At 41.5% G+C, this 271,898-nt stretch overlaps 1 protein-coding gene, 3 long non-coding RNA genes, 1 other non-coding gene and 1 pseudogene across 15 annotated transcripts; 3 read left to right on the top strand and 3 right to left on the bottom strand.

Annotated features, from left to right (window-relative positions):
• Positions 1 to 3,902: 3,902 nt before the first annotated feature.
• On the bottom strand, positions 3,903 to 53,248 carry LOC112640888 (uncharacterized). Of its 4 annotated transcripts, XR_004816881.2 has the most exons (6): positions 52,849 to 53,248; positions 51,655 to 51,796; positions 18,409 to 18,468; positions 15,353 to 15,416; positions 9,871 to 9,977; positions 3,903 to 6,843 (listed from the first exon to the last, which is right to left on the bottom strand). It is a non-coding gene; the product is annotated as an uncharacterized LOC112640888 (long non-coding RNA). The 4 variants fall into 4 exon arrangements; XR_004816882.2 differs by lacking the exon at positions 18,409 to 18,468 and having other exon boundaries at positions 52,849 to 53,245; XR_004816880.2 differs by lacking the exons at positions 15,353 to 15,416; positions 18,409 to 18,468 and having other exon boundaries at positions 52,849 to 53,238.
• LOC112640887 (uncharacterized) lies at positions 19,515 to 21,536 on the top strand. 2 transcript variants are annotated; one of them, XR_004816884.2, is made up of 3 exons: positions 19,607 to 19,841; positions 20,392 to 20,509; positions 21,401 to 21,536. It is a non-coding gene; the product is annotated as an uncharacterized LOC112640887 (long non-coding RNA). The 2 variants fall into 2 exon arrangements; XR_003124320.3 differs by lacking the exon at positions 21,401 to 21,536 and having other exon boundaries at positions 19,515 to 19,841; positions 20,392 to 20,537.
• A 771-nt stretch (positions 53,249 to 54,019) lies between the features above and the next one.
• On the bottom strand, positions 54,020 to 54,126 carry LOC112641128 (U6 spliceosomal RNA). Its single transcript, XR_003124516.3, has one exon. It is a non-coding gene; the product is annotated as a U6 spliceosomal RNA (small nuclear RNA).
• Positions 54,127 to 68,100: 13,974 nt separating this feature from the next.
• On the bottom strand, positions 68,101 to 262,857 carry TGFBR3 (transforming growth factor beta receptor 3). Of its 7 annotated transcripts, none has more exons than XM_025417676.3 (17): positions 262,570 to 262,857; positions 240,168 to 240,335; positions 181,914 to 182,098; positions 141,771 to 141,908; positions 121,501 to 121,684; positions 116,893 to 117,061; positions 114,549 to 114,696; positions 109,384 to 109,573; positions 107,065 to 107,399; positions 106,489 to 106,641; positions 103,924 to 104,064; positions 103,584 to 103,742; positions 99,037 to 99,336; positions 96,022 to 96,142; positions 86,112 to 86,153; positions 83,480 to 83,584; positions 68,101 to 71,559 (listed from the first exon to the last, which is right to left on the bottom strand). In XM_025417676.3, exons 2-17 carry the CDS (start codon positions 240,253 to 240,255, stop codon positions 71,441 to 71,443), a joined length of 2,577 nt encoding a protein of 858 aa, XP_025273461.1. In that variant the 5' UTR covers positions 240,256 to 240,335; positions 262,570 to 262,857; the 3' UTR covers positions 68,101 to 71,440. The 7 variants fall into 7 exon arrangements, with proteins under 7 accessions (XP_025273461.1, XP_025273460.1, XP_025273463.1 ...); XM_025417675.3 differs by having other exon boundaries at positions 83,480 to 83,587; positions 262,570 to 262,856; XM_025417678.3 differs by having other exon boundaries at positions 96,028 to 96,142; positions 262,570 to 262,856.
• LOC112640885 (uncharacterized) lies at positions 210,684 to 225,412 on the top strand. The gene is made up of 3 exons (XR_004816879.2): positions 210,684 to 210,851; positions 214,419 to 214,605; positions 223,383 to 225,412. It is a non-coding gene; the product is annotated as an uncharacterized LOC112640885 (long non-coding RNA).
• On the top strand, positions 214,641 to 216,059 carry LOC118355114 (etoposide-induced protein 2.4 homolog; annotated as a pseudogene).
• Positions 262,858 to 271,898: the final 9,041 nt, after the last annotated feature.

Here is a 271,898-nt window from a genome sequence, read left to right as displayed (position 1 = left end):
CGATCTGGTGCTATGACGTGAGCATTTTCAAGCCCCTCCCTTAACAGCTGCTTCCAATTCCCTCGCAATTGGCACCTTCGGGTGGTTGGGTAGCGGGGCTGGGCACCAGAGGTTGCTGTTGGGAGGACAGGTGTGATACCAGGGGACGGGTGGACGATCAATTCGACTCTCAGCCTGGGAGCCCAGTTGTGTTGAACTTTCTGGCCATCTTGTAAGCTTTGGCATGGAGTGGGCATGAGAGAAAGTAAATGCAAAAGCAAAATCTAGCACAAGAGGCCCAGAAAACTGTGAATACCAGGAAAGAGCCTTGAAAGTGAAGTGTTCGTGTTTTAAGAGAATTGCAGAAATTTTAACAGGCCAGCACAGCTGAGAGGCCTTAATTAAAAGTCGGCCAGTGATTAGGTGTCTGAAACTTTACTCTGGGTGCCTCTGGGGAGTCGGGAAGTTAGAGAGTTTGGCATCCGAGGATGATTTCTTTACCCGGGAGATGGGGCCCAGAGATGTCCATCAGGAGCACGACTTCAAGGTTTATAGCAGCTTCCAGGCTCTCCCTTTCTTCAGACAATCTAGTGGCAGCAAAAGGTATGGAAAGAGGACATTTGGGCAGAGCATGGAGAACTCAAGAACAAAGAGGACCACCAGGAGCCCCGCCTTCTCTCTGGGTGCAGAGCTCCACCGACAGCCTGGCCCCTGCTCTGGCCCCGGTCTTCTCAGTAGCCCCAGCTCCCACCGCAGGCCTGGGCCCAGGAAACACGGGGCTGCTTACCCTTCTGGAATGAGGATGAAGCACAGAGAAGAGGGAAGAAGGACAAGCCAGCCCAGGAGGAGGAAAGAAACGGAGAGCTGGAGCAAGGCCTTGGGAAGCCAGCCTTTCAACGGTTCCAAGAACATTTTCCGAAATCCTTCCAGCCCAGGCCCTATTAAACGGCTCTCTCTGCACCGTAGCCTGGTCGCACGTGTGTTGTAACGAGGTGTGCGTCTGGCCAGGCGTCCCCCCTCCGGGCCACCTGAGCTTCCCTGCGGGGGGCTAGGCCACGTGGTGGAAGCAGGCCGGCCCACGCCAGAGCAGACCCGGGGGCCCCCCAGACCCGGGGGCCTTAGCTCCTCAGCCCGCCTGCCCCCGCCCGCAGGAGGCCCCAGGCCGCGATGCGCACACGGGGCGGTCGAGCCGGACCTCGCTGGACCGCAGCTGCGTGAGCCTCTGTAGGGGGATCCGGGGCGCTGCCGGGGCTGCAGGTGCGCGGCCGCTGCTCCCACCCGATGCCCCCGCGTGCAGAGGGGCGAGCGCCGGTGCAAGACCCCCTCCCCCCAGGTGGCTCCAGGGGGCCGAGATGAGAGCCAGCTCACTCAAGGCCACATTTCTTAAAACCCTGGGGATGCCCCGGGCCCCAAGCTCCCTGCTGCAATGACCCAAGCGGTGCTGCTAAGAGATTCGCTGGCGCGCAGGCCGCGGCCGGCGGAGAGGGGGCCTTTCCTCCTGGGTCGGAGCAGAAGAGTAAGTTTTAAATGTCATCATTCCAGTGGAAACCCCAGATGTGACTTTGGGTCCAAATTATAACCTTTGGGCTGGTGTTTCTGCTCTTATAAAACCCAAATGTTGCTTGCAGTCTACTTTATGTCTCAGATTCCTGCATGGGCCTGTGGAGGGCTTTAAAACACTTCTGGGAGCGCCTGGGTGGCTCAGTCTGCTAAGTCAGTGGACTCTTGATTTCAGCTCAGGCCAAGATCGCAGGGTTCTGAGATCAGGCCCTGCATCAGGCTCTGCACTCAGTGGAGAGTCTGCTTGAGATTTTCTCTCTCTCTCCCTCCCTCTGCCCCTTCCCCATTCTCTCTCTAAAAAAAAAAAAAAAAAAAAAAAAAACAAAAACACCTTCGGAACATGGACTGTGTATATATGGTAAGGTTGTAAGGTGTCAGCACACTGAAGTCAAGTTTCCCAGAACTCACTGCCTCCCTACCGTCTGGGTCTGATGACAGTTGGCAGACAACAATGAGGCAGCTGTTTCCATGCTCCCAAGGCCTCTGGTGGCACCAGGCACCCCAGCAGCTCCCATGTGTCGTCAGGCCTCTGCTGGCCTACTTTGCTGACAAGGGGCACCATCTCCCTCAGGTCCTGGGCTAGGTACTCATGCAGGCCTGACAAGGGCACCAGCTGCCTTTGTAGGTCACCCACAGCCTCATAGCCGGAAGCAGGGACACAAATGTGGGCACTAGCTGTCCTCAGGAGTTCCAGTTTGCCTTTGCTCTCCCTCACTACATATCCCATTCTCATCCCTTGCTGCCCTACAGTGACTTCAATCCCAATGCCACGTGCAGAGGCAACAGTCTTAGGAAGACTTCTCCACCAGGTCCCACGGCTGCTTCAGTTCTAACCCACATTTTAAGAAATATCATTATATATGTTGCATGGTGGCTTGGCTTTTCTGACTGAACCCTGGCTGACACTATGTATACAGCCAGCTCAGAGGCACACACTTGCAGGGATAATGCAATAGATGGGAGCTAATAATCTCCAACCCTAATTTTAGTCATTAGTTTTTTTGTCCCTTCTCAATAGGGACTTTCATCAGGAATGTTGTTGACCAGTGGACCAAATTGGCCGCACCTAGTACGAGGTGCTTTTACTTCCTCTTTGGCCTTCTCCATCTGCAGTGGTTGTCCACAGTGGTTCAATGCTCTGACCCCACTCCCCGGAGTTTCTTGTACCTCTAGAAAGATCAGGGCCAGCTGACACAAACTTCCACACCTCAAAATGTCCTTGCATTTCCCCCACACTCTCTCCTTCACATCTCTTTCAGCAGGAATAATTTCCCTTTAACTTATGCGGACTCCTCTCCCTAGGACAACATCCTGCCGTCATTCCTGCTTTCTTCATCTTTCTCTCAGCTTTTCACATCATTCTCTCCCTTTCCATGGAATCCTTCCTCTGCCTTCAAACATATGCAGCTCACCTGGTTCTTGTTAAAAGTACCTTTCTTTGACACTGCTGCTTCTTCAAGCCACCTTCCTCATCTCTTGGTCTTCTATCAAACTTCACGAAAGGGAAGCTGTTGCCTCTATGTCCCTCAAATACCTTTTCTTATTTGGCCCTTTCAAAGCAGACTTTGATCCTCACCTTCTATCCCAATGGTAGACTTGGATGCACATAGCAATCACCTGGGCCCCAGGATCCAGTTCCAGATGTTTTGATGTAGTTATTCTGGGGTGCAGCTTCAGCCAGCATCCTGCCCTCCCTACATTTGCAAATCCAATGCTCTTGAAGGAGAAAGGTTACAACTTTCTAAGCAAAAAGCAGTTTAAGAAAGCAGAGACAAAGATGGCCGTGTTTGACTTCCTAAAAATTTTAAAGCTTCCAGGTAAATGACCTTGCTGTTAATGAGCAAATTTTCCATCTTAATACCCTGATAAGAACAAGTTTCTCATTCATTACTAATGACTGGATAACTACGTATAATCTTCTTGAAAAACTATATAGCAAACTATATCCAGACACATGTAGATGTACATACTATTTAATCCATTATTATTTCTATTTCTAGAGGTATAAGCTAAAGTCCCTAAAAATGTTCATTACAGCACTATTTATAATAGAAATTAGAAGAAACCAAAAAGAATAATAAATGTATTGTACATTTAGTGGTTGGGAATATTAATGTCTAAATTAAAAGCTAATTAGGAAAGAAGATTATAACATGGAAAAATGCCTATGATACAATGATAAATGGGGGGAAGAACAGGTACTTATAAAAAGTTGGTAAAGACATTGCACAAATCAAGCCTGATTTAAACTAACATGTAACTTTTCAGACATCAATTTCACAACTTAATAAGTTCTAACTATTAGAAATTTGGGCAAAGAAAACCATTCTTAAAAAAAAAAAAACCACTCTTCCAGCCCTCTCTAAATTTTTAGTTTTTCTTTATTTGACTTTTTCAAATACATGTAAAAACAAAGTTAGCAAGCTGGTTTTATCCTGATCACTATGTTCACCCTAAACTTGAATCTTATAAACATGGCTCAACATGATAACACAATTCCCTTTAGCCTCATCCCTTTTTAGGGAAGCTGTTCTCATTTCTCCAGCTGTAAGATTTATGGGGGACATTTGACTTTGTGCACTCTTTGCAGTTTCATCGGCAACGTGATTTCTCCAGTGAATTAATTTTTTCTTGTGGCAAAAGGAAGAAATATTCAGACTTGCTGTTAAATGTTGATTCTAGAAAGTGATCGTAAGGGATATTATTCTAAGCTTTTCCAGAATTCCCTGAGATAATAATTGATGATTTGGGGTCCTTGCCTGGCCTGGAGAAGGGGGCTTGGGGTAAAATGGAAAAATTGAAACGAAGCTAAGAAATGACCATTTAATAATAGAGATACATCCGATAGTGAAACAAAACACGTGAGTGACAGGTTGGAAATATAAAGATGGCCTCAGAGGCTTTTAAAAATTCAAGATAGAGGAGAGGCTTGTAGTATAATATGGATGTGACATTCAGACTTCTGAAAGGTACACATGAGGGTGTTTCTCCCACCCGGATTTTTGCCACCTGTAGTCACTATTTGCCACCCCCTCCCACTGAGGACTGAGCAGACTGTGAGTCTTCCTGTAAACTCTGTCTGGTTCCAGGTTAGTGTTTCATTTAGAGAAAATGAGGGTGTTGAGCATTAAGAACAGAGCCCAGATGGCGTCATCGTGAAATATGGCACCAGCTGTGCTGCTCAGGGCTTTATTCAGAACCAGGGAAATGCTGTATCCTGTTGGGGCCACACTGCATTCTGTGAGGGAAAATCAAGTGACCTCCACCTTTCCCCACGCCCATCTCTGCTTTCTGGTGAGGATGTGTTTTAAGCCTGTCTCTGAGATTGGTTTAAACGTGCTTTTATTAAACTAACTGGGAATATGTCACTAGTTGTTGCTTCAAAAACTACAGATTTCCTTTTTTTTTTTTCTTTTTGGGAAAAGTCCTAACCTGCCTGCAGCTTGATTCCTTTCAAGCCCGCCTTACTTTTCTTTGGAAGCCTCGGGTTGTGGTTAAAGGCACTGCTCATTCCCCTTAGCCTAAAGTCCAATTTGAGTCCAGCAACATACTGTTTAAAAACCTCAAACTTTGTTTACTTGTGTGACCTGAGGGTTTTCACCTGCTTTTCTTTCCTCCGAGGCCTCAAGGGTAGGTGCATGAGGTATAGACTGGAAGCGAAGTACGATACAGGATTGCAGCATATTCTGTACAAGACTGTCCAGAGGCACATCTGCTTGTCATTGCAAAAATCAGAAGCCTTTTGTATAAAGCACAGCGATGCATTAGGTTACCTGCAGGAATACCACGGATAGAGCTCGAGACCGGTTAGTTCAAGTGGCATATGGCACACCATTTTCCACTTCAAATTACAGAAGCATTTCTGTGAAATCCACGGTACACCATAAATGCAGTTTCATGAACATCCCTTATATACAGATCTTTCCTGTTGGGTGTGTTCTGGACACAGAAGCTGTGGGTGGACCTCAAAGCAGAACCTCAGCTCTGAGCCAGTTATGACGCTGCTGCCAGACTCATGGGGCTGAGGCCAATTTTCATGGTAAAGGGAGACCTGCACTGGCAGTCCCAGAGGAGAAGGCAGTCAGCACCGACTTCTCTGTTCAACAGTTGTTTACCACTCACATTTCCTGAGGACCCACACTGGGCTGAGGGCCAACTTTGGTACTGTGTTTACACTTATAATACAGTGAAGGAACTGGGAGGAGACTCCCTGAGAAACATGAACAACGGGAACCCAGGGACACAGAAGGAAACTGAGGCAGCGATCTGCAAATGTCTAATGTGAGACTTGGACTCAGAGCCACATTTCCAGAGCTTGGGTGTGCTCAAGTCCCAAGTCACTTTTTAGGAGGGTAAGTGTGAACCTGGTGGCGTGGGTGGATGGCCACAGGATCTCCTGAGAGCACAATCCTGAGAATCCAGACTGTGTGAAATCCTTCCTGGTTGTGCCCCAACCCACTTATGAGTTTGGCAAGGTTGCTTTCTTTTCTTTTCTTTTCTTTTCTTTTCTTTCTTTCTTTCTTTCTTTCTTTCTTTCTTTCTTTCTTTCTTTCTTTCTTTTTCTTTCTTCTTTCTTTCTTTTTTTTTTTTGCTTTATTTCTCTCTGCCTGTTTCACATGGTGGCACCATCAAAGGCTTATGATAATAAAAGTTTCCTGTAAACTTTTTAAAAAGATCAAATAAAAACTACATGGAAAAAAGCAAAGTCGGTGATTTAGGCTTTGCTTAGAATACATAGCATATTTAAGAAAAAAAAAAAGCCAATGTTTTATCTTCTCGAGAAGCTTATCCTCCACACAGCCATGAAAGGAGTTTCTAAAACAGCCATCAAATCATTCAGCTTCCCTGCTTCAGGTCCATCACCGGCTGACTGTCGCCCCCAGAATGCAAGGCGGGTTTCTTGGCTCTGCCGTCCAGACCCTCTTGGATCCCGCCCTGCCCGCCTCTCTGGAGTCAGCTCCCACCCCCTCAGTCCCATACACCCTGCCTTCAGGGGCTTCCAATGACTGTCTCCAGAAGGGTGATAGGACCCCACTGCTATGGTGACAGTGGCAGTGCATCAGAAGACTAAGGTGGTAAGAGGCCTCATCAGACCACCCACCCATGGCCAACTGCACAACAACCCGGGAGACCGTGTCCTTGGCCACCCTGGGCGGTATTTACACCAAGAGTCAGGGTTTCTCCACTGATCTTTGCCAGATGTTTGCTCTTATCTCCTCATCCTTATTCTGGACTCCACTTTCCTGGAACTCTCTGACTTTGTCCATGAGCTCTGCAAAGGGCACAGATTTGTCTGTATGGAGCCTGAAAAACATGGAAACGGGTAGTGAGTGAGCTGCTGCCAGCAGATTGCCAAGGGCAGAGATGCACAGAGGTGCTGGGTGACCACGGCAGGGAGGCCACCCGGCATCCATCCAGCCTTCTCTCGGCTGCTCCCTCGGGGTTGTGCAGCTGCCACAATTACTGCATTTACTTTCTGGGGCAGAGTTATCTTGCTCGTCTTTCTCCAGGCCTCCCACTGAATTGGTCTTGCGAGCTCTGCCCTAGGAGTGTTAGGTTCTCTCTGGACGGCCCGGCTGCCTAGTTGCCCACAACCCCCAGTCGCATCATGATTCCATCCTGGACGGAGCTAAGGGCACCTCACCAGGCCAACAAGAGAGTGGCCATGACTTCTCACCCTCCATTCAGGCAGAGAATGAAACAAGAACCCAAGTGATTGCCACAGTCTTACTCCGGGAAGGTACTGGGCCAGCTTTTCATCCTCTCTCTCAACCTCCCATGAAGCTCTTGTCCTCATTTTTCAGAGGTCGAGGCTAAAATTCAGGCTCAGTAATCTGCTTGAAATTATAAACAAAGAAAGGAACAGAGCTGAAATTTCAAACCAGGTCTAATTCCAAAGACGGCTGGCTTCCACTACGCTTATTATTTGTGCTTACCATGGGCTCCTTTTCTAGGGACTTTACTTGTAACAACTCATTTAAGCCTCACAACATCTCTAAGAGGGAGGGACTCTGCATCTTAAGAGGAACAATTCAGGCCCAGAGACGTTAAGTTACTTGCCTAACATCACACAGCTAGTAAAGGGCAAGGACAAGATTCAGCCTGGCTGGGACACCTGGGTGGCTCGGCGGTTGAGCACCTGCCTTTGGCTCAGGGTGTGATCCTGGAGTCTCAGGATCAAATCCCACATCAGGCTCCCTGCATGAAGCCTGTTTCTCTCTCTCTGCCTATGTCTCTGCTCCTCTCTCTCTCTTTCTCTCTCTCTCTCTCATGAATAAATAAACCAAATCTTAAAAAAAAAAAAAAAGTTTCAGCCTGGCAGCCTGGCTCCAGAGGCTGTGCGCCTCACTCCTCTGAACCACAGCCTCCCCACGCTCCAGCACCCTAAGGTGGTCAGCACAGCCAACATTCCTCGCACGTCTGTCTTAGGCGGGCACAGCGTGAAAGCACTGAGAGAGGAACCTAAAGGGATTTCTGTCCTTGCACTCAGGGAGCTTACAAAGTTCAACTAATGGGTCAAGGGGGCATGAGGCCTTTACAAAGATATCCTGAGGGTCACGTCCACCCACATTGCCAGGTTTACTTTCAAAAACTATAGCAGAGCTGCTATTTGGAAATCTTTACAATGCACAGGCCTCCATGCTGTCAGGGGAGGCTGAGAAATAGCAAAAGCCTGTCTTTGGCTTTATCTCCTTAGATAGAGGAGAAATCCACAGTTATGTGGGATCTTAGGAGAGCCAAGCTTCTGACACTGTGCAGCTCTGCCTGCAGTGAAAGGTGGTGGCGGGAGCAGAGGATGACCATAGAGGCTTGACCAAGGAGGGCAGCTCGGCAGCAAACAAGGAAGCCCTGTGCCTCCAGCCTACGCCTGAATCTTCCATGGGGATCTAGAAGGCTTTGTCTAGGCATCTGTTCAACGTCTTCCCTCCTTCTGGGCGAAGTTAGGGCTGAGTCAAGGACTGGGAGCTGTTTGGGCCAGGAACACTGGTTTCTGCATCATTCTCCGCAGGGTTCTCTTGCACAGCCTCTGGCTCATTAGCGCATGGTCAGTTAAGAACACAAGCTTTGGAGCCAGACCAAGTGGGAATTGGGCTATGAGAGCTAGGGTGAGTTCCTGAATCCCCTATGCCTGTAGATACTTTCCCATAAAATGAGGCTCATAACAGTCCCCACCTCGCGGGGCTGTGCTGAGGGTGAGACTCCACAGAACTTTATAGGGATCTCTGTTGTGACACTCATCCCTACTGGGCAGCAACTGTGTCTGTCCCCTCATCTAGACCATGAACTTTCGGCGGAGGGCAGAGCCTTATCCATGTGCCGACACACAGGCATTGTTGGTATTGGCTGGAATAACTGCCGTTTGGCCTTACAAGTTTCCCTACGCTCTGGTCCCACCAGCTGTGACTGGAGGCCCTAATGGGGGTGTCTGGCCCTTCCAGGGAATGCTTCCCTGTGAAGGCCCTCACTGCTAGCACATGGGCCTACATCCAGCAGTGCAACCCAGGAACTCAAACTCTGAGCTGGGTTTCCGGAGCAGGTCAGCAGGAGATACGTAGACTCTTACTTCCTTGACCTTCTGATTGCTCAGCCTCTCTCACTTCTCTGTATTACAACAATTAATCTCTACATTTTTTTTCCTGTCCTCCAATTATTCTTATACAGTAGCACTTCTCAAAGTTTAACATGCATACAAGCCAACCGGAGATCCTGTAGGAATGCAGCCAAGGTGCTGCATTCCTAACAAGCTCATGGGAGATGCAGGCACACTGGTCCTGCAGCAAGGCTGTGCCCTGCTCCCAGGACAATCTTCCTCCTGCAAAACTATGATCATGTCACTTGAATGGACTTGAACAGATCTTTCACCTGAACATATACGAAAGGCAAATGAACCCATGGAAAGACAGCATTAGTCATTAGGGAAATGCACTTTAAAACCACAACCTTTAATGTACCTATTTGAAGACTTAAAAATAAAAATGCAATACCAAGTGCTGGTGAGGATGCACGATAACTGGAACTCCCATACTCTGCTGGGGAGAAACCAAGATATTATAGCTACTTTGGAAAATAGTTTGGCAAGGTTGTCTTTTAAATAAAGATAAATACACACTATATTTGACATAGCAATCTTACTCTTACATTTGCCCAAATGAACTGAAAATTCGTTCACACAAAAACCTGTGCACGACTGCTGTTAGTGAGTCTATGCATAACCACCACAACATGGAAATAACCCAGAAGTCCTTCAATTGATGAGTGGCTGAACTCCTTGTGTCACATCTACACAACAGAATAATGGTGAGCAAAAAAAGGAACAAACTATTGACTTACAAAAACCTGGATGAATCTCAGGTGTGGTATTCCAGGTAAGAGAAGCTGGACTCAGGAAGCTACTTGTTGTATGATTCCATGTATAAGACAATCTGGAAAAGGAAAAACTACAAAGACAGAAAACACATTAGTGCTTATAAGGGGCTGGTATGGGGGAAGGGTTTCCTGCAAAAAGACAAGAAAATTTTGTGGAATGATGAGAATGTTCTGTAGCTTGGTTGCGGTGGTATTTACATGACTATATGCATTTGCAAATGTCAGAATGCCAAAAAGGATGAAGTTTACCGCATGGATGTCATACCTCAAAAGCAACTGACTGCGGCCAAAAAACTTTTCATGGTTCCCATTTGCCCAAGAAATTAAAGTCCAAGCTCCAGAACCCCTTATCCTTTCTAACTAATTGTACTATTCATTTTCTTAAATGCTGGCTAAACTTTCCCGCCACTCAAATGTTCCCTGGGTTTTCTTCTCTTGGTCTCTCTCATCTCCTGGAATAGCCTCTTCTTTTACAGAACAGGTACATAATAGACATTGAATTAATAGTCCTTGATTTCCCATTGACCAAAAAATGGCACCATAGAAAGATAAACCTGCAAGGGCCAGTTGGAATGAAGCCGAGGTGCTGCATTTCTAACCAGCTCCTTTCTCTCCCAGGAGCTCGGTCTTCTGTAAGGGTTTGTTTGCTGAGGTTGATTCTTTGGAGTAGGCAAAGCAGCGCAAACAAACCCCCAGTGTGCTCAACCCCTGGGAGCAGTTTGCAGCCTTGGAAAGGGCCTGCCTTGGCACACATCTCACTGGCTTAGGACCCTCCAGACTCCCCACTGCCAGGCCCAGGTAGGAGGGAGGCCAGGGTGCTGACAGGAGGCCTGCGGTGGTGTCACCCAGCTGGCGGCAGTGATTGATTCCCCTGTCCTCACTCACTTGTTAGCAGTAGGGCAGCTCACGTCCCCACATCCTGCCTGCCTGGAGGGGGGCTGGAGGGGGAATAAAAGGGGAGGAGGCGCTCTCCGGGGCAGGGCCATCCTTCCAGTGCTGCCCCCCCCCACCCCCAGCCCCTTACCATTCCCGCAGCCCACCCCACAGACTCCCAGGAGGGAGATGGATTCTGAGAGCTGACCCCACGGTTGGCACCGAGGTGCTGGCTGAGGGTCCCAACTCAGAACCTCACATCTTTGAGCCTCCACTACTGAGATAAGCCTTAAAGGAGATTCACACAGACACCTATCCATACAAATACACATGTGGGAAAAAATTATATTCTTGATAACTGTCTTTGGCCACAAGCCCCCAGATGGTCTTCAGATGAGCTAGGAGGAGCCAGGTTTTTTTGCAGGCTACAGAGAGATCTAGAGCCTTAGTGAAAATCTGGCTGAGGGTGAATGGCACCTTCATCTTAGCCCTCTAGATGTTCCCATTCTTGAGGAAAGGAAAGATAAACAAAGGGGGGAGGCTGTTTCCCCATTGAGGGTCCCTCTGACAACCCAGCCCCACTGCATCTTTGCTCCATCAGGAGGTCGAGCATCTCTTTCCTGGCTGGGAGGAGGTGAGAAAGGGTCCGAGGGTTCCCCTGGGGTCCAAAGATGGTGACACAGACAAATTTTTTTAAACCTGCAACATGTACATAGACTCCCTGCCAGGGCCAGTTCCCTAATTTGTGGGCCCCAGTACAAGATGAAAATGTCACTTAAAAAGCAGAGAAAAAACAATGCCTTTGAAAGTAGTAAAATATAAACCTTGTTCATTTCATCTGTGGTCTCTGTTCACCAAGGTGTTTTTTATTTGCTATAGAGCATTCCAGATAAAAAAAAAATTAACATTATTATTAGCATGGATTTTACCGTGATCTCTATATTGCACAATGCCTGTTTTATATACAAAAATAAAGCATTTAACTCATGTAGAATCACTGAGGTTATGCAGTTTGTATTTCATAGCTTGTGTACGCCTATGTACCTCCTTCTTACTGAGCAGTAGGATACTGCACAAAACTAACACAATTGTTTTTATTTCCCATTTTGCTTTGCACGTGTCCTACCAGCACTCTGCTTTCAGCTTACTGATGAATAGGAAGGATTGAAAGGAAGGCATGGGGTGGCTCAGGTGGTTAAGCATCTGACTCTTGATTTGGCTCAGGTCATGATCTTAGGGCTGTGATCTCAGGGTAGCAATCTCAAGGTCACGGGTTAGAGGCCCACATCTGGCTACGTGCTGAGTATAAAGCCTGCTTGAGATTCTCTATCTCCCTCTCCCTCTGCCCCTCCCCTACTCACACTCGCTCTCAATCTCTCTAAAAAAAATTAAAATAAAAAAACAACAACAAAGGACTGAAAGGAAAAGGAAGCTCCTCTTTCCTTTCCTCCTATAGCTTCTTTTCTTCCTCTTCCCACCTTCGGGGAAGGCCCCCATCCTGCCCCTGGATGCCATCCTGTCTTGTCTTCTTAGAGTGGCTTTCCTGTGAGAAGGCTGATGTCTGCACAGTGTGAAGAGGCCCTGGACCCTCCCAGAGCTTCAGGCCTTCCAGATGCCCAGGAACCTCCACACTGGCCACTTTTGAATGGAATGCTCTCCCCAATTCTGTCTCATATTTTTTCATTTAAAAAGTAGTATGATAATTAGCATGGTTGAGCATTTATTATACTGGACGCACAGCCATACAGCCATACACAATCAGAACGGCTTGTGGCCCTGTGTCTCTTCGAGTCCTCAGTGAAAGAAGTCTATAGTCTCTCCGCAGAAAGCTCAGACAGCAGTTCATCCAGCTGGGCTCTGAGGCAGGGGAATGGGGGCATAGGACATAATCGTGGCTGATCCCTGCTTTCTTCTCCCTCTGAATGGGACTCTGATGCTTCTTTGACCTCCTTCCATTCTCTGAAAGGCCCACATGTAAATCGACCCCAGGAGTCCTCCCTACCATTAAGTGAGACAAATTTAAGGATAATAAAAACTTAGGCTAAAGGTCTAAGTGATCTTAGGCTAAATTATCACATATACACACCCAACAAAAGGACACTCTCACAGTTTACTGAGAATCATTTCACTCTCTCCCTTCCGAGGCCGCTGATGAACATTGTGGGTGTTCTACAGGAACCATGCACCCCTGCCCTCAGGTATTCTCTATCACATCTTGATGGGATAGTTTCCTTATTACACTTACCACTATAATTTATTATTGGCCTACTTATTATCTCTCTCGCATCATCCTGGAATGCCAGTTCCACGAGAATGAGGTCCTCATCTGCCATGTTCCCTGCTGTAACCCAAGAGCACATAGTGCTATACAACCGATATGCATTAGATGAACAAATGGATGAATGAATAAGTGGCATATTTTTTTTTTTTTTGCTTTTGTTACCTTCACTTAGCACCTGCACTACTCATGTGCCCTCTAGACTCTCAAAAGTCAAATTCCATAAGTCACTCAGAGGGTCAAATCCTTCAGACACCAAGACATTCAAAAGGGATGGGACCATATGATTTATCCCTTTAGGAGGGCAAAGGAGTGGGATTTTTACTATGGCCAGCATGTGGTCAATGGATCAGAAGAGCTTTCAGCTGATGTGAGAGATACCTGGGACACCATGAAAACAACCAGCAGCAACCCCACATCTCTCCCCTCCTGCTCGCAAGGCACCTTGCCATCCCACCTTTTCCGAAACCTTTAGCCACATGTTGCCATCTTGTGACTCCTTTTACCCTTCCAGCTTGCTCTTGGGGTTCATTTGGTTAGGGTGTTTGAGTGAGGATAAACAGGACCTTTTGCTCTAAGGGTACAAATGTGGGCAAGCAGAGCTCGGCTACCAGCAGGTGCTGGAGTTCCTGAGCAGGTTCTGACTGCTTATCCCCAAATGTGGACCAGCTCCAGGCAGAGAGGGGCAGCATGGCAGGGAAGCAGCCCCTCACAGGACTGGCTGCGCTACAGTGCAGGTTAAGAATGTGAGATGCGAGACATTTCTCCAAAAAAGACATAGACGTGGCCAACAGACACATGAAAAAAACGCTCAACATTACTCAGCAACAGGGAACTACAAATCAAGACCACAATGAGATACCATCTCACACAGGTCAGAATGGCTAAAATTAACAAGTCAGGAAACAACAAATATTGGCGAGGATGTGGAGAAAGGGGAACACTCTTACACTGCCAGTGGGAATGCAAGCTGGTGCAACCACTCTGGAAAACAGTGTGGAGGGTCCTCAAAAAAGTTGAAAATAGGGCCACCCTATGATCCAGCAATTGCACTACTAGGTATTTACCCCAAAGATACAGATGTAGTGATCAGAAGGGGCACCTGCACCCCAATGTTTATAGCAGCAATGTCCTCAATAGCCAAACTATGGAAACAGCCCAGATGTCCAGATGTCCATTGACAGATGAATGGATGAAGAAGAGGTGGTATTTATATACAATGGACTACTACTCAGCCATAAAAAAAAGAAAGAAAGAAAGAAAGAAAGAAAGAAAGAAAGAAAGAAAGAAAGAAAGAAGAAAGAAAGAAAAAAAGAAAGAAATCTTGCCATTTGCAATGACATGGATGGAACTAGAGGGTATTATGCTAAGTGAAATAAATCAATCAGAAAAAGACAATTATCAAATAATTCCACTCACATACCAAAACAGGTATCATAGGGGAAGGGAGGGAAAAATAAAACAAGAAGAAATCAGAGAGGGAGACAGACCATAGAGACTCTGGTTTTTTAAATGATTTTACTTATTTATTTGAGAGAGAGATCACAAGCAGAGAGGAGGGGTACAGGGAGAAGCAGATTCCCTGCCAAGCAGGAAGCGGGATGCAGGACTCAATCCCAGGACGCTGAGATCATGACCTGAGCCAAAGGTAGACACTGAACTGACTGAGCCACCCAGGCAGCCAGGAGACTTTTATTTTTTTTTAATTATTTTATTTTTTATTTTGAGACTCTTAATCCTAGGTAACAAACTGAGGGTTGCTGGAGGGGAGGGAGTGGGGAGGATGAGGTAACTGGGTGATGGGCATTAAGGAGGGCACATGACGTAATGAAAACTGGGTGTTATATAAGACTAATGAATCACTGAACTGTATCTCTAAAACTAATACTACACTATATGTTAATTAATTGAATTTACATTAAGAAATGATAATCCTTAAAACAAAAAAGAAAGAATTTGAGTTACAGAGGCTCAGTAAGTTAAGTGACTGCCTTCAGCTCCGTCATGATCCCAGAGTCCTGGGATCCAGCCCCACGTTGGGCTCCCTGCTCAGTGGGGGGGCTCTGCTTGTCCCTCTCTCCGTCCCCCTGCTTGTGCTCACTCTCCCTGTCTCTCTCCAATAAATAAGTAACATCTTTTTTAAAACAAAGAATGTGAGTTATGCTGCCTTTATGAACAAAGCATATGACTTGACTTTATTGGTTGATCTGGGGACTAATCAGCTCAAGGATATGAAGGGGAAGTTTGCAGCTGTGACCGACAATCCTTGGCCTGCATCCCCTGGACTCAACTCACGTCATCAGCACTTGACTTCAGTGCACAGTTTGCGTATGTTGGTAGAAGATCCAGAGTCTTCCCCCTAAGTTTCCAAAATAAACAATTTCTAAGTGTCCTTTTTAGAAAGCAATAACATTTTTTAATTATAAGATTAATACATAACCACTGTAGAAAAACATAAGAGGAGACATAACTACATAAATCTTGGCATGTATCAGGTTAATATTTTTCAGTATATAAAAATGTATCCATGTTATACATTGCTCTCTGTTGGTTTTATGTGGGGAGGGGTTCAAAATGCAATTCATATAATATTTTAGTCTTTTTCTTCTTACTTAGCAAGATATCTTAAGTACTTCTTTATGTCATTAGTCTGATTTTTAATGGCTAGAGATTATCCCATTGCATAACAATTTACCTAATCGTTCTTCTGTAAATGGACATTTACATCAACTTGTGGTTTATTAATATAACAAAAATCTAGCAGTAAACATACATTGTGAGCCAAAGGTAGGCACATGTACATGAAAGATGAGAAGCTGCTTAAAAGTTTTGTGCCTGTTTCCAAAACTTGTGCCCTGCAGCATCCACCTCAGAACATGCAAAACGTATATGTAAACTATATATAAATGTATATGTAAATATATATAAATAACAGTAACTTTGGAAATCATCAAACTGCCAGGGTTCTGCGCACACGGCATTTGCTCTTCCACTTAAAAAGTTGCAGCAGGGATGTCTGTTACTGTCAGCACGTTTCTGAACAGAGGGCCCTCCCCTTGTCTGGGTAACACGCTTGTTCTCGGTGTCCACAGCCTGTGCTCAGCTGAAACCAGAAGCTCGTCTTCTGAGATGCCTGTGGCTGAGGCAGTGACTTTTGACTCAAGGCTTCAGAAGATTCCTCAGTGCGAAATCACCCCCAGGGGAGTAGGCTGTTTCACCAGGGGCTGTGTCACTGGTGGACTGGAACAGGGCTCAGCTTAAAAGTCTGGAGCATAGAGACTGGCCCCAGAAAGACCCTTGGACTGAGGTCGCTGTGTGCACACCTGTTCAATGTGTGACTGAGAGCCAAGTCCACAGGCTCCTGCAGGTCAGCCCCTGGGCTGTGTAGATACCCTTCTTTACCCCACATTCCGTATATACCATCAACGCTTCTTTTCTCCTTTAGTTAATACATTTAAAAGTGGCTAAGGAGAGAGAGTGGCCAAGGACATCATGACCCACTAAGGAGTCTTCATGGATTGTGGTGATGTCATTATACTCTGGCTGGAAACAGGGTAACAGAATGCCAGCTTGCATTGTGAACCCCAGGATTTAAGTGAAAGCTGGATGGGAAGGCCTAGAACTTGTTCCCAGCCCACAGGTGACACAGCCCTTCATGTGTAATACACTTTCCTCATGGAGCAGGGCAGGGGTTGGAGGGAGGGAGGATGTGTGAGTTAGCACAGAGGTATCTTCTGAAACCCTGAGTCACTTAGCTCCGGGAATTATGGGTGTGGATCAGTCTGGGATCCTGCTGGATCCTTTCCAGTGTAAGTTGGACCCATTCTAAGCATCTGGGGGACCTAGAAGAAACCCATGTCATCAAACTCAGTTATAGGCAAATGGTAGAAAAGCTTTAGACTTTCTGGGATCTCTCAGCTCCGAGGCCCACAAGGAAATCCCAGAGGCTTGAGATGCCAGTGACACCCTGGACTTGCCCTACTTTCTGGCTCTGCCAAACAACAACAAGATCAGGATGAATGAAGGAGTGCTTGAACAGATAAATCATAGCCTTCCCTCCTCTGCAAAAGCACAACTTGGCAGTGTTCTCTGCCAGGGCAAGTGATGGCATGAGGGAGTGAGGGGGAGGGCCAATGTCCAGGGAGTCTGGAGGCCATGCACCATGGGAGGAGGATGGCCTGCGGTCAGCATCCCAGCCTGGGATTCAGGAGACCCCCACACTTGACCCATGGAAGCTTAGACCATGCACACTTCTGCTCCTCAGCTTCCTGTCTCTAGTATGCGAAGAATAGCCACAGCTTCTATGCTTCATTTGTGAAATAATAGATATTTACAAAAAAATTTTTAAAGATTTTATTTATTTATTAATGAGAGACACAGAGAGAGAGAGAGAGAGAGAGAGGCAGAGACAAAGAGGGAGAAGCAGGCTCCATGCAGGGAGCCCCACGTGGGACTCAATCCCGGGTCCCCAGGATCATGCCCTGGGATGAAGGCAGCGCTAAACCACTGAGCCACCCGGGCTTCCCGACATTTACAAATTTTCACTGAATAATTATCATGTATAGAAACAGGTCAGGCTGTCGCTGTTGACTCTGGCTGGTAAGTAGCCTTTCCCAATATGATTCTAGAACTTGATTTGCTCCATGTAATAAACAATCATATAATAAAAAAACCCAATGTTATGTTGAAATCTCATTTTAGTATTTTTTGTGCAGGAGGAGCCCAGGAAGGTGGGGAGCATGAGTACTTGGATAAGAGGAAAAGAGCGAGCCCAGGTCTTGAACTAGTCACTAGCCTTGGGCTGTTGCAGTAAAAAGGGCAAGCATTTTAGATAAAACATCTGAAGGGGTTCTAAACCAAAAAGGTTTGTCTCTGTTGGTCAAGCATTTTTCATCCCCCTCTTCCAGATAACATGATTGAGGGTTCAAGAAATTAAGTAACTTGTCCAAGTTTATATTGCTAATAAGTGGCAGAGATAGGATTTGATTCCAAAACTCATGCTATCTCCCCTGCCAAAACCCTTCATGTGCTGCAGAGTGACTGTGTTATTAATTTCTAAAGAGCGCTGAATCCTAGGGACCAACAGGAAACAAGGAAAGGACCTGGGTTCCTAAGGTCTTCACTCAGTGACTCTAATTCCTTTATGAAAAGTTAAGGTAGGAAGGGCCAGTGGCCAAGACTTGGGCCTCAAATCTGTCCTTACAGATCCCACAGGCCTTTGGTCTAGCGCACATGAAAGCATAGCCCCACCTCAGAGAGAGACACAATGTGCCACTCCTCTGGGGGCAGCTCTTCCCCCCCAAATCACAGCACAGATAATGATCAGCAAAAAAAAAAAAAGTAACAATTACCTCCACCAGAATTTTGACTCTTATCCCAGATGTTGGATTCCCCTGCGTTGGAGAATTGGACTAAGTTGAGTGGAAAGAATAACAAAATATTTTTAGAATACTTATTAGGTTTACATAGGAAATTGCCATTTCTTTGTAGGTCAAAAGCAGTCAAATTTATCAGCAACTTCACGTGGTTCAAACTTATGCCGAGGCTTGTTGACTGATGAAGTCAATCAATCCATTGATCAATCATCAACCAGCCAGCCAGTTACCTGGGGAAACAAAACTAACTCACGAAACAATCAGAGGGCTAAATTATATAGAGAGGGCATCTTACAAAGCAAAATTTACATGTGTTACTGAGGTCACAGAGCTCCTAAGCAGCAAGGTCAGGTGGGGTGGCCGTGTCCTTCTAAATGCCTCAAATCCTCCAAGATGGCCCAGGCCGGCTCCTGGCAGTGCCTACGGAACAGGTGGGCCTTCGATGGGCAGAGAGCAGGGGGAAGAGATCCTGGGCAGGGGAAGCAGCACGGCACTCATGCGGGCCCAGGCTACGCTCAGCATGTCTGGGACACAGAGAGGAAACAGGTTGACGGAATAGAGAAAGCATTTAGGAAGGTGTGAGTGGGTGGCTCAGTGGTTGAGTATCTGCCTTTGGCTCAGGACGTGATCTCAAAGTCCTGGGTTCGAGTTCCTCATCAGGCTCCTCGGCAGAGAGTCTGCTTCTCCCTCTGCCTATGTCTCTGCCTCTCTCTCTGTGTCTCTCATGAACAAATAAATAAAATCTTAAAAAAAAAAAAAAAACAATGGAGGGTCCTAAAAAATTAGGCAGGGAGGGGGTTTGCATTTTTAGAATCATTGATCCTTGTACTGGAAGGAACCAGAAGAGATTGTCTGTGCATGGATTTCAAATAGGAAAAATACTACCTTCTTAGTTTTACAAAATGAAAATGGAGTCTCAGAGATCTGGTTAGAGGTAAAAGGTAAGATGGAATTACGATTTCTTGCTTCCTTGTCTGTCAGTTGTTATACCTCATCACTCTGAACTCGACTTGCCCTGTAGATTAAAAAAAATAACTGTTTTGCCTAATAAGCTGTCTTATTTATAGGCTGTTGCTATTTAAAACTGCTTCATGGTTCTAAAGTGGCAACAAGGAATCATAGGTTCTTAAAGAGAATTTTTGGCAGTGACATAATAAAAGTGTTCTAGAAAGATTAGCCTGTCAAAAGCATTCTAAAGAGATCAGAGAAGTAGGGGGCTGAAGTCAGGAGAAAGGACGAATGAGCAAGGACTCAGGAAGGCACTGGTTGGGAGCCCAGAGGAAAAGCAAGGATTATGGATGATGCCAGAAGAATGGTGATCCACTGACAGAACTGGGGAGGGCCAGAATGAGCCAGCTTTGGATGGGGAAAGATGGGGAGATGGAGACTTCAGAGTCATGAATCCTGAGGTAAAGAAGGAAATGACAGAAATGGATGAGTAGGTCACCAAGGGTCAGTCTGGTGAGAGAACTCCAAGGCTGTGGCAGAGAGGGCCAGCTGCATACCAAAGTCCACCTTCCCGACCATGGGATAGACTTGTTGCTGGGGAAGCAGCTTCCTAGCCATGAACCGTATTTTCCAGCCCTCCTTGCATCCAGAAGGGGCCACATGACTAGTTCTCTCCTATGGAGAATGAGCAGAAGTGATTGATGTCTGTCACTTCCAGGCCAAAGTCTTTTTTTTTTTTTTTTTTAAGAATTTATTTATTTGTGGGAGAGACAGAGAGCACAAGTGGGAGGAGGGACAGAGGGAGAGAAAGAAGCAGACTGCCCGCTGAGCAGGGAGCCCAATGTGGGGCTCACCATGTGGCTGGATCCCAGGACCCGGAGACCATGACGCAAGCTGGTCAGACACTCAACCAACTGAGTCACCCAGGTGCCCCACTTCCAGCCCAAAGCCTTAAATCAGATATGCCGTCTCCATTTTTCTCTTCCTTTTTTTTTGTCTGGCGGGATACAGGTAACAGTGAGGCCCTCGAGTCTAGGGGGATGGTGGAGCCATAGAGCGAGGAGTCTGGTGCCTCAGGTGGAAGAAATCCACCTGCCAACAGGAAAAGCCACTGTGTACCAATACATGAGTAAGAAATTAACTTCTTTCATGATCGAGCCATTATGATTTTTGGAACTATTTGTTATTGAAGATTGGTTCACCACAGAGGCCCCCTGAGGAACAGCAGTTTGAAAGGGAATGGCAGGGCAAAGGGGATACAGAGGCGGGATGCTCAGCTCAGCTACGGAAAGAAGAGGGGTGGGCAAGGAAACAGTTACGGAGATCAAGGGAGAAGCAGCCTCAAGCAGAAAAGACGTGGTCAGCGGTGTTCAACATTCAAAGACAGGCCAGGAGGATTGATAACGGGGGCGGGGGCGGGGCGGGGGAAACATTAGACCCAGCATTAGGAAGACCCTTTATAACCTTCCAGAAACAAAACACAGAAACGAGCAGGCATTTCAGAGGAGACTCAGGGCCACGTGGCCAGTATTCTCTTACTTTCCACTTGTTTTGCTGTTGGGCTTTTCTCTCCTGGCTCTGAAGGAGCCTGAACTTGAGAACATCCCCAAAGGACTGTGCATCACGGTCCAAAACCAATGGAAAATGACGTGAACCCTGCCATTACGGGACGCGGTGGAGAGCCCCTGCTTGGGCCGCTTTCCGGGAACCGACTCCTGACGCAGCTGGGACCGGGAGCCCAACAGCACGGCCACGGGAGGCGGTCTTGTTTGTAAGAGGAAAGGAAAAGACGAGCTCCAGCCTTGCCCACGCTGACGGCAGCGGCCCCCCGGGCAGCAGCAGGCGGGGCGCGGGGGGCGGGGGGGGGCTCGCCCGTGGACCGAGCCGCGGCACCTGCAGGCGGGGGGCGGGGCCTCGGGAAATGGGCTCGGTCACGCCGTCCGCGCTCCTGCCTTATTCAGGAGCACAAAAGCAACAAAGCAACCCCCAGTAACAGGACAGAGGTGCTTCTGCTCCCCAGGAGGTCGGCGTGAGCTGCGGAGTCAGGCCAGGGCCCGAGCCCTGACTCGCCCATGGAGCCGGAGCGCCCCGGGCCGCTGTCCCCGCCCCCCCCCCAGTCACTCCAAGACCAAATAAAAATAGCTGTTTTTATTCTGTATGTCCTGTATGTCCTGTATGTCTGCCATGTCAAGGGTGACTAAGTGCATCGTTAGAAAATGCGAATTCAGCTCCACGAGCTCCACGAGCGCTGTCACACCGAGCCGCGGGCCCCCGCTGGCTCCACGAATCAATGTCGTCTTGTTCTTGGCAAGTTGTCTGGTCCCTTTTGGTCTCGGGTTCCTTGGGACGCAGCCTCCTGGGGCCGCGGTGAGGACTACGTGTCCGCCACCTGTTGCTCCCATTCCCGTCCCTGCTCTGCCTCTGAAGCAGTGTGGGCCGCTATGGGGTGGGGACCGGACCGTCGGGCCCAAGCCGGAGTGAACCCGCCTCCCGGGGGCCGCCTCTATCTGCACGGGCTGCAGTCGGGAGCAGCCGAGGTCTCACTGTTCAGCGAGTTCCTTGGGGGAGAAACCAAGTCATTCGTCTAACCTTAAAGACACAAACCTCAAGGAGGAAACTCTAAAACCAAGATCATTCAACTGTGGATCACAGGATCACCCAACTTCTGACTCAACATCAGAATTTCTCTCACAGCTTCCTTGGTAGGTGATCAGCCAGGATCTTCTTGACCAGGATCTTCTGGAAAGAGCCAGGCAGTTTACAGTCTTGTTTATGAGGTGCCCACTCCACCACCAGCCAACTGTACCTTGAGCCAAATTCACCTTTGGTTTGTTTATTTATTTATTTATTTATTTATTTATTTATTTATTTATTTATTTATGATAGTCACAGAGAGAGAGAGAGAGAGAGAGAGCCAGAGACACAGGCAGAGGGAGAAGCAGGCTCCATGCACCGGGAGCCTGACGTGGGATTCGACCCCGGGTCTCCAGGATCACGCCCTGGGCCAAAGGCAGGTGCCAAAGCGCTGCGCCACCCAGGGATCCCAAATCCACCTTTTGGTAGCTTTCTCCAAGTGATCCTTGTTCTGCTCTTCCGGGCAAAGCAGAATAAATACAATCCCTTTCTCATGACCTCCGTTCGAATATTTTATCCCAGTTATCAGGTCAGTCCATTCCCTGCCCACATCATTTCTTTTTAAAAGTTAACTAACTCTACTCCATCAACATGATACACAGACTTCTAGCATCCTAGTTATCTGTGTGTGAACTTGCTCTTAGTTATCAAGAACGCTTCACAGTTTCATTAATAATAGGGGCCATAAGTGGACCCCAAACTCCCAGTTACATCTGAGAGAATGCAGTGAGAATACTTCGAACCTTGGTTTGTGTATTAAGATAGCTGTCACCCGCCCCCCTCTTTTTTAGCAGCCAAGTACATTATTGGCTTATACTCAGTTTGGGTCAACTAAAACATTTGTTTTTTACTTCTAATTTTAAACAGCACCAGACTCACTGCCCTGGTAGAAACTTGCCTAAGTTTTTTCTAAAGTACCCAGGAAGACACAAATATAAAAATCCCATTTACCACCAAAAGCTAAGACCAACATAATAAAACCACTTGCTAAAATCTAAAAGGAATTTTTACTTACATTTTTTTAAATGAGCAGGAAAAAACACTTGGCTAACAGTCTTGCCTTTTCTCAAGAAATAGAGGCTTAGGAAGCCTGGGTGGCATAGTCGTTGAATGTCTGCTTTTGGCTCAGGTTGTGATCCCAGGGTCCTGGGATCGAGTCTTGCATCAGCCTCCCCCATGAGGAACCTGCTTCTCCCTCTGCCTGTGTCTCTGCCCCTCTCTGTGTGTCTCTCATGAATATATAAATAAAATCTTAAAAAAGAAAAGAAAAAAATAGAGGCTCTCTGACCTTTTAAAAGAAAGTGGAAAGAAGTTTTGTTCCTCCTGACTACTCTATTCCCCTACTCAGAGACCTGGAGTCTACACCACAAGAAACTTGGTAGTTATCCCTTTACCATGTAGATGTTAGATTTTGAGTTGATACAAATATTTTTTGCCATCTTCATCTTTCAACATTCATTCAGAGACTAATTCAGGAAGTATATGAGATGGGGTGGGGGTGGGGGGATGCCAGGTGCATTGGATTCTCGAAGGAATAGCCCCAGAAATAAAATGCTGTTGCTGAGTATGGAAAGAATGCTCTGTAGCTATACACAGTGAGGAGGACATCATAGAACAAGACCTGGAGGAAGGAACTCGGCACAGCAGAGCCATGCTATAGGAATGCTAGTTAAATGCTAGCTGAATGATCAGAATTGGGCAGACACCTATTCTCATCAAACTATAAATCTGAGAAGATTCCATCATTACCCAAGTGTCCAATCAACAGGACCAGATAAAATCTACACACCCTGTCTGTGGGTGAATCCGAAACTAGTTTTTTGTCTTTTCATTCAAAAATGAGTAATCAGAAAAACTGTCATTGGAAACACGAAAAACAATTACACAGAAGACCAGATGAGGAACATTCCTCTGAAAATGACCTCCTGCAGAGAACCAGCAAACATTTTTAGAAAACTGTGTAATATCCTCAGAAAGATGTAAGAAGACACAGCTTCTAGGAAGAGGTGCCATATAGTCACAGAGAAAAGAATGGGATGCAAAGACAATGGAGTGAGATGAATAGCAGGGAGAGATAGGCGAGATAATTAAGAATATTAACAATACCGAAATCATAAGTTTCATATCAAAAAATATAGCATGAAATTCAATTGGAATGAATAAAGAGCAGCACTCATCTTGTGTAAAAGTGAGTGAATGTTCTGAAGATCATATCCGAGATATTCTATGATATGGAACAGAATGAAGAAATAATGGTGGAGAGAGGACAGAAACATGATTCCACCTCATAAGCACAATAAGAACAGGAGAAACTGAGACAAATCCAACATAATTAAAAATTGCTTTCTTGTGATGAAAATCCTTTGAGTATGCAGACTGATGGGACTCATTATACCCTAGATAAAATTTTTTAAAAATGACCCACATCTAGGTGTATCTTGAGCACATTTTTAAATTGAAAAGATAAAGAATCCTTCAGAACTCAGGTTTAAAAATAATAATAATTTAATTATAAAGGAGAATAATTAGTCCAATCTCTGACTGCTCTTCAATGCTAACTACTGGAAAACAACACAACCACATCTATAAACTTTTGATGGGGAAGGATTATGATCTATAATTTTACATCTAACTATGTCATCAATGATAAAGGCAATAGAAGAACACCTGCAGATAGTCAAGGACTCAGAAAATAGATCAGCCCATGGTCTTTTCTTGGACATTATTTGAAGACATGCACTGACCAGCTGATAAAAGAATCAAATTAATAACACACATGTACATAGGAGCATGACTTCCTTTCACAGTTAGGAACCATATTAAAAAATTCAGTAAATTGTGTGTGCCACCTGGGACCTTGTATAGCTCAGAGGCCACTCAGCCCTTGTGAGAGACATCGTTGGTGACGACCAACAGCTCCCTTCCTCCTTTCCAAAATCACCCCGAATTTGCTCATCTCCAACTCCTTACATAGCCACGGGCTTCAAAGAAAGTTAATTCCATATCCAAACACAGGGTTTGGACTGTGATTGGGCTACCTCCAGTCTGCGATTGGTTTAGATATGGCCGTGTGACGTAATCCCCCACCCTCACCCCAATAAGACATAAGGGAATCTGTAGGTGGAGATTTCTGGAAAGAGTTTCCCCTCTCTTAAATAGAGATACCCACTAGAAGACAGGCTCCTCTTCCCTGGTTGCCATGTCTCGTTATTCCACAGCCGCGAGGGGAGCTGGCCTAACCACCATGCCAATATACGTAGGAAGGCAAAGCCAGAAGGTGTGAAGAATCTGGGTCCTTGCTGACATTATTGGTTCACTAAATTAACCAAACCTGGGCCTGCACCGTCATGCTATATGTATTATTTAATACAAATGAGTCAGAAATTTGTCACTTACAGTTGAAAACGCATCCAAAGTGACACAGCCCTAAAGTGTTAACTTAGCTATTCCTCTACTGGCTCTATTCCTCTCTTAGTACCAAGAAATATATTTCTCAAGCCATATCCTTTAACCTACAGTTCATATGGAATCTCTTGCCTTGTTTGATGATCATTTATAACAATAACTGGTGCTGTTCTTGTCTAGATTTTTCTAACAATGGCTAAGCTTATTACATAGTGAAGCCCCTGTGCCAAGAGAATTACTAAACAAAAGGTCTTTTCTCTCCCTCTCCACAAAAGCAGTATTGCAAAGAATGACATAATGAACTTTTTCATTGCTAAAGAACTTGAGAAATTATTTTTATGCGTCTTTAGGCATCGTGTTAAATGACCTAACTTGTTGGAATTTTTTTTTTCATGAAGAAAGACAATAAATCATCTGGGGACAGACATTATATATCATTAAATGCCTCTTCCTAAATTAAGTGATTTGTGAATATTCTTGAATTAAATGGCACCTAAAAATCAGCATATATTCTTAGCTCAGCTCAGTAAATGCATGGAAAAAAACTAATAAAATAAATTGTTTAAGTTGATTCTTTCTGTGTGGTGGGGCATGGTTGAGTATTACTTCCTTCTTTAAACTTAGAGATACTTGTGTTCACTTTTTGTCATATCTGTTCCTTGTTTTGTGAGAACATGACCTTCCTTGACTCTGGAAGTACATGGCACCACCTCACATGCTCCTGGAAAGAGCATAGTGGGTTTTCCCCCCTCTTTTCAGCAGTAAAGCATAAATATATATTCTTTCCCAATCCAGATTTCCCTGAGAAACATTTTTATCTTCTAGCTCTAACAAGATCTCCCACACTGAGGCTGCCAAGTTGGTTCCTCTCCTTTTGGTACCCCTGATGCATTCAGATAATCCCAACTTGGTCCTCAGAGAATTGTCCTACCACAGGCATCAAATTCTCTCTATTTCACTTCTGTTCTAACTTCCCCCAATAGCTAGTTTCTTGACACTTTCTTTTGGAATCCTTTTCCTGGCTTCTTTCCTAATGACTTCTTTCATCCTGCCTAGAAAGCCTTTATTCTTTGTGGTAAATTGAAGGGCAAAAGGGTAATCCTCCAAGTCTTTCATCTTTATCCAAATGGAAGATTACCTTGCTTTTATAGCACTCAAAATGGAAGACCCCCTCAGGCAAGAACACTGGCCTAGCACACAGAGCCTGTAGGTCAACTTGATTGGTCAGTGACCATATTTACTTCTTAGATCAACATATTCCCCAGGAAACTGTCGTGGCAAACTGTCTATTAGCTCTGCTTATTTACTGTCAAGACCTCTTAGGAAAACTGCTTTTAATTCTCTCCTGGTGTATTTGTACCTAGAGGGCAAATCAAATTGGCTTTGATCACCTGACATCCTATTTCCTACAAGGGTCTCAACTCTCCATGAGATGTAGAATACCATTTGACTCCAAGATTGGCAGGGCCACTCCACTTGGGCAGATTCTGACTGTAACAAATACAGCTAATTGTTCTAGTTAACTGGAGCTAGCTTAAGAAAAGAAGAATCAATTTTTAAAGATGAACACGAGGTATCATGAAATCAGGAATTGTATAGGAATTCAAGAGCAGAAGCTATAGTATGGCTGAGCCCCATGGGAAAAGGAACCAGGAACTAGAAATCTATAAGGAGCAGAGGCCACTTTCCTCAGGCATCTGCTTTTCTGAATTACTGCACCATTTTATTCTATAAGCTGACTGGCTTCCTCTGCTTACTCTTTTTTTAAAGACTTTGTTTATTCATTCATTAAAGAGAGAGGGAGAGAGGGAGAGAGAAAGCAACCAGCAGAAGGGAGAGGGACAAGCAGACTGAGCTACATATGAGGGCTCTATGTGCAGGGGATTGGTACAGGGGCTCAATCCCATGACCCTGAGATCATGACCCTGGCTGAAATCAAGAGTCAGATGCTCAACTGACTAAGCTACCCAGCCACCTCATTCTTTTAAATCCCTCATATCTTTGGCATGTCTATGGCTTATCATGGCTACCCAGGATCATACCTAATGGCATAATAAAGATTTTGATAAAGATATTTGGCTTTTTTCCCTCACTGTTCATTGGCTTAGTTTTATAATAGCAACTTCTTTCAAGACATGTCTCCTGTGGCAAGAGAAACAAGAGCAAAAACAAACTATTGGGACTACACCAAAATAAAAAGCTTCTGCACAGCAAAGGAAACAAGAAAACTAAAAGCCTATGGAATGGGAAAAGATATTTGCAAATGACATATCTGATAAAGGGTTAGTATTCAAAATATATAAAGAACTGATGGGAGCCTGGGTGGCTCAGTTGGTTAAATGTCTACCTTTGACTCAGGTCGTTATCCCAGGGCCTTGGGACATGAATAGACATTTCTCCAAAGAAGACATACAGATGGCCAACAGACACATGAAAGGATGCTCATCACTTATCATCAGGGAAATGGAAATCAAAACTATGAGGGGCACCTGGGTGGTACAGTCAGTTGAGCATCTGACTCTTGGTTTTGGCTCAGGTTGTTACATCAGGATTGTGAGATCAAGCCCTTCATCAGGTTCTGCACTCAGTGTGGAGTCTGCTTGAGATTCTCTTTCCCTCCCGCTCTGGTCCTCCTACTCATTCTCTCTCAGTCTCAAATAAATAAATCTCTAAAGAAACTATGAGATATCACCTCACACCTGTCAGAATGGCTGAAATCAACAATACAAGAAACAACAGGTGTTTATAAGGATGTAGAGAAAGGGGAACCCTCTTGCACTTTGGTGGGAATGCAAAATGGGGCAGCCACTGTGGGAAACAGTATGGAGGATCCTCAAAAAGCTAAAAATAGAATTACCTTATTTTTTTTTTAAGATTTTATTTATTTATTCATGAGAGGCAGGCAGAGACAGAGGCAGAAGGAGAAGCAGGCTCCATGCTGGGAGCCAGATGTGGGACTCGATGCCGGGACTATGGGATCACGCAACTGTGTGATCACGCCCTGAGCCGAAGACAGACGCTCAACCACTGAGCCACTCAGGCATCCCTGGTACAGGGTATTTACTGTAAGACTACAAGAATGCTAATTCAAAGGGATATGTGCACTCACATGTTTATAGCAGCCTTATTTCTAATGGCCAAGATATGGAAGCTGCCCAAGTGTTCATTGATTGATGAATGAATAAAGAAGCAGTGTGTGTGTGTGTGTGTGTGTGTGTGTGTGTGTGTGTGTGTATTATTTGGCCATAGAAAAGAAAAGAATGAAATCTTGCCATTTGCAACAATATGAATGGAGCTAGAGAAAATCATGCTAATCAAAACAATTCAGGCAGAGAAAGACAAATACCATATGATTTCACTCATATGTGAAATTTTAAAAACAAAACAAGCAAAGGGGAAAAATGAGACACAAATCAAGAACCACACTCTTAACTAGAGAGAATAAACGGATAGTCACCAGAGGGGAGGTAGGTGGGGGATGAAATAGGCAGGTGGTGGGGATTAAGGAGGCCATTTGAACTAATGTAACCCTGTATGTTAACTCAGTTAGTTAAATTAAAATAAAAACTTAAAAAAATAAATATAATTGAATAGTTCAAATATATATATAAAAAAAGAATGGAGAACTGTAGTCATTGACACAAAATGACTCCTATGATACTGCTTCTCCACAAGGTCAAGGGTGGAACAGTTTTCTATATAAGGGGTTCAGACCTGGTACACATTGATTAAATCATCACTGGATCACAGAGTCACCAACCAGAGCCAGGATTAGGGTGAGGCAAGTGAGGAACTTGCCTCAGTCAGGCACAATATTTAGGGAAACCCAAAAACTTAGTAATCAAGACAAATAATATTTTAATGCAATGTTTTAAAGAATCAAACTACCTTTAGAAAATACATGATGAAAAAAATATCAAAATGTTAAGTAAGGATAGGCTCCACCACAAGAGTAATAAACATCCTACATCTAATGGTTGTCTTGTATATTTCAGGTACTTTATATTCATTAGAACATTTACTCCTCATGCTAACACCATTAGGAAGGTACAATTAAATATCTTATTAAAATTACTTATTTCAAATTATATTTTCAATCTATTTTTAATAAAAAGAATTTATCGGTAAAATTAAATGTAAGGCAGCAGAAACTCTGTCAAGACATATACAATAAAGTAACCATAGTTTCTGTTTTTAAAATGTCTTCTTTAATTTTCCCTTTTCCCGGTATGCCCAGTTTAATGACCTAACTTGCTTAGAAAAATAACAAGCCGTTTCCAAGAGAAACAACATTTAAATCAAAGAAAATCCTTAAAACAACAGTGTTTTTAAACATGATTGTTTTAAGACTCTGATATTTCCGACAGGCTGAGTTTTTGGAACCTTGAATTGGGTGCTTCATCACTCAGGGGACTAATCCTTCAGGGGGCGTTTTATAGCTGCGTTTTGGAAGTTGCTAGGAGAGGTTATTTTGCCTTTGAACTATGCTATGTCTTCCACAAAAAGGCGGTTTCCATTATTATTATTTACAGTGGAACCTTAGTGATAGGCAGTGACTACTAATCATTTATTTATTTAACAACTATTCATTGGGCGCCTACATTGTACAAAGCACTCTGTTTGGGACAGTTATCAGCTAAAACAATAAAAATCTGCCCTCGTGGAGCTAACACTTGATTTTTGGTATTATGGTAGAGCTCAGAATGACATATCTGATTTAGAACCTGGTTTTCCCATACTTGATAGGAATAGGTAATTTTAATTTGTGCAATTATAAGAAAAATAGGTAATACATTCAACTTCAACGGTTATATTTTGAATGCACTGGAATATCCCCTAATCAGTAACAATTCTTAGACCCATATTACCATTCTCCTACATGTTCTAGCTCATTCCCAAATAAAGGCTTATCAATCCTAGCTAGATATTTAATAATTAACAGCTTTGCTTGTGCTACATGGTTTGTGTAAATTGAGAAGCCTTAAGATTTTTCCTTCCTTCTTCTAACCTGCCTTTCTGAAAACAATTCAAGAAAGCAACAAGGAGTTAGTGAATTCTGGCCTTCGAGATTTTACCATGGATGTGAATAAGGATGGTTAATTTTATGACAACTTTAACCTCCTTTTTAAATTATTTCTACCCATGAAATGTTTCCATATGTTGTCAGATAATTCCCAGCTGCTCTGTGTGCTGATTCATGCCTTTTCTGGTCATGTCATGAGACTCCTGATACACTGAGATGCTCTCTCTGACCAGGAAAGTCAGACTTCCTTTGATTTTCCCAGTCTGCAGGACAGTTTCTAGGAATTGAAGCCTGCATTGCAGGAACAAACCCTCATTAAGGTAAGTCATCTCACTGGTTCCATAGCTTAAATGAGTCCCTTAGAAATCTTACTAATTTCCAGACACTTGGTTTTCCTGAATAAAAATATCTCAAGGCTCTATAGTTATACATTATCTTTGCATTAAAACAAAATCGCAGCTCCAGTGGGGAATGAAAGAGGAGACATCTCTACTGATTTGAAAAACAAAAAGGATTGTAAGAGAATACTATGAACAACAATATAGGTTCAATATAGCAACAATATGCTACCTATAAGATATTCACTTTAGCTTTAAGCACACACATAGACCAAAAGTAAAAAGATGGTAAAAGATACTCTATGCAAATGGCAACCCAAAGAGAGGAGAATGGGTATACTTATTTCAGATAAAATAGACCGCAAGTCAAAAACTTTCAAAAGAAAGAAAGGTTGCTATGTAATGATAAAGGGGTCAATTGGAGCACCTAAATATATAAAGCAAATATTAACAGGCTGAAGGGATAAATAGCAACATAATTAAAAGTAGAGGACTTCAATATCGCGTTTCCAACAATGGATAGACCATTCAGACAGAAAATCATCTAACACATTCTTCTTAAGCACACATGACACATTCTCCAAGACAGATCCTATGTTAGGCCGCAAAACATGTCTTAGAAAGTTTAAGAAGGGATCCCTGGGTGGCACAGCGGTTTGGCGACTGCCTTTGGCCCAGGGCGTGATCCTGGAGACCCGGGATCAAATCCCACATCAGGCTCCCGGTGCATGGAGCCTGCTTCTCCCTCTGCCTGTGTCTCTGCCTCTCTCTCTCTCTCTCTGTGACTATCATAAATAAATAAAAATTTAAAAAATATATATATATATAAAAAAAAAAAGAAAGTTTAAGAAAATTGAAATCATACCAACTATCTTTTCTGACTACAATAGCATGAAGCTAGAAATCAAGAACAAGAGGAAAATTGGAAAATTCACAACTAGGTGGAAATTAAACAACATACATCTGAATAACCAATAGATCAGAGAAGAAATCAAAAGGGAAATCTAAAAAATATATTTCAAGACAAATGGAAGTGGAAATATAACAAACCAAAATTTATGAGATGCAGCAGTCCTAAGAGGGACATTTATAGCAATAAATGCCTACATTAAGGAAAGGAAGAAAAGATCTACCTTCACATCTCAAGGAATTAGAAAAAGAAGAACAAATTAAATCTAAGATTAGCATATAGAAGGAAACTATAAAGATTAGAACAGAAATAAATGAAATAGAGACTAGAAAAACAATAGAAATAAAACACAGTTTTTTGAAAAGATGAAACAGACAAACCTTTACCTGGGATAATTAAGAAAAAAAAAGATTCAAATGAATAAAATTACAAATGACACAGGAAACATTGTAACTGACCACAGAAATACAAAGGCTCATAAGAGATTACCATGAACATTTATACACCAACAAATTGGACAACCTAGAAGAAAGGGGTAAATTCCAAGAAACACACAACCTACCACGACGTTATGAGAAAGCAAAGTCTGAATGGATCAATAACAAGTAAGGAGATTGCTTTAGTAATCAAAACCTCCCAGCAAATAAAAGCCTAGAATCTGATGACTTCACCAGTGAATTTTACCAAACTTTTAGTGAAAAATTAATACAAAAAGCTTCCAAAATATTAAACAGGAGGGAACATTTCCAAACTCATTTGGAAACCAGTATACCCTGATACTAAAGCCAGACAAGGACACTACAAGTAAGGAAAATTATAGGCCAATATCCTTGATGAACATAGATGCAAAAGTCCTCAACAAAATCCTAGCAAACAGAATTCAGTGGCACATTAAAAGGATCAGACATCATAATCAAGTGGGATTTATCCCTATGCAAGGATGGCTCAACATATCCAAGTTAATAAATGTGAGAGACCACATTAACAGGATGAAGGATAAAAATCATAGGATCATCTTAATAGGTGCAGGAACAGCATTTGACAGAATTCAATACCTTTTCATGATAGTAACTCTCAACAGATTAGACGTAGAAGGAATGTATCTCAACACAAGAAAACCTATATATGACAAACCCACAGCTAATACTATACTCAATGGTAAAAAACTGAAAGTTTTTCCTTCACGATAAGGATGCCCACTCTCACCACCCTAGTTCGACATAGTATTGGAAGTCCAAACCACAGCAATTAGGCAAGAAAGAGAAATAAAAGACATCACATTGAAAAAGAAGAGCTAAAACTATCTGTTTGCAGATGACATGATATAGAAAATCTTAAAAACCCCTTCAAAAATCTATTATAACTAATCAATGAATTCAGTACAATTGCAGGATACAGAATCAATATACAAAAATCAGTGGCATTTTTATACACTAACAATGAACAATCAGAAAGATACATTAAAGAAACAATCCCATTTACAATAGCTTCAAAAAATAAAATACTTAGGAATAAATTTAATCAAGACAGTAAAAGATCTGGGGTGCCTGGGTGGCTCAATTGGTTAAGATCCAACTTTTGATTTTGGCTGAGGTCATGATCTCAGGGTCATGAGAATGAGCCTGTATCAGGCTCTGCACTGGGTGTGGGGCCTGCTTAAGATTCTCTCTCTTCCTCTCCCTCTGCCCCTCCCCTGCATGCATGTATGTGTTCTCTTTCTCTCTCTCTCAAAAAAAAAAAAAAAAGGTGGTAAAAGATCTGTACACTAAAAACAAAAATATTGATGAAATAAGTTGAAGACAACACAATAAATGGAAAGATATACCACAAGGATTGGAAGAATTAGTACTACTAAAATGCCCATATAACCCAAAACTATCTACAGATTCAATGCATCCCTATCAAAATTTCAATGGCATTTTTCATAGAAATGGAAAAACAACCCTAAAATTCATAGGGAACCATAAAAGACTATGAATAAACCATCTTGAGCAAAGAGAAAAAAATTGGAAGCATCACACTACCTAATATAAAAATATACTACAAAACTATAGTAATCAAAGTAGCATGGCATTGGCATAAAAACCAATGGAGCAGAATAGAAACCCCGGAAATAAATCCACACCTTTATGGTCAATTGGTCTTTGACAAAAGTGCCAAGAATACACAGTGGGGAAAGGACAGTCTCTTCAATAAATGATACTGGAAAAACTGGCAGAGGAATAAAATCGGATCCTTATCTCACACCACATACAAAAATCAACTCAAGGGCAGCCCGGGTGGCTCAGCTGTTTAGCTCCACCTTCAGCCCAGGGTGTGGTCCTGGAGCCCTGGGATGGAGTCCCACATAGAGCTCCCTGCATGGAGCCTGCTTCTCTCTCCGCTTGTGTCTCTGTTTCGCTCTCTGGTGTGTCTCTCATGAATAAATAAATAAAATATTTTAAAAACCCAAAAAAACAAAAATCAACTCAAAAAGGATTAAAGACTTAAATGTAAGGCCTCAAACAATAAAACTATTAGAAGAAAACATAGGTGATGAGCTTCTTGAGATTGGTCTAGGCAATGATTTTTTTAGATATGACCCTAAAGGCACAGGCAGCAAAAGGAAATATAGACAGGTTAGGACTCTATTTAACTAGAATCTTCTGCACAGCAAAGGAAGCCATCAAAAGTGAGAACTGATTACTTACAGAACAGGAGAAGATATTTTCATACCATATGTCTGCTAAGAGGTTAATATTCAAAATACATAAGGAACTCAATAGCAAGAAAACAACCTAGTTTTAAAAAAGATGGACAAAGAAACTGGATATACGTTTTTCCAAGGAAGACATATAAATGGCCAAAAGATGTATGAAAAGGTGCACAACATCACTAATCATCAGGGAGAAGCAAATCAAAACCACAATGAGATACCACCGTACACCTGTTAGGATGACTATTATTAAAAGGACAAGAGATAGCAACTGTTGCTAAAGGGGTGGAGAAAAAGGAACCCTTTATACTGTTGATGGGAAAGTAAACTGTTACAACCATTATGGAAAACAGTATAGAGATTCCTCAAAAAATTAAAAATAGAATTACTATATGATTCAGCTACCCCACGTCTGGGTATAGAGCCAAAGGAAATGAAATCAGAATCTTGAAGAGATATCTGGACTCCTTTGTTTATTGTGCCATCCAAGATTTGGAAACAACCTGAATCCACCAATGGATGAATGGATACAGTAGATATGAGATACACACACACACACACATACACATACACACACGATGGAGTATTATTCAGCTCCAAGAAAGGAGGAAATGCTGCCATTTATAACAACACCGATGAACTTCGAAGACATTATGCTAAGTGAAATAGGCCAGACAAAGACAAATGCTGTACAGTCTCACTTATATGTAGGATTAATAACGACAACAACAACAAAGATCAAACTCACAGAATCATAGAGTAGAAAGGTGGTTGCAGGTCTGGGGAAGTTGAGGAGGGTAGAATGAGGAGGTACTGGTCAACGGGCACAAAGTTGCAATCATATAGGATGAATACGTCTAGAGGTGTAGTATACAAGCATGTTGACTGTACTTTGTAAAACTGTACTGAACACTGGGAATGTGCAAGAGAGTAGATATTAAGGGCACTCATCACACACATAAAAAATGACAATTAGGGGATCCCTGGGTGGCGCAGCGGTTTGGCGCCTGCCTTTGGCCCAGGGCGCGATCCTGGAGACCCGGGATCGAATCCCACGTCGGGCTCCCGGTGCATGGAGCCTGCTTCTCCCTCTGCCTGTGTCTCTGCCTCTCTCTGTGTGTCTGTCATGAATAAATAAAATCTTTTTAAAAAAATGACAACTAGGTGAGGATATGTTAATTAGCCTGTCTGTAGTAATCATTTCACTATGAGTATGTATATCAAATCACCACATTTTATACCTTTAAAACTATAAATTTTTAAAAAGATGTATTTATATATTCATGAGAGACACAGAGAGACAGAGACATAGGCAGAGGAAGAAGCAGGCTCCTTGCAGAGAGCTCGATGTGGGACTTGATCTTGGATCCTGGGATCACACCCTGAGCTGAAGGCAGACACTCAACTGCTGAGCCACCCAGGCGTCCCGAAACTATGTATATTTTTAAAAGAAGAAAAGAAAGCCAGTTCAGAACAAAGCTAAGTGATACGGATGTAGGATAAAAGATGATGAGGTCAGCGGGTAAGGTGATTTATTTCGGGGCGCACAAAGGAAGAGTGGGAAAGATCACATAGAGCCTTATAGATTGTTATAGGGGATTTGGCTCTTCTTCTGAGCAGAAAGGGGAGACATCACAAGATTTTGAGCAAATTACTAAAATTATGTGATTTACATTTTAACACACTGCTCTGTTGAAAAAGACTGCAGAGAAGTTGCAGCAGGAAGACCAATTGGGAGGCCCAGTGTGTTCAGGCTCAAAAGAGGCAGGTGGCTTCAAGTGGCTGTGGAGGAGGTGGTGAGGAATGATTAGCATTTATACATACTGTGAAGGAGGAATTGACCCAATATCCACTGCTGACAGATCCACTGGGACATGTGAGAAAAAGGGAGGAGTCAATAAAGGAGAAATAAACGTGATTGGATAGATGTTAACATGCTTAACATAGTGCCTGGTAAATAGAAACCAGTAAATCAATATCAACTATTATTATTGTCATTAGTTGACATGACATTATAAGTGTCATAACACTTCCTGTTACGTATGTCATGGTAGGTAATGTATGGAACCTGCAAGTAGTACCTAACATACAGTGTTCATAAAACTATTAAACTCTGAGAGGTCCCAGGGAGTCTGTGGCCTCACTCCAAGGCTGGGTGATGGGCGGGTGAAGAAGCTTTAAGCCTAGGAGACAAATTAAATGACTTATCCAGGTCCTTGCTAGGGCTGTTGAGTAAGATCTGCAATTGGCCATGCTCTTTCTCACCCAGGACTTACAATCTGTTATCTTCTAGAATACTGTTTTTGTAACATGTACTGTATATTTTTAGTAAGAACAAACACATATTTAATGCAGAGAATTTAGAAAACATAAAGAAAAACTTTAAATTTCCCAGGAATAATATCACCCTAATATTTTTCTGAGACTTAGACATCTTTTCTTTTTGTTTCTTTTCTTTTTTTTTTTTTTTGACATAGACACCTTTTAAAAGCTAAAACTAGGGTCATACTACACATACGGCCTCATTCACTTAACAATACCTTGCTTGTTTGACAATATACTTCCACAGCATCATTTTCAATGGTACATCATGGATGAATCACAATTATGTATTCCCTATTGTTCAACATTCAGGCTATGTCTAATTTTTTGGTATCATAAGTGGCCCTGTGATGAACATCATTACCAGTATCTTTGCTCACAGCTCTCATCAGTTTCCCAGAGGAGCTTTCTAGAAGTGGCGCTGCTAGGTCCAAGTTCATTTTTAAAGCTTTCGCTGTATGTTGCCACAAACCTGACATCGATCATCTGGGATCACACATATTACAACTGAGGACCCATCCAGTCCCCTGGGCTCCTCCTGGAGGAATATGATAAAATGATAAACTATAAGGAACTGCAAGTCCAGTCTTTATTTCTTATTGGAAGCTGTGAAATCGTTTTACCTCTATTTGCCAATGCTTCCATTTGCTAAATGAAGCTACAGCACCTTCCTCCGGGCAGTGAAAACTAACCTTTGAAAAGATAATGACTTCCCAAAGCACACATTATTTAAATCAAAGAATTCTTAGAGACCAGCCCGTGTCCTTATAATTATCCTTCATCTAGAGAAGCGGGGACAAATCTCCTTCATCTTCCAAGCCATGTTTTTCCTGTTTTACTTTTAATCCCATCTGGAGCTGTACTGACCTCAGAACTGAGAACAAGGAATCCCAGGGCTCGGGAACTAATTGTCAAGAACAGCACACTGACCCCCTGTCTAGTGTGAGTGAGCATTTTTAGCCGGGAGGCCAGGGAAGGAGGCAGAGGGCTCTTTCAGCCGCAAGCACTTAGCCTGGTGTTGAATAATGGTTGTGTTGAACTTTGAGATGGTGGGCTGGGCTGAGCCAGCCAACCCAGGGGGGATGCCCCTCATGCTCACCCCAGACAGGGGAAGGTGGTGTTGGGCCACCTCCAAAGGGGCGCCAGGAGACAGAAGGGAGGAGGAAAGCAGAGGCGGCAGTGTTCTCAGTAACCATGGGAGCGGCCCTTCCTATACCTCACCCCTGGGCCACCCTTGAGCCTGAGACCCAAGTGAGTCGACATCATTGGGCATCCAACTTTTCTGCATCTGGCTGACAAAGCAGGCCTCACAGAGTAAGCCAAATTTCCTCATCGTGGTTGAAATGAAGCCATTTACTTGGATGAAGCAGAACTGGAGTCCAGGACTGGACATTTTCCTTGTCCAGGTCACATGACCTCCAAGGACTTGCTGGATAGCAGGGCTTCTCCAACACTCAGAGTCACCCCAGGGCTCGTAGGCCGTGAACTTCACAAACCCTGAGCAGATCATGTGAGGCATGGGAAGAAGACTCCCTAGCCCAAACTCAGAAGTTTCTAGGAAATCTCTTGGAAGATAAATTTGGATTCCCTTGGTAACCCTCTGAGTTCACCCAAGCACATGGCTTTTATAGGATTCTAATGGGACCCACAGTTGTTTTTTTTCAGGTGGAGACCACAGAGGCACCTGCTTGCATGAGGTCACTTCACCCAAGGGTGCGATAGATGGCTCCTCTGACTGCATAGCTGCCATCTTTTCCTGAGGAGTGCTCAGTATCCTCCCTTTTGGGTTCTCACATGGACCATATCCTGGGGGTATTGCTCCTTGAAGCACAACCAGTGGTCCTGAATGTGACCCAAGGTCCTGTGGAGACCACAGAGACTGCAGAGATCTGAGGAGCCACAGGCATCCATGTCATCATGACCTCAGGGATCCGTCCCTCAGGGAGGCTGGCTGGATGTCATAAAAATTAATTAAATCACTTAAATTGACTGTTGGGGTGTTAACCTAGAGCAGGCACTGACAATTCCTCAGACTTTGAAGGCAGTGAGAGGTCATCTGAGTCATTGTACAATGGGTCTCGGTGGAAACTAAGTAAAAACAGGGAGGTGCAAGTCTGGCCCACTCCCCACTGAGTCAGAGCAGGCCTCCCTCTGGGGGTCCGTCAGATGTGGGTACTCCTTCTCCCCTGTGGGGCCTCACATCCCACAGCAGCTCACTCTCCTACATGAGAGGACAGAGTGAAGACTGCTCAGGAATCACCGAGGGGGGGGGAGGGGGGCCTAGCTCTTTCTTTGTTGGTTTTATTCTCACAACTCCATTTCTGAGCAAATGCACTTTTCTTCCTCCGTCTACTTCCCCTCCTTTCTTTTACTGTGCTTTCTCTTTTTCCACATCCTACTTGAGAAGTAAAAGTTGGCAAAACCCAATTACCCAGTAGGCAGATGGTTATATTCTAGAAAAGTCAGAACCACCCAAGAATTGTTCGGAAAGACTCTGCTATCCTATCATATATATTATCACATACACAGAGATACATATCAGGAAACTCATACCATTGTTTAACTTGTTGATACTCTCTTAGTGATTTAGTTTTTCATTTGAAATATAGAAGTGTTTATGGAAACAAATACTATCATCTTTTCTGAACTTAGAGCCATTAAAGTCCTTTGGGCAAGGGTGGTGAGTTTTGAGAAGCTGAGGTCAGGGTTGGTAGAGACAGGAGACAAGCTTTCAGACCTAAAGGTATGCCCGAAAACTACAATACTAGTAGGGATTGCTGCTAGATCTGAATGTGGCAGCTTCTTTGGGAGGCAGCAGTGCAGTGTGGGGTTAAAAACACATATTTTGTGGTCACACAGGCTGCGTTCAAAACCCAGCTCTGACATTTATATCCGGAGTGATCTCAGTGAGTTATTCAGCCTCTCTGAGGATCAATTTTGTCATTTATAAAATAGGTGGTCCTGAGGACTAAATGAGCTCACATGAGTAAACCACTTGATACGTTAAGTATTAGTAAATGATAGCTAGTATTTTGCAACATCAATTTTAAAAGCAATTCTGTTTGTGTTATTAAGACTTGCACATGATAAATTATGCCTCCTTTAAAATGTTTTCTTGTATCGTTTTATTTTTTTAAATCCTTTTGCTCTTTAGCAACATAGAAAGGCCTGCCTATTTAGGACTGTTAAATAAGCCCAAAATAAGCTCTTAGATGAAGAACTTAAACCTCAATACAGGTATAATTTATTAATTTGCTGAGTTGATGGAATTATTATCATCATCCTGGAAGCCAATTCAGTTAATATATCAATTTCACCCATAATTTCAACAAAGAAGAAAAAAAAGACCAGAAAGAGTGAAAACACTGTCCCTACCTCGGCTCTGTTAATTATCACTTTAAGTTGACTTAGACCGGAAGCTGGAAAGGATGGGAAGTGAAAGGTAGCTGACCCATGATGACAGAGGGGTAGGAAGCTGGGGGAAGGGTTTCCGTCTTGGAAAAGACCGAAACAAGAGCTTCCACGGAAGTAAAGATTCACACAGGAAAGGCCTGGAAAACCAAAAACTAAGGAGTGGGCTCCCACCGTGGTCCTGATCCCCCGATGGTGACTGATAACCTCCATTGTGTCCAGGCCTAGTGCTTCCGGGCAGGAAGTCCCAGCCCCCACGCCAGGATCAGGCCAGCCTGGGATCAGGTCCTGTGGGGGCATCTCACCATCACTTCTCAACCTCCTGAGTGGGGTCGAGTTCAGGCTGCCTTTCCCAGGACCTCAGGGGGTTCTGGGGTCAGGGCTGGTGCAGGCTGGTGTGGAATCTGGCTTCATCTGTGTGGACGCCAGTGGTTAAAGCTGGGCCTGGAGGGGAGAGTGAGGGTGCTGCCTGAGGGAAGGGGTGTGAGGAGGGTGAGGAATGAAAAGTGAGAGAGAAGATACAGATTTTCAGTTTCACAAGGTGGCTTATGTTTGGAGGACACAGTGAGGTCAAGGGTCAGAGCAGAAAGAGATTTGAAAGTTAAGACAGAAGTCTCTTTCCCCCATATTTCAATTTTTTTCCTCATTTTAACTTTAGATTTGGGCTAATTTGGTTAATAACTTAGGACAAAATCAATCTTGAGTTTCCACCAAATCTGGTTACTTTAGTGACAGTGATGGTGAACCTTGGAAGCCCAGGTGAGCCTCTTCCGGGGGTCCTGTTGGTATATCTTAGACACATATTTGGACTAGAATCCCAAATAAATAGGCATTAAAATGCTTGACCTACGTTCACCTCTGCCTATGCATTTTTAGAGATTAGATAAGAGAATTTGAGGGAATTTTTATCAATAAAAGTAATGAAGATAACAATAATAGTAACAAACATAGACAATATTGTTCTAACTGCTTTATATATATATAAGAACCCATTTAATCCTCATACCAACTCTTTGAGATAATGAGTAATATTTCTGATATATCATCAATAATATCATATATGACATATATATATATATAGACATAGAATCACAAGAGTCACATGCTCCACCAACTGAGCCAGTCAGGAGCTCCTCATATCTTAATTTTAAAACAAGAATCAGGGGTACCCAGCTGGCTCAGTTGGTGGAGCATGTGACTCTTAATCTCAGGGTTGTAAGTTTGAGCCCCATGTTGAGTGGAGAGATAGCTTAAAATAAAATCTTAAAAAAAATTTTTTTAATAAATAAATAAAACAAGAATCAAACTTTGATAACTGCTTTTTAAAAATGACGTTATTGTTTTTTCTGATTAAAATTTATAGTTGTAGGGAATTCAAAAAAAAAATTTAAAACATCACCAAGAATTAAAACTGCCTATACTCTTGCCACACAGAAATAAGTACTATTAACACCTTAATGTATTTTCTTTCAGACTTTTTTCTATGCATAAATGTATATACATTACTGAGCTAACACTCTACATATTATTTTGTAACCTGCTTTTTCCCCTGGACAGTATATCAATAATGTGTTTTTATGCCATGTGGTATGCCATCATGGCGTTTCCATAATTTATTTAACCAACTCCCTACTGTTGGACATTCAGTAATTACCCTCTTTTCACTCTTAAAAATAACTCTGTGATAACCACAGTAATCACCACTTCTTTGTTTTTAATCACCACTTCTTAAATATGTATTTTTATCCTGCTAAAAAAAAGGAGGGGGCATTAATGTGACAATTATCCAAGAAATTCTAAGTTTGGACAGGAGGTTCTAAGAGATTCGAAAGGCCATCTAAATGCAGCTTTCAGGTCTCCCTGGCTTAGAATGCTCACCCTGACGCAGGCCGAGGCGGCATGGAGTTTTTATACATTCAGCCAGCTTGTTTTTGCAGAGGCACCTACTGTCTGCCAATCACTATTTCAGGAGTAAGATATATCCAGAGTATTCCCGGAGTCCAAGCAGTCCAGCTGTGTGACTCTGGGTAAGTAATTTTACTACTCTGAACCTCGGTCTCCTCATCTGTGAAATGAAGATAATGGTACCTGCCTGGTGGATTGTTAGGAGGAAGACATGAGATAATACAAAGATGCCCTATAGTGCCTGATACATGTCAAGTGCTCTACCTACTACTATTAGTTCCAACCTGCCCCTTTTGCTTTTACTGAAGACCATCTGAAGCTCCAGTTCCATCCCTCAATAGTTGCAAGCTTCTGGGCAGCCCGGGTGGCTCAGCGCCGCCTTCAGCCCAGGGCCTGATCCTGGAGACCCGGGATCGAGTCCCTCGTCGGGCTCCCTGCTTGGAGCCTGCTTCTCCCTCTGCCTGTGTCTCTGCTCCCCCCTCCCCTCTCTCTCTCCCTGTGTGTGTCTCTCAGGAATAAATAAATAAAATCCTAAAAATAAAAAAAAAATAGTTGCAAGCTTCTCTTTCCACACTTAAAAGAATTCTTCTACTCTCCTCCCACCAGCAGCCTAACTGAGGCAACTGCCCGGCCTATTATGGCTTGAGTGGTGCACACTGTCAAGGAAAAAAGAAACACAAAGTTGACCGATAAGAATACAGAGTTGAGCGGGTAGCCTTCCAAGTTATAGTAGATACTTGATTAGTCTTGAAACTTAGAGTCAACAAAACCCAATTGCTTCAGTTTACTCTGGACATCGAGATTTCCTCTGCGACAGAAAAGCCTGCCCCGTGCCTCACAGTCCTTAGAGTTCAGTTTACATTTTGAAACTCTAAACCTTCCAGTTACTCCTCTACAAATTGCATCTGCTGTGACCCACACAGTGACGCGTCCCTGACGCTAAGTGAGAACAGCGGGAGGAGCACAGGCCGCCTCCTGGCAGTCAGGGAATTTTCCATCTCCCGCGGTCAGGAGCTAGCGGGGAAGGCGCGAGGGCCACGCGCGATGCCGAGCCACCGAGCCACCGAGCCACCGAGCCACCGAGCCACCGGCACGGGGCAGGGTTCCCTGTCTCCCCCTGCAGCATGCCAGCCCCTTGCCCGCTGCAAAATGTTCATTCTCATTCCTTGACAGGCCTTCAGGGATAATCTCCTTTTTTTTTTTTCCTTCTTTTTTTTTTTTTTTTTTTTTTACCGTAACTTGTATTATTTAAATGGCCAGAGTCAGCCCAGTCCCCAGCTAGCTGCAAGGTGCTGCTGGGGGGATGCCAAGAGGCTAGCATGAGGTCACAAGGGGCCTCAAATTAGCTTAAAACCTTCTCCGCTATTTATCCTCACTCTTTTAAAAACGCTGCAAACTGTGGGAAAATCAAAGGGGCTCTCTGTAATCCCTGAACATGTCAATGAGGCAGAAAATGTGACTTTGGGGGAACCAGACTGCGGAGTGATCGAAGAGGCAGCACGATCTAACAGGTGGAGGATCAAACTGAATTTTCTGTTCCTTCATCCACCACCAGCAGGGTTCTAAGCTGCTGGACACCTCACTTGCCAATGCTTGTCTTTTTTTTTTTTTTTTTTTTTAGTTGTCTTTTTTGTAAAATGAGAATCACACTACTAGGTCCTCTCTAAAGTCCTGTACAGGGTTTGATGAAATATTTTTTTAAATGTGTTTTTACATCTTTATTGGAACTGAGACAGCTAAGTGCATTTATTAATAATATGGGATTAATGCCCATTATTAATGTCCATTAATAATATGGGCAGAGAGTACGAACAGACAATTCATAATAAAAAATACACATAGCTAATGAACATTTTCAAAGAAAGTCAATCTTACTAATAATTATGATTTTCAACTTGTCCAAACAATAAATCTTTTTAAAAAATGTTTATGCCAAAGAGGTTTTTAAAAAAAAAAAAAAAAAAGTTCCATGGAGAGTTGAGATCATCCTGCTTACTTGGAAGGTCATGGAAATACAGGTAAACCTCTAAATGAGGCAGGGCCTAAGCCGCGGGGGACCTGCTGTCCACAACCTGCCAGGCCCTGTACTTCCTGGGGACTCAGCTGGTTTTGTTTGCTCAGAGCACCAGTCCTTTCTACTGACAGCACTGCTTCAGCACCCACTCACCCCTGACCCTCAGGCCATTTGTTTGGGGGATGCTGGCCAAGCCCTGGTCAGCTCAATGGAACCTGATCCTGGGATTTTGTCAGAATTATCAGGAAAGTGAGGTTTCCTTCTGTAGGCACTAAAAACTGTAAGAAAACATCAGAAAGTAGAATGGTGCCTGCCAGGAGGTGGGGGTGGGGGTGGGAGCCAGGAAATAAAAGGTTGTTGCTGAATGAGTATAGAGTTCCCATTCTGCAAGATGACAAAGTTCTGGGGATCTGTTGCACAACAATGTGAGTACACACTATGTGAATATACATGACTAAATTGTACAATTAAGATGATTAAGATGGCAAATATCATGTTTTTAACCACAGTTAAAAACTTTTTTAATTACAAAAGAAGAGGGGCACCTGGGTGGCTCAGTGGTTGAGCATCTGCCTTGGGGTCGTGATTCCGGGGTTCTCAGGGAGCCTGCTTCCCTCTGCCTATGTCTCTGCCTCTCTCTCTGTGTCTCTCATGAATATTAAATAAAATCTTTAAAAATAATTTTTTTTAATAAAAATTTTTAAAAAAGAAAGAAGGAGGGGGCACAGGAGGAGGGGAGGCAGGAAGGCAGGTAGGAAGGATCGAAGGAAAAGAAAACCCAGGGCCAGGAGGTCCAATGCCCCATGCAGAAGGTTTAACTAAAAAACAGAGCCAATACAGGGAAAGCGAAGCTGAGAAATTGAGTCCTGATAACTTTGTATGAGTTTCTGAATCCAGTCATGCCTGAAGCTCATTCTATCTGTGGACTTTTTGTCATTATTTTGGAAGTGACACCTGTACAAGGTTTTAAAAGTCAAATCATATTACAAGATTTATAAACAACAACCACAGAAGTCCCCTGCATATGCCTTCCCATCTCCTTGATCTTCCTCTTAAGTGTTATCTGAGAGTCTGTATAGTATTTATTTCCATATTTCTAACCAGTAGGGTTATATTGCTACCTCCCAGGTCTATACTTTCACATGTGATCTACTGACTTTTTCTACAGAAGGTGAGGATTTAGCACTATTGCTCATTACCCTCCATCCTACTCCATCCTTCCAAAATAAAGTTTTGCACTAGTTTTCCTCTTACTATGCAATGTAACGTGGTTACATTTCCTTCTTTCACCGTTCTTTCTATACGTAGTACTTTCCTCCCCTTTATCCGTTGCTCATTTTTCACTACCGTAATTTCTTCCTACAGTCACAAAAGCATTGTAAAAGCCTCCGAATTCAACTTCCTTTTTTAGTTAAATGCCTGATATTTTTTCAGTTCCTTTTTTTTTCCTACAGATGTTCCTTCCTGGAAACTTCCATCTGCCTGTTTCAATCCGGACTAGTTAACTTCCAGGCCTGCTGTGAAGCTTCCTCGACTTTCTTTTCAGCCTTTCCTGTGGCAGTCACTTCAACGTGGCCCTCAAAACTGATCCTTCTTCTCAAACACAAAGCTAGCTGATTGGTTTATCAGTTTTAGCTGTTGGGATGTAAGCAGAAATGATGCTCATCACTTACAGAGCTGATCCGTAAAACCTTCTAGAGAGATCCTCTTTCTCTTCCCCAGGCTGACGTTGGAAGCCATGCACTGAAGTTGGCAAAGTCTTTTCCGAGCCCAGAATAACTTTGTGGAGCAGAGACCTGTCCCACTCTGCCATCTTTTATTACAGATTGCATTTTATGAACAAGAGTTCACTTTTTTTTAATTCCGTTTAATTATTCCTTTTTAAAGCATCTGTTTTTCATTTCATTAATGCAATATCATCTATTACCCCTTTGAGGACATTGAAAGGTTTTGGGTTTTGGTTTCCTTTTGCTTTCTGCACTCTCTGTTTCCTCCATATTCTTTTTGCCATTTACCTGCTTTCATAACTGTCTTTCAGTTTGAGTTTATCCCTGGGTATGTGAGTATCATCATTGACTCTGACCATATTTGAGAGTAAGGCACTAAAAAACTGACTAAAAGCTAGGTGACCACAGGTGAGGTATATTGCCTGGTAATCTGCATACAAATGATAAGGCAACTGGCTGGCCTTTTTAGTTGAGAACCCCCAAATCCCAGTATGGTGGGGCTGTTGGGGGGGAACAATCTCCCTAGAGATGAATTTCCTGTACAAGGCATTGAAGATGAACACGTGTATTCAATCTATTGTGTTTAACCAGAAGTGTGAACACATATTCATAACATCATGGAAAATATAAATCTCAACTTCCTATAGGTCATGTGAAAATTATTAAAATTAAGTCCATTTTTTTAGCACCATTTGCAAAGAGCCTGTAATATGAACAACAGCATCGCTACCAATACTTATATTTTAGGAATTTCCTGTCTTGACTCCTGCTTAGTCTCTGTAAGCCCAACTGCAGGAGTTCTGTGAGCTGAGGGGTGGGGAGGGTGGGTGGCTGGAGGTCTCACCATTCCGAATATGAAATCGCCCCTGTTAAGAAATGAGAAACCATAGGGTATATCTGACAGATCCAAATCATCAGTGAAAAAGCTAGAGAGTAGCACCCACGCTTTCCTGACACACTCCTATCCCACCTTTAGACTCTGCTCTCCTCCCCCTTCCTGGAAGAGGCCACTAAAGCCACAACAAGTTCTGAGGAGCATTCTCTTTCCTCTCCAGGCCTTTGCACATGTTGTATTCCTGGCTAGGAATGCCCTTTCCTCATTTCATCTGGCCAAATCCTCCTAATCTTGTGGAATCCAGCAGAGAACACCATCAAGCCCCACACCCAGCATCAGGCCAGATACCTCCCCGGTGTATCCAAAGCACCTCACATCTACCTTCATAATATCACTTAAACACCAGGATTATCATTGCCTGTGACTTTGAGCTCCCTGAGCATAGGAACTGAGCATTTTTCATCATTTTAGAACCAGTATTTCTCACAGTGCCTGACATATAGTAGATGTTCAATAGTGTGTGTGGAATAAATGGATCAATGGATGGATGATTCAATCAGGCTTTCCCTGGGGTCAGTCATGGAAGGCAAGCCCTCGTGTCTGGGGAGAAAAGAAGACCTGGAGTCTATCCAAGCCTTCACCCATACCCTGATGAACCAGAGCCTAGAGGTGCAAGAGCAACGGAATCAGCATAACCAAGTGCTAACTGATCTGGGTTGGCAGAAATGGGGGGTGGGGGGAAGATGTCAGAATAGCTATTTTGGATATTGATCCTAAAAAGGCAGAAAAGGGGAGACCACACAAAAAAAAATCATTATTACCAACCTGACATTGCAAAAAATTACAAAAAGGAATTTTGCAAAGAGCCTGTAATATGAACAACAGCATCGCTACCAATACTTATATTTTAGGAATTTCTTAAAAATCTGTACATGTTTTATCTCATTTTATTTTCACAATGTCTTATGGATTGGGTGCTTATTTATATTTTCCTTTAGATGAGAAAATCGAGGTGCAGAAAATTGCCCCAGGCCTTTCAGCTAGGAAGTGAGAGTACTAGGATTTGAATCCAGTCTCTTAGCCATACGATAATAACTCCCTCTCCTCTCATGTCCAGATCTCATCAACTCAACGCCTGCCCCAAGTTGACAGAAAGGAAATTCACCCCTTTGAATAGAACAGCAAGATTTCTGCCTTGGCAGCATTCCCAGCTGTGTTCAGTCCCACGGCCCAGGTACCACGAAATTTCGGTGAAGAGAGCTGAGAAGAAGGATCCAGTGGGAGGATGCTTTTACCCTCATCCCTTAACAAGTGAACTGGGAGACAGAATCAATGTAAAGGGAAAGGGGGAGAAAAAGGAGCCCTGGAGGGCAGGGCCACCCAGGCTAGCTATGCCTCACTGCAGAGCTGTCCCCTCCAGGCCTGCCCCCAGGGACTTGTTGGGATCAGATGGCTCTCAGATGATGGGCTTGGGTTTGTGGACCCAGGACCCAGGAAGAAGGGGCCAATAGCAGCAGGGAGCAAGTCAGAGCCAGTGACTCACCCCACATGGGGGCTGAGGTTCAGGAACACATCACAAGATGCTGAGACACGTCTCAAACACTTGCCAGCTGAGTCCATCTGGAACATGAGTTGGGAGCATGAAGGAGTGGGGAGACGAGGGGAGGAGCCCTAACCCTGCGGGTCACCGACAGCTGACTCAGAGCTGACTTCCAAGGCCAACGGGGATGGCCCGGCCGGCGGACCCTCCCCAAAGTGAGAGGTCATGAGAGCAGCCGGGCTGTACCTCCGGATACTTTCCCAAGGAGGGAGGGGGGAGGCAGCTCCTGGACGCCCCGCGGCTCCCTCCCCTCCCCCTTCCCTCTCCCTTCTCCTGTCAGGGCCTCCATTTGCTCAGGATGGCCCACCCCTAAATGTGGGCGGCCTAAGAAAGGAACTGCCACCAAAAATCCCTGGGGGCCAGCTTGTTGCTTTTCCTCTGAATCCTTTCAAAAGATTCAAAGCTAGGCCATGAAATCGTTCCCACTTGCCTGAAAACTTTCACACTTGTAATTACTGAATCTGTGAGGTGGAATTATTTATTTCAGGCCTGTCTTTCCTCCCTGGGGAAGCCATTTCACCAGGGGGTTTAGTCTTGTTCACCAGTGCCTGGGAGAGTGCCCAGTACACAGGTGGTGCTCAATACGTGTTTGATAAGTGATAAACTGTGCATGGATTTCTTGCCGCCCTTACAGGTTGGTATGAACAAAACTACCCCCACACGCATATCTCCATGCACGGGCCTTCAGATGCATCAGATGCTCTGGTTGCCCCCCCCACCCCCCACCCCCCCTCGCTCCTTCCCCACCCCCTCATGCCCCCTGACTAGGGCTTGGTTCTGCATTTGCAGAAACTGTAATTAAAGCTCCCCCAAGAGCCTGAGAGCTCCAGCCCATCATGTGGCTTGGGCCCCAGTTACAGCTCAGGTGTCAGGGGCCAGCCAGGCTGGGAGGGCAAGATCTCTGGAAATCATCTGGGGACTGAACGACTCGGATGAAGAATTTGAGAAGTTGGGGGAATCAGCTTTTGAAAGGAAATGTCTGTAACTCAGGGGAAAAAACAACGAGGATGAAGGGCGAACTGCTTGGCTATGAGAAAGTGTACTGGCTCCGAGTCAAACTGGCTCTCTTCCAGATTTTTATTTCTGGTGTTTGGTGGTTAAATAAAAAAAGCTTATAAACTTAACTCCAGTGAAGAAAAAATACAACTATTTCAAATATTGATCCTGAATAATCCCTTCAAACCAGGAGGGGGGGGTAGGGAGTGGAAAGACCACCTGGTGTGCAGGGAGGGAGGGACCCAGTGGGGGAGGGCTGGGGCCAACCACAGTTCTGGCTGCAGAATTGGGATAGCACATCCCCTACTCCGAATGCCTATTTTATTGGTCACTTACCCACCTCCCATTGGATTTTAAGGACCAATGGACAGAAAGTCAATTTGCAGGCATGTGGCTTCCAGCAATGATTCTCAGCATGTCTAGACTGCTCTGGTACTAACACTTACATCTGACATTAGGTGACTCTTCCTCTCTAGGCAGAACTTATTTTTAACATAGAAATGAATTTCAAGTAACTATATCTGATCAATAAAAACGTTACAAATATTGAAGAGGAAAACTGGCAAGGGATGCGGACCCATAGTTCACTAGAGGACAACAAAATACTGATAAACACCTGAAAAGGTGTCCACTTCCAATAGTTGTCAAAGAAATGCAATTAAAACCATGAGAAACACTGTTAAGCCTTTCAGAGTAAAACAAATCTTGTTATTTGCAAATTTTAACTTTTGAAAAACCAGAATCAATTGGAAGACTATGGAACTGAGATCTCAGTCAAGTGACTGGTCACAATATTCTTATTAAAAAGCATGTAATAATATATATATATTATATATATATAATATATATATTTCTTCCTGAACACCCACAATAACCAGCTATAAAATAAAATTGAAAAAAGAGTCCACTCATAGTAGCAACCAAACAACAAAATTTAAAATGTCCAGTAATTAATATAACAAGAAATGAGGGACTTGTATAAAGAAAAGCATTCTGCTTTATTGAGGGACAATGAAAACAAAAGACCCACACATCTGAAAATATCCAGATGAATTAAAGATTTAAGTGTAAAATATGAAATCATGAAAGTCCTGAAAGAGAACATAAGTAATCATTTAATTTTGAGATAGGGAAGCCCTTCTATGAATGACCCCAAAGGCAGAAACCATTAGTGAAAAGTTAGATAAAAATGACAATATCCAAGAAAAAAGATTAGTTTCAATGTGTTGATAAATACCATAAACCAAACTAAAAGGCAAATAATAGACTAAGTACTACAAATATTAAATATTTTCTCAATGTTAAAGGAAAACCTATTGCTGGGATTACTTTTTGTTATGGAACATTTGTCAATATGTATTCTAAAGGAGCATTTGGGGGGAAGCGTCAATAAGACCTGGTTAAAGTTCTTATTTCTTAGCAGTAAATAACTCTGTGGGCTTTCTTTTAGCTCCCCAAAAATTATCAAGATCTTCAGGTCCTTAATGTCCTTCACGCATGCTGTTCTCTTTGCTTAAAAAATAAATATACTTTCTGTCACCACCATGAGCAGCCATGTCTCATTCTTCAAGCTTGAGCATAAATGATGTCTAATTCAAGTCATTCTTTACTGTGTTACTTAGCTCAACATGTGGATCTCCTCCACATTTATCAAAACCACACCTTGTAATTTTAAATGTATTTGTTCATTTGGGATTCAATACAGAGTGAGATCCCTAAGGGGAGCACAGGAAGATGTCTACCTGATACACCGGCATAAAGCAGTGTTTGGTACAGAGTTTGGCATAAGCCACCAGACAACACATGTTTGTGGGATGAATGAATAAACACTCATCTGTTGGAGATGTAAGAGAAAATGAAATAGTCTTTGGGTCCTGGTGCTGCTGACATTCTAGGAATTGATTGACTGATTGATTGAATGTATGGATAGATGAATGAATGAACGGGCTTGGATAAGCCTTTCATGGTGTTATTCTGTAAGGATTGCCTATCTGGTTTTTACATCTTCCAGGGGACCAGAACCTTGACCTGAATCATGAGGTAGGGTCCAGGTATCTTTATCTACCTTAAACCCTGCCCTAGTCAATACCCACATGCCCCAGCCCCAAATCTTGCTGGATTCAAGAAGTGCAGTCCAACAAAGAAATTATTGAGAAGGACTTTCATTTATTCCTCGTGTCTTGATATTTAAGAGAGTCCAATTCATAACCCCTGCAGGACTTCTCTTTTTTTCTCTAACCCAATCCCCTCCAGTCTCATAAGAATCTAAATCACCTAAATTAATCTAGACCTTTACCAAATCCCCACTCCCCTTCTTTCCCAACAATCCCATTCCCCACCCTGCCTCAAACTCACTCCCATGACCTCTTCCACTCCTATTTAATAGGACTTAATACCTTTATATTTTTTTTAATTTTTTAATTTTTTTTACCTTTTAAAAATCCTTTCCATCCCCTTACCTTTTGGTCTGTGTCTCTCCTGTCTTCAGAATTTGTCTTTAACTAAGTCCAGGAATAAGCCTGACTGAGGCATTCTCCTGGGAAGATAAGGGTAGATGCAGGAGAGCAATGATCTGGAAATTACTGGAATCTCTTTGGTGGCCTGAAACGGGAGATGGAGGAGAGGAGGAATCTCACTATTTATCGTCCATAAAATCCCTACATGCCTAAACTCTTCTCGAATCCCTCCCTTCAGACCTTGTTATATCTGAACCTTGGCTGCACCCTGAGCACTCAGCTGCTCTTACTCTTCCTACATTCTCTCACTATTCTTTAAAGCCTCCAGCTCTGAAGCTTATGACATCGGATGATAATGCCAAGGAGCTCTCCTTGTTATGGACTGGTCCCTCCCTGCTTGTTCCTTGTCGATCTCTCTCTCTCTCTCTCTCTCTCTCATTTCTTTCTCATCTCTCTCATCTCCCAAATGTTGGAATGCTCTGGGGGCTGTGACCTCTTCTCTCTCTACACCTAATCCCTAAAGTGATATCCTCTAATACCACAGATGGCCCATTTACCCATAAGCTAATAACTCCTAAGTTAATATCTCTGTACTCCGACCGCTCCTATACTCCAAACTCATGTATCAAACTGCCTTCTCACCTCTCTGTCCAAATGCTTAACAAAACTCTTGACTTCCCCTATGTTAAAAATAAAACGAGAGGCCCAAAATGGAGCTGCTTACTTAGCATAAGCCCCACATCTCCAAACCAAGACTTAATTACAGTTTCAGCTCTTCCAGAAATGGAATCTTAAACCAATCAATCAGGAATCGCCTGATCAGCACTAGCTAATCTCCCTTATGCACCCCTGCCATCCCTGAAAGGAAAGTCACCTTGCAACAACCAACCTGCTTCTTTGCCCACTGTACCTCGTTCCCGCTCCCTTCTGCCTATACTTCTCATTTTGTGCAGCTCCTCAGAGCTCCTTTCTATCTTCTAGACTGGATGTTGCCTAACCTATGAATCACTGAATAAAGCTAATTAAGACACTTAGTTGAATTTTGTTTTTTGGCACCCACAAAGCACCTGTCCTTACAGTTCATTCCATCCCAGAAAACATACCTTCCATCTTCTGTTGCTTGGCCCCCGAGTCATTCTTGACCCCTCTCTCACACCCCACATTCAACCTGCCCAATCTCGTCATTCCAGAATCTACCTGCTTCTCACCACTTCCACCGTGTCTTCCGGTGTCCAAGCCAATTCCTTTACGCCTTGATTAGGGCCATAGCCTCTGAGGCAGACATCCAGCAGCTTCTCTCCAGTGTGCTGTTTATGTCTTGGGTTAAACACAGTGTCCTCTGGGTCCTCCTGAAGCACAGAGAGCTGTGGGGTTTTCCAGCCTTACATAGTGTAGCCACTCCTGCACACCAGCTGCTCTGAGCCTTTGGGTCCCTCTTCCACCATCTGCCACAGCAGTTTTGACATTTCGACTTTACTTAATTTGGGACATTGCCTTCTCTGAGCGGCATGTTAGCCCTACTGCTCAGGGCCCTTGTGGGGTGTCAGATGCTGCATCATAGGAGAACACTCCCATACCGATAAACTCCCTGTGGCAAGAGAGTGTGACTCCCATGATCACGCCTGCTGGTATTCACAGTCGTGGGTGATCTTTCCCCTTGAGTGTGATCCAGGCATGTGCTGGGGTACATGTGATTACGCTGCATAAGATCGTAATATCCATCTTGCCAGAAGGCGGTCTCCTTTGCTGGCTTTGAAGAGCAAGATGCCATGTTTTAAACCACATTAAGGAGAGGGCCTTAGGCAAATAACTGAAGGTAGCCTCTGGCAGACAGCCTCCGGCAGACAACCAGCAAGTAACCGAGGCCCTCATTACAATAGTCTGCAAGGACCTGAATCCAACCAACAACCATGTAAACTTGGAAATGGATCCTTCTCCAGCTGAACTTTCTGGTAAGATCCCGCCCCTGGCTGACACCTTGATTGCAGCTTTGCAGAGGATCCAGCTAAGCTGTACTGGAACTCCTGACCGATAGGAACTGTGAGAAATAGAACGGTGTATTGTTCTAAGGCACTAAGTTTGTGGTAGTTCTATTATGCAGCAATAGAAAGCTAACACGCTTACTCTCATCCAGTCTTAGGTTCTGCCCATTATCCCTCCCTTGATCTCGCACTCCCAGGATCCAGTCCCATCCACGCTCTCCCAGCTTTTATCAGTACACGCTGACCAGGTTTTACAGCTCCTTTCTTCCCTTCGTAGGCCCAGAACTTCCAAGCCAGGAGTGTATTGTCGCTTGGCCCTGGTTATTGGTTTTATTTTTTTTTAATTTTTTTAAAGATTTATTTATTTATTTGTGATAGAGATAGAGAAAAATATGGAATGCTTCACAAATTTGCGTGTCATCCTTGCACAGGGGCCATGCTAATCTTCTCTGTATCGTTCCAATTTTAGTATATGTGCTGCCGAAGAGAGCACTGGTTATTGGTTTTAACAACTATCTGTTCCATTTTGCCAGAATCTATGAGTTCTCCACCAAATCTCACCACCTCCCTTCCTACCAATGCAGTTTCTATTCCTACCAAGAAAGGGCACTTCCATTCTTCCAATCACTCAGGCCAGAAAACTGGTGTCGTCCTTGATTTTGCATTTTCTCTCATAAACCACATCCAATCACTTAGCATATATTATCAGATTTTCTTTAGAAGTGTGTGCAAAATCTGACCCTTTTCTGCCAACTTTGCTGCTCCTATCCTGGCCTAAACCACCACAGTTTTCATCAGTACTTTTGCCAAGAGCCACTTCATTTGTCTTCTCATCTCAGTTTCTTCTCTACAGCCAGAGTGATCCTTTTAAAATGTAAGATCATATCTTACAATTCAACACTTTCCAGTGGTTTCCTGTTTCATCCAGAATAAAATCCAAGGTCCTTGCCAAGATTTAAGACTACCTGCTCTGGCACTCTCCAACCTCTAACTTCCTCTCTTATGCTCTCTCTTACCCAAACATGCCAGCCACATGGCCTCCTTGCCAGTCCTCAGCATCCCAACAATACTGCTTCCCTTCAGCCCTTTGCAGTCCTTATTTCCTCAAAGAGAGTTAATACCCTTACCCCACCCCCACCCAGCATACACACACTTTCTCTGGGTCTCTGCCCAAATGTGCTCTGTGTACGTGTCCCCTCCCCTTATCCAAAAGGTATTTCTTACCAGCCTAACCTACTCCCGCCACTGTTACCCTGCTCTATTCTTCTGCATAGCATTTGCTTATTTGGTTACCTTCCCCTCCAGAATACAAGTTCTCTAAAGGCAGGTCTACTGTTCATGATGTGTCCCCAGCACCTGACATATACTGAATGCTCAGTAAGTATTCTTTTGGGGGGCACCTGGGTGGCTCAGGTCATGATCTCAGCTTCCTAGGATTGAGCCCCACTCAGCGGGGAGTCCAATTCTCCTTCCCTCTCTGCCCTTCTCCTCATCCCTGCTCTCAAATAAATAAATAAAATATTTAAAAAAGAATCACAGGGGGCAACAGGTAGCAGCAGAAACTGGTACATCAGCTGCCTCTTTTTTGCAGTCTAGGGATTTCCGATCTTGTATTTGTTATTGTCTTATTATCTCATTCAAAATATAGTTCTAAAACCTCATGGCTTCTACCCAGACCAACAAGGTTTATGACACGGCACAATCAAACCCCTCTTCCTTACCCATTTCCCAAATACACATCCACATCCACACCCACACTCAACTTAGCAAACAAATTCCTCACAGAACACACTAAGCCAACCAAATATATAAAAATCTATATTTACAAAAAGATTAGGAGGAGTTTATGCATTTCACAAAAGGACCCTTTGCTTTGGAAAAGGATTTACCGCAGGAATCCTTTAAATAACTAGTTCACTAAATGAGTTTAAAACAGGATTTGGCTTCAAGTATCTCCCCCAGAAAAAAAGAAGGCTATATTTATCAAATATCTACTTATGTTCCAGTCACTGGGCCTGCACCATCAGCCATTATTTTATTTTATACTGATATTCTGTGACTTAGTGAATTATACCGGGATTTATCTAGTTCTTACATTAGTGTATTTGTATCTTTTGAGTTTCTTTGAGTTTCTTTACTCTTTTCCAGGAAAAATATAGAAATATATAGCACGCTGGGGTCATTTAGTTTTGAGGGCAAGTAAATTTTACACACCACAAAACAAGAGAATTCTCAAAAGAAGAGGATGAGCTTTGAAATTAGCTGGCATCATTTGGATTGTCATGTGTAAACCATGTGATCTTGGACAACTTCCTTAGGGGCTGATTTGAGTCTCAGTTTCTCTACTGATAAAAATGGACATAATGCCAACCAGCTCAGAGTGACCAGAAGAATTGAATGAGATATATAATGAAACCTAGTCCAGTGTTTGGTACCTATTGGCAGCTTAAAGAAATGTTACTTTCTATCTCCTTTCCATGGGATATGACATATAACACTCAATGTAAAGGCATGTGAAATGCCTAAGAAAAGGAGAAAAGTATTCATTGATTACCCAGTCTGCATGACATGCTTACCATGTGCCAGGCACTGTTTAAAGATATGGGGATACTGTGATGAACAAGACAGACCCTGTTTCTCTTAGAGCTTCCATTCTGGATAGGGAGATACTGACAATAAACAAACTAAGACAAATGAAAAATATTAGTGAGGAATGAGTGCTACACAAAGAATTAAGCCTGAATGATGTGATGGGGAGAAGCTGGGTAGGTTGAGTGATCTGGGGAAAGCCTTTCCCATGTGATACTTGAGCTTGGATCTGAAGAACAAGGAGTAGCCAGCTGTTTGATGGGGGGTGGGGTAGCATTCCAGGCAGAAGGACTGTAAACATAAAGTCCTTCAGGCAAGAAAAGGCTCACAGAACATCATGGCTAGAGCATAGCAGGTGGGCAGGAGAGTGATGCTGGCTGAGGACAGAGATGAGGAGGGGTCAGATCCTTAGGGGTTTGAATGCCAAGATAATCACAGATAAAAAGGCTAATCTCCTTAATATGTAAAGAATTCTTAGACACTGAAAAGGTAAAGGACAGCAACACAATAGAAAAAAACAGGCAAAGGGCAGAACAGACAGTTCACAAAATAATACATGGTCTTTATATATGTATAAAGACGTGCAGCTTGACTCATAAGAAAAATACAAGTTAAAATTACATTGAGAGACCATTTTTATCCAACAGGTTGACTAAAATACCAGATGTGGATGATGCATTCAGTTGGTGCAGCTATGGGAAAACAGACTTTGTTGACAGGAGTGTCAAATGGTGCACCTTCCTTCTGACAGGTGTGAGGTGACAACTCATTGTGGTTTTGATTTGCATTTCTCTGGTGATCCATGTGATACCACCTCACACCTGTCAGAATGGCTAACATAAAAAACACAGGAAACAACAAGTGTTGGCAAGCATGTGGAGAAAAAGGAACCCATGTGCACTGTTGGTGAGAATGCAATGGGTACAGCCACTGTGGAAAACAGTATGGAGGTTCCTCAAAAAATTAAAAATAGAGCTGCCATATGATCCAATAATGCTGGATATTTACCCAAAGAATATGAAAACACTAATTCAAAAAGATATGCACCCCTATGCATTATTTACAATAGCCCAAATATGGAGCAGCTCAATTATCCATCAATTGATGATCTGGTCTACATCTTCTTATCTGGTCTACACACACAGACACACAGACACACACACACACACACACACACACACACACACAGAGGAATATTACTCAGCCAAAAAAAAGAATGAAATCTTACCATTTGCAACAACATGGATGGATCTAGAGAGTATAATGCTAAGCAAAATAAGTTGGTCAGAGAAAGACAAATACCATACAAATTGAAGAACTGAATTCCTCATTTAAAAGGTTATTCAACAAACCAAGAAATAAACCAAGTGCTCACCAAAAGGGGCAGGTGAAACAGATTATGGTATATTTCCACAGAATAATTCTATATGGAAAAAGAAAAGAAAAGGAATGAGAAACTGCCTTGTATTCTGATATGGAAACAAAATATATGAAGTGAGAAAAGCAAATGCAGAACACCTACAGTGTGCTACCATTGTGTATGTGATAAAGGAGAAAATGAGATAATCTCATTTGCTTGCATTTTCTTTAAGAAACCTGAAAAACTTGTAAAATTGATTGCCTATGTGAAAAATAAACTGGGAAGACACAGGAATAGGGGCCAGACTTACTTGTACATACTTTTTTATATCACTTAAATTTTCAAATCATCTGAATTGTATTTTTTTATTTTTTTATTATTTTTTTAAAAGATTTTATTTATTTATTCATGAGAGACACACACACAGAGAGGCAGAGACACAGGCAGAGGGAGAAGCAGGCTCCATGCAAGGAGCCCGATGTGGGACTCGATCCTGGGTCTCCAGGATCACACCCTGGGCTGCAGGCGGCGCTAAACCGCTGCGCCACCAGGGCTGCCCCTGAATTTTATTTTTATTCAAAACTTAAAAACTAAAAAAGTGAACGACAAAAAAATGAATAAACAAGAAAACCTATTGGCTGAGCTAAGAACCGTTAAGGCCTTGATAAGGAATTTGAAATTTATTCTAAGTGTGTTGGGAAGTTGTAAAGTTTTACATGAGGGTTTGACAAAATGTAGCATATTTTAAAGAGAATGGCCTAGCGCCACATGAGGATCAGACTGTAGTGGGACAAGAGGGACACAGAGGTCTGTGAGTGGGGCAGGAGTCGGGGGTGAGGAGTGGTCTACGTGAGAGGCCAGGATGTGTTAGATCAGACTGAGGTGCAGAAGGAGAGCAGCAGAATGTGTTTTGGAAGTGAGGTCAACAGCACTTGCTGATGGAAAATAAGGAAAATAAGAGGCTTGTGCCATGAGCAATGGGGTGCACAATGGTGCTACCAGAGCTCAGAAAGGAGTTAAAATGACTCACAGATGGGGCAGTTCCAAAGGTTCTATGGAGAAAGGTGTATACCAGCAGAGCCACGAAGGACCTTATGATGTGAGGAGATGTTAACAGGGTGAGAAGTCCCTGCAGGTGGGTAGGAAGGGAGCCCTGGGCAGGGGGCAGGAGGAGGGCTCTCCCCTGCAGAGTAGGTGGGTCTCCTAAGAGTTGCTTCCATTTTTCTTCACTGAAGGTCAGCTCAGACCCACAGGTGTGAAATGACTTGAAACCAAATCTTATTTCTATGACATACTTCTCCTGCTTCCTACACTTCCTGCGACTGTTTCCTTGCAGTAACTAGAGTTTCTATCACACACATTGGCATTCTGAGAATATACTGAAAGGGAAAAATCAAGCAGGCAAAATGGGGACTGGCTGGCTGGGTCAAAGATTTGTCATTTTTGCCATTTGCTCACAACAGCTGATTTACCTTCTCTTGGAACTGTGGTGGAGGAACAGTGGAATTCCCTGGAGTCCCGTTGGATGCTCCAGCAGATGCTTCTACTTTTAAGGCTAATTGATAGGCTAAGAAGGTTTTGTTTTCACCTTTCCTCTTCACTTAAGGTTTGATAACTAGATTGCCTGATGGAAAGACTCCCTGGCAGATGTTGTACTTATCTTGAATCAAGACCTGTGACTCTAGAAGTGTTTCTTTTTTTATTTATTTGAGGGAGAGAGAGATAGCATGCACAAGCAGGGGGAGTGGCAGAGAGAGAGGGAGAAGCAGACTCCCCGCTGAGCGGAGACCCCCCCCAACGCAGGGCTCCATCTGAGGACCCTGAGATCATGACCTGAGCCAAAGGCAGGGGCTTAATGACTGAGCCACTCAGGTGCCCCCAAGTTTGTGTTTCTGATGAAGAAACGACTTGAAGCTCTGTTTTCTACTTTTAGGGTATATTCTTATTATCTGGGTTGGGTTTTAATACCAATATTTCGGTCTTCACTCTTTCTACCCTTCCCTTCACCAAACAGAATCCATGTGTTTTTCTCTTTTTGAAATTCAGCATTATTTCAACACTCTTGTCCAGTGCACTGTGTTCTCTGCAGGAACTATGTCATAGGCAGTTTATGAACCAGGATGAGTAACAGACCAGCATAAGCTGCTCCACCCAAATTACTTATGAAGACTTTTCAGCCTTGGATCTTTGATCGGTCAAGTGGAAGGAACCAAGTTGGGTTTTAAAGCTGAGACATTCTTGTCCTTGCCCATCCTTCTTGTACAGATGGTGTGCTATAGTCTATAAAAGATCATATTCTGGGGCAAGAAAATATCGAGAATATGTTAATAAAAAAGAAAGCAGAAAATGGCTGAGATGTAAGTGTGTGTGTGTGTATGCACACTCCTGATCCTCGTTTCTTTTTTAGAGTTCATGGGTGACTGGGTGGCTCAGTCTGCTTCTCCCTCTTTTTTTTTTTTAATTTTTATTTATTTATGATAGTCAGAGAGAGAGAGGCAGAGACACAGTCAGAGGGAGAAGCAGGCTCCATGCACCGGGAGCCCGACGTGGGATTCGATCCCAGGTCTCCAGGATCGCGCCCTGGGCCAAAGGCAGGCGCTAAACCGCTGCGCCACCCAGGGATCCCTGCTTCTCCCTCTTAACCTCCCCCTGTGCTCTGCACCCCATCCTCAAATAAATAAATAAAATCTTAAAAAAAAAAAAAGAATTCATTTCAGTCATGTGGATCTACTTGAAAGTTTTTTTTTTTAAAATGAAATCTCAGAGGCGGTAATTGGAGATAATTAAAAATCAATTTGAGCTATGACATTTTATGGGGAGGTGATATCATATGAGCTTGATTATATGTGTGAAATTAAATCTGCATAAAGGGCAGTGTTCAGTTCCTCTGAAAAAGTTTAGAGAAATTTAGACACAAATGCAGCCAATATGCCCAAACTCAAACTTTAGACCATCAGCATCTATAAAATTTAAACCAGTCACTTGCACATTTTTAAACATATCGTGTTAGGGAAAAACAATGCCAAATGGGTTTGGCTTGTTTTGGAACAAAAAAGACTTCTGCATTTGTCTTAAAAATGTTATCTAGTAATATTTCTTCACTTTACAGAATTTTTATAACCTCACAAGTAGCTGGAAGAAATAAATACTAATGCTGTTTGATTAGCTGATATTAATTGAGCCTTTATGGGGAGGGAAGGAAGAGGAGGAGTAACAGAAATGAATTTATGTTTAGCCAACTTGGGCTGCTATATCAAATACCACAGACTGGGTGGCTTACACGACAATATTTCTTTGTCATAGTTCTGGAGGCTGGAGGCCCAGGATCAAGAAGCTTGCAGATCTGTATCTGGTGAGAGAGAGCTCACTTCCTGGCTTGTAGATGTCTGTCTTCTCATTACATCCTCACATGAGTGGGAGGAGAAGCAAGCTCTCTTCTGTCTCTTCTTATAAGGGCACTAATGGCATTAAAAGAGCTCCATCCTCATGACCTAGTCACCTCCCAAAAGCCCATCTCCAAACAGCATCACACTGGAGATTAGGTTTTCAACATATGAACACATGGAAGGAGATGAACATCGAGTCCCTGGCCCTCCAAATCCATGTCCTTCTCATGTGCCAAATATGTCTATTCCATCTCAACAGCCACCAAAGTTCTGATTTCAGCATCAACTCTAAAGTCCAAAGTCTCATCTAAATATCATCTAAATCATATATGAATGAGAATGGAGGTAAGTATGATTCACCCTGAGGCAAAATTCTTCTCCAGCTGTGAACCTGTGAAACCAGACAAGTTATGTGCTTCCAAAGTACAGTTGTGGGACAGGCATAGGGTAGACAATCTGAAGGGTAGCAGACTATGCCACCCAGAATCTGTCGGAGTTCAGAACATGCCATTCCCCAAAATAACCCACTTTGGTACATTGATTACTTTGAGCTGTAAGTACTTGAAAAACAGCACATGCGGGAAGGGACTTCTGAAGTCTCCCTTTTCTAGCTAAAGGCAGATCTTCCAAAAGGAACTCAATTATCCTAAATGCTCTTCCTGAGAATTTTAATAATCAGGGTAGATTGACTCATCATGGGAGAGAGAGACTGGAAATTGACACCACACCCAGGTTTGTCACTATCATACCTCTCATCTATTCTTCTAAGAGTCTATTCATCTCCCATAAAAGCCATTTGCTCTCCCCTAAGAGGCCTATTAACTCTCCTCCCCTTTCCCTTTTAAAATGGCATTTAAGGGGATCCCTGGGTGGCGCAGCAGTTTGGCGCCTGCCTTTGGCCCAGGGCGCGATCCTGGAGACCTGGGATCGAATCCCACGTCGGGGTCCCGGTGCATGGAGCCTGCTTCTCCCTCTGCCTGTGTGTGCCTCTGCCTCTCTCTCTCTCTCTCTCTCTCTGTGTGACTATCATAAATAAATAAAAATTTAAAATAAATAAATAAATAAATAAAATGGCATTTAATCCTGAATTCTAAGGCCACCTCCTCTTTTCACTGGGTATATCCCATGTATAGATGAGGTACACATGTTAATAAATGTGTTTTTTTTTCCTCTGGTATATATTTTATTACAGGGATCACAGCTAAGAACTCAGAAAGGTAGAGGGAAATTTATTTTTCCTCTCCAATAATTCCCATTCCAAAAGGGATAAACAGAAAGAAGGAAGAAGGAAGGGGTTACAGGTTCCAAGCAAGTCAAAACCCTAACAAGAAAAATTGTGACATCTTAAAAACAATCCTCTTTGGCTGGATGCTCTGCCCTCCAGCCCACTAGAGTAACATCAATAATGGCTCAGCCATGTTGAACCATGAGAAGTTTGAGGTAGACCCAATATTAATCAAATATTTGTTTTTCAGACAACTTCCTTTTTCTTTTTCTTTCTTTTTCCCTTTTTTTTTTTTTTTTTTTTTGACAGAGAATGAGAGAGAGAGAGAGCATCCATGAGTGGGCAGAGGGGCAGAGGGAGAGGGAAAGAGAGACTCTCAAGCAGACTCTCTGCTGAGCATGGAGTCCAATGCTGTACTTGATCCCATGAGCCTGAGATCATGACCTGAGCCAAAATCAAGAGCTGAACCCTTAACCAACTGAGCCACTGAGGTGCCCTCCTTTTTTTTTTTTTTTTTTTTTTTTTTTAAATAAGCTCTATGCCCAATGTGGCTCAAACTCACAAGTCCACAATCAAGAGTGGCATGCTCTATCAACTGAGTCAGCCAGGTGGGCTAACACTTTTTTTTCCTAAATGTTTTTAAAGAACAGGAAAAAACCAGATCTGTTTTTTCACAGCAGAAATTAGACAACCTATGTGTCTTATTATGGGTCATGGAATCCTTTAAGACTCGAATGAAACTATGACTAGTTGTCATATGTTATGGTCCCAATGAATTAGATCTATTCCTGATGATCTATTTTAGTAATCTATTTAACTCTTCCTATTCTACCATACTATTTTTATTATAAGATTTTATGCTAAATGTTAATATCTTCTAAGGCCAGATCACTCACACCACTCTTTTTCAAAATCTTAATCCAATGGGAAATAAATGAACTTTTTAATAAATGCTTCTGGTGGAATTGAGTAATCATTTGGAAGAAAACAAAAATAGGCCCCTATCCTCATACCATCACAATAATATGGAATAAAGATTTAAATTTTAAAAATAAATTAATACAAGTATTAGCATATATTTTGATTTAGAACCTAAGCAAGGCAGGAAACCCAGAAGCCAAGAGGAAAAGAGAAATACTCAACTACATAAAATTAAACATTTTATTTTGGCAGTATTCATTATAAGCAGAATGAATTAAAAGATCACCATAGATTAGAAACATATTTGTCATATATGATGTGTGACATTATCATATTACTAATATAGAAATAATTAAGTAAAATACAACTCAGTAGAAAAATGGGCAAAGGAAATGTTAATGTACTTCTGGACCTGGAAAAGACTAATATATGATAACAACTTAAAACTCACAGGCAATGGGCACCTGGCTGGCTCAGTCAGTAGAGCATGTGACTCAGTATCAGGACTGTGAGTTCAAGCGCATGTTGGGTGTAGCGCTTACTGGATAAAAAACCAAAAACCTCACTGGCAATGGAGATAATACAAATTCAAATAATGTGACATAAGTTTTCAACTATCAGATTGGCAAAATACAAAATATGTAATGCTGGTAAGAATAATAGATGATATTTATTGATTAGTCGATAATATACTGAACTTTTTGTATATGGACTTATATCATTTAATATTGATAATGCTGAGAAATAGGTTTCTTTTAAATTAAGGAAATAGCTCAGCTAGTAAATGGCAGAGCCAAGATTCAAACCCAGGCTGTCTGATGCCCAGAGTGCAAGTTCTGTTTCAACATGCCGAGTGCTGATGAGGAGGCTGTGGCAGTGTGATTTGCTATAACTGTTAGAGAAAGTAATGTGGTAATAGGTATGGATATTAAAAAACTCATCCCCTTTGACTTATCATCCCCCAAATAAAAGATTCATCATGATCTGGTGTTACTGATTCTTTGACTACTTGGTAGAATTTAGATGTAAAACCAACTGAGTTTGGCAGTGGTTTTGTTTTGTTTTGTTTTCTTATTTTTGTGCTGTTTCATTATGAGTAGATTCTAAACCACTGACTTTTTCTTTTTCTTTCCTTTTTTTTAAGATTTATCTTAGAGAGGGGGGGAAAGGGCAAAGGGAGAGGGAGGAGAATCCCTGCTAAGTGCAGAGCCAGATGTGGGGCTCAATCCCAGTACTCTGGGATCATGAGCTGAAATCAAGAGTTGGTGGCTTAATCAACTGAGCCGTGCGGATGCCCCTAAATCACTGATTTTCTTTTTTTTTTTTTAATCACTGATTTTCTTAATGATTAAATATCTTTCCGATTTTCTGTTGCTTCTTGAATTGTTTTTGGCAAATTAGTTTTTCCAGGAAATCATTTATTGCCATATACTAAGCTCTGGTCTCCCAGTGCCCTCTCTACCCTTTCCTTCTGGTGCTGGAACTCAGCAAACCCCTGCCCACTGCAAGTTCTGACAATCTTCAGCCTTAAAGAGGTAATTTTTCCTACATTTATTAATTCTGCGTTACCTCGGTGTTCCCATTTTGCCTTTTCAGCCATCAGGCACACTCGCTTAACCAATTCATTATGTTCATTTCCTATATTGAAATATCCAGTGTGGTTTCTGTTCCCCCAACAGGACCCGCAACAGCACATCACCACATAGTAAGTTTTCAAATTTATTAGAATGAAGTTGTTTATGCTGATCCCTTATTTATTAAAATCTCTGCAATATCTTGTTTTGTCTTTTCATTCCTAATGCATGTGCTTATTTTTCTCAATTTTTGTCTATCTCTAGTAGTCTTTTAAAGTAATTACTACTTTAGAGCACTTTTCCTAACTTGCTACATTGGATATACTTTCATTTTCAATGTTTCTCTTTCTTTTCCACCATAAGCATTTTACAAGTATAAATTTCTCATAAATTACTGACTTGGATGCAATGTTTGAGGAGTATTTTCATTATTTTGCAAATCTACATATTTCCTAATTTCTATTAAGAGTACTTTGACTTCTAAATTATTTAGAAGTTTAAAAAATTTTTAATGTATTGAATATTTTTAAATTATCCTTTTCTTATTAACTTCTGAACTATTTGGATTGTGGTTAAAGAACTTGACCAGTATAATTAAGCTCTGTGATATTTGCTGAGAATTCCATTATGGTTTAATAGTAGTCAATTTTTACAAATATCCTGTATGTACAAATTCTCAAGTTTGGGGGTACAGGATTCTGTGTGTGGCCATTAGATCAAGCTTAATTGCATTGTTCAAATCTTCCATATCCAAATCTTTGTGATTTATCAACTTCTATAAGTAATATGTTAAAATCGATGATGATGAATCTGTCAGTTTCTCTGTGACAATGGTCATTTTGCTTTAGCACACTAGAATGCAAGGACATGTATACAAAGACAACAAATGGAACAGGGGATCTTGGCAAAACCCTAAAAATAATACTTCTAAATGTCCATCACTAGTAAATTAGCTAATTGTATGAAATATTATATAGCCATTAAAGGCATGAATTTGCTTCATATCTATTAACCTAGGAGGACCATGTTCAGTGAAAAAGGCAAGTTTCAGAGTATGTATATTGTGATCCCATTTTTAGTAAACAAAACAAAAATTCCTCCATCTGTGAACACGCTTCATATATTTGAGTTAGAAAAAAGGCAGTTAACATCACTTCCTCCAAGGAGGTGCCTGGACAAGAGCACTGTTTTATTTTACTACCTTAAATGACCATATTTTATTTTGGCAACTTAAGGAAAGTCTAGTAAAAAAGTGATGATCACTACTCATAAAACCTGATAGGAAGATATGCCATCTGCAAAAGGCAAGTCACAAACGCTATGATCTTATGCATTAGAGTGACATGTACATGTTGATATGACCAAGGAAATGACTGGGAATACACACAATAAATCAGTATTACTACCTCCAAGTGTGGATTATGGGAGCTTTTCCTCTGCTACATGTATTATTTGTATTAATTTTATACATGCATGTTAATTGTGTGTGCAAGAAAACATTTCAGAAGATGCAACTACAAAAACGCTATGGCCCGGGGCACCTGGGTGACTCAGTCAGTTAAGTGTCTGACTCTTGGTTTTGGCTCAGGTCGTGATCTCAGAGTCGTGAGATCGGGCTCTGCACTGGGCATGAAGACTGTCTAAGATTCTCTCTCTCCCTCTCCCTCTGCCCCTCTTCTCCCAACCCCTGCACTCACTAGCTCTCTCTCTAAAAAGAAAAAAAAAAAAAAGGCTATAAACCAAAAACTCCCCAAACACGAAGTTCTGACACACCCATGCAAAATTTTACATACAATTTCAGGTACTTAATAGACTCTCTGAAGCTCATCTATGCATCGCCTAAGTTTCTGCCACAGTAGATAAAAAGACAGTTTAATGGAAGAAAAATCATTTGACCTGCCAATTTCTCCCTCTGTCCTCAGAGAAGTGCTGGCTCCAGGACAAAATCTTGGTGCTGAAAATGGCTGGACTGTCATCTGTAACAAGGGCTTCAACCTTACTGGAGTGAAATGCTGCTTACGCTCCTCACACTGCTCCCACTGTGTGGGCACCTACCTGTAGGAGGTACTGCGGGGAGGGATGACCATTTTGAGTGTCTGTTTCTAACCATCTAACTCACTAATTCTCAAAAGGGGAGAAGGTAGGGACATGTGTGGGCAGTTTGTAAACATATATTCAATACCATAATTTAATCCTTAACAGTAAAAATCCAAGCTATTGTTTTCATGATATAATTGTCTAGTGGGGGATATGCCACATAGAGCTTGAGTTCCAGGAGCGCCTGGGTGGCTCAGTCAGTTGAGTGGCTGCCTTCAGCTCAGGTCCTGATCCCAGGGTCCTGGGATCAAGCCCCTTGTCAGGCTCCCCGCTCAGTGGGAAACCTGCTTCTGCCTCTCCCTCTGTCCCTCCCTCTGCGTGCTCTTTCTCAAATAAATAAATAAATAAATAAATAAATAAATAAATTTATTTATTTATTTATTTAAAAAGAACTTGAGCTTCAGAGAGATGAAATAAGTAGCTGGGAAAGTAGGCAGATTATTCCATTGAAGCCATGCCTACGAGGTTGAACTTTATCCTGAAAGCAAGTGGAGGGAAGGGCTAGAGTGGAAAGTGACATGATTTGAACCTTTTCTCAATTCTTTTGGTTGCATAGTGGAGAAGGTGTTAGTAGGGGGCAAATCTGGAAGTCAGCATATTAGTTAGGTGGTTGTAGTAGTTTAAGAGATAATGGGCCTTGGATTCTGGGTAACAGCAGTAGGGGTAGAAATAAGTAGGTGGTTTGAAGGAAGAGATACTCCAGAGGTTGAATAAACTTGGACTTATTAATTTGGTGGTGGAAAGCCAAAGAGGAGTCAAGTTAGATTTCCAGATTTCTGGCTTAGGCAGCTATAAGGTGATGGTATCCAGATCCATAGAGAATGCTGGAAGTGGCACTGGGTTATTTGGAGATGCCAATACTATTATTTCTCAGCCCTTGGTTCTAGGAGGTTGACAGAAAGGCCAGGAATGGATTCAGGGGCTGATATCCACTTCTGAGTCTCCCACCACATTTTTCCGAGACAGTGACAGCTCCTGGTGTCATTTCTTCTAGTCTATCCATTCTTTCCCTCTGCTCTGAGTTAGTTCTTTCTCTTAGGCTCTTCAGTCCTGACTCCACACCAACACAGTTGGAACAAATGAACAATTCAGAAGTCACAAGGCAGGGGCACCTGGGTGGCTCAGTAGTTGAGTGTCTGCCTTTGGCTCAGGCCATGATCCTGGGGTCCTGGGATCTGAGTTCCATATCAGGCTCTCCCTCTGTGTCTCTCATGAATAAATAAAATCTTAAAAAAAAAAAAAAAAGAAGCCACAAGGAAAAAGTTCTATCATCCTGAGGGTAGAATTTAATGATGACAAACGAGACACACGTTAATAAATTGATATATATCTTTTTTATTATGCACAGATAAAGGACTGAAAACTGTGGTTATCAAAACTATACATCTAAGCATGTTCATAAATCGCCAACACATTGAACAGAGAAAAGAATACAACAGGGGTGTTCAAACTGGCCACAGGGATTTTCAAGGGTACTCTTTTTACCCTGATAGATGAAAAACAGCAACAAAATCAGGCTCACTCAGGAAAAACCAGAAGAGAGAAGTATTGTATTTGGAAACTGATAATAGTCCTTTTTAGAAAAACATCTGTCAGTTTCATGAACAACCCCCAGATAAAACAAACAGGAAAAAAAGGTCACACACACACACACAATTCGCCCAACAAAACTTGCTCTGTTAACACAACCGGCAGTACAACCATCACTCACGCCATGAGGTAGTTACAGTACGAAAAGACTGGCACGCATGTGCGCAGCCCCACACACCCACAATCATGCCTACTACAGAACACACACAGAAAATGGGTTTACAATCTTATTACAGACAAGGAAAAGACCATTTTTGTTTGTTTGTGTAGAAAATGCTACAGGGACAGCTTAAACAGAAGAGGTGTCTCTCACTTTGAAAATACAGAGTAATTGTGGTGAGAAGCTACAGGGTATTAGACCCTCTGCCTTGGGTGTTGAGAGCATTTCAACAATCGGTTTAGCTTGAACAACAAACAAAACAAAACGGCCTCTGTGAATTAGGATGTAGCCTGCAGAAGTAAGAAAAGACTGTAGACAGAAGCATTTAACTGGAATATAACAACAGTTTTAAAGACAATCGCAGAACTTGCTATAAAGTATAGCTTGTATTTTGTACTGAAACTGTGAAGTATGAAGCAACTGGAAATGTAATACGAAGCTAGGGAGATAACACTTTCTTTGGAAATATTTCTGAGATATTTACTGACGTCCACTCTCCAATTAAACATGGGATCAGGTTTACCAACACGGATTTCTTGATCTGAATACTACTACTGACAGTAAGATCCAAACAAATAAAAGGTGATTGTTTTTTCTTTTCTTTTAAAATCTTTTGATTTGCATCCATAAATTTGTAGATTAATTTTAAATTATTTATAAACTCATTGGCAATGTAGCATCTCTCTCAAAAATATACATTTTAAATATAATCACAAAAAGTGTTTTAACCCTGTCCATCTGAAGATTTGGGTCTTTTAATACCTCTTAATGGCTAATTTTCTTTTTAACAGGATGGAAAGGGTTTTTTAAACAGCAAAGAACTGATCAAAAGAATTCACAGTAACTGAAATTAAACATTTCATATGGAGTAATTTAAATTTATCGAAAACACTTAAATATATCTTTATACACAAATTTTTGTAGTAAAATATAGCTATAAGTGACTTAAAGACTCTAGTCTTCTTTGAAGACATCTTTAAACTTTTTTATACATAGAATATGCTAAAACAATACATTCTGCTGAAGGTTAGGCAAAGCGCATTATTTTCAAACACAGGTAGCATCATCTAAGTCCTCCACTCTGATACCCTTGTGTTAAAAAGTTAACTGAAGGAAATAAATTCTCTAATCTCCTATCTTCATTTGTATGTGGCAATCTGCAAAATTTTCAAGAAATCAATGTAGACAGCCTGGAAATCTTAGCTCTCAAGTAATTTGTTTTGGTTAATATTATCCAGATTGAGTATCTACACTTCTCAAATCAGAGTATTGCTCTATGACTGGTGATAGGTCTGTCCTAGCAGCGACTAGTATGATCTATCAGTATCATATCAATGACTCCCAGTATCTCCACCGACTCATGTGCCCGACAGACACTGCCTACAGGTCTTGGGTGCCATCAACATTTTCTACTTAGGGTTCCATTCAGAGAACTAGGTACAACTCTTTATTTTAAGGGCAGTGAGATTTGTTTATGAATATTGTGGGCAGGGTTTGGCCTTTTCTGTTTGTGGGATTCTGAGTCATTTTGGGGAGAATTCTGGAAAAAGGTTAATATTTATTTGCAGTGAAGCTATCCTCAGTAGTAAATGTATTGGCATGGAAATTTCCCTCTGGCATTTTTTTTTTTTTTTTTTAACACAGAGGTATCAGTTGAGCTTATTTTAGCTGCAAAGTGGCATCATATTATTCCATTTTAATAAAATCCACCTCCAATCCTTTTTGAGTTCGGAATATACTTAAGGCAAGAGAACTAAAGCAGTCCACATGAGTGCCCTCTCCTAGATCTCAGCACTTTCTTGGCAGAACTGGTGACACTGTTCAGATAACCAACCGGAATCCAACAGGATCTGCCGTGCAATGCACGAGCAAAAGCTTTGCTTTTCACAAAAGGGTCTATTTAAAAGGTTGACGTGTTTTGAGTGGAAACACTCATTCTCCCAAACACATTTAAGAATAACTTCCAACTCTGAGGCGCAGGACATTTTAAAAAGGGGAATGAATTTTCTTTTTTTTTTTTTTTTTTTTAACTGAGAAAACGAATGTGCCAGATGACATAGTCTATACCTATACTTGCATATATATTACTGTGCAAATTCCTCTTCTACTTTAAAACTACATTTGCCCCGATTTAGTTTTTCAGAGCACAAGGTCATAAATGGGCACAAATCTGCAGTCCTAGATTTTGGCTATTTTCAATTTCTTTAGGCTTATCAAGAAATCACAGAACTTGCATTAAGACATTTTTGCAGTCGGTGTGCGGGTGTGGGAGAAGGGGGAATGCTGATAAAGTCATCAGCACTGGTTTTGGCCCAGGGCACAAGAAAGGAATGTTGCTGTGATGCGTGTCAGGATGCGGTCCCTGGGGGCAGCACCCATCAAGCCACAACATCAGCCCCGAGAGGGTGTGACAGCAAAGTGAGAAGTGTGCGTCCAGAAGGTGCAAATTAGACGTGAAGGAACACAGGAAATCCTGAAGTATTCCTTTCGTTTTACATCTTGGTTCGGTTATACCAGAATCTTTGGCCAGATCTCCTCACTGGTCCTACCGTCTGCTTACTATCCTCTTACCAACTCCTTGAGTCAGGGTGAGTCTCCGGGCCCCCAGATCATGGATAGTCTTACCTGGACAAAGCAGCATTTTGAAAACTGGCATGTGTTTCACATTGAAAACCCCCCAAGCCTGTGCGGGGCTGGCAGAGAAGGCCACCACCGTGGCTTCCCCCCGGGAGTTCTAGTGTGGCACAGAAGTCCAGGGGTGGGGGTGTTAGCCCTGGGGGGGGGAGGAGTACAACAGGTGGTCTTTAGATTGACATTCCCTCTCTTTACAAGGGCACCGCGACGAAGGCTGGCAAGCGTGGACACGTGGCTGGGCCCTCGGCCTGGTCGCGGGGGTGGCAGGTGGCTAGGCGGCGCTGCTGCTGGAGCAGGGCGTGCTCTGCGTGCTGCCGATGCTGTGGGCCGCGCTGCTGTTCTCCGAGGCCGGCGGCGAGGTGGGGACCTGCTGCCTTCCCGCCGTCTCCCCTGCGGTTCAAGACAAGGGACAAAGAAAGACGCGGGTTACACGAGTGCATCCCTGACAAGATCACTTCAGGGCACGTCTGCTAGGAGGCTAGTTATGATTTTCGTCTCCGATGGAACAGAAGAGTCCCATGTATCACAGTCAACCACAGACAAAAGCCCAAGCTCTCATTTCTCACTTGGATAATGGGAGAGGTCACAGATCAAGTTCACTTTCAAGATCCAAGAGCCACTATCTGTGCAATTGTAGTTGGCTTTTTTTTTTTTTGCACTAATTTTGTGTCAATGCCGGTAATTGAAACCATTTTAATATATTTGGTTGTATTCACTTTGTTCTTCCAAAAATGTTGTGTACAAACCATGCTTTCAATGTTGGCCTCCAAGTTTTTTAATAAGAAATTTCTGTATTGGAAAAAAAAGTTTCCTCTTGTTTTTAAAACCTCTTGCGTAGCGAAAAGCGAACTGTTTCAAGCTGACTGATGGGCAGCTCTAGTGACTAAGGCCATGATAGATGACACGGAGTCCCCAGGATTTCAGTGCCCAGGACCTTTGAAGAAACCACCACCATTTGTACAATGTGATCCAACAGCCCAGGCCTGGTATTCAGGAAACACAGTCCTAGCCCTTCTTAGAGAGACACCGTGGGGTTTGGAGGGTGAGACCTTTAGGCTGAGACAAGGGAGGCCTGGAAGTCTGGGGGCTGTTTTCTGAATATACTTGCTCCACATGGGGTTGGTGAGTCTGGATTTTGCCATAGTTGCAGCAGAGAGAGCTGTGTGGCCCAAGCACACAACCCACCTGAGAAATGGAGGTCGGACAAGTCCATTCTCAGGAAAACCTTTCGGGCAAGGAGTTCAGCTGATCGTCCAGGGGGGACTGTGGTTGCCAGGGAACGACGTCCTCCACCCTGCAGTTTACTGGGGGTGCAGTGAGAATACCTCCTAACACATTAAGCATCCCACTTTTCATTACACATCCCACTGCATTTTAACTAAACCCATTCCTTTTGCCAAATGTGCAGTGCTTTGGAGGAGCAGGAACCCCTGGGTCACACACATGGTTTGCATTTAGCACTGCGAAAGGCCCGAAAGCTAAGCCTTTTCTTCAGCGAAAATGGTCTCAGGGCAGCCCTCAAAAAATGGCTTTGTGTAGGGAAAAGTGATCAACGCTCTCTAATGAAAAACACTGCATTTTCTCTGAAAAGTCACAGCATAAACTTAATAAACTTCTGGTCCGCCCTGCAATGTGGGAAGCCCCAGAGGGCCAGGTCTGTTTATGAATGAGCCTCCTCTTTCCTGTCAAGCTGAAATACACAGCTATCAGCCAGAGAGATAAGCAGCCCTCTGGCCGCTTCATTAAAACAAAGCTCACAGAGCAAAGGCTCTGCTCTTCAAGGACAGGATCTTAGCCCGTTACTTCCATCCCTTTTCTGGGGCCCCTCAAAAGACTCTGCCAAAAAGCAGCTCTGCAAAATGTAGAACTGGCTCATGCCCTTGCATCTGGTTACAGCTTTCTCTGTCACCCATTTTACAAACCACACAACCCAACACACATTTTTGCATCAACCTCGGGGCATTTATATGTTTGCTGCATTATTTGGCCTGTGCTGGATTTCCTCTGATTATCTTTTCTTCTGGGATTGGTGGGCTAGAGGTGAGAGAGGGCCAATATTCCTCAGAGGCAGAAAAACTGTATTTTCACTCTTGTTTTTTTTAGGCAATCTATATTTTGGACCCTCCCCAGCACTGCCCTCTACCCTGCATGGATGGATGTAATTAAAGATGGGGAAGGCTGCCTCAATGACAGTGACTTTCTGCCAGAAATTCACTTTCCCCAGAGTGAGAGCTTATTTCTAGAAGGAAATCAAATCTCAGCTATTCTTATGTCAAAAACCACACCAAAAAAATAAAAAAATTAAAAAAAAACCTCCCCCAAAAAACCCAAAAGCCTCCTGAGACCCGAACAACTCGTGATATATTTAAAAATTCAGCTCCCTTAAACCCACATGTTGATCCACACCCAGCTGGATCCTTATGTTATCAATTAGAAGCACTAATGTGGCTGTGCATGGAGCACATTTTAAAACATCTTTTCTCCATTTAAATAGAGGATACGTCAGAAAAGCAGGAGGAATCAGCACTCCACTATCCCCTTCTGGCTCACCTGGGCTTCATCTGTTCAGCTTGACAACCAGCTAAAGCAAGATGGCCCTGCCTCATGACAATGAACAAGTATCTCATCCAGAACTGGACATGTGCTTGATTATTCAGAGTCGGGAAAAGTGCCAGTATGATTCCCTGCCCAGGAAGTCGGAATATTTGCTTTCTGATGTCTATTTGCCAAATATAATTTGTTGCCATGCCAGTTTATTTTAATCAGTGCCCATTAAAAAGGTCTTTCAACTTCCAGTTTTGGAAACTCTTGTGCTAATGCAAAACACTGTCCAAAATGAACACTCAAACAAAACAAAGAAGCCTATACTCAAAATTGCAGGATGCATTTCACCATGGTGGACAAGTCAACCTAACCCAATAGTCTACTGACTTCAAAATATTGTTATATGCTGGCAGATGGGAGCTACGCTTGGGGAGGAACACTGCAGAATGTATAGATTTGTGGGATCAGTATGTTGGATACCTGGAACTACTGTAACATTGTGTGTCAATTATACGATAGGGGAAAAAAATTAGAAAAAAAAATCTTCTGACTTTGAGCCAACAATGTGCCAAGTTAAGGAGAATCTTTATCTGAGAATCTGCCCAGAAATACTGAAAATATCTTCTACCATGATGGCTGCTTTCACATGTAAGACCTGAGATTTCTCAATATAACCAAATTGTTAAAAACTTTTACATTCTGAGAAATTAAGACAAAGTTTTTCGTTATCAAATGGAAATGGTGCTACAGAAAAAGTCACATGAGAAACAAAATTTAATGTGCAGATGCTTCTGCTTAAAAAGTCAGTGGAGTTCCCCTGGGTTTTCTGAGACGAGCCCTTTGGTTTTCTCTATCACAGTGACCTCCAATTTCTTGGAGCACTGACTTTCTCTAACACATTCCTTGGGTGACAGACAAAACCACCCTACTTCTAGAGAAGATGGGCAGTGAGGACCTCAGGACGAAGCACAGTAGGCCCACTTAGCAAATGTAAGGAGTTCAAGGACGGATCTTTGCTCATAAACATCATAGCTGGCCCTCAAAAGAAATGTGTTCAGTCTTCACACTTTGCTCCTAAGATTTCAAACCCCACTGAGGAAGAGAGATGGGGGAGGAAGCATTCAGAGAAGGGTGTGTTAGAACTAATTCTACCCAGCTTGCATATTTGCCTGTGGCTGAGCTGAGCTATTGCCAAAGATGCTTTCAGAAATAGAAAATTCTATTTCTTAAAGGATAATCTGTTTTATTTCTTTAGCTTGGCATGGAGTTGTCCAGATCTGATTTCCTGCCACCTCTTTGGCAGTCTCCTTTACAACCAAATTCTTATCTCTGTATCTTTCAGCATGGCAGGTTGTGGGGAAGAAACTTTTGTTTATTTGGTTTTTTGGGGGGAAGAAACTTCATCACAACATGATGTGAATAACACGGAGAGGCTCTATAGGGAAGCAGCAACAGAAGAATTTTAAAGAAAGGTGAGAGGGGGCAGCCCGGGTGGCTCAGTGGTTTAGCACCGCCTTCGGCCCAGGGTGTGATCCTGGAGACCCAGGATCAAGTTCCACTTCGGGCTCCGTGCATGGAGCCTGCCTCTCCCTCTGCCTGTGTCTCTGCCTCTCTCTCTCTCTCTCTCTGTCTCATAAATAAATAAATAAAATCTTTAAAAAAAAAAAAAAAAAAAGGTGAGAGGAATCTCAATCATTTAGCCCAAAGGAGAATGTTTGCAAATATCACCCAAAGAGGATTATTATAAAGAAGAGCAGACAGCTGTTCTTTATCTCTCTTGAGGGCAGAACATGAGGAAATGAGTTTAAATGGTAGCAATAAGGATTTAGGTCACAGAGAAAAGAACTTGCTGATTATGGGGATTGGTTAGTTATAAGGGGAATTTACGGAATCTCTTTCTTGGAAGATACTTAAGCATTGGATTGAAAACCATATGCCTGGGGGTGATTCAGATTTAATATTACTTGATGCTGGAAAGAAAAAGATACTGTCGGCTAGGCCTATGTGTTGGTTGCGATTAGGTACCAATCAATGTCTCAATCTCTTGATATCCTCAGTGTAATTATTTAACAAGCTTGCTCCTGTAAGGAGAGTGAACGAGACTACCTTTGGTTTATAGAAATTTTCAATCACTATGTGTCAGTTTCAAAAATTTAAGCTACAAGACTTTTCTTCTGCAGGCAAACTCTGTAGGAGGGGCAAATTCAATGTTGCTGTAATTTATGAGAAAAGGGGAAAATATTCCAAGGTAGCAATTTATTGATTGGTTTACTTATTTTTAAGATTTTATTTATGTATTTGGCAGAGAGAGACATAGAGAGAGCACAAGCAGAGGGAGGAGAGGGAGAAGTGGACTCCCAGCTGAGCAGGGAGCCCAACGTGGGGCTCAATCCGAGGACCCTGGGATCATGACCTGAGCTGAAGGCAGATGCTTAACCACCTGTTAACCACCAACTGAGCCACCCAGGTGCCCCCCAAGGCAGGAATTTAAAACCTTTCAAAATGTCGTATTACTTTCTTTCTATATTCCTGCAGTATGGTTAACCTATTTGCACCTGCATTTTGGTTTTCTGTGGCTATCTTTCTTTTTAAAAAGATTTTGATTTTTAAGTAATCTCGATACCCAATGTGGGGTTCCAACTTATGACCCCAAGATCAAGAGCTGCGTAATCTATCAATTGAGCCAGCCAGGCACCCCTTGCAGCTATCTTACTTTAACTTAACCTGCGCATGTGGGTGCAAAGAGTGATCCTACCATTTTTACAGTCACACCAGGGTGTGTTCCCATCTGTTCCAGTTGCATCTTTTCTGATCCCTGGGACTTAAGTCTCTTGACCCCTACTTTTTACATTTTTAAATTAAAATTCAATTAATTAACATATAGTGTATTAGATTTCAGAGGTTGAGATCAGTGATTCATCAGTCTTATGTAATACCCAGTGCTCATCACATCACGTGCCCTCCTTAATGTCCATCACCCAGTTACCCCACTCCCCCACACCTCACCCCTCACCCCTCACCTCCAGCCACCCTCAGTTGGTTTTCTATGGTTAAGAGTCTCTTATGGTTTGTCTCCCTCTCTGATTTCATCGTTTTATTTTTCCCTCTCTTCCCCTAGGACCCTCTATTTTGTTTCTTAAATTCCACATGAGTGAGGTCATATGATAACTGCCTTTCTCAGACTTATTTCACTTAGCATCATACCCTCTAGTTCCATCCATGTCATTGCAAATGGCAAGATTTCTTCTTCTTTTTGATGGCTGAGTAATATTCCATCATATACATACATACATATATATATATAAAGATGTATACATCATCTTCTTTATACATTCATCTGTTGATAGACATCTGGGTTCTTTCTATACTTTGGCTACTGCGGAAATTGCTGCTCTAAACACTGGGATGCAGGTGCCCCTTCAGATCACTATATCTGTATCTTTGGGGGAAGTACCTACTAGTGCGATTGCTGGGTCATGGAATCGCTCTATTTTCACCTTTTCGAGGACCCTCTACACTGTTTTCCAGAGTTCTCGCTCTCTACTTTAGTCATATCTGTCTTGCTGCTTCTCTCTTCTGACTAAACTTGGGAGCCTGAAGAAACTTCAGACTTCTAGAAACATTTGAGGCCTCCACAGATGCTCCTAATTAAAAACTCTGACCTGACTCAGGTAAACCTAAGGGTGTGTTTGACTTTTGCTTTAAGAACACAAAGTATGTTCAACTAAGCATTGCTGAAGAGAAGCCTGAGGGATAGGGACAGGCACACTTAATTCGAGACTTCAGCATTTATTTTGCTCTGTGAAATGCAGTGTTCCTTCCACTCTTAGATTTTTTTTCTGCCTACACATCCGAGAAACCTTCAGTATCTTATATTTTTGTAGGACTTGGGAGTTCAGAAGACTTTTCACATGCATTCTTGCTTAAGCATTCTTACCAATAACCCTGGGAAAGTAGGGGTTAGGGAAACATGGTTAATATATCTGGCTCAGATAAGAGGACTAACAGTTGAACTAGAGCTTCAAGTCCAAGGGCTGTACAGGTACATGGAGGGTGCCCCCTCCCCCTGCCCAGAACCCCCTTTCTTTTTTCTTCTTCTTCTTATCATCAGACTTTGAGTAATTCTGTTCAGGAGCCGCAACACAAGTTTAAATGAAGATAAATGATGACAACATCTAACCCATCCTCCTGCATGAATCTGTTTGGAAAAGGAAAGTCTTTTAGCTTGGAGAATGGGGAGGCACAATTTTTGAGTGGATTAATAGCAACTGAAAACTTCTCTAAACTTCAAGTAGTCTAGTTCACTCTTATGATGGGGTGAGCTACCAAAATAATTACAATTAGGATATCAAGAGACTGAAACATTAGCTAGTACAAAACTGCAACCCACAGAGAGGCTTGGAGGAAAATCTCACCAAAATGAAAAGACATAAACCGACCAAAAAAAAGAAAAACCAGGAGTGGAGACAAGCTGGGGAAGAAATGGGTGAGTGACCTAGCAGATTTAAGAGAGCCAGAACCTAAGCCAACATAAGAAAAGCTGAGAAACAACCAAGTTAGAACCCTCAACAACTTAAGAAATGATGGCATCAGATACCCTAAAAGAGAGGGTAAACATGAAGGTGCAAGCACTGGAGGTAACTGACTCCTGTATAAGGAGCAGTGAAATTTCCCTGAATCCCCTTCTCTACTCTGTGTGGGAGGACCCTGCCCTTCCTCAATCAGGAGGAAGACAGGAAGTTTACTCTCTAGAAAATGAAACAGAATTTGACCAACACCAGGGCAGCTAAGAGCAGAGAACCCACCTGAAAGAGGATTAAATGAATGTCATGTACGTTGAATGTTGTGATCCCCAGATCTATAGTTTCCAATTAGAAAATAGGAAAACCTGTTTTATAGAAAACCTGATGAGCTCAAGAGAAAGATCTAAAGATGTGTTATTAAGAGTTCTTCAATAAAGCCCAGCCAGATTATCTTAAGGGAAATTCATAATCATTATTTCCGAGCCACAAGCTCAGAACTTACTCATTCTTAAATAATCCTGTATTAGCATTTTCAGAGAGATATTATACCCATGAGATGAAAATGGACATATATTTTTAATTCATAGGAAAAATGTCTTAGAATTTAAAATTTTGAATGCTGTATTTAAAAATTCAGCAGGAAACTAAACGATAAAGAAATCTCTTAGAAATTAAGGAAAAAAGTAGAAAACAGAAAAGAAAGGATCATTCAAAAAGCTAATTTTTAAAAAGATTTTATTTATTCATGAGAGGCGCAGAGAGAGAGGCAGAGACATTGGCAGAGTGAGAAGCAGGCTCCCTGTGAGGAGCCTGATGTGGGACTTAATCCCAGGACCCCAGGCTCACAACCTGACCCAAAGGCAGATGCTCAACCACTGAGCCACCCAGATGCCCTAATTTTTTTTTTTTTTTTTTTGAGAGAGAGAAGGGAAGGGTAAAGGGAGAGGGAGAAAATCTCAAGCAGACTCCCCATTGAGTGCAGAACCCAAGCAGAGCTCGATCTTGTGACTCTGAGATCATGACTTGAGCCAAAATCAAGAGTCGGATGCTTAACTGACTGAGCCATTCAGGTGCCCCAAGAGGTTCAATTCTAAAAGGATTTCTAGAATAAGAGAACACAGAAAACAGGAGAAAACAAATAATTCTAAAAATCTTAATGCTCAAGGACATGAGTTTGTAGATTGAAAGGACTCAACGCCCAGCATAATGTATGAAAATACACCTAAATCAAGGACTATCACAAAATTTCTTCCATAAAAAAATAAACCAAACCAAACCAAACCACAACAAAAAACAGGCCAGGAATCTGAATGGCTTTGAGTTTCCCAAAAGCAATCTTCAGAGCTAAAGGTCAACGAGGAATGCTTCTAAAATTCTGAAAGACAATTATTTATGACCTAAAAGTCTACACTTTGCCAAACTGTCTACCATGTGTTTGTATAAACTGAGGATATTTTCAGATATGACAGGTATGACAAATATTTACTTCTTATGTGCCCTTTCAACAAAGGACGAAGACGTGGGAAACATGATACAGGCCATTCAGAACTGAAGTGCAGGGAACCCCCAGAACAGTGGTGAAAGAATATAAGAAGACAGCAGTGTCCAAACATAAAGGGCAACCAGTTCAGACAGGAACAGGTAAGAAGGCTCCAGGAAAGATGGAGTGAGGGAAATGAATCAGAAGAATATCTGAATGTATTATAAGGAGACCGAATCCACTGACAGAGTGCCAACAGATGAATTAGTGTGAGAAGTATACAGAAAACTAAGCTACTATGTGTATGTAGAGATAATCATTAATTCTAGGGAAAATTAAAAAGAGCCCCACATTGGGCTCCATGCTGGGCAAGGAGTCTGTTCGGGATTTCCTCTCTCTATGTGCATACCACACCCACCCCTGCCAACATGTTTTCTCTCTCAAAAAAAAAAAAAAACGAAAAAACAAACAAAAAATATCATGTAGAAGGAATAATATTACATAGCATTACATAGCTAAAGTGTGATTAGCATTTTGGTAGTCATAATAATGTAAACAGTAAATACTGGCCTACCCAAAATTTCAGTATAATTCTGTTAGAGTGGTGGGGATCGGGGGGCAGTCAGAGGCATGAATGCATAATTGGGGCACAGGCTTAAAAAAAAAAAAGAACTAAATTCTTATTTTCCCTTGTAGGAGGTTGACAGAAAAGACCTAAAACTGACAAGAAGTAGCAATATTATACTGTTATTTTGATACATGGATTAAATGTTCAAAAAAATCTGTTAAGAGTAAAAAATGGTGCTCTGAGGAGAGAGAAAAGGGATTCGGGCAGTAGGGGACTCATGTTCTTCATAACAAGTCTCATAGAACTATTTCAGCCTTTCAACTCTATGCATATACTGCCGTAGGCTAGTTTAAAGGCTAAAAAGTTTAACTACAAAATAAAAGTAAATACTTTTACCCCTCACCCCAAAAAACCCTTCATGGACTAGCAAGGCTCTCAGGAACATGAAGATTCTAAGGTTCCTTTCCAGAACCATTCTCATTCCAACTGCTCCTCCTCTTTGCAAAATCTTAATAGATAATGTAAGTTTGAGTTTTCCAAACAGAATAGGATTAATAGAGCTTTAAGGAAGTATCCTTCGTGGTGCCCAAACCTATGATATGAAAAAGTAGAGACTCAGCTCCTTAGACTAACACACATTCCAGGTATGTAGGTAGAGAGCCGCAATTCAAACACATCACTTGGTTTTGTGCTCTGTACTCAGATGGAAGGGAAAGCATAATCAAAGAGAATCTGTCTAAATTAAGGATTGTTTTGGACTCAGAGGCAGATGCTAACTTGAACCCCCAAATTATACCATATAAGGTCTGAGTTCCACAGCTTAGATTATTGTGGAAATTGAATGCACTGAGTCTGTGTTTGTACACAAACTTCTCTCCACGGGCTCCTGCATTATGATCTCTTTTCATTTAAATTTGTTGCCTAGCTGATCCAGGTGCAAAACTGAAGGAGTTCTGGACAGGATAGTACCACCGAGCTCGGAAGTGAGCCTCTTTCACACTTACATGATGTTGGCTTTCCTTCAGAGAAGTCTTTAAAATGAACCAGAGGCTACACATTTTAGTAAAAAGTCATTCTGAAGCTGTATCATATGTAATGCTAGCAGATGGTGGAGCCCAAATGACAGTGTCTATAAACCTTTTAACTTCCAAATCAGCATAGTTTAGATTGCTGGAAGCCAGAACAGAAAGGGTTTTTAGTTTTTCCTTTAATCTATTTCCAAACCTATTTCTCTATTAACAAAATGTAAAAACTCCTCCCCTTCTGGTTTGTTGGGGGAAGGGAGCAGGAACAATAAACTTTGGAATTTAATGAGCAGAGCAATAAATGCCATAAAACCATGCTTTGCTTTTTTATCAGGTTTGTGAGCTTGGCTAGCACACAAGAGCCTGGGATTATCAGAGGGAGTTCAGCGGGTTGTGTGCCAACAGTGAGGGCCATGTGGTAGCCCTCCTGCCTGACCTGGCCTCACCTGGCCTGAGATGAACTCTCAGGGCTTGAGGGTGTAGCTCTATGGCCAAGGCTAGTCATGGCTGGGCAGGCACATGTTAAGCATAGGTGGATAACCAGCCCATATAAAACCCTCGGGACTACAGAGTTTTTTTGGCATAGTTTCAAGTTCATTCCCAATATACAGCATAAGCTGCCAACAGCGCTGGAGCCTCATAGCCATGCAGGAGATTGGGGAAAGATTGTGAGGCTGGTGTGAGATCTGAATGTGTCAGTATTCCTATGAAATATTATTTATTCTAAAATGCTACTCTGCTAAAAGCTGTCCCTTCTGGTGCTTGTATGAATTGTTCGCGAGGAAGAGTATTCTCAAGCTGACTCACAGAGGTTTGTATATCCTCAGAATCATGACATTTGAGATTAAGACTCCTATTTTCTCTCTCATGTGAAATATACCTCATTCAAACATCACTGACTAGGAATAATAATCTGAGGACTCAAAGCCCCACAAGTACACTTTCCTTAACTTTTGCTTTGGATTGTGTGACTTCTCTATGCTAGGCACAAAAGGATCTCTTCTCTTGCCATAATCTAAAATGATTCAGTAGGAGGATGCAATATTTGAAGTGAGAGTTCTGGTAAGGATTAAGATATGACTTCTCAAAGTGCCCTTCTGTGCTTCTCTGCCTTTTAAAGCAGTCATCTTTTCAGCTTGTCTGGCTGAATGGCCCAAGGTAAAGCCAAAGATCATGGCACTCATTGGTTCAATGGAAAATTAATGAAATTCTAAACAGAAGGGCTGAACCTGTCGCTGGCCTCTCAGCAACCAAGCACAGTTTACCTGGGTTACAGTGTAAACTGTAAGTATTCAAGGACATAAAACCCCAACTAGCTCATTAGACGTACCCTAAAATGTCTTTCTTCCCTATATCTATCTGCAAGGAAATTAAGAAAGAAGCAACATAAGGGCAGTCCATTTGTTTCTTCCCCACTGCACTAAACTCCCCTTGCCAGGTCCGCATTATGTGCTGGGGTGCGAACAGATTCTCTGTTCAGGCCAGAATGTTTCAACCTCAGGAGTAGGGGGGAAGGGCAAGAGAAGGGGCACATCAGAATTTTGCTGGATGAGGAACACAGCTTCAAAACAAAGTGCTTTCACTATTTCTATTTGTTTGCAACTCATGAAAATATATTTTAAAAAATTTAAATAACTTTATAGAAGAAAAGACGAGAATTTTATGCTTATCAAAGAGGACATGGCATGGACTTTAAAAGGATCAAGAAATTCTGGTTTAAGCCATTGAGACTGGGGACTCTTAGGGACAGTGCTCAGCCTCCTGGCAAATATAGTAGTAAAATCTTAGCTTCCTTTCTCACTTCCTGCCTATTCATGTCTGTGCTGAAGTCTTTAGCTTTGAGGGAAGGGTTTATATTTCTAGTTTGTCTACATCAATTTTCTTTAATTAAACCCTAACCACAAAATAGCTTTATTAGTAGCCAGCCTTCACCAACATCTCAATTGCAATTAACATAGTTTAAACATTCCTTTTCTAATGGTGCTTAAAGCAAACTATATTTTTGCAAAACCCAATTGATGCCAAATATGTACATGCACAAACAGCGGGAATGACCTTTCTTTCTCATTCCTTATTCCATCCATTCATCCATGCAACAAAACACTGAAAAGTCTGCTGTGTGGCAGACACACAGGACACACACCAACTAATACTTGATGGTCACACTCACCTGTGTGAGAATAGATGTACCACAAGGCCCCTGTGAGGAGTGCTCCAATCACAAATGCTGCAAACGCAATGCCCATCACAGTGAGGGTGTCCAGACCATGGAAAACTGCTATAAGGAAGGGAAGCCAATACATACTTTCAGTGAGTCTGCACCAGATGTTGCAATTCTGTATTTCTTACACAAACACTGTCAGGAAGGTGGGCATTGACTAAGAAAATGAGGACAAAATGAGAGTTCCAAACAACTGCAATGTATTTGAAACTTGCACACTTTTTTTTTCTCAAAAGAAAAAACGAAATGATCAGATTTCCAAGATATCTTCAGTTTGAAGATTATTTGGAAAATGAAGTAAGCACCCATTACCAAAATGTGGTGCACTGTTTCTTACTCATCAAACACTTCCAACAACGAGACAAGAAAACACAGTTCAAATACTCTACAAAAACATTTTCATGGACATTTACAAGTGTGAGAGGTAACAGGAAAAAAGGGGTGACAAGGAAGAAACATAAGGAAAGGATCAACTATTCCTATAGATTCTAACATCTCACTGGTCCCCTCAGATCAAACCCTCCATCTTAACAATTATATATTGTGTCATTTTAAACAACCTGCTTTTTAACACTTTTCCAATCGTGATCTTTCTATGAGGGGGACGGAAATACTTCTCGATGTGAAATGATGTCAGTTTTATGGTCAGCAAAACATATAAATAGAACCAATTGTTCCTCCACTTGGCAAAGATGTTTATATTTGAAATTAATTCCAGGCCACAGAAATAGAACATTTCCTTTCATTTAAGAGAACTACCTTCTGTGAATCACTTATAAGAAGTTAAAACCAGTTTCCAAGAGACAGGGGTTTTCAGGAGAATCAAATTTCTGAGCTGTCTATTTTTTAAATATAAATTTAAGGTATAGAATCTCCCCAGTATTTCAATTCCATTTCTCCATTCCTCTTGAGTCAGAAGTGACTCCAGCTGATTTCTATATAAATTAAATCTCTTTGCCTTTCATCTCACTTCAGTGTAAAAGATCTAGTTGTATAGACAAATGTGACCTCCCCAACTCCCGCCCCAGGCAGCCCCAGAACTTGTAAGGGCTCAGGAGAGAATGCCACGCTAGTGAAGATGCTGGAATTTTGGAATTTCCAAGTCCTGGTGGCTACTTTTCTAGACATATCCCTCTGATGTGTTAACTTCTGGAAATGGGGATAGAACCACTTCACTTGCTGAAGGTAGGAAGTGAACAAAAAAAAGTCTGTAAAAGGTCTGGGGATCCTGAGGGAAGTATGAACTGGGAAGAACTCCAAAAGTTAAGTTGAACCAAACCATCAATTCAACTTAAGTTAGCCTGTAGATATTAAAAGATGATTTGCCTTTCTATGCTTACAGATGCAAAATTGGGGCATGACTGAAAGTTTCTAGTTAAAACTCCCCTGAAATTCTAAAAATGGAGATGTCATTTATGAAAATCAGGCTGGGAAAGTATGAGAGAAATATGTCCCTAAGTCTTCCTTTGTGGGCTCATGGATACTCTTCTATGATATTGTTGAAATAAGACACTTCATTAGAAAAGTTTAGTGCTTTGCGTAAAGGAACTCGCCAGGCTGTTCTGTGTATGTGATGAGGTCAGCCATGGAGACTAACACAGAGTTCTCAGGGAAGGAAAAAAGCACAGGTTCTCCCCCACAAGGCCACATCATCTAGAAGAGCTCTGGGTGTAAAGCCAGAAAGCCCAGGTTCTAGTCCTGCCTGAATGCCAATTATTACTGTGGGCAAGGCACCTAAGTATTTTCTGGTCAGAATTCTCTTCCATACAAAGTGATAAAATTGGCTCAAACCTCAATGCATTATTTTGTAGTAGTTGGTCTCTTTCTTTTTTTCTTACAACCTCCCCCTCCTCCCCTTTTTTCATAGACCCCTCCCTCCCCCCCACCCCTTTGGACAAGAGATGGTCTTGAAGACACAGCAACTAGTTCTCTTAGCACTGCTTCTCTGAGCAGGGAGCTACTGTTGATGATGTAAAGCAAACCACTTCCATAGCTATAAGGTTGTTTGTTTGTTTGTTTGTTTGTTTCTTTCTTTCTTTCTTTCTTTCCATCTATCTATCTATCATCTATCTATCTGAGAGAGAGAGCACACACATGAGAGTAAACAAGCAGGCGGGAGAAGAAGCAGCAGACTCCCCGCTGAGCAAAGAGCCTGATTTGGGGCTTGATCCCAGGACCCTGCGATCATGACCTGAGCTGAAGGCAGCCTCTCAACCGACTGAGCCAGCCAGGCACCCCTAAATTCATGCTTTTAGATCACAACTGATATAAGTGTGCAAATAACGAACTCTCTCTAAAGCTAGGTTAAGTTACTGCCTTCCCATGAAGGCCACACATGCCAGTGGGTCAGCAAATTCATCCTTAAAAGTGGCAGCCAGGAAAAAAAGAGAGGATGAAGGAAGGACAGAGGAAAGGAGAAAGTACCAGATTATGGAAAAAAAAAAAGGGGGGGGGGGAAGACAGGGAATGAGAGCATAAGTCTTCTTATCAAAACTCAAAGTTTGCCAAATGCTCCATAACCAACTCATTCTTATAAAAAGCCCAGGAGGCTTCCTTTCGAAATAGATGCATAAAGACTTACGTGGAGAAATTGGATTCGGTTCCTTAAAGCTTGGACCTGTTTCTGAAAAAAAAAAAAAAAAAAAAAAAAAAAAAAATCATGGTGCATTCCACAGAGAAACCAAGTTTTAAGCAAAAGTTCATCACAATCTCAGTTGAGACTGACACCGTCCTATTTGTTAAAACTCTGTGAAAGCTTTGTCAGTTACTCTCTTTAGATGTCAAAACTGTAACATGGGTTTTTCAGAAATTTTAAGCATTGTACTTCGTTAACAATCAATTGTAATAGGCTCTCTAATTTGAAGAAAACTTGAAGGCAAATTAAGGAATGTGAGTCTGACAGTGTGTGTGTGTGCGCGCATACCTTTATATTTATTTATAAGGGGGTTCAATACCTTTAAATACTGTATTTCTCCAGTGTATTCATGTTTTTCCACTTTCAAAAAAATTCTTTTAATGTACACAAGTTTTGTGGGGCACCTGGGTGGGTCAGTGGCTTAAGCATCTGACTCCTGGTTTTGGCTCAGGTCATGATCTCAGGGTTGGGAGACTGAGCTCCATGCTCAGCTTAGCATGGAGTCTGCTTGGATTCTCTCTCCCTCTCCTTCCTGCATTCACTCTCACTCTCACTCTCTCTCTCAAATAAATAAGTAAAATCTTTTTTAAAAAGTACACAAGTTTTGTAAAAGTGTCTTTATTCTTCTTTCCTTAATGCTATTATCCTACAGTTCAGCTTAAAAAATATATTTTATTTATTTGAGAGAGTGAGAGCGAGCACTTGAGCATGTGCACAGGGGAAGGTGCAGAGGGACAAGCCGACTCTGTGCTGAGCAGAGCCTGACAGGGAGATCTCAGGACCCTGAGATCATGACCTGAGCTGAAACCAAGAGTTGGATGCAACTGAGCCACCCAGGCGCCCCTCAGCTCCTTTCATCACATATCCGCATTATCATAGAGCCTTCCTAATTGGTTTCCTTGTCTCTGCCCCTGCCCCAAATATTTCCTCCACCATATTTTCCCCCAGCATGAATTTTCCAGAGCCCAAAGCTGATGATGTTATCGTCCTGATTAAATTGCTCCATGACTTCCTGCACTTACAGGAAAAAAAATCCAAACTCCAGCGTGGCACGCAAAGTTCTGCCTTCCTCCTCTTCCGACCTGTCGGGAGCCTCCTATCCTAAGAGTCCTTCACCCAAGCTGGGCTCCTCATAGTTATTTAAGCTACCCAAATTCTCCATGTTGGTCTAGGTCCTCACACTTTGCAATGCATCCCCTGAAACACCCTCCTTCCCCTGACCTGGTTTGTTTGGTATTTTCACTGGGAGGCCTTCTCTGACTCTCCCACTGGCCCAACCTCCCCCCCAGCAGGGTCGGTCTCTACCCACTTTGCTTATTCATCCCCTGGTTGTCGTACATGTACTCCATCACATCGTAATTCTCTAGATTCTTGTCTGCCCTGAGGGTGGGGTCTAGTTCTTACTCATCTGTATATCGCAGGGCTCAGCCTGGCATGGGACAGGCCTGCCAGAAATGTTCAGTGAAGGATGATTAGAATGGCGATGTACTTCTTGACAAGGGAGACAACAGAGGAAGCCTGGAATAAGGTTATATAAAAATGTTTGTATATTGTGACATTTCTGTAATGCTTTTGTGTTCAAGTCTCATTTGAGGTTCACACCAGCCCTGTGAGAGAGGCAGAAAAATTCTTATCACTATTTTACAAATGAGCATCCTGAGACTCTGCTATCATGTGACTTGCCTAAGGTCACAGCTGGAAAGCATCAGGGCAGGGGCTGAACCCAAATTCCAGATTCTGCTTAGTAGGCTACATGACTGGGGAGTGTCACTCTGTCCTTATAGCAGGGGAGCACTGATTATGAAGCTACTTGTGACTCACAGTGAGAACAGCACAGACCACAGGGTAGTGTATCATGGCCCTAAAACTCACTTTTGTATGGCCTGTGAGCTAAGGGTATATTTTATATTTCTAACTGACATTAAAAAAAAAGATTCATATTTTATGACATATGCAAAGTATGTGAAAGTCAAACCTATTCCATAAATAAAATTTTTTTGGAACATGACCATGCTCATCATTTATATACTGTTGATACCACTATGTTGCAAGAGCAGCATTGAGTCGTCAGGGCAGGGAACGTGTGAACAGCCCGAAACACTCATTCTCTGGCCCTTCATAGAAAAATTGTGCTGAGTCCTGGTATAGACTCTACCCCTGCTCTTTACAGTTGCAAGTGGCGAGTGTTTAGCACGTCTCTTTTCATCTCCATTTTCATTCAATAAAGGAGGAGAACACACACCTTGTGTTGGAATCCACATTGGAACAAAAGAAATTGTGAAAAAACTGAGTAAACAAGCAGCATTTAAGGTCACGTTTATAAAAATAAAGAAGGTACATAGGCCTGTAAATGCTCAGGATTAACCAGGTCAGCTGGGCTGCCTACACTGTGGGGTGTGCTGGTCCAGCTCTAGAGGAAGGAATGCCACCAGATGAGTCACAGCCACCACAACTTAATGGTGCTTCCCAGAGCTGTGCAAAGTGGTGGTACCAGGATGAGGATATGTTCACGTTGTACTTAAATAAAATTACTAAAATTAAAATAACTGTGTTTTTAAGAAAATCTATTTCAGTATGCAGAACATCACCAACTACAAAGTGAACACAAGAGACTGTGGAGTTTGGTCCCTTCAGCCTATTGGCAGCGATAAAATAATGATGGTGATGCCTTCCATTTACACACGTGTGTAGGATTCTACAACTGACAAAAAGCCTTTGCTTAGATTTTTTCCTTTTAAACTCCCAAGAACCCTATGAGGTGGGGGGTATCTAACCACAAAATTCTACTTCCAAGAAGCAGTGGTTTGATTCACTGAACTAAGTCCAAAGGCATTTAAAGGTCTCTATAGTGTTCATCATGTGAGAAACATACACGCTTCTGGGAAGAGTTCCATCCAATCAACCGCCCATGGCTGAACTTTGTCACTCAGAATCCCTAAGTGGTTTTAAATAATGACTCTCCCCTAAGGAGACCTCACATGTGAGAATGTGGGTTTTAGAGCAAGGCCTGTGTGATGGATGGCATTGTTTTAAAATTCTTAATGGACTTAGGCTATGATCTAATCCTTCTCCCCCACCCCAAATAGGGGCCTCCTCTCAGAGCTAAACAGAAACAGTTGTTGCTTATTTCCCCTGGGGGTGAAGCTCCTCCATAAACAATAACAAGTACAAGCTCCAGCACTGAGGTTATAGGATTTTATCCTTTTTTCTTCCAAAAATCCCCCCAATAACCCTTGTGTAGGACTAAAGGAGCCTGATCTCCACCGGAACCCTATAATTGAGCTGGCATGCTGAAAGGAAAGCAGGGGAACACAGCAATATTTACTTTTGGTTTAAGGGTAAAACTGTAAGAAAGGAGCCCTTGCTATTGCTGTGCAGAGAATGTTAACAATAAAGATTCATTTGCAGAAAGTACAAACTATAATCAACATTCTGAATTAAATCTTTTCATGTACTCTTGAGCAAATTTCGGTCTGCCTCTAGAACCAAATTTCCCTCCTCAGATGGTTAGGCATGGTTTTCATAAACAGGATATTTCTGGGGTTATGCATGAGTAACTGACCACAGCTTTTAGCCTCCAGCTTTCAATTCAGTTCTCCTAAACACGGTAGGATCGAGCAGGCCCACAGACAAACAAGGTGTCTACTTGGTCCCCAAACCTACTGGTGTTTGGCAAAGAGGGAAAGATAGGAAGATGAATAAGCTGGAGACTCAGGAGGCCTCTGTGCAGACCTCTTTTAACATATAATTTTTACTAATTTCACTGTAAACAAACCCCTTCTCTGGGTTCTTTCCATATTTATGACATTCATTGCAATTGTGTCATCACTTATCTGTATCCTTCCACTTGATCAGTGATTCTTACCTGGTGATTTTTGCCCCCCTGTACCCCACCAGGACATCTGGAAATGTCTGGAGATGTATTGGGTTGTCACAATGGGCAGTGGAGGGGTTTCCTATGGGCATCTAGTGGGTAGAGGCCAAGAATGCTATTCAAAATCCTACAATGCCCAGGACAGCCCTCTATAACAAGAGTTATCCAGCTCAATACATCAATAGAGTCAAGGTTGTGAAGCTTTGCATGACACTGTGAAGGCCTTAAAGACAGGATGATGTGTTTACTATATGCCTGGCACATGGCAGGTACTGATAAACAGTTTTTGGAATAACCACAATTGTCATACATATCTTATTACTGCATTCATCTCCCTAAAACCAACCTTCATGAGGCTTTCAGGGTAGTCTTAAATGATCTGATCACAGGTTCCTTATCCAAGGGTTTTTGTTTTTGTTAAGATTTTATTTTTTTCTAAGTAATCTTCACACCCAATGTGGGGTTCAAACTCACAACCCTGAGATCAAGAGTTGCATGCTCCACCAACTGAGCTAGCCAGGTGCCCCAATCTTCTGGTGGTTCTTAACTTTTAATGCATACCAGAATATTTATGGATGAGATGAAATGTCTGGATTTCCTTCAAAACAATCCAGGGACAGAGAGTGATAAAACAAGTTTGGCCATAAACTGGTAGCTGCTGAAACCAGAAGGAGGATTCATGGGAGTTCATTCTACTGTTTTATTTTTGTGTATATTTATTTTGCATATATTTGTGTATGTGTGTGTATTCCAAAGTAACAACTCCTGATGGTAAAGACTGGATAAAGTCTTTATCTAGTCTCCCTTGGATAAAGACTGAATGTCTTAATCTGTCCCTTAAACATTTCTACCATCTTTTCACTCAGCTTCCCCTCATCTCTACCTCAGCCTGAGGACAAAACCTGGCTGGGTGCATTAGAGTATTTTTGTTCTGGAAAAATCAAATGTGTTCCAGAAAGGTAACGCCTCTCTTGGATTAACTTCCATTTGACGTTCACAACTTTCCCTTTTATACCCCTTCTATCCCTACTCCCCCAAAAACCTAGTTTGGCTGAGAGGTTAAGAGGAAGGAAAGGAAATTAACATTTACTGAGTGCCCAAGATATGCCAGGTGCTGTCCTGAGCACACTTATTTTTAAAAAGTTATGTAGTGGAAATTCAGTATTTTGAACATTTAACTTGCTAAGAATTACATATTGTACATAAATCATGGCAAATTTGGGATGATGTTTATTGTTCTTTCTCACTCATTTTTTATATGTGCTCTAAATTTCAGAAAAATGATTACTCTTCCCTTTCACCGTTTGCAAAAATTATCACTGACGTGGTATAGCCATTTTTATTGTGTAAGCCCCAGTGTTCTCAAATGCCACAAAAATGGGTCATGGCATCCAAAGCAAACAGCACTAACATGCTTATACTTCAAACTATTTCAGAAAATATGGTAGGATGGCATTACCTCAACTATTTTAATTGTTTTGCCATCAACCATAATGTGCATAAACTATTCATGTTTTCTGGGCTTTTTTTGTGAGTTATGATTCAAAGTCACAGAACTTCTAAATTTTAATACTCTCTTAAACAACTTGCATGTTTTCTAACATCTTACCATTTGGGGAACAGACTTTTTTCCTAAAATTCTTCATCTTCTTTTCAGTTCACAATCAGTAGAGTATTTGGGTGTCAACTTGAATACCAATATGATATGTATGGCATGAATAGGAGAAAGAGGTGGGAAGAGGGTGTGAACAGACCGATGCCTACATTGCTTGTAGTTTACTAAAAACTAGAATCAATCTCCGCCTACAAAAAGGTGAAGGGTTTAGAAAGGCAGAGACTATGGAATCGAAGAGCCTGGATTTGAATCCCAGATCCATCATTTGTTTATATGTCATGTGATCTTGGTCAAGTTATTTAATCTTGCTCTGTACTTGCCCCACAGAGGGACTATGAAGATTAAATATGATTATCCACATGAAGCATTTAGCACAGAGCCTTGTACTGAGTAAATGCTCAGTAAATGTTAGATAATCATTTTGTCATCTCCATGACTATCCTCACCACCAGCACCATCATCTACTATTGCAAATTTTGGCAATAAAAGAGTGTTAACCCAATGCCAGTTCCCAAGGGACTGAGATGGTGGATATGTGCTGCAGATGCTCAGGCAAGTTCCATTAAAAATGGCGCTTGGGTGATTCAGTCAGTTGGGCGCCTGCCTTTGGCTCAGGTCATGATCCCAGGGTCCTGGGAGCTCCCTGCTCAAGTGGGAGTCTTCTTCCTATTCCCTGGCTTGTGATTACATGCACACACACACACACACACACACACTCTCTCTCTCTCTCTCTCTCTCTCTCACTCTTGCTCACTCTCTTTCAAATAAATAAATAAAATCTTTATTAAGAAAAAATGATGGCCCAGAGGAGGGACCCAGAATTATTTAGTCTTGACAACCTATTCTCTGTCCACAGAAGGAAGAAACACAACCTGAAATGTGCCCACACCATTGGCATTGGGAGCTACAGAGCAGCTCTCTGCTTGGCTGTAAAGCTGATAACCAGAGACATTATCTGCTGTTGCCCCAGAAAACCGAAGTGTTGAGAAATAAGGTGGACCAAATGACCATGGAGTCTTGGAACTTTGACACAGCCTTCAAAGAGTACCTGTGTGATTAAAAGGGCAATGAAACATCCCACTGGTTGGACAATTTTTACCCCAAAATTCATCCCAGTAAGAGATACTTCTGGAGATACTATAATATCTGTGGCTTACAATAGTAACACACAAAGCTGGCAGGAAGAATGTTCAGGACACTGTTATTATTCAAATAAATGACCTTGTTATTATTCAAATAAACTAATGCTATTAGGCAAATGGTCACATTCCCATTTCAACTATTCTAATTCATTGAGAGGCAGAGGGAAAGCATCATGGAGAAATGATTTCAGAGTCAAAAGAAAATAAACACAAAAGCTGGGAGGAGTCAGGGCTGAAAACTGCCCGAAAACTTACCTCATTCAGTGCAGTTAAAAAGCACATTTGCACACAGCCCCTGGGAAGCTGGCCTGTAGTCCAACCTGCACTTGTTTAACAAACCTAAACAATGAACTTTCTTCACCACACACTTCTCCACTAAAGTCCACTCTCTATTAGCAAATCTCGTGAAACTGCTTTGATATTTGGTAAAACTTTCCTCTTGAACTTTTATGTAAAAGAACACTGAACTTTCAGGATAATTATACTAAGTTTAAACAAAAGTAATTACCTAATTTACAAGAGGAATTACTTAGAAAAATACCACCAAACTTAAAAGAATCATGAATGAATTACTGGAAGTTATACTACTGCAATATTAATGCCCAATTATCGTTGGGTATAGAAAAAAGCGAGCTGCTGCCATCAATTACCCGCAAAACTACATCTCTGGAAATAGGTAAGAGTAACAGATGGAGCATGAGGTAGTGGTTGTTATTGTTAAACCACTTTCACAGTACAAAATGCAGCCAGCTGTTGCCGGATTGTGATATACTTTGCAACCTCATTAATTTACTTATTTCTTTCTCCTGGATCCAATAAACAGGGGAACTCTTTAGGCAATCCATTTAATTTTTTTTCGTTTTTTTAATTTTTTTTCAAAGATTAATTAATTAATTAATTTATTTATGATACACATAGAGAGAGAGATTGGCAGAGACACAGGAGGAGGGAGAAACAGGCTCCATGCTGGGAGCCTGATGTGGGACTCGATCCCGGGACTCCAGGATCGTGCCCTGGGCCAAAGGCAGGCGCTAAACCACTGAGCCACCCAGGGATCCCCTTTTTTTTTCGTTTTTAAAGTAGGCTCTATAGTCAGCATGGAGCCCAGTGGAGAGCTTGAACTCATGACCCTAAGATCAAGACCTGAACTTGATCGAGATCGAGAGTCAGATGCTTAACCAACTGAGCCAGCCACCCACCACTGGGCAATCCATTTAAAGAAAGACCTTGGCTGGTACACTGTTTCAGATGGTTGAAACCCAATCAATCAAAGTAAAACAGCAACAACAAAAAGTGTTACTGAGAAACTAATGAACATCTAATGCGTACATTTCACACCACCTTCAGGATGGCTGGGAAATGAATTAAAAACTATTTTGCTTCTTCAAACAGGACAGCTGAGTGTTAACAGCTGGAAGAGTCTCTAGAAGCCATCTGGTCTAAACCCTTCCTTTTCCCGATAAAGAAAATGAAAGTCAAGGACAGAAGGCGAGATCTCCAAGTCCCAGTTAGCAAGGGAAGTTAAAAGTTGTGCCCCAGGCTCCTGACTCTAAATCAGCACCCTCCCCACTATACTCTCTTGCCTTTGCAACGTGAGCCTGCTCCCACGAAAAGGTCAGATGCCACCACCATGTAGGTCAGTAAGAATGGCACTGCGATTTTCACAAAGGTCACTCCACCAAAGAAGAAAGTGGACAGCATCCACATGCTTCTTACTCTATTAGGTACCATGTGCCTATGCTATTAGCCTCCGATGCCTTGCCTTGCCGAATCCAACAATGCTTTTAGATCAGAAACGCCATCCCGGGGCTGCCCCCAAGCCTAGATCTGGTATAGGCTCTACCCAGCAGGTCTCCCAGCAAATGCTCATCAACTGGAGACAGGATGCTTGGTGGCTTTTTATCAAGGCTCCAGTGCTGTGCTCCTCCTCTGCCCCCTGGGGTGGTGGAAGTAGGCCTGGAGACCTAGCCCTGAAATATCTAACCCCAGAGCCTAGGAATCCACTTTTACTCTCCCAGATTTCTCTTAGTCCAGCACCCTTAGACAATGTCTCTAGGTAGTCATAGGATGCTTCTAGACAGTGACAAATGTAGCTGCCCAGAGAGTCCAAATGTGCATTTGGCTCCACTTCTTCAGATGTTACCAGCCACCTGATGTGTTCTTGCTCATCCATGCACTCAGCAGTCCCCATTGGATGCTCTCCATGGTCCACAGAGCCCCAGGTCCATTGCTAACACCCTCCTGGAGCTCAGTTCTGCTTCTCTATTGGTTTGGCTGACTGTGCCAACACAAGGTCTGGCTTTGCCCTGCCTGACCACCTGAGGCCACACCTCCTAGGACGCATCCCTCCTCTTCTCTGAAAGAAAGTACAGACTGCCCAATGCTCCTGTGCATGTAGGAAGAAGAGCATTTGGCTTCAAGTAACAATTGTGACCGTGTACAATTCTAAGACCTGAACTACAAATATGCATTTGGACAGTGGTTTTCAACCTTTCTTCTGCTCTGACATAGGATGGATGGTATTCACACGCATCACCCTCCCCAATGGCGTCTGTGATCTTGGTACAGCCCTGGGAGACTGCTCGTCCTCAGTACAAACACTGCTAATAGATCGTGAAAGATGGGCTGTGGCCTGTTCAATCCCGGCACATGAGGAAGAACTCGGAGCCTTTCCTGCATACTAGAGGAGTATATCTGAACAGCAACAGAGAGTGACATTGGGATAGGGACAATTTTGAAGCTGATCTAACATTTAAGAGGAAATTATTGGCAAGCATATCACTAATAACCCAGCCACATGGGAGAGCAGACCCCAATTTTTTTTTAAAGGCTCATTTAGCAAAAACCCTTTTCTAAGGTTACTAACTGGTCCTTAAGGTATCTTTTTAAAAAATATTTAATTAATTTATTTACTTGAGAGAGGGAGAGAGCACACGATTGGAGGAGGGACAGAGAGAGAGGGAGAAGCAGATTCCCTTGCTGAGTGAGGAGCCCAATGAGGGGCTCAATCCCACAACCCTGAGATCATGACTTGAGTTGAAATCAGATGCTTACCCGACTGAGCTCCCCAGGTGCCCTGGCCCTTAACGTATCTTTTGAATACAACTGTACTTTTGATTTACAGTATTGGAGCTGCTGCTTCTTTTTATTAGTTTTACTACTGGAGCTTCTTAAAATGAACAGCCCTCAGGCCCCTGTTCTCTGACCGAGCCTCCAAAAACACACCTTTACCTTCTGCTTCCTGGTGGATCACAGCAAGGGGCTTGGTGAACGTCTTCTTATTCTGCATCATGGCCCAGATCATTGAGGCATCCAGTGAGGTGCAGGCTTCATCTGGAGGCACACACTGCAGAGGGGCAGAGCAAAACAGGGTCAGGGGTCACTCTGAAGAGCCTGCACCAGCTCAGCCTGCTTAGTTGTCCTGTGCCTCTTATCAGACAGCCCACAGCTGTTTACCACAGAAAAACAGGAGATCTGGGTGTTTTCTAAAGAACCATAAATAATCTGGGAGATAGAGTGGCATACCCAGGATATTCTCAGCTGTACTTGAAGATTCAAATATCACTAGGTGGCTTATAAACACTGCCTTTCTTCCCCATATTCCCACAAAACAACTAGAGGTTTTAGTGTTATTTAGTCTGAAAAGTAAAGAAACTATATGATGAGTGTTGGCCCTTCACCAAGCTGGCTTCACATAAATAGTTCCTGTTTGTGATTTGTGATTGTGGGAAACTTTGTGTGCTGCATTATGAAAGCGACAGATTTTACATTTGTTGTCCAAAAAGATAATCATGTTGTCGAGTTTGTTTGGTTTTTTAAATCCTGATATACATTCATTCAGGATGAAGCTTTCCAGGGTTGTCTGCTATAGTGTTCCAAACTGGAGCCCCAGGGGGGTTGTACTCAGGTGTGTACAAGCTGCCTCCAGTTATTTTAAGGCCCCAAACTTACAATTAGCATGCCCAAGCCTCGTATACCTGTTTTTTAATAGTGTCATCATGCTCCAGTACCTTTTTCTTTAAAATAACTTAAGTTCCTTATCTATGCTCATCAATAGGTGAAACTCCAATGTAAATGACATCTACTTGATTTTGTTTGTAAGAAATATATCAATACTTTAAAAGGTCTATAGCAAGCCATTCCCCAAAGCTAATAAGTTTCCAATCACAAAAAAGCAGTCTTTTGGCCTTATTGTCATGGCTGCTCTAAGCAACATATCAGAAGAAAACAACTACTTCTTCTCCCTCAAAACCCAGAGAAAGGCCTTTACAACAGCCTTCTTGTACAGGGAAACAAAAGATTGTCTGTGGAAAGGCCTCCTTATTGAAAAGATGTGCATTTTAGAAAAAGCCTTCTTACTTTGCTATTAGTTCTTCATAAGTAAGAGTCAACAATTCTACACCCAACTTACAGCTTAACTCTGGCCTTAGTTTCATCAGCTAAGAGCAGGGCTGGACTCCATGATCTTTCAAAACTCCTAAAAAGATTCTTTGGCTCTGCCTCCCATCATAGAAAGCACTGAGAAGTCACTAGAACTGTGGAAATATTAACTATAAGCAGTAAACACGAAGACAACCATTGTCTTCTGTGGTTGTCAACAGCTCATCTGAAGCCACTGCTCCATAAACTGTGGACTGTTGTCAAATCTACTGTCTCATTTGCTCCTCTACTCCTGAGGGAAGCCAGGTACTATTATTTCACTTTACAGATGAGGCTATGCAGATTCTGAGGGGTCAGGGGGCTTGCTTCCAGTGGTTAATAAGCAGCAGGCCTTCCTTCTCAGTCCCCATGCCCTTTCCACTTTCTCTTGCCTTGGGTTTAAATAAGGACTTTAGGATTAAAGTCACATCCCATGTCATCCACTGGGAATTAGAACTCTCCTTAGAATGTTCTGGAAGGAAACATTAAGATTAATTCTCACACACTACCATGCTGGATGGTGCCAAGCCAGGCTCAGATAGAGGTAACAACCAAAGCCATAGTAAAGACCCTTCATAACTGCCAGCCCCGACTCCTATCCTCCCAAGATTCCTAACACCTAAAAGTCATCCTCTCGCTGCAGAAGCAGCTGTGTCTCACAGCCAAGCATTAAGTTTCCCTATGACTCTCTACCACAGTTCACTAATGGGCACCAGAAAGTGAATGACTACAAGGCTAAGGCATCAATGTTTCCAAACGCAACCTATAGAACATAGTCTAAGTCATCTTATATATTCATGCTCCCAAATGATTACAATCAGATTTATTACATTTTCATATACAGTATAAAATGTTCTTTGGTGTTGTCGGAGAATGGATGCCCAGGGGAATATAACAGTGTAAAAGCATTCAGATCAATGGTAACCTATCCAATAATAATAATAATGTAATCTTTCCTGCTCCCTGTATACCTATCTCTTAGGACCTATGTATTAAGAGAGAATTCCACGCACACATTTATTGATACTGCTCAGCCATTAGTTTCAAATATTGATATGTGACTACAGAAGTTTTACATGTCAGCTGACACTGTGTGAGACAGCTACAGAATTAAGTGCACATATGGAATTATACATAACCATGGCAGATCACAGAAACAAACTATGACAGAGACACCTTTCTTGCACAAAGCCAAACTCAAGAGGTAATTAACCTTGCAGATTCCCCCCTACACAGCCATTCCAACAAGGTCAAAGTGTTCTGATTTCTGTTGTGGCAACAGAATGTACTGGTTCAATATGGGGAGTGACATGAGGCAAACACGATGAAGCAGTACAAAGCTGAGAAAAATTAAAATATTTGTTAGTTTCCCTTAGAAGTCCTCCTGAGACAAGTCAACCTTATAATTCACCCAGAGAAGGTCAGAAAACAATTGCAATACAAATTGCACTGGGACCTGGAAAAATTAATCCTCACACTGAACTTGTCCTTTCAGCTCTCTGTATTTTTGGCACCACACACTATCTGAATTGCAAAGATAAAGCCAGACCTTTCTCTCAATGGAAAACAGTCTTGATTTATCATTTGTAAGATACTACTAAGTAGCATGCATGGAAAAAAAAAGTCATACTATCAGGATTTATTCTCTAAGACTCCATAAAACTCATGGTTCCCTGCTAACACAGATTTTATTACTTCAATTGGGCAGTTCCCAAACCAAAAACCTCAACCTGCAATAACTCGTGATAAAACTTCTCTGGTAGGTCACTGCCTCACCTAAAAATGTCGAAATAACCTAGAGATGGATGAAGGCCCACTAACCTTAGGTAACTTCTGGGGGTCCTTTTCCTTCTTGGTGCACAATGTGAGTTCACACTGTAGGAAGAGCAGTGAGGTGTTGAAAATGGACTTAAACACAAAGCTGAATCGCTTCTTGTCCATCTCAGCTTGTGGGATAGGAAAATGCACTCTCTTGGGACTGTAAAATTTCACAGATTCATCTTTAGGACAGATGTTTTCAATGATAGTGTAATCAGACATCCTATCAGGGTTTGAATATGGAGAGATAAAACACGTTTGGATGGCAAATCCCAACTCTTGGTCAGCCTTAGTAACAGACACCTACAAGAGAACAGAAAGATCAATCAGAACCAAGCTGGCATCTCACTTTTACTTTAGGCATAAGGGTAAAACAGACCAACTCAGCGCTTCTGATGAGGGACACTGATTTATTTTCATAACATATTTATACAGTCTTCTTTCTAATTACAAAAGTAATACAGACTTCTTGGAAAAAAAAAGATGCTTTCCATTTAAACTTGGTGTGGGTGATGACAGTGAATTATTTAGTTCAAATGTCAGTCTGGAAGATTCTGATATAAGACGAATAAAGCCTCTTCAACCCCCCATAAGTCCTCTGGGAGATAAAAATAAAAGCACAGCATGCACCTAAAGTGGATTTTCCAAAATAAATGAAATACCAACAGGCAAAGCCCCTAGTGTCCTACTATTATATCACGTCTTAATAGTGTACCACCTGAAAAGCTATTTTTCAAAACCAGTCAAAAAATAAAGTACAGAGGCAGATTCTACTTAACGTAGGCAGAGAGGACTGAACTTCTAAACTGCCACAAGTCAGAACGAGCCTAAAACACTGCGGTACAGCTACAGATTCATCTCAAGTCCTGCTTCACAGGCCTGCAGGCAGAGCTGGCCTGTGGCGTTTAGTGTCCGGGGCCGTGCAATCTGGTGGCGATCACAAGCCTGGCAAAGTGTCCTAGCTGCTCACAGGTCCAAACCAAGCCTTGCCAAGTACTCTCCCTTCGCTCTTTAAGCCCAAGGGTATTTTAAGGGAAATCTAATCTGGAATTGTTTCCAACTCATTATACTTCCCCCTCTTACAAAACATTTGTATGGGCTACGTCCAAACCTTGTTAAGGTTCTTTTCTTTAGAAACAGGAAGTGGTGTTTGGCCAAGTATAAACAGAATTCAAACCTCAACTGTCCTGAACTCAGCTAAAATCCCAGACCAGAGTGGATTCTCCATGTGGTGACACATGGATCACTGCATGAACTGCTTTCCCCTCATGCCTCATTCCTTGACTAAACTTAGGATCAGCATAAACTTAAACACTTTAGAAATAAGGTTAGTCCTTAACCATAAGTCAATAGCCCCAGCATCCTTTCAAAAGGCGTGGAGATATAAACACACTTTCCATTCTGAGAACCCAGGGGAAACCCCTGACATCGCATGGGGCTCTGAGGACACAGCAGTATTTTGAAAGATTCCTACTTGGTTAACTACAAGACACTCGGCAATGAAGAGGACTATGATCATGTCACTTTGTGGTGCCTTCAGGCTCAATCCCTCTGGAATAACTCGTGAGCTAAATAGTTTCATCTCCATTTTATAAATGGAGGAAAAACTGAACATACAGGATGGATGACTTGTTCAAAATCCTACCTCAGAAGCACTGGATAAAACCAAGCCTTAAACCTAGGCCTTGAAATCTGAAGTCTATTTTCTCTTTACTGTTTCACAGTAGCCACAGGGTCAGCCAAACCCACCATGAGGTCCGGGGAGAACACCTGGTGGGAAATCTTTCCCGAAAGTAGTGTTTGGGACTCTAAATATTCACACATCACTATTTTGGCAATATTTCTGAAAAATGATATATTTTATCTGGGAAAGATGGCAAATTACATGTATCTATTACTAAAAAGTGTCCTTTTACATGAACTCAGAATCCACAATGCAAAAACAGACTTAGAAATGCAAATCTTTCCTCTAGTCTCAAAAGAAAGCATGTAATAGTAGAAACTCTAAGGTATCCCAAAAAGTTGTTTTAGAGGAAAAAAATATTATCACCAAGTCTTCTACTCTAAAATGGTGTGGGGGTGAAGAGTGCAGTGGGTTAAGTGGCTGCCTCTTGGTTTCAGCTCAGATCGTGATCTCAGGGTCATGAGATAGTGCCCTGCGTTGGACTCTACTTGGATTCTTTTCCCTCTTCCTCTGCCCCTCCCCCACTCAGATAAATAAATCTTAAAAAAATAATAATAATTAAAAAAAGGCCTGGAAATGAGTTGTAAAAGGACTACAGGTCTTAGAGGGAGACAAGCCCAGGAAATCATGTGCTCTGTGAACTCGGAACCTCGGTTTCCTCCCATACAGAATAAGGATACCAATACCTACTAGAAACAGTTATTGCGAGGATCTGTAAGTCACAATTACACGCAAACAATACAGTTCCCAGCTAGTCAATAAATGACAGCTATAATTAATAGTACTATTCTAGATTTAAATTTGGGGGTTTACAAACACTTCTTTTTAACACCCCAAGACAAATGAACTAACAGAAAAGCTGCCATTATGTGACCAACTATCACCCAAAGATGACCACTGGCAAAATCAGTAATGTCTTGGATTAAAGGAAAAAATATGGTCTAGAAGGAACAGGATTCTGGGGGTGTGTCATAAGGACAGCTGAGAGTAGAAACTTGGAAATAGTTCTTTAGACCAAGTCAGCGATTCAGGGAGTTTTGTTTAAATAAGTAAGTTAAGTATCAGCATTGGAGTTCAAACAGAAACAAAGATTGGGTGTGGCTGCTACCTTATTTTGCAAAATATTTACAGATTCTCTAATTTAGGTGGTTTTAAACAACTTTAAAACATATACCACGCTCCTCAAATTTCCTCAATACACTTGATATTTAAAATATCAAAAAGATTCAGTCCATTTCTTTTTCATCATTTGACCGTGTCTTTGACTAAATTTAACTTTGAAAAATATAGATGATATATGAAAAGATATAAATGTGAAAATAAGGAGAAAAAAAGAATTTTAAGTAATCCAGCATTGGGTGGACTGGGGAGAAAAACCAAAACACCCAGGGTAGGATACAGGAGGATGATTGGTCACTGATTAGCATAAAGCAGCAAAGCCATAAATTAGCAGAGCCAGGTACACATTTGGAAAAGAACAAACTGCAATTAGGCAGGGCTCCCTAAAATCTAGGGCATGACTGAGAGTCATTGCCCAAATGCACACATGTGGACTGTGCAGCCAGAAATGCAAGAAGAAAATAATGATCTTGGATAAGAAGAGATCTATAATTAGGAACAGCATGTAGAAAGCAGTATATTTCCCCCCATGGAGAAAGAAAGGATACCCAAAGAAAGAGAGGATCTCTCAAAACAGAGAATCAAAAAAGAGGAGAGATCCAGGAAAATGTCTAGAGTCACTGGGCTCTATCCCAGAATCAGAACACATGTGAGAGTTATTTATCTTTCTGAAATAGAAATATGTGCTCTGAAGTCACTTTCAACATATAGAAGTATTCCATTTTGACCCCATAAGCTTCTCACTCCTCCTATAGTGAAGTAAAACATAAGCTTGAAGTTTAGCCCCAAAACTAGCTCAGCAGAGGAGGATGTTCCTGTAAGACCAGCAGACATCTGAGGGCCATAAGGATATTTATCTTTTTCTAGAATGTAATCTGAATCTGGATATTTGCACTGCTAAGAGGTCACATTTTCTCCCCTTTCAATAGCACTGTGAGATAAATGAGAGTCGCATCTAGTGGGTAACACTGTGGGCTCTCGAGCCAAACAACCTGAGTATGGACCCTACTCTGAAGTCCACTAGTTACTAATTGTGTGACCTTAGACAAGTTTGTGCCTCAATTTCCTCACCCCTAAGATGGGGATATCACTAGTCTCATCGGACTGCCTTGAAGAGTGAATTACTACAATAATTACAACCAACTTTGGCTCAAAATAAGTCTGCAATAAATGTTAGCTGTTATTATTTCATTATTACTACCACTGCCTAATATTTTTATAGTTATTCCACAGACTTATGCTATGCATAATCATTACCATTATGCATATGAAACAGTTTAATACATTTATAGATACATTTAGATAATGATCTAACAAACCCTCAATTTTCATGAGACAGGATAGCACACAGCATTTCATTGAAGTGTGTTCAATTTAAAAAATACTGTGTGAGGTGGGGTGAAATATTCCTGGTTAACTCTAACACTGCAACTACTGAACTGTAGTTTGGAAGGACAAGCTAAGTACAAGCAAGAATAAGGCTTTATTAGTAGAATTCACACAACTAATTTTTTAAAAGCACTCATCTGTAAAACACTATCCCCGTGTAGTTAATCACGCAATGTCTTGCTTTGGTCAGAAATCCACCTGGATGCATTTTCTGAGCCAAGCCCTCACCCAGAGCTGGTTACGGGCTGTGGAGAAAAACACAATGAGGTCTTCTGCTGCAGGAGCTTGCCTCTGCCCCAGGAGCTACTACAATTCAGCCCTAATCTAAAAGCACAAGGCTAATGTCCAGGTCTCATACCTCAACATAAATGTGTCCATTCTCTGCCACGGAGAAGACCCCCTGAGAGGGCACGAGAAAGAGGTCAGTGTTGTATAGCTCCATGTTGAAAGTGATGTTTCTATTGGGTGGGTCCTGGAAGCTACTGGGATTCCCCACCTGCCGCAGGCTGCAATTAAACTGGGGAAAACAAATAAACAAATAAAAACAGAGATAAATCACAGTCAAAAGAAGGGTGAAGACCCTGGCACTTTGTAGGCTTTGGTCTGTAACATCCACTCCCCCAGCCCCCAACAGTTCCCAACTAAAGCCAACCAAAAAGACAACATTCTCATAAACTAATTGCTGCAAACAAACGTACCACCACAATTTCAGGTCGGCTGAAGAAGGAAGTATCTCCTTCATCCATATCTCCCGGAAATCCATTATCACCTGATTCCAAATCTTCATAACCATCTGGCCAGCCACTACTATCTCCAGGTGATGGAACCTGTATCACAATCTAAAAGGCAAAGAAAGCACAGACAATGTCATTAAAACACCAATCACGTGATTTGGTTCTACCTCACACAAACACCCATGTAATAATTCAGGTGCAAAGTGAAAATCTGACTTAAAAAAAAAAAGACTCCAAGTTTTCTTAGGATTTTATCTTCAAAGAGATAAAAATAAAGAGAAACCCAACATACATTCAAATTAAGACCTAAACTAAAATATGCATTTTTCCTTGTGAAAAATAAGACTTGTTTCAAACAGTGGGAAAACATGAGGCACTGAAATGGGGCTAAATGGGGTTGTCAGTAGACTAATCTACATTGGAGGGGATGGGGGCTTCTTGTTAGGGGCTTCTCTTTACATAGAAAATTCTAGGAAATAGAGCAGCCCGGGTGGCTCAGCAGTTTAAGCGCCACCTTCAGCCCAGGGCCAGATCCTGGAGACCCGGAACGAGTCTCACGTTGGGCTCCCTGCATGGAGCCTACTTCTCCCTCTGCCTGTGACTCTGCCTCTCTCCCTCTCTGTGTGTCTGTCATGAATAAATAAATAAAATCTTAAAAAAAAATTCTCGGAAATACTAAGAGCGGGCAAATTCAAGGAGCTTTTCTTATTTGTATCCATATCCATAGAGATTTGTAGAAACTTTGACTTGGAAACAAAGTACCCAATGTTTACTAATGAACAAATATCCTCATCTTTTTTCTGTACTCTTCTTTTTCTTCATTTCCTCCCCCCCCTTCTTTGTGTATGGTGTGTATGAATGTAGGAAAGAATCATGTTTTAATCTGTGACAGTCTACCTTAACATTGGTTGAAATGATTATTCCTAGGTTAGTTCTAAATAATATGAGAAATTCACCTGAGAACCATAACTCCATAAATAAAGTCCTAATTTATTTGCTGTATAGAATAGTCATATTTTTAGTTTGGTTTTGTTTCACAGGCCTATTAGATATTTGAATATGTTGCAAAACAAAAATATATGGTAAGTTGGAAAATTGCTACAAATAGTTATAATTGGGACAACTACAATATTCACTGAAGGAAGCAGCATGGGAAGAGAATGTAGGAAGACCACCTCTCCATTCTTTGCCAGTTCCATAGAACAAAGTATTGATGGAATTGAAGCCAAGTACCTAGAATATTGCTTACGCTACATATCATCATCATAACACACACATATACATACACAAACCCATGAGAAGAAAGGGATTTTTAAGGGCTTAGGATATACTTTTCTTTTTTGAGGCAAATGGTATTTTTTTTTTACTTAACCCACAGATTACCATAGCTTCTTATTGGTGTTAATTTAGTCATGTTTAAAATTCCAAAATTAAGTATATCAGTAATGTATGCCATTCCTTATATCTGGAAAAACTGGATAATGTAAGAAAATTACTGTTGGAATTGGCAGGAGGGTGTTCACTATAGAGGTCAAAGGTTAATAAATTATTCCAGTAACAAAGGGAGATTAGCTGGGCCAGCCTAGTGTCAGGGAAAGACAGTGGATGAGAGGTCAGGAAGCTGGATTCAGTCCTGGCTAGGCCGTTAACTAGTTCTTTGAATCTAAGCAAGTCTCTTAACTCTTGGGAGTTCAATTTCCTCACCTGTGAAATGAGGACGTTGAATGAGATCATATTAAGGTTCTTTCCAGCTCAAACACTCTAAGTCTGAAGAATAATAAACTTGCACCCATAGGAGAGTCAGTCCCCACATGAGCCACACTGATGGAGCACCTGATCTCCAGTGTTTCCTCTGGATGGGTCAAGTGTATCTACCGAAGGGCAAGTGTATCTACCCAAAACTGGCCCGGGGGTTTTTGAACCTTATTTTTACCATCTGAAGTATAACCTGAACTGCAAAATTAACACTATAAAGTTCTTTTGAAATTTCATGTTTCAAATTCTTTCAGTATTCACTGCCTAGTGTGTATTTCTGCAAGAATAGGCTTATTAATCTGAAGAAAAACGATTTAGATGAATGAGCTGACAAGAATGATTTCTGAAAAGTGTAGGTTAGCTTTGGCAGTGGATTATCATTGGGGGAATCTATGTAATCTCCCTCTGGGTAACGTCAAAGGCAGATTTGCTTCAATTTAGGATCTTTCTCAAAAAGTGGAGAGAGACTTGGTAATAATTTCTTGAGGGCCCTTTTTGGATTTCTCTTGGTTCTTTTGCTCATGAGGAAGGGAGAAGTACTCTCACCTCTGGACAAGACTCAAATGAGGCCACAGAGACCACAGAGCTGGTTGGCTCCACTGTGTAGACTCAGGGTTAAAGTACATTCCATTTTGTTGAGAACTGATGCTTAGCTTTGTTTAGGCCTGAGATATATGCCTCTGCTCATTGTCATAGAAATGTTAAGGCTAATTTTAAGGTAACACCCAACAAAACTCTGGCAAGTGGCCAAGCTTTGTTCTGGAGAACACTCACAGAGTTATAGTAAACCACACCATCTGGGGCTAACCGCCGGTGCCGAGTACCACAGCCATTCAGGGGAGACTCCAAAATGAAGTGGGTGCCATTCATCTTGGCCTTGCAGGTAGGATCCAACAGGGTGAGCTCTATTCCTGAGTAGCTGTTGGCCTGAAACAACCACCACCAAAAAGGTAAAGGGGGGTTCACAAGCAGTTCTGCAACACACAGGGAACATGTTTTCCCAGTCTTCCCATTTTCCCTGGTCTTCCCAGACAGTATTGGTTGCGGGAGGCCTGCATTCCCCCTCCCTGCTTGCCTCTTCCCAACCTACCAAGGATTGTGTTTGTTGGCCTTGGAAATTCAATACCAAAATATTGACACACATGGATCTGGAACCCCCCCTTAACTGAGAACAACAGGACCTGAGTAAGAATCACAGCCAAGGGGAAATGAGTCCATCCAACTGAGAAAACAGTATCAAGTCCCCAGAGTTCAAAAGTGAAAGAGCTAGAAGGAAATAGCTAACACATCCTGGGGCAAGATGGGGAAAGAGGTGGCTTTCTCTTCTCTCCTTTAAGAAACTGTACTGACCTGCAAAGAATCTTTTTCTACAGCCACAATCATCTTTTCATTGTCACATTTGACTGACAGGGCAATATCCACACTCCCTTGCACCTCCTCAGGCTCTCTGGGATCAGGAAACAGTCGTATGCCAGGGATGACAGGGTCCTTTGGCCGAGGGACCCCATCTTCTCCCCCTTCCTTCTGGCCCCTTCTGGAGATATCCGGGAAAGGAAAGGGGAAACCTCCATTTCGGCCTCCTCCTCCCCGGATGGGTGGGTTCTCCAGGGTAGGCAGGGAGCCAGGGTCCAGCAGGATCCGTAGCTCAGGAGGGATGGTATGGACTTCCTCATCTCTCATTTCCTCTGATGGTGACAGAAGAAAGCAAAACATCATCAATGCCTGATGCCAGGCCACAATCATCATCATTAGAAGGAAGAACAAGAGGAACTAACACAGAGTGCGCATGTGTAAAATTACTCTTAACAAGCAATGTATGAAGGATATGCGGATCCAGAAGCCTGAATTCTAGTCCTTGTGGTCTTTCTAACTGGCTTGAGTGGCTTTGGGCCAGTGGCTTATTTCTCTGTGTCTTGGTAGTGTCATTTTTTTTTTAAGATTTTATTTATTTATTCATCAGAGACAGAGAAAGAGAGAGAGAGAGAGAGGCAGAGACACAGGCAGAGGGAGAAGCAGGCTCCATGCAGGAAGCCTGATGTGGAACTCAATGCTGGGACTCCAGGATCACACCCTGGGTGGAAGGCAGGCATCAAACCGCTGAGTCACCCAGGGATCCCCTGGTTGTGTCATTTTAAAAATTGAGGTTGAGGGTGTTATACTCTATTTGGCAAATTGAATTTAAATTTAAAAAATGTAAAAAAAAAAAAAAATTGAGGTTGAATTCGGTCAGTAGTTCTCTTATGGCTGCACGTTAAAATCACTAGGGAGACAAAAAATTCCCTATACCCAGGCTATTCCCCAAGTCAAATAAAAATCAGACTGTCTGAAGTAGTGCCTAATCATAAATATGTTTAAAGCTCTCTTTATGATTCCAATGTACACCCAAGGTTGAGAACCGTTGGACTAGATAATTTCTAAGGCCCTACAAGCTATAAAAATCTATGATTTGAGTAAGTTATTGGGACAATAATATTCTTCAAGTGCCATTGAAATATCTCCTTTGAATCTAGAGATTATTTAAAATAATTTCTCTAAGGATTTCATGAAACAATACTGGCATTTTTTAATTATTTGCTACCTCCTTTTTGCCTGCTTAATTCTGACAGGTGTCTGGGCACCTTAGCCTTTTAGAACCTTGTCCTGAAGAAGGAAAGAAAAAGCTGTTTAGGTACACTTATTCCTTCAAAGGGAGAGAAATACTCCCATATAATTAATGCTCAGTGTTCTGTCCTATTTTCAGTAATTCAGGGAAGAAAAATTTTCCCAGTTTTGTCTATATTCAGTCTCAAAGCCAATGCTTAAGGTCAATCCGTCTCAGTGGGAGCAGGAAATACAGATACAGATGACCACAGGACATTAATCCTCCTTCAATACTATCTTTCGGAAAAAAAGATGGCATAGCTGTATGGATCCAAAAGAAGTCAGAGCTTTGGAGGGTTTCTCATTTGTACATTGACAAAAATCTTCACAACAACTCTTTGAGGTAGGGCCTATTTTTTTTTTTTTCTCCCATATTACTGAGGAGGAACAACCTGAGACTCAGAGGTTAACCAACTTCCTCTTCCAATGGTGAATAATAAATGGCCTGTACTCATGCTCAGTAGCAGTACCACTGGGGTGAGGAACAAGTCTAGAGATCAGAAAACTTGCCATTTGAATCTCACTAGCTACAATGCTCTGGAAAAAGCTCAAGAATCTGTTAATATTCTACTTTCTGCTCCATCCAACTGGGGTAAGAACTCCTGTGTTCCCTCTGGGTGAGAGTGAGAAGCGCCTGGTGACTACTGTCCAGTAAGATACAGCCTAATCTAGGGCTTCTCCCCTGCAGTAGGAGCAGCTGTACCTCCACTGTAAGTGCTTAGTAGACACTTCTGAGAGAAGAAGCCAAGCTAATTTGTTCTTAAGGTAATCACAGTGAATTATGTGATGTACGACAAAGTTCTCCAACATGCAATTAACTCGGTTACTGAAAAATCTGTACCCAAGATCATTTCCTCAAAATAATCTATCACAATTCTAGATAACCTGACACTTTATAACGCAGTCAAATGAAGCATCAAAACTTACAACAGAACAACAGCACCATATAAGCTGAAATGAGAGTTTCTCATCGGAAAGCCTCATTTCGTGGATATTTTTACTTCAGGGGGAAAAAAAAGTCATGCTTACCATTGTTTTCAAGCCGAAGATGGAATCTATTTGCCACAGGGGCCACTGTATATGATGTTACTGGACTATAGCCATTGTCCAAAGCCCACTTGACCAGATTCTCTTGGGTTGAAGGAATGTCATCTCTTATTGATTTGGTCATTATCATGGATCTCTCACTCTCTTTTCCAAAGCCAATACTGTTAGGAGCCTGAAGATAACAGCAAAATTTCACTCATGAGTCTAAAAGTAAAAAGTGCTTTAAATAAGAATTAAATATCTGAAACAGATTCTACATTGTATATGAAGGAACTATTTATTCTTTGATTCTTATTTTCCTTGGGCTAAGGACACTGATGTGAAAATCTGTAATAGCGAATTAAAAGAAATCTATTCATGCATTTGATCATACCACTTAGGTTGCTTATGTTGATAAAAATAACCCAAAGATCACTAAGTAGCTACACACTAAGTATACCTAGAATGTTGCTAGAGATAATGTTTAAATTATATACACATACATACCAAACTTGCCCTTATTTTTCTTTAAAATGATGTATAAAGTAAATAGATGTGCATGTTATGCTGCCAAAAATATGCCCATGCTTCTATTTCCTGTACCCTGGATTTAAATAAAAGAAGGCACAACCTACTTACTTCACTGTGGAGACCATCTCATCTTTGTAAACTATTAAATTCCATATGGTGAAATAACCAGTGTGGATATTTCAGTTATAATTTATGATCAATTTAGTGACCCTGTAATTGTATTCATCTGTCAATTTTATTAACTGAATATGCTTAGATTTTATGTGTTAAACATTAATTACTTTAATTAAAGTTATTGTCCCTCTAAGTAGCAATATTTTATCTAACAATACAAGCTTTCACTTGGTAATTAGTCACAAAACTAAAAGTGAATGATAGAAATCTGTCCAAGGACTGAGTAACCAAGACATGGATAGTACATTTCCACATCACCTGGCCCTTAGGGCAATGATCTGGTCAGATTGTGCGGGAGCTGAGTGCTGCAGAGGAGACACCCAAGCGAAGGCACCACATTTCCAACAACTGTTCCAACAAGGCTGGAAAGCTCTTCCAGCATGCAGATTAGACCATTTTCATGCTGTATAAAAATCACTTTAATTTCCATGCCCAATTATTTTCTCCTACATACATGCAGCATTTTTCCTAAATTCCCCATTTGTTTCCCATTCTGTTTGCCCATAACATGACTAAATATTAATCCTTTCCCACTGTAAAACTATAGAAGATTCAGAGGCTCTAAGTTCTCTTGGCCTCTTTGGTTGTGGGATATTGGCTGAGAACACATATTTTTAATTCAAAGCTCAAAGGATCTCCCCCAGTGTATTTTTCTGTTACCCAAAGTGCTTGCCCAAAACTGCTAGACTGGCCAGTCACAATCATGCATAAAAAGGAACCAGACAGAGCTTTAAGCACGCTTCGCAGCCATTTGTGAAAAACTCAGTTTCCCAGGTTTGGAATATTCTAGCTCTTACTCTGATTCAGAGAAAACACCTTAGAGGAAGGAAGGGTTAAAGAAAAAAAACTAAACGAAACTAAACTGAGATAAAGAGAACCCAATGAGTTCTTAAAACCTAGTTTCTTAGGCGCAGCTTCTGGCCTTTTAAAGCAGCATGTCGTTTTGATTGGCTGGAGTTGCAACACTGGCCTACACAGTACTGCTTGGCCTCATCTGCCCTGGTCTTTCATGTTGCTGGACAGCTGAGAAAATACTGTATTTCCAGAAGACTATCATCACAACTGCCACCTGTCCTTTTCGTACCAATATGGAATGATTTGTTTACACCTTTCCACATTAAATCTACGAGCTGTCAGTACAACTCATATTGATTACACCTCGGGACTTACAAGGCTAGAAATCTATCTACACGTTTGTACAACAGCAAGGTTTGGCAAGTTGTTTCCTTCCTAGCAATGAGCAAATTCCTCATCCTGTATTTCTGGGAGACCTCAGACTTTTCCAAGGCTTCGGTGTAGCTACTCCAAATGGGGGGTGCTCAAGGGGGTCTCCAAATACCACCACCATGTTTCAGCCACATCTTTGTGAAGGATGATGAGCTAGGGAGAGTCTACACACTTCCCTCCCTCCTTCCCCTCCCCTGCCCCCCCACACACTTGCACCAGAACTGATGGTGCAGGGGGAGAGTCTGAGAGGTCAGAGGTGTAATGCATATTCCCAACTGGGATTAAAATGTCTTTTTAAAGAACAAGCTGGCTATCACTAACCTTGAAGTGCTAAGACCCTTTGAAATAGTACAACAAAAAATTTCTAGTAAGTTTCTTCCATCTATTCTTTTATGTTTTGGAGGTTCTTCCAAAATGTGATTATGCATGGTCCAAAAAGGACCTGAAGACAAAGCCAGAGCTGGGCGTACTAATGTGGACACTTCTAGTATTCCCATTCTCGTCCACAGTACTGCCCTTCGCATATCTCTGGACCCTTCTGTCATTTGGAGGGTGCATTCTGACCATGCCCCACTCCCCACATGCACACACATGCCACTCATGTTTAATGGGCTCTTCTTTACATTTATGCCATCAAGTTCCTTACAATTCTTTTAGTAGGCATCCTGGTATTCACTTTGTTTAGAGAAGTTAATTGTTCCTATAGACAAACTTTTGAAAAGTTGCCTGTGGAAGGAAGATGAACTCTTTTTTAATGGCAGGCATTGTGCTAGAAGCTTCACATGTGTTATTTAATTCTCCTCTCAAGTAGGAGTTAGCTAGTACTATTCCCTTATTAGAGAGGGGAGCCTGAGATGCATAGAAGTTGAGTAGCACGTATGGCTGAGAACTCACCTTATGCACACAGTGGGCCAAATACTTTAGATGAAAATACCCAGTAGGCACCTGACAAATGTTGAATGAGTGAATGAACGAATGAATGAATGAACTCTGCCATGCCTCACAAGAACTCCCAAGGTGACTACTATCATCATACCCATTTCACAGGTAAGGCTACAGACTCTGAAGTCCATTGGCTTCCCTACTATCAACTAAGAATAATGACAGTCAGAAATGGGATTTGATTCCAGCCCTGTCAGGCACCAAAGCCATGGTTCTTTCCACTCTATCAGGCTGCCTCCAAAGAAAATATTATGGGCATGGTTTATAATGGTTTATAAACCATTTCCCCTTTGTAGGCATGAATGGATGCTCTTTTTTTGGTAGCAGGTACCTTTCCCTCACAACAGGCAGAATTCACATCTGAGACTGGGAGTTAGGAAATCACAAAGCATGAAACTGATTGGGAGAATAAAAAAGAACATCATGCAACATTACCTAATTGTTTAGTAATGTTGTCATGCATTGTCCAAAATTGGCCTGAAACAGGAGTACAGCCAAAGAGGGGAATATAAACAGATCTTGCACTAGGATGAGCAATCTCATTTGTAGCATTTCTTATTCAAATGAAAAGTGAAGACATTCAAAGTGAACTCCAGGACTGCCATGGACCAGGAACACATGCTCAGGTACAGAGAGAGCCACTGAAGGGTCAGGACCCAAAGAACATTTACACAACTCCAGCAGAGAATGAAAATGTACCGTATGTTTTTGCCTTTCAAAGCATGATTCCCTTTCCTGTTTTTGTTATTCTGAAATTAAAAACATTTAGTTGGTGTGCCAGGCAGCAAATGATGTAGACACCCAGGTCACCAACACCCCTCATGCCATGCCAGGGAAAGCAATCAAAACAGCTCTGACTTCAGAAAATCATGGCTGGGCTTTGTTCTTAACACCAAATTAATGTATCACCCTTACACATGATCGTTTATTTGGATCCTCTCAAAGTTTAAAAACAACAACAACAACAACAAAACCAACCCACAGGAACCAGAAACAATTACTTTAAAATTAAGATGTGTATGCTCATGGCTTTGCCTGCTGCCTCTGATGAGTGCTCATACACGATGTTGCCTAGGGGAGCACTGGCTTTGTTGACTACCGTATCACATTAAAGGTGCCACAAATAAAGAACACCAAACCAAAGGCATCCCTTCCCGCAAAATACTGAAAATGTAAAATTCTCTCCAATTGATTCAATGGAGGTACAGAAAAAGGAAGCAGACAATTTTTTTAAAAAGATAATGCACAAAAATCTGAATCTACAAAAGAGATGCTAAGGTAATTATCTTCTTAAAAATGAGGAGGGGGGAGTTTTTCTTAAACTTTCAATGTAATTTGTGTAATACTCTGTCAAAGAGTTATCTCCCTAAACATATGTGAAAAAGACTCATTTTGGGATACCTGGACAGTAGAGTTGCTTAAGTATTCAACTCTTGATTTCAGTTCAGGTCTATGATCTCAGGGTATGGGATCGAGCCCCACATCAGGCTCCACACTCAGAGTGGAGTTGACTTAAGATTCTCTCTCTCTTTCCTTCCCCCTCTCCTGCCCTCCACTCACACACGTGTTCTCTCTCTCTCAAATAAATAAATAAATCTTGAAAATTTTTATTTTACTAAATATCAGCATCAAACTTTTCAGGAAACTACCTATTTGCCTATCATTCCAACCAATGCTTAGGGAATAGGCTGCAGGTACTTTTTCCTCTATCACTTCACTGACCTCTCTATCACTAAGATTGATTTATCAGTGTTTCTCTCTCAGAAGTTAGAAGCAAGCAAAAGGACATGCCAATAGCATGTATTTATCTCAAAAATAAAAGTCAATAGTATGAGCTGGAGTCAGCCCTATTTTCCACACCTTCCCTAATACCTAACCTCAACATAAGAGGTGATATTCAGTACCATAACACTGAGGCCCTTACAGGACTGTCAGCCATGAAAGGCCCTATTGTGCTCATTATTTTACACTTACTCTGACTAGAAACTACACTCATACACTTCAGGAATCTCACAAATGAGGCAACAGGGTCCAGAGAGGTTAAGGGACTTGCCCAAGGCCACAGTTTGTAAATGGCAGAGTCTGGACTCAAATCTTGATCTTGACCCCAGAGTCCATGCTTTTAACCACCACTGTCTGACTTTGTCAGGAGAAACCAAGGAGCAGCCTATTTTACAAAGTGAAAAATAACAGAGAGAACTCAGGGAAGCAGAAACTCCACAAAAATAACATGTGTTAAGTACAGTTCAAATTGGTACCATGCATCAAAACAAAGAAAAACTCAACCAACTTACAACAACTTTCAGGGTTCCCTTAACATCAAAAGATTTGATCACCCAGTTGACAGACTTTTTGCACTTCAAGATCAGGATGAGATTTTTGACCACTTCAAGGTCCTTTCGAGAAGGTCTTATGTCAATTATTATATCCACCTGGAAAGCACTGTGAATGGAAAACAAAGGCAAAGTTAGGACCCAAATGCCAGAAAGTTGCAACTATCTCCTCTCTTCCAAGTCTTCATGTTTCCAGTGTCTGGCCAGTTGATTAAAAAGCTGGAGTTGATCCCAGGCAAATGACATGTGCAAAACAGATTGTTAGTGCACACAAAACAAAATGGTTTTACATAACAATAGACAAATATGCCTGCTGATAATTAGACACTAAAATTTTTCTCCTTCTTTAGGGAAAAAAAAAATGGTTACTTAATGCATCTACTATTTGAAATGGACTTGGGCAACCAGAGGAGTTTACTTTTAAAGCAGAATTACTGTTTTTCAAACTTCAACACTTTCAATGTGTAACTTTCCAATTTACTATATGCTCAAAATCCTTCAAAACTAGAAATGTAAGTGCCAGTTTGGTGGAGTAGAAGGTGGTAGGGAGGAGGGAGGCCTGGTAGTAAAACAAACAAAACAAAAACACAGGGATGCCTGGGTGGCTCAGTGGTTGAGTGACTGCCTTCGGCTTAGGGCATGATCCCGGTATCCAGGATCGAGTCCCACATCGGGCTCCTTGAGGAAAGCTTGCTTCTCCCTCTGCTTGTGTCTCTGCCCCTCTCTCTCTCTCTCTCTCTCTCTCTCTCTCTCTCTCTGTCTCATGAATAAATAAATAAAATATTTAAAAAACAAAAAAAGAAAACAAAATAAACTAGGACACTTCAGATAAAATAAGAGACAGAAAGCTGGAGAATTTGACTGAGGCCTGGTAGTAAAAAAAAAACAAAACAAACTAGGACACTTCAGATAAAATAAAAGACTGAAAGCTGGAGAATTTGACTTATATAAGGTTTGCTTAAGCCATTAACATTTGCTACAGAATCGTATCTGCATTTACTTTCCCAAACTTCTGGATATACAGTTATTAAAATAAAGAAAACAGATGGTCAACCAAGTGATTACTGGAAAATTGATGAACAGAACCCAAACTTCTAAGAATTCAGTACAAAAGAGAATTTTTTTTAACCAAACAATAACATTTCTGTCATTCTGAATTTAAAGGAAAGTCTTTTTTTCCATTTGGTTTTACACACTTTGTAAAGCATATGATGAATGATATACTCAAATGAAGCCTGAGGCTTAATATCTAAGCACATTTGCCAGATTGCTTCTATTCCCATTCCCTTTTAATTTTCCACAAAATCCTTCATGTGGGACAGAATGGAATCTTCCCAAAACTGATGTGTAGCTTATTCACTTTTGAAAGTAAAATTTGATTAGAATTTTAATTTTGAAATCCCTCTACAATATAAATTTACATTTTAAATTACTAGTCCACAGGAATGCAGGCTACAGTGGGAGAAAGCCACTTTTCCTCTTTTATTCTCTTTTTAATTTCCTAATCATTCTTGACAGGAGAGTTAAATTCTTAGTCCTGGGGCAGGAAGCTGAGGGTGAAGAGGGAGAAAAGAACACAAGCAGGAGGCAGGTTGTATCTAATGGCTCTCTGGTGTGTCATGATGAAGGGCCACACCTACACATCTGCACGCACACACAGAGCTTTAAAGTATGATTGCAAATGTGTTCTGAGGATGCTAGGAATAGAATTTTATTAAAAACAGAATGTTATTAAAATTATAATTATGTTAATAAGGCGTATTTTATATATATATTTTTTATCAGAGATAACTTCAGTCAAAGGAGATAATGACGGAGCAAGAGGAATCTTGTCCTTTATTTAGTGCTTGGAAGTTCAGAATAGGCTTCAGGAACTCATCTAGAAGGACATCTAGACACAGATGCAGAAAATAAAATACACCATTGGTGCCTTCACTTCCTTCTTCAAAACTTCTGTTAATTCACCCAAAGCATCAATGGCTCCCTCCCTCCTACACAGGTAGGGTTGTACCTCTCTCAAGTCAGCAAAGATCTTTATTTTCATCTCTCTTTTTCTTTCTTTCTTTTTTTTTTTTTTTAGATTTTATTTATTTTATAGAGAGAGTATACAAGAAGAAGGAGGGGCAGGGGAGAGGCAGAGACTCTGAAGCACATCCTGCGCTGAGCATGGAGCTGATATGGGGCTCAATTTCATAACCGGGAGACCATGACCTGAGCGGAAACCAAGAATTCGACGCTTTACTGACTGAGCCACCCAGGCACCCCTTTCATCTCTTCTCAGTTCAGAACACACACATTCACTCACCTGTAAGGGTTAGAGTTGGGGGTAATTAACTCAATGATGTGTACTTCCTTATCCTGGGGCTGGCTGGATATCACACAACCCTCTGCTGCTTTGGGCTGAAGGTACTCAGCAAGGTAATTGAGCGAGAGAAAATTCTTTCCTATGTTGCATGTAGGAGGGAACACTTGATCTGAAAGTAAAGAAGCACGGGATAATCCATCAAACCACAGAGCTATATGGTAACCAGAATTGAAGGAAAGAAGGTGACACGGATGGTGAGCAAGTGCAGAACACAGGGAACCACAAGCCCTAGGAAGTGCTATAGAACTAACTCCTCGACCACTGCGCCCCTGTAATGCCTCCCCTGTGGTCACCAGGGACCTCCAGCTGACCAATTCCAGCACTCTCTTTTGGTCTAATTCCTCTCCTTTCTTGGTCTCTGTGATAACTGCTTCGTCCTCATCCACTTTCTCTGACCTATCTCATCTCTTTCCTTGGCTCCTCCTCCTCTGCTCATTCTTTAAACACCAGCAATCCTCAATCTTTGGTGCACACCAGAACCCACCTATTTGGACCTCATCCCAGACACTCTGATTCAGAAGATCTGGGGAAGGGAAGGGGGTATCTAGGAAGCTTTCTTTTTGAAAAGCTCCATAGTTGATCCTGATATAAAGCCAAGGCTAAGAACTCAGTTCCTTCCTCAATCCTTTTGTATTCTTAGACGATCTCAATCATTCCCAGGGCTTCGACTTGTACCTAGATCATAACTCCTTTTCTGAGTTGCAGAGCTGTGTTGTCTTTGGGGGACCAAGTACCTCCCACTGAAAAATCCAATAGATATTTCAAAGCCTGCATACTTAATACTGGAATCAATGATCTATCCTATCCCCCAGATATGCTCCTCCTTGGATGTCTGCTATTTCAATGGATAGGAGAACCAACCACCTAATTGATTCCCTGGCCTGCTATGTGGAATTAATCATTCCCTATTTATTCCTCACAAACTCTAGATCTCAAGGTTGAAAGGAATCTGAGGGAAGTGGTGAGGACAGACTTTCACTCTTTCTCACAACCTTGACACAGATGACTAATGCTTTTCCAACACTTCACAGTTTACAAGGTGCTTTCACAAACATCATCTCCTGGTGCTGAGGGCTGCTCATCACCTCCACCAGGGCAAGTGATACAAGTACCGAAAGTCTGAAGATACTCTTGTAACAGCACACGCCGTTTACACAGCACTGTGCTTGATGGGATTTCCAGCCAGCGGTTTAAATGTTTAAACAGAACTTGAAACTGCTGGCAGTGCGACAGCTGGGACCAGTGTCAAGGAAGTTCTAGGTGTAGCAAACTTTTTTCAGAAGGGATAATTAATCAGAGCCCTGGCACTTTAATGAAACAAACTTCTGCCTTTTTCATTTAATGGACAGGATGCTGGGGTTCAAATTCACATGCAGGTCTCACTGAGGACAGAGGAATCAGCCCAGGAGGTCCAAGACTGGGTTGATAGCGCCCTGATCCCAACCCCCACCAAGCCTGCATCGCCTCCCTGGTGCTAAAGTCTAAAGCACACACGGAGCCATCATAGCTCTGGGCGCCATGGTGCCCTCAACACCAGGCCTAAACCAGAGGGGACCAGAGGAGCTCCCGAGGCCCCAGCATGCAGGGTCTTCCCTCTGCATTCTTCCCTACACACCCCCTCAGAGCGAAGAGGCCAGGGCTCTATAGCCTCCCCTCCACATCTGCTGAAGGTTTTGCCAGATGAACAGATGGGGAATGCACACCGCGCAGCTGCAGCCCTGCGGATGCCTCCCCCAGATCACAGGACGGAAAATGATACTGGGGTGGTAAGACTGAAATGGTTTCAAGAATCAGAGGCGGGGTGTATGGGTCAGGGACAAACTAGTCTGGAACTCAAGAGACTACGACCCTCTTGGGATGATGGCCTAGAGTCATCCGGGTCACAGGTATGCCTGGTGTGCATTTGGCATATAGAGGGCACACGGTATGGGTTTTGTGAATTGACCAACAATGATTTGAGATAAATAACAAAAAACTCACCCATGTTGTGACGCTCCTAAGCCACTAGGAAAGGTTTGTTTAAAAGTTGCTGTTATTAAAGGCTCAAGTCCCAGATGCCACTGTCACTGAGTTGAATAAGCTGATCACTTTCTGTTGTGTACACATGTGTGTGTATGAGTTCTTTTTCCCCCAAACGACCTTCCGCATGCCTGGCATCAAAACTTACACTAACTGCCAAGTAGAAAGGAAACCACAAAGGGGAATCCCCGGGCAGAAACCTGGCAAGTTTTGGGGGGAAAAGTCACATGCTTATTTGTATTTTAGGAAAGGATTGACAAATGACTTTGCAACCTAGAATGATATACTCTGGGAACCTGGGAGGTAATGCAAACCCCTCGTTTTCCTGCTGGGGAAACTGAGGCCTAAGTGGCAAATCAGGGGGTTGCTTGAAGTCTCACAGTTAATGAGACCAGCTGGGATAAGAACTGAAATGCCTCAATTCTTCCACTGAGGTATACAGGTGAAAGCAGTAGCTCTCAAATGTGTCCAAATCATCAGGAGTGCTTGTTAAAACACAGATGGCTAGACCCCACCCCTAGAGTTTTCAATTCAGCTCTCCTTGGGTGGGCCCAAGAACTGGCATTTCTAACAAGTTCCCAGGTGATGAGGCTGCTGCTGGGGTGGGGACCACATCTGAGAGCCACTGGGGATACAGGAAGAGGAGGCTCATGGCCTGGGATCCCTGGGCTCAAGCTAAGTGGAGACAAGTTGGGTTTTGGGAAGCTGGCTGATGAGTCCTGCTCAGTGGAGCCTGATCCACGGTGACAGACATCACCTTGTAGTCCACCAACCTAATCAAGGACCATCATTTCCCTCAACTGCTCTTCTCCATGCTGTTCACCAGTGATTACTACCCAACTGGGGGGCTGGAATCAAGTTTCAGGGGTTCCAAAGGTGTTACTAAGGAGTCACCAGTTTTTACTAGACTGGACAACAGGTCCTTTAAGGTCTTCCCTGACTCAAGTGTGTGGCCCTGGGGAAACCCTTAAACCCTCACTCTCAAGGCAGGCAAATGGCTCTGCATAAAAGGTCTTGCACTATCAAGGGAACAGCTCAACATTCTAAATGTTACTGTAATACATTTTCTTATTCTAACAAATTCCTGGGGGGAGGTTGCTGGTAATCAGTATCTTTCATGCTACTAGAATTCTGCTTCAGAAATGCAGACCCCTGGCAGGGCTTAGAACCTTCAGTAAAAGAGGTTTTTTTCATTTTGTTCCAGTGGGACCTGACTTATATTAATAGCTACCTGACCACCCTGAGTTCAGTAACAAACTTCAACTTTTTAGATCTAACACTCATCTAAAACTCTTCTCTGTGCTCTGCTGAACAAGTCTCTCCATCCAGGTGCCTACTTGCATTTTTAGGCTGCGCTTACCTGGCTAAGTAAAACTTACCTTAGGGCATCAGGAAATAAGCATTAGATTCAAGAGTCAGGAAACCTGGGCTTGAATTCTGGCTTCGTCCCTTGCTAAGAACATAAATTTTAGCAAGCTAGCTTAACCCACCACTAACCCTTCGGTAAAATGGGGGAAATAAAGGTTTTCTCCTAGGATTACTGGTGAGGCTAATAATGGTTTTCTCCTAGGATTACATGGGAGAAGCACCTGCTGTGGCATTTGCAAATAGCACAGACTCCAACGTCAGTATCCGCCTTCCCTACATCTGTCAAACAGCCCAGATATAAGAATAGGCTGGGAACAAGCATTTGAGAACCCATGCTGTGCTGCCATGTTGTCTGTGGAAGGGGTGACAACTGCTGTAGAATCCAACAGAAAGCAGATGGACGCTGAAGCCCAACATGCAGTTTTCATACAATCACCTGACTATAACAAGAACTCATTCACAAGAGTTGTTATTTCTAGTAACTTATGGGGGCTCCAAATATACTCAACTAAAAATAATGATGAAAGAAGTTATTTTTAAAAATGGGCCTTCAAGCTGAGTTACCAGATATTTATATCCCTCTGCAAGGCAAGGAAATTAAAATGGGCAATCTCTTATCAAGGCCACACAGTTCCTTTCTCCAATAATTTGTCCCCGTAACTGGCATGAGTATTAAAAATATACTCAAGCACTTTTCCTCTGCGATTTTCCAAAATTTAACCTATGTTTCAAGACCATTAACTAACATTGGCTCCCAGTGTTTGCAGATCAACAGGTAAGAGGACGCCCTAAACGTTGACTCATTCTGGCAACTCTTCCCGAAGGCCATTAAAGATCACCTCCTGTCCCTCACCTCAGATTCTCACCCTTCATTCGCTTCTGACTTCTGTGTGTGGAGATCTTCTAAACCCTACACCATAATCTCCTCTCCCAACCATGCTGCTCCCCATTGCCTGCTTAGCTGATCCCAGGCCTAGGTCTTCAGAAGGAAGAAGGTAAGAGCGGGTGTGTGTGAGGGGAGCAGGTCCAGCGATCTCTCAGGTCCCTGCCAGCTCCCACATTCTATAATTCTAAGTTTCCTTGCCCTAACCACCTGGTCTCTGAAAAGAAAACAACTGACTTCCATAAATCAGTCATTAACTGAAACCACATACAATTTACCTTCTCCCACTTTAATATAAATGTTTCTTGCTATCTTGAGTTCAGTGAATGAAGTGACTGCCCCGTACTCCTTTTGAGCCCAATTTAACAGATGTTCGTTTCCATGGGGGAAGCTCCTTTCTTCTGTTTCTGCTGACAAAGAGAAGTTTCCTGATGAAAATTGGACCGTGGAACCCTGAGACACCTAGAGGAAAGAGAACAGAATAAAGGAATATACATATTTAATGTGACACAGTCACCAGGGGCTGAATTATCATTAGAGAAAGCACTTATCAGACAACCAATGGGTATTTTTGTCAATCTAACCTCTTCTCTTTGTTATAAAGGCAGATTTTCAAAATTTTCTATTTTCAGCAGCTGATTCAAGAAACAGTCCCAAGGTTACTTCTTTTAGGAAACAACAAAGCTACCAATGATGCAGGACACCTCCAAGAATTTTTAAAGAACTCTGGGATGAGAGACTGCAGAGTGCATTGTGAGTTATCATAAGAATTATCACTGCTGTTCTTTCGGATATCTAAATTGAAGTAATTTCAAGTAATGAGTTTCAAATCAAGCAGAAAGCCTTAGCTGAGTGTTGTCATGGGCTTGTTGTGGGCTTCAAGATCAGGCAAGCAATCCAAAGCCTTGTTAGGAAGTACATTTGACTTCTAGGTCTTCCATGACCGCAGCATCTACCAACAGTCACCACCAAAGATACACAGCAGGAATGCCCCTAGGGTTTATGTTCTCCTGAATGCTGAGATAAGAAAAATGACTGGAGCCTTCTACCACATTACACTGCGTCCTAGAAGTGAGATGCATGCATATTATAGTTTATTTTGTAAGAACCCCCCAAAACCCATAGATAATGAAGTCATGAGGCTGTTGAACTGATCCTAATAAAACTTTCGGGCTGATTTATGCAAGTACCACATTCTTGCTTGATGTACTTAGACAATTGCTGACTTAGCACATCATGGTATATATAATTAACACATACAAAAAGAGGAAAATTATCATCTTGCTGCACTGCAATCAAATTTAGTTGGTGAAAATATGTATGTCATCTTTATTGGCTAGCATTTATAAAAATAACTGATTTCATTAATGTCAGGGTGAAACCTCAAATTGTCAGCAAAAAGGTTCATAAATTCCCAAGTCACACAACTACAAATGTATTAAGTTTCACATTAACTACTTGTCATTAACAAAAAGCAAAACAATTTCTGAAGGGATTATAAATAACCAGACTAAAAGCAGGTGAGGGCAGGGATTTTGCTCATGGTTCTATTACTTACAGCAGTATTTTCAGGCTTAATGCACATACAAAATAGTACTTACCCTAACTATTGAGCTAATATTTTCTATTCAATTATATATATGTACAGTAGTCTCCGCTTATCTGTGGGGCATATCTTCTAAGACCTCTAGCGGATGTCTGAAACCATACACAGTACTGAACCCTATACCATGCTTTTTTCCCTACACATGCATACCTATAATAAAGTTTAATTTAGAAGTTACACACAGTAAGAGATTAACAACAGTAACTACTAATAAAATAGAGCAATTAAAACAGTATGTTGTAAATAAAAGCTATGTGAATGTGGTCTGTCTTCTTCAAAGTGTCTTATTCTAATGTATTTGTCCTTCTTCTTATGATGATGTCAGATAATAAAATGCTTATGTGATGAGGGGTGCCTGGATACCTCAGTTGGTTAACCTTCTGACTCTTAATTTCGGCTTAGATCATCTCAGGGTCATGAGGCTGACCTCCACATGGGGCTCCATGTTCATCGAGGAGGCTACTCAAGATTCTCTTCCCCTCCTGCTGCCCATCCCTCTGCTCATGCTCTCTCTCTCTCTCTCTCTCTCTCTCAAATAAATAAATAAATCTTTTTTTTAAAAAAATGCCTACATGAGGAGTTGAAGTGAGGTTAATGACATAGGCATTGTGGTGCAGTGTTAGGCTACTACTGACCTTCTGACAATTCATTGGAAGGAGGATAATCTGCTTCTAGACTGCAGTTGACCACCAATAACAGAAACCATGGAAAGCAAAACTGCAGATAAGAGGTACTACTGTATTTTTTTAAACGCTAGGAAAGAAGTTTTTCCCCAAATTGATTCCATGACCTACTAATGCTGTGGTCTCACTCTTGGCTGAAAAGTAGAAGCATTTAAGCTTCCAGATATCCTTAGGTCCAGGCTACACCCCAGACCAATTAGAATCTTTGGGATGGGACCTAGACATTGGATATATTAAAGCTCCCTGAGCAATTCCAAAGGTCAGCCTTGGTTGAGAAGCCCCACCTTAGCGGGTACTGAGTAACCCGATAGTTTAAAAAGCATTATTATAGGTCAGAGACAGCGTGGGTAACTTGCAGCTTTCTCTACATCAGTGGCTCTTCCCTGGGGTGATTTTGTCCCCCAAGGGACATTTGGCAATGTCTGGAAACATCTGTGATTGTCACAACCAGGAAGGAGGAGCTATCCAGTGAAGAGAGGCCAGGAATGCTGCTAAACATTCTACAATGCACAGAACAGCCCCCATGATAAATAATTATCCAAAATGTTAATACTATTGTGACTGAGAAATCCTGGCCTATACTTTGAACTGACCAAATGTTAGTAACACTCAAACATCTATGGGATCCCCAGATTGGATCCCTAAACTGACAACCCTCTCTATATTAGAAGTTGAGCTGTTTAGCACTTAATAAATAATAAGAGAAACTTCCTGGTTTGTATTGGCTCGGGAAGTCCAGAGCTAATCATTACTAAGCTGGACATAAGCCATGACCTCTTCATTAGTTACCACCTCTTGCACACCTACTATGTATCAGGTGCCACCAAGTGCTATGAGGTGGGGTAATGAGGTGGGGTCCTGATGCCAGTTTTATATAAAGCAAAGCCAGTGGGGACTGTTCAGCTTCAACCTTGTTTTGACAATGCCTTGCATAAGAAAAGGTTCCTGAACCATTTACCTGCCAAACAAGAACCATGCCAACCTACATATAAATCCTCCGAGGCTTTGCAACTCACCAGCACTGAACTTCAGGGTTTATCTGAGTTTTATGACTTAAGCACTGTAGTAAAATCTTCTTTTCACTGAAAAGCACTTGTGCTAAAAAGTCATTTTTATCAAGGCTGTCACCGAAAAAACCCACAACAGTGCAAAGGCCTTTGTCGCTCTGCCAGCACCGTCCTGAATGTTTAGGCAGGCATCCCCGGAGGTTCCACTCCTTTTGTCCTCCTTCATGCTACAGCCATAAAATCAAGCACTTGAGTTTTAAACATTTTACACAGAGTGTGTTTCTTCAGAGTGGAACGTGGGATATACAGTGTAAATAAGAGAAGAAATAGAGAGCAACTTGGAAATGTACCCTCAAGTCACAGAAGAGCAATACTACGTCAAAGCAGATTCCTCAAGAAGGGGCAACTCCTGGCTGATCCCTCCACGTCAACCCTGCTCAGGTCTGCGTTCTCGTTCTCTCGGGCCAGAGGCAACTAGGTTCATACGCTCACAGCTGAGGAATTTGGAAAAGGAGTTAACTGCCACTCCTCAGGCACATTCCAATAAGAAGAAAGCAAAGCTGCCAGAGGCAGTGAAGTGTCCCTGACTGCAGGTCAGTGGAAATTTCCTGCTGTGGCTAGGGGTTAGTCAGCACTCCTCCGGACCACCGGTTCTCCTGGCTCCGACAAAGCTGGACGCCGACAAAGGCCTCCCCCAACCCCCACCAAGCTTTAGAAGGTAATGTTCTTTCCATCTGCTTCTTGGGATGACCTGAGAGCTAGGCTACTATGATTTCTACAGTAGAGACGAAGAAACCTCAGAGAAGCTACTGGCCTACCCAAGGTCAGAGAATCAGCACTGGAGCAAGACCAGAACTGGAGACTTCGGACTCCTGGTCATAGCTGGCCTGTATGGCACTAACCCTGCCAGAAGGAAGACCTCACTAGCTCCCAAGGTGGATTTCGGTTCTATCTGTAAGATTTACCTTCCACCCACACATCTGAGCTATGCCTTCCAGACCAGGAATTTCTTCTTCTTTTCTCCATGAGACAAGCCTTCAAATGTCTGAAGATGTCATTTGAGCCTGATCATGACTTCAGATCCTCAGGGCACTATTCCCAGCCCCCTCAAGTCCTCCCCAGATACTGTGGTTGTCAGATCTTAACCAGCATGGGCTCTGAAATGTGGTGCCTGGGACAAGGCTTGGTGTTTGGGGTGCGGTCTGACAGATGCACCATAATGGTTAATTCTGTGTCAACTTGACTGGGCTACAGGGTGCCCACGTACTTTGTCAAACATTATTCTGAGTATTTCTGTGAGGGTATCTGTGGATGAGATTAACATTTAAATCAGGAGACTAAGTGAAACAGACTGTCCTTCCTAACATGTGTGTGGGCCTCATCCAATAGGCTGAAGGCCTGACCCCTCCCTGTCTAAGAGAAAATTCTCCTGCCTGACAAACTCGTCTCCTTCAAATTGGGACATCAGCTCTTCATGGTTCAGTAATAGCCTCCTGGACTTTGGATTCAAACTGGGACAGACTGTTTGGATCTGGGACTTGCTAGCTTCCATAATCGAGTGAGTCAGTTCCTTACAATAAATCTCTTTCTACACCTATGTGGACACAATAAGGCCCAAAATCACATTAGCTTTTCTATCAGCTGAACCCTGCTGTTATTTCCTATTCATTAATTTATACTTTAAAAATACATGTGACATGTATCTATTGAGCTTCTAGGCCAGGCACTGTTGGAGATGCTGGGGTAACAGTACAGAAGGGGGCACGCAGAACTCCATATCCTTGTGGAGATTACGGTCTGGTAAGGAAGTCAGAGGCGTAAAATAACTAAGTAAAATACGTAATATCCTAAGAGGTGCTATGGAGAGAGAAGAGGAGAAGGTTTAATGCTGTCAAGGGGAAAGTCCAACTGAGAAAGTCATTGAGTAGCTAAAGTCCTGAAAGAGAGCAAGCTCTGCAGACTTCAGAAGGAAAGCATCTGTGGTTGAGAGAACACCAAGTGGGGAGGTCTGGCAATGGGGAGTGGGAGTGGGAAGCCAGTGCGGCTGGAGCACTGGGCTCTGGGCTGGGGGAGAAGACACGTAGCTAAGAAGGTCAGAGAGGTCAGGGAGACCAGGAGCTCCAACCTGACCTTACCCTTACCTAACCTTACCGTGCTGGTAAGGGTTTGTGACGTTCCGTTTGGGTGAGATGGCTCACCACTGAGAGTTGATGAAAACATCTAACAAGTGCTTTAACAGAATTACTCTGGTTGCTATGGCCAGTCTAGACTGAAGGGAGACAAGAGCAGGAGTAAACTTCTGTGATAAACCCAGGGAGAACAAGTGGCAGCTCAGAGCAGGGCAGTGGAGATGGTGGCACCTAAATACCCAGGTCTTTATTTTATCAGGGTGAGGCTTTTTACATCCTTCCCTTATACCAGTACCTCTTTCATACAAATACAAAGTCTTATATTTATTCCTTAGACCCATATTTGAAGTTTGTGGAGAACACAAACACATCTTTATTCTGTTAGCTGTCAACATCGCTGTATTTCCTATGTGTGTCTTCTACACGTTCATCTGAATCCCTGAGCAGTGGAATAAGACCAGGCTAAGGTCTGTGGACTTGCAGGTACACCCCAGGGCTAACCCAAGTATGCTAAACAGCACTTGCTGGGGTCCCGGGTTGTTCAGCCACTACAAAGTAACCCCATAGAACCGCCCTCATCTTATCTCTAAGGGCATCATGCTAGAACCTGTCCAGAGTCCTGCTGAAATAAAGACAAGATCTATCACTGTCATCACTCTAACAGTCAGGGCCCTACCCCCAGTCTCATCTTCATGGTATGGTCCCCTTATTAGAGTCTGGCTTGGGTTAAGGTCTGTGGAAGAACACAGATATAAGGAGAATAACAAAAAACAAATACCTTTTCTCATACAAGGAGGAGTTACAATCACAATTACAAAGAAAATGACGACATGAAGGAATATGGAATTGTTTTTAAAAATGTTAAGAACAAGGATTTTATATTTGGATAAAATGGCAGAAACTTTCTAAAGCTATTGATTCTATCCCACATTCTCCACCTTGCCATCCTACCACCGCACTTTTGGCCCTAAGATCAACCTGTATCTCAACCATTACAGTCACCTCCAATATCTTCTGACTTGCTAATCCTGTCTCCCTCCTCCACCCTGGCACCTGAGAGATCATTCTTAAAAAAGTCAACACATGATGATGCAGGACAGTATCTAAGCATCTAAGATGGCATATGACCAGAGAGGGCCTCTGCCGGCCCCACTTCGTATCACACCCCCAGGTTCCCACCATATGGAATCACTCATCCTGCTGCTTCGGGCTCCCCAGTCTTTTTACATCCTGCTCCCCACCTGCACTGCTCTTCCCAAGCTTCGCAGACTCCCTTCCTTTCCTCAAGTTGTCACACCTCTGGTCTAGCCCCTCTCTCCCATGTACTGTGACCATTTACCAGCAAAACTGGCAAAAGAACAACACCTTGAGGGCCAAGAAAGCGCCTTGTTCATTTCAAATTTCCCGGGCTTGGCACACAGCTTGGCACCAAGCAGGGACTTGCTAATTGCCTGCTGATTAGAACTCAACTCTGTTACTTACAGGAAAGGATATGCTATAATTTCTCTATTCCTGTCACCCCAACTCCTTACTTCCCTCATTGCCCAGGAAATGATCTTTTAGCCAACCTTGAAACCCCATGATTTGCTTCTTCACCCAATAACTCCAGCTAAAAACCAATTATTAAATCATTCAGTAGCTCCATGTCTTCCCCCCAAAATTCAGTGAACTTTCCTCCTGCTTGCTAATTAAAACCCAGTCCTCTGACATGACAAACATCTTCCTGTGGGAATGAATGGAGGGCTGAGCTACAAGAATCCTGATCCTTAGCAAGCGTCTGCTGAAGGGGCAAACGTGAAGCACTTTATTGCTAACAAGCCCTGGGCAGCCGAGATGCACACTGGGCCGCCTCCTCTCCTGAGTGCTCTTCCCTACTTCAACCACGTAGGACATTTGTATTTTAGATTCTGGTTATGCTACCAGATTTTGTTTTAAAGAGCAGAACATTACTCTATCTGCCAGTGCTGGGAGTTTTATTACAAGAACTTACGGCGAGGCAACGAGAGCCAAGTTTATTATTTTTTCTGGATCAGATTCAACAACCTTGTCCAAAAAGAGCAAGAAAAAAGCCAAAGAGGCAACCAGCTCTTTTGTTTCCACACCTGCATTTGAGCTTTAACTCTTAAAGTCCTAAGCAGATCCACGGAAGCCTCAAGATTTATCTCCCAAGCCCAAGTGAAGTGAACAAATCCTGGCTGATGGGTGCAGTCACCATTTTCCTGGAACAGAGGTTTTCTGTTTTAGCACTTAACTCAGCACACCAGCTGACTCAGAGGCCCGGTGGTTGCATCACAGTATCCCTCTGGGCCTCCCCCAAGTTGGTTTGGTCTTCAGTGAGGGGGGAGAGAGAAACTTTGCAGAGGGTGGTGCTATACCCTAAGGACTCCCCTCGTCCTGGGCCCTTCCTCCTGCTTCACTGCCCTCACCTCATAATGAATGCTCCCAGATGAATGGTCCTGATAAAGAAGTCTCATCTGAAGTTTGTCCTCACCCTCCTCTAAGGCCACTCACATGTTACCTTCTCATGGGGCCTATTTAAAATTACAATCCAACCTTCCAGCAGCCCCACTCTAACAATTCTGATCCCCCCCCAACAACCTGCTTTCCATGTTCTCATTGCTCTTAGATTGAACAGTCACCTACCAAACTATCATATAATTTACTTATTTATTATACTTATTGCCTATCTCCTCCCACCAGAACGTAAGCTTCTTCAGAGGCCGGGATCTTCGTCTGGCCTGTTCATGAGGGTATTCTGTGCACCTAAAATAGTGTTGTACACAGCAAAGATACTCAAAAAGTGTTTGTTGAATGAATGAATGGATCTTGAGGTCCAACCGTTTGGTACTACCTGCCTAAATTTCTGTAATGGAGAAGGATTCTGAGGGCATTCATATACAGAAGTAGTGGAGAAAGGAGGAGGAGTCAACATGATGATCAATCATGTGTCTGCCAGCGGCTCAGGGCAGGCTGTACTTGTCTATAGCTGTCAAGTATAGTAGCCACTAGCCACATGCCACCATTGAACACTTGAAATACTGCTAGGTAAACTGACTTGTGTTGTAAATGTAAAATACATACCGGACTTTGTACTGTGTCATATAGCACAAGAAGAAAGCAAAGAAATCTCAACAATTTTTTTTATTGATTACATGTTAAATGATATTATTTGGTTATACTGGGTTAAATTACATATGCCATTACAATCAGTTTCACTTATTTCTTTTACCTTTTAAAATGCACTAATGGAGGATTTTTTAATTGCCTCTGTGGTTTACATTTTATTTCTATTGGTCAGCACTGCTCTAGAATCTCCTCCAATATGACTCTAAGGAAACACTCATAATATCCACCTATCCCTCTGCTTCTTGATCTGGTCTCAGAACATAAATCAATGTCAAGAAGCCACCTCAAGCTCAATGCTTCACAAAGTGTGATCCCTAGGCCAGTAAAATCATCCTGAAGATTCCAGGGTGAGTAGGAATGTAGGCTACAGGAAATTGCATTATAACCTTCCTCCCACCACTCCCATGATTCCAATACATATTTGAAGATCACTGCTCTAGGCTGTAGATACAAATATTACTTAAATTCCAAATAATCTTTGTTAAGCATGAACAGGATTGTGTACAGATCAAGCAAGAATCCTCTCCTCTGTGCTGGTAGAAAAAAAGAAAGAAGAAAAAAAAAAAGCCAAGAGGGAGAGGGTAAGACCAAGTCATGGATGGAGTCATCATCTTGCACATCTAAAAAGAAAGAAATGGGCCTTGTGAAATCAGAGGAGCCACAGCTACCCAAAGATAAAGAAAAGCCTGCTGACATCCCCAAGGAAAATCTATTCCAGGAATCACACACAAACAAACCCTATATCTCAGCTGTGGTCCATTTGGAGCTTGAGTTACTGGTTGGGTGAGTGCCTGCTACTCAGGTTGTATTAGCTCCTTGGGGCTGGCTGCCCTGCTCTGCTCTGCTCTCACACCCAGCTTCACACATTCACATGACTTTGGCATTGGTGAAAGTGCAGCACGTAGACAATCAAGACCATCTCCTCTCTGTCTTTTGTCCTGCCCTGCCCCCAGCTTTTACGATTACTACTCCTTTTCCTTGACTCCTGTGCACACAAATCTCTTTTTGGAGTTGCATGCTTGGGAAAATAGAGCAAAATAAGAAAAACAAATAAAGCAAAGAAAAATTCAACAGTATTTCCAAAACACCTGCTGTGTCAAGTATTTACTAGTTCCATTCTAGAGGAAAAAAGGACATAGATACAGTAAAATAGGAATTTCTCTAGAATTTAGGTTTATATGTAATTAGGATCTATGCAGATGCATCCTAGAACTCATAACAGTCCCCACACAGAAAGGCACTGAGGTTATGCTCTGGTGTATTCCGTGCACAAAGTCCAGTAAAAACAAACTTACATAAAATACTGGAACAGTACTGAAATATTTACCTCCCAAATGAGGACTAAACCCTATATTCTGAAAGAGGAAAATCACATGCTCTCCCTACCCAATTCCTGGGAGGGCTGTGCTTGCCTATTTCCTCCAAAGCCACGTGATATGAAATGTGATCTGAAACATGTTTTCTATTAACCATATATCATGACTCAATGTTTTTTTAAGTTTGTTTTAAAGAAATAATTTCCATGCCCACTAACCTACAGTCATAATTTGTAATGCTACATATTCATGAGCCATGTGATTATGGTATCTGCCAATGGTATACTCAAGAAACACAAATCCACGCAACCATTTAAAAATTCTTGGGTGTTTTTTATTTTGTATCTACAACCAGATTACTTTCTTCTACTAAAATGATTAAAACACTCAACACTTTTTCTCAAAACATTCATGATGGTCACCCTCTGCTTTTAATTTTAATTTTTGCTGAAACATAAAGAACTAAAGGATTGAAGCTGGCCTCTGTTCTTAACACCCAACATGTTTACACATGTCCAAGAAGAAAGCTCTGAGACGCTGCCCCTCTGAATATAAACATGCACAAACTTGAACGTGAGCCACTACAAAAAGCAATACTCTAATCTCCCATGGTAATGTTACAAAAATGATAGTATATGTGAATATACAAAGAGGAGCAAAATATGTTACTCCACCTGAAAGACAGACTCAGTCTACCCAGGTTAACAAATTAATGAAGCATGACTGCTTTATAATGTAGACTTTTCCAAAGTAGAACCTGAGGCCACACAGGGACCCTCGATGGTCTTATAAAATGAGCTCTCCAGACTCCTAAATTTACCCTTTTTCATCCATCTCTCAGGATTTTAGGATGAGCATGACCCAAAATTTAAAGTGCACTTGCCATCTAAAGGGCATTTTTCAGCGGCACCTGGGTGCTTTGTCAGTTGAGCGTCTCTTGACCAACTCAGGGTTGTGAGATCAAGCCAAGCCTGCTTAAGATCCTCCCTTTCCCTCTGCCCCCTCTTCCCCTTATGTGCTCTTTCTCTCTCTCTCTCTCTCTCTCTAAAAAAAAGGAGGGGGGCATTTTTCCAGAAAAGAATAAAACGTTGACATTATTACTATTACCAGGATCCTCAATCTGTTTTTGCTCTCCAAATGTGCTTCTGGGAAATCCCTCACCAGGGAAGATTCTTTTAAGTTACATCCAATCTGGCAACCCAGGTTCAAGGGCACAAATGGAACTTTACAAGTGCTTGGCTCCAAAGAGGTTCTCAGAATTCCCTTTACAGAGTTCCTCTTTATCAAGATGGATAATCTAAGTTCCATTTTATAGACAAGGAAATTAATGGTCAGAGAAGCTACAGGATCTGCCCAAGCCACACAGCTGATAGAAAGCAAAGCTGACAACAGAACCACAGACTTTCTTGCCCATTGGAGAGCTATTTCTACTGCACTACCATGGAGTAGTCAGCTACTCTCAAGAAATCAGTAGAGCTGGGTAGACAGAGCCCCACCTTAGCCTCCTAGCAATAGAACACTGGAGATAATAACCACTGCAGTGTTGGCTCCAAACAGTAGCTCTGAACATTACCCAGCAGCCTATATCAGCCAGAAACTATACAATGCCCAGAACAGGCTCTCTGTGATAAACATGGAAGGGCTAGAGATCAAATGGCCTTTTGTGGGCCTTTAGCAGAGGAGGCAGATGGATAAGCCCCTGAGTTCTAGGTATACTCTGTGTCCTAGGATCACAGCCTTGTCATTCAGCACCCCCAATGGGACAAGCCAGAAGCAGAGTGAAGAGGACTCCCTGGCCCAATGGCATTCAGAGGCCATGTGAGGATACAGCGTCACCACCAGGGGCAAAAACCAACAGCAAAAAAAAAAACCGTTCTCGGGATACACATTCTACCTTGGGCAAAGGAACAAGGAAGGCCAAAGAGGCCCTTTCTTCTCCTGCAGAAATCAGCTTCTAAGCCAGGGGTTGGATGAAGGCCGTCTGAAGTGCCAGAATTGGGCTGCCTCAAGTAAACCCAAGGACTCTGTGCCCGGGAAGGAGTCAGGCCGTCACACAGTCCCCGTCAGAGATGAGGAGGGCAGGCCACCTGTGCAGAATGCTAGCCCAGGGCCTGAGAGGACCAAGGCCCAGCCACGAGCTTTCTAGACAGCCTCACCACAATCTCCCAGGAGACAAGTTTCTCTCCCTCCTACTACATGAAAAAATACTCTGCAACCTCCCTTAACAAAACACTCACTTTTTCTACCAAACAGCCCCTTGGAGGCTGCTTACCACATTAACCAAGGGCACCAGCGATGTACCGTTTGATATAATTGCCCAAAGCTTGGGAAGGGCAGATCCATCAGATTGCCAGATGAGCCTCAGACTCTAACGCCCTACAGCATGTAATGGAACTCTACACGAAGAAACCAGCCTTCCCCCCTCAGTGAAATCGAGTTTATTTAACCTCAATTTGTTGAATGAAACCAAAGCCTTCACAGAGATGGGCCCCAGGCCTGCACACAGACATGACACAGCAAGTCCAGCAGAGCCAGGAAAAGTCTACGCTTGCGTGAACCCTCCAGGACAGGATGTCTTGATCAGAAGGAAGACTACACCCAGGCAGACCTCGTAAGGCCAAGGGGCCACTTGCTGGCAACATTCACAAGCCTGAACCCAGCAAGTAAGATAAATCCTAGGAAGTCTTCCAAGAAACTCTTTCTGAACCAGGATTACCAGCTGAAACTGGACTCTTTCCAATGCTCTAATTGCCACAGTGACATTTAGGAAGAGCTCTCTTACCACAAATGGACCAGAAACGCGTTCCTAGGAAATATGGTAGTTGACTGACCCTAGTTCATGAGAGGATCAGGCCCCTTACAATTAGGGCTCTTATGGACAAGCCACAAAACCAACAGATAAGCAGTCTCTGGAACAAAAATGCATGGTACACAACCACTTGGAATATCCCACAGGGCACAGTGACTCATTCCACAAGAGACGTTTTTTTAGAAAGAAGAAGAACCAATCTTGAAATGTTGAGTTATTTAATCTGCCTTTGAGAGAGAATTTATCTGGGGAAAGCCTCATTGGAAAATCCAAAATGGTGTATCTAAATCCCTAGTCTATATACGCTCCTACGATATAGGAGCAGCAATTCCAGTTGAGCAAAAAGCTGCGCTCGTGTCTGCAACTCTGACCCGTGCTGCACCTCAGTTAGCTTCACAGAGGGAGCTGCCTTCATTGCGTTTGGAAGATGATTCTCATCTTCCCCAATTTTCAGGATCCGACCACGGTTCTTCTTACACTGAACTGCAATTCCCAATCTCTTCACCATCTCTAGCAGGCAGCTCCTCTAGGGTAGGCGGTCCACTCCATTTCTCTCTGGAACCCTCCATACGTAGCCCCAGTTCCCAACATCCTGCAGGCACTACAAACCGAGTGTTGGATGAATGAACAAGGCTCCCAGGTATGCTAATCTCATGTTTTTCTAAACGTGGGGAAAACTGCCAAACAAGGGAAAGGAGGAATTTAGAAAAGGAAAAAAATCATTTCCAGATTTTTAAATGCGACGTAGTGGAGGATACAGGAACTTTTTTTAAAGTTCCCTCCTCCACAACCAAACTTGAATGTCTGAGTTATTTGAAGGGCATTTTTGGATATAACTCTCGGTTACACATCACTTGGAGTCATGAAAAGGAATGCGTGGACATGTGCCGTGGTATAGGCTGTGCATGTCCCTTCCTAGAGCAGAGCTAAGCACACATCTGGGGCTATTTAACAACTGATTGGAAATTTCGCCTTCTGATTTCCAGTTAAATACTGGGCACAGGAAAACAAATAGCACTTGTTTTTCACTGAGCCTTGTCAGTCATCCAAACTGCAGTGCAGACCAGAGAACTGCCTGTGGTTTGGTGGCAGAGGCCCAAAATATTTAGATCTTTTTCCCCCCAAGTTTAAGGAAAAGGAATAAACCAGATTTTGGCAACACCAGCTTCTTCACCCACCCCTCCCCCTCCTCTCAGAAATACAAAACTAGATTTTAAATGGTAAGCGTATTCCTGGTATTAATTTACATTTTTCATTAGGATTAAATTTTGATTTGTTTTTATTCCAAAGCCAATAGCATAGTGTTTGGTTTCTCTCATTTTTTTTCAGCTGCCCTGCCCTGATATTTACTTGGATTTGCTGAAGAGGCAGTGTTCAGATTACCATTTTCTGTTTCCAATTAAATTGGGATATAATATCTAGCAGCCGTATTATCAAAGCATCATAGAGTCTGAAAGCCAGGAGGACTTTTAGAGACTGGCTAGTACCACCCTCCTTACTTCAGAGATAAGAACACTGAGACCCTAGGAGTGAAGTGATTTTGTCCAATGCCACAGATCTAGTTAGTGGCAGTACTACTGCGTAGTACTCAGACCTCCTGATACGCAGGCCAGGGTGTTCAGCAGAAACAAAAACCTGAGTTACCTCTGAGCAGGGTTGCCTCATAAAATACAAAACAGATAGTTAAATCTGAGTTTCAGGGATCCCTGGGTGGCTCAGCGGTTTAGCGCCTGCCTTCAGCCCAGGGTGTGATCCTGGAGACCCAGGATTGAGTCCCACATCGGGCTTCCCACATGGAGCCTGCTTCTCCCTCTGCCTGTATCTTTGCCCCCCTCTCTCTCTCTCTTTCTCTCTCTCTCTCTCATGAATAAATAAATAAAATCTTAAAAATAAATAAATAAATTTGAGTTTCAGATAAACAATGAATAATTTTTTAGTATAAGTATGCCCCAAATAGTGTATTGGGCATACTAAAAAGAACTATTTGTTGTTTATTTGAATTTTAAATTTAGTGGGCATCCTATAAATCTGTTAACTCTGGAAATCTTACCTTAGAAACTAATATCTTCTCCCACTCCATACCTCTACTCAAACATACACACGTATACATACATTTCTTTCTTTTTAATGTAAATGTCTGGAAAACATAAATTGCAGCACAGTAATCCTAAGAACGAGTGAAATTGGAAGAAGTTGCTGCTTGTTTTCTGACTTTCCTCATCTGAGATGCCTTTCTTCCCTATAAGCACGTAAAACAACTAAGCCTGACATTAAAAGGCTGGCCAAGGCCTCTGGATTAGACATTTCATGTCTCGTCTTGAGAGTTTCTGCTTGTCCCAAGGCTGTGTCTGTAGACCTTGCAGGAGGATGCACTCAGTTTCAAAATACAATAAAACAAGATTAAAACCAAACGAAATCAGATACATGGGATAAAGTAAAAAGATACATTTTTAAATCCAGTCCCACTGATTTTTACACCTTAATCTTTAAAAAGAGTGCTGAAGCAAATTTTTTTCTAACTTAATTGAGATATAATTCACCTATTATAACATCCAGACTTTTAATATGTACAATTCAGTGTTTTTAGTATAATCACAGTTGTAGTCCAGTCATCACTATCTAATTCCAGAACATTTTTGCCATTCCCAAAAGAAACACTATGCCATTAGTAGTCATCCCTCATTCTCATGTCCCACCAGCCTTGGTAATCTCTGACGTACTTCTGTCTCTAGGGATTTGCCTGTTCTGGAAACAAATGGAATCATACAACATGTAGCCTTTTGTGTCTAGCTTCTTTCACTTATAATGTTTTCAAGGTTCATCCATGTTGTGCTATGTATCAATACTTCATTCCTCTTAGTGGCCAAATAATATTCCACTGCATAAATATACATTTTTTAACCCACCTATCAGTTGATGGATATTTGGATGTTTTCACTTTTTGGTTGTTAAGAATAATGCTGCTATGAACATTTGTGGGCAAGTTTTTCAGTAGACATATGTTTTGCCAATTGTCTTCTAAAGCACCATTTTACATCCTGCCAGCCATTCATGAGGGTTCCAGTTTCCCTACAACCTCAACAACACTTGTTATTATTTGCCTTTTTTATTAGAGTCATCCTAGTGGGTATGAAGTAGAATCTTGTTGTGGTTTTAAATTTGCATTTACCTAATGACTAATGAAATTGAACATCTTTTCATGTGCTTTTGGCCGCTCGTGTTTTTTCTTTACTGAAAGGTCTATTCAAATTGTAGCATATTTCTTTTTTTTTTTGTAGCATATTTCTAAAGACAATCTAGCATTGTCCAATCTCTTTTTCTTTTTAAGCAAACTCAAGTTGACAGTTCAGACATTTATTGCCCAGTTGCGCTATGCTTTTTCTTCAGTGTGGAAATAACTGCATAAATAAGAATGAGTTTTTGTGGTCCTCCTAAGAGATTTTTCTTTGTAATTTCAACATGACAGACTGAGAGACTAGGGTTATTCCTATTTCTAATTGCATTGAGGGACAACTCTAACGACTCAATATCCTCTGGGCCATCCATATACCCTACAAAAGAAAATCTATACAGCTGTGACAACTCCGTCATTCATGCACACAAGGATGTATGTGTGTGTGTGAGAGACTCATACTCAAAGACTCACTACTTGACAATGAAACAATCACTCCTCACTCCACTCTCATTTCCAAAACAACCAGATAAAGGAACGGCACCCACAGATGAAACTCAATCCCACTCTCTCCCTGCCTGACCTGTTCCTTCTTGCTTATACTGTGAAATCATAAGAAGGACTAGAATGATTTGACAGAAAAGGCCAGATACATTTATCAGACACTATTAAAGTATAATGTCTTTAGTCACTCCCATGGGTGACTAGTCCCTGTTAACTAATTATGAAAGGCTCTCTTTTTAAATCTGGGTAGCTATAATAATGCAGATGTGTCAAGTTAAATTAAAAGGTCATCCTGAACAGAGGAGAAGATATCATTGCTTCAAGTTTTCTCACCACCCTACTTAAAAAAAAACAAGAACAAAAACAAAAACAAACAAACAAACAAAAAAACCCCAAAGTCATTTAGTATTGTAACTCTACCTGGGAAGTAAAGACAGTTCTAAGACAGTAATGCTTATATATACATCTTATACTAAGAATCAAGAGACTGCCTGTTAGGGTCCCTGGGTAGTTGAGCGTCCAACTCTTGATTTTGGCTCAGGTTGTGATCTCAGGGTTGTGAGACTGAGCCCTGTGTTGGGCTCTGTGCTCAGTGGGAAGTCTGCTGGAGATATTCATCTTCTTTCTCCCCCCCCCCCCCCCCCCCCCCCGCCGTTCTTCCCCCTCCCCCCATCCTCTGCAACCTTGCACTTGCTTGATAACTTGGAAGAAGACAGTGATGGAGATGGCTAAGCCTCAGCTTCTGAAAATTCCATGGGCCTTCTGAAGTGTTTATAAAATAATGTAATTATCTTATCTCCAAACTTTAACTCTTAACTACTATAAATGGATAAACAGAATTCACCACTGGTTTTCCATCTAGCAGCAGATCCCTCTGCTGCAACAGCTGTCCAGAGGATAAGCAGACCCTGAAATCCCTTTCCAGCTACACAGAGCAAGGGAAGAACTTGCCTTGCCTTCTTCACTTCACACACTCTTTCTCCTAGAGAGACTTACCTAGCTTGTGAGAGAGCTTGCATCACTCATCCATTGACCTGAGAACCTCTAGAAACAACAGATGTTCCACCTTGAAGAAATGTGCAGATAGGAGAAAACCATTCTCCCTAAAGAAATCCTGCTGGGGCTTTCAGCAGAGTTCAAGGGTCCCCAAATTTAAATCCTTGGCTTCCCCCAATGCTGTCTCCCCTGTGTTGGTAATTTTAAGTTCATTGTTTGATCTGCAATTTCCTTCCATGGCATTAATTCCAAATAGGGGTGATGTCAAATTGTTTACTAAAGCCATCTCCTTGTGTCATTGTTAGTACATTTTAAACTGATGCTCCAGAAACAATTCTCATATATCTCAAACAAAACTAAAGCAAATAAATAATGATTAGAACTAAGATACTATCTATTAAAACTCATGGAGTGGTAGGTTCATGCAGAATCTCAACAGTGACCAGTACAACTATGATATGTGTGGCCTCCACTTTACATCTGAACCTGTAGCCCAGAGAAATAGGAACTCCTTTCAATCTCCATCAGGCCAAGCCAGACATTTATAATTAGAAATATAAATTCAACATCCTTCCCAAGTGTTCTCTACTCTGATAATAAATAGTCATAACAATAGGAGGGTAACGTCTATGAATAGGATCAGGCACTGTACTAAACATGTTACATGTAGTCTCATTTAATCAAGATAACAACCCTGTGATGCAGGACTGTTAATTTTCCTATATTATAAATGAGGAAAATCAGGTTCAGAGAAATAAAATAATTTGCTTTGAGTTACTACTTGCATTCAAAGGAGGGTGGGCAAAGCCCTTGCTCATACCCTCTCTCATAACCTGCCCAGGGTGGTAGCCTCAGACAACTACTGAATATCTGCAGTGTGGCTAGTATGCCAAAGGAACTATATTTGTGTGTGTGTGTGTGTGTGTGTGTGTGTGTGTGTGTGTGTGTGTGTGTTTAAATTTCATTGGGCAGCCTGGTGGCTCAGCAGTTTAGTGCCTTCTTTGGCCGAGGACATGATCCTGGAGTCCCGGGATTGAGTCCCGTGTTGGGCTCCCTGCATGGAGCCTGCTTCTCTCTCTCTCTCTGTGTGTATCTCTCATGAATAAGTAAATAAAATCTTTTTAAAAAATGTCATTATTTACGAGAGAGAGAGAGAGCGCGCGCGTGTGTACACACAAGCATGGGGAGGGAGGCACAGAGAAGAAGAAAATCTTTGGCAGACTCGTGCTGAGTGCAGAGTTGGATGCGGGGCTTGATCCCAGGAACCTGAGATCATGAGCTGAGCTGAAATGAAGAGTCAGATGCCTAACCAACTGAGCCACCCAGGCACCCCAACATATTTGTTATTTTGGTTAATTTAAATTTAAATAGCTTGCCCATAACTAGTGCCTTCAGTATTGGACAATACAGCTCAGCATTCTAAGGGTTAAATGTGCATAAGAATTTATGATAAAAGCCATTACAATTACTATCACAAATACCTTTATTACAGGAGATTGACAATGATTATGAGTATGAAAGAGCCAGTCTGGGGTAAGAGCTTATAGAGTATGTCCCAAGGTTTGAAAGACTATCACTCAATTTGATTTTGTCCAATGGTTCCTCATGACTAGATTCAGGTTAGGTGCATGTTGGGCCAGAATACAACATAAATGATACTGTATTCTTTCTCAGGTTATCACATTTAAAGGCATACCATGTCCACCTGTACCATATTGTTGATGTTAATTGTGATCACTTGGTTGAGGTTCTATTGGATATCTCCACTGTATGCACTGTTTTTTCGTTTGTTATTAAGTATTTTGAGACTATGTAAATGTACTATTCCTCAAACTCCCTCCACCTTTGCTATGTTTAAGCTTTTTTTTTTAAAGATTGATTGATTGATTGATTGATTGATTTGACAGAGAGAGAGAAAGAGAGCACATGAGCAGGGGGAGGGAGGAAAAGAAAAAGAGAGAGAAAGGGAGAGAGATTATCCCAAGCATTCCTCACTGATCACAGAGCCTGATGTGGGGCTTGATCTCATGACCCTAAGATCAAGACCTGAGCAGAAATCAAGAGTCACTTAACCAACTGAGCTATCTAGGTGCCCCTACTTAAATTTAACTTATTTTGAAGACTCTTGCTCAAAAAACTTTCACTATGATGATTACAAATTCAGGAATTTCTAACTCCACCATTCTTTCTATTATTATTGATTGGCATTTTACAATAAAGAAGGGCTGTCTCTTATCTCTTTTTACTAATTTATCTATCTACTTATTAGCTGTATTGATTATGGGCTTCTACTTTATTCAATAGGTACCTTGAATTTTTAGAAGTATTCTTCAAATACAAGTGACAAGAAAATATACACTTGAATTTACAGTCACTAATTAGGCAAAGTTTGCTCACTATGCAAAAGAAAGACTATTAACTAAGTCCTCTTCTTGTTCTGGATGCTCTGGAGCAGAGGTTTAAAAGCCTAAGGCTCTGCAGTTAAGGACATTAGCATGGAGCTCCAGCAATAGACAACATGAGTTATCACTATGAAGGGCAGTGTTGCTCATCATCAGACATGATATCATACCCCAAAAATTCCATCCAAACAACCCATCAATTTCTCCACAACTAGCAAACTTGAATGTTCTGGCAAACTCAAAAGGACATGATTTACAAATAGTAGGTAATATTTGGATCTTTCCACAAGAGCTGGGTTCCAGCTTTTTTATAAAATACAAATGTTTTCATTTTGGAACGCTCTGTGTCACTTTCTCAACAAACAGATCCTCATATCAGAATGTAGGCCTGTGTTATATACAAATAGAATGGGTTTGTGTGTATTTATTTTGTGGCCAGAGACCACACACCTAGTGGCTATTTACAATGTTTACATTACTCTTGATGCCACCAGAGGAGTCTCAGAACTGAGACCAAAGCCCGGGCCACACAGAGTATGAGTGCAGGTCCGACTCTAACATGAAAACTAGACTGGACCCTCCAGCCATAGAGACCCATGTGCAGTTGCAGTGTTTGTCTTCTGTGACTGCTTATCTCCATCATCCAAATACCACTAGGAGCATTCTTCAAATTTAACACACTATGGACTCTGGTATTGTTTCAATGAAATAAGCCTTAATTTTTTAAAGACTTGTAAAAGTTTTGGGACCATTGTATCCTTATGCTAAGGACACTTTGGGAGAGTTTCAAACACTCACCAAGAAAAGTCTGGAGACCCCAACTGCAAGCCTCTCTGTCTTCAGATGCCAGACCAGGGGCTGTGGAGAGTTGAGCAGGAACACGACAGGCTTGTGATGAATGTGGACTGAGGAGATGGGATTTAGGTGCAGAGTGACCTAGGAAGGAACAGAAAGAAATCTTAACAGTGGCTTTCCATTAAAAAAATCACTTAGCGCAGCATCTGGAATACTTTTTCACACGTCTTCATTAAGAGAAGCTGTAGTTAGTTCAGATTCTATGGATAAGATATATTAGGTTGGACTCGATGATACTGCCAATATCTGGTCATTTTTTTACTACAAAAATGGCTACCCTGTGTAATTCAACCCGCACTAATCTCAACCAAAATATGATTCAGCTCCCAGTAATAGTGGAACACAAATAAACAGAGCACTTTTTTTTTTTCTTCTCAAAGTTAGCAACAGCAGAACACAAGTTACCTTCCCTCAGGACTGTCCTCTCCTTCAAGGCAAATGATTAAGGTAAAAAGTGGGATACCGAATCCCCTGGGAGAAGGTCATCCCTCCAGATTGCCAGAGAGAGCACTTTCTTCTCTTCCAGGTGAGCTCCAACCTCTACAAAATTAAGCAAGTTCTGCCAAAGAAAAGTGCTGAAAGCTAAGGGAAAGGGGGCTGCCAAGGGGAGCTGCCAGTGCTTTCATCATCCCAGCTATTAGCTGGAAGGGGTTTTCCAAAAAGTGAAGCATAGAGAACACAAAGAATAAAAACTGATTTGTATATAAACCTACTTTAAAAAAAAGAAAAACAGGGAAGAGAACCACAAGCCTGGATAAGAAAACTGTGACCAGTTGTGACAGCAGATCAAGGACTATTGTAAGTTACCACTGTCACCGTTAATACCATCAGGAAGCATCTACGAGGACAGCTGGAAACAGTGGGTCCCACCATATCTTCTGGGAGCACACCAGCCAAGGTAGGTTAACGTGAACACAGAAAAACAAAAGGGTGCCAAAGGAATACTGAACAGATGCTTTCATATAAGCCTGTCTCATACTGGCTTTCTCTATAGGAGGGTGAGGCAAGACCCAAGAAGCACATATTTTAAAAAGTTGAACTCACTCAAGAGCACCAGAGAGTGATGAGAGGGAAAGCACAAAAAATGACTTTAGTTGGCAAGACACAGATCGAGTAATACACTGGGAATAACAGAACATCTCAGGCCTAATCCTTAGGAGGACTAAATGGCCTAGATCTATGATCTGAGTCTAAATAGCCACTAGGGATAGAGCACTCAAAGCTGGACTGCTTTCTGTCTTCCAGTGGCTGCTGGTCCACTTTGATCTCCATGTATCTCTGCCTTTTATTGTAGGGACTGCCTATGAAACCGATGTCACTTATCACAGTAGCCTCTCAGGTCGCTGATAATAAGGCAACAAACTTTACTTTCAATACCCATGCCTCAGCACATGGTAGGTACTCAGTGAGCACCAACTAGATATTTAATTTTCTAATTTCCAATACCACAAAAGCACTTCATTCTATTAATAATTTACGTTATGGTATTTACATACCATGTCCACTCATTAACTGTTGAGTGTGTCTTAATCTCTGAGACTGCAAATACTCCATAGGGCAAAGATCTGTCTTTCTTTAATACTGTGTTCAGGGGGATCCCTGGGTGGCTCAGCAGTTTAGCACCTGCCTTCGGCCCAGGGCCTGATCCTGGAGTTCCGGAAATGAGTCCCATGTCAGGCTCCCTGCATGGAGCCTGCTTCTCCCTCTGCCTGTGTCTCTGTCCCTCTCTCTGTCTCTCTCATGAATAAATAAAATCTTAAAAAAAAAAAATACTGTGTTCAAACAGAGTACTAGACACTTGTTTAAATGATAGATTTATCACAGCAAATGCATCAATTTATGTTACCTAAAAAGTTAAAAAGGCTGAATATGTTACTTGGTTCAAAGGGACTTAGCTAGCTAATTTACAGAAAAATTTTAAAACATGAGCAATACCATCATGTGCTATTTCTGCAATACAGCTAGGATCACTTTTTACATTTGGCATATGCAAAGTACTAAAAGTAGAGTACTAATGAACAGTGATGTCAAGTACAGCTATAGCATAACAACACATTGCTTGGTTGTACAAACTCTACGTCACGGCATTTTGCACAGCTGTCTGCATCTAGAAGTAAACAAATTGATGGCCACTGTAAATGAGAGAGGCTGCCAAAACAGAGCAGGGGCAAAGAGTCAAACTGTATGTAGCATCAACAGAGAGATGCACACTTCAGAAAGCACACACCATGGAGAGTGAATTAAAGAGAGATGAAATCATTACTTGTTCAAGAGTACCTGAAAAATTGCTAAGAAACACTCTGCCATGAACAGTATGTGTCAGTAAAAAGTTTCCAGAGTTACTCATTCCAAAACTGTTTATCGAGCCCCATCATGGCACAAAGAATAGCCACGTGTATCCGCAGAGGGTACATCAACTCTTTTCCTGGTGATTTTCTTTGCTGCCCTCAGGCATACCGCTCTTGAAGTGTGTAGATAAAATAGCAATAAACATATATCTCAAATGAACAAGAACTTTTTTTAAAAAGAGAACTTAGGAAATGAAAAGAAAAATGTGTATGAGACAGATATTGGTGCCGGGGTCCAAAATTTTCCAGATGGTCAAAAGTGTCGAGGCCTGGCTCACACAATCAAGGAAAGATTTCTAGGAGCCACAGCTCTGAGCTTTCCTGGAAACGGCTCCCTCTTCAATATGTGGCAGCGTCTGGCCAAGATGAATCCCCGACTCTGGCACACAGGGCCCAGGCAAAACCCCAAAAACCATCTGGCAGAGAAAAATTCACACTATGATTGGGAAATTAGAAGAAAAACACTCAATACTTTTTTAAAAAGATCATCAGGCAGGAACAGAGTCCCCCCAAGCACCCACTCACCCAGTCTCTCAGCATCCTTCCTTTACTAGAATAAATCTTGCTGAAAGGAAGACAAGAGGACAACCAAAAACAACCAACAAAAGAATGAAGGTTTTTATATCTCCCCAAACGATGGGAAGAACATACCCGGAATACCTCTGAAAGAATTCCTGGCTCAGGTGCCTACTTTCTCTCAGGCTGAAAAGAAAAGGAAAGGAAAGGAAAGGAAAATCCTCTTTAGAACCAACTGCAGCTCAGGATAGACTGGTTACAAAGATAAGAACATGCTGAAGGTTTTCATGGGTAGATCACTGCTCCATGATCATGGTCTGAAGACCAGAGCTGAGGCAGACTGCAGCAAAGAAGTGGGCCATGGAGAAATAACACAAGTGGTATCTGATGATTCCCAGCTTGGCAATCCAAACGGATCAATCCTGTGCTAAATTTACATAAAGAGTCACCACTTAGTCCATGGGCTTCATGAGCAATAACAAACTAAACCTAGGGGTTGTGTGACTGGAAAGGCTGATGAAACCAAAGGGGATGCACCCCCAAATGAGGGAACAATGACTAGTCTCTAAATTGGTGGCTTCTGTGTTAATCTTTGGCAGTAACAAAGCATTTGAGAACCTATTGCAAGAGATGAGCCTTCTCACCACACACAAAAACTCCCATATGCACACTACATTTTGCAGGCAATGTCAGAGAAAATATATTCCCTGTAGGGCCCATGAATTCCAGATTAAGTACCCATTAACCAAGGTTAAGGAGGCCACTGTAGAACAAGAACATTCTAATGGCAGAAATAGAAACAAAATGACTCCATGTAATTAAACTAGAGATCATACCTCTGATTTTAACGTCAACCTCTCAGAGAAAGAACTTAATGGATGGCAACTCAGAAGTAAAACACTTGTCCATGCAGTTTCTGGGGTTTCAGTGACCTCTTAAAATCATATTGACTGCAAAGTGGTCCATAAAGCCTCATCTAAGAGTTCTGCTCTCATCATGTTTGTCTCAAATAGTCCTGCATTTCAGTCTTCCTAATGGCATGAGAAAATGCAAGTAAATCTAATCTATCACATCCCATATGTAGACACTGTCCCTCATACATTGCTGATCCTTCCCCTAAATGAGGAAAAGCTCATTGGTTCTGAGCTAATGGAAGGCTAATCTGTTCTATGACATCTATTTATACTAGGTCTTCTGAGATTATCTGTATCCTTCAACAAACTACAGATGTAATTAATGTATTTCTTCTATTTTATAAAGAAAAAAAAAAGTAAAACTCAAAGTAAATCTTTTCTAAGTACTTGCCTGGGGAATCTGAATACAATTTTGACCAAAATCAAGGCCAGTTCTAAGGAGCATAAAGCCTCTGGGTGGAAAGACAAACTTCCTATCTCCCATTTAGGAAGAATGTCCTTGCCCATGTTATCACCAGAAAACAACAAGGACAATTTTCTCTGAACCTTGTTAGGGTGAAGACCTCTCAGTTTTCCAAAAATTATCTTTGATAAGCAAAAACTACATATTGTCTCAAACTCTGTAAATCACTTTATGAAAATGAATTATATACTTACAGGAAAGAAAAAAAACCCTCCCTATATGGAAAGATGCCATATGAAAATTGTTTTGCATTTCTAAGGGTTCCGAGTAGAGATGCAAGATATTTCTAACATAGTGATTTCAAAAATTTCCTATTAGTTAGGCCCCCCACACACACACCGACTCCTGGGGTTTGTTAAAATAAACATAAGCAAAGCGAGCAAAACAACTGATATAAGAGTTAAACAGCTGTCTGATTTTGCTAACGTGTCAGTGAGGTTCCATTTCAACATTTCTGATTCTTGTAACAGTCCCTGTGGACCCATGAAACAATGAAGTCATCCAAAACACTACCAGAGAGACTCCTGTTCTCTAAAACCAGACCAAATGCTCTGAAATGGATGATCCAACAATCAGTTTACTAAGAAGACAGATAAGAAAAGAACTCTAGCATGAAATCACACCCTGCTCTGTATATAGCCATCATCTATCCCCTACTCAGAGGTAAGGAGACATCCTCTTAGCAACACTGTTGGTAGTAACTGCAGACATCTTGAATCTGGATCTCATAGCACCCTAAGTCACACAGACATCCGGACAATGAGACACAAGTCTATTTCAGTGTGCTGGGGTACCACACTGAACTCCAATTTCACTTCTATTTGAGCAATATGGCTTTTAGGAGCTCAAATCTGAAACGTACCCATTGCCGTGAGCAGGAAATAGTAGTTAGTAGCTGCAAGTGTACCCAGTCTAAGGAACCCCTCCAGCTGACATTTTATTTGCCATCGCTTGTCTTTTGCCATTTGGGAATTGGTATAAAAAGACTCCCTTAAAATATTCTTGGAGGGGTGAATGTGGAGCTTTTAAAATTTTTCCTGATTATTTTTACATTTCTTTGAATTTATAGAAAAACATCAATCAGTTGGTACTGAATTCAAGGAATCTCTACCCCCTAAGTGTCTCCACCCTCACCCAGAGAGTCCACCAATCATTCTCTCTGGTCTCAGCAGCACTGGGGTCAGGGATTTCACACTGCTGTGGCAAACGATACAGAGCTCTTTTTCCCCAATGGTTTTGTCTTGAAACCATTTAACATGATGAGAGGGATACAGCCACTCAGTTCTAAAACTAATTCCTCCTCCCCCAAACAAGGACAGGATTCAGGATTCCCTGGGAGCTTCCGAAAATAATCTATTATGACCACAAAACAGGGGGGAAAAAACCTAAAATGAAAGTCTGAAATTTGATGCAGAAATAAGCCTGCCGTCTCTGCTCTATATTTTGAATGCTCTGGAAAAATACTCGGAACTAAATTTGGGTTGGGGGTTGAGGGGCAAGAGCTCATATAAACAGAAGAATATTTCTGAAACTATGGGTCATGGCCCTCTAACAGGGTCCTGGGAGAGTTGCAAGGGGATTCCAGAGACCCTGGCCCTCCCTTCCCAGAGTAGCCCACAGTCCAGTCGCTATGGGGAAGAGAAGTAGGGAAAAAAGAGACCCTGGATTTGGGCATAATTGGGGGCAAAAGTGTGGCAGGAGCCCTCAGCAGGCCATTGCTGATGGCGAGTCTAACTCATAGGTACTGTTCCGTCATCCGTTAGTGTAAGTATCTGCTATCTGAATATCGTACTGGAGGCCAACACACCAGGGCCTCTCAGGATTCTGGCCTGCAGCACCTTCCTGCCAGCCCCTGGACACACATGAATGTCCAGCTCAAGATCAGGGAAATCTTTTCCTATCTGCAGGCAGGACTGGAGCTCAACAGTGCTCCTACAGACCAGGCTCATTTTTCTACTTCTGCATGGCACTGCAATAATCTGTTTAGATGTTTGTCATTTACACACACATACACACACCCCATCCCTTATACTGTGAAATCCTCGAGGTATTCTTCAAGGGCAGAAACAGTCATACTCATTTCTGCATTCTTGGGCCTAGCACAGAGCTGAACACCTAGCAAGCAGTCAATGATTTTTCTGAAAGAGTAAATAAAAGGAAGAATAAGTTATTCACACACACACACAGAAATTATTTTGATAGTTATGAATATACAAATCGATAAAATGTGAAAAAGCCTTTGGAGCAGGTTTTCCTTCTCAGAAATAAATAACAAAGATTGAAAAAAAAAAATTGACCAAACATTCTCCTGTCTCTTAGAGAATTTCAAACACTTTTCACTTAGCCAATGAAGTATGCTAGAATAGTTAGAAATTAAAATTCTAGGGACACCTGGTTGGCTCAGCAGTTGAGCGTTTGCTTTTGGCCCAGGGCATGATCCTGGAGTCCTGGAATCAAGTCCCACATTGAGGTCCCTTCATGGAGCCTGCTTCTCCCTCTGCCTGTGTCTCTCCTCTCTTCTCTGTGCATCTCATGAATAAATAAACAAAATATTTTAAAAAAAGAAAGAAATTAAAATTCTAGGGGTACCTGGGTGGCTCAGTGGTTGAGCGTTTGCCTCCGGCCCAGGGCGTGATCCTGGAGTCCCGGGATCGAGTCCCACGTCAGGCTCCCTGCATGGAGCCTGCTTCTCCCTCTGCCTATATCTCTGCCTCTCTCTGTGTCTCTCATGAATAAATAAATAAAATATTTTTAAAAAATGAGAACTCTAGACAAATCGAAGGAACTCAATATTTGCACATTGATTAATGTGAAAAAAAGTCTGTTTTTTTATATTCCATCACACTTAGTAAACAGACCCATTCCAAACATTTTATTATTTTTAATACTACCATATAACTATGGACTGTATTAAAAAAAATTTTTAGTGGAATCAAGCGATTTTATCTTCTGTGTGTGTGGGGGGGGGGTTGTTTTTGTTTTTGAGAAAGAATGCATGTGCATGAGAGGTGGTGAGGGTGCTGTGGGAGAGAGTGAATCTTAAGCAGGCTCCATGCCCAGCACAGAGCCCAACGTGGGGCTCCGTATCACAACCCTGAGATCAGGATCTGAGCTGAAATCAAGTTGGACACTTAATCGACTGAACCACCCAGATGTCCCTGGACTATGTAAGTTTATTTCTTCTCAACTTCTACTTTTCACAATGGGCTTGAAATCGTTTTTGCTACTTAACTGTTTAATAAACCTGTATTTTGGCATGCATTTGACTATAGCAATAGGATGTCATAATGGCCAGCTTGTCAATACTCTGGTGAACAGAACTGCATAATCAAGAAAATCATTGAGGTGACCAATGGGAGTGAATTTAATAAGTAGGTATAGCAAGAACCCAATTCTCACATGATCTGAGTACTGAAATAATCATTTCCACCTGCCAATTGCTATCACAGATCTCAATAAAGATTGCTGTTTAAGCACCATCTTAAAGTTAGTAAGTTTATAATAGCAATAAAGACAAAATGCACTGGTGTTCAAGCTGTGATTTATGATGCTTTAAGCTCTATAAAAGGATGGCACCTGGATTCCCCTGGCCTAGTATATTGACCTGAAGCTGGTCAGGAATTGTGAATGGGCATAGAGAGTCACCTTTCTAGCATGAAAGTGAAATCTGGAAAGGAGTACCTATCAAGGCATGGACTTCACAAAACACTGCATTTGTGTTTCTGATGTTAATAGGAATAGTGGTGGGAACAGAAGTTACAGCCATCATTATTGTATTCTAAGAAGAGACAATAGGCAGGTCCTATGGGTCCTTCTCCTGGGTTAAGATTTGCTGCTCTCATCACTCTCATCAGAAGTTGCTCTAATTGGGATCCCTGGGTGGCGCAGCGGTTTGGCGCCTGCCTTTGGCCCAGGGCGCGATCCTGGAGACCCGGGATCGAGTCCCACGTCGGGCTCCCGGTGCATGGAGCCTGCTTCTCCCTCTGCCTGTGTCTCTGCCTCTCTCTCTCTCACTGTGTGCCTATCATAAATAAATAAAAAAATATTAAAAAAAATAAATATATAAAATCTTTTTAAAAAAAAAAAAGAAATTGCTCTAATTATCTAATTATTCCCATTTCAAAGATGAAGAAATTGGTGACTAGAGTAAAGAATTTTTCCAAAGTCATATAGCCAGAGAGTGGCAATGCTAGGAGTAGAACCAATGTCTCTCACTGTCCTTCTCTTTTTCCTGCTCTACCTTCCCACTCCACCTTAACTTGGGGTGTTGGCCTATTCTATAGGATTAAGAGGCAGGAACTACTTCGCTTCTGGAAAAGGAAAGGTAAAGAAGAAAGGAAGGGGACTGAGTTGTGAGCAAGATAATGGGAAGCTAGCACAAGGTGGGGGGAGTAGTAAAACACCACAGGGATGGGGCAACAAGCATTTTTATGAACTGTGATGCCTACGTTGCCAGCTCAAGTTGTCTGAGTTGCTTTGATGTCAATCCTCCTCTGTCTCCTCTACAAAAGCTTTAGGAATGCTCACTGTTCTCATGATCAAATGCACTATAGAACTCAAAATGGTGTTGGTTGCATTTTACATCCAAGTGAATTGGCTGTACTCAAGCACCATACACATGTAGAATTACAAAACAGGAAAGTGGAGAGAGGGTCAGGAGAACTTTAAAGCTCTGGCAATCTGCAAAAATATACTTTCTGTATTTCTAGAAGTCACTGAATTAGCAAAGATGGGACCAATCATTCCTTCAACTCCAGGGGCTCCCGGTTGATATGTGGATTAAACCAAAGTACTCTCTCAGGAAACTAAGTTCTGGTCAGGGTGGAAAAACCTTGGGAATTTTGTGAAGTCTGGTTTCCTTTGAAAGTTCTAACAAAAACAACTCCTGAAGTTCACAGTACTGGCCCCCTAAGGGTATTCTGGTCTCATCCAGCCAGGTTATGATTTTAAGTAGAAATGTTTTTAAAGGAACTTTAGTTTCAATGTTACATGGCTTATCTTGAGAAAGGGAGAAATAACCCAGAAGCCAAAGTGGGGAGAACATGTTATCATTCTGTGTTTTAGGAGTATTTTTCCTGAAAAACAAAACAAAACAAAACATCATTTTCTTTGATTGAATGTTCCACTATCTTTCAGGGGCATGGAATTTTAAATGCTTTTAATTTAGGCAATGAACTGTGTCAGGACAGCTTAATTGCCAATAGAGCAAATGCAGTTTGCAGTATTTACATTACAGTCTAGTACTTCTGCCTAAGTACAACAGAAAGTTGCCAAAATATGCCTACAGAATTTGGCACCTTATAGTTGATAAGTGTCTAAGATGGAATATCTTCCTAAAGTCAGTACTGAAAAGTTTAAATTTCCTATTTTCTTGAGACAGTATTTTTTTAAGATTTTATTTATTTATTCATGAGAGGCCCAGAGAGAGAGGCAGAGACACAGGCAGAGAGACAAGCAGGCTCCCTGCAGGGATCGATCCCAGGATCCCCAGATCACGAAGTGAGCCAAAGGCAGACGCTCAACTGCTGAGCCACCCAGGCATCCAGAGACAGTATTAAAAATAGTTCAATACATTTGTTCTAACTGGAAAGGACTAAGCTACAGTAAACAGCAGGATACTTGGTTACAAATTCATTAAAGTTTCTCTATATCTTTAAAAAGGCTTTCAGAGGATCCCCCGGTGGCTCAGCGGTTTAACACCTGCCTTTGGCCCAGGGTGTGATCCTGGAGATCCGGGATCTAGTCCCACCGTCAGGCTCCCTGCATGGAGCCTGCTTCTCTCACTGCCTGTGTTCTCTGCCTCTCTCTCTCTCTCTCTCTCTGTCTCTGAATAAATTTTTTTTTTAAAGATCTTAAAAATAAAAAGGCTTTCAGCACTTATTAATAACCTAAAGGAAAATAACTAAAAGAAAAAAGGAAAAGATCTAAGATACAAGAAGTCTGAACAATGTTTCCTATTTGGATCAAGAGTGGTCCTGTTGACATTTATTTACAGGTAAATCAACACTGAGTGTCACGGCAGAAACAAGGAATGGATTTTATCTCAGAATGAAACAAGAGCAAATTCTAATACAAACCATTCGTTTTCCAAGTTATAAAGTTAATACTATCCAGTCATTCTTTTCCCAATAATGAAGATACTGTAATCCTGTCAAGACTTTATGTGTAGTCAGCAAATTTAAGCCCTGATAAATCAATTTATATTACTGGGAATTAGTGAATGTATAGGGAAAAAGAAAAAGAGATAACAACATTTCATTTCCAAGTGAATAAAATTATTTCCCCTATTTGACATTGGGGAAATACAAGGTGCTGCCTTAACATTGGGAAACAGTAACGATGTCTAAACTTTTTACATATAATCTCACTTCTTATACTTAAAAGGAAAAAAAGGTTCTACTCTGTGAACTTTACTCAGGATACTAAGTATGTAAGGCAGAGCTAGAGCACCTGTATTTAAAGAGAGTTTGAAAATATTACAATGGCTTAGTTTCTCCTGTAAATGGAGAAGGTACAAGCTACTCTTTCATAATACATCTCTAAAGAAATTTTCCAGGACTGACCAAAGTCTGGATGGTCCAAATAGATACCAAGATCAAACAGCTTAAGCTCTGCTTCATTACTCAGTTAAGTCCCAAATGCCTATTAAGTCAAGAGCTGCTAGCATTCTACTTTTCATTTTCAGGAAAACTATCAGTTCACCATTCTAGCTCTGATTCATCCTCTAATAAGCAATAAGTAGAGCCAAAATGGGAAAAGTAGAATGTGGGGAGGGAGGGTGCATTACAAAATATTTCAGGAATGGATCATAAATTTAAATACTCCAAAATTACCAGGATATTGTGGAAATAATTAAGATTCTTGCCATTCGTGATGTTTGGGTAGAAATAAGAAATCTGACTCATCATAATGACAAATTGCTCTATAAAAAGGGAATTTAAAAAGTTTATTATACCTGACACACAATGTTAACATTGGTTTCAGGTGTACAAAACAGGGATTCAACAACACTATTAGTTATACTATGCTTACGGCAAGTATAGTTACCATCTCTCACCAGACAATACTATTGACTGTATTTCCTATACTGTACCTTTTATCTCCATGATTTATTTATTCCATTTATTTATTCCATAAATGGAAACCTGTATCTCCCACTCCCCTTCACCCATTTTGCCTATCCTCCCAGTTCCCATCCACTCCACTCCTCCTGGCAACCCTCAGTTTGTTCTCTGTATTTTATAGGTCTGATTCTTCTTTTTGTTTATTTGTTTTGCTTTTAAATGTCACAGGAGTGAAATCATATGGTATCTTTTTGTTTGACTTATTTCAGTTAGCAAAACACCCTCTAGATCCATCCATGTTGTCAAAATGGCAAAACCTCATCCTTTTTTACAGCTAATGATGTGACACACACACATACACACAATGGAATATTGTGTATTCCATTTTTACAGCCATAAAAATTATTTGAAATAAGCAAATGTGACATACCCATACAGTGAAATATTATTTAGCATAAAAAGAATAAAGTACTGATACATTGTATAACATGGATGAACCTTGAAAGCATAGTGTGAAGTGAAAAGGCCAGACAGAAAGCATTACATGTTGTATGATTACATTTATATGAAAGGTCCGAAGCAGGCAAATCCGGAGACAAAACACATTAGTCATCTCCACTACCTAGGGGTAGGAGAGAAAAAAAGTGATTGCTAATTGATAGGGTATTTTTAAGGTGAAGAAAACATTCTGGGATGAGATAGTGGTGATGGTTGTACTACATTGTAAATATGCAAATGCTACTGTACTATACACTTTAAAATGGCTAAAATGGTAAATCCTATGTTTTTTATCACACACCAAAAAAAAATGTGATTTGATCTTCCACATGGTTTGGACCAGACCAACTCTTGAGTTTCAAATCCCACCTGAAAGACCTTCATGTGATAATACAAGGAATTCAGTTTATCTTAGAAGGGCTGAAAAGTCCCATCAATCCTCAGGACTTCATGTAAGACAGTCAAAGCTAAGTCACACACTAAGTTAGCTTCAAATGGGAACATGGTTTCTACATACTTCTTTTTCCATTTAATTAAATTGCATTAGTTAGGTACCCATGATGAGCTGGGCACCAGGACAATTATTTCTATTAACATTGACAAAGGAAAGATGAGTAAGACGCAACCTATCTTTAACCAATTTGCTTAGAGTCCAAAGGAAAGACAGACAGATGGCGAGAGGATTGTAATATAATACCAAGACTGAGATATGTCCAGGTTGTGTGGGGACAGCAGAGGATGTCAAGGGTCAGGAGAGGCAACAAGCAAGCAGGACAAATTGAACCCAATCCTCTGTGTAAGAAACAGGCAAAGCCTGTCAACATGATGAATTTTCTGGTTTCTCCCACTCCTTTCCAACTATCTGAACTACTTGGACTGGCTGCATGACCACTTGTTAGAGATATTTTAGACACAAAACCCACAAACCACATATAAGCTAGACTGGATGAGCACTAAGACCCCTTCTGACCCTAGAGTCTAGATTCTGTGATTTCCTTAGTGAAGACTTTTCCTAAGACTTTCAGAATCACTTTATCCATGTCCTATTTCATTTCTTCTCTAAAGAAGTCTGTTAAATTTGTTTTTAAAAATCCATACGTTGGGCAGCCAGAGTGACTCAGGCGGTTTAGCGCCGCCTTCAGCCCAGGGCGTGATCCTGGAGACCCGGGATCAAGTCCCACGTCAGGCTCCCTGCATGGAGCCTGCTTCTCCCTCTGCCTGTGTCTCTGCCTCTCTCTCTCTCTCTCTCTCTCTCTCTCATGAATAAATAAATAAAATCTTAAAAATAAAAAATAAAAATCCATACATTTAATAGACAACAAAGTCCTCTAGAGTGTCAACAGTAATGCAAAAGAAAATGACAGCAGGAGAGAGCAAATCTGTCAGGAAAGTGAGTATGGTTCAGTATCTCATAGAGCTCACAATACTACTGTGGTAGGTGCAGGTCACATCTGTGTCATGGTATAGGTGAGCCCGTGGAAGCCTGTTGTCTCTTACTTAGGAGCCCGGACTCTAATATTAGACCTAGTTTTGAAAAAGCCATTATTCTTTAGAAAATATTCAATTAAATCTCCGCTAGCTTTAGAAGAGATCAGAGCAATCACAAAGAATTGCTGAAGTTAGATAATTTGTGTTTGTTATAAATATAATTTACTGTTAACTCTGAATGTGAGGAAAATTTTATTATTCTCTAAAAGAAAGACAATGAAAACTCACATTTTTCAGACCGTTACACATGGATAATATTCTAAAATATCCTTGTTTCTAGAAGAGAGAAACCTGATAAAGTCATCATCAGATACCACATCCTTAAGCAAACAAACATTTTAACCAGGGTTAACAAGTAGCAAAACTATATAATTTGTGTTTCTTCTTCTATTAATTTTCCACTCACCATAGACAGTTCCCAGCAGTACTGAGAAATAAAATATGGATGATGTGTAAAATGGATATTGTCCCTCTTAGGACAGTGAATGCCCAGATATTTCATGGGGAGGGGGAAATCTTCTGTTGGCCTCAAGCTATTCTAAAGAAGGTCCCACCATCTAAAAGACTGCTTTTTGATTAATCACTTTATGGCTTAAAATGGGATCCATAAAGTGAAATATGACTAATCAGCAAAGCATAATAATTGAGAGCATGGATGCTTGCAGCCAATTCCCTATGTTGAATCCCAGCTCCATTTCTTACATGTGTGACCTTGTTTATCTAAACATAAGGGTAACAGTATCTACCTTTTAGAATTTTTAAAAGAAATAAGTTAAAACATATAAAGCACTGATAATATGTTTGTGCATGGTTAAAAATTTAGTTATGAGCTACAGAAAGGCCCTCAACAGATGTTACAAACTGTGGGCACAGTCATCACCTGAGGCATCATAGGAAGGTTCTCCTATAAAGATGGATTCCCTCAGTCTTCTCCAACTGTTTTCCTTCTTGTGAAGTGCTCTCCATTTGTTACTCTGGACCCAATTCCCACCAGAGTTGTTGATAAAGTGGGCATACTACTCTACTGCTGGTCTGGAAATTCTCAAGGACAAGCTATATGCAAACTCAGCAAATAAGACATCTCAATTCTGTTTAGAAAGAGGCAAGGGTGTGTATTAACATACTTAATTTTAATTACATTGTCGTATTTTCACAGGGGATCAATTTTGTTCACCTCACAGAAAAACTACCATGCCTTTTAAGACGTCTTCTTGTCATCATGCTCCCAGAAGGAAGAAGGAAGCTCTTCCCAGTGAATGCTTCTGACCTATGTCCAATCGAAGTTTCTGTTACAGTACCTAGCACCTGCTGCCTTGTATTAAATCAACCTTGTACACATAAACTAAGAGGAAGGGTTGAGACTTGTCTTTTCATTATCTCATAGTCTAATACCTGGTTCTTAGTAGGTCCTACATAAGTATTTAATGATCAACGGATGAATGAACAAATCAATAAACACATTTCAAAGCATAATTTAATCTCTTCCAAGATCTACGTTTTCTTCCAAGTTGGCCAGTGTCCCCTGAAACCCGATCCTTTGGGTCACTCTGCTTTCTTTTCTAAATTACAGGCAGTTTGACCTAGTGGCTAATAGCAGTGACTCAGAGTCATTTGGAACCTCAGTTCTCCACTTACAAGCTTGGGACCTTGAACATGTTAAGACTCCATGGGCATCAGTTTCATCAACTGTAACATGGGGATAATACTTAATGCCTATTCCAACAGATGTCAAAGGATTAAACACGTCATATGTGGAAAGCACTTAAAAATGACTGGCATACAGTAAGCGCTCTTTTAAGTGTTACTTCTATGCTATAAAACCATGGTTATTTTTTTCCATTCCCTTAGTTCCTATGGAAGGAAAGTCTTATCTATATTGTCCCTTACTGTGACTTATGGTCAAAATTGCCTTCCTCACATCCTGCAAACATCAAACTGCTGGCATCCCTGGACTGAGCCTGAACCCTCTTCCTAAACCAACTTCTCTCTGGGCACACACAAGTCCCATTAAGCTTCCCCTCTGCCACCACTCTTTCTTCCCCACATGGCAACATTATAAATGTCATCAGCCATTCTCCCAAAGTTCTTACTCATATCATTATCATGACCAACACATCTCCATGGCTCACTGAACTCTGGCTTTAGTCAGACTTGGAGATACTTCAAAGTCCCCTATGATTCGTGAGAAGGATAAGAGAGTTGTTTGTCGGAAATAATACAATGTGTCCTGAATGCGATGCCCTGTTTCCACGTATTTGTCTATCGACCACTCTCTGGCTTGCTACAAGCTTGGTGAAGACCTCTACCAGATACAGCACCAAAAAGGTTGAGACAGCTGCAAAGGTTTCTGTTTCCCTGGAGATGGAGTTTCATGGAAGGCTAAGAATCACCACAGCAACCAGACTACAAAAACAGTCCGTGGGCTTCAGCCTCATAACTCTGGTAAAGCAATTTGTACTCCGTGAAAAGGCTAGGGCACAGAAGTTGAAAAATGATCAAAGTAAACACTGCTCTTCAAGCACCATTTTGTTGTGCTGATTTCAAGGCATCAAGTCACAGCATCAAAGTTCTGTTATGAAAGATGCACATCAAGTGCCAGGGATTTGCTGGGCTGAACTAACTGCTCCGGTGCGAAGGTCTAGAGATAAAGTCATAGCACATTTTCCAAAACAACCATTTCAAATCTGCTCTAAGAGCAAACCAGGGTAAAAATGTATACCATTATATCAAGTTACCCTGACCATGCTAGAACAGCTGTTGATCCCAACCCTGGATTTAAAAAGAGAGGGAGAGAGGTGATTTTTCTGATGAAAATCTTAAATAGACTTTAAGCCATACTGACCTTACATAGACTAATTCCTATAAATTTAGGGGGAAAAATCATCTAACCTCATTTAAAACTAAATGAGAAAACAATCTGTTCTAGGGTCTCTAATCTATCAACCTATGCCACAGTTTAAATAACAATTAAGGAATTATATATTATTTCTATACTATACAGAAGCACCAACTACAAAATACAGCAACTTAGAAACAAATTTCTTCATGAATTTGTAAAAGGCTTCAAGTTTTAGTAATACAATTATAATTAACTATGTTATTTTAGCTTGAATACACAGAATATTTTAAGGAGCTCCAAGTGGTACATGTGAGTAGCCTTACAACATCCTCAAAAGGTAAGAAAAACATACAATTCCTATTATACAGAAATTATAGAAAAAATCCTCAGAACCTCAATTATATTGGCAGTACACAATGTATTAAAAAAAAAATGGTAGGGAGAAATTTGTAATTCAAATTACCCAGAACAGAACATTTAGAGATTTGATTAGAACAATGTGATATGTCCACACACTTATCACATTCCTCTTCTCTAAGTGCACCCCATGTATACTGTTGCTTCCTGAACCTGTTGGGGAGAGGGGCTCCACTTGTACAATTTCTGGGGTTTCAGCAAGAGGCTCGATCAATCAGTAGGGAATCAGCTATCTATAGAACTTATTGTCTGACAGGCCCCACTGGCCCAGCAGTTTGCAATACATAAGGAAGTAATTAGTAATGTCTAACACTAATTGCTTCACAGACAGGAATGAATGGCTCCACTCCTACTACGTCTTTTCTAGTTTCTCCTTGTTTTATCTCCAGGCTAATGGCCATGAAAGCTACTAAGCTAACAGGGAGAAAATGTTATTTCATGTTTTGTACAATCATTTATTCATTTGGCAGATACTAAATGGCCAGTATGTGCAGGGCACTTTGGTAAACTGATCATTCCCAAAGCATGGGGATACTTAAGAAAGGTTAAAAAATCAGAAATTTTTACCTATAGTTTATGTGTTCATGTTTATGGGCATTAAAAACATTATTTCACGTTAAGGATGTTAGGGTAAAACCAGTTGGGTTTTTTTTGTTTTGTTTTGTTTGGTTTTTTTTAGATTTAAAGAAAAATAATTAGATAAATAGTAATACAGGTAGTATATTGACAGTGCAAAAACTGTGAAAACAGAACACATAAATGTTTATTTGGGCCACTAGGTAATGAAAGGTCTTCAGATGCAAACTAGATATAAAATTTGTCCTTAAGAAGTTCACAGCTTAACAGGTACAAAAAGATCATCTCCAGATGTCTGTGGGAGGAGAAAAGGGGGCACTTCCACTGGGCTCTGAGGACAAGTAGGGGAACAGGCAGAAAGCAGGTGGCAAGAGCAGGGAGAGCCTCAAGAGAAATGTCAAGGCAGGGGAGGGAACATGCAGAGGTGTGGGGACCATTTAATTCAGATGGAGCTGAGGAAATGTACAAAAGAATACAAAGAAATAAAATTGGGAAAAGTAGACCAGGGCCAGATATCAATGGGCCATGAAAGCCAAGCTTAACTAATCAGTGAAGGCAATTGAAAGAATAGCGTGTAATATAATTCACTGAGATGTGACCATGGCTTGCCTCCTGATAAATAATGGGCACATCAATTTCTGGCATATCAAGTTATCACTTAAATCACATTAATGCATTAATTTATTAAATCCACTTCAATTGCCTCACTTATATGCCCAAAGTGTGTGTGTGTGTGTGTATGTATATGTATAGGTACATACGTATGTATATGTATATTAGAGCTTAAAAAATCCCATCTTGGATCCCATTCCAAGTTTTATATGGTATGGTTACTGAATTATCAAGGAATATCTCACAAGGTAAGGAAATAAACTTTAGTCCTCAAACCCAATGTTCCCAGATGTAAAGAATTTGTCCTCTGGGATATTTCCCAGTTCACAGGCCCTCAATAATGAACACATGTTGAGTTTGGGGTATACTTTAACCATAAATAATCAATGAATCAGAAAACTACTTTGAGTGACTTCCCTTGAGCACTTTTACAAGGAACAACTCATAGGGCCTGGAAATTCTGGTCCTGGTTATAGGCAAAAATCCTTACCTCCAACCCTTAGTTTTCTACAGCACATGAAATAATTCTGCCAGTCCTCTCTCTCCTTTACCATCCCTACAGGAAAACAACTCTGACATTCTCCACCCTAGGAATGTCTTCTTGAGATGCCAGCCTAAGTCTTGTCACGAACAATAAGTTTCCAGTACACACTAAAACAATTTTTGGGTCATAACCTCTAGGGTCTTCTTTTTGAAAAGGAAGTAAGTTGGGCGGCCTGGGTGGCTCAGCGGTTTAGCACCATCTTCAGCCCAGGGCATGATCCTGGAGACCTGGGATCAAGTCCCACATCGATCCCTGCATGGAGCTTGCTTCTCCCTCTGCCTGTGTCTCCACCTCTCTATCTTTCTCTCTGATGAATAAATAAAATCTTTAAAAGAAAAAGGAAGCAAGCAAACTGTTGGTAAGCAATTTTGGGACGAAAACAGGACTGTCTGATTTACAGACATGATTTATTGTTTGCCATCAAGGAGAAGTAATAATTATCCTTGCCTGAGAAATGGAGAAAAGTAACTTTTACTATAAACCACAAACACTAATGCTTCTCAATCTTTTATTAAGTGTGAGGCTCTGGATATATCATTCATTTAGGGGCGGGGGGCAGGGAGTGATGCTGAAGTATCTTATTTTGGGATTCAGTTTCACCATAAATGGAGAGGCTAGACCAAAGCCTATAGTTATTTGAACAACAGACAGTAACAGTCTTTAAGACAGATCCCTAGAATAGATACAGTTGAGAAGAAAAATTAGCCTAATGTGACTGAATCATTCACTCAGAAATGCCAGGTCACACTAAATGATTTGTGTACTCAATTAAAAGATTGACCAAAGTTTAGTTTAATCTGTCAACGTGAATACAAAAGAATAAAAGAGAAGACGTTTCTTCTTTCAAGAACTGAAAATATTCCAAAATGAATTTATTGAACTTTTCAGACCAGTATGAACACGCTTTAGAGAATTTCTTTCCTTTTTTTTTCCTTTTTTTCCTTTTTTAACTTAACTCTGGGCCAGTGTGTGTCCTGCAGTCCTTTATGTCAGGCAGAAGCAAAACAAATCATGACATACTCAAAGCTAATTCTAAGGGCAAATCAAGAGCTATAGTGGTCTACCAAAATAGGTAGTGTTGACAAGATAATAGTCTTAAGACAAGTTAATTTATCTGGTTTTGTTCATTTCTTCTAGACATACTTTTCAATGAGAGAGCTTCATGATTTATACTGCATTTCAGGAAGACTGGCAGATTTTTCTATTTTCTATTGAAATACAGAACTTCTAAGAAATAAAAACATGATTTTAAAACAAAAGAGTCAATGCAAATAACATTATTACATTGTCATGTTCTAAAAACAGTTTTGTTGGAATAATCCTCCTTAATAAAGCCAATGGCTGCTCTTGGTTAAACCATAAATCATTAGGCTGAAAACAAGTCTCAGTCATTAAAATTGACTCATTTAGTGACTGGGAGTTCTTTTGGGCCAATGGGCAAAGTGCTAAATGGTCATTATTAGGCACACTGGCCAGCTCTGGATCCAAGGTGCAAAGTTATGAAGTGCTCTCATTTTTCTTCCACTTTTTAAACTTCTTCCTGCCATTTTCCCCCCAAATACTTTACCGGCTATTCCAAAAGCAAAAGAATAGGGAAAGGGCTAAAACTAGAACCAGTGGACTTAGTTACTGCAAGCAGCACTGATAAAATCCTGAAAGGAGCAAGGAGATAAAACACAAAATGAAATTTGTGTATAATAAAACCACTGATTTTTAGTGGTAGAAGAGATTTTAGAGATATTCTACTCTAAGTATTTGTTGTATATAAGGAAACTGAAGGCCAAAGAGGTAATGGCATGCCCAAGTTCCACAGCTGGTTATGGCATCATTGGGACTCTTACCCAAATAATCATTCCAGTAACCTAGCTTCTACTTATCCTGCTAATGGAACAGTCTACATCGCTCCATATAGAACCCGGTCTCTGCTATTGGAAAAGAAGGGCTCCCCAAGCCTTCAGAATTCAGGGCCAGCCTTTTTAACCATTAGACAAGAACACAGAAACATAAGAAATGCCAAAGAAACAACTTCACTCTCTGCAAAGCACCACATGATCTGACCCTTAACTAATCCTATCTCCTATGGCTTTCCTCCTTGAACACTCTACTCCAGCTACCCCAGCCTTCTTACCTCCAATAGGCTCCTTCCAAGCTGAGGGTCTTGACATTAGCAGTCCCTTGGATCTGTGCAGGGCTCCTTTCCATCATTAAGGTCTCTGTTCCAGTACACCTCAAAGAAGCCTTTCCTAAACACCCTAACAACCCCTTCTTACCACTTGAATGGGTACCCGGTGTTCAAACCCACATAAGCACTGAAGGCTGAAACTTTGCCTTATTTACCACTGTATCTCCATGCTTGTGCAAGGTAAACACTCAGACATTTTTAGAATGAATAAATGAATCAATGTATGAAAGACAAAAGGCAAGATGAACATATGGGTAGACTCCACAACATGATGCTGAGAAATCCCTCCATTTATATTTTTACATAGAAACATATACATACATATATATGTGTATATATGTATGTATATATGTATATAACTCTGAGCTGTTAATATTACCGGGAGTAATAATATATGTATGTCTTTAAGCATATATATGTATTTTAAATATATACGTGTATATATATATATATATATATATATATGTTTTTATATAAAATTGAAGGAAAAAGAGGGCTGCTGTAGATACAGAAAGTTACCAGAAAGCCTACTGGCCTCTATCTAAAGCATATCTGCTACGTATTTCTGATAAAAGGTCATTGCCAATAAAAAATAAATAAAACAAAAATAGCTTTCAGCCTACTTGAAATATGCAAGAATTCAAGATCAAGTCATAATATATCTCAAAGTTCACCTGATTGTGCCAGCAGGAGCCCTGCAGTGCTGAATTTTTGGGCATGTGAATGATATATTGTTTTATTGAAACATTTTCCAAGATTCCTTTCCAAATTCAACTCCGTGGTCTTTTTATCCCTAAAGGGCAAAACACTAACCTGTTTCCAAGCTATTTGGTAATATTTTGGCACAGATTATCCAGTAGAGAGAGTTGTTTGTATAGAACAGAACTATCGTTAGTAACAGGACGCCCCAACCTGCCCCTCTCTCTAAGCTCTTAACCTATACATGACAACCCAGCTATTTATATGTAATACTTGCCAGATGGCTATTTCATTGTAGTTCAAAGATTCACCTCCAATCTGACTGAGTCAACAAACAACACCAGGAGCGACACTTAAGCCCATGGTTAAGGAGGGCAAAGAGGCTGAGATCATCTAACAGGAGCAAGAGCAGGGGGAGAACTCACTATCCACTCTATCTTTGCTACCTTTGGCAAATTCTCAAGATTAGGAGTGTCAGGACTACCGACGCCTGGCACTGTGCCTGACAGTAACAGGTGTTTAATAAATATTGATTTAATGACTGAATCAATGTCTAAGCCTTGGGAAAACCTGCCTTGCCCACAGCTACTCACTGCACATCGACCCCATCTATAGGAAGTATGTCCTGCAGATTTGCCAAATACTTCGTAGCTCCCAACCCAAGGCAGAGTATTTAACCTCTCACAGCCTCAATTTCCATGCCTGTTAGTTCTAAACAAGTCCCTTGTGGAGGTGTTGAGAAGACTGACCAAAATGCCAGTTTCCATAATCCTCTGAGGAAGCAGCTCACTGGTGTTTGGCTTTGGCCCTGATCAGAGTGGTACCGTCACCTCCTGCCTCTAGGTCCTTGGATTTTGAAGCAGGATGACAAACCAATGACACCTACTTACCTGACCCTCAGCCACCTGGCTTCCTAATAAAGAACTAAAAGGTTCTTGTGCCATTTCCCAACCTTTCCAACCTTTGAGACTTAGGTCTCATTAAGGACTATGCCCAAAAGACAGAGCTCAGGAAGCACAATTTCAACCATCTTCACAGGTTTCTTTACCCTTCCTGCTCACGCAAGCCTAACCTGGGCAGGCCAAGCTCTTGCTCTCCAAATTTTACTCCAATTCTGGGGACTTCAGAATCTAACAAAGACTGGTCCTGAGAATACCACATTCATTCCATACCTAATCACAACATTTCATCTACTCTAAGTTCCCATATTTTAGAACAAAAGCTCAGTCACCTGTCTTTCCATCTGGAATATGCCGCCAGAGAAATAGGCACCCAGGGAAGTGCTAAAGCCACAAAGTCCTTCCAAGGCAGCTCCAGTCACCAGATTAGGAGGTAAAGCTAGAGGTTTTCATCAATCTGTGGCAGGGAAGTTTGGAGACAAACAATTGTCTTTAGAGGTGTATCTAAATTGCCTCTTCCAGGGCACCTGGGTGGCTCAGTTAAGCATCTGTCTTTGGCTCAGGTCAAGATCCCAGTGTCCTGAGATCGAGCCCCACATCCGGCTCCCTGTTCAGCAGGGGATCTGCTTCTCCCTCTGCTTGTGCTGTCAAATAAATAAATTGCCTCTTCCAGTGTTAAAGATTATACCAATTTATCTAGCTTTGAAGACCTGAGTACACAATTGAACACCCATTCTCCCACCATAAACATCAACAGACAAGGCTATCAGGCACAAGCTTTCACAGCTGCCAAGGTACATGCTGTCCTCAATGTATTTCAGATTCCTCAACTTGGCTCTATGTTATTTACCAGCCTCCCCCCTAGTCGTGGAAAATTCTCCCTCTAGCCCTCAGCCAAACCACATCCCTATTTCAAACCTCTCCAAATTCTCACCTCCAAAAAGCATTGCCAGGCTAACACACCTGGCTCCAATTACTCCAGCAACAAGCCTCCCCCCAGCCCCACATCCTTCCAACATGCCTGATTCCTTAGCACTTATGTGTTTATCTCAGCCCAGCTGTACTTGATTAGGTCTATTTGGTTAAGTTTTTATCATATGTGTTTAGGACAATAATCTGTTTCTATGTCTCTGTCTTTTCTGTTTGCAGGTGTTGTTCCTTGCCCTGGTCCCCACATCCACGCACGAGCTCCACGAGCTCCTGCCTTCCTCACTCCCACAATGCTTTGCACTGACACACCATCTATGAAGGTTGCTGTCGATAACTGTTCAGCTGCCTGGGTCTAATTACATGAGGAGGGGCCTTTGCTCAGGCAAACTGAAATGATTAGTTCCTCTAATCTTCAGTATTTCATTAAATAAAAGAGAGGGGGAGATTCTTTGTGTGTACTCTGTCTGATAAAACAGAACTGTTTGGAAAATCATGAAATTTCTATTATACAAGGCAGTAAGATCTAGGCAGCAAAATTCAAAAGCATTTTCCCAAGTATTTTGAGGCCAGATTTGTCCCAGATCTGTAAATCCTACTTAATCCAGGTTTTCTTAAAAAGAAAGAAAGAAAGAAAAAAAGAAACCCACACATATAAGAAGACATCAGATACTCTTAGTTTACATTTCAGTTATTAGAGGTGTTCCCACTGGACGTTGAGGGTTTCTTTAAAGATATTTTCTAGTTTAACAATTCCAGTAACACTTTTAACTCTACATTTCAATTGACATCTTGTCCTAAATGCAAGTTATACTGTTTTTCAATTTGGAGGACTGGACTAACTATATTTAAAAATGTAACCTTAACTCTCAATGTAGACTAAAAAAAAAAGGAACTAAAAAAAACTTCCTGAAATATTAGAAATTTTAGATCTCAATCTTCCCAACCTCTTTTTATTGACAAATGAATGAACAGAGATTCATATAGTTCTACAGATTTGCTCAAGTTTAAACAAAAAAGACCTTGACAAATGGAGGACCAAGTTCTCTATTAACACTCACAATTCAGCATTCTGTTTCCACATCTTGAAACCTGAATTAGGAAAACATTACTTTATGACTGACCAAACCTACTAATACCAATAACTCGATTTTCCAGAAAATATATTTCCAAAAATTTCCAAGTAAAAAAGTCTCAGTCTATTTAATAAAACTTACAATCCCCATGTGCACTTGTTCATTCAAGCATTTATTTCACATATATTTATTGAGTGCTTACTATATGCTGAGTACATTCTAATGGAGATCTTGGTGCATAGAATAAAACATCTCACAAATATTCTAGTGGAGGGGACAGACAATAAACACATCTAAATATAAATATTGTGATATTTTATCAGGTGATATCAGTTATTTTTAAAAAGTAAAACAGGGGATCCCTGGGTGGCTCAGCAGTTTAGCACCTGCCTTCTGCCCAGGGCATGATCCTGGAGACCCGGGATTGAGTCCCACATCGGGCTCCCTGCATGGTGCCTGCTTCTCCCTCTGCCTGTGTCTCTGCCTCTGTGTCTCGTGAATAAACAAATAAATCAATCCTTTTTTAAAAAAAAAAGGTAAAACAGGGGCACCTGGGTGGCTCAGTGGTTGAGTGTCTGCCTTTGGCTCAGGTCATGATCCCGGGGTTCTGGGACAGAGTTCCACATTGGATTCCCTGCAGGAAGCCTGCTTCTCCCTCTGCCTGTGTCTCTGCCTCTCTCTCTCTGCATCTCTCATGAATAAATATATAAACTTTAAAAAAAAATTAAAAAATAAAACCGTATTTGGAGATAGTAGGGGTAAGTATGGCTATTTCAAGTGTGGTGGTCAATGAAGGCCTCTCTGCAGAGGTTAAGGACTGGGTAGGGATGGATGAATGGAGGGAGCAGTGCTCCAGGCAGAGGATGGAAACAGGAGTGTGCTCTGTGCCTCTGGAGGACATCAGGACAAACAAGAGCGGTACAGTGAGATTGGTGCAAAGGTGGGAGAGGCTGTGCTGGAGGCTGAGGATTTTATTCTAAAAGCAATGGGAAGCCACTGCAGGAAGCTCAGCTAGTGAGTTCTGCTACTAAAGTTTTAAAAGGCTATGAAGAGAATAGATCTTATTAGTTAATGATAGCAGCTCACACTCACTGAGTGCTTTTTAAAGCCCAAGCACTGTTCAAAGCACTTGTCACATTTTAACTATTTTATTGCCATAATGTCTAAGAAGTAGATGCTATCATTAAAACCTGTGCAGAGTCACAAAGCTCATAAACAGTGGAGCCAAGCTTCCAACAAAGGCACTCTAGCTCCAGATCTTGCCCCCTGAAGGGAACTGGGCTGAGTTCACTGTGTCTCAAATAAAGAGGTGACGGAGGCGCTACTGAAGTTCGTGGTGGGTGTTGAGGTGGGTCAAGTGGAGGCAAGGTTCAGAATATATTTTTATGATAGAATAAATAAGATTGGATGTGACATCTAAGAAAACATAGGAGGTCATGGATAATACCAGTGTTTTTGGCCTTGGCAACTGACTGGTAGTGAGTGTCCTTTACAGAGATGAAAACCAGAAGCAGTGAACAATATGGGAGCAGGAGAACTACATGGAACTTAAGAGAATCTCCTCAGCTAATGAGACATAGGGAGTGTATCAGCAGTTTGTGGCTGCTGCAACAAATTACTAAAAGCTCGATGGCTTAAAACAACAGAAATTTATTCTCTCATAGTTCTGGAGGCCAGACGTCCAAAACTGGTCTGAGCCAAATCAGATTACTGAGCCAAAATCAAGGGGTCAGCAGAGCTGTGCTTCCTCCAGAGGTTCTAGGAGAGAATTCATTCCTGGCCTCTCACAGCTGTTGTTATTTCTTGGCTTGTGGCCCCTTTGCTCCCATCTCTGCCTCCACAGTCATGTGGCCTTCTCCTCTCCAATGTCAAGCCTCTACCTTACAAGCACACATGTGATTGCATTTAGAGGCCACCTGGATAATCCAGAAGAATTTTCTCACCTCAACATCCTTCAATTAATCACATTTGCAAAGACTTGTTCTATAAAACTTTCATATAGTAACATCTTGGGAAACGGGATGTGGGCACATCTTTGGGAGCCATTACTTAGTCTATCACAGGTGTGGACAAAGAGTTAGCAAAATGTATTCCTCCTTCACATGAGAATTTGGACTTCTGGTAACTATCCTAACTCTGTAACGCCAGTAATCTAAAATAGTATGTCAACTATAATAAAAGGCAAGTTCCTAATGGTAAAAAATTATCCCTAACTGGAAAATTATACTAGGGTTGGAAAGTTTAAAAATACCTGCTAGGAAGAGAGATTTGGGGGTTTCCCTTATAAATTGAGCATTTCCTTCATAGCACCATGGAAACTATTCCTATATAGTTTCTAAACCAGGGCAACATACACACACCATCATATAGCTCTCCTGGCATTTCAGCCATCAACTAGAGAGCTCTGGATGACTATATGAACTGATGTATGGACAGCCACAAGGCATCCAAAAAGGAGGAACACCATGCTGCCCTGCTGCAAGCTGTGGTCTCTATCCTATATCCCTTTAAGTAAGCTAAAGCCACCTGTGCCCTGGGATAGTCTCTTGGGTCTGAATGTTTATTTGAACCCAAGAAGACCCCCTGGGTGTTTGTTAACACATGTAATATAGATATCATTTCAGCTTAATTATTTCCATTTCTTCCTCCACCAAACTCTTTAAACACAGTTACTAGCAGGGAAAAGGAACAGAGCCTTACATCTAGTCGCCTTCTGGTGGTCTCACTGTAAGCAGAATGGCTAAAGGGGGCAAAGGGAAAGGAAAAACTTGGAAAATGCAAATTAATAAATTCACAAAAACTGAGCTGACTGTGCCCTCGAGGAGGAAAAGTGAGTAGTACCTTCAGATGAATAGGTCATGCTTCCTGCACTAGGCCTTCAAGAGGCCTACACTGCAAGATTAAATACCAAAGTCCCAACCCACATCTCTGCTGGAAATGTGCAAGTGGACTCATTACTCAGAGCCAAGATAAAGGATAAATCTTTATGAGTACCGTAAGTATGAGTCATAAAAAATAGGAAACACATGTAGGACATACACACAGTAATAGGACCGAGCCAGGGAAGTGTTTAGGAAATGTATATAAAAACACATGGCAAAAACAGAATTAAATATTACCCTAGTACACAGCTCCAAAACACATTGAAAAACTCACAGCAAGTCAAGGGTTCCTATCACTCTAGTCTCTAATAAACAGAGGTCATTTCCCTATTTGAAAAGAGGCTGGGTTTTTTTTTCTTTCTTTCTTTCTTTCTTTTTTTTTTTTTGCAATGCACAAAGGAGGAGAATGGAATCAAGAAAAAGTAACTTTGAAAGATTTTATGATTTGGGAAACCTGAACAGCTTCCAACTAAAACACTGGGAATTAGATATTTACACCATTAAAAACCTAACAAAAAATTGGAAGGATTTTTTCAGTGAAAGACTTGTTCACAATGGCAGCACTGCCATTTCACTTACATTCTCACTATCTTAACAATCAGCTATGAGAAGGGGAGGAAAAAAAGCAGTATCTTCAGCTCATATGAAAGCAGGAAACAGCAACACATACTCTGCAACATACAAAGAGCAACAGAGGGGCAATATTAAAGCCTCTAAAGGGTACAGAGCTCTGCGGGAGGAACTATTGGTGGGGAACAGGCTGAGTCCTCTGGCCAAGAGCAAAAGATAAAAATCTGGTGTGTGTGGGGGGGGTGTTCAGACTAAAAATGAGAGTAATTGGCCCCCTTAAGTCCTTGGGGGCCAGATGATGAAGGCAAAATGCCCAAACACGACTCATTATTAGAAATTAAAGTTTTCAATTGCCTTGGAATCTGAAAGGCCCTCAAATTTGAGATCAAAGTGCCAAGCAAAGGAGACACCCTAAATGTCCATAAATCTCACACCAAAGCATGCATATGCATGTTCAGATGGACCTTTATCTCCCTTGGACTTGAGCTTTCCTCTGTATCTTCAGAAACTGATTCCCAAGGAAAACAGTACCTGCATGTCTTTCTACTAGAAATTGAGAGGAGTAGGAGAGGAATGTGCATTATTTTTAACTTAATAAGGGTTAAATTTACTTAAGACTTCAGGCAAGCCAATGCCCTTGAGTAGCTATTTGGAGGTAGAAATCCCAATACAACCTCCACTCACAGAAAGATCCAAATGTCGACCACTAAAAGACCACCCACCACTATGAAGCATGGCTAGAGCTAAGAAATGTGATATCCCATTTTCTGTCTGCCTTGCATGTCTTGGTCCTCAGCAGGGACCATATCTCTTTTTCCCTCACTCCCAAGGCACCTGCACATGTGCTCACATCACTAGGAGTGAGGCCACACTTGCCAAGAGCTCATCTCTTAAGATAGTGAATGCTGTTTCAACTTAAATCAGTACCAATCAAATCAAATATTGAGTATCTACCCTGCGGCAAGCCCACTGCTAGGCACATAAAACCTACAGCCACAACACCAACTTGCTATAGCAGATTCAGAAAGAATCATATGAGTGTACACATGTATCAACAAAGAAAAATTGTTTTCATGGGCACAATGTGGTACCTGGGCTGTGGGCAAGAATTAGGCTCTTGCAGTGATTCCAGATCTTATGGATGACTGTCTTTGGCCCATAGTCAGACCCAGTAACATCTAATCTAGTCTTTCTATCTTCAGAAGAAGCCAAATCATACCTGCAATGTGCCTCTTTCCCTCAAAGGATGTAAAAATTCTAGATTCAGCCAAAGGACTCTGGAATTTAGATGAAAAAATGCCATTAATATAAAACAGTATTGTAGCATGTCTTGGACTAGAACCCAGACAATACAGATGACTGTGGGTGAGCAACCATTCCCAGGAGTCCAAAGTACAGCCATTTCAACTTAGTTTTAGCATTCTAAACCAGGAGGGCACTCAGAGCAAAATTCTATCAGAATATTAAAAAATGGTCAGGGTGCCTGGGTGGCTCAATGGTTGAGCATCTGCCTTTGGCTCAGGTTGTGATCCCAGGGTCCTGGGATGGAGTCCCACATCAGGTTCCCCAGAGGGAGCCTGCTTCTCCCTCTGCCTATGTCTCTGCTTCTCTGCGTCTCTCATGAATAAATAAATAGAATCTTAAATACATATATATTAAAAAATGGTGATCAATAAACTTATTTAAAAAGCCAATTCATTAACAAAAAATATTTTTCAATCCCATTCTTAGGAGGTAAAAAGAGCTATCAAGTATCCGGGCATTGATACTTTAGCATTTCAGACAAGGTCAGAGAGCTCAGAGAAAGGACAATTTCAATTCATCACCACCAGTCTAGCTGAGGAGCCCTGGCAGTCTGGAAAGGCAAGGAGAGGGCACACATTTGCTATGGAAGTCAAAGCAACAGGTCTTCCAAACACAGATTCAGACTCCTGCGTCTTTAAGAACAGACCCTCATAAATGGATTGCTTCTGCTGGACACCATGCTCTAAATAAACAGACTCTTCTGGCCGACACACAACTTCCTGTAGGGTTCTGGTGGGTAAAGCTTGAAAAGGCTGCCAAAGCCAATGACCAGCAGTTTTTGAGCTGACTTAGAAAACAAGCTACAAAGACTTGAGTCCAGAGTAAACAAAGGAAAAAGCCACATTAAACAGGGAACAAATTACGATACAGGCAGGGATATTTTAAGTGATCTCTAAGCAAAAAAACAAAATAAAAAAAATCAAGTTATTAGGTATTTAACAATACAGGGTAGAGTAAAATGCCCTCTCTCAACCAGAGGAATTAAGGTTAATTAATTCCAGCGATATTAAGAATTGGCTGGGAATCACCTTCCTGCATCAAGAGGACAGATCATTCCTAGCGGCCTAACTTCAAACCTGGCGCAGATCATATGAGTGACCCACGGGAGCAGCGTGGAGTCAAAAACCATTTATAGCTTTTTACCCAGCTGAGAGTAGAAAGGAATGAGTTTAGTAGCAGATGACTACAATGTAAGAGTAAAGAAAAATGTAGCAAAAAAACCCGAAATGGACCTGGGGAAAAGACTGACACTGAGCTCTGGGTACTTTAGAGTAAACTGCAGGAGCATGAGGTTTAATTGGGTAAAGTAAATCAAAGCTGTAATACAAAATGAAGGATATCAGCTTAGCTACAGTGGTTAAGAGGGACCTAAGGACAAACACCAAGTCCACTGATATAATGCAAATCAAATAAAGGTACACTGTGGAAAAGGGGAGGAACCTGGGGCACCTGGTGGCCGGGTCGGTTATGTCTGACTCTTGATTTCAGCTCAGGTCCTGATATCAGGGTTGTGGGATGGAGCCCTATGTCTGGCTCCTTGCTCAGCAGGAAGTCTGCTAGAGATTCTCTTTCTGCTCTCCCCACCTCTGCCCCCCTCAATCTCTCTCTAAAACAAATAAATAAACCTTTAAAAAGAAAAGCAGAGTAGCTTAAGAAGGCTTACAGTGATACTTTAAATAACATCCTTAGTATCATTCAAGAACCCAATATGCACAAATGCAAAAAAGAGGTTCAAGACTTGGTTCCTGCCCCTAAGGAGTACACTCACCAACTGGGTGTGCAAGATTAACACACCATGATTCAGCAGCAAATAATATAAGAAAATACACAATCCCATACTCTGAGTAGGTACAGAGTGGGGTCGAGGGGAGAAGAGGGGATTCAGAGCAACGTTTAGAAGAGCAGGAGAGGGAGAAGAGTAAAGGATCACGGAAGGTTCAGCACAGACTAAGAGTTCAGGTGGAATTAGGAAAACAGGTGTGGAGCAATGGATTCGCCTGAAAGATCACACGTGCAGCTTGGGAATCCACACTTAAGCATCTCTAAAGGATTCTGAAGCAGAGGGTTCACATAACACACACAGTTGGAGAGACACGGATCCATAGGGGGAGTCCAAAGGCTTCACTCATGCAGCCTTTCCACTCATCTTCCACTTTCAAGCCCCAGCCCACCCCACTTCCCACTGTCCCCATCCTCTATTCTAGTGGTTGGCAAGCTCTCTCTGCAAATGGCCAGATCATAAATCTTTCAGGCTTTGTCACACTACTCAACTCTGCCATTAGAGTATGAAAGCAGCCACGGATGACATATAAGCAAGGATGAATAGACATGGCTATAGTCCAATAAACTTTATTTACCTAAAAAAACAAAACAACAAAAAACAACTTTGTTTACAAAAACAGGCATCAGACTGGTGAATGAATAAGCAAAATACGATACAGCCATATGGACATGCAATTGAATACTATTCAGGAATAAAAAGGAATGAAGTAACAGGCTACACCATGGGTGAGTCTCAAATGCATTAAGTGAGAGAAACCAGTCATAGAAGTCACATATGTAGTAGATTCCATCTACAGAAAATGTCCAAACTAGGCAAATCTACAAAGAAATAAAGCAAGCTGGTGGTCATCTAGGGCAGGGGGTAGGACCACAGGCAATCGGGAGTGACTGCTCATGAGGACAAAGTTTCTTTTTGGAGGGCTGAAAAGTACATAAAGCTTTATGGTACATAAATGATGTACCTACAAAACAGGCAGCCGATAGAATGTGGCCCAAGGCCACAGTCTTGCACTCCTTGAACTGTCTCCCCACCACACTGTGCACATGAACAAACTTTCCTCTACATGTGGTTTCTGCTTCTCCCTCTGTGTATGCTGGGGCCTCTTTCCTCTTCTACCCAGAAATTTCTACTTGACTTTCAAGCCCTTAATTAAATGATCTCTTCTGAGAATCCTTCCCTCACCTGCATATAGAATTATAATGCTCCCTCTTTTGGGCTCCTGCAAAACTCTGTTAATTTTAGAACAAATAATGGTCATATTAGTTGTCACACTGCATTAGATGTATTTGCCTTCAATCTGCAACAAGTGCTGAAGACATAAACATGAGTAAGAATGCAGCTGGGATGTCTACCTAGCACACAGTAGGCTCTCAATGAATAACTCAGTGAATGCATCTGTAAATGAATGAACTATGAGGTATTGTGTAGAGAAAATTGTTTTAAGAAGAGCTAGACTGAAACCATCCATCCCAGGAAGCTGGTTTTTAAAGCTGCAGGGTAAGTAGAGAAGAACATGAAGATTCAAGAGAAATTTCAGAGGAAATGTCAATAAAACATGATGACTGACCAATAAAGGGTTTGAAAGGGATGGGTAAATCCAAGATGGTTCAAAAGTCCCAAGACGGATGGTAGCAGTGACACTGATGGGACATGGAAGCTGGGATGAGAACCAGCACTGGAGTAAAGAGAAGACTGGCTTACACTCAGTTTTAGAGGCAATAAAAAGAGCTAGCATTTAACTGTTTACTGTATGCCAGGCACACATAGTAGCCCTACGTGCCATATGGACGTCTCTCAATCTTCAGTAAACTCTCGAGGAAAGGGGTTTAGAGAATAAAGTTAAGTCCTCCAGAGGCACACATTTGGGAACTGACTGGGGTTAACAGCAGATGGAACTTTCCTGATAGCTGCTCCTCCACAGCACAGCTCAGGCACATGGGAGCTTGAGGGGAGACCTGAGAGGCAGGGTTCTTGGAGAAGTCTAGAGAAGAGCAGTGGGAGTCTTTCGGATGAAGATGACAACCCAAATCCCCAAAACAGATAAGCTGCCTTAGGGACAAGAGACGGGAGGGGACAACAAGCCAAAGACTACACCCCAGGCAAGAAACCCGGAAGAGAAACAAAGAGCTGGGAAAGAAACAGAAAAACAGATGGAAAGGTAGAAGGAGAACCAGGCTATGGCATCATCCTGAAGCCCAGAGAGAGAGGCCAGGAAAGGGAGTACAGAGAAAAGAGCTGAGGAGGAATCAAGTGGGGAGAGGAGTTGTGGGAGAAAGAGCTGTGCCATCCGAATCAGGACCCCTGGGTCCTGGACCCCAGGCCAGCACTGGCGCCAACTTCTTGACGGTGAACAAGTCATCACGTCACTCCCTGGCCCTGGTCTCCTCTGTCAGGTGGTTAAAACTAGATTGTCTCCAGTCTAGTATCCCATTAGGTGGACAAAAGGGCATCATCAGAGATAAGCTCGGGAGAACACAGGTCAGGCTGCAGGGAGGAAAGAAGACACATGTTCAGTCATTCAAGAAGTCAGAGAGGCAAGGATAAGAGAAATACAACGGTGTGGAGAGATCATTAGCAGGGCCAAGCTCACTCATGGCCTCTTCTCTGTGGAAGAAAGAAAAGTAAAATAATTAAGCATGCTAATTTTTACAGAAATATTCAGAGAATACAGTGGGTAAACGACTGAAAGTGATATAAGAAACATTTCTGCAGAATTTCAGTATTTAAATCAGAGATGTTAGCAGTAAATTTCTTTTTTATTCTCAAACAGAATGTCAAGAGAGCAGATAAGCAATGAAAACAAGAGAGAACAAGCTAGAGATTTGGATACTCTGCACATAGAAGCTGGGCATCTGCCCAATCAGCACATCTGGGTCTCAGATTTGTAGACCTGCTCCTTACTTCGGCCTATTGCTTTTTTAAAAGACTCTCCAAAATGTCCTTCAAGCTAAAAGTCACATTTTCAAATGTGAAGGGTGCTCCTCTAAAAACATTTTCTAACAACATTTTTACGAAGGTACAATTTTTCAAAAGTCAAGACGAGTTACCATGGCAACACAGTATGGGTCGGGGTTGTAACCCTAACCTCCATAAAGGCACACACCACACTGGCTGGAAAACGCTGCTGCTGGACACATTTTAGACGGGGTTAAGGCAGTCTCTTCTCCAGATGGGGAAGAGGCAATAGTAAGGCTATTTCAATCTGTCACCTTCCAGCCAGCAAAGAACATAACCCTGCATTACATCGTGCTAAAATGGCAGAGTCCAACCAAGCCCCACCCCTCTAGTGGGGCAAGGAGCAGGGCTTTCTTAGGGCAATTTTACAGCATCTGGACATCACTGTGATAAATGACAGGGTTTAAGCGATGTGGCCAGCAAACATCTTGGTAGGAATGTTGTAATTTCTTTGCTTCGTTTGTGTCCTCATTTGTTTGCTAAACCCTGATGTTTACTATTATCACTCTGGTTTCTGCTTTCACTTTTTTCTAGAATTTCAAAACTGGGTTTCTGGAGACTTCTTACTTGAGAGTTAGCTGTAGTTTCTGATTCAACATCTTGCCCCAACATGTCAAAAACCATCCTTGACTAAGTACGGCCAGTTCTAAACCAGCCTGCAGGGTCCTCCGGTAAGCCAAGAGCCAGGTATAGTCACTTGCTGTCTGCAACCTCACTCCTCTATTGGGTCCTGGCCTAGTACTTTCATTGTGCCCAGTGGGGTGTCATCATTTAAATTCCATCGAGTGAAGGGACTTCACTTTGAAGCTCCCTTCAAATGATAGGACTGGCCTATTTATTTAGGGCCTCCCATTCCACACGAGAGTCAGACTCGGCTGTCTTTAAAATGAATGAAATAATGTCCATGGCAACACTCAAATGAACTGAGAAATGTGACCCTTGTCATTGGTTTAACTTTTTGATATATCTGCTGTAGGCCTGCAACAAAATGGTCATTTCAGAGGCAATGTCACCTAAAAGGCTGGAGTGATTTCCAATACAACCTCCATTTAAACAAACACCAGGCAGCATTTATACATGGGAGGCATTTGTTTAGTAACTAAATTTCACCAATATACAGTGTTTGTGTGTGAGTGGTTTACTCTGACACTTGCTAAGCATATACTACATATAAGATCTCTGAAACATTAAGAACCTTGAGCTTATTTGGATTTTTTTCTGCACAGACACAGGACTAGCATTAGAAAGTCACTCATGAATAACTGCAGAGGGAAAAAATGCCCCCAGACAAAGAAGGAATGTAGCTAGTGTGCGACTGTTCAGTGTTCATCTGATTCTTTTACTCTCACAAAGGCAGTCTCCAAAAGACCAGTCTTGAGATTCTCTATCAGTTCTTTTAGTGGTGATGAGGAAAGGTAAGACGACAGCCCATTGCCCCCCAGCCCCATACTGTTCTGTATTTTAATAACTAAAAGGGGAGAGAGAAGTTGTCCACCTACTAATACCGTTGAAAGAGAGGTAAGACTATGTATAGATAGGTAAGTAGGTAGGTTCATAGCGTTCATAGGTTCATAACTCCAAAATGTTTTAGCCCTGAACTTCCAGACACCTCAGAGTAAGCAAAAAAAGATGCCAAATCAGACGTCAAAGCCCACACATTTAAGCTCTAGTTTGGGGATCCCTGGGTGGCTCAGCGGTTTAGTGCCTGCCTTCGGTCCAGGGTGTGATCCTGGAGTCCCGGGATCAAGTCCCACATCAGGCTCCCTGCATGGAGCCTGCTTCTCCCTCTGCCTGTGTCTCTGCCCCTCTCTCTCTCTCTCTCTCTCTCTCTGTCTCTCATGAATAAATAAATATTTTTAAAAAAGCTCTAGTATTTCATTCTTATGAGGAAGAGTCCTTTAATGTGTTCATTCTCATCTCATGGTTCCAGCAAGTTTGGTTACAAGTCATGGACTGCAAGCAGAGAACAGGTGGGTTACTTTTGTGAAGGCAGCTAAAGGCCATATGGGGAGGGGGAGGCAATCATCAACTATGAAAGACAGGTGGGAGGTGGCATTTACTGTGGCCATTAACAGCCACGGGAGAGTGCAAGGGCTCCTTAGCTCCCTGTGTTTTATAATTACTAACACTTGATGTGATAATCTTCTAAACGAGAAAGGAAAAAAGACAGCAAGACACCCACCTTAATACTGACCCCAAAGCCACCAGGGAAGGAATGAAAAGGGACTGGGAGCACTGGAATGAGCTGTCACAAGCCTATGCAGGAAACCCAAACCCTCAGTAAGAGATCAGTTGGCTCACCCAACAGGTGAAGCCAAACAAAAGTGGTTAGCAGGTTTCATAGCCCGGAACAAGGCAAGAGCTAAAGGTAGAAGGGAAGTGGACTGGAAGTGTGGGGACAGCTTGGACTGCAGAGTCCAAAGACCCAGCGTCCACCGCCTCCCTAAGCCTTGCTCCTTTCCTGGCTGACAGTGAGGACTGGCAGAGATAATACTAGTGCCAGCAGGGTGGCCAGGCCCCAGCAGGCGCTTCACCACCACCACCCCTGCTATTGCTGTAACTTGGTGGGTACCAGAACTGTTAAAGAGGCAAGGCAAGCAGAACAGTTTGCATTTCAGATACATGTGTTAACTCTCTTCTCTCTCTCCCAACTGTGGTGTTTCCTGCCCACAAAAGAAGCAGGAAAGGAACAACTTTATGCTACGGTCCTCGAGAAAGTACAAAGTAAAAGTGACTTGGAGCCACATGTGTGATTAACCACACATCCCATTTGGCCCTGCCTGCCAAGAAGCGTGGATCCAAATTTCATACTCAGTCGTACCAACCACATTAACCCATACAGCTTAACAACTATGCTTTTCTTTTTTCTTTGTCTTCATTCTGTGTTTTCTGCTTATACTGTTGAGGTGTCTATTGTAAGCCCATCCCAAATCCTTTCTTTAGAATGAGGCAGAGAATAAGCAAATACATGAAAGTATGAAGGGTTCTGAACTTTCTGAAGGATAAAGTTATTAAACCTGGTCCCTTTCCCATGACAATGGAGCGTTCCAGATCTTTCCATCATACAGCCAGTTACCGGCACACACACATTAACAGTTGCTGCTTTAATGTCAAGACAAATACATAAATTTAAATACTATATCTTTTATACACACAGGTAATGCTAACAAGGGGCTTACCCTCAGCAGCTTTTCATAGTAAACAGGCAATTAGATAAGTCGGAAATAGAAAAGACACATCACCACATAAAAGCAGGTCACAATAAAAATTAGATGATAGGAAACAAAATTGTTGCCATTCCAGCAACTAATGAAAGTATGTTACTGTAAACAAGCCTCTGGTGGTGCTGTAACCCCTCTCAGGAATCAGGAAACACACTGAAGGCCCAAGCTCGGGTGGGGGCAGGGGTGGGGGGGATGTTGCATTTTACTTTGAAGTCAAAGAGCAAGAGGAGCTGGTTTTTACAGGATGAAAATGATGACACCGGTGCCCGCTTATTTCTGAAACACAAAACTGATCTCTCAGGGCTGTTTACTGTTTTCTGCCCTTCTCTGTCGCCAGAGAGTCTTTTTCAAGTTTCCTGTTCACTTCCAGGCCTGTTGTTTCCAAAACCAATGATTACAAATGAAGAGGTGTGGTCTCAGATGAAAAATACAATTATAGGTTTCTGCGCTGTCCTGAGGGGAACCCAGCAGGGAGGCCAATGGTAAAACAGTGCCTTCCTACAGAAGGCTTTGTGTACATTACTGTAGCAAGCGAGTTTCAGATCCAAATTCTCTGCTGGCCTATAAAATTGTTTATCTAACTTAAGCGCAACTGTTTCCCCAAATCTTGTCAACCTGCTGTGGTTATTACTTCCAGGTGTGGATCTGTCACCCCCTCCACACAGGAAAAGCAACAGCCTCTCCTCAGCTGAAGAACCTTAAGACTCCTGGGAGGCAGGAATGGAGTAAAATGTTAGAGAAGGGTTGATTTATAATAGATCTTACTGCTGATCCTGCACCAATAAACAAGCTAGGGGAAAGAGGGTTGACTTGGTAATTCCCTCCCACCGAAGGAGGACATGGTAAAAAACTACCTTGGGTCATCAGAGTCAATTATACTTGGGAGCAAACATGGCATTCTTTTTGCTAATTTATAAACAATGACCTCATTTTGTTTTGAAAAATATTCTCCTTTAATATTTAGTAGAGACATACATAAAGACATACATACATACATAAAGGTATGTTTAGACAGACATACCTCTGGTCCTCCCAACATCACCTCCCAAACTGATCAGCTGGTTTTTAGCACAGACCACATAATAGCAAATTTATAAAAACCAAGTTATCCACTGAGAACAAGAGAGTTGGGGGACTTTAGGCTGGAGGGAGAAGCAATCTTGTTGTTCTGTTTTTGTTTTTTTTTTTTAAGTGAATACAGCCAAGGTAAGCTGTATTAATCAGAATAATTAGTGTTTTATGTATAGAGAGTGTAGAGGACAACACGAGCAGTTGGGCCATGAGAGAATTAAAGAGAGAATGTTGACGGATGGTAAAATGGGGGTGGAAAAATATTAAATCTCTCACCTTCTTCACATGATTATGCAGCCATGCAGACAATTTTTTTCATGCAATTTTTAAAGACATTTGAACTATGTGACCCAGCAACTCCACTTCTCTAAGTATGTAAACAAGAGAAATGATAACCTATGTCCACACAAAAACTTGCCCATGAACGTTCATGGCAGTATTGTTCATATTAGTTAAAATGTGGAAACAACCTGAATGTCCATCTACTGAGGAATGGATAAAGTGTGGTCGGTCCACACAATGAAATGTTGCTCAGCAATAAAAAGGAATGAAGTATTGGCACGTGCTGCTGTGGGGAGGAACATTGAAGATATGATGCTAAGTGAAAGAAGAAGAATGTTTAGATTTTTAAGCAAATTTTCGAGACTATCTCCTCTAGGCCCCATCTCTTTACTCTCTCGGTGACCACACTATGTCCCCAGGTGCCAACTAGTTGCACGTATCCTCAGTACCACCATGAACATTTGAACCTAACTCTGTGGTCATTCCTAGAGGTACTTTTCTCTTGCTTCAGTCGTCTTATTTGAATCGATTTTCACAGTCAACAACAGCAACGCACAATTTAACATCTAGAATCTTTGCTGTAGCTGCTTCTGTAATAGTTTGAGCATTTCTTTTCTTAGTTCCTCTGAGACAGCACATATAAAATGAGTAATTATTGCTGCTAAAGAATTGCTGGAGTCAGCAAGGCTTCATAGGAACTGCATTTCCTCCTCCTCTTTTCCCTCCCACCACAAAATCTCCCCCATAAGTTAAGAATTAAAGACACATTACCAGGATAAAGAAATCTGCCCTGAAAGAGGCGTTGCAGCAACCACGGCAAGCAACCAAGAGTATTAACAATAATTTCCAATGTAGCTGAAAAGGTTAGATGATTTGTCTTTGAAATGAGCCAACTCTGCACACTTGCACGAGATTAAAATCAGTTTGCTTTTTCTTCTGGACACCTCACCTCTCCTATTCCTACCCCCGCCCCCAAAAGGCAAAGCGGTTGAAGCACATAAATAGTTCTGGAAATTAACTTCCTTGATCAGAAGAAAACTCAAAGATAAATTCCATTCTGCATTAGTTTTCCTACCCTTCACTGTGATCAGGATTCATTGTGGTTTCTCTCTCCCTGGGGAGATAATACTTGATTGATCAAACACTTCTGACACACAGAAGCTTAAAAACAGAAAGAACTACAATTGCATGCTATATCTTAAAAGAAGTATGATGACCATGACCCACAATCTAGGTCATTTCTGAGCCACAGGAAAGAGGAGGCCATTTTTTTCTTAAGGTGACAACTCTGTGCGAGCGAGTTATTTCCGCACCTGTAAAATGAGAATACTAACCGGACTTCATGGGGTCAGCCTATGAGTGCTTCAAATAGTGCTGAGGACGGGTGAAATACCAAGTCACTCTGAGCTTGGTTCATCACCATCACCACCACCTAGACCATCGCTATCTTTGAGAAGCTGCCTAGGTGGCATAGGAGCTAACCCCCAGGGCTTTTCATGTCTGTACAAAGCACTGACATCTTTACTCAAATGTTCCTATTTCCAAAGACCCATCCTGCAGGAGCTACAGGTTCATAAGATGAAGCAAAGAAAAGGAAAAAGACAGAAGAAGATGAGAAAAGACATTTTACAATTACAGAAAAAGGCACCTTATTTTGTTTTTTCACAGTGATGTTTAAAAGATGAAATTCTTAAGAACATTCTTTCCAATACGGGAAGCCAGGAAAGTTGCTAAGCTGAAAAATCTCTCTAGAAAGAGTCCTAAGTTGCCCAGTCCAGAGAGAAATCTGTTATTTGAAATCCTTCTTAGGTGTACACTGCATCCTCCTCCCCACTTATATTCATATATAAGCATCCTTGTTAAACCCAGAATGGGAAAAAAAGGACTCTGTTCAGAGAAGTGTTTTTACAAGCTGAGAGGAACAGGAGTAGAAAGCTGGCACCTGCGCCTACCTCTCTCTGGGGCTGGCCAAGCCCCGGGTCAGCAGTACGGAGGTTCAGGACGTGCACTTCCTGTGGCAGCCCTGTTGTGCCTCTGCTGGCACACCCCGACAAGACAGTGAAGCTCTCCATTAACGCCTGGACTGGATGAGAGGCATTGACAGGCGACAATTCACACTGGGTACTGGGTTCTGGACCTGCAGGGGGAATCACAAACACAAAACCCTCAGAAATAGCGATTAATTGCGCTACAATTAAATTACTTATTCTAGACGATCAAGCCACTGCCAACCCACCAGAGGAATCTTTCCAGGTAAGTTGTCTTCAGAACTAAATGGCAAAGAAGCGTGTTAGCCTATTCTAAAACCCCACTCTCTAAATTCCTTTTAGATGATTTTGACATGTATTTGATTATTTAAATTCCCTTTTAGACACACAAGTCACGAATGTATTCCTCAGGATGGAGGAAACCTCCCATTTGACATCTGTGTTCAATTCCTTCTCCATCTCCTAGAAGAAAGCCAGAAGTAAATGGAATAAATTGCCGAAAGCCCAATAATAGTATGCATAAATATTAAACAACTAAAATTGCACCCAAAAAGTATAAGCTACTGTCCCTTAACTTTTAAGCACTGCCCTCTTCTTAAAAGACCAGAACAAACTTAAGAATGATACAAAGGCACTATAACGAGCAAGGGCAACTGGGGCCAGAGTTGTACAGCAAAGTTTGGGCCAGAGGTCAGAAAAAAAAAATCCTCCCAGAAAGGGAGAAGTGTATGAGTAGAGCCCCAAATAGAAAAAGTAGAACCCTGGTCACACTTGGCTCCTGCTTCCTCACTCTCCCCCCCCTTCCCTAATAATCAGAACTTGAATTCTGACATCTATTCCCGCCCATCTCTACCTCCTGTGGTCCTCATCGCCTGTCTCTAGACAACTGCAGATCTTCCTAAAAGGAGACTCTAGGGTTCAGCTCTTCAAGCCACCTCCCATTGAGAGCACCATCCACCTCACCCAAGGTGCTCAAGGGGTGGTTATTTCTGATACAAACACCAGCCCCTCCCATCACTGCCAGCATCTCCTGTCCCTTAAGGACTCCTGGCCTGTGAATAAAGCCCAAGTTTCTTAAGCAGGTGCACAAGGCCTTTCCTGACCAGTCCCTTCCTCTCTCTCCAGCCTCACCCCATCCCACTCCAGCAACCCCAACTGGCTTCAAGTGCTCCAAATATACCATAATGTGTTCTTAACACCACATCTTTATTTAAGTTTGTTTCCTTTACCCAAATCCCTCTTCCATTCTTAACTCTGCCCCACAACAAACACCCCAAACAGAGAGAGGTACTCTTCCTCCATCCTCACATGCTTTCTCTGCCCATCTTGGCAGTTTCTATGCTAGTGTAACCTCCTGGACTGTGGGTTACTCATCTTTGTAACCTCAGCACCCATCACAGCACCCGGCACGTCAGAGATGCTCAAAAAATATTTGTGAAATGAATCATCAGGCTTTAAAAAAAAAAAAAAAACTGCTCCCTCCCTGACTGGTGATTAGAACACCATTCTGGGGACTTGGATTTTGCTGTAGGGAGCTAATATAGGAAAGAGATTGCTGTGATGATGTGAGGTACAACCCCACTTGGGCCTCACCACACACTGGCTGGATAGGAACATCCAAGGAGGAGGAGGAACCAGTGATACACCTCTACAAATTTGGTGTTGTCTCCATTTAATACCTGGGGAGACTGGGACTTGAACATACAGCATCCACTAAACCACACCTTTCCAAGCGGAATCCAAAAAAGACCTGAAAACACTCAAATTAGTTCTTCTGACTTCTACATATTAAAAGTACTCTCCAGGATTACAGCCTCGGTGTAAAATGCCAATGCAGTTCAGAACCAGGCAATCCTGCACCCCCACGGCTATACCAAAAGCAGATACCCAGCTGCCTGGTGTGCCAAGTCTATTTCAGAACTCACAGAAATTATCTAGGCTGATAATAGTAATCTGGTCCAAAATGAAGTATGCACCTTCTCAAATAATCACTGCTACTCTCTGTGCTGCTGTACTGTTCCCAGCTGCTGAGAAACAGAGGTGGTGAAGGAAGATGTCACGGTGGCAAAAGAGGGAGGTACTGGACAAACGATTCGCTGAAGTCCCCATGTAGGGCCAACAGTGTGAGCAGGTGCTCCCCCTACTGTTTCCCCTCCCACCCTCACCAACAGCAGTGGGCCATCCAGTGTATTTCATGCCCCAGAGCTCCAGAGTCTCCTCCTCCTACTCAACTCTGGGGACACACTGAACTCTGGGGACTTGGTTTCACAGCCTCTTACCATGAATCTGCCATTATCACAAATTAAGCACAAATAAAAATGCTTTTCAAGATAGGGGGTGGGTTAAAAGGCGATGGAGATTAAGGCGTGCACTTGTCCTGATGAGCACGGCTGATGTATGGGAAGTGTTAAATCACCATGCTGCACACCTGAAACTAATATTACACTGCATGTTAACTCACTGGAATTTAAACAAAAACTTAAAAAGGGGCACCTGGCTGGCTCAGTCTCAGCAGAGCATCCAATTCTTGATCTTGGAGTCATGAATTTTTTTAAGATTTTTATTTATTTGAGAGAGAGAGAGCACGTGCACAAGAGAGAGGATGAGTGGGGGGAGAGGCAGAGAGAGGAAAAAGCAGATTCCCTGCTGAGCAGAGAGCCGGATGCAGGGCTAACTCCCAGGACCCTGGGATCATGTTCTGAGCCCAAGGCAGAGTTAACTGACTGCCATCCCAGCATCCATAGGGTCAGGAGTTTGAGCCCCACATTGGGTGCAGAGATTACACAAAAAAATAATAATAAAAAAAAACCTTTCAGCTCCATTTTTATATGCATGTGCAAAGCTCTGACTGGCCTGTGGTTCACGGTTCCGCTCAAAACACATCTGCCATCTGCCTGACTTGCCCTCCTGGCAATGCCACCATCACCCACCAGGATCTTCCTTAAATCACCACACTGCTTATCGCCGCATGGGGGCTGGAGCAAAAACTCACTAGCAACAAGTCAAAGGAAAAGGTCTTTCCCAAAGAGGGAGGGAATCAGAGAGGGGACATCCCCAGTACTGGGGACTAGCAATCCTGACCTTAGAATCCATGGTTTCTGTCCTGCCCACAGTCCAGGGCAGAGCAAATCCCACTTAATGGACACCCGTTCCAGCCATGCGCTTTACAAGTCAGCCTGAGGTCAAAGAAAAAAAGAAAGCCAATGCACAGGCCACACTCTTATCAAGTGATTGGATAACTGCACTTTACAGAGACCCACTGGGGTCAGTGTTTAAACACACTCCCTATAGAGTGTCTCTGACCATCAGGCACACCAAAGTAGTAGTTTTTGAGGTTCCTTACTGTATTTTTTTGCCTCCAAATTAAAAAAAAAAAATAAGCTACAAAATAGGATTAAGCTATCCTTAAAGCCAAAAACAGCAAGAAAGAAAAGATATTAGGAGTTATCCAAAAAAAAAAAAAAAAAAAAAGGAGTTATCCACCCTTAGCCTCCAAGGATAAGTAAGGGTACCTTCAACAATTCAACACACAGTCTGGTGTAGTAAAAAAATAAAATAATTTGCTCCTATTTATTAAATGCTCACTATAGGCTGGGCAGTGCTAGATCTATACAACCTTGAACACCATCATAAAAAAGTGGTAGTACTCTTTTTTTTTAAGAAAAGGAAAATAAGTTCAAGGCACTTAAGTAACTGCTTTAAGGTTGCCCAGTCACCCAAGGACTGAGACTCACACCTACCTCTGAGATTCACATCTTTATATGGTGCAATTTTAACAAAAACATATTGAACATTTAAGGAAGAAATCATACCAATTCTCAACAATTTCTCTCAGAAGATAGAAGCAGAGGGAATACTTCCTAACTCATTGTATGAGGTCAGCATTACCCTAATACCAAAACCAGACAAAGATATTGCAAGAAAAAAAAAACATAGACCAATATTTCTCATGAACACAGATGCAAAAATCCTCAACAAAATATTAGCAAATTGAATCTAACAATGTAAAAAAGAACTGTACGCCATAACCAAGTGGAACTTATCCCAGATACACAACTGATCTGATAATCAGTAACACATCTCACCAACTGGCTGACAAAGAAAAGTCAGAAGAAAAAAAAAAGTCACATGATCATATCAACAGATGCAGAAAAGGCATTTGACAAAATCTAACCATGATTCATGATAAAAACTCTGAGCAAACTAAGGACAGGAACTTCCTCAACTGGATAAAGAGCATGTACCAAAAAAGAACCCCTAAGCTAACATCATACTTAGTGGTGAGAAACTGGAAGCTTTCTCATTAACATCAGGAATAAAAGCAAGGATGTCCCCTCTTCCCACTCCTTTTCAACACTGCACCAGAAGTCTTAGCTAATGTCTGCAGCTAGGTATGGCCATGTGACCAAATTCTGATTAGAAAGATATAATCAAAAAAGAAAGAAAGAAAGAAAGATATAATCAGAGGGGATACATGCAATTTCCAGGAGTTTTCTCATGAAGGGAAGGAGTTGTGTTCTTCTGCTCTTTCCTCCTTCCTGTTGGCTGGAATACAGATGTGCTGGTAGGGCCAGAGCAGCCTTCTTGAGCCATATAAAATGGAAACAACAGGCTGACTGGGACAAAGCCATATGACAGAGGTTGCCTGGGTCCTTGATGAACATGGATCAGCTCTGAACTTTTTATATGGAACACATGTAACTTTTATCCAAGCCAATATGGGTTTTTCTGACACAGCTTAATCTACTTTTACTTTACTTCATCAAAAACACCAACCTTAGTCCCACCAGAGACCCCACATACAAGGTGTCCTCCGAAAAGACTTTCTCACCGTTCCTCTTTCTTTCCCCTGCCTTGGTGTGGCAAATTCCTACTCATTCTTCAGATCTCTCAAGGAAGCTTCTCTTACTTCTCTTACATTAGGTATATGCTTCATTTCTTCAATACTCTTCATTTCTCTTAACTCCATGTGCTTATACTTATATAATTATTTGTGCAATTATTTGTTTACTGTCTGCGTACACCCAAAGACTGAAACTACCACAGAAGAACGGAAGCCTATCGTTCTGCTTATTGCTGTATCCCTCCTCCCAGGACAATGTCTGGCACACAGTATACACTCCAATACTAATGAGGGAAGGGGAAGGGAGAGAAAAGGAAAGAACCACAAGATGCTCCAAAATCACAGGATTTCATATAAATAAAAGACTCCACCCTAGAGTTCTTCCTTTCACTCTTTACCCAGTAGCCAAAACTTCAATACTGTATTGGGGGTGGGGAGGAATCAATCATGAGATGAGGGAGGTGGCATATTTGGTTGCTAAGAATCAAGTCCCAGCTGGGGCTTCCCCACCCTCAAATGTCACAGCAGGCAGGAACCACAAATTTGTTTTTGTCCTCTCCTCCCAAACACTCTGCTGATAAGGTGACACAACACTTCCCTCTGCCATCAGCAAGCCCCCAGCCTCCTGCGACCTCTGGGTCAGGCCCCGGCCTTCCTGACCTTCTCCTGAAGCCACAGCATGCCTCTGTGAGATGGCCTCAGAGTGGCTTCCACTGCAGGCTGCTCACACAATGTCAGAGCCACATCCAGGGAAAAAAGCTTCCACCTTGGGAAGTGTGACCCACCCCCAGGCTCTACACCACACAAGCCTAAGCTACTACACCAAGGCAGCCACCACGAGGCCCACGTGCAGCGCCTCACAGCCACAAAGGCTTGGAAACCAGGAAAACATGTGCCGAAACCCTGTCTGACTCATCTGCTCACTTCTGTGGTGACCTGCAAGCTCTGGAGCTGCTCGTGTAGGCTCTCACTGACAGCCTCAGAAGGCTGGGAGTTTCTCTTGTGGCCACCACTGGAAACCCACAGCCCTTCCTTCCCTGAGCAATCCCTTACCCACAGTCAAGAGGCAAGTGAGCAGCGTGCTCTGTGAGGATGCTAATCAGCACAGCAAAAGCTACTTTACCACAGTAAGGATCAGCCAAGGCACAAACGATACAATAAGAAACGGCTGGCTGAAGGCAACAGTGCTATAAACACGCCCTCTTGTTCACCTTGCACCGTTCTTTACAATTAAGACATTTTACCCAAAAAGGGGGGGTGGGTGGCATTTTTACAGGTACTTTACCTGAAGCCTCACAGAAACTCTGTAACATGGATAGAACAGATATTATTTCCACTATAAGTAAAATGTTGCAGCCACAGAGCTGGGCTCATATTTTGATAAAGTGCTTCCTGACAGGCACGTACAGGTTCACCTCCAGAGGCATTTCTCACTGTTGCCTCCCCATCTGGATATTTCTGTGTATTCTAAGCATCTAGTACGTGTCCCATCCAGGATTCTTTGGGGGTCATTCCCAAAGAAGTCTAATTTTCCCTTGGTCTGAAAGCGTGAGCTGAGTTGATCCTTCTCTGCTGGCTACACAAGCAATTTGATCTCCCCCAAATCCTGCTGGGTGTTGTGTTTTGTTTGACGTGCCCTCTTTCCTACCCTGAAGTCAGACTCTGTTTTTCCTTCTCAGGATACCCTCCTCAGCCACTAGGACAGACCCATGGCCCCTATTTGCCCCCAAGATGCTATATCTACCAAGTAAAAACATTTACTGACCTGAAGGCAGCACAGATACAAGTAAACCCCGTGGTGAGAAACTCACCAGGTGGCCCAGACCGAGGGGCCTCTTTCACAAAGCAAGGCCACCTGAGGCAACACTGTGGCGCATATGGTGACACCCTGGGCCTCCACCTCCTGTGAGAAGCCAGGGTTTAATTCTTCCTGAGTACAGTTATCATGCACCTTCTCTGGGCCACACACTGCGCACGTGTTGTTTCTAATCCCCATAACACCGCTGTAAAGACAGTGTTAAAATCCCCATTTTAGAGTAGTGGGACCTGGGACTCCTTAGAGGCTAAGTAACTTGCCAAAGGTCACCACCAGTAGGGCACAGGGTGGAATTCGAACCTGGGCTCTCAGACTCCGGGCCTAAGCTCTTCCCGTGATAAGTCGCCGCCTGCTTGCACCCAGCATTTTCCTGTCCTTCACCTCAGGGCTTCATGAACAAACAGACTTACTGGTCAGACATACACATTAACTCATGTTTGAGAAAATAAGCTACTTGGCTCACACAACCTTTTGGTCAATTTAAAAGACTTCATAAACTCAATGAGAAAGCACAAGCTCATTTCTCATTTTACCAAATGTCATCTTCCTCTTTTCCACTAATGTTTGCTTATCTGCACACATGGGAAATGTTCCTATGATCTGGCTATCACATCAATGTCTAAATTCCCAGTTCCACTTAAAGGGGAAAAAAATGCAAATGGACTCACCCTTTCATTATGTCCTTTAGCTACAACACAGCATTCCGATCTCTGTTTCAGAACCCCCACGTCCACACTGGCTGCAGGCCAGCACTCAGGCTTGAGAGAATGCAGACGAAGCATCTGGGAACAGATGCATTTGCTGCACACACTTTAAATGTAATCTGTCCCCAAAGAAATTAATATCACACCTCACGCAAGGAATAAAATCCTGGACGTAGGGGAGTTATTGTTTGGGGGAAGGTACAATAAGTAATTTTCACATTTAATAAATGGGATCCTTAAGCATTTTAAATACCAGTGCATACCAAGTTGACACAAACATCTGGTACCTATTGCACATAATTTCCAGCACACAGATTCCCCATATCACCCAAGGTACTAATGAGGAGCGTGTGTTCAGCTGCAATAAAAGGGGTAAAGATGTAGAGGGAATCGCAGGGTAACATTATAGCCTGGGACCAAGACATTGCAGTGGGGAGATTTTATTCCAACACCACCATTGGCTAATAAGGGTTTCTGTTATTGTCCCACCGGGAATTCTGCAATGTTGTCAGCTGTGAAGAGGGACAAACTCCCACAGATTGTGTGCCTGGGCACTGCAGGATCTATTCTGCCCCTGAGCTGAAAATTCCTTCTACCCCCACGGGACGTGAGAATCTAGAAAGGGCACCCATGATGATTCCTCAGCCACCAGTACAGCCGGGCTCCCAGTGAGCTGCAAGCAAGGGAATGCGACAAACGTCAGGATATGATGCAAAAACAAAGCTCCAGGAAAAAACACCTGGAAAGCCAGAGCTCAAGAGTGCCTGCAGCGTACACAACATATGCTGGTGTTTATACCATCTCAAATTACAACTGGTTGGAGCTACAGCCCTTTGGGGATGGAACTGTGGAATGCACCACCATTAAAAGCCAAAAAGCCCTTCTACCAAAGTCCCACCTAGTTTTTTCAACAATAAAACTTAAGGCTAAAGCTTATCCTTGGTAAGAAAAAGACAAGCAGAAGAGTTTCTAGCATTCTAAAACCCATAATGCATATGTCTCAGGCAGAAAGAAAAAGCCAGATTTTTCTACAGTACGACTCCTTAGGCATGTCTTATCATAGTTTCATCCTCCAAGTGAATATCTAAATCCAGACCTTCCTCTTGACAAACTAACCCTCTTCCAAGAAGTCAACTGCCAACTTGTTGGGCCAAAAGCCAATGCATATTTGTATATTGTTGTGTTCAAATCATGGTGCAACCATACTGAAGAATTTCCTGTGTTCAAGTTGTGTTTTTAAAAAGTTCAAAAAGGAACAATGGAAAAAGCATCTTTAAGAATTTAGGTTCTCAAACTGTTGAGAAGTGCCACATTATAAAGGCACTTACTCTTCCATCTAAGCAAGATACCATACAACCAAGAGTATCAGAGGGGACTCATGCGGCTCTCTGAGGAAGTGGGGTTTTTTCATGTTTTTTTATAATCTGAAGAGAACAGGTAGCAGAAGAAGTATGTTCTTAGAAGTCACCACTAGACACAGCAAGAGAAGAGCCCCTGTATTAGAGACAGTGGTTACAGGAGGAGCACTAGACCAGGAAACATGAGAGGTGCCATTTTACATCCAGATCTGCCACTTACTCGTTGCTTAACCTTGTCCTTAAGCTTCCCATAATCTTCTTTCTCTTACTTTATGAGAGGTTCATAGATCTGGAGACACTATACATGTCAATGCTTTACAAATTTCAAGTTCTATCAGAGACACTAAGTCCCCTGAGGGGAGAAGAAATAAATGAATGAAAATATTTTCTCCATTGAAAAATGTTTTCTTTATGAGCTTTTATAGTGATTAATAAAATATCTAAGATAAGATGTTCTTATACTACTCCCTAGCCAATACTCCCCAAAAAATTATTTTGAAGAACTGCAGCAGCAAGATTTAAAATAAAACTATGTGCAGTATTAGAGTAAAAATTCCTGTTCTCTGAGCAAATTCTGGAAGTACAAATCCCAAAGGTGAGAAAAGTCCATATTTCTGCCTCCAGGGAATTGCCCAAATCCAGAGAGTAATCTGGCATCATCTTGGCTGACTTTCTTGTTGTTTACTTTCAATCTAGAAGATGGCACACCTGTTCCTATTCTGACAAGATCTAGGAAGCTAGGAATAAGGGGGACACTGGCTCGCTACTCAAGCGTTTCTGTTAAGAAGGAAACAGAGCTGACAGTTTGTAGAAAAATCTAAGAACAACCAATGTGCTGCTGTTCCTTTCACAGTGAAGCTAAAAGGTTCAGGAGAATATATGGAGCTGGTGTTTGCAGAGACTGCAGCAGTTACAGGTCAATCAAGCAGCACCATTGAGAAAACTGCTAGATGTAGACCAGGGAACAGGATGGTTGTGCCCAGCTTGTAGCCCTGGCCTAGAGCTCTTTAGGGCTCTAAATAAAGAGACTCCATAAACCTGATATACCTATTACACTTTTCCTTTATAGCCAATATCAGCTTTTAGTTATAAATCTATTTGGGCATATGTTTGTGTGCCATTCATTTATTAGGGCATATGTATTTATGTCTTCTGCTTAGCTGGAAACCACATGAGGGCAAGGATCATGCATGTTTCTTGTGCTTATCCTCTATCTACGCAGAGCATGGCACAGTGCCTCACAGGTGGCAGGTGCTCACAAATACTTGTTGGGTGATGAATACCTCAAACAACCAAAACCCTAATTCTCTACAAACGATGAAGCTGGTAGCTCAGGTTTTGTATCTCTGCCCTGCCACCACACTTTAGCTTTGTAACCTGGAGCAGTTACTTAACCACTCTATGTCTCTGATATTTCATCTACACAATGGGGATAATCATAGTATCTGCCCCATAAGACAGTTCTCAAGATTGACTCGTTTTTATTATCATATAATTATAATGATTATTACCATCTCTCCAGCTAAGGCACGTGTCCTAAAAAAAAAAAAAAAAAAAAAAAAAAGATACTTTTAACGTATCCCAACCTCCCTTTTGCATTAGGAATCACAGAATATTAGAGTTTACAGGAAAACTGGGGCCCACGTACATCAGTGCCCTCACTGTCACCCACAGGGCCTAAGGGACCTCTACAGGCATATTACATTATATTGTACTCCATGTTATTGCACTTCATAGGTACTGTTTTTTATAAAATGCAGGTCTGTGGCAACCCCGTGTTGAGCAAGTCTATTGGCGGCATTTTTCCAACAGGATTTGCTCTCTTCCTGTCTCTGTGTCACATTTTGATAGTTCTCACAACATTTCAAACTTTTTTCATTATTATATTTATCATGGTGATTTGTGATCATTGATTATGACACATGGAAGTTCAGGTGATAATTAGCATTTTTTAGCAATATTTTAAAATTAAGGTATGCACACTGGTTTTTTTAGTCATAATCCTATTGCATACTTAATGGACTATAGTTAAGTGTAAACATAACTTTCATATGCACTGGGAAACCAAAAAATTCATTTGATTCACTTTCTTGTGATATTGGCTTTATTGTAGTCATCTGGAATCAAACCTACAATATCTCCGAGGTATGCCTATATAAACTAGTTGGTAAAAAGGCCTTCTATTCCAATCCTTCCTAGTTTTCAGACAAGTCCTTCTGGTCCTAAAGATGCAAAATTAATGTACCAAGATAGGTCTGACTAGGGTCCCCAGTTTTAGTGGCTCTACTTCTAGAAATTCCTGATCTGCTGTGTGTCAACCATACTCAAAAAAAATTAAAAGAAAGAAAAAGAAAGTTCCTGATCCAACCCAAATATCATCCTATATACTTCTTTATTACTTATATACTCAACTACTTCTAGAAAGGAAATCGAGGGGCTTGTAATAAAAATTTTTAAATGGGCTTAGAAACCCATGTAAGCTTCCAAGCAATTAAAAAGTGGCTATGACAAAAAATTTCATCAAAGAACTTAAAGGAAACTATTTCATTTGAGCACCTCACCTAGTTCTGAGCTTCCTAGTCGCCAAGGTAAAAGAGAAAACGTGATGTTTATACGACCTCATTAAAAGAAAAAACAGGGCAGCCCAGGTGGCTCAGCGGTCTGGTGCCGCCTTCAGCCCAGGGTGTGATCCTGGAGACCTGGGATCGAGTCCCACGTCGGGCTCCCTGCATGGAGCCTGCTTCTCCCTCTGCCTGTGTCTCTGCCTCTCTCTCTCTCTGTGTCTCTTGTGAATAAATAAATAAAATCTTTTTTAAAAATGAATGAATTAATTAATTAATGAAAGATAAAACAAATCTTATAAAAAGGAAACAAGTCAGCTCTTGGGATAAGAAAATATGTTTCCTAAGTCTGAATTTCAGAGGCCTGTGATAATGCAAGGATCAGTGATTTCAAGAGTCATTTTACAAAAAGTATAGGTACATAACTCTTCTTATATGGCTTCATTAAAAATAGAGGGAATAGAGGGAATATATTCTCTACAGTGAATTTCATTCAGGGGTCCAGGCAATTCTCTCTGGTATGCATGCACAAAAACATCTTTTCTAGAATTGGAAGCTTTTTTATTTTTACTTTTTAAACCAATAAATTACATCAATGTATGTATGAAGGCAAAAAACAAAGTGGCACTAGTTTGCTAAAGGCATTTGGGGGATTTTCTGATCTTGGTTTTTAAAAACTCGCCATTCAATTAGTCCAGTTTCAGATTTTGGGGGCACCTGGTTCGCAGTCAGTGGAGCTTGTGCCTCTTAATCACAGGGTTGTGGGTGTGAGTCCCATGTTGGGTATGGAAATTACTTTTTAAAAATCTTTAAAAAAAAAGTTTTAGATATTGCTATGCTGAGTCAACAAGCAATTTCTGGAAAAAAAAAATCTAAGCAGAGTTATCAGTTTAACAACAGGCTAGAAGGGAAGGGTTTAATTCAATCAAATTGCATTTAACCTAAAGACAAATATAAGAAATTATTGTACTGCTGTTTAATAAACTCTTCCCAAAATTTAAAGCTGACATAAATGAGATAGCTGTTCAGAAACCACATCTACTGAGCATGCTCACAACAAAACTTCACACACAGTAAAGTACTGTCAAACACACATCTGTATCTGACAAAGCAACCTTTCAAAACAGATGTGTCATCAGATGTTTCAAAGCTTAACTTTTTTTTTAAAAAAGTTTGTCACATTCAATCAAAGCAATTTCTGTTTTTCGGAAATCTGTGTGTTATTTGGGGGGGAACTTTTCTTCGGTGTTTTTCCACTCTGCATCAACTAGCTCCTCTCTTTTCCTCCCAAGTGAACCTTTGGAAACCACTCTGCCACAGGGAATTCACCTTTTCTCACATGGAGACGAACTCTAATACTTTCAAAGAGTCAATCTGAAAATGAAATCCTTTGCATGCCAATTCCTAAAACAAAAAGGACTTTGTTGCAAGATTTGCACAGAAAAATGTATGAAAGCTTAATCCATTATTTAAAGTAATAATTAATTCTTTCTCTGAGTGTTTTATATCATATTCCCTTCTTCCCCTCTTACTTCATCTGGACCCCCCCAAAAAAACACCTTACCACCACACAATAAATGCTTCATTTATTCAGCACTGACTGGTAATGGGATATCCCACATAAGCAAATCTTCCAAATAAGTAAGGCTTTACTCCTTTCAAGAAAGAGATCTAAGTCATTTTTATTGGAAATCTACATAAAATGTACTACATACATAATTATTTCCTGGCCACCTTAAATATTGTGAGCATCCTGAATATCACTAATTTTTTTGAAGGACTTGAGGTTATCATTATGAATACTAATAACAACTTATTAAACTTTGGTATGTTATTTCAGTTTTTGTCTCTACACCAAATGGTCCCATATTTGCATTTTATAATGGTGCCTATACTTTTTATCTTTCTGATTTTCTCCACAGGCTGCAGGTCTGTCTCTCCATTTCAAGACCATCACATATCATCTTTCACACTCAATACTAAGTCAACAGCTTGGCTGCGGGCCATCCCACCTACAGAGTAACCTCTATGGACTTCTGACCCCTATCTTCCTTGTAACTCACCAAATGTTTTGGTTTCCTTCATGTACTATGGATGCACAAACCTGCTATAAAAGTGACACTGTATAACCTTAGTGACAATAATTTCAACACTATTAGTGACACTGTCCACACTAACCTAATTTGAATGGTAAGCCATCAAAGAAAGTGAAATATGCACTAAGGGTGAGCTGTTGGGAATTTAGTTCACACAAAAACTGTGCTAAAGGCTCTACTCTATTACTCTGGGGCTTCAAGCATTTTAGAAGTACTATCTTTTCAAGAGGAGGAGAAAGCAAATATATGACCAGGTCTCCTGTCATATATATATATATATATGTACACACACACATACATACACACACACACATTGTGTGTGTATGTGTGTGTGTGTCTCATGGCATCTCCCTCTCTTCTTTATTTTTCAGGATGAATAGATATTTAATCTGCACATCCCAGGTTAATTACAATTTTAGCATCACCTGCATATTCTTCTGCATTATAGCTGCCCAACAGAACTTGTAATCACTATTCCTTCCCATCTTCACTCTCCCACCAGTGCTAGCGGACACTGTCACTGTGATCAGTCACTGCTACCAGCATCCCTGTTTGAGGTTGTGTACAAATGATCCATTGTGTACAACACAGTGTAGGGCAGCCTGCATGCTGGACAGTGCCATGTCACAAAGAAAACACACAAAGCCACTCAAAAAGCCCTTCCATTGATACTATCTGCAGCTTTCTAAAATCAAGTCATGACATGGAATCTTCCCTACCTTCTGATCTTAAGTTAGAGGTATGAGTCAGACTGCCCTCTTTGCAAACCATGATTATGCTAAAATAAAAAAATTTTTTTTTAATTTTTAAAGGCAGATACAGAGAATTTTTGCAGTTTCACAGACTCAGAGTGGCTCACGTTTTAAAGCCCTCTTCTGAAATAAAATACTGTTTCTTTGCCCCAGAGATAACTCATAATTTATCCTAAATTTTGACCTTTTTTACTGTAAAAAGCATAGGAAGTTACATGGAAACAATGAATGGAAGTGCACTTTTTTATTAAACAAGAACAGGAAACTTTCAGTAGTTTATGGTAAAACTACATATTTGAGCCAAAGAGAAAACTTAGACTGGGCTCTTTTAACTCTTAACTTCTCACCTTCTCCCATCTGAAAGATATAAGAATATGTGGAACTGACATCCATGAAACAAATTTCAAGACAAGAAAAAATTAACATTTATAGGCTTCAAAATTATATTTCCCCCAAATTACTTAATGAGCCTCTTCACACGGGCCTACACATACTTATTCTACTATTGCATGGCTCAAATGAGTCATAATAAAACTCTGGAATATTAAAGACAATAAGTGAGGAAATTCCAGAAAATATAAAAACTATTTCAGGGAGCCAAAACAGAACTGTATTTATTTTTCTATCCTAATGCATAGGAATGAATAAACCAGCAAATAAAACAGGCACTCACAAAAGTAAACATACATCTGGCTGCAGCTCTGTAACATAAAGTCTTCCAAATTTACCACCTCCTCCATACTAAAAAAATTATCTCCTCAAACAAAGCAAGCACCCCCAAGCATCCTCCTCCAATTCTAAGAACCTTCTACTATACCAATTTAAAAACAGGTTTTCTTTGAATCCACAACACACAACACAGCAAGCGACACATAACAGGAGCTCCATGAATGTTACAGAAAGGAAAAGCCACATGTTGTTTTTTGTTTTTTTTTTTTTAATTTATTTATGATAGTCACACAGAGAGAGAGAGAGAGGCAGAGACACAGGCAGAGGGAGAAGCAGGCTCCATGCACCGGGAGCCCGACGTGGGATTCGATCCCGTGTCTCCAGGATCGCGCCCCGGGCCAAAGGCAGGCGCTAAACTGCTGCGCCACCCTGGGATCCTGGAAAAGCCACATGTTATTCTCATTCACTTTAGTCTTAGTCCAACCCTATCTGGGTCATGGCTCCAACTGCACTAAAAACGTATCACTTCCCTAAGCCTCAGTTTTCTCATCTCTAAAATAGGGATAATACTTATCCTGGCTAATCCCCAGGATTGTTATGAAAGAAATGAGATCATGGATTTGAAAGTTTTTTATTAAATCAGGAAGCCCTATAGAAGAGTCAAAATATTACCAATAAATATATGAAAAATCAGTAGAAAACAACATCCTTTCTCCTCACTGCCCTACTCTTTCTCTCCAAAAAACAGCTCATAACATACAGTAACAGGCCTTAAGAATATAGAGGGAAAAAGGCTGAACTTGAGGTTAGAACCAGGTTCTAGTCTCAGCTCTGTTAGTAACAAGCTGCTTGACCCGGGCCACCTATAAAACTAGGGTTAATCCTACCTATGTTGTCAAAGCAAACTAAAGTAAAGGATAGCAAAGAATTCTACAAGCTTAAAAGCAAGACACCTATAGAAAAGATTAATTGGAACTTAACAAAAAGTTTAGACTTAAATGGCTTTATTATAAAATCAGTTGACAAGGAAAGAAACCACCTGTAGTTAAAACCCATCCTAAAAGACCCTCCCTGAAAGAAGACTAAGAAAGACCATGGAGTAAAAAAGGCTCCGCAGTGGAAATGCCAGTATTAATAAGTAAAAGGATGAGGGCTTTAGAAATAGGAACACGGAGAAAAAAACTGTGGATTAGACCCCCTGTGAGTCCAATTAAACTTGAAAATTGAAATAGCAGGTCAGATTTTCTCCATTCCTGGTGAAGGCAGAGGCAGGCAACCCTAATTCTACATGTGCATGCCCAGCATTCCAGAACAAACAGCAGCTCAAGCAGAAAACACAGAAGGAGAGTAAGAGGAGAAAATAGATCAACAAACTACAACAGATTGGTCACTTAGTAATTAAAAAGAAAAGAAAATAACCGATTTGAAAGTTCAACTCAAGGTTGAATTCCCTATCAGAAAATTACTAGAGGCCAAAGCCTACATCTGCATAATACTTTAAATCTGAGGCTGGTCTTTGGAAAAACATTTGACAAAGATTATCAAAACATCTATTTTTCTTTCTTTCTACTCATTTTTCTCCATTATTTTTCACATTAACCCTTGAGCTTCACTTACCACTACTGCTTTCTCAACTACAGTTAAGCAAATACATATAAATACAGACTGATAGACACTATATAACAAATTTTTCTATATCTATTCTTTAATCGACTATTTCCCTTTTATAATTGAGCAAATGGCAAACATTCACACACCTAACAGTCCACGAAATGAGCCAGTGCACAGTGCTGTTATTGGAACCATCCTGACAGTGCTTAGACAGTTTCAGATTCTTCTTGGATTCCAAAATGCTCACTTTTTAAAGTGAGCATACCACCTGTTCCAGCTGTGGGGGTCTTTATGGGATTTTATTTTGAAAATCACTAGAGACTGTGGTTCCCACCTATTGGCCTCAACTGAAACTTTAGACTCATGTTCTAAGCATGAACATTCAAGCACAGCTTTACCTGGTGAGAACACATCAAGAGCAAAATGAAGCATTAGGGAATTTAATTATATGCATTTTTTATACCCTCTACATAAGCAGAATAAAACATACTTATCTCACCACTTTTTTTCCCTAAGTTAATCCAGGACTTCAACTACAGTAGGATATGATTATTTTCAATTACTCCCATATAACTGATTTTCTTATTAAAGAAAACATCTTCATGTCACCACATACGAATCACTGAGTACCTAATCATTTTATGATCTTGTCCGCTATGCATCTAACAGAATCAAACTGGCCCTAAGTAGTGAGAATTACTGGCCTTGCTAAGAATTCAATAACCCAGTATACAATAAGAACTCTAGTTATGTATTTGCTTTAAAATAAGAACACTAACTTTTAACTCCACCATAGGCTTTGGACTCTGCTTCTAACTTAATGGGGAAAAACTTATCATGATGAGGTCTAATTCCAGGTAGCATTAGTGTGTTAATGCAAATCCCTAGCCATCTGATAGTATTTTTACAAACAAAGCATCATAAAGAACATACTGTTCAAAAGTCATGGTAACTGTGCTTTCCAAGGTCCATATTTGACGATCTTTAGGAGAGGATTGTAGATATTAGCACAGAGCAGTAAGTGAGATGCAATCCTTCTTCATGACAAGGTCACTTGCAAAAGAACACTCTGACCTTGGCAAAGTTCTGGAAAATTTAGACAAATAGGAACTGCAAGAAGTGTTTTTGTTATTTTATTATTGGTATTTGTTTTTTCAAATATTGCCTGCTTTAAATCACCTCCTTGATTTTTAAGCCGGAAAGGATGCAATGCCTGAGTTACTATAGTTACCTTTCTCCTGCTGCTTTTAACTGCCTATAAAGCAGTATCTGTAGACACCAAACTTAAATCACCCTGGCCTTGCCAGGACAAATGTTGGCCCATGTATTCCAGCAAGGCCATGAGTATTCTGAAGGTCAAACAAAATGAGGATTATTTCCAGTCAGAAAGGAAGTCTTTGCTTTCTGGAAGGTAGCCCCCAGCTCAGCCTTGACTTGGTATGCTACAAGGCAAGTAAACCAAAAAACTGGAAACACCCTTCATTTTTAATCAGTACTTTCTGAAAAGATGCTACTGATAACAGGGAGAAAATGTGAATGTACCTGATATGTTCACATTCCGCCCTGCCACCCCCCCGGCCCATCTTGGCTTTTCTCCTTTTACAGATGCATATACAGATGTTTGAAAGAATACTTCACTGATGAAGTTTTCAATATAAACTATAGAACATAAATGTGTATTCCTGCACTATTCGTGAGGAAGGTTTGACACATCACCACTTAGGGTTCTCCTATTTACCAAACAAGTCTCTATAAGTCCTGCCTATAGTAAATAGTATCCTAGTGATTATGGTGCTAAAATGGAAAAACAAGAAGGAAAGTGGAGGGTACTTTCTGATGTCTACTTTTCATAAAGGGCCAAAAACCTAATTGTTTTCAAGCACTAAAGGTGTAAGATCAGTTGGACCAGTTGAGATTTGCATCCTATGGGGCAAGCATAATATTCTCTTTCTCTGGCACACAGAAACAAAAAGCAGTCTCATCTGCCCCTTTTTTGCAGATAAGGAAACTGAGGCCCACAGAAATCAAGGGACAGTTTAGCTTGGCAGTCACCACCTACCACAACACAGCACCACTCTCTTCTGGGGCCTAGCCACCCAGAAAGGCCTCCTGTGCCCCCAGCTCTGGCACCTAGTCTTCGCTCCCCGTCCCCAACATGCTGAAGGCCCACCTAGACCTTAGCGCTCACCTGAATGGTCTTCACTGCCTCCATGGAGCCTCTCTCAGCCAGACAGAGCCTCATGCCTTCCTCCGGATTCCTACAGCAGGCTGGTTCTTCTTAGAGGCACACACCACAGCACCAAGCTGCATGATCCCCCCTACCCACTAGAGTCAAGTGTTTCCTTATTAATCCTTCCCAGCCCCTGGACAGGACCTCGTACATGGTAAGCACTCAATAAATGCTTGTTCAATGGAATTATTTAGTTGATTAATGAATAAAATGGTGTTTCCAAGGTTCCACAGCAAGTGGGCAGCAGAGGTAAAAATAAAACCCAGGCTTCATGAGGACCAAATACAGCTTGTACCATGGCCACCACGAAAATCCACGGCTGCATTTGTTTTCACGTGTATGGTGAGGTGTGTACTGTGTTGTGTGCATACACACACACAAAGTCCTCACAACTAAGCTAAGAACAGTGAGGCTTCTCACCACTAAGCTTGGGTTTTTCACTGTGTCCCCACAACTTTGCAGCTATTTTATATCAAAATGCTAAAAAACTGGATCATTTCCTCTTTTCCCCCCCCCCAGCCTTTTTTTTTTTTTTAAAGTTTAGGACAGCAGGAAAACTGCTGAGCTGAGACACAGAGAAAAGCTGACTCTGCACATGCCTCATTGTTTTCCATTTTCATTCCAGCACAGTTGTGGCTGGAAACCAGCATTTAGTATTCCCGATGGACCTGCGTCCCTGGTGTTTCAAAGCGTTACACTTTATACCCTACTCAGAGAGGTGTGAGGCAATGGACTGTGTTCTCTCATATATATCATGTATCTTTAGGGAAGTAAGCAAAATATGTGTTTGAGGAAAGGTGGAGAAAAAAGGGACCAAGGGAGTTTTCAGAGATGTAATTACACATACACAAGTGGGACCTCTCATGTGTATGTTTTGGAGGTGGGAAGTTTAATGTAAACGTTGACTACATTTGTGCTTGTGACTTTTATATACATACTGAATCACCATACACTTCAGCACACATCTGTTAAAAATGCTGAAATGTTCATTGTAAGATTTACTCTATAAGGGATTTGTATTCCATTGTTCCCCCCCGCCCCAGGTTTTCTTAGCTTTCCTCCTTAAATATATTTGATAACTTATTTTTAAATTTTTGATCACTTAACTGCCAACAGGATCCTCCTATTATGATCCATGGACATGGGTCATTTTGCCAGAAAAGAACTGATGCCTTGTTTCCAAACTGCTCTAATTTTGCCTCTGGAAGGAAAGGCTGCTCACACTTACTTCAGGGAACCCAAAGACACAGAATCCTTCCTCAAATAGCTCAAAACAACCCTTCAATTCTGACCATCACCCCATTCCACTGTCCCTGTGCAAAGGGACCACTTCTCAAAGAGCTAAGGCATCCCACAGGTTGAAAATAATCATCTCTGACCCCTACGGAAATGAAAACTCAAAGGGAGCAGAGACAATTTGTCCACTAAAGGCCATTCTCCTGTTGGGGGTTGGGCCTCCAGGAGTTAGCTGCATCTACACATACAGGCTGTAGGTGTAGATAAATAAAAATGATTTATTTTTTTAGCATGATACTAAATCCACAGCCCACAATAGCAGGACATTGCTGTCCGGGCACCAAGGTCTCAGTATAGCTGCTATCACAGCCTCCTGAAGTCATGAGTCATACCTCCAAGCATGATGACACAGATAGAGGCTGCACCCCACCCCACCCCAAATCTAAAGGATGCCCGCTCTCTCCCTACTCACACTATGATGCTTTATTTCAAAGACATTTTACTTGCTATGGTTTTTCTCCTTAAAGACTTTAGGAAGAGAATGGACCAGCTTCAGAGCAATGGGGAAAGAGACACTGAATTGGTAATCAGAAGACAAGGGTTCAAATTCTGAACTGGCTTCCTGGAAGCCATATCACTTTATACAAGTCACAACCTTTCCAAATCTCACTTTCAGATAAATGGTAAGTAGCAGCACATTTTTCATGGGATTGTTAAAAGATTTCAATGAGATAATACATAAGAAAGTACCTAGCACATTATTAAGTAGTTACTAACCTTTTGCCTAGAAAACAATCATAATGCTCAATTAATACTTTTCAGAGGGTGTGATCATTCAATAATAAATCCCAATAAGAATATTCTGAGCCCTTGGCAAAATTTTCTCAGCCAGATTTGGGGGGCAACAGAAGTGGCCAACACCTCCGTAAAGGTATTACACCATAACCATAATTGCACCATAACTTTACAATGTAACTGTAAAGGTATTACAGTGTTATAGGCAGAGGTGTTAACTGCCATAGTATTTACAATAGAGAAATACTAGAAATAACCTAAATGTTCATGAGGGTACATCTGTACCATGAAATATATATATACTGTAGTTAAAACAGTGCTATTTGTACTGACAGAAACATCTTAATGACATATTGTTAAGCTTTTTAAAAAAATTATAGAAAAGGGATCCCTGGGTGGCACAGCGGTTTAGCGCCTGCCTTTGGCCCAGGGCGCGATCCTGGAGACCCGGGATTGAATCCCACGTCGGGCTCCCTGCATGGAGCCTGCTTCTCCCTCTGCCTGTGTCTCTGCCTCTCTCTCTCTCTCTCTGTGTGACTATCATGAATAAATAAATAAAATCTTTAAAAAAAATTATAGAAAAGTATGTAAAGAATGATACAACTCAGTAACTCCCTAAAACTATGTGTGTATGTATATAAGTGCAGAGAAAAAGGACTGGATACAAATTCTAACTGCAAATAGTTCTTACCTATGGTGGGGGTGGTGCTAGAGTGGGGTCAGGAAGGTGAATGGGCACTGGGACTTTGCTCTTTGTCTTTCTTACTTAACTTTTTACCATGCAAATATACTGTTAAGTATTACTTGTATAATGAAAACAGTTGTATTTATATAATTAAGAACTACAAACACATACTGTACTTTACCATAGAAATAATTTTGATTAAAGCCAACACTGGTTAATTAGTTTTCTGCCCTGGATGTCTTATATCTGGGGCAGCATCATATGTGGTTCAAAGAAACCACCACCTAGGGTACTCTAGGCAGCAGAGAACCCTGGTCTATTCAACTTGTGTGTTAAGCCCATTTAATTTTTATCACAATCTTATAAAAGGTAAGTGCTATTTTCATCCAAATTTGTTCAAGTGAAGAAAACAAAGCAAGAATGCGTTGATTAACTTCTGTATGGGCACGAAGTCAGAGTAAAACAGCCTCTTCTCTACCTTAGTGAGGGCTTTGGCTAGATTCCCTCCTTCTCTGTGGCCAATGACCCAGCAGACTGAGGATCTTGCCTGGGCTCAGTAGCAGGCAGTACTGAAAACATCTGCCTTGTCCTATCTGAGACTTTGCCTCAGTTTTCTCATCTGTAAAATGGGAACATATATATACTTTGCAAGGCTGTCATAGGGATTATATGACACATACTGACGTGGCAGCTTTTAACATTGCTATTATTAACCAGGCAATAGAATGGGTCTCGAGGTCAGTTTTCATCTGTAAAATGAGATCCTGGTATTTATTTTTTAAAGTTTCCAGCTCTAATATTCTATGAGCATATGATGAAGAAGAAAGGTAGACAAACATGCCAAAAAGTGTAGTCAGGTGTCTGGGACCAGAGAGATGAGATGACCTTTGAGACAGGGGCTTGGCAATGATGTGATTTATGTGACTGCTATCATGTCATGGGGTGAGAAGAAAAGACAGTAAGAGAAGCTTTATTTCCTCCAGTCTAGAAGACTTAGAATTTAGAAAGATAATAGAAAGACACACATAAAAAAACATATTCATATTCTTCTACTGCCAAATAGGAAACATTTTCAGTACCCCCTAACGCCTTCTAGTACTAGTACCTAGTACCTAGCACCTGCTGGGAATAGCAAAGCATTCCAAAACAGAGAATCTTAGTGTGACCAGCCCAAACACAGCCTTCATCCTTCAACCTGCTCAACCTTCCAGGACAGAAGTTCAAGTTAAATCCTTTGAGAACCAACTGTATCTCTATACATCTCAATCTATCTTTTAGGGCTCAGTTGAAACTCTACTTCCCCTTATTAACCTCTCAAACCATCCCCATTAAAAGCCATCTCTCTCTCTCTTTGAATTCCCATAGACTTTGTTCTTCACTTTTATCAATTTCTACTTTATATTATAGTTATTTGCATGCCTGTTTTACCTCTGTTACCTCCTAACTCCCCTGGTAAGCTGAATAATGTTCCAGTCAGTGAATCCCCTCACAAACATTTCCTGAGCATCTAGCTGTATGTTATTAGGTATCATGCAAACTGCTAGGGATACAGAAATAATAACACCTTCTCCATCTTCACAGAGCTCACAGTCTGATGGGAAGATGGGCAAGTGAGCAATTTTAATAACCAAGATGCTACAGGGACATGGAGGAGGAACCTCCCCAATCCACCGCAAAAAAAGGGAAAGATCAAAGTGTCAAAAAAAGTCTTCCAAGGAGGTGATATCTGAGCTAATTCTTCAGAGTTGTTGAGGGGCATCTGGCTGGCTCAGTCATAAAAACATGCGACTCTTGATCTCAGCATGAGTTGGAGCACCCCACTGGATGTAGAGGTTACTTAAAAATAAAATCTCAAAAAAAAAGTTTTTTTAAGGAGAGGAAAGAACAAATATACTAAAATCAATAGAGGGGATGCCTAGCTGGCTCAATCTATAGAGCATGCAACTCTTTATCTCAGGGTCATGAGTTCAAGCTCCATGTTGGGAGTAGAGCTTACTTTTTAAAAAAAATTAAATCAGTTCTACTTTGGAGAACTGGGTTGCAATTTCTTATAAGGTTAAACATATACTTATCATATAACAGGGCAATCGCACTCCTAGGTATTCATCCAGAAAAAATAGAACACAGGTCCACAAAAAAGACAGGTTTCCAAATCCTTATACCATTTTTTTTCATAATAAAAAGGAACAACCAAATGCCCATCAACAGATGAATGAATAAACAAATTGGGATATATCTATACAATAGATATACTTAGCATCAAAAAGGAACAAGCTACTGATATATAAAACAACTTGTTTGTTAACATTTTGCTGAGGAAAGGGAGCCAGACTAAGGAAAACACATGAAATTCTGGAACAGGCAAAACTAACCTATAGTGACAGGAAGCAGGTCAGTAAGTACCTGGGACAGGGAATATTGACTCCAAAGGGGCATGAGAACTGGGGCAAAGGGGGTCAGTGATACAGAAAAAAATCTGTATCTTCCATAACTTGCTTGCAGTAGTAGTCAAAGAAGTATATACACTATCAAAACTCATCAAAATGTAGAATTAAAATACATGCATTTTAGTCCATGTAAATTTTACTTCAAGAAAGCTGATTGATTTTTTTTTTTTAAGATTGTTATTTATTTGAGAGAGAGAGCATGCATGCACCCATGTGAGCAGGGGGGCAGGGCAAAGCAGAGGAGGCAGAGGGAGAGATAAAGAATCCCAAGCAGACTACACTGAGTGCAGAGCCCCCTGTGGCACTCAACCTCACACCCAAAGACCATAACATGAGACAAAACCAAGAGTCAAAAGCTCAACTGAGCCACCCAGGTGCCCCTCAATAAAGCTGATTTTAAAAGAAAAAAATATATAGCACAATGTTTAAGAACTCTGGAGTGTCTAAGACTCTAGAGTCAATTGCCTCCTCTATGACTTACTGGCTATGTAAGAGTTAACCAGTATTAGGATTAGTATTAGTAATAGTATTCATATTCATATTCCAGGCAGAGGGGAGAACACAAGCAAATGTCTACAGGTAAGAAACAGCATGGTAGTGTAGAACTACAAAACAATTTAGTGGTGTGGAACATAAATTAAGAGGAAAAACACGAAGGGGACGAGATCAGAGGCAGAAAGGGTACTCATCTACATATGCCCACATAAAAACTTGTACACAGATGTACTTAGCAACATTATTCATATGAGTCTCAAACTAGAAACAACAAAATTTCCATCAACTGATAATGGGTTAATAAAATGTGGTACACACACACACACACACACACACATACACAAAACGTGGTGCACACATACAATGCATTACTATTTAACCATAAAAAAGATGTAGGCTACAATATGGATGGCCCTTGAAAACCTTACACTAAGTAAAAGATATCAGACACAAAAAGCCACATATTATAGGATCACATTTACATAGGATGTCCAGAATAAGTAAATTCATAGAAATACAAAGTAGATTAGTGATTGTCAGGGGCTAGAGGAAGGGGAGAATGGGGAGTGACAGCTACTGGGTATGGAATTTTTTTGGAGTGATGAAAATGTTCTAAAATCAACTGTAGTGGTGGTTGCACAACTCTATGAATGAACATACTAAAAACTAATGAATTGTAACCAGTCACTTTAAATGTGTGAATTATACAGTATGTGAATTATATCTCAAAGTTCTTATAAAATATTTAATGAATATCAACATTCTAAGGAATATTTGACAAAAGTTAAACACAAAAATATTTGAGGGGCACTTGGGTGGCTCAGTGGTTGAGCATCTGTCGTGATCCCGGGGTTCTGGGATACAGTCCCACATCAGACTCCCCGTATGGAGTCTGCTTCTCCCTCTGCTATGTCTCTGCCTGCCCCCCATGAATAAATAAAATCTTTAAAACACACACACACACACACACACGTATACAAAACCTCTTTCCATTCAATTTGTTCAAATCCCTTATGTGCCAGGTATGGAGGTCACAAATACTGAGTAAGACAGAGTACCTTAGCCTTAAGAAGCTATACTCTAGAAGTGGAAAGAGAGGCAGGTACATAGTGTAGCACCATGTTAGAGGGACCCACAGAAAGCTGTCTAGGGCACTGAGGGAACACAAACAAGGGCCAGGACCTCCTCTCCATTACTTTGTCTTTGACCTCTTATCCTCACATGGTCCTATACTAGATGTGCGCTTCTTCTATTGGAAGTCTGCTCACATTTATTTCGGCAGGAGACCCCTATGGTAAGCAATGTGATTGATTCTCTAGTTGATCAGTCTAAGTCATCATGGCAACTCTATTAGTCATTGCCAGTGACTGGCTTAAGGATGGATGGTGGTGCTCTATCAATTCAGCCAATGAATGCAAAAGAGAGGAATGCTGGGAGTTTGGAGAAAGAGGCTCTCTCTTAAGAAAGCCAAAGGCAGCATATCACTCTTCGTTGGACTATAAACAAAACCCTGATACCTCCTGAACCATTCCTACAACCACCAGGAGACCTGCCTTCAGTTAAGATAACCCTATGGTAAAGGCAAAACAACCTCAGAATTGAATGGAGTTAGTCCAGTTTCCATTTTCTGCTGTCTACCATTACATTAAAAAAGCTTCTAATGATGCCACCTGATGTTTTCTCTTCCCTCATGGGTCTGGAATACCTACGGAGCAGAGACTAGAGGCTACATCTCTGTTTCATTTCCTCCCTCAGAGTCTAGCACATAGTCTACCATTGCAAGTCACATATTTCAGAAGAACAAAAAACAATGAACAGAGTTACGCTTAACCCCAAATACTTTAAAAATCAGAATTTAACAGAAAAAGATTACCAAAATAAAGGCCTTTCCTATTAAAATTTACACAGTTCCCTTCACAGCCTCAAGCAAGGACCATGTTTTACCAAGGGAAGGCTCCTGTCCCTTTCTCTCCACCACTTCCTGTGGTGCCATGTGGAAGAGGTCCTGGGCTTCCAGGGAAGGTAGGCAGCTTGGAGTAGGGACCCGTAGGTGTGATGTAAAATGACAGGCAAATGGCTAGCATTTGATGCTAAGTATCATAGCAACAATCACAACAACAGAACCAGTGGGGCGTGTTATAGACTGGCATTTACAACATGGAATGGTACTGGTTTCTATTCTCAGCATGTGTCACTGACTTACTGACAAGACAGTTAAACATAAAAAGGGTCCATTATCAGTGGTAACTGGGACAAAGTCCCTGGGCTAGAAGGAGTAGGAAAACTCTAGCAGTAATCCTCAAACCTCCTATTTCTCAATAGTTTCAATTTCCTTCTCCAAACCTTTTCTAAAACTGCTATTACCAAAATAAACTAATTTAAGTTGACTTCCACTTCCTTTCCCTGATGTGAACGCATGGAAGAATGAGCAGGAAGAGACACAAAAACTCCCAATTATCCACCCCTTCTTAAGGTTTCTTTGTATGCCTTCTGCATAAGATCATTCATTAACTAAGAATAAGTTACTGATTTGTGATAACACCGTTCCTGGCACACAGTAGGCACTTGATAAATGTTTACTAATGGACTACAGCAAACTAGAAGGAAACATGTGAGTGTTGGACAGAGAGGAATAAAGCCTTGACTCTTAGAGGCTCACTTTTAAGCCAACCTGTTAAAAACAATAATAGTGCACGTCATCAAAAAGCTGAAAAGAGCTGGTTTTGCAGCTAAGGCTGCTGTTACTCAATGCTCCCTGAATGAATAAATCTATTCAGTTTCTCTGACCCCCTTCCAGAACACAAGTGAGTTACAGCCAGTGCAGACACTGGCTCTCAGCTCAGTTGCTATTAACCTTACTGGCTAACTGTAAATAGATACTAGAGAAACCTGTTCAGCTCCAGACTGTCCAGACATCATTTTGGTTAACGGCTTCAGCTAGTTCAGGATACTGGCTTTTCAGATCACCCTGAGGTCTGCTTTCCAAAGCCTGACAGAGCCAGTACAGAATATACTGTTACAATCTTCTTCCATACCTTGCCCAAGAGAACTTAAATGTCATGATAGTTATAGAATACACCTGGAGAAGGAGGCCTCTTCCCTTGATTACAAACAGAGTGAAGCACAGGATTTACCTGTACCAATAGTCATGCCCATGATAAACTCTCCAGTGTGACAAATCAACCCCGTCAATATTTTAGCTGCATTAAATGGCCAGAGGAAAGACTCTGCCACATGGCAAACTCACATTTCACATTGGTATCTCAGCCAAAACTGGGCAGAAACATCACATCCACAGCCCAGAGTACAAATGTTCAGCACTGAAATGAACACCAATGAGATACTTGTGGTTGTGGTTATAATTTAATTTAAATCCTCAGTTGAAGAAGACCACTACTGATTTGGTTTGGTTTATCAACAGAAGAGTTCATAAGGAATTATCATGAGCAAACAGTGGCAGCCACCCCAGTAACCATAAAGGCCTGAGTACTGAAGGAGGACACTTAGCTTTACTCCCTTCACTGCAGTGAAGGGTCTCTTGGGATGGGTCATCTTCATGAGGTACAGCAGCTGTGCAAACCCCAGGACATACAGGGGAAGTTAAGGAGTAATGGGTTGCTGGGGTAAAGCTAGGCCTGAATCCCTCTAGGAAGGGACATTGGTTTAGGCCCATGTTCTTCTCATTGCACTTATAACCAGTAGCACCTCCACCCCACTCACCTCTACCCTTTTATCTCAATTTCTTGACATCTCATCAGATCAAGAAGACCCGATGGTAGACCTTAGGCCTCCTCAATGCACTGAATGGTTATTTTAGGTCCATTATTATTATTATCATCATTATTATTTTAATTAAGTGAGCTCTATGCCTAACATGGGGCTTGAACTTGACCCTGAGATCAGGAGTCACATGCTCTACAGATTGAGCCAGGCTAGTGCCCCATGAATGGATATTTTACACTTTAAAGCTAAGATTGACTTACATATGGGAGTCCCTCTTTCTCCAAATATATGTCATTCCTGAACATCTCCATTCTGTTGGAAAATGACCAATGCCAGCCGTCTAGACCTCCCCATGTCTCCCTCCTCCACCAGGATGCATAAGCCACAGGCTGAGCAGACTTCCACAGTGATAAGGCATGGTGCAGGGAAGGCAGCTCTGGAATGGCATCAGACAACCTGTGCACTTGCTCCAAGCTCTGCCAAACTACCCCCTTTAGCCTTGACTTACACATCTTTAAAATAGGGGAATATGGTTTGATGATTTTTAGGGGTCCTTCCAGCTCTAAATTCTGGGAACTTTCAATATAGACTAGAGCTTCATCTATCTATGCCCCAGTGAAGTATTCCAGTGAGCATTTAAATGAGGCTAAAAGACACATATGCCGGAAGGGTCCAGCCACGGAATCCTAAAACCTAACAATGGGAAAAGCACCTAGAACGTAGCAGTCACCTCGAGAAGCTCTGGGTTTCACAGTGTGCTCAAAGTTGTCTATAGGCTCCCCATTTCCCATGCGGAGTACTTGGACCATCACTGTGAAAGCAAGGACTTGAAGAGGACAAACTCCAAACTCAGTAATTCCAGACAAGGGTCTATTCTAAAGGTACAGATCCAAAAATAGCTTTACAGTTTACATAAAAGCAGGACCTAAAATAAGATTTTCAAAAAGTCAAATCCTTGGTAACTAAACTTCTTTCTGAACCCACAGCTAGAGACCAGCCCTGTGCAACACAAGGGCATACTCAAGAAGTTACCCATACAAGTACTAGAGTCTTTGCCCCCTTCTTTCTCTGGCATAACCAAGATAAGCTCACCCCAGCACGGTTCTGTTTGGTAAAGGAGGATACCCGGCAATTAGGCCACAGTGCATGTCCCCCAAGAGCAGAATACTTCCCCAGCTACTTTTGTTTGGTATGTCTTTGTTTTGGTTTAGCCCTGGCAATCTGGCAGGCAACGTATTTCCAGGGGGAGCTCTGTCCATGGTGTGAATGCCCCGGCCTTGAGGTCCCTGTTCATTTTCATAAACAGAGCCCAGTTGCCACAGTGACTGGTGCTAGGAGCAGCTGCTAAATAGCAGAGGTCACCCAGAGCTTTCCTTGGGTTCTATAGTCTGGCCTATGTTGTTCCTCTGCCTCTGTGAACAGTGGGTCAACGGGAGCTGCAATCACACCAGCCAGTACCTCACACAAGAGTCTGGGCACGGACAAGGAACCACCAAGCAAGTTGCTAAATACAAATGTGACTTCAGGTGGGGCCCAGACCCACAGGACAGATCTCGGCCAGAGGGCACAGGAAGAGTAAAGGGCATAGGAGTGGCAACTTCCTCCCTGGGGGTTCCACAGGCCCCAGAGGGTGGGAGGGGGCAGGGCCAGAGTTCAGTGCAACAGGAAGGACCTTGGAAAAGTGAATACGGAGTTGGGCCTGTGACACTTTCTGAATCACGTAGGCCAATCAGGTGCTTCTCCCTTCTCTGTGAAGGTATGACATGGTTTTCCCCACATCCACAGCAGGAAACACCGCACCCCCACCTGACACACACAGGTAAAAACAAAAACAAAACAAAGCAAAAAACAACAACAACAAAGAAAAAAACAAAACAAAACAAAAAACCTTCTGGACTAGAGTCCTAGAGACCTTTCTAAATTAGAAATTATCCCTATTGTGTTTCCATCTTCCGAAGGCAAACTTGCCCAAAGGCCACAAGATCTGCTTGACCAGTGATACAACCAGGGCAGGTGTCAAACACAACTGTGTCTGGAAACCCCTAGCCAACCCCCTTGTTGTCCTCTTGCTAAGATTAGAAACAGTTGTTTTTTACTCTGCACAGCAGAGCTTCTATCCTCAAGGTAGATGCTTTCAAATAAAAATATAAAAACAGCTATAAAAAAGAGATTATAAGGCAGTTCCTCTTGGCTCTTACAAAAACCAAGTTACCTTGGCTGGAGCCCAAGGAAGCCTTAGAATAGAACCAAACATAAACCTCACTTAACATCTTTCAGACCCATCCCCATGTTAACATGGAAGTAATAAACATTCTTTGGTCCTAGTGCCAGTTTCAGAGATGGTGATCATTTAAAATGTAAACAAAATGAAGGCTTATCTCTCTCAAAAAAACATATGCTTCTGTCTTTACCAACCATAAGCCAATTAGACCACAAAATGGAGAGGAAAATGGGATGAAAGTTTACTAATTTATCAGTGTAACTCAAAGATAAACCTGAAAACTTGGATCCATCCATCATGCTTTCCAAATGGGATCCAAATGTTTCACATATAGGATGTTTCTGTGTTATTCCCAAACCACTACTGTAGTTCATTACAGGCCAGAGGAAACCTAAAGAGTTAAGAAGATTATCCTTAGGCAAATAGTTCAATAATTTAGATTTCAAAGACTCCATATTACCCTCTGTTTACACAAAGTAATGTGTTTCCTTTGCCTGCTGAACATCAAAATACCTCACAATTAATTACCTCTATTTTTTAAAATCCCAAATACTATTAAATATAATGGCCAATATATTGGGGAGAAAATAAAAGCATGTTCAAAATCTGCTCCATTCTCTGAAGACACAAAATGATAATTACGACAACATCCATGGAATCGGATACAGATGGTAACCCCAAAAAAAACTTTTCCCCTAGAGGCGCCTAGAGGGTGCCATAGGCAGTTAACATCACACTCTTAGTTTCAGTTTAGGTTGTGATCTCATTAAGACTCTCTCTGACCCTCCCCACTACACAAGCATGCATGCTCTCACGTTCACTCTCTCTAAACATATCTTTTATAAAACAAAAACAAAAATAAAAATGCTTCCTCTTAAAATTACTGTTTTTATCTATTTTTTTCTATTTTGCCTATGAACACTGTGAATCTAAGAATGGAAGTTTTTTATCCCCTTACACAGAAATTCAACAAAGTTAAAATTCCAAGTAAAGGCACAGCTTTAGAAAATTCAAAGTTACTTCACTTTCTAACTAGTTAGTATTTAGCTTTTCTTTAGAGTATTCCTCGTTCATGATTAATGGATTAGAAATTAACTCCACACCTTGAACAGGGAAGTGTAAATGGAAGCACAGCAAGTGGCCTAAATGGCAAAGAATTTTACAAATACTAAGGTCATCGTGGAGATAATGATCAATATTCCTCGGAATTTGTATAGGGAAATTTCCAGGTTTTTAAAAATCTATTTTCCACTCTATACCCTCAAAATATCCACATGTGACAAATTTATCATCTATGGAGTATTTGCTATGTGCCAGGCTCTCTTCTAAGCATTTTACTTATATTTACATATTTATTCCTCAAAACCACCTTGAGATACACCATTACCTTCACTCTATAGCTGAAAACACTAAGACAGAAAGATATTAAGTAACTCAAAGTCATGAAGTTATTGACTTACTGACTGGGTCAAGTGACTAAGCCAAGGCCAGCCCTGGGGGGTGGAGGGCGCATGTGCAGAGAGGGTAGTATGTGGACTAGAAGGAAGGAACCAGCATTCTGGTTCCAAAATCAAAAGGTGTTTCTTCCCAGAGAAAATGCTGACCTAAGATAACCCAAGGAATATGCCAATGAGTTCTGATCTAAATATATGTCCTCTTTCTATAGAAAACTCAGCTTCTGGCACATTAAAGAGAGATACAAACACCAAAGAAAAAAGGAAGCTCAGATTTCCTTAATCAACTGGGCAAAGTTCTCAGCTAATGTCATTTTAATTTTACATATATTTTCTATAACTTAAAATAGTCTTGCAAATTACCTAAGAAAAAAATTTTAAAGCCTTCAGATAAAGGAACTATTTGAACTTTCTATGTTAGAATTTTCACTACATTTTTCTCCTACATTGTAATGTTTTGATGGCTTTTTACAATTCATATTTCTGGCCAACTTGTTTCATTAGCACTCAAAGTAGAGCTAAGCTCATATAACATCACCGGGGCTGCAGTGTAAAGCTGCTATCCAGCTGAGCTGATTTAAAAACCCAATTCTGACAGCGTGGTATACCTACCTCTGCCTTTGATAAAATTAGAAACCTTTCTTTCCTTTCTAGAAAATCTTCACATATCAAAACTGAAGAAAGTACTTTTTTCTTAATGTATCTGAAAGTTGCAAATAATCATAATATTAATAATATTTCTTCCAGAGATCTCATTTTCTGTCCTCTCACAGGTCCTCCTTCAGCTCAGGCACAAAGAATGGGCCACAACATACAAGTGAAAGAGCGGCCCAGTGCGGTCCAGTGTGGTCCAGGCATGCCCAGAGTGGGTGTAGTGGCCCCAGCATTAGGAGTGCCCCGTCATCGGGAGCTGGTGGCCGGCCAGGCACCAAAGGGCCAGGAGGAGCCGAGCACCCCTGGGTGGGTAAGGGGCTGGGTAGGTGGGAACCCAGAGGGTGGGAGCAGCCAGGTCCTTCATGATGAAAGATTTTGAGACACTTCTCTCTCCTGCATATAGTTGGTAGCTTGGGTGGTAAAGAGATGGCTGCAAGTGTCAAAACCTTTCTCCAGGACCTTACCAGGGGAAATCACACTCCAATCTGAGGAATTTGTATCATCTCAAAGCTAGATGCTCAGACTCAGCAAGAGAGGAGCAGCGTGGAAGAGGACAAGCAGTAGTGTCCTAGCGCAGAGGAGAGCCCAGAGTACAGAAAGGAAGCAAGAGAATGAGCCACCTATGGTTACTAGAAGTCTCCTCTTGTTTTATCAAGTGTTTATTCCTGCACTATAGTCAGTAACAGCCCAAACTATTGGTGATCCATCACAACATGGAGATGTTTGGTCATCGGTGAAATTCTTCTTTATCTCATTTTTCAGGGCTCTTTGGGTGCTCCCTCCATTTGTGCTTAGCAAAGCTGTTAATGCCATTTCGTCTCAAGACATAGCTGATCTGGTATTTGAGGTATCGGGGAGGAAGCCTCACCCATTCCCCAGTGTCAGCAAAATAACTGCTGACATGCTCTTCAACCTTTGGCTGCAGGCTCCTTTCCACATCCAGGGGACGTCTGTAGCCTCTTTCCCATCCATTATGTTGGTCAGCTGGTTAGTCTTCTGCATACGTCCCTTCTCTACTCACCACACTGCTCTGAATATTGGTTCAATAAAGGAACTGAAGTGCACCAGCGGTTGTCAAGCACAGAGAAGAGGTGGCTTTACTACATTGGATTTGGTTTGCCCTGGCTTTCCTCACAGCCATGCAGTCCTCATATACTATCAGTAGAGGCCCCTCTCCGTCCTTTCCTCTGTTCAGTATCAGCGCCAATGAAGCAAAGACCCCCAGCAAAGTATCCTTTCCTAGTTGTGCCTCTTCTCCTTGGTGGTTTTCTTAAAGCAAAAGCCTTTTCCAGAAGATGATCTACCTGTAGTCTGCCCTGAGTAGCTCAACCTCTGCAGAGAAATTTCCATCCCCACATCCGTCTCCTGCCAGACTAAAAGCAGCTACAGGCAACCGAGTCACCTGCCACCCAGAGGGGATGGGTGTGATTGGAAAAAAGCTGTAGGAGCTCTTTTCCTTGGCATGTCCTCCACTAGGGAAGGCAGGACCTGCTCTGCCAAGGACCCTCTGCGTATACCCTTCTCTCCGAGGAATGGGACTTCTGTCTCTGGTATGCATAAAGGAGAATTCCTGACACCAGTATGTGGATTCCTAACACCGCTGAGTCTGAATGGACCACAGGTTTTTCTGCAGGTCTTATTCTAGCACTTGCCAGTCCTGTGCCTGGAATGATGTGCATACTTTCTTTCTCCCTGTGCCACTTGCCCTCCCAACTCCTCTCTCTGCTTTCCACCACTCTTGGATGAATGGATTTTGTAACTCTGGCTGTTGTATTCTGTGGACCTGTTATTTTTGTTGTTGCTTTGTGAAAGACATATACTGGATGTGGAATGATAAAGGAGAATCTCATTTGCTCCTGGTCACCGCCTGTATAGCCATCACTGTCTTCTTTCTCGTAACTCACATTAGATTTTGGTCTCTCTTGGAAAAAAAAAAAAAAAACAAGCCTGAAGTGATGGGAGTGATTTTCTTTCTTCTCCTTAAAGGGAAAAAATTTTTTTCACTGGTGCATTTAAAGATCCCCAACTAGATCCCTGGATGGCTCAGTGGTTTAGCGCCTGCCTTCAGCCCAGGGCGTGACCCTGGAGTCCCAGAATCGAGTCCCATGTCGGGCTCCCTGCAGGGAGCCTGCTTCTCCCTCTGCCTATGTCTCTGCCTCTCTCTCTCTCTGTGTCTCTCATGAATAAATAAATAAAATCTTTAAAAAAAATAAATAAGTAAAGGTCCCCAACCATAGGGAGGTACCAGTTTTGGACAAGTGCCACTGCTACACCGAATGCTAGTGAACCTCAACTTTTAACTCTTGAAGTCTGAAGTGTATACTATTGGCCACTGCCAGGTCTATCTGGTATTTCAAAGGAATACTGGGTGCTACTGAAAGGAAGTAAAGGGGTAAACTTATTAAACTCATTAAGCCTGTGATTGGCTGGTGTTCTCCTGTCATTTTAAAGTGATGAAATATGGGAAGGGGGCAGATGTCAAAACCCTTGTCCGATTTTAAATTGTCACAATTAAGTATGAGCTGTTTTTTTTTTTAAAAAAGTGAATGTGACATTTCCTGGCACTAAACTGAAAACACATTCACATTTGAGTGTTTAATATTTAATTCCATCATTTGAATACTGAGCACCTATATATCCCAAGTTCTTGTAGCTGTTAAAGATACAGCAGTGAACAAAGTAAGCAGCCTTCTCTTTTTCTTTCATGGAACTTCCATTCTATGTAGGAGAAATATGCAATTTAGAAAATATGGCAGGTCAAACTTTTAAACACAAAGCTTCTCCTCCAGAAAAGGACTTGTACAACAATGCATGAGGGTGGGGGGAGTTGTAAGAGTGAGGTCCAGAGACCCAGTACTGCCTTTCCCCCTCAGGCTCACTGCCCCACCACAGGCTCAGTGGAACAAACTTCTATGCCAAATGTGTCCCCAACTACCTCAGAGCAACTCTATCTACAAATACAAGCCTTACTTCTTTTACGAACAGGGAGCAAAGACTTTAAAGTACCATCAATACACCATTCTGGGCACTTTTAGACAGCCCTTAATTATCAAGAATCCATTTACTTTGCTGTCACCATTCAGGTGAGTTATTTGTTAACCAAATTCCATGCAGCTCTATAGGGCAGAACTAGGGACTGAGAGTGGAGGTTTATAGCCAGGTGGATTGCACAACATGAAGAAGAATTTCCCAAGGGTCAGGGATATTTTAAATTCAAGTAAAGGCTAGAGGCTCAGTCAGCAGGATATTAGAAAGGTGATTTATGTATCAGGCTGAGCTGAACCAGATAATCTCTAAGGATCCTTAAAATACCAACATACCACAAATCTAGAACTCTAGTAGTGTGCTTTAGGAATGTAAAATCTACCCAGATGTAACGTATCCTCAAACATTACTTGAGGATAATGTTACTAATGAGATACAAATTCAGATGTCATGAAGAAATAAGCAACCTAAAATATACCACATGTTAACTAAGCAATAATTTTAATAGCACACAAATACTCAAAGCTATGGCTTGGTCGAGCTTAGTAAATGCCAGGCAGGTTTTGAGTGCATGAAGCATCACATCTCATTAAATCTTGAAGACAATCTAATGAGATGGATACTATATTACAGATGAGGATGCTAAAGCAAACAGAGGTTACAAAGCTATTTATTGGCATATCTGGGATTAGCACCCAGGCAGCTGGCTCTCGGATCTATGCTCTGAAGCACTATGTTCTGTTAAACTGTCTTGTTGGGAGTTGGAGAGCATTTTCCTCTTAGATTGGGTTACATAAGTATCCTGAAATAGCCGACTACTTAAAGGAATCTTTGAAATGTGATGAATGAAACTCTTCTGATATAAGATAATCCTGAATTTCTTTTTTAGATGTAATACATACTAAATTTACTATAATTTACTAAAGTGTAGAAGTACTCAGAAAGTTAGTCCAGTTTCCAAATCTTATTTCCAAGTAGTAGCTTAAACACTGGTAGAATCTGGCTCAGAATCAATTACAAAATTTTCCTATGACAGTATAACAAACACACAGTACATTAGATATTTATATTTCTGCTAAATATCAGAGATGCCCAAATTGGTGATTATGACAGAGCTGGCCCTCAACTGTGGCAGTTTCCATTACAAAAATCTACTTTACAGGAATTCAGGATCCTGTTTAAAAACTGATTGAGACTGATACTTAATAGGACAATACACTACTGGCTTGCCCTCCCCTTTTTGTTTCTTCATCTTTAAAAACTAAAACCATCAAGTCTCCTTCCATTTAAACTAAAAAAAGAAAAATATTAGTTCCAAAGTTTGGGATTCTTAATACATTCCAGCTGGCTTTTTTTTTTAAGTCTACATTTGTAAATATTAAGGATGTATAAAGACTCTTAATCAAGTTGTTTTCTTTTTAAAACAAGTACTCAAATAACTAACTTCATGAAGATTTTAAGTATATAATGGATATTACAACCTAAGCCTGTTTCAATATAGATATCAGTGGTATATGAGGAACCTATAACAAAGAAAAATAACTTATCTAAATTCATAAATCCCCACACAAAAGAAGTTTACATGTATATGCACAGAATATTATAGCACAGCGGTGCTCAGTGCTGGGTGACTCAGCAGTTGAGCATCTACCTTTGGCTCAGGGCATGATCCTGGAGTTCCAGGATCGAGTCCCACCTCAGGCTCTCTGCATGGAGCCTGCTCCTCCCTCTTCCTATGTCTCTCTCTGCCTCTCTCTCTATGCCTCTCATGAATAAATAAATAAATTCTTTAAAAAAAAAATTATAGCACAAAAATTCTAGGAAATCACACACTTTTTAATTTGTGATACACATAAACTGACAAAAAAGTATTCAGGAATAATTAAAAATCTTTCCCTTACTCCCTAAGTAAAAATCTTTACTCAGTATAGTAAAAAACAATTAAGATCTAAAACTATAATTTTTTGGAAGGGGACACTGAAAGAAATAATTTTACAGGCCCAAAAAAGTCAGAACAAGGCTCTCAAATCCCTGCCTCACAAATATTACTATATCATATCCTAGATATGACACTTTTCATCATTAACTTTGTAAATATCACCCTCTAGAAATTACCTGTAATGCTCCATAATACCCATGCTGCCAAGATGACATCTTTGACAGCAACAGTTATTTGAAATCATAAAATCTGGGAACTGAAAGAAACCTGAAGATCCTCAGGCCAATTTCCCTCATCTGCCAGGTGAAAAAACAGATACAGAGGTACTGAGTGAGTTCCCTAGGCCAAGACTTCTAGATGAAACCCTTCACTGAAACTTCATTTGGACCAGAAGACAAGATTCACCCCCTCCACATACCAAGATATCTCTTCTTTTATTTTAGCAAGCAGCGATTCTGAAACTTTTTGGTCTTGGGATTCCTTTATGCTTTAAAATTACTGAGGACTCCAAAGAGATTTTGTTGGTATCAGTTATATCTATCAACATTTCACACAACAGAAATAAAAACTGAGAAATTTTTTAAAATATTTAATTCATTTAAAACCAACAGTAGGTTGGGATCCCTGGGTGGCGCAGCGGTTTGGCGCCTGCCTTTGGCCCAGGGCGCGATCCTGGAGACCCAGGATCGAATCCCACGTCGGGCTCCCGGTGCATGGAGCCTGCTTCTCCCTCTGCCTATATCTCTGCCTCTGTGTGTGTGTGTGTGTGACTATCATAAATAAATAAAAATTAAAAAAAAAAAACTTAAAAAAAAAAAAAAACAGTAGTGAGGCCTGGGTGGCTCAGTGGTTTAGCGCTGCCTTCAGCCCAGGGCCTGATCCTGGAGACCGAGATCGAGTCCCACGTCAGGTTCCCTACATGGAGCCTGTGTCTCTGCCTCTCTCTCTCTCTCTGTGTGTCTCTCATGAATAAATAAATAAAATCTTTATTAAATAAATAAAAATAAAATAATAAAATAAAATAAAATAAAATAAAATAAAAGCAACAATAGGGCGGCCTGGGTGGCTCAGCGGTTGAGCATCTGCCTTTGGCTCTGGGCATAATCCCAGGGTCTGGCATCGAGTCCCACATCCGGCTCCTGTCAGGAAGCCTGCTTCTCCCTCTGCCTATGTCTCTGCCTCTCTCTGTGTCTCTAATAAATAAATAAATCTTTTAAAAACAACAATAACGATAATAAATCCATTGCATCTTAATGCAAATATTATCTTTTATAAAAGAAAAATAACTGTTTTTGAAATAAAACAGTTTAGTGAGAATAGTGGCATCATTTTACATTTTTGCAAACTCTTTAACATCTAGCTTAATAGAAGACAGCTGGGTTTTTGTATCTACTTCTGCATTCAATTTACTGTGATACATCGTTCTGGTTGAAGGATATGAAGAAATCTGGTCTCATACAGATATGTAGTTGGAAAGGAGAAGCAAATCTTAACAATCTTTTCATACACTTGTAGCTAGCTATTTCTTCTTTGATACTTTACCTAAACTCATTAAATAGCCATTACTTAAAGGTTAGTTGTGATGTGGAATCTGCATTGCATAATTAACTTTTCATACCTTATTAGGTTAAAATCCATTGCTCTCAAAATACTGAGTAATTACAAAGGAAAAAAATAGTAACTTTACAGCAAAGAACTCTGTCAGACACCACATTAGCCGAGTGATAAAGGTTGACATCACCAATAATAAGATACATTAACTTTATGTAACCCTGATTTGACACCCTGAGAGGGGCATATTACCTCTGTGTACCCTTCTCAATAATGCATAATCTCAATGCAATCATGAGAAAATATCAGATAAACTCAAATTGAGGAGCATTTTCCAAAACAACTAACCAGTCTTCAAAAGTGTCAAAGTCACTGGAAGACAGAGAACTGCCACAAACTGGAGGAAACCAAGGAGACATGACAATTAAATGCAATGTGAGATTTTGAGTTGGGGCCTGGAAAAGAAAAGGAATATTAGGGGAAAATTGGTAAAATCCAAATAAATTCTATACTTTAATTAATAATATTGTACCAAGATTAATTTCCTAGTTTTAGTAATTGTTCTGTGGGTCTATAAGATGTTATTACAAGGTGAAGCTGTGTAAAGGGTATACGGGAACTCTTTGCACCATTTATATAAGTCTTCTCTATGTCCAAAATTACCTAAAAATACAAAGTTTTAAAAAAACCAACTGCTTGATCCTGTATTATCAAGATGTGAGATCTTTTACTACCCACACAAAATTTTGTAACATCATATATTGGCCATCTGGAAAATCACGGTTCACTGAGTTATACAAATATGTAAAATATTGACATATTTCTTATATGATATCAAAAAAATCATATTTGTTCATATTTCCATCGATCTCACCAAAAAAGTATTTATTCAAAAACTGCTATGGACAGAATGATGAATATTAAACTTTAATTTTTGCTTGAAAAATAAAATTTTTCATTGGCAACTAATATTGTAAACCTGTTCATTTTTAAAAAGTGTCTGGTAAGTACTGAAGACTAGATAGCCATCGTTTGTCAGTCACTCGTTCAAAGAAAATGCTATTCCATGAAAAATAGACCAGTCCAGCTCACAATTAAAACAACTGCGCAAGTGTTTCCTCAGGACAGCCACTGCGCTTTGGAATGTAGAAGTGCTACTTGCCTACTTCCCATTTCCTCATACAGAATATGAAAAAGACATGTATTTGAGGGCTTTTAACTTCAGCAAGAACATTCTTACACTAGCATGTGGCAGTGAGGCACTGCTCGATCCCTGCTAAGACACCTGTTGTTGGGATCCCTGGGTGGCGCAGCGGTTTGGCGCCTGCCTTTGGCCCAGGGCGCGATCCTGGAGACCCGGGATCGAATCCCACATCGGGCTCCCGGTGCATGGAGCCTGCTTCTCCCTCTGCCTGTCTCTCTTTCTCTCCCTCTCTCTGTGACTATCATAAAAAAAAAAAAAAAAAAAAATTAAAAAAAAAAAGACACCTGTTGTTTTATCCAATACTCCTTTTATACCATCATTGCAATGTTAACCAAAGTTGCAAGACAACTTTGAATTCTTATAATAGTTCTGACCTCATAAACCTCTTGATAAGGTTTCAGATCCATAACCATCCTTTGAGAACCACTGTTTTTTTGTTTTATTTTATTTATTCATGAGACACACAGAGAGAGAGAGAGAGAGAGAGAGGCAGAGACACAGGCAGAGGGAGAAGCAGGGAGCCCAATGTGGGACTTGATCCCAAGTCTCCAGGATCACGCTCTGGGCTGAAGGCGGTGCTAAACCACTGAGACCTGGGCTGCCCGGAGAACCACTGGTTTAAAGAGTTAACCTCCAGCTCCTGAATAGAATATACCACCACTACTTAAGCCAAGGTCAAGAGTACTAAAGAGTCTTATGCTAAGCTTTATAGAATGTTTACCAAAAAGCAATAACTTCCTGCTGTCAAAGACATTCTTTAGTGACAGATCCAGAACCTGTCTTTAAAACAACCACCACAGGTCACTCAGACATTCTTTTATCTAAGAATCTGAAGACAGTGACCCCTCACCTGGTCTCCACAGGCTAGCCTTCATAGCAACACTGCTTCCTTCCCCCAAAGTAAAATACATTAAGATTCAGATTACTTTAGCAAAGTTGTACTTTATGAATGAGATAGGATATAATTATTGATTTATTCAATAAATATTAATCACTTACTATGTGCAAGGGCACTAGGGACTGCCCTCTCCCTGAGGATTCCATTCAAGCAAGGATAAGAGGCAATGTGGAAAGCCCTCCACTTGAGAATGTTCATATAATATGCAACCGCTACACCAGAGTGTTTGCAAAATGACTTGACCTTTGTAGAGCTTACATTTTAGTGGGGGAAGATAAATAATAAACACAGCAAATAAATTATAAGCATGTTTTAAAAAGTGATAAGTGCTAAGAGGGGAAAAAACAGCAAAATAAGAAGGAATGGGTATACTAGGAGTTCAAAGGGATTATGATTTTTAGTAGGATGGTTAGGGTGGGACTAAGCCCACAGGTACTACGCACAATGAAAATTACCATTAGGTGGTCTCATTCTATTGTTTCTGGGCTCTCCTGTCTCCCCACTAGCCCCAGTCCTCAATGCCACTACTACTTTTCCTGAGGATTCATGCTTACCCTTCAACCTCCAGCTAGAGGCCCACTCACTTCCTCTAGAGGAGCAAGGTCTTCTCCATCCTGGCTCCAGATTTAGTCCTTCAGCTGTGATGCTGCTCATTTCAAAGACACCTGAGTCCTTAGCTCAGCCAACAGCAAATCAGCCATCTCCCAAATAAATACCCTGAGACCTGCCTTACCTCTGTGGGGAGCACACAGTTGAACAATAAACTTACTCTGCCAATCATAAGTTTGTTCTAGTGCTCTTTCTTTTCCAAAATATATAGGTTCTCAAAATAAGGATTAACTTTTTAAAGACCTGCTAAGTGCCACAAACTACTGGGTGCTTTACATGCATTTCAATCTCCTAATAATCAATGGACTAAGAGTAATCAGCAGTATTCTTTAGATTAGGCAACAAAAGCTTTGAAAGCCATAAACTTGGGACTCAAACTCAAATTTTCAAAACAAGAAAAAAAGAAAACTTTTGATTCACAATCTCCTCCCAACTTCATCACACCCCTATACCACTTCGGTACTCCCAGCATACTGTTTTGAGCAGAACAAAAGGAAAATAAAGAAACTGGTCACTGATAGAGTCTGTCTTATCTGCAAAATTGTACCTCAGGATCAGATATGATTTTTGCATCAGATATATCTCTGAATAATAAGACTTACGACTTAAAGGACTGGAACTGGGTAGGTATGTTCACCATGCTAACATTTTCAAAGAACACTATTTTTAATGGTTTCATTTAAAATAAACACAGCCTTCTGATTTATATGCATCATCTCATTTATAATACTCACAAGAACACAGTGGGTAGATACGGCGGGTATCTCTATTTTTGTATGTGAGGACACTGAGGATATAATTACAGCCTGCAAACAGCAAAACCTGTGCCTGAACCTGTGTCGGGATTCATAGCCCAAGGTCACAATTACCATACAATCTCTGTCAAGAATGAACTGTGGTAGAGAATTACTTTTACTAAATAAAAATGTAATAATCCAATAGATTCACTCTGGTAAAGTCCACAGGCATTCCTCACATTTGGAGCATAAAATCTCTACAAAATCCTTTAGTTACAAGTCTCAAAGAAAGCTTCACTGGAGTGACTATGCTCTAGCAAAAATCTGCTGGGAAAACCCAAGGGTCTAGCAAAAGCGCACAACTTTCAACCTTTGGATCTAATATTGCCCCTAACTCTGACCTTTAGTCCAAAGGAATCAGGATGCTCATTTTACCTCAATGAAGAGATGTTATGGCTATCACCTGGTCAGTAACACCGGTTTGAACCTCCAGGTAAAGAATATATTTCTTGGGACACCTGAGTGGCTCAGTGGTTGAGTGTCTATCTTTGGCTCAAGGTGTGGTCCTGGAGTCCCGGGAAGGAGTCCAGCATCAGGCTCCTCTGAAGGAGGAGCTCTTAAAATAAAATAGAACATATTTCTTGGAGTGCCTGCGTGGCTCAGTTGGTTAAGCGTCTGCCTTAGCTCAAGTCATAAGCTCAGCATCCTGGGATGGAACCCAGTGTTGTAGGCTTCCTGCTCAGCCTGAAGTGGGCTTCTCCCTTTCCCTCTACCCCTCCCCCTGCTTGTGCTCTCTCTCAAATTTTTCAAATAAATAAATAAAATCTTAAAAAAGAAAAAAACCCCACACATTTCTTAAGTACACACTAAACTTTAAGTTCCTACAATTTAGAGCAAAGCCAGCCAGGTCAGTAACTCACCTTAGTGGCAGCCTGAGTTATCTGTGACTGAGCTCACTTGCCAAATGCCGAGGAAGAATTATTTTTCATCATATTAATGAAGAGTAGTTCGAAGAAAATAGAATTATAGCTCTAAATAGAGGTTCTCAAACCTCACTCCCATGAAACAGTAATGCATAATGAATACTGCTCACATTTGGTCATACCATTGTCTCAAAAAAACTAGTGAAAACTGCAAAAAGCAGTGCTGAAAGAAATTAAAGAAAACCTACACCAATGGGAGGGTATACCATGTTCATGGATGACAAAACATATAAGACACTACAGATTCTGGGTACTTTTCATTCTATCAATGGCAATCCTAACCCCTTTCTCTCTCACTCAAATATACTTAAATATAAATAATCATGTTTTTTTTAAGGTTAATTTTGAATTTTGTTTTATCTTTTTAAAGAAAATCACTATTTAAGACATCAATTTAACTATTAGTCACAACATTGTTCATGATATCTTACAACTTACCTGGGAAATACCAGTAAGTCTTGACATTGTGTCACAAAATTACTTTCTAAAATAAAAATGCAACAAGACTAAAAAATAATAATAATAAAGCTGAAAAAAAAAAACCCACAGTCACTTACTGGTTCAAAGGCTTTACTGCCAACTTTAAAAATATCTTTCATGCTCTCTCACAGTTCTGAGATCTACATTCCTATCAACTCCCATCAAGTTGCCTGGGAATCACCTACAAAAAGTGCTAAGCGTTTAGTCTGAAGTTGTTACTCTGGGTCTGCTGGCTGAGGAGAAGGCAGAAGGAGAAGGTTGCCCAAGGTCCCAGGATAGCCAACTTCATTCATTTATAGAGTAAACAGAGACCACTGTGCACTCAGGAATAAAGTCCTCAACCAGACAGAACACACTCTCCTGAAGTTTTCATGTAAGATTTTTCCAATAGATTCCAAGTTGAGTAATAAACAGAAATAACAGACTGGGGGGGGGGGTGCTTTCTTGAGTTTAGGAAGATCTGACAATACCATGAAAAAGCCCAGCACAGGCCTCTGAAATTTTTCATTAGAATTCTTTTCTCCTGAATCACATTAATAAAGTACAATTTGGCCTGAGATTTGTAAGTAACTACTGACTCACATGCTGCTCAAGCCCAGAAGGATGGGGAAAAACACTAAGGTCTGTCAGTAGGAGGCAGGGCCAGACCCTGGGACTGAAAGATTTCTGGATGAGTGTTTTCAAACAGTGCTATATACTGCCTTGAAAATAGCCTCTTTATATAATATTTGATTGGCTCTGAGATAAGTCTGAAATGCTCTCCTCTACTTTCATCTTCAAATGACTGCACTGCTCTCAGAGTCACCAGCACTGGCACTAGGCCCAAAAAGCCTCAAATCTCTCTCATCTTCCATTACCTTTCTACAATTCATCTGCCCGAGCTATTTCCAGATATTATTGTTTTATAAGATATGTCAAATGTAGCAAAATACAAAATGGAAACCTATTTCCCTCCCCCCCATACATACAGTATACCCTAAATTTAAACTGGTACGCAAAAAAAAATAAATAAATAAATAAATAAACTGGTACGCACTTGATTTCAGATTGAGATCTTTTTTTGAACACCATTTTCCAAATGTAGTAGCACTTTGCAGCCCTGAGCCAGCCAGAGGAAATGAGGAATCGGATTTGTTTATTTTGGTGGGGGTGGGGAGAATGTGGGTGGGGGGATACTACTTAAGGCCTGATCCTGCTGCCTTTGAACATTTAACACTAATACCTGAATTATTTCATAACAAACTAGAGCTCCCTTTCCTCTCCCTAAGAAGAGGCCCTTGGGAATATTTAGTTAATGAATTTTAAGTAATTGTGTTTCTCTCACAAAACAAAAAACAAACAGAACTTCTAGAAGATGCTATTGAGTTCCCTAGCTCAGCAAGGTCCATATGAGCTCCATCAGCCAAAAGCCTGGAGCAGTAAACTGGGAATTTAGGGAACAATGTGGCCACAAGCACTTCTCCCAAAAGAAAAACAACTCCCCTCTTGGCCCAACTCCAAAAGGCAATTGAGCTGGGTAAGCTCCAGGTTAATCTCTGAACAGCCTCTCTGCCAACTTTCTCCTACAGGCATTAGGTTTTTCAGCATGGGCTTTGCAAATAATCTAAAACAATTAATTAGTGCTTTTGAATTCACCCCGTACCATTAATGAACCACTGCCAGACAGCCTTTGATAGTGTATTTCCAGAGCTAATTAAATGTGGCAAAATAGAGGACACAGATTTGCTGGGCATTCAAGAGGGCCAGGCAGAGAGAGACCTGACCAGTGACAGTGAAGCCATGCTTGCACACAATCCTGGGGTGACAAAGGTGGGGGGAGAGAGGGATTGCTGGGGTCAGGCCCTCAGGGTCCTTCACAGTATGCCAGACATCGCTCTCAAATTATATAATTATCAGGGTAGTGAAGTTCAGACAATTCATTCACCATAAATGAATTTTTTCTTCTAATAAGTGAAAATTCTTAATTTGATACTTAAAAGTCTGATAATGCTTCCAGTACATACCTCCACACCTCTACCCCCAAAGGCTTGTTATCAAATTTTTAAAAAGAGAGAGAGAGAGAGATGTGCAACAGTTTAAACACTAAATATTAAAATAAATCTCATCCCAAAATTCCCTTCTCTCAATCAGAGTCCACTCCCATAACCTCTATCATGTGGGAAATCTTTCCATTTTTTTTCACTATCTAATGCCACACAGAATTCCAGACTGCTCCACACGCATGGCCAGCAAGATAAACACATTTTGGGAGGCCCAGAAAAAAGCTGGCAGGGGGGCAAGAAGTAAAAATGTTGTTGCATTCCTCTGGATTTTTCTGGTCCAATTTCAAAAACAGAATGACCACCACCTGGGGCTTGTGGCAAGCTCCAGGGCTGTACTTATGTTGTTCATTGCCCCCCTCTACCATGACACTGATGAGGTCTGAAAAAGCAAATCAGAAAACCTTACAAACCAGTGGCTAAATAAATGTTATTTTAAAAGACAGCTTTTTAGGCACAGAGGTTAAATCTTCTCTGTGTCTTATCCCATTTTTTAATAAATACAGTGTCAGCTCCTTAACTCTTGAAAATACTGCAGAATCCACTGCTAAAGTAATAGCTGCTCAACAAAAATCCCTAGACTCTATGGCCAAAGTTGTTCTTGACAATAAGATAGTAATTGACTAATTATCTTTTAGCTGAGCAAAGGAGGTGTTTCTGCTGGGTCCAACATTACTTGTTGCACCTGGATTAAAACTTCTGGAGATGGTGAAACTCAGCTACATAAAATCACTGGACAGGGGTGCCTACCTGGCTCAGCTGGTAGAGCATGCAACTCTTGGTCTTGGGGTTCTAAGTTCAAAGAAAAATACATATATATATATAATATAGGATAAAAAATATATCAATGGGGGATCCCTGGGTGGCTCAGTGGTTTGGTGCCTGCCTTTGGCCCAGGGCACAATCCTGGAGTCCTGGGATCGAGTCCCGCATCGGGCTCCCGGCATGAAGCCTGCTTCTCCCTCCTCCTGTGTCTCTGCCTCTCTCTCTCTCTCTCTCTCTCTCTCTCTATATATATATATATATATATACATATATATATATATATATAAAATAAATAAATCTTTAAAATATATATATATATCAATGGACAATCCACTTGGCTTAAGAAAGTGACTCCTTCAACAGGATCTTTCTTTGACTTCTTTGATTTTGATTGGTTTGGGTCTTGGGGACCACAGCTCCAAGGTACACTCCAGACACTGGGAATTACCTGGTTTAATAATCATGATAATCTCCCTAGTGTGCTATATTCTCTCGAAAGCTTTAAATATATGTTCGTAGCCACCAGCCACCAAGCAAATTATCTCCCTAAAACCAGAAAGTCAGAAAATGAAGAAAACAACCAAGTTAAGGAACATGAACCTAGGGGTGCCTGGGTGGCTCAGTCTGTTAAGTGTCTGCCTTCAGCTCAGGTCATGTCAAGGTCCTGGGATCAAGCCCCACATTGGGCTCCCTGCTCAGCGGGGAGTCTGCTTCTCCTTCTCTGGCTTGTGCTCATGCATGCTCTCATTCTTTCTCTGTCAAATTAATTAATTAAAAAAAAAAAAAAGGAACATAAACCTGAAGTTACAACCTGCAAAGGAATACCATACAGAAAATCAGCATAATCTGTGAGAGTTTCAGAGTGGTAGCTGGGAGGGTGCTAATACCTTAAATTTTGATCATATTTCTCAGGCTGAGAGTATGATCATAGTGGGAGGAAGGGACTGTTAAAAACAAGATAACAGGGCAGCCCAGGTAACTCAGTGGTTTAGTGCCGTCTCAGCCCGGGGCCTGATCCTGGAGTCCCGGGATCAAGTCCCACGTCAGGCTCCAGGGAGCCTGCTTCTCCCTCTGCCTGTGTCTCTGCCAGCCCCCCACCCCATCTTTCATGAATAAATAAATAAAATATTTAAAAAAAAAAAAAGATAACAGGCCCAAAATGGAGTTATTTCTGCTGAGCCCCACATCACCAAGCTGACACAGTTTCAGCTCTCCCAGAAATAGAATCTTAAACCAGCTTAAACCAGAACCTTAAGTTCTAGCTTTTATACAAAAAACATAAATAAAATAATAAAAAAATAAAAATAAATAAAGTTCTAGCTTGAAGTCTGGTAACAGGAATTAAATAGGAATCAGTGAGGAAACCAAAGTTTAAAACTAAAACAGCTACAGCAGAAATGAGGTGTACCCCACTTAACCCTAACTTTTTAAAAACCCTTTATAACCTACTTCAACTCCCCTTTTTATCCAGTCAGCTGGTACCATCTTTCATTACCTAGAGACTCCTCAGCCTAGTTGTCTGTACCAATGTCCCCAGGCTCATTGAATCCACACAAGTCTCCTGCCTTGGTCTACTAAGTCACAAGGCAAAAATGGGAAAAGGCAAAAGAGGTACATGATAGTAAAAAAGTGGGGGGAAATTGCTTCTTTAATAACTATGACAATTATGCCAAGGTGTAGCCCCAGCTCATAAAGATGCACCTGGTTTCTATGGGTACACCACACTTACAGCTGGAGAGCTAAAAATCTCTGAAGAACTCACTCCCTCAAACCAATTTCCTCTCCAGCACAAGAATCTCTTAGACCCAAATGAGTTTACCTAAAGGTTTTCAAGAGAGCTTTTTCAAAAGCAAGCTAAAACCAAGTTCTCATTTACAACAGTAAGAATTTTCTAGAAAGGGGACGCCTGGGTGGCTCAGTGGTTGAGTGTCTGCCTTCAGCTCAGGGTGTGATCCTGAGGTCCATCCTGAAAAAACTACCTGGGGAATGAAAAGAATGAGACTAGGCAATCAAGAAAAACTGGGAAGAGAGGGTCCAGGCTTTTAAGACCATGATTATTCAAGAACAGTAGTTAATAGGGCAAAAAGATTTTTTGATGATTTATTTTAAGATACAGCTTTTACTGTTATGTAGAAGTGATTATCTTTGCTAACAGGTTATAGCCCAGTGTTCCACTGATAGGAGAAGGAACACATAAAAGTCACAACATCATTCTTGATTTCAAAAGCATATCACTCCCAAGGGTCCTCCCTTCCAAAATCTGTTTGTGGCTACCATCATCTTGCTCAATGATCACAACAGCCATCAACCAATATCCTCAAATGCGCCTTTGCCCAACAGTCTATTCTCAACACGTCAGCCACAGGGGTCCTGTTAAAACATCCTTCAGACCATATCATTATGCTGCTCAAACCTTCCAGCGCCTCTGTCTCCCTCTGCGTAAAAATTACAAGGCTATATGCAGGCCCACACCTGCCCCCCAGTTAACTAATTGGCCCCTCTAGCAGCCACTTGGCCTGCTTACTACTTCTTGAGCACTTTAGGCAAACTGCCATGTCAGGACCTTTGCACTTGCTCTTCTTCCACCTGGAATTCTCATTCCCCTATACAGCCACTTAGCTTACCTTCTTCAAATTTTTGTTCAAATGTGCTCTTTCCAGTGAGGCCCTCCCTATCCACTTTTTTTAAGTAATCTCCACATCCAATATGGGGCTTGAACTCATGACCCCCAAAATCAAGCATTTCATGCCCTTCCAACTGAGCCAGCCAGGTGCCCCTATCCACCTTCCTTTAAATTGTACTCCCCCTGGGGCACCTGGGCGGCTCAGTGGTTGAACATCTATCCGCCTTTGGCTCAGTTTGTGATCCCAGGGTCCTAGGATTGAGTCCCACATCAGGCTCCCCATGGGGAGCCTGCTTCTCCCTCTGCCTATGTGTCTGCCTCTCTCTGTCTCTCATGAATAAATGAATAACTTTAAATCTAAAAAAATAAATAAATAAAAGAAATTGTACTCCCCCACTAAACAATCCCCAGCGCCTTTGCTTTTTGTCCACTGAACCTGTTAAATGATGTACTATTTTTTTGTTCTGATCTGATCCATTAGAATGTAAGCTTCAGGAGGATAAGGATTCTGTCTATTTTGTTCATTGCTGAGCCTCTAATACCTGGAATAGTGTCTAGAATGCTCAACAGATGCTGATTGAGGGGCACCTGGGTTAAGCATCTGCCTTCAGCTCAGAACATGATCCCAGAGTCTGGGGATAGAGCCCCATGTCAGGCTCCTTGCTAAGCAGAGAACCTACTTCTCCCTCTCCTGCTCCCCCTGCTTGTGCTCTTTCTCTCTCGTGTCAAATAAATAAATAAAATCTTAAAAAAATAGATGCTTGTTGAAAAAAATCAATTAACTCTTTAAGAAATGTAACCATGTTACAAGGTAGAAAAAAAATCATTGTTTGCACTAATCAAAGTTTCCCTGTTTTGTGCCTCAGAAGCTAGCAGAGTACCTGGGGCTTGGTTAGGCACTCCAAGTTCACTGACCAGACTACGAGTTCTCATCCAAACATAGCAGCTATTTAAAAGTTGAATGAAAAGGTGAAATGACCAACGGTGCTTTCCTCTAACTCTAAAGAAAGGGGTAAGTGGGAGCTAGGTGGCCTTGTGCTTGGCCACGCAGCAACAGAACAGCCACGCTGGCACACCCAGATGCAGCCTACTGGAAAAACGTGCACAGCCCAGTGCTGCTGCAGCTCCGTGGTGTCACTGTTGGGAACGACAGCGCACAGGCAACTCTGGAAGCTGATGTGCTGCTCTCCCCAGAGGCTGGTGCTCCCCAAGTACCCTCCCGGCTGGGGTAGAAGAGTAGGAAGGAAGGGAGGTGTTACTCCTGACGGTTCTGGCCTATCATCTAGACTAGGACTAAGTTATTCAGACACACAAGGACAAACAGAAGCAACACAAAGAACCTAAAGCAGTCACGCTGGAACTTTTTCCTTTTGCCATAACTACAACTTGTCATTGTAGTTCCCTTCGCTGCCAACAGAGAGAATAACTTCAAAAAAAAAAATCAATTTTCTTTTGAAGGTGTTAAGACTGTCCACATTTCACCCTAGGTTTAGTTGGTTTGGTTTGGTTTTGTTTTTTTAAAGATTGTTACGAGTTGGCAGGATAGGGCAGGAGAATAGCTGGGCCTCAGGCCCCAGAGCACCTGCTGCCTAATCTTTGGAAGGAACATTCCAAGAGCAAGTGCATTTTTAAGTCCTCTAGAATTCTCCTGATTTATAGTGTCCTTTCAGAGAACAAAAATATGGCTATATTGGACTTGAGAATGAATCTTTTTTAGATCATTCTGGCAGAAAATGTTTTTTTAAATAAATGTATGTCAGCAAGGAACTCACATGGATGCTGTCCGGGCCAATCTTCCAAGAGGAGTAAGCACTTTGATGCCTCGATGCCTGTGTAGAGGGCTGTCCTGATGGACGGCCTCATGTTGGAACCCTTCCCGGAACACTCCCTGATCTTACAACTCTTCCAAAACCAGCACGCAAAGCTCAGAGCTCTATCAGTGATTCAAGGTAGCCCCAGTGTATAAGGGATTAGTTATCAAAGCAAACAAGCTGAGAAAGCCTCATTTCCTATATCCACAACGTGTGAAAGTATAAGCTTTGAGCGGTCAAACAGCTGTGTGGGCACATACAGATAGCTCTGTCCTGGTGGAAATGTTGATCAGTGTTTATAAAACAGACCATTGCTGGTGCCCTAAAATAACCCAAATAAATCAGGAATCCAAAAAGCAGCGTGGCAATTACACAGCCTCGGATAAGGATGCAAAGGAGAGAGAAACCTGGCATCTGTTCACTTGTCTGACATCAAATCTGTGAACAATCTTACTTGTGTTCTTGTGAACATCTCTCTTACACTATCACAGCCAGTTACCCAACTATCAGCTAGTCAACTGCTTTTGCAAATGGAAAAAAAAAAGCTTTTATTAGACATCATATCCTATTCCACCCTGCCCCACACACATATACACACATATACCCAAGTCCATGCAGGGCAAGGGACTCTTTAATAAAAAATTCATCTTTTTCTTGACTACTGCTAAGTGTCCCAACTTTGTATGTGTATGCGAACACATACATGTTGGCATACTCTTTGTGCGTAAAAACATAGAGCAGGGAGGGACCTCATCATGCTTGGGTATGCATGGTCTCCCCAAAAAAGAACACAACATAAAATTCAGGCCACTCTATCTACTCTCGGTCTTTTAATATAGTTCTTTACTCTTTAAGATAAATAGAAAGTTGGCACCATGGTGAAAGCACATACAGATATCCTTGTCCTGGTGGAAATGTTGATCAGTGTTTATAAAACAGACCATTGCTGGTGCCCTTAAATAACCCAAATAAATCAGGAATCCAAAAAGCAGTGTGGTAATTACACAGTCTCGGATAAGGATGCAAAGGAGAGAGAAACCTGGCATCTGCTCACTTGTCTGACATCAAATCTGTGAACAATCTTACTCATGTTCTTAGTGACCATCTTGTTTACACTATCACAGCCGGTCACCCAATTGGCATCACCCTGAACATCTTTTCCCTATACATCCAAGACAGCAATGGAATACGAAAGTGGTTACAGTTAACAACCTAAAGACAATAATAATCACAAAACAAATCAACCAACTGGATCCAGAGACTCTGTATTGGCAAGAGAAGGCCTTGCTGGATTTGGTTGGAATCTCCAAGTCTGTCCCTCCTCTACCCTTTACGTTCCCCAGTGGCAGCCACCACTGGCACTCTCCTCGTCTTCCTACTATTATGAACCACAGCTCTGATCACTCAGTTGGCAGAGAGGAGAAAACCATGGAAGAACCACCCCTGCAGTCCGTAGGCCATTAATCGCAAGTCCTAGAGAAAGAGTACCAGTTCCTTTGAGGCAGCATAAGAGAAAGAGCATCAACTCTAGAGCTGTGGCCACTCTGCTAGCTACTACTTGTATGACTGTCAATGACCACTTTAACTTTCATTAAAATTGATTTGTCTCTCATTATATATTACATTTTTCTTCTCTAAGCCTCAGTTCCCGCTAGCATACCAATAGTAGTAGGAGTGGTGGCAGCGGTAACAATTACAAACACAGTGATGGAGACGACTGGGAGGCTCAGCAGTTGAGCGCCTGCCTTCGGTCCAGGGCGTAATCCTGGAGTCCTGGGATGGAGTCCCACATCAGGCTCCCTGCTTGGAGCCTGCTTCTCTCTCTGCCTGTGTCTCTGCCTCTCACTCTGTGTGTGTCTCTCATTAATAAATAAATAAAATCTTAAAAAAAAAAAACACACACACACACAGTGATGATGACAATCACCTACCTACCTCACTGGGTTTCTATAAGGATCAGATGAACTGGCAGGTGAATAGCGCCCAGCAGAGTGGCCGGCTACCACTATTTCAAGAGGTACTAAAGGAAGCACACCAGCAAAAAGACTAAGATTTGTCGGTGCAGCCTGCCTGCAGAGGAGTGTTGAATTCTGGTTTGACTGAGAGTTGGGCTATCTTTCTTATAATAAATTACTTTCTCTGAGTCCCATTACCTCCCTTCTGGAAATGATCAAAACAATACCTGCCTACCCCCGGGACTACTGCTAGGAGAATCAAATGAAATAGTAGTCATAAGAGCATTTGAAAACTATAAATATAAAATGGCATTCTCATTAATTTAGCCTCCCCTCAAGGCTGTCAGTTTGTCCCATTCCAAATCAATTATTAACCGGTTGATAACTCTCCTTGTTGTCCCATGGACACAAGAGTTCAGAGCTTTCTTAGCAGGAAAATAGCTCCAACTAAAACTATCTCTATTTTCCTGGAATTTCAGGTACATTCAGGAGAGATGAAAAGAAATGAATCTTGGGCAGCCCAGGTGCTCAGCGGTTTAGCGCTGCCTTCAGTCCAGGGCGTGATCCTGGAGTCCCAGGATCAAATCCCACGTCAGGCTCCCTGCATGGAGCCTGCTTCTCCCTCTGCCTGTGTCTCTGCCTCTCTCTCTCTCTCTCTCTCTCATGAATAAATATTTTTTTAAAACTATGTCTTTAAAAATAGAAAAAAAAAGAAAGAAATGCATCTGCTCAATTGAAATGTATGTGCAGGTTGTGGACAATCCTCCAAAAAGATGCATTTAGCCACAGAATGGCAACAATGGAATAAGGCAAACAGCCATCCCACCAACATCCCACTGGCACTGAGGCCAGCATCAGTTCACCTCAGCAGCACCTCTTGCACTGGGCACAAGAGGCCAGTGGACTGCAGGCAAGTCCATCCCTTCCAACCAAATCGATTTCCTTGAATTCTCTGTGTATGCCTCTTTTTCTTGTTAGCAAGGCTCTTGGAAACACAGCCTTAGCTAACTCTGGCAAGCCTCAGGGGCAGAGTTAGTGTTTTTTAAAGACAGGTTGCCAAACAATTTTTAAAGTGAAAACTTAGTGAGGCTTAAGCCCATAAGAGCATTTAATGTTTTAAACTTCCCACTTTTCTTAGATAGATTACAGGATTATTTTAAGATTTTATTGATTTATCTTGAAAGAGTGAGAAGGAGTGTGTGAGCAAGCAGAGGGAGGGGCAGAGGCAGAGGGAGAGAGAGAATCTTAAGCAGGGCTTAATCTCAGACCCTGAGATCATGACCCGAGCCAAAATCAAGAGTCGGTGGCTCAACTGACTGAGCCACGCTGGTGCCCCGTGGGATTATAGGATTTAGGACAAGGTGCCAAAAACCTAAAATAATTTCTAACCAGGAGGCATGATGGTCCTCATACAGCTTTTGTTCATCAAGAGCAGGGCCTCCCCTACTCACACACTGTACAATAACTCAGGAAAAAGAGAGGGGAGGACAAGTATGAACGTTATCAAAGCAACCTCGAAGCTCCTGGGATGCGGCTTGCTGACCACTACCTCCTTCACAAGCAGAGAAGGAAAGGCTTTCACTAAAGACCCAGGCAAATCCATGGAGCTAGAAGATGCCTACTATCCTAACTCAGATTAATTTTATGTGCTGTGCTGCCCTTCGCCCTTCGCCCTTCCTGGCTACATATCTAAAGGAGGCCTTCTACACAGCTTTCACCCCTTCTGCCACCAAGAACCCTACAACAGAGCTTCACAGTCATGTCAGTAAGGTAAGAATGCAAATAAAGAAGACCCATTACTTGAAGGTCTCTCCATTCTGATGACTTACACATGTCTCATTTAAGGTGAAAGGAGTTTAATTTGGTTCTTCACCAGAATGACTTACTGGTGGCTACTCAGTCAAATGAAGGGGTTCAATCATTCCACACTGAGGGTTTCCTATACGGAGGCTCCAGTGGAGTGGGGATGGGCTGGACTCTAAAGCCAAACTGCCTGAGTCCAAGTCCCAGCTCTGTCATTATTAGTTATGGGACTTTATACAATTGTAAGTTATAAGCCAAACTGAGTCTCACTTTCCTTGTTTGTAAAATGTAAATTATGATAATACTAACACTCGCCCCAGAGGGTTGTCTTATAAAGACAAAACAAGCTGGCTGGCAGAGAGCAAGCCCGTGATAAATTGTTGGCCTGTATGCCAAGCGGTGTTGTCTTTGAAGCTAATGAAGCCATATACTCAGCCTCACTTTTTGAGGCCATAGTTTGGATTCTAAGATTAAACAGTATATGCCTTTGGCTACATGGGAATGGACAAAAAAGGATCCAAACCTCAAAATGAAATCTACAAGCCTCGTTCCACAACCTACTCCCATCCTTCCTTCCAAACAGACCTCATTCCCATACCAGATCTTCAGGTCATCCATTCTTTAAAACTCATCAAGCACCCATGTCCCATATACTGTGCTAGCTGATCAGCCCCATGCCTTCACCTTCCTAGTTCCTGGCTGACCTTCAGAACAGAGCTCAAGGTTGAGCACACCCACAAAGCCCTCTCTAGCCACTCCAACCCACCTGGGCTTCCTTTCCGACCTCTCTGAGGTCTTTTGACTTTTATTTGGTATTCACTATATACTGATTAGTTTGTTATATGGTTATATTTTACATGCCTAACTAACACACAAGAGATTCAAAGGAAGGGATGAATCTTATATTTCTTTGTATACCCCTAAGTGACTAGTACTGTGCTTTGCACTTAGAGGGACTCAGCAAATAAGAGATTTACTTTATGTTTCATGATGACACAGCACAGAGCAAACTATCATTCTTTTTAAACAGGTTTCTGATCAATACTCCCTTCGTGACAGACAGACTTAAAAGCTCAATCATCAGATCTAGACTAAGTAGGTTCATGGTTAAATCTGCCACTTACCAGCTGTGTGACCTTGAAGAAGTTACGTAACCTGTCTGTGTTCAGTCTCCTCATCTATAAACTGGGAATAAGCAAAGTACCTACACTTCTTAGGACAGTAATAAAGGTGAATGAGGTAATATACATAAAGCACTTTCAACAGGGCCTGGCACACATTAATTCATTACTCTATAAATATTCATTATTATTACTATTATTTTCCTGAAGTTCAACTTATCAGAATGCCCTAAAAAGCATTTTGTGAGTATGCTAAGCCTATACAAAAAGCCACCGGATTCAGCATATACAAAACATTTCTCAAAAAAAAAAAAAAAAAAAAAAAATTTCTCCCTTCTTATTTAGCCAATAGGTTGTTCAAAAGGGCATTTCTGGGGCACCTGGGTGGTTCAGCTGGTTAAGTGTCTGACTATGGATCTCAGCTCAGGTCTTGATCTCAGGATCATGAGTTCAAGCTCCTATATTAAAAAAAATAACAATAATAATAAAAATGGCATCTCTAATACTGTTCACATACGTGTGTTCAGTTCGTGAAAATATACTGAGCTACACACTTTCATGTACACATTTCTCTGTAAATTGTATTTCAATAAAAATTTAGCATTAAAAAAAAGCATCTCTACCTCTACCATTAGTCAGTTGTCTCAGGCTGCCACAAAACTGGTAACTCTACTCTCAATTTTACTTTAATTCTCAGCAAAATTTTGAGTATGTATACAACTCAAAAAATATATTTTACTAATGGCTTGAGAGAGGAAGGAAGGTCTTAACCAAAACTGATTCACTATCTAATACATCAAGGGTATACAGAGCCATCAAACTCACCACTTTCCCATAAAGTACCTTCTTCAGTTGTTTTTTAGTCTATCTCAGGCATCAATGAAAGCAGAAAATTCTGCCTCAAACCTATGAGGTATGATAATACCTCGTCATCAAAATAGCACATTTTCCATCAAGCCATTTCTCTCTCTCTCTCTCTCTCTCTCCCCCCCCACTCATCTTTTTTTGCTGCAACTTTTCAATGAGATTTTAATTAAGATCAGATTTAATACAGAGGCTAAAAGACAAATAACTCTTCAATCATGAGACAAAATGAAACTGCTGACAGAGAATGGACAGTTCAAATTCACACTGGCATTTAAAAAATAAAACAAAACAATTACCAACTTTCTCTCAAGATATTTGCAACAAGGGGGACATTTTGCTGTCCAATCCCATAAACCACGCTCTGCAAACTGGCTTTCACTCAACCTGTGCCTACTAATGACTCAGAGACTTAACTGCTTGTTAGTGGCTTCTTCAGTACAGCACAGACATTAAGAGTGCAGATGTAAAACTTGGCTCCTCCACTTCCCAGCCACATGACTCTGTGCACATCATCTAATCTCTCATCTCATCATCTGTAAAATGGGAAAAATAATCTACCTACCTCAGAGTTGGGATTAAGTGAGCTCACAAAATAAGAATATCCTTATTCATTGTTATATTCTGTAATTATTTAGGCCCATGCTTGGCTGTGGTGACACACTCAATAAGTGGCAATCATTATCATCACTAGCATCTCATCTGTATGTGAATTCAATAGCCAAAACCAAGAGGCTAATCATTTTTCAGGTCAATATGTTTCTTGTTGACACCAGCCAGTTTACAGGACTGGTCCAACAAATTCTTTCATGTGGCTTATTATGTAATAGACACAAAGCAAATTACCACAAAATAGAGCAAATTAAGCTTCCAAATTTGTTAAGCAACCCTGACTGGGAACATCAAGATGTTGATGTAGGGGATGAGATATTCTTACTTAAGCAACAATGTTCCAACCCAGTCTTTTGCTTCTTATCTCCAATCTCATACTCTGATTGCCTCCAGAAAGCACAGTTCTGTATTTTTTTAAAGTTACACCTTAAAATATCTAAATAGGTAAAATGAATACTTCCTAAGTATCCTATGCCAAGAGTGTCACCTCTAAGTAGAAGACCTATTTATTTTCTGATAAAGAACAAAAAGGCTTTCTTGAAATTCTTATTTAGGGAGAGAAAATAAATGTAATCTATGCATGGAACAAAATTAAGTGGGATTACACATCAGCATATTTGTTCTCTACCCATCTCAATACTGAGGTTTAGTCAGTATTATTTAGTAATGTCACTGATACTGGAATATCTAGCACCAGCCTAGTAAAATAGAACATAGACAAACATACATGTAATCTGTAGTCAAATATTTTATTTCCCTGAAGAACAGAAATACTCACATTTTGCATAAACATATTTTTCAAAACATCTAAATTTTTCTGAACTAAAGAGACTGAAGAAAATATATCCGAAAGAATACAAGAACATGCAATCTATATTCTGCAACTCACCTGTAGTGGCTACACAGGAACTCATCAGGGCAAACACAGCAATTACATAATGAGAAGTCATTTTGATGTCTCCAAAAGTGTGCCCCATTCAGTCACTTCAGCCTCAGATGTAGATAGTCTTTGCAAATCAGAAGCAGCCTTAAAAATCCTTTCCAATTTTCAAGTTGCCTGTAAAAATAAACATATTTCAAAAAGAAAACTTAATGCAGAAACTTTTCAAAAATACACAGTAAAGAGAAATGAATAATCTCTAAAAAGTCTAAGATAAATTTATCTGAAAAGATGCCTAGACAACACTCGAGTAAACTGAACTAGGGGTGCTAGTTACCTAATAAAGATTTTTAAAGCAAATACTTTTGTAAAGAAATCCTTATTTTTGATACTTTAAATCTTTGGCTTTATATAAAATGTTCATGAATACAGAAGAAAATCAAGGTTCACCTATAATAGAACATTACCAGCTATGTTGTGGCACCAAAGTAATCAATGACACTTGCTACATGAACTTCCAAGTGTCAACAAAGAAACACAAACAACTCTAATCAAACTCAATCTAATGTTATAATGATGGAGTCATCACAAGGATCAAGTTAAAATACTTAGAATCAACCTGAAAAATAAAGAACAATCAAAAGGGAAAGATCTCATTTCAACTGTTTGCCAGCATTTTAACAGGAGAAAAGTCTTCCCTGTCTCTCAACCACAGTTAAGACTCTGGTAACTGGACCAGAGGATCCAGAGGTACTTCTAACCTTATGCTTATCCAGAGGCTTGAATGACAAGTTTTATGCTGATTTGCTTAAACGTGAATATCTCTCCTATGGCCCTAAAGATTACCTCATCTAGACACACCACGTATATTTTCCAGCCCTATATTCCTGACCCTGGTACAACCCACAGAAGATGTTCAATTTGACAAACATTTATTGAGCACCCACTATGTTCCAGGCACTGTGTAAGAGCATGATTCCTTCTTATCAGGAAAAGAAGTTATCCAAGAACTGGCTAAAAGCACAAAGACCCCATCCCATCTAGGCGCTGAGCCAGGCAAGATCATGAAGTTTCCAGGAACTATCTTAAATAGCTAGGGACTGCAGTCTTGTTACCCTCACCCGGGAAACGATCTACAGAACCGGCTTGCTACCTTCAGAGACAAAGCCAGTTTGGGTACTCGTAGACGCAATACAAAAATATAAAAAACAATGGCAAAATGAGTTTCTAATTAAGTGGTCTTAGTTTACTGCATCAAATGTTAAGGAAAAGACATTTAAAATGGCTTTTAAATGCCTTCACAGGGTGCCTGGCTGGCTCAGTTGGTTAAACGTTCCATTCTTGGTTTCAGCTTAGGTGATGATCTCAGGGTTGTGAGATCGAGCCCCTTATTGGGGACTCACACTACAGCACAGAGTCTGGTTGATTCTCTCTCCCTCCCCCTCTATCCCTTCCCCTACTCATGCTTTCTCTCTCTCAAATAAAGTCTTAAAAAAAAAAGTCAGTGACAGCAAAGAGAATTTGACCCTATTTTTTCCCTTCAAAAAATTAAATTTCCTGAATGGATTGATAAGGAAAACTCTCTCCAAAAGAATATGCTATTTCAGCAAATGCTAAGAGCAAATTTCATAAAGCAAAACCCTGTAAGGAGATCTCAGAAGAAGATGGCTTCCCAGAGGATTTTTATAGAGCACATAAACTATACCCAGCACGCGGCTTGTGGGAATATTTAATGAGCTTGTGTCACCCCCTGCCCGCAGCTGCAGAGGGTCTGTGGGACTGTGAGCATTAATCCAGGGGCTTAAACCAGGTCTGAATGAACCTGTGGAAAGAAAGGCAAAAGGTTCTATTAAAAATATAGACTGCAAATTGCTGACAAGAATATTGGGCAATTATTAAAATGCAGCAATTACAGATATAACAGAGCCAAGCTAAACAGTTTGATGCCCAAAGGCAAACCACAGCAAGTTTACACCGGATCTTAAAACATCTCCGAGGAAGTCAAAGACAAGTTGAAACTACACACTGTGCTGCTTCTAACAAAGAGGGAGTTTTTCTTCTTTTAGCTTAAAAGTCCCTCCATAATGTAACTTGTGCAAAAAGAAAATAAACTGCAAAGAGTTTTTGTCTAATCTTCTCAATGTGGTGACAGGATCCTAAGGCGGAGGAGAATAAAAAGGGAAGCATGTCGTTCCCATTCTGTGGAACTCCAACTTTGGCCAAGACCTGCACCTTAATATACAACTAGAAGAATGTTGGATGATCGAGGCTCCCAGCTTTGTTAATCTGAAATAAAACTGAGGAAATAAATACAAACTCTTTCTTTTTTCTCTAAGGTTATATATCATACTCAATTTGCAAACAGCAGGGACTCCCACCCTGGGTTTCTAAACTCCCTGAGTATCTTTGGACTTTATAAACTAAATGCTTCCTTTAGAAATATAAATAAGGTACTCTGTGATCTTGAATTAAATAACAATTTGGGGTCCATCGTGTAAGTCATTTTGCCCAGTTCAAAGGGTATCAGTACTTTTGGTACCTACAAATGAACAGAAAAGAATCTGGGAGCCTAATGGACTTAAAATGCATGCGTGCACACAAATTTCACACTAATTCTTCTCATTTCAGAGTTCCTCCAGGTCTATTTCTGAGGCCATTAAACAGAGTGTTTTGCCCCATATTCTCTAGTGATCAGATAGCGTGCACAGGTAAGGAGCAGGATTAACTTAAAAAAAATAAAATAAAATAAAATTCCCTCCCCAAATGAAAACCATCATGGGTTAAACCAATATTCAAAAGGAACTGGTTGGGAACAGTATTCCCTGGTTGGTTGGGTTTTTTTTTAAACGGCATCTCTTTATCTCAGAGATAAATGGTAAAATGATGTCTGGCAATAGGCTAAAAGCCAGCGAGAGAAATTACTAACTTCCCCTTACAAGTCTAACCCAGCCAGCTATACACAAAATTATTTAAAATCAGAATGTAACTTGGAGTAGATCAATTTCTCAATTAAAGGAATTGGCAGGGATCCCTGGGTGGCTCAGCGGTTTAGCGCCTGTCTTTGGCCCAGGGCGCGATCCTGGAGACCCAGGATCAAATCCCACATCGGGCTCCCGGTGCATGGAGCCTGCTTCTCCTTCTGCCTGTGTCCCTGCCTCTCTCTCTCTCTCTCTCTCTCTCTCTCTCTGTGTGTGTGACTATCATAAATAAATAAAAATTTAAAAAATAAAAAATAAAAAATAAAGGAATTGGCATGCTACAGATAAATAACAGCTTTTAAAGCTAGAAGAGATTAACATGATTCCACTGATGAAAAGGAACCCAAACTCCAAGCCCAGCACTTGCTCAAAGTAATATGGCAGTGTCAAGACTAGAAATCTAGGTCTTCCCATGACAGGGTCTCCCTCCCAGATCCAGATTTGTCACTACAAACAAGGAACCATTTTCTCCCTCTCAATTCTCAATTTTCAGAACAGATTTCCCAAGAGAAGGAGAAGTCTGCTAGGGCTGCCATCAGACAATGGAACTTCCATGTGGACATATACCCTCTGCACAAATCACTACTGATCACAAACTGTGACTTGACTTCGGGACTATAGGTGGCAACTATAACAAAGAATGCTTGGTAATGCTGTATGACTCCAAGTTCTCTGAAAATGCAAAGGCTAAAATGAAGCACAAACTGTGCGATGTCATATCTGAACACTAAGACTCTTCAGCTCCCAATTAGGAAAATATTCAACAAATTTGAAGATCTTCAAGATGGAGATATACTGAATGCAGTAAAAAAATTGCCATCCCCTAAACTCAGATAGTAAATAACACCTGAGTTTCTGGTACCTTAAACATGAAATTATTTTTTAACAGATCATTAAAATGTTTCTGGTCTGACATGTAAGTGAATTTTGGAGAGAGAAATATATTGTTAAGTCTGCAAACAGTTAAATAAAAGCTGGTAGAGGAATTGTTCTGATGGTTATTCAACATGTTATTCAGGGGATTTAGAAAACAGGCAGGATGGATGACATCAATATCTAACTTGGCAGCCCGTAAAAAGGGGGTATACAGGATGTAGAACAGATACTGTTGTTTGTCTAATGACATTTGGATGCCCTTTAAGACCTGTATACAGAAAAAGCAAAGCCACCTTACTGAATCACAACAGTAACTCTCAGATTTCTCTACCATAAAGAGAAACTGGTAATTCCAAATCCCTATTTTCAGACAGATTTGGCATAAGGGGAAAAGTCTTAGATTTGGATAAGAAATCTTTGGAATCAAGACACGTAGGTGGCACAGTTAAGCATCCAACTCTTGGGTTTTAGCTTAGGTCGTGATCTCAGGGTCATGACACTGAGCCACACATTGGGCTCCATGTTCAGTGTGGAGTCTGCTTAAACTTCTCTCCCTTCCCCTCATCTCACTCTCTCTAAAATAAATAAATCTTTAAAAAAAATTAAAATTAAAAAAATTTTTAAAAGAAATCTTTGGACTCACATTCAAACACAATATTCAACAAATATTTACTACTATAAACCAGGCACTGTTGAAGATGCCGCGGATGAAAATGGTGCCAAAAATCCTGCCCTTATGAAGCTTATAGTCTAGAAGTAACACCACTTGTTACATTAGGCAAGATATTTAATTTCCTAAGCTTCATTTCTTCCTTTAGTAAGTCTTTAGTTATTGCTTACTCCATGCCAGGCAATGGGGATATAATGGCCAAGCAAAGATACATGTTCTTTGTCATCATGGGCTCAAAGTTTGATGGGATAAACAGACCAATACTCACAAATTTGTAATTAGACACTATGATAAGAGCTCTAAAGGAAAAGTACCCATAACCTGAAGGATAAGTAGAAGCTTAAAAGGGTGAGGGATGACAGTACAGTTGGAGGAACTGTAACAGGTCCCTGACACTGGAGGGAGCAAGGCTGCAAAGCCAAAAGGGAAAGGAGACAAATAAGGTTCAAGAAAGAGTTAAGCAGGTAAGTGGTGGGATCTATTAGGTTAAGATTTCCCTAGTACAGGGGCTCCTGGCTGGCTCAGTAGGTTAGAGCATGTGACTCTTGAGCTTAGGATCATGAGTTCAAGCCCCATGTTGGGTATAGAAGCTACTCCAAAAAAAAAAAAAATTTTTTTCCTGGTACAGGTACTATGGATACGGAGATTTCTCAAAAAGTTAAAAATAGAATTACTATATGACCTAGCAACTCCACTTCTGGGTATACATCCAAAAGAAAAGAAATCATGCTGAAGAAATACCTGCACTCCTATGTTCCAGTCAAAACCTGGAAACAACCTAAGTATCTATCAACAGAGGAATGGATAAAGAAAACACAGTATATATATACAATATACACAGTAGAATACTATTCGGCCTCAAAAAAAAAAAAAAGGAAATCCTGCATTTCCAACAACATGGATAGACCTCATGGGCATTATGCAAAGTGAAATAAATCAAGCAGAGAAAGACAAGTAGTTTATGAGCTCACTTGTATGTAAAATCTAAAAAAGAAAGAATAGATTGGTGGTTGCCAGGACTAAGGGGGAGTGGGGGGAGAGGGGGAAGGTGGTCAAAATGTATAAATATCAGCTACAAGATAAGTCCTGGGGATATAATGTAACATATGACAATATGTTAACAATATTGTATTATATATCTGAAAGTTGCTAAGACTAAATCTTAAAAGTTCCCATCACAAGAAAAAAAAAGTCTGTAAGTGTGGTGATAGATGTTAAATAAACTTATTGTGGTGATCATTTTGCTATACATACATATGTAACATTATGTTTTACACCTTAAGCTTACACAATCCTTTGTGTTAATTATATTTTAATATAACTGGAAAAAATTTTTAAAAATCAATAAAAAATTAATAAAGATTTTCTTGAGTACCCTATGGAGAACAGACTGAAGGGAGTCCAGAGAGCATGGAAGATACACTGAGATTCTTACAGCAAAGGGGTGCCTGCCTGGCTCAGTTGGTAAAGCCAACTCTTGATCCCAGAGTTTGAAGTTTGAGACCCACATTGGGTATAAAGATTATTTAAAACAAACAAACAAACAAACAAAAACCTCTTATAGCAGATCAGACAAGAAAACAGGTTTAGATCAGAATGGATTCCCAGACTTTTTTTTTTTTTTAAGATTTTATTTCTTGGGGCACCTGGGTGGCTCAGCGGTTGAGTGTCTGCCTTTGGCTCAGGTCATGACCCCAGGGTCCCAGGATCGAGTCCTGTATCAGGTCCCCATAGGGAGCCTCTGACTATCCCTGCCTCTCTCTCTGTGTCTCACGAAAAAATAAATAAAATCTTAAAAAAAAATTTATTTCTTTATTTGAGAGAGAGAATGTAATCCAGAGCTAGAAGAGGAGTTGAGGGAGGAGCAAGTTCCCGGCTGAGCAGGGAGCCCTACCTGCCCTGGGGCTGGATCATGACCTGAGCCAAAATGAAGAGCAAGATGCTTAACCTTCCCTTAACTGACCGAGCTATCCAGGTGCCCCCCTACCCCTGTTTCTTCATTTTTAAGATGAAACTAACCCTAAAAATAGTCATAATATTGCAAAGCTGTTCTGAAAAGGTGGTAAAGCTACTGTCTCCACAACCCTGGTATAAGTTACAGGGATCTGGCTGCCTGGCCCTCCTCAGTTCTACCTTTCGATTCCCAAATTAGCTTCAGGGCCTTAGCCGGAGGCTGAGGAACTCAGCCTGGCACCACCACCAACCAAGCTGCCTGGAGTGAGGAATCAGCTATCACCAAAAGCGCTCATTAAATCACGAAGCTGCAATTATTCCAGCAAAAGTCAGCACATCTGAATAGCCTCAGGACACCAATCATCATGCTTTAGGCCCTAGCAAGCGCTAAGCCATTAAAAAAAACTTTGGGAAAGCTACATCTATTAGACCTCCATTAGGCTATTTTGTACAATACACAGTAATTTACTAAAATATTTTAGTCACAGGATTATTTATATTCACAAGGATTCTGCAAATACATGAATTCAGAATAAACACTTCAGCAATAGACTATTCTGCTAATGGCAATTAAGCACTTATTTTTTCTCTCACTGACTTCCAATATAACATTATGGGCCTCTTAAATGAGGGTAATCCCTCAATAGATAACATTTCAACTATTTAACATATTATTTGGTAAAGAGAGGGCTCAGCAGCCGAGACATGTGAAACATTAAGAATTGAAACCCTTCAATGGTCACCCACTGCTGTCAAGTATAATCAAGTATAAAAACCAAAACCTGGGCAGCGGCGGGGGGGGGGGGGGGGGGGGGGGGGCGGGGGTGCGCTCAGCAGTTTAGCGCCACCTGCAGTCCAGGGCGTGATCCTGGAGACCCGGAATCGAGTCCCACATCGGGCTCCCTGCATGGAGCCTGCTTCTCCCTCTGCCTGTGTCTCTGCCTCTCTCTGTCTCTCATGAATAAATAAATAATATCTTTGGGAAAAAAAAATAACCTTCCCAGGATTGCTAGATGCTGCCTACTTAAGACTCACCTCATCCTCTGCATGCTTATGCTTATGTGATTATTTCCTTCCAGGTATGGCATTCCTACATCTGTTCACTCTAGAAAGAAGGATCTCAGTCTACCTGGTAGCAGTAGTGGTCTACCTATTTGGCATGTAATCGGCTACCAATGAGGGTACCATAATGGGTAACAAGTATAAAACACGATCGTGTATATTACAGTTGGAAGAATGAAAGGATGGTGAATTATCCAAATATTTCTCAATAATAAATGATAAACCAACAAATAAGAGCTATACATGAGAAAGAACCTGTATCTCGGGGATCTTCAAAGATACAGGAGTTCTGAAAAAAAAAAAAAAAAGATACAGGAGTTCTGGCATCAACATGTTTTACAAGCTTAGACAAGTCATTCCATTCTGGGCTTTAATTTCTTCATCTGTAATATGAAGAGTTTAAACAAGAAAATCTTTTATTCTATACCTTACTTATAATTGGACATTATATGGACTAACAACTAATACACTTGTGGAAATCTGAAATAGGTCACGGCTTAGTATGAATGACTTAAGGAAACTGGAAAGTATTCTCAGAAAAACATTCAATTTGACACCCTAAGTGCAAAAAAGAAAAAAAAAAAAACTAATACTACTGTAGCTATTTTTATTATATAACTTAAAGGGCAGCCCGGGGGGCTCAGCGGTTTAGCGCCACCTTCGGCCTAGGGCATGGTCCTGGAGACCTGGGATCCAGTCCCACGTTGGGCTCCCTGCAGGGATCCTGCTTCTCCTTCGGCCTGTGTCTCTGCCTCTCTCTCTCTCTCTGTGTCTCTCATGAATAAATAAATAAAATCTTTTTCAAAAAATACATAACTTATATAAACAAAAATTTTTTTAAGATTTATTTCTTTGACAGAGAGAGAACGAGCACAAGCAGGGGGAGCAGCAGGCAGAGGGAGAGAAAGAAGCAGAGTCCCCACTGAGCAGGAAGCCCCCCACCCCACCACACACACACACACACACACACACACACCACGTGGGACTTGATCCCACGATCTGGGATCATGACCTAGCCGAAAGCAGACACTTAACTGAACCACCCATGTGCCCCACAAACAAAAAATATTTGAATCATTATTTTCTGAGCAATGTAGGTACACACAAAACCTGAATTTTGTCAGATCTGCCCATTCTATCAAAACTGCCATTTTTGGGGCACCTGGGTGGCTCAGTCAGTTAAGCATCTGCCTTTAGCTCAGGTCCTGACCCCAAGGTCCTGGGATCAAGCCCCACATGGGGGCTCCCTGCTCAGCGGGGAGTCTGCTTCTCCCTCCTTGTGTCCCATCATGTGCATGCTCTCTCTCTCTCTCTCAAATAAATAACCTTTAAAAAAAATCTGCCATTTCTATTATATTCCTCAAACTCCATGAACTCTACTCATTCCCCTCACCTCATTCTAAAAACCATTCTGATTAATCCTACCCACTGTGAACACAGTTCTCCTTAACATTTTGTGTATAATTTGTTCGATGTTATCTTCTACTCAGGGCTGACCCAGAATGTCAGAAATAGAGAACATCCACTCCAGCCCTCTAATTTTACAGATTAGCAAACCAGGAATTAGAAAGGCTCAGTGACTGGCCCATCGTTACCCAGCTAGTTAGTAGCACGGCCAAGACTTGTCCACATACTGCTTTGTAATTATTCTGTGGTTGTTGGTGTTTTTATTCCACATTCCCCTTCCTTTACAGGCTAACACCCTGCTTTCCTCTTCCGACCCCACAAAATATCTCAGCTACCACCTACTGAGCACCCAAGGCGTTTTTCAAATTTCTTATTTCATCATCTCAACAACCCAAGAAGACAGATATCCTGGACTCTGTAGAGAGAAAAGTGAGGCTTCAAGACACTCAACAACCCCAATAAGTTCTGGCACCAGGTTTTGAACCTAGGTCTGTCTGATTTTCTTACCACTACAAACAGGAGCTCCTCCTCCACAGATGCCAATCAGGCCTGGCACAGATGGTCACCTTCTAGGTAGTGGGCAGGTCTGATTCAATCAGACCCGAGATAAGTTGTTGTGTTTTGAAATCAGGGAGGCAAGGATCAATTAGCATTGTGTTGTCGTTTTTAAAGATTGTATTTATTTATTCATGAGAGACACACAAAGAGGCAAAGACACAGGCAGAGAGAGAAGCAGGCTCCATGCAGGGAGACCAATGTGGGACTCGATCCCGGGTCTCCAGGATTACACCCTGGGCCGAAGGCAGGCACTCAACTGCTGAGCCACCCAGGCAGTCCCTCAATTAGAAGGTTTATTTTTCTTCATTCATTCACTCAATTAACATTTATTGGCACCTACCACGTGCCAGGTCCTTGTTCAGGAAGCTGGGGACACAGCAGTAAACTAAGCATGACACTGTTTTCATGGAGTTTACCTTCTTGTGGGGGAGACAGACAACAAATTCATAATGTGTCAAGTGACGGAAGTCCTATGAAAGAAAAATAAAGCAACTTAAGGAGAAAGAGTGCTGAGAGGAAGGATGTTATTTTAGATAGGGTGGTCATGGAAGTGTGATATTGTGATTTATAACAAGAAATATATATTTGGTCTTCGTCCCTATTTCTGGGCCAAAGTTCCTAAAATCCTCAGAATTCCCTAAGTGATGACAGGAATAAAAGATGTCTTTTGTTGTGTTATCAAGGTAACCTCTGGACCCCACCTCAGGATCAGGCTGCTTACCAGAAGGACCAACCAGGTCATTAGAGGGTTGGACCTTTCAGGTCCTTTTCAGAGAGGAGCTAGAGGTTGACTCAATTGCCAATGGCCAAAGATTTAATCAATCCTGCCTATGTAACAGAGACTCTGTAAAAAAAAAAAAAAGGATGGGGTTTGGAGAGCTAGCTGCCATGCCATGTTGGTAAATATGTAGAGACTGGGAGAGTGGCTTGCCCAGTGGCATGGAAGTTCCATGCCCTTTTTCCACACTTTGTCCTCTTACATCTTGCATCTCTTACAGTTGGCTGTTCCTGAGTCATATTCTTTTATAAGAAACCAGCAATCTAGTAAGTAAAATGTTTTTTCTGAGTTCTGTGAGCTTTTCTAGCAATTAATCAAACCCAAAGAGAGGGTTGTGGGAACCTCCATTCTGCAACCTGGGCTTGTGACCCATCAAGTAGAGGGCAGTCTCATGGGACTAAACTAGTGTCAGAATTGGTGGTGTGAGGGAAGGACCCTCCCTCACACACCCACACACACACACACACACACACACACAAAGTGGAACTGGTTACCAGAAAGCTTTTAGAGGGCCTCTCAGATGAAGTGGCATTTGAGCACAAGAGTGAGCGAAAGACCAACCTGTGAAGGAAAAGCATCCCAAACAGTGGAGACAGCAAGTGTAAAGGCCCCTGCAGAAAGTACATGCTTGGTGTGTTCTCAGAGCAGACTACACACGGCAACAGGACAGCGGAAAGCATGGGGACCTCCGACCCCCTACCCTGCTCCCCTGCCTACCGAGGTTCAAATCCCTGCTCTGCCTCTTCCTAGCAGCGTAGCTGTGCGCAGCTTACTAAATACCTCCAAGTCTCTGCTATAAAGTAGAAATAATGATTCTATTTCCCTGATGGGATTGTTATTAGAAATAAGTTAATTAATAACACGTAAAGCACTTATTACCTAGTATGTTCTCAGGTTTCAGGAAATGGTGGCTATGATTTTTAACTAGGTCATTGATAACATCTCCATTCAAGACCATTTGTTTTCAATTTGATAGTGTGGAATCCAAGGGTTAAATCTGCTGTTAGCTTTGTACATGGCCAATAACTTCCTCCTAAGCCTTCGACTTCCTTCGGTAGGCTTCCTGTCCTGATGAGGAGGACTCATAGGAACCACACTGATGTTATCACAAAGAAGAGCAGGAGTTGACCGTTACACTAATGCAAATTATGCTCTTTATTCAACATCATCCCTATCCCCAAGAATCAGATGCTTCTTCAGAACTATAATTTATTGTCCCTTGGATTTAAGTCACTGGCTTCATAAAACAGATCTCACCAGGCCCGACTCCTCACTAGCATCACTGATAGAAGCACGTGCTAATTTCAACTACATTCTTGTCTTGAGAAGGGTTAAAGCTTCTCTTCAAAATTAAGACAAATTTAATTTTAAAAAACCCTTTCTCCATTGTCCTTTTGGCCTAAACTGAATGTTTCTTTTCAAAGAAATTCGAACATCAAAGCAAAATTCAAGTCATCTGGCCTGGCAGTCTCCAGACTATTCCTTAGAGCACAGCCCTGAAGCAACTCAGGAAGGTACGGTGAGTGGCCCAGTGGATGGGCCCAGGGCCAAGGGAAGATGTCAGGGCCGCGGGGAAATTCTGCTCCTCTGCCCTATACCCTCTCCCCCTGCTCTTCTCTTTAATGCTATGTTTACTTTTCATTTGTGCAGCCCAATGGGTTAAAGGGCAAATCACAGGCAGAGAGAAACCACCACAAGCCCAAGCCTGTGAGAGGTAAACTGGGAGTCTTCCCAAACCACTTGTAAGGCTGGAGACCATGGTTGCCGTTTTCAATCAATTAAAAAGAGGTCACTGTTCTAGTATGACAGGTCTCAAATGAGGCTTTTTAAACATCAGATTCTCCTCCTTCCAGACAGATCTGATTGTTTTCCCTTTGTAATACCATAAGCCTACATTTAACTGGAGCTATAAGAAATCCACAAAACAGGGACGCCTGGGTGGCTCAGCGGTTGTGTCTGCCTTCAGCTCAGGGTGTGATCCCGGTCGCAAGATTGAGTCCCACATCAGGCTCCCTGCAAGGAGCCTGCTTCTCCTGTATGAGCCTGTGTCTCTACCTCTCTCTATATGTCTCTAATGAATAAATAGATAAAATTAAATTTAAAAAAAAAAGAAATCCACAAAATCTTCTCATTCATTTATTCATCTAACAAATATTTATCAAGTGCCTGCTCCATGCCACCAATGCTCCAGATACAGGGATTCAATAGGGAACAAAACAAAAATCCCTGCCCTGGTGAACTTACCTTCTAGTCAAAGGAGACAAACTGTAAACAAAATATATAATTGTATATGAGATATAGATACATGCTAAGAAAACAAAGCAGAGAAGAGGGAAAGGAAATACTTGGGGTCTTTGGTTTGGTTTGTTTCGTTTGGGGTAAGGACCTACAGGAAGTGAGCTTTGTAGATATCTAAGAGAAAAACATTCCAAGCAACAAAAACATATGCAAAGGCCCTGAGACAGCATGTCTGGCATGCTCTGGGAACAGCAAGTAGGCCAGGCAGCTGGAGCGCGGTGAGTGAATCAGAGAGCACAGGAGTGAGATCGAAGAGATAATTGCCAAGGGAGTCACAGTTAGTTGTGTGTGGCTTTACAGATCATTGTAAGGATTCTGGCTTTTACTCTGAGAAAGATAGGAACATTAGTGTTTTAAGCAGAGGAATGACAGGTCCTAATTTAGTTGTTTTCAAAGCCATTCTGGCTTTTGGGTAGAGTATATTGCAGAGAAATAAAGAAGGAACTACTCTCCAGCTATATGATTGTGGGCAGGCCACCTAACCTCCCCATACCTGGCTGTTCTCATCTTTAGGGGGACTTAAAGAAGATTATTTCTAACTCCCACTATAACCCTAAGCTCTATGATTCTGAGTTTATTTCCTTTGCATTTTCTATATAGTTACAGTTTCTATCTATTGTAAACTTCACCTCTCCCCAGATCTTTAACTGAAGTAGAATAGAGTTGAAGAATTCATTTTGACAATACAGATTATAAGCCAAGCTCCTGACACACTTTCAGGATACAAAGATGATGAGACTCCATCCTGCTCCAGCAAAGTCTACAATCTGGCAGAGAGAGAGAAAAAAAAAAAAAAAAAGAGTTCTCAGGAGGTAGCAGGAGAAGTCCAGTAAGCCAAAGGGAAGAAGCAACCAACCCACTACCGGGAAGACCTATGTATAGCCTCATCACAGACCTGACAAGAGAGATAGATACCCTGGATGAGTAAGCAAGAGATCACCAGAGAAGGGAAAGGAGAGACAAGTACAAAAGCAATGGAGCCTGAGAGCATGTGGTATGTTCTAGAAACCATAAGGACTCTGGTATGAGCATAGTGAGGTTCAGGGAGAAGTAGAAAGAGAAATGGCTAGAAAAAGTAGTCTGAAGCTACTTTATTAACAACTGGACATCTCTTGCCAAGGACAATGGAACAGCAGTGACTTTTAAAATGTAAGAAATGAAAATAGATCTGTGTTTTAGAAGGTACCAACCAAAATGAATGAATAATTGGAGATGGGAGATGCTGAGGCCAGGAAAAGCCAACTGGAGAAGCCATGCAGTAGGGCAAGTGAGATGCTGATTTGGAAATGAGGAAAAGAAGGTCAGCTGAGATGGGCTAAAGGTAAGCTCCGTGGGACTGGTGTTAGCTCAGGGAAGAAGCAGAAGTAGTTTAGTGTGTCTGAGGCTCCTGGCTTGGTAACTGGTGCAATTTACTGACAGAGGAAATGAAGGATGGAGACTGGGGACCACAGAGAAAGAGTAGGTTGGGTTTGGGACTTGGTTTTAACAGAAAGACCTACAGAGCAAACAGGTAGCTGCTGGGAATCTGGGTATGAAATATAAAACTGGAAGTTACTGGCAGAGACGTGGCCACCGAGGCATGGAAACATAAGCGACTAAATGTAAACTGAGAAGAGAAGGGAAAGGGAAAATATAGAACCTTGGAGAATGCCAACACCTAAGGATCAGGCACTGGAAAAGAAACCCGAAGAGAGATGGGGAAGGTAAGGGGAAAATCAGAAGCAGTAACTCCAGGGAAACCAAGATGATAAAACTCAGGGAAAAGACAAGAGTTAAGCAGCAAAGGGCAAAGGCCCCGGAGAGAGAGGGCAGCAGCGATGCTGACAGGAAGCAAGCATGAATTTTGCACCTTGCACCTTTTCTAGCACCTTGGACGTCTTGGTATGGCGGGTGTGGGAGCCTGCCTGCAGCTGGCTGAGGAGTTTCACGGAGGTGAGAAGAAATGAGCCAATAGCCAAACACCACTGGCCCCCAACAGACAACATCATTACCAGAGGTTCTGTACCATTAGGAAAGTTTTATTCAATACTCTGTGGAGGTGTAAGGTGTGAGAAACAGGAACTAAGATCTGCTGGGGGTGATCTTCTGGCAGCAGAAAGGAGATTTCTTAGTTAACACCTGGGTCTCACAGGACCACTAATCCTGAAACTAGCCACAGGCATTCAGAAAGGCTAGGTGCTTCTGACAAGTGCTGAGGACACCATATGCACCCACACACCATTCAGCTTCCAGTTAGGCTTCTCACACCAGCATCCCTAGTCTCTCTTCACCAACAGAGCAGCAGCAGGGACCGCATGCCCAATCAAGTAGAGTCAAAGTATAACCAAAAAACCACAGCACTGACTACCTGGTATGATGTTGGGAGTCCATAACCTGACACCACTCAGACTGGAAAAGGCTCTACCAAAAACACCAAGCCAGTGTCAGCAGAAACTGCCTGACAACTCTTCTATTTGTTCTCTGAGAAACAAAAAGAAGCTGAAGAAGGAATTTTTTAATCCCAAATTTATTCTTAATTTCCAATATAGAAATTGTGAGAAAGGTAAAAATTGAGAAAAATTTGAAAGCCAAAAATTTGAAAGACTAACAGATTTTTTTTAAATGTGCAACTAGAGTACTTTCTCCTTTACCCTCCACAAAAAAGCAACCCAACCCCCAAATGATCATTTTTCTTGGCTTAATTTCCCTATTTTTGTGATATATAATTGGAAACAGACTGCTTTTTCCTGGCTTCAGAGAACAGGATCTTCGGGGTTACAGGAATTGCCAACTACAGAACCTCAGCCTTAGCAAAGTTTCTTTTGCAAATCTTTTACCTATATACCTACTTGAAATATATCTTAATTCCAAAGAAAACAGTTAAATGCCTCATTATTACACAAGAGTGAATTTTGTCCTAATGAATTAGATGCTACCTTCTTTTTTCTCCGTGGTTAAGCAAAACAGAATCCTGCTTTGTGTTCAGTTATCTCCCATTCGAACATTACCAAAAGCCCTACACCCAGCAAGGTATCTAAATGGGATACTTTCTAGAACTTTTTTGAAGAATTTAGTAGGACTGGTTCTACAGGAAACTTTATTCGCCCACACACTGAATGAAATTAAAATCTTGAATATGGTAGAAAGCAACCACTGTAATAATAAAACAAAGATGCCACAAACTGAAAAAGGCATAAACACACACACACACACACACACACACACACACACACTCACACACAAAATGTATCAAGTAGGTCATCCTTCCCCTGGCTCCAAAAACATGATGCATCCAATGGTTGTGCAATGATTGTAATGGATGAATAAGATGGAAACAAAAGAAAAAGGTGTGTCTTCACAAAGTCCGTTGTTACCCTAAATAATTTTTTCATGATTCAGATGGTATATTATGCATACACGACAAGTAACAATCTCTATAAAGACAGAAGAATAATAATACTAAGGGATGTCTGTCTGCTCAGAAAGGCTTTGACAAAAAGAGATAGACCAGCAATAGTAAACATGCCCATTTAGAAGATCAGAAACTTCTCCCACACAGATAGGGAAGACCTTACAATGTAATTAATGCAAAACGTACATAATGAGTCACTGGTGCTTTCCCTCAAAGTTGAAGTTAATTTGCCAGCCAACTGCACAAAGTCTAATATGACAAAATGAGACGTTTATTTTTTTATGGACACTCAGAAGAGAGTTTTGTGTTTGGGTATGTTTTATTTTAAAGGAAAAATAGAAGAGAGATAACTCAACACAGGCAGTGTCGCACAACAGTACTTAGGGTATAACATGAACACAGAGCTTTGAGATTGGAATCTAAGTATTTCACTTAAAATGACCTCCCAATTATGAAAAATAAAGCACATTCTGCTCCAGCAATCATCAGTTAATTATGAAATGAAGTTTGCAAATAGGCAGCAGTGTATTTTTGCATCCAAAGACCAATGGCATACTGTCAAAACACATAAATCACTAAAAATGCTAACAGAACCATACTCCCCAAAGGGAGTCTTTTCACACACTAAATTGAAATTAAGTAATTCATCAAGATTCCATTAATAAAATAGTAAATAAGAATTAAAAAAAGAAATCCAAAGTTACACTGGACCGTCCACCTGATCAATTTGGTGTTCTTACCCATCAATAGCGATTAGCCATCATACCTGTAAAACTGCAGACCTTCTCCCAGGGCAACCCAATTAACAGGAAAGCCCAAGGACTAGCAGTATCTGTAAAGACTGTTTTCTAAAGATCATTTTTTCAAGGACTAATCAACTTAAATTTGTTTTTACATATGTTCCACCTGCAATTTCACACAAAATCCACACCTTCAGCATGTACAGGGAAATGAATTATATACTTATAAGGACAAACAAGCAGGTGCTTCTTCCTCTGCAAACAGCACCCAACTCGGATGCGCCCCCCCCCCCTCCCAGAATTCAGTGTCCAAGAGATGGGGAGAGTATATGCTTCTGAATTACCATCCTTTTTCATAAAGTAAGGACAGAGATAACATTTTAGATTTAATTCTAAAATATTACTATGGCAACAACTTAACATTAAATCCTAGAAATTGGGACACCTGTGTGGCTCAATCATTTAAGCGTCTGCCTTCAGCTCAGGTCAAGATCCCAGGGTCTTGGGATCCAGCCCCACATTAGGCTCCATGCTCAGCAGGGAGCCTACTTCTCCCTCTGCCTGCCGCTCCCCCTGCTTGTGGGCTCTCTCTCTCTCTCTCTCTCTCTCTCTCTCTGACAAATAAATAAAATCTTAAAAAAAATAAAATAAAAAAATAAATCCTAAAAATGAACTTTGCCACACTCTACTCTAATTCAGAGTCCTCTTGCCAGACTTGAAAAAGCTTTCGGCACAAATGTAGGTGTTAATCTTCTTTTTCCTCTATCACCTTAAGCAGGACATATCAAGATGGCTAAGACTCTTATTTCAGACCTTCAGTAATAATCCCAATTTAAAAAGGTACCATGCATTGTAAGTATGCCCTGAGTTATCTTCTTATTAAGTTTTTTTACTAATAGACCCAATTATTTTTTTTATCCTTTTATTGAGTCTTGATGGTTGGCCTAGAAAACTAAAGAATAAAAAACGCATGACGTTCAAATCAGAACGGCCTCATGCAGAATGTTTACAAATGTTGTTTCAAACACTAAACATTGCACACTTCTTGGTTGAGAGATAAAAATCATTACTCTCTCTGAAAGAAGGAAAAAAATGCTCAGAAATCTGTACTAAATCTTAAGCAAGGACTTTGCAAACAGAGAAAATAAAGCTCAATGTCACTTACCAAACAAATGTTCTATTTCAAAAGATATAAAACAAGAAATCTAGAAAGGGACAGATCCCAGGAAATGGACCTAGATCATTTTTTATAAAGTCCTTCCAAGCTGCGTGGATTTATTTCAGCTTGACTGGAAACCAAACAAATTAGCAATAGCTTGTGTTTTATGAAATGCTACAAAGAGACAATGTTATCATTCCAAGTGTTAACTCTAAAGATGTGGAACCAGAGAAATTACTGCCATGGATCTTAGTGCAGTAATTTTCTTTCAAAGCCACACAAGCTCTCACAGAAGTTGTTAAAGGCTGTAATTTGTGGAAGGCTAGCTTTTCATATAACCTATATTTGCTCTTCTACATTCCAAACTGTCTATATTCCTAGAGGTGATACAAGATTACTTATAAGTTAAAGATCCTTAAACACATTTACTTACTTGAGTTACGCAAATTTCAAAAGGCAGTTAATATTTTTTTAAGTTTCAAGATTTCAAAAGTTAAAAACAAGGAAAAATGCTCCAAGGTACAAAATAAAAGTGATAAAATCATGTCTCAAATAGCTGTGAAGAGCAAAAAAAAGATAAAAGAAAACTGTCCTCATTAACTAATGAACCTGACAATTATAATTAGTTTTTGTCCAATAGCAACAACAACAAAAAAATATTTGGGGACGCCTGGGTGGCTCAGCAGTTGAGCGCCAGCCTTCCGCCCAGAGCGTGATCCTGGAGTCCCAGGATCGAGTCCCACATTGGGATCCCTGCATGGAGCCTGCTTTTCCCTCTGCCTGTGTCTCTGCCTCTCTCTCTCTCTCTGTCTCTCATGAATAAATAAAAATCTTTTTTTTTAATTTTTATTTATTTATGATAGTCACAGAGAGAGAGAGAGGCAGAGACACAGGCAGAGGGAGAAGCAGGCTCCATGCACCGGGAGCCCGATGTGGGATTCAATCCCGGGTCTCCAGGATCGTGCCCTGGGCCAAAGGCAGGCGCCAAACTGCTGCGCCATCCAGGGATCCCAAATAAATAAAAATCTTAAACACACACACACACATTTTCAAGATGGATTATCAAGAATAGGGGCAATTCAAAAAGATGACAGCATATAAATCCAGAAAAAAAATGTTACAGCAATATTAGTACTTACCAGTCATCCTCTAAATTCTGTTGTTAAACTAAAACGTAAAGTCAGATCTTCCCAGATTTATCATCCCAGGAAATTGATGATCCCTTAGGCACTAAAGAAGTCAACAGTGATCACCTTCTTAATACCAAGCTCAAAAGGATATCTGAGGTCCCCCGTCCCTTAGGCTCAGATTCTGCCTTTTAGAAAGTCACCTGACTTTTACAAGAAGCGACTAAGTTTGCATTCAAAAGGCAAAGATTAATAATTCCTTTGAGGCTTAAAAGGAATAGGACAATACCTTCTTTTAAGCAAATCAATTTTGTCAATCTATAAAGACTTTCCAAGACAAAGCCGTAGGAAGCCTTAAGGCATCTTGGCCCCCTGCTATCAGAGGTTTGAAAGAGGACAGCTCATTTGCTGAACTCCAAGACCAGGAATCAGAATCCTATTAGGAGTAGGGGGCTGAAAAGTGTTTGCCCACTGAGTATAAACTACATTAGAGCATGGAAGACTAAATTAAAATGTTTGCCCACTGAGTATAAACTACATTAGAGTATGGAAGACTAAATTAAAACCTAAGTAAAATGCTCCCCTGAAGTAGCTTTTGCAATGCTGAGATTGAGAAAGAAGGGACTAAATTTGAAAGTTATTTTTAAAAAGGATCCATATGACCCTAGGTTGTTAAATGAAATAAAGTCAAAACTACCTGATACACAAGAAACAAGGAAACTAGCCTATAAAAACTGCAAGCAAAGACTGAAAACCTTTTTTAAAACTCAGTATCACTGTTTTTCCAAGCATGTTAATTCTTAATGTTTATTATATTGACAAGAATGAGTGTCTATAGACACATCACACTTCTAAACAAATATGATACTTCTGAACTATTACTGTTTACTAAAATATAAGCCTCTAAAGAATGCCTAGAATTGCTCTTACTCGGGATAACAATCTCTCATTGTCTTGCATTTGGAAGATGTTAATGAAGAATGATAATGATAGGATTGTAAGTGTACCAACCTCCCTGTGAACAAATTCACTACATCCAATTTTGTCTACCAAAGACAAATGAGGATCATTACAAAAGGATGAACAATGGATCTCTTTGGATTCCCAGTTCTCTTGGATAACTTGAAATATTATTCAAGTGTACAAAATTATCTTACATTCACTTCTTAAGAGAAACAAATGGAAAAAACTACATGCATGTGTATTTAATACCTGTCCAGTTACCAGAAAGTTCTTGACATATATCCAATATACAGGCCTGATCCTCAAAGTCATTCTTATAGTAATCAGTTGAAACTAAACCTAGTTTTCCACCATAAACTCAGAAAGCAACTTGGTGATTTTGCTAGATAAAGCCGTAATATTTTCCATTTCTGAAATGTATGCTTAACACCCTAAAAACTGGTTTAAAAGTGCCTGATAGACATCAATAGTGTGTTAGACTCCCCCTATTGGCTAATATTCAAAATAACAATAAATTCCCCAGGGGTTGCCTTTGAAGTGCTGGGGTTCAAAAGTAAGTTGGTGATTTTTATATTTAAAAACATGAGCTAGATCAACAGTTGTTAAGCAAAGCTGCCATGTAATGGTCAGATTCCATCAAAACAGGAAAAATTAAAGTTGACAAATGACAAAGACAAACTGAAGGGCTGAAAATATGCTGAAGCCTTGAAACACTAAACAATGCAGAATTAAAGCCAAAAGCAGAGAACACCAAGAAACAGAGCAACATCCTTTAACTGACACAATGGCATGAAATCAATTTCATTTTAATAGCCCTTAAGGGGGTAAGAATTATTTCCCTGCCTCCTGTGCCAACCCCAAGCTGTTTCCTAAGGAAGCCAAGTAACTCTGACAATGTGAAGAGAATAAAAGAAATTAAGAATAAAGATTCATGGTAATACCCATCAGGGTTCTGTTTATAATTACTTGGATCTAGCTTCAGAGCTGTAATGCGGCACCCCAGTAAGGACATTACCTAAATTCATTACAGATACCTGATTCCTGTTTCAAGGGATATATGTCCAGCCAAAATGGGAAGTTGAACTGGAGAAGACACCTGGGCTCACTGCACAGAAAACTGACTGCACTTGATGCTCCTCAGTGACTAAACTAGCTCTGGAATCAGAACAGAAAGTTATGTGTTAGCTTGAGCAAGTAACTAACCTCTACCGCCTCATCTGTGAAATGGGGCTGATAGTGTTTTAACCACAGAGTCCGTGTGAGGTTTAAGTGGTCCGAAAGGCATAGGAAACAGTGACACACACACAGTTTGGGCTCAGTAAACGTTAGCTATTCCTATTCGAGAGAAATAGCAAATCTCACAGTGAAATGACTGTTAGCAGCCTTAAAGTACCATTTCAGGATAATTAAAAGGTCCTGACCTGTGCTTTGTTACTTCTAGGGACTTCTTTCCACCCAAACGGCTCCCTTAACTTTTCTTCTAAGGGAGATGTTCAGGAGACGCCTGGTTCCCCGTCATCTCCGGCTGTCACTCCTACCATCCTTTACCCTCTTTGCTCTTTCCGCATCACCTGTGCGCTCGGGACCAACAGCTCTAACACCCGTGCGACACCCTCCTAGTACTTGAACATACGTTAAGTCATTCCATTCTCACAGTGACTTTATGAGACCCATTATTACTCGCTTTTCACAGCTGAGGGACTCGAACGATCTTCTTCTCTCAACTCTTCTCTCAACTGAACCCATTAAGTGCCACTATGCCAAGGTCATTCACGCTTGACAACGCCGGCTCCCTACACTACGTGATTCTGGAAAAGTGGGCAAATGCCCTAATAAGAAGTCTGCAAGCAGATTCTGCTAGCAACAGCCCAAGACTTCCAGTTTGTTCTCACCAAATGGACATGCTAAGAAGCGTTCCAAACGAACCGGGTAGCGGGTAAGCGGCCACAGGCGGAGCTGCGGGCTGCAGCGCTCCGCGCCTCCCCACGACACCCCCGGGCGCGGGCTGCGGGCAGCGCGGCTCCCGGGGCGCGCGGGTCCAGGGCGCAGCCTCTGCAAGCGCCGAGGAGCGCAAGCCCTCAGCAAGCCTGCGCCCGCCGCCGTCCCGCGCCCGCATGCAAGTGGCCCGCGCGCCCCGGGGGGTCGGGAGGAACCGCCGAGGGAGAGGAGGAGTGGAGCGGGGCCGTCGCCCCGGACAGCGCATCGCCACGGGCGCCGCGCACCGACCCAGGCGGCCGCTCCTCGGAGCGGAGACACGCGTGGACCAACGCCGCCCCCAAGCGCGGGGTCCGGCGGCCGCAGCGCCCCGGGCCGCGAGCAGGCGCGAGCCCCGCGCAGCGCGCACGGCGGTGCAGCCCGCGGAGCCCGCGGAGCCCGCGGAGCCCACGGAGCCCACGGAGCCCGCGGGCCAGAGGCGCGGAGGCGGCGCCGCGGGGCCGGGCCCGCACGTACCTCGGAGGCGGCGCGTCGGGCGCGGATCCCCCCGCCGCAAGTCGGAGGCCGGCGGAGCCCCGCGGAGCCCGGTGTCCCCGCCCAGCGTGCGGCGGCGGCGGCGGCGGCGAGCTCCGGCAGCTGCAGCGCCGCGGCACAGCTACGCCATCCGGACCCGCCGGGCCCTTCGCCTCCTGCAGGGGGGCAGCTCCGGGGCCGCCCGCGGACACTGCCGGGCGCGGGGCCGCAGACCTCCGAGCCTCACTCGCCGCGGAGAGGAAAGCGCCGCCCGGCGTCCCCGAGAGCCTCGAGTACCCCCATCGGGCCGGCCCGGGCGCTGGCGCTCGCTCGCACACACGCGGGCGGGGACGGGCAGGCCGCCACAGCAATCAGCGCGCGGGGGGAAGGGCGCCCTCCGCCGCCGCCCCGCCGAGGGCGCCGCGCGGCCGGGGACCGCCTCCGCCCGCCGCCCGCCTCCCGCCTCCTCCCTCCTCCCCCTCTTCCTCCCCGGCTGATGGATGAGTCCCGAGCGCCGCCGGAGCCGGCCCTTCCCTCCGGGCTGGGAGGGAGGGGGAGGAGGAGAGGAGCGGCGCGCCCGAGGTGGGGGGGGGGGGGTGTGCAGGGGGGCGCCAGCCGCGGGGATGCGCTCCCTCAAACTCCGTCCTTCAAACTTTCCGGGTCCCTGGAGGCGTGGGGGGTTTATTGGGTCACCTCAGTCTTGATAATAAAAAGTCTAAATCCTCCAGTCAGCTGATCCCACCCTGTGGCCCCCTCCTGAGCAAAGCCTACGCAGCACCCACCCCGTACACAGTCATTCTTCCCTGTTTTTTCCACTCCCGATCCTGCCTCGGGCGGTGGGCGCCAGGGCCGTCCTGCCTCCTCCTGACAGCGCAGAGCGCGCTACGCACTCCTGGGCTCACTAAATAGATACAAGGGAAGGAGCTCGGTCAGCTTCATCCCAGGCTGGCCTAACGTCGGCGCGGTGGAAACCAAGGTGCACCCTCTGCGCACCTGTGTCTGTGAACTGTGCCCTGCAAGGGTGACGAACGCAGGAAGCAGAACCCCACTCTGTTACTCCTGCCCACACCTCGCTCTTCTATTAAAAGACATGCCTAAGTCACAGTTTTACCAACGGGCTGATGAAATGATGGTGTGCTGAGAGGTTTCTGAGACTGGACTTCCCGTTAGATATACAACTGGAACCCTCGAAGTCGGTTTTTTCCTCTTAAAACTAGGAACGTGGCCTAGGAGACCTCCTCTCCCAACTTGAAAGTTCTCTAGTCATAGGCCCTTAATATACTGGAAGGGAATAGGGAGGTTTCTTATCCTATTGCGTATATTATTACTTGGAAAGTTACTCGATTTCCCTACTTTGAGACAAGAAGATTTCTTGTCCTCTTTCTCTTCTATAGAGAGGGAATCCGGGAGATACTTTGATAAAGGTCAGATCATCTTTGATTACCTGGCTTAGTTTTAAAACCTCAGTGAACTATCCCTTCCTTATCAATATTTATTGAGCACCTACTACTTGAGAGAGTTGAACTAAGCCTTGGAGATATACATAGCCATAATATCCTGAAGGTGAAAACACCCTAGGTGAAGTTAGCCTAAGCTTTGATATAGTCTCCCTAGATTTAAGGCCTTAGATTTCTCATAGACTCAAATTACACAGTATTCATTGCCTCACATTGTCAAATTTTGGTTTCAAGTGCAGACATGAACATTTGAATTGGGTGTGAATATCTAATCCTGCATTCAAATGTATCAATCATGTTAAGGCTTTCTAATTTTTTTAAGTTGGTTTTTTGTTTTGTTTTGTTTTGTTTTTTTAAGTAAACTCTACCCTAATTCTGTACAGCCTCAAGATCTAGAGTTACATGCTCTACTGACTTACCCAGCCAGGTGTTCTAAGGCTTTCTAATTTCTAAAAATGGCATGGGGGCACCTGGGTGACTCAGTAGGTGAAGCATCTGCCTTTGGCTCAGGTCATGATCTCAGGTCCTGGGATTGAGCCCATCCTCAGGTTCCCTGCTCAGCAGAGTGTCTGATTCTCCCTATCCCTCTGCCTCTCTCCTCTGCTCAGGCTCTCTCTTACTATCTTTCTCAAAATAAATAAATGAAATCTTTAAAAATAAATAAATAGATAGATAAATAAATAAATAAATTTACATGGTAGAAGAAGAGAGAAAAAAACCAAGTCCTAAGTAACTTAATTATTAGGGGTGACTTTTCTTTATCTTTTTTTTTTTTAATTTTCATAATTCTTTTATTGGTTTGCTGGTATGATTTTTTTTAAAATATTTTGCTTATTTATTTGAAGGAGAAAGAGCACAAGCAGGGAAGGGGGAGAGGCAGTAGCAGACTCCCCATGGAGCAGGGAGCCCCATGTAGGGCCCTATTCCCAGGACCCTGGGAGCATGACCTGAGTTGAAGGCAGATGACTGAGCCACCCAGATGCCCCAGTGTCTTGTCTTTAAAGAGTGAAGTGACTATTCACAATGGAGCCAGATTCTCAGTAATGTAACTATCAACATCTATTGAACAATTACCCTGTGCCAAGCAGAGTCAAAAACATTCTATACGTGTAAATATATTTACTTCTCACAGCCCTATAAGGCTATATACAAACTAAGGCCTGTGTACAAACCTACACATATACTACATATATGGCCTTGTAACTTGTCAAGATAGCATAGCTAATAAGTGGGAGGACAAGGATTCAAACCCACATCCATCTAGCTCTGAGCCCAAATCTTTAACCACCAGAGCATACTACCCCCTAAAGCTTTACATATTGGCAGAATGAAAGGTTTGAGATATTTGGGATTGGTTGGGTTTTGGGATGTGTGTGTGTGTGTGTGTGTGTGTGTGTGTGTGTGTTGGGTTTTTGTGGGGTTATGTGGGGGTTTTTGCAAAACATCTTTAAAATTCAGGGCTATCAATTAGTTCAGTTCAGCTTAAATAGATGATATGGAAAAACAAGAAATTATATAGGTATTTACAAAATTGACAATGTCTAGAAGTATTTTCTCTTTATATCTTTATACTAATAATGTGATATTATTTTCATAAATCCAGAAGCCTAAAGCATTGAGCCAAGCTTTATTTATTTATTCATTCATGAGAGACACACACAAAGAGAGAGGCAGAGACACAGGCAGAGGGAGAAGCAGGCTCCATGCAGGGAGCCCGACGTGGGACTCGATCCCAGGTCTCCAGGATCACGCCCTGGGCATGCAAAACTTCTAAGCCACCGGGGCTGCCCTGAGCCAAGCTTTAAAATAAACTTACGTTTTTGGTTCCCCAGCAAAGTTCTAATAAAAGGATTCCCCTACCTTTTATTAATGGCAATATTAACTGATTGGGGGGGATGAATCCTCTCCTTTCATTGGCTACAAATCAGGACTGTATCCAAGTTATAGAATTTGTCACCATAAGATACAAAATTCCTTTGGTCCAAGGTGGTGTCTTGGTCATTTGTTCTGAAATTTTTCAAAAAGAATTATAAGCAGAGGGCTAAAATAAAGCAGTGCACTTTACCACGTTTGCATAAATCTGTTTGACAGCCAGAGTCTCAGTAATTTACTAAGGCTGTGTTTCTCACAAGGAACCATCCCTCCTACGGGGGCAGAACCACTTGTTTTATGAGAATTCGTATTTAGTGACCTATCTGCAGATACTGTTGCTTAACAGACAGCTGAACAAATTCATACTAACCTGTTTATGTTCCTTAAAGAAGCAAACACCTCAAATTTCTGAAAAACTATATCATTAGAAAATCACTGGGTGTTTCCTTTTTTAACAGGTCCTTATAGTACTTTGCACATGCTTTGCATTTTACAAATCCTAACTCACTAAATCCTTATAATAGCTCTAGTATCCTTATTTCACAGATTAGAAAACATGCACAGAGAGCTTAAGTAACTTGTCCAAAGTCGCATGCCCAGCAGGTAGCAGAGCCAGGTCCCCTAGCCCCAGAATCTGCTCTGAACGTCCACTTTGGACTGTGGCAGGTGAAAGAGAGCCCCCTTCCACTCACAGAGAGAGTCTGATTTTCTAAGGCTCAATTCTTTAAAAGTTTCAAAAGATAAAAACAAAAGTTTGCTTAGGAGAAATATTATCCACCACCACATAAAAATAGATTACTTCTGCCCCAATAAAGAGGGGCAGAAGGACCCTAACTTTAAAGGTTGCCTAAAACAGCCAACATCTTAGAGGCAATTGCATAACAATCCTAAAGAACGTGTGACAGAACATGAACCAAATGTTCCAAAAGTGTTGTGACAGGATACTGGTCTACAAACTACAATATGTGCTCCTATTTTCTGCGTGGTTGACATATTACTACAGACAGATTTACTACTTTATTTCTAAAAATTGCTATAAAGTTCCAATTCATTCCTGCAGGTGTTTTATATATCAACACAATCTAAGGACATAATCTAAAGCTACATTTTCTATATCTATAACCAAGATTAGAATTTGGTTTTCACTGATAAAATTTGCAGCTGGCCAATTTCAAAAGAAGGGGGAAAAGTACTGTCTTGCCTGCAGAGCAGAGCCCAAAACAAGCACCTGATTCAGGCCTGGGGGATGCCTCAGAGAATTTAGAAATAAAAATCCAAAGCAAATTCCCTTATAGTAAAAAGAGTCCTGCAAACTTGTCATTTCCTATGCTCATGCAGAACCTTCAAAGGACGCTCCCACAATGCACCTTCAATTTCACCTTCAGTAGGGCTTCTGACAAAGCAGGAAACCTCACACCATTTCCAAGTCACAGCAAACCCCCTGTGGTCTTACCTCCATAGGGGAATGTGGGTGGAGGGCCTGCTCCCCTGTCTCAGGGAGCAGGGATTCCAGAGGGAAGACTTCACCCTGGCCCCCACACCACAGCTGCCCTGCAGATCTCTTTTGTTTTGGCCTAGTGAAGAAACAAAAAGTCACAAACCAGGGCATGTTAGTTTATGTGGGAAACCAAAAAAAAAAAGACAAGGAAGACCCATGACATATATTACCATCTGGGTATATTATAACTCTCATTGCTTTCATTTTAACAAATACAAGAAACTCTCCTAAAAATACCCAAATTTTAAAATTATTATTGCTATTGTTATTACTGTTGTTAATATCGAGCATTCCTCTGTCCAAGGCCTTGTTTTTTAAGAATGGCCTTATAAGATTCATTTCCAAACATATTTTGAAAATGAATATTTCCATGTGTTCATTTCAAAATTATCTGTTATAACATTTCTTTAAGTCACTCACTGTTCTTTTAATATGTAATCTAAGCAGGAGAGTTTCTCAACTGGGTCCTGCAGACACATTCTTTTGATTTCACTAATGAGTTCAATAAGAAATTTGTTTTTATTTTATATTTTTGTTTTAATGATAAAGACTTCAGTTTAAGTTAGTGTTTTTCAAAGTGGGAAACTTATTCCCAGGGGTCCCTGAGAATTTTTTTTTTTAAAAGAGTCCTTACATTGGTGACATTAATTAATTTTTAATTAAAATTTCCTTTAGAGTGCCTGAGTTGCTCAGGCAGTTAAGCATCTGCCTTCAGCTCAGGTCACAATCCCTGGGGGGCCTTGGGATCTTGGGATGAGTCCTGCATCAGGCTCCCTGCTCAGCAGGGAGTCTGTTGCTCCTTTACCCTCCCTCCTCCCTTCTTGTGTGCTCTCTCTCTCTCTCTCTCTCTGTCACGCACTCTCTCTCAAATAAATAAAAATCTTAAAATATAAAATAAAATAAACTTTCCTTTAAAGTTTCCCCAGCTTACTCTTACAATTTATGCTGCTTTCTGGAAGACATTATTTTCTTTTATGTTCCAAAACCCAACCAGTATTCACTGAAATTTGCTAAGCCATATTAAGAGGTAAAAGATGCATATAAAGGTGATAGGAAATATAATAAGAAGATAACTAAGGAACAGAAAATTATTACATGTTAGCTATCAAATGTGACTGTAAGTGCTAGAACAATGGAGATGATCAAAGCAAGGTAAAAAGTGAGCTGAGGATTTAGTGGGTGCAGACAATGGAAAGAACATTGTGAACAATGACAAAGGAATGCTAAGGCTACAAAGCACGAGTGTCTGAGAGACTGGTCCTGAGAAAGAAGCTAGAATAAGAATAAATTATCCACTTTCCTGTAAGAGACTATGGGGGCCTCACAATCCTATTTCCATTAGTCTCCATAAAAAAGCCAAGGCTTCTGGAGCATCTGGGTGACTCCGTTGGTTGAGAAAATGCCTCTTGGTTTTGGCTCAGGTGGTGATCTTGGCATCCTGACATCGGGGCCCCAAGTCAGGCTCATGTCAGCTCCAGGATGGCTCCACCCTCAGCAAGGAGTTGGCTGGAGATTCTCCTTCTCCCTCTACTCCTCCCCATTCACACACTCTCTCTCTAAAATAAATAAATAAATCTAAAAGCAAGCAAGCAAGTCAAGGCTTCTAAGTCATTGCTTATCACCTGGATTCTTATCATCATATGACTTCTTAGCAGCCCCTAACTTAATACAATCTTTCTCCCTTTCTCAACCTTCCAGCTTCCCTCTGAAATTTATGACAAATTAGCAGTAAAATGTCTTATATATTCCACCTCTGGAAAACTCTGGGCCCTCAGGTCTTTGATTTTCTCCTTTCTAGTGATCTACTCTTCCATCCTATTCCAGGTGCCTAGACTCTCCAGGTCTTTTCAACAGAAATGACGGCTCCATCTTCTGAATCTCAGTTTCAAGCATTCCTCTCTGACCTTTAGTCTTTATTGTTCCAACTCATGACCCCTAGTATCTTGGCCCCAACAATTCCTGACCCTCGCTGGGATCTCCAACCCATTGTCCCTTCTCCACTGTCCACAACCATGAGCAATCTCACTTTAAATTTAAGACCACCGTCCTCAATGGGTTCTTAATGCTACTGTGTTTTCCTTATCAGTTGACTCTCTTATTCTCCAAGAGGTTATTATATTTCTCTTACTCTTTCCTCAAATCTTCATACCTTTTACCCTCTACTTGAACTCAATTGATGACCTTGCTTCATATTTTACTTAGAATATTAAAGCCCTCAGAAGAAAATACCTCACCTTCCAACCACCACATCTGCCTATTTATGTGTCTATAGGTCTCTGTTCCAATTTATTTCTTTTTACTCTGCATGAATTAGTCCTGCTCTATCTGCACCCTAGATTTAATTCCTTTAACTACTTAAAGACTTTCATCCTATAGTAATTCCTATTTTACCTGTATTCTCAGATTTCTCCCTTTCATATCATTCCCATCAACTTACAAACATACTATAATGTTTCTGATTCTAGAAAATCTTACTTAACCCCACGTATACATCTCATCCCCATTTCTCTACTCCTTTTGTAGTAAAATTCCTCAAAAGAGTTATCTGCATTTGTTGCCCACACTTCTTTACTCACCATTTCTTCCTCAACTAGCTCCAATCAGATCACCCTTGCCAAGGTTACCTTGGGCCAGACCAGTGGCAAATTCTCACTTTTCATCTCTTTAACCGCTTAATACCTTTGACCTAGGAGCTCACTCTCTCTTTAAGACATTTTATTTGGCTGCAGGGCTATGGAACATTGGTGCTTTCCCTCTTACTCCACTGGCTAGTCCTTCTATGCTGGCTCTTTTTTGCTCTCAGAACCTAAATGTTGGCTTATCGAAGGGTAGGATCTTTGATCTCCTTTTCTTCTGTTGAGACTCTCTCTCAAAGTGTTATCATCTAAAATCATCTCTTTAAATGTATCTACACATTGTTGATTTTCAAATTTTTATCTCTAGCATAGGCCTCTCTCTTGAACTCCAAACTCATGTATTTAGTTGACATCTCCACATCTCCCATCAATTTCCTCAGTAGAAAAATCTAAAGTTTGCTCTTCCTTCAAATTATTACTTCCCACTCTTGCTACTGCAGTTAAATGCCATAATCTCTAAACTATACCATTTTTCTCACTTATACAATTGTGATCACTCTAGTCTCCCTGCTTCTGACCTTGCTTCCCACGCATCAACATACATACATGCACAGACACATACTTAGTCTGTACTTTCTATGTACAGTTCACATTGGTGAATAATCTGGCCCCTTCTTAGAGCAGGCTTCCTATGCAAGATCACATTAGGCTACAGGCATCATGAGGCAGGAACCATGGCTATCCTAATCAACCCTGTATTCCCTGCTCCTGCCATAATGTCTTGCATCTAACAGGTATCCATAAACATTATCAAATTAACGAATGGCTTTTCCAGAGATAGAAACCCACAGTTGAGAATCTAAGAACAGTGAAATTTTGCAACAACCATTGAGAGAGATGCACCTCTAGAGGCTAACAAGACACAGACCCAAGGGCTTTGGGTGTTATTCAGGCCAGGACTTGAGAGGTAGCAGAACACATCGGATGTGGAAGAATTGGCATCGATTTGTGCAGATAGGAAGCAAGCATGTGATATAAGCATTATGACTAAAGCTTAACCTGGAAGCCAGAGATTCTAGCATGAGGAAGGGGTTTCCTGATCTCAGCAAGACCTGTTAACACAGAGCAGAAAAACCAAACCCCCAGACTGGAGCACATAAGCGTACCTACTAAAGTTAGCTGACAGGAGAGAGTTAACTGCCATGAAAAGTAGAAATAATACCCAATGCCTTTGCATATCAATCTTAGAGATCTAGAGATAAAAATTTTAGAGACAGAGATAAAAATTACCACACTACTATCTGGCCATCTTGAAATGCTAAAGGCACTAATACTAACAGAGAAAAAAAAAAAAAAAAACAGAACATAAAGGGTCTTTGGCTACTCCCCAAGTGTGACAGAAAGGAAGGAAGCATTCATTAACTTCAAGTCTCCTCCCTCCCCACTTACCTTTTCCCTTGGAGAAAGGACAACATATTTCCTTTTTTGCCTCTGGTCCCCTTTGAGACACTGTCCCCCTAGTACTCCTTTTGGCTCTCTCTACGGAAGGCTGAAACAACTTCAACTCTGTTTCAAAAATCAAGCAAACCAATTGTTCAGGCCTCCTTTGAAAATCAAGTTTCGGAGCATTTTGTGCATTCTTTAATTAAGGCTTTTTGTTCCTCTTCTTTTCTTTTCTCTTTTCTCTTCACCAAATTTTCTGTTGCTTTTCCTTAAATGTAATTTTACTAAATTTAAATGCATAAACAAAGGATATACATGGGTAGAGTTCATGCACATCTGTAAAAACTAACATATAAATTAGTAAATTTTATAGATTTTTCTCATATGAATTATTATCCAGTCTCTCATTGTGCCAAGTATCTTCAAAACTTCACCAGGTACTCTTTCAACTTTTCTCAAAGCCCAAAATTGTTCAAAATCTGAAGT

This window comes from Canis lupus, chromosome 6 (assembly GCF_003254725.2).
Source record: "Canis lupus dingo isolate Sandy chromosome 6, ASM325472v2, whole genome shotgun sequence".
Lineage (NCBI taxonomy): Eukaryota > Metazoa > Chordata > Mammalia > Carnivora > Canidae > Canis > Canis lupus.
The sequence above is the reverse complement of the archived record's forward strand: the minus strand, read 5'-3'. Positions and strand labels throughout refer to the sequence as shown.

Excerpts from the sequence above, each read along its gene's own strand:
- TGFBR3 (XM_025417675.3), bottom strand. The coding sequence starts at position 240,255 with ATGGGGCACACTTTTGGAGACATCAAAATGACTTCTCATTATGTAATT. Across the intron at positions 141,909-181,913 it reads TTGGCCAGCCCCAGAGAGAG|GTCACTCTGCACCTAAATCC; the intron begins GTAGGCGCAGGT and ends GTTCCTTCCTAG. Across the intron at positions 71,560-83,479 it reads GTACATCTATTCTCACACAG|GGGAGACGGCGGGAAGGCAG; the intron begins GTGAGTGTGACC and ends CTTGAACCGCAG.